Consider the following 242454-nt stretch of genomic DNA (forward strand, 5'->3'; position numbering starts at 1 on the left):
CAAATACATATCTATTACAGTAAAGTAACTCTTGGATGACGTAATAATAATTAATCAATTGTCCAGAAACTAATAATTATCCGATAAAATTAGCATCAAAATGTCAGAATTCTTGTAAAAATAGTAATCCTTTGACAAGAAAATTGTTCTCTTGCGTCAGCACAAATCGACTTGACTTTCTTTCTGGAGTATCGTTGTCTGCAAACAAAGGCAATTAGCGACATCATTGTCTTAAATCATGCGATACTATTATAATGTATTGTCTATTTCAAATTATAGTCACGTTTTCATGTAATGAATTCTCTTCATGTTTATCCTCCTCTCTTTTATTTTGTTCATATATTTTTAGATATAAAGTATCTGGTGTTTAAAAAGTCTAAAAAGAACCATTGTATATATTAAAATATAGACAATAAACAGGGGTTAATTTAGAAATCATTTTATTTAGTAACAATCAACAACTTAATCATTTTGAAAAACGTGCATATATACATAAATGCAACTGACTAATTATCTAATAGCAATCATAAAGCATTGGTCAAGTCATTCAATCGTATAATAATTTCCGTACACGTGCCTTATATAAGTCGAACTTCCTTTGAATCAAATTGCGCAAAAAACGAGATTGACGATAAAATCTTTGCTCTATCTGTATTCAGAAGGAAATTGTCCACTCTATCAACTTATTTTTAGCAAATTTTAACGTGTTAAACAAAGGTAATTAAAATTAACAGTTTATAATTGCCCATTAGACAAAGTATACATGTATATTATTGTGTAATTTATTTACACAATAATATAAAATTAATTGGTAGCAATAATCAGACCACTTGATGTCATTATTACGTCGTTTAAATCGATTATTATCTTTCATATTCATTCCGATAATCACGCCATAGTAATGAGGTCTGGAAAAAGTAATTCGTACTTGAGAACGATAACGTTATCGAAGCAGAGTGAAAATCGATGGCATTTATCGGTGCTTTGATCTCACAACTTTGAAAATCTGCGAATAAAGTCTATTATAGAAAACATATTGTAACATGACTAATTAGGTATTTGTTTTCATTTGAGGTATCAACCTTTGTTAATTTGTTCTGCTTCTTTAATTTTTTTAATTTTTTAATTAATTTACTCCGCTTCTTTTAACTTTATTTTTATGTGAATTTATGGATACCAGTTACCATCTTCTCTTCATTTACCAGTTCCTGTTCTGAAGTATCGGCTATTTACTTTTACTTTAATATTTATGAAGACTTGAATTGAACATGACCAAAACTGTTGCTCTGTTGATGTTCCTAAGCGTGGTCTGTATAATACAAAGTCGCCATAATAATGCATGGCGTACGTTGCACGAATTTGTGCATTTTCAAGTTTAAACTATATGTCAATTGATTGATTACATTACATTACATTAGTATGAATTTTGGTACACGTATCTTGCTTTGTAATTAATGTATTTTAACCACATAATGTGCAGTCGACCCTAACTTTCCTGTCCCTTTGTCGTATCCCAGTCTGACGTCAGGTTCATTCATTATCAGAATTCATTACGTTACAAATGGATGATTTAATGTTAAATGTTGCGACACTAAGTAGACGTAAATTTAACCAAGTAAACAGAAGAAGAATCGATCAAAATTAACAAAATGTTAAAAAATTGTATGTAAATCTGCATATAATATATATATATATATATATATATATATATTTGCAATAAAGAAATGCCGTACAAATTACCGGACAAATTGCTGTACACGAGATAGCAATAAATATTAAATAAATAATAAATATATATATATATATATATATATTTGCAATAAAGAAATGCCGTACAAATTACCGGACAAATTGCTGTACACGAGATAGCAATAAATATTAAATAAATAATAAATATATAATATATATATATATATATATATATATATATATTAATATATATATATTAAATATAAAAGTAATAAAAATAAATTATTCTTCTTTTGTGAACTCGTCAAAGCTCAAGTTAATGCGGTAGATAAAACATTTTTAAAATTATTCTTATTTTTCTCAAGTGCATAAAAGAAAGTCATTTTCTCTCGCGATACATCACTCAATATTGTATTCTGCGAAATATGAAGGCAATGAATAATGAGTAATTTGTTATTGTAAGCAGAATATGGCTAAAGAAACAATTATCATTATAATTATTCAAACTAATTAATTATATTTTTTAAAAAGTCACGGAATTGTTTACCGTACAATAATGTCTGTAAAAGAAGGATATCGCATTGAAAGTTATATGGTGGTGATATATTTATTCATTTGTATGCAAATTGACTTAAAAGAATACTATATATATATATATATATATATATATATATATATATATATAGATAATAGAGAAGGTATATAGAACGCATCTCGTACAATAGGGAATTATCTCGGCGATATCGCATTTCACGCCTCCAACATTTGCATGCGGGATTACGATGCCGGAGATTGCGAGAAAACGTCATTATTATTTCAATGATTTTTTTGATACAAAACGCTTTCTTTGCAATAAAGAAATGCCATACAAATTACCGGACAAATTGCTGTACACGAGATAGCAATAGATATTAAATAAATAATAAATAATAATAATGCAATAATAAATAACAAATAACATTCTCTCAAAATTATTAAGTAAAGTCATTCGATTTTATTACGCAACATCACTGGCAAGTATACATTACGATTAACCGATCAATTCGATCTGTGTCATTCCATGAATCGTAACTTTCTCAATTCGATATTACTTGTAAACGTTGCGATCGTAATTGGAGACGACAATAAACCGCAGACATGCGGCATCCAATTAATACATTCGTAATGATTGGATTTAACTGTAGAAACTCTATAATATTCAGCAGTCAGAATATCAGATCCAAATATATATTTGTTTTATCTTTTTTTTGATATTAGATAACGTACATCACTAGCAAAAAATGGATATTATTCTGTTTCTTCTTTTTTAAAAATATAAATACCTTAGGAAAGTTATGACCCGTTATCGATTACAGAATATCGTGTATGCTAAAGAAGATATGTGAAACATGCGCCGATATACGATATGAATATAATATGTCTCAAAAGCAAGCAATATCATCCGATATTTTCCCAAATTAATACGCAAAATTATGCCAGACAATATAACTCTATGCAACTGTTAACAGAATTACATAACATAACTACAATGCATATTATTGTATGTAAATTCATTATTCGCAATTCTTCGGGCATAACGAACATATTATCTTATTAGCTTCCTTTATTAAAGGCCGTTGATATCTTTATAAATTTATCATAATATAATAATAAGCTTAAATTGCTTTAAATAATAGAATTTAGGCTTTAAATTATAAGAATACACTCAAGGATAAACAATACACAGATATAGGCCGAGTACATGTTAACTAATAAACTACAATGAAACATAGCATTTCCTCGGCAAGCAAGACCTTGATTACTAAAGTTTTTAATATGAAATAAATTCATATTAATTATATATTATATTAATTATATATTATATAAAGATTTTAACACTCAAGAACAGTTCTTTTTTTGAAAAATTGAAATATTTTTATTTTTGAACTGTGAATGAAAAGGATGTCAAAAGAAAATAATGATATTTCTAAACTTGAAGATCTAATAAATAATCATTTTTAAAACAATTTTTAAATCTAAATTAAACTTTCGAAGATGCTTTAAGTTTTCATAATTTTATAAATGTATTTTTTTAAGATTTTTTAAAATCTCGAAAAAAAAATAAGATTTTGTTTATAGAATTTATTAATGTAACATAATTTCTTTATCGACCAATGACTTTTGTAACAGAATTTTTTACGAAGTTTAGAAATTAGTGTCACTAATAAAAATAATGTTCTATCCTAATCACATAAGAACCAAAATACCTTATAATAAGAAAAACTGAACAGTATTATTGATTATATTTATTGAAAGAAGAAGAACATGATTTGATTATGTACAAACTTGCGCACTAAATATGTGCGAATCTGTCAACAATAACATTTCATATTCACACATATTCATTTTTTTGCTAGAATTTAATCAAATAGCATATTACATGTTCGTTTTATGTTTATTTACATGTACGTCGAGTTTATAACAAAATCAATTTGTCTGTAAGTTAAGCGTAATAATTTCCTTGTCGACTAAGAAAACACGTGAGAAAAAACAAAAAGAGCACCAAGTAGTCATCAGTAATAATGCCGACGGATATTCTACTTCATAGCAGGAATTTCCACCTATAATCATAATATAATGAATCTAGTTAGATTTATACGCAGCATATGATTTTTTTCATATAACAATCGTTGTAGTAACGATATAATTTCATTTGGCATATTAAAAATACAAAACCGTGTATTGATATAGTTTGTATTGCGTTCTTTATACGTAATAACAAATAAATGTATTTGTGACATGCTACGTCAAAACTTACTTGAAAATGATTGGTGACACCGTAATAAGGATACGCGTCAGTAAAGAAATAGCGATAGTAACCATTATGTCTGATGCGATATTCGCCAGGTTTAACATCCTGCGGGATTTCCCATGTAATGGTCACCTGACTCGACTTCAGTGCCTTGGACGTTCGCTCCCATTGAAATCTAAAAACGCACATATATCCCATTGCGATTTATTATGTTATAAAAGGTACAGCTAAAAATGGTACAGCTAAAAGAAACAGAATTGCTTTTTATCTTCTAGATTGTGTCATATAATTTTGTGTTATATAATTTTATATATATATATATATATATATATATATATATACGCGGGAAAAAAAGTTTATCTCTAATTATTATATTAGATATAATATTATATAATTATTATATTATATATAATTATATATAATGAAATCTATTAATATTACAAATATATGCAATTATATCAAAATATTTATAATTCCATATCAAATTATATAAAATTATATTAAAATTTTTTTCGAAGAAAAAGTTTATATCTAATTAGAAATGATTATATCAAAATGCTTACAACTTCAAATTAAATTATACAAAACTATATTTCTTTTTCAAATAGAAAGATATACATTAAATTATATAAAAATTTACTATTATATACTACTATTTATAGTATATTATGATGCATCAAACTATAAATAATAACATCTAAACGAGAAACATTTTCGAGATATTATTCGAGATATATAGAGTATTTTATCTATTTATATATAATTAGACCAGGTCAAAATCCATACATAATTAGATCTACAAAATTATATATAATTATATATAATTAGATATAAATTTTTTTTCTGGGTATATATATATATATATATAATAATAATGTAATATATAATATATTGTGTATATATACAATAAAAAATAATTATATATTACATACGCGCGCGCGCGCGCGCGCGCGTGTGTGTGTGTGTGTGTGTGTGTGTGCACAGTAAAAAAAAATTATATATAGTATACTTAGTCTCCCAATCAGCATCAGTGGCTACTGGTATCCAAACTTTGTTATCTTCTAATTTCTCTATGGTTAAAAACGTACTATCAGTCATTAAATTATTACGAGGATGACCGGCAATCTGCAACAGAAATAAAGACGCCATCGTCGTAGTTTCGCAGTTCTTTCTTTCTTTTCGAGCCATTATTGCTGAACTTCAATTGTCGATCAAACGCAGAAAGTTACTATATTTACTCGAAGATAAACGAGAAACTCACTGTTTCCACCTCAAAATACGCGCTCTGTTTGGAATAAAATCGCGAAGCGACGTGTTTTACATACCGCAGAGCCGACAGCGGAAGCAGCATTCGCGCGAAAGGAGTTTTCTCTGGCGATCAATACGCGACAAGAATGAAGAAGTTTTGAACTATCCTCCGCGCGTAAGTTACGGACTGCGATTCATTTGTACCTGCTTTCACGATGCATCTCGCACCTCCGCCACCGGAAATTATAGCCAGAAGGTAATTTACGATTACTTAATCCGTTCGCATCGCGTCACCGAAGGCAACCTATTTTCCGAGCGTTACGCGAGCGCGCGGGAAAAACGTCGCGTTGCTTTTTATTGCGTGACTCAATCGCGATAAAAACGCGGATCTGCCACGATTAACGAATGGCGATTTCCGCTCATAAAAGATCGGCGCGGCAATTCGTTCTCGCGTTCATTCATCGAATCAAGGGAAATGCAGCCGTTCGTTAGAAAATCTTAAAAAGAAAAAAGTATTGCGTAATAGTAAAATAAGCAATTAAATAAAATAGAAAGAAAATAAATAAATATTCAAATAAAGTAGAGATTTTGTTGTCATTTTTTAGTAAAGCGGTCCAATAAAATATGTGCATACATATAGATACATGTGTACGTGCATATTCGCATGGATATATGTGCTGAAAATTAATTAATTCGATACAAATATGTTTAGTGATTGGGTATCATTCTGCACATTCAACATATAATCAATAACTTGGTTAATAGTTTATGTCTTTTATAATAATTATTCTCATTTTATATTATATTCATAATTATATATACATATATATAATCGAATAATTGCGTCTGGCATTACACGCAATTCTGTGTTAATTTATGGTAGATCAAAATCATTTAACACTTGTGTATTTATACGTTATTCACTCATGTTATATAAGCCGACATAACCTTGAGCTGAGGGATGAAGAAAAAAAGAACGAACAAGAAATAGCCTCACTAAAGCACTCTTTTGTTCGAATTTTTGCCGTGACGTTTCGCGACAAGTTCGTAATATCGTGGTCGGCAATGCTTCCGTTTCCGCTACAGGGAAAATTCCATTATAAGATTAATCATTAAGAAACTAGAATAAATGATTAATTCGACGTACTTATGTATTTTCTGTTCTCTTTCTTTAAAAAAAAAAAATAATTTAAAAACACACAATGTGATTACGTTTAATTAATTTTTTTTTTATTTCACGATGAGCATTGTCTTGAAATTCAGAAAAGTAAAAATTATTCGACACGAAGACCCAGTCTGCCGAAGGGAGCCATCTATTGTCTATTTGTTTGAACAACGTATGTCGGCTGTAATTATCATTATTGTTATTTTCTTTTTTTTTATTTGTAATAACGACGATGTCATAATTCGCGGAAATATACAATATGGAATCTACCAGTATTTCGCGACTACCGCATTTCCACGGTTTAGTTTATATTGTCGCGAATTCGCAAATTTTCCTGTTGTCGCAGCGGGCGGCCTTGGCTAACGGCATTAGTTTGTCCGATTCGTAATGTGTTGTGCCGCATTAAAGGTTCATTATTGCGGTGTTTACAGACAGTCAGTGTGCACGGCTCGCATAGTAATCGGTCCATTTCGTAGCGTATCCATCGTTCAATGGCTCGCGAAGCGACCGGCACTGTTATACGCAAAATGGAATTGCACGTGTTTTGCGCAAACTACCCTCGACCCCCTCCGCGACCTACCCGATTTCAATTACGTCGTATTTCGCGCAACGGCCCAACGTGTGACGTTGATATGGATTTGATGCAATTTGCACGGATTGCTCTATTATTTGAAAACGGACGGGTTTTGCGCGAGGAAAAATTCTTAAAGCGCTTTCTCAAAAACGACATTGATCAAAGAGATCGAGAGGGAGCAAAACCAAGGGAGATACTTACAAAGATCGCTGTAACCGTGTCACCAGGTGACGCGACGTTTGACGGCTGGAGGATAACATCTCCAAAGTTGTGTTCCCATGACGAGGTGTCGAACAACACGGGAGGTACAAGGGTGATTAAGTCACCTTGCAGCAACTCCGGTGGAGATGGTCCCGATGGAACATGTTTGTTCTATAATATAAAACAACGTGATGTAACGTAGAACATTCTCGATGTAAATATATATCTTATATATAATCGTAATTAGATATTGACGTAAAAGATAAGCGATTTATAATTTTTGCGAAAATAATAATTGATGAAAAATAATAATTAATAAACAAATAAACACACACACACACACACACACACACACACTCTCTCTCTCTCTCTCTCTCTCTCTCTCTCTTTCTCTATCAGATTAATCGCATTTTGCCAGCAGGAAAATATTTTCCCAGTTTTCATTCTATATTTTTACAATCGCGTATTTACATACACATTCATGTGAATGTAAATGTTTCATTTACTTACTTGAATGGCCGCTTGAACCAAATCCCGATATTGTTTCAAATAGATTGTAAGCGTATGCGGGCCGTATATCGTCGATGCACCTTCGTATCTCTGTACCTGCAAATTAATAATTCAACGAGTATTATGCATTATGCATTGGAATACGTTCGATTATAGACTCGAGAGGTGCAGAGAGGTTTATCAAATCGAGATTATTCCGATGAGTTTGCATGCTACTTATTGCCTCTATTTGCCAAAAGAGAGACCGAGATGTGCGAGACCGAGAAATTTTTTTGTCAGAAGCATATTATAAAAATCGACAATTCGCCGCGTTCCACGTGGAAGCCCACAAAGTGCGCCTCAAGCGAGTGCTTATGTTTAGTAATAACAATAAATACTTTACTTGATATTCCTCAGGCGTTGTTATGTAATCACTGTAAGTATTGCAGAGTCCTGCGACTATTACAAATGTTTCTTTGTCGGGCGCGTTCATGGCTGTCTTGATAGCCTCTCGCAATCTTCTTCCGGACATTGTCGTGAATTCGCCGGGCACACCGGCAATGACGACGTCTCCGATTACGGCGAGTTGCGTCGAAATGATTTTCGGCTGCCACTGATAGGGGAAGATCATCTAAAATTGAATAGAATCTAATTACTAGTAAACGCTCCGGAAACTATTTTCCTTAAAGCAACATTGAACATAATTACGATACATTAAAAGGATGCATATAAATTGATATTTAAATTAAAAGTATAAGGAAAACAAAATAAAATATTAATTAAGTAATATATACATTATTGGGTGTGTATGTGCATAAATTACAGTAGTATGAGTTTCGCATAACTATTACATATATATATATAATAAATTAAATTAAATTGAATTGAATAGCTCATTTAACTAAATTAATAATCGCCGAGTCGTATCGTAAATCGTAAAATTTATTCTCGAAATTGAGAGAGAAATTGAAAGAGAGAAATACCAAGCGAAATCGTGAGATATCTAACAAGCTTGATAACAATTTTGGATATAACAATTTCAAAGATTTCATTTACGTTGCGCTCCGTACTGACATTTTAATTTTCTTTTCATTCCTTATTTATCTAAACGTGAATCACATTGAATCGTATTGTTGGTATTTCTGCGTACGTATCTATGAGAAGAATCTAACGCTCCTCTATCAATTGAAATTCCATTAATTATATATCTTAATTGTACATTAATGGCAATATTAAGTGTGTAAGGTGGTAGATTCGCGATTGTAATGTGTCTAGCGAAGAAATAGACTTACCCGTCCGGTGGTTAATAAAATGGGTTTCGGGCTTTGGCAGCGAATATCGTCTTCTGTAGGAGCGGCCAAAAAGTTTCGTACGAGGTTCCAAAAAGGATTCGGTGTTGTTATTCCTTGTTCGAAAGCAAATGCACCAGGTCCGTCAATAGTGCCGGCTGCAAAACTATAACCCATGGCAGGTATGCATCCATGCACCTGTGAAAAGTTCGCATAAATCTCCTCTTGGTAGAGAGTCTGGATCACGAATTTGGATCAGGATCACGAATAACAACAATTATTTACCTCCTCAAACTTGTCTGTGGTCTCGTTATAAAATTTCACAGATTGTTCCGACATGTTGACATACTGATGAACAACTCGCAGCGGTCCAAGCACTTCTACCGCTTCGTCGCTTTTCCATAATCTCTGTGAAATGAAGATGAAATGTTATATAAAACATACCGCGTGGTAGTAGAATAACGAAAATAAATCGTACCTATATATTTAAAGAAACTTTGATTTTATCTACAAGCATTTGCATGATTCATCTGGGAGAGTAAAAGGCTCTCCTTCATCGTATACGCATTTCTACGATTTACGTGGAAAATGCGAAGGCAAAATTTGATTATGATCGATTGTGAAGGAGATAGATAAGCAAAGTGTTCGTGTTGCTATAAAAATGTTCGCAATGATCACAATCTTCTCAGGTGGAAAAGCTAATGACGCACAAGTATGCGATGGCTTTGTCTTTAAATCGATAGTGCATACGTAAACTGATAGACTTGAAAACAATAAGGAATATTGTTGGAATAGAGCAAACTTAATATTCGGATAAGATTGTAATTACCATGAGAGTTAATCTAGCATCGATCAATTATGGTTATTAGATTTCTTTCCCGTTTTATAGAAATATGAAAGCTAAAGCGTTGCACAATCCACGAAAGAAATTATGAATTATCATGTTCTGCGGAATTGTGTAACATAAATATTTTCCTCTGTTATTTATATAAAGTAAATATCCCACTATTTTAAAAACACGATAAGTAAAAGATATTTTTATTATCAAATTATTATAATTAAATTCTAATACTAAATAAATAATTTGCAGATATGACATATCGATAATTATTTAATGCATAGTGACCTAATAAAATCTTTAGCATATAAGCGCTTTAATCTTTTATTTATGTGGAAAATTAAAAATTAAAGCTCGATTTTGAACGAAATTACTCCAGATTATTAAATTCCATAAATAATGTGTGTGTGTGTGTGTGTGTGTGTGTGTGTGTGTGTGTGTGTGTGTGTGTGTGTGTGTGTGTGTGTAGCAAAATGATGGAAAATATAGCTCACATATATTTTTTAATTAAAACCACATATATGAAAGAATACTTTTCATTATTTAGTTTTACCGTGAAAAACGACAAATATTACAAAAACAAAACAAATAATTCGCATTTTAATTCTCTTTCATTACCTATTAAAACATAAAAACCTATTTTCATTAAAAGCGATGCAACGAAAAATATTTTTTTTAAATTTAAGACAAATACAGCGTCGAGTGCTTAACAAAATTTCAATAATATGACGACAATGAATAAACTCCTATATTTTTTTAGAATTGTAGGTTATCACACTTTAAAAATATAATGTTTCATGGAGGAAAAAAAAACGACAATCAAAAAAAAAAGAAAAAAATAAGAGAAAATTATTGCACTTTTTTTTGAACGAAGAATTCACGACAGAAACCGATAAACGACGCTCTGTATGAGAAGACAGCGGGAAACTAAAACTGAAAAAAAAAAAAAAAAAAAAACATACGTGCGTACGTATAGCGGAAATTGGAGGGTCTTTCGAAAAGGAGAAAAACACGACGCGCATTTCCACGATATATCTCGCGCGCGGAATGCACGCGAGCGAGCGAGCGAGCGTACGAGTGAGCGAACACGCACGCACGCACGCACGCACGCACGCACGCACGCACGCAAGCACGCGTGAAACACATCCGTCGTGTAGCGTCCGACGTATACCGCCTTCTACGGGGCTGTAGAAACTGTTTCTCGCTCTCCTTTGTGATGCTAATATCTCTTCACGAAACCTGACGGTGGCTTCGCCGGTTGTGCCCCCCCCTCCCTCCGCCCCCCCCCCCGTCACGCTTAAGGAGCATGCGAATATATGTTAATTATCGCGGCAGAGAGGCTTGCCGGCTCGTGTCTTTGGCTTCTGTATTACGAGGTGCGAGCGGCGAAAGCACGCCAGCGAGCGTCCGTTTCAGCTTCGGTCCGTGCCGTGCCGGAGCTGGACTCGCTGGATGTCGGCATGAATGTGCCTGAATACCGCTTTTACCTGCTCTGATATATAGCGGCCCGCTGATTGCCCGCTTCTCCCCGGTGGCCGCGATGTTAATAATTCGTTCGCTGTAACACCTCGTCGCACCGAAGCGTATGACGTAATCCGCATTCTCTCAGCTTCTGTGAGCGCGCTTTGATCGCGATCACTCCCATGCTCTTTCACTCTTTTTCGGTGTAACATCGTCGTTCCGTTGTTCGCGTTGGCGCTGAAAAACCGACGCACTCGCGGGGCTTAATTCGCTCTTTGATTCCGACGCGACGATTTCATCTCTTTGCGGTTTTTTAAAACGCAAATTTTTTCACGCTGATTTTTCACGTTCATCTCTCTTTTCAAAGTGTATCATCGCACACTAATTAGCCCCTTTCGCGGAAGAGTGATTATTCTTTTTTCGACGGCTTATCGAAAGAGTTTCCCTATCGCCGTGGTGCCGCAGCTCCGTGAAGATATTTGCGAAATTTATGCCAAAGTTACAAATGATCTCATCGAGAGAAAGTTTTTGTTTCTACCACTTTTCCCAAGCTTTTCCTACGGTTTGATATTCGGAAACGCGCAAATCGAGGACCATTTGTATTCGAACATCGGCAAGTCATCCCGGTGTATAATATTACGGACAGACGTCTTTATGTTACACCCTGCGTCGTCGTCGTCATCGTCGTCGTCGTCATCGTCGTCGTCGTCGTCGTCGTCGGAGGGAAAGTAAATGGCGGAAAATGTACGCGTTGCGTGTACGAAAAGATGCGACGCGAGATATCTCACTCGCGCGAGTGCGAGCGAGGAAACGATGACGAATGATGTCCGAGTGGATTATACGCACGAGCGCATGCACATCTATGACGAGAGCCGCGCATAACTTTTCCGCCTTCAGGTATCGTGTCTTCATTTTTATCTCGTCGTAATACGGTGTCACGAGCGGCAGATTAATGTGACACGACGATACGTCGCTCGGGACCTACGAGGTAAAACGGCTCTATCCGGCCGGGTGGAGGCGGATCGTCATATTGCATCATTAGCCAGTCATGACATCGCATGTAAATTCTTTTGGAAACGTTACGGCATTTAATTAATTTTGGTAATGCAAAAATGATTTTTTGCCGTCGGATGCGAAACGGCTTTGCCACGTGCGGCGACAATGACGACACGTGGCAAAACCGTTTCACCCCCCCCAGATGGCTGATTAATTATGGTAATGCCGAAGTTAGGTATTTTTATTCGACTTTGCGCGCAAATTGCCGGTCATTATCTTTTCGAATTCCCCGGCGAATCGGAATATCGATTACGGTTCGGGATTTGATATTAACGAGCCGAGTCCCACACGTAAACGGGCAACCTTGTGCCAAGACTTGCGACAACGAGAACGCGGCATGGGAACACTCCGACCCGGAAGATTTCCATTGAATATACTTAATCAAAGGTTTTTCCTATTAGCATAAGTCGATCGTATCCGGTTGGAGCAATCCCCCGGTCCAACCTTCCCTGGATCGATCGCGGCATTCACGATATTTGCAGCATTGTTATCTCAATAATATGGAATTTTCACCGGAAAAATAAATGACGGAAAAGTATATAAAAGTATATATTTTTAGAAAAATAAGAAAAACTGCACGATAATAATTATTGTGCGATCGATTAAATCTGTATCTAATATTATATAAAAATAGAATTTCAGGCAATATAAACTTCTTACATCTTATGGAATTTCATATGTACAGAGGCTATATATATAAACCTTATATACGTGAAAATATACGTATGTTATATACAAAGCTGAGATGTGAAGAGATGATACATATTATCAAGAGCCTGCGATTCAAAGAACTTGATAAGCCACCTTTTGTTGTATATCTTTTTATCTTTTTTAATATTAGTATCAGTCGATCGATCTTAAATTGCTTCTTTAGTTATATTATAAACAAAATCTCTTATATGCTATAAAAAATATAATATATACTATAGCGCTAAAATAAAAAATATCACTTTTGAAAGGTTATATTTCATATGATAACATTTTACAGATCACATTTTGTAATGTTGTCATATATAAAATTTGACTATAAATAATGATGTATGAAATATAGTTTTAATATAGTTTAAAATATTTTTTATTATTATATAAATCTCCTTTATTAATTTTATATTTTTATTTTATATTTTATGTCGCTTGATCTGCTTATAGAATAAAAAAACAAAAAGAGAATGGAACAAAAGAAAACATTTTTGTCGGAGCCTTGGCTCTCGGCGATATTTGTGGAAATATTGTATATTATTTAATATATTCATAAAAGTTTAAATTTATATGGCGATATTTTCCTATAATTTTGCCACAATTTTATTTTAATAGCTTTCAAATTTGTTCAACTCTCAGAGAAGTTTCTGAATCTTGAGAGATAAATGTAACGACATGTAATAAAATTAATGTTGGAAGGAAGATGATTACGTCAGATGTGCCGAATTAGACGTATCATTAGTTTACATATTATAAAAAATAAGCTACATCTGCTTCACATAAATTTAAAGCCTGCGCAATTTGTCGGAAAATAATTACGTTCAGAAATACGAGTTTTATGATATATTAGTCTAGTATATTTGGGTTCACACAAAGACGCTTAAATATAAATATTTAAATTGATTATAATAAAATCAGACAAAAAAGGAAATAGAGAAGGGAAAGAGAGAGAGAGAGAGAGAGAGAGAGAGAGAGAGCAGAAAAAGAAAGGGAAAGAAATTAATCCTAATGGAATAAAGATGTTGATGGAATCATAACAATTTAAAGCTTAAATATTTTTTAAACAAGAAAAAAAGTCACAGCATTGCAATTCAGTACAGTAAATACATAAAATAAATACTTAAAAAAAATAAAATTCAATCTCAATTTACGCCATATTTAATTTCATTATTGATGAAAATTAATTAAAGGATGTTGCAGCAAATAATAACAGGGTCAATGTATATATTCACATAAATGATAATATTGAAGCATTTAAAACGTAATATACTGTGACGGGCAATCTCAGAGCGCCACGTCACAATACTTATTTGAAAAATGTATAATTTCATAATTGCATTGTTACGTGCGACGGCCGCGTACGTTCCACAGGTAAATCTAAAGATCAGATCCTCATATAGAAATCATATAGATTATATATATATATATATATATTGAATAGTATACCTTTTTTCGAACAATACGTACCCGTAGGCGTTTTTGTGCAGATTTCATACGTACGGAGTTAAGAATACATATAGAGTTTCGCGTTAATCGAACGTTACGTCAAATAGCGCATTCAAATCCATGCAGCATCGTGTAATTAAGTTAACGAAGCTTTCAGATTCCTGATAGTTTACGGAAGAAAGTTATAGTTATGTTGCCAGTAAAACTCGATTATTATAGTAGATAATTGGGATCGTGTGTTATTGCCTGTTACGTATATGACTGGCGAGATCATGTCGCATTCAATACTTTTATTTATTGACGGGCACACGCTAATTTATACGCACGAACAGAACAGCATTGAAATTATTCATAGCGGATTTTATAAATCCGCTTTGAGATAGGGAGAGACTGAAAACCGCTTAAAATAACGCACATTGTCTTCATGAGTATCGCAACGTAGGGAATTTTGAATACAAGCTTTCCGCATAGCGCTACAATAGGTCGTTTATACTTATTTTAATTAAATATCTAGTTTGTTTGAATTAATTACGTTAAAGTTTAAACAGATCTTTCTGTTTTGCAAAAATCCTCGAGGGATTTTCATTATGTAACTCAGAAAACGTAAAGTGCTTCATGACACTTGAACGTTCTAAAAGCCTCGGACGAACAGACGAATAAAGTACATTTTTGCATACATTTTTCGAGTGACTGTACTATGATGACTATGCTATGATAAAACATGGCACTGCCTTTTAACGTATAATAAAAAAGTATAGTCGAGGTTTTTTTTTTTTTTTTTTTTTTCCCATTCAAACCGTAGTTATTTAGACCGTATTTTCTTTTGATATTGCTCAGATGATAAAAAAAAGCCACAAGATAATCTATTAAATTACCGGGCAATGTATAGGAAATTGGATATATTATATCCGATATTTAATATTCTTTTTGTTAAATTAGTATAACGACATTGACATAATTGGAATAATTGCAATGAAACAATTAGAAGGAATAGAATCGCAAAATTATAACGCAATTAGATCGCAACAAAAATTAAAATAATATCAATTATAATATTGGCATTTACAATTTAAATCTTTGCCGCTTTACAAGCCTCATCCTTTGAGATTGGTCATTGTATTTGTCTGAACAAATGCCGCAATCTGTTATCCGTTTCTACTGTTTCCCGACCTAGAACGCGCGCGGCTTCAAAGTTTTAATTTAGTTTCCCGCTCGATTAATGCAGACTCAGATCGCGGCTTAGCGTCCAATCGTATACGCAAAGTACTTTAAATATGATTCCATTCTCAAAAGGACGTGAGGAAAGATATTTTTCCGCGACGAGGTAACTTCGTAGAAGTGCCATTACATTTCGCCGTCAGAAACAGAATCGTATGTGCCCGGAGCAATCGAGCGAGTCACTTCGCTCGGAAAAAAAGTACAATAATGCGAAGAAATGCAAGAAATGCAATTTATGAAATTTATCATGAGTGTAACGGAAACGATATTGAACTCGATATGGCGGGCAACACACGTCGGAAATGCGGAAGAAATTTTTTACGTTTAGCAAGGACATTTAAGTTGTTGCGCGTATCGGAAAATGTTCTTTGGGTTCTCGCGTTACGCGAATAACATACTGATAATATACGAAGCTGACTTTAATTGAAGTTAATTGAAATACGATAGCTTCTGAATCCCTGATATATTGAATTTCCCTCATAATCCATGGTCTTATTGACACACACACAATGATGACCGCGCGTTCCTAATTACTTGTCCAGCCCAGCTCTCGCATATTCAAATGCCATTTATGATAAAAAGATTGATTGAAATAAGGGATACGTTGTACATTATTATGTTCAACAAAATTGCGAAATTTCCGTAACGTGTATAAATATTTGGCTAGCTGTCAATCTAACTCTTGGCAAATCGCGTTCCTGTCTATTACGTGATTGTGTTTCCGCGATGGACGCTCACGAAGAAGACAGCCGATAAGCCTCGGGGCGATCGAATGAAACGCCTTATTATTACACATGAATCCTATGCCTTAACGGACGTGCGTGCACAGGGCACGTGTGCCAGTTACAAAATTATAACGAATACTGGAAAATCAATAGGCACGAGATAGCTACGAATGTGTAACGTCCAGCGTTCCAGATTCGTCGATAAAATAGAGATGATGAAATGAGCGAAAGACATATAAAATAAGAATTTTTAATTAATTGCGTAATTTCCAATAATGAAATTCACCACCTCATTTTATGATAATTTACTGACGCCATATAACATAAAATTAATATACTGTTAAGTCAAGCTTACAAGAAATATTTTAAATATTATGCTAGTATTCTTTTAAATTAAAAGTATATTCAATATTTTAATTTTAACTTTCTAATAATAAACTTTTGATAATTCTGAGTCAGAAAAATAAGAAAGATAAAATTTTACCTTACAATTTCGTGTTATGAAAATATTTATACAATTATTGACCAATTTAATGTTATTTGATACATTTATACTATTTATGAACTAGCTCCCTTGTCGAAGAATATATCATTAAAAAATTTTATTCGCAATCAGTGAAGTAGGTTAGCAACAAGGAAATCGGCTGAATGTCAACGTCATACCTGACGCGCGATGAATGTCATTAAATTTTGTGCGAAGTCGCTGCCTTCAAAACGCAATGAGAAAATGTCTAACGAGATCTGATATACATATATTTATAAATGTTTGCAAAATTATTTCAAAATGTAAATACATCACCCCCACGGCGAAGCGGCATCTTAACCACCGTCAAGTCGTAACGTATCTTTTGATCTTCTTACGCGAAGTGAGATTGCGAGTTCTGCAAAATGTATCTACGATTGATCTCGTGCTGTGCCCCAGTATAGCCACGGTAATACGGTGCATTGACGATACCCGTCAAATTGCACGTCCAATCAGCACGTTGCTGCAACGCTGCTGCATCACGCAAACTGTATGTGATTCCCGCTCAATAATTAACACCGTACGTAAGCGTTAATAAACGGACGGCAATATTACTTTCTAAATTAATTAACATCAAACGCAGTGGTGCCCGATGATCTATAGCAAGTGTTTCTGGAGCCAATTAAAATCACCAATAATAATATGCAGTACGTATTGAGCTCTATTAAGTTTAATAATTAGATTATGTTACACACACATACACACACACACACACACACACACACACACACACACACACACACACACACACACACACACACAACATAAATATAAAATATAACAAAAAAAGAATGTGTGTGTGTGTGTGTGTGTGTGTGCGTGTGTGTGTGTGTGTGTAGGTGGATGGGTGGATGGGTGGGTGGGTGGGTGTGTGTGAGTGTGGGTGGGTGGTGTGTGTGTATGTGTGTGTGTGTGTGTGTGTGTGCGCGCGCGCGCGCGCGCGCGCGCGCGCGCGTGTGTGTGTGTGTGTGTGTGTGTGTGTATATACATACCATTTTTTTTATTAAACACGTAAAAAAAGAAATAATTTGTTCTGAATTTTATCAATTATAAATGGCATAGGATCTCGATAAAAATGTATAACATTAATTATAACACGCTAAAATTAAAAAAATAACGAATAATCATCAAAACATCGAGTGATAGCGAAATATGATCGCTTTTACATTAAACGTGCAATAACAGCCGGCGAGTTTGCTGAGGAAGCGGAATTATTTTTCTCCATGTGTCATTAAATTCCGATAAAAGTGCGTAGAGTATCGACGCAATATTCGCAATAGGACATTTTTCGTTACAGCGATATAATTTTGTAATGTTAATTGTACTGTACGCGTACAGCGTATACTTTTTCATGCAAATGTAGCAGTTATACAATATGAGCGTATTTTGGTACGTAAACATACTGTATAATTTACTAATGGCCTGAAATTCCGTTCTACATTACATATTAATTAATGCGTAATCCATATCATTATGTTCAACTGAACGCAATGTAATGCGATATATACTAATTAAGCAGATATATCGCGAACGATCTCGGCAAATAGTTCTCACTTTTACGCACGTATCTTCCACTATCGTAATTTACTGGAGCTAAACTTCACTCAAAATTGCGAAAAATTTCCTAAAATGTTGCGTCAATATCGGCGCGAGTCTTGGCCGCGATACATTAATTAGCAACATTGCGTGTATGCGTTCGTAATGAACTGGGAGAAGTTGCGCTCTCGTGTTCGCACGCGCAACGTTATTATCGTTTTATGGTTCATTTTTACCGGACGATTCGAAAGCGAGCGAGATATTGAAGCGCCTCGTCATTCCTTTCGCGAATTAATCGCCAGTGTCCAATCGTCGTCGTTGGACGGGGCGGCAGATGGGGAAGGGGAGGGGGGGGGAGAAGGAGAACGCGTAATTTCTGGAACCGCGTGTTTCACTCGTCGAGTGATTATTCAAGCTGTTAATCGCGCACGGGGGAGGCACCGAAGGCGCGAAGGAGTCGGAAGCGGGATCGTCCTTGCGCGCAAAACTCGCGCAAAACTCGCGGCAAAACCCGCATACCGCAATTCGCAATTGCGCGACGCGAGGCGTGGCGCGTTCTTGGAAGATCGCGCGAAACGAGGGCTCGCAAGGCTCTTCGGGCCGGGCTGAAGCAGCCTCGTTCGGCCGTACTTTCCCACCCGGAGACGGCTAACATCATCGCGCCGCGCGGCTTCGCCCTTGCCTTCTCCTGCACCGGCTCATGGCTGGATGCCGACGACGGCTATCATCCGGCCCACCTTGGAAACGGTTCTACCGTACTTCTTGGGACGGAGATCGCGTGACGTCGATCTAATCGCGCTCGGGCGCAATCAACGCGTGCCCCCACGCATCGCCGACTTATTGAGAGAGAGAGAGAGAGAGAGAGAGAGAGAGAGAGAGAGAGAGCTCATTGAGGATAAACCGATTGTAGATATCGGCCGGCTAAGTTAATTCGAGATCTCTTCCGAGGATTAGGTCCGATGATTTAATTAAAATTGTATGTATTATTATTACGATCTCTAATAATGGATTTATATGACTAGCCTCTTCGCGATATCCTTAATCATCTCTTCTACTCCCGAGTTAATAATTCCGCCGTGGTTGCTAGAGCAAAATTGACTGCGCCGCTCTCCGGTATCAAGAGTATGAAGTATGTGTGTGTGTGTGTGTGTGTGTATATATATATGTTTGTCGATTCTTGATTCTACGACGTATGTAGCCAGGACTTTCAGCCGCGGAAGCGAAGTCTGTCTCCGTCGATGTGAGATAAGCCGCATAATGAGGCTGAGATGCTGTGCGATTGCGGAGGCCCGTTTTAAGACGTGGGAACAGGAACGTGTAAACACGTGTGGATCGCCATAGTGACTCGTTCCATTTTTTATCCCCCTCTTTCTCTCTCTGCTCCCTGAATCTCCGTCTTACTCACTACGACGACGATGATTCTGCCCCTTCTAATCGACCCTTGCACAAGCGGTTAATATCAGGGCGTGCGGAGCTGTTTCTGGCGTGGGATAAAATTGGCCGCGCCGGTTTTAATCGATGGAATTACCGGCTAATGCGTTCCTGATACGTCTCGCGATTAATAAACGACGATACGAGCACGCGTGGCCGGGGAATTATAATGACGCCTCCTCTAAATTGGCGGTTACCGCTGTTCTTTCCCGCCGATCGTCTCGATTTCACAAAGTGGCGGCGGAACGCTGTTCGTTTGCATTATTACGTATCGGACGATCGTATTATCTAATTGGACGTATGCAATTGACGTTGGAGGATCCTCTCTAAAGGCGGATGCTTATCGATTCCCTGGCAGCCAATCGATTCGGCTGGCATACGCCTCTCCGATTTTGATCCGCGCGGAATAATAAAAGATACGCGTATTAGGAAGAAATGACTCTAGGCAGAAAAAAAATTCCAGACTTCCTGACACGTTACGACGCAGTTATCCAACTGGAGAGGTTTCACTCTCGTTTGCCATTGAGTGGCATGGTGTGCGCGAAATCCGAATGCAGGAACGTCGACTATTCTCTTATATCGTTCTACTGCTCCAGAATAACAAGCGCATCCGTCGACGGCGACGGTGCATTTTCTAACGATCATTCTGGAAAACATGTCGGAACACTTTTACCCTACAGAAGAAGCTCTCGTGCCGTAATACACGACACTTCGCCTTTCTTCGCGCGACGAACGCGCTGCGTAACGGCCATAAGTATTCCGCTGGCAGCATGCCATTGAATCGTGAATGACAGAAATGATTGTCGTAGCACCGCGTGCTGGTAGAAACCTGCTGCTGAATCACTTTGTTATTTAAATAAACTTTTTAGCCACTTTTATCAACGCGCTCCACATGACACCGTGTGGCTTGCATTCAATTGAACTACTGAGAATTATATAACGTTGATTATGATTAATCGGAAATTGTAGCTAATCGGATACCGGATAGGATATTTTGATCTTTATATACCCGCTTGGATACGCCACGCCGCGCTAATTTACTTACCGCGAATAAACACGGATTAACTCGTCTCTCAACTTGTGTGCCGCTCGCGATGCGTTCCATTCAAGCCGAGGCGTCATTCAAGCGCCATTGTCTGTAAATTCCGGAGCGCGGCTCAAGCCACTACGGATGCCGCGTACTGAGATAATTAGCCGATCGCCATCTTACATTAGACTTATCATTTTATACCATTAGCAGTTTCCATTGTATCGCCTCCGTGCTTAACAGCGCGGAAAATATACCGATGCTCCAATGTCATACGTTATCGGATATACGCAAATTATTGCGTTGCGCATCGCCACCGTTACGACGCGCCGCGCCGCGCGGCGCCGCTGTTTTGTATGCCGCAAAGTAAATTCATCGATTCAAGGAAAAAAAAAAAAAAAAAAGAACGTTCGCGAGCTCTCTGGTAGACGCAAGACGGAAAGTCACCGCGATCGAAGTGTCATGCCCATTATCGAAATTTCGTATCGTCGAGAAATTAAATTGACGCAAAAAGTTTCGTTAGCTTTTGTTGAATTTTCATTTATGTAAATAAAAAAAAATTGTTGATTTAAATTTTTTCGAAACAACGCACTCGGCTGTACAGTCGGCTATACAATTTCTCATCGAACAATTGAAAAAACGTTTCGCAAAGACAGACAGACAGTTTTATTGTAATCCGTTTAAACAAAGATCAGTCTCGATTGGAGTGACGTGTACTCCAAGGGTGAGGAGATTGTTATATGAAAACTCATTTAACTACAAGGATACTAATAAAATCGCAATGTCAAGTGGGTGATGGGTGGCCACGTAAGGCGGGGAGAGGAAACTATTTATCCTTGCTCGTCGAAACAAAAACGGCCGGTCGAATTAAGGCTGCGTCGTGGCCTGAAAGCGGCCTCAGGAAAGCCGCCGGGCTCTGAGCCAGTAGTACGAATGTAGTTCGGGGTGTGCCAAGGATACGCCGAGACATTTCTTCCCTACGTTTCGTGCGCGCGTACGTTTCCCACACGATTGTATTGAAATGCGGCTCGTAAACAATACGTTGCGTCACACGTCGCGGGGCCACGCCGCGGATTGACACAGGCGTGACAGGAGGAGAGCAGGAGAAAAAGGACGGAAGATAGGAATTGGCCTCTCTCTGTGTACCAACAAAGCCGCGAAGTCAAACGGCTCCTCGCGCGCAAATTGTGAGTAAAACTGGGAGATCAACACCTCGTTGTTTGAATAATAATAATTAAAATGAGATGTAGCCGTGATCCATTACTCGACGGCTCGAGCGAATAAGAGCGTATTGAGCCCCGCTCTGGCTTCACCGATAAGACCCAATTTGTACGGCTAATCCAAACGTGGCCGATTTAATTTTGATCTTGGATCCAATAACGGTATAGCAACCATTTCAATTTTATACTCTCGAAGTAGAACCGCTTCGGAGTTTCTATAAGTAAATATATAAGTTTTCTATAAACTCATATTTTTATTTACAATTTTTCTGTTAGCAGAAAAATTTTAAATAAAAATATAATTCTGTTACTCTTATTATTATTATTATTATTATTATTATTATTATTATTATTATTATCATTCTTTAATTCTATTACTCTTAAGTAGATGAAGTCATATCCATCATAATGCCTATCATTTTTCTCTCTTTCTCTTTTTTTTTCATTAAACTTTATAATGTGTATGGTTTATTTGTTCACGATGTACCGTCGAGCGTATTTATCGTTGTTTGGCATTACAGTCACGAATGAACCTCTCACGACTTTACGGTTATTAGAATCGTAACGGGGGTAGGTCTCTTCCAGGTTGCGGAGTGAAGCATTAGATGCGCCTCTTTTGATGACAAAATAGACTTGCTGAATAATAAGAGATTCTTTCTTTGAAAAGATGAAAAGTAGACCTTTAAAGAAAGACCTTTATTACGATGTTACATAAGGAAAATACATTCGTTCCCTTTTTCGATGGAATAATTAAATAAAGACGATATAAAACTGAAAAAGTTACATTTCAAAGAATTCTTACGATTTTAATTTTAGCACAAATGTTTAAAAATAGTAATCTATATATTGAAATAATATAAGTATTTGCAAAATCTTTATCAAAATGAAATATAAATATAAAACTTTATATTGATAAAATGTACGCTCGATTTATTAATTAAGTGATAAAAAAATTGTGACTTTTTAAAATAAAATAAATTTTAATGATAAAATAAATTTGAAAGCACCAAAAATGACCATCCCATTTCTCATGGAAAATATGGATCGTATTTTCTGCTCTAAAAATTCTTATTACTCTCGTGTACATCTTGGTATTTCTACAATCGTGTTTCACTATCCAATATTTTGCCATCATCACAAAAACAAAGATTGAGTTACACAGATATAAAAAAAATTGATTTTAAACTAATACATGCGTTCTATGTGTACAATTGACAATGAATTAAAATTCACGCAACCAAAAAGCGTGTTCAAATATAATAACGATATTTATTTATCACGATGAAATTCTTTAAATACATACATACTACGAAAATTTAAATATAAATTATTGGTACCGATTTTTTTTCAAACACTACATATTTTTTTAACACATGATAAAAACTCACGTAAAAAATTGCATTCATTTAATTTCTATCACAAATCTATCGACATATGGACCGTAAATTCATAAATTGGAAAAAACTGGTTATTGGCAATATTGGCAATATTGACAATAAATCTCGTCAAACGGTCAATATGGGCTTCATGGATAAGCAAATAATACCTTTAATTACACTGACTGTGAGAAAGAGTCATCGCGGTTTTTAAGCGCATTTATTATTTGTGTCATTACGACCCTTAACGACTGTCAATGATTACGCCTTATTTTGTTATCTGAATTGATGTCTACGAAGGACGTGCTTACATAATTCTTCACCTGCAATCAAAGCGCTGACACATACCATGTGACCGCGGGTAAATGGATTGATCTCGCCGACATCGTCATCATTTCTTCCAAGCTATTTTCCAATATTTCAAAGTGAACGCAAAACGGTAGGGACGAAGAAAAAATGTAAAGTAGCACGTAAAATTAAGACATATGTTTTTCGAAAAAAAATTAGAGATTATTAAAAAAAATATATATATATATATATATATATATATATTAAATTTTTTCTTTCAATAAAAAATATCTATTTCTATTTCATCATAAAATTTAATACGACTTCAAATGTTGAAGAAATTATTTCTCTTAGAAGAGTACTTCTCTCTATGAAACATCCTAAACGTGATTTCACTTATCTCAAGTAGGTTCGAAAAGTGGTACTAAGTAAATTGCTCGAAATAAATTATCTACTCTACGAAAAAGTCTTTTGCGACACACTCTTGTTATTGCCGTCTTCGTCGTCGCTACTGCTGCTGCCGTTGTCGTCTTTTTGAAAGACGCGCAAGTAGACGACCGAACTTAATTCAGCGTAGTACCAGATTTCTTTATGAAATCCTGTTGCCACAGTCGTCGTCAAGTAATAAACGACTGCGTAAGAAACGGGTTGGAGTCGAAAGAAAGCGGTGATATCTCAACGGTTAACGAAATCGTCCGCGGAAGCGGGCAACCTTCAATTACGTGTCCAGCGGACAATGTCATTGGTAAAAAAAAAAAAAAGAAAAGAAAAGAAAAGAAAAGAAAAGAAGAAATAACAGCAAGGAAATGACATGGGCCGTGCGTTTATTAGCGCACTGTACGAAAATCTGAATTTAGAGCGCGACTCCACGCCTCGCGCGAATTGCGAAATGTCGACGCGAGCGTGACGGCGATCATCGGGCGATTCAGTTTATCCGAATCGCACAATGTTGTGTAGATTTAGCCTGCGCGATAAACGGGAAACGGAGATCGAATAACAAGAGCCGTTTTACACGTTTTTGCAATCGCACTTTAATAATAACTGCGAATGAAATATGAGTCGACAGAAAATTGTATTTTTTGATTGTAAATGATTAAGTCGAATAAAGTTCGTTTGTAGCCTCATCGGCATTTAAACATCACCAACAAGTGTTAGTAAACAAATAAATTCATATATCTCGAGGAAAAAAATTCTAGTATATATATATATATATATATATATATATATATATATATATTGCTAAAATAGAAAACATCATCATCATCACGAAACTTTAAATGATCGATCATTGTCACAATCAGCGTGCCATGTATTTCACATACAGTTACCAAAGTAAGAAATTTCAACATATTATACACGAAAGATAATGGAATCACGCAATCTCAGAGGAACATTGAACAATAAGTCTGGTGCGATATTACGTAAATGCGCAACAAAAGAATTTGGGCTGAGATCGAAAGGTTTTGTCGCTTATGATCTTGATCCAGATAGCTCGCGTCGATAATCACTCGGGCGGGACTGACCTTTTTTTTTTTTAAAGGTGGTTATCGGCTCGCGTTCACGGAACGACGATGATGTGTACGTTACGTGCAAAGAAATAACATTGCCCATTGCGAAGACAAACGGACTTTGTCGAGAATTGCGTAAGCGAAGAGGTAGAACCGAAGCCACCACGCCTTTGTCGGCTAGAAGCCTAGAAATATATTCGAGAAATTAAGTTTCTTATACAAAAACATTACGACATGGACACAAAGATGATACTAATTATTCCATATTATAATTATGAAACAAAAAGAAAACATAAAACATGATCTCAAACTGAGATCTGTGCGAAGAACGCGAAGTTCCGTTTGTCGCTTCATTTTGAAAGTACAATTACATTTAGATTTAAGATTCGTATGATTGTTAATACGGTAAAAGTTGCATGTAAAATTCTGTTAAGATAAGCATACAGTAAGAAGTTTTTTTTTTTTAACGAATGTTTCCTTTCCCTCCAGGATGTTCTGTAACGCGGTCCGGTTTTATTTCGTGACCACGGCAATTCGGCGTAAATTTCGCGCATTAGTTATGCGTTCTCTCCGTGTTATGTGTTCTCTCGGCGAAGAAAAATGCGATTTCACAAAAAGAAAAGAACAGTATTAATTCGGCTACGGATACATGAAGAGAAAGAGAGAAAGGTAGAGATAAAGAGCTTCTATTACGCTAAAACATGGCGTAACGTTTATGTGAGCAGTAACAATGATGCATAAGCAATCGACTGTTCTTTCATGTAATCTTTATACCGTAATTCATAACTAAACCGAATAATAAGAGGATAATGTAAATCGACATTGTTAATCTCTTTTGGGGGATTTGGATTATATTAAAATCTTTTCGTAAAATTTCATACTAAATTCTTCTTTAGATAAGATGAAAATTTTACCAGAAAGCTGGATTTTAACATCATACCAGATATATTTTATTTAAAATCTCTCACGTTATATTAACAATAAAATAATATTCACCGTGTGGTATTTTTTTACATTAAAGAGAAGCATTAAATGCGTACTTTTAGTAGAAATAGAAAGAACCTCGGTGTAAAATACGGAATGAAATTCTATTTAAACGTAATAAAATTTTTATTTAAAAATTGTTAACAAAATGTAATGCGAGATTTATCATGGAGAATGCAATAATAGAATTTTTTTCGCCATATATGGATGACAAAATAGATTGAGTCATCATTTTTGTTATTTCCATTTCAATTTCACTTGGCTACCTTCCGCTGTTTGAGAATTCATTGCGATAAATTATGCCCAAACCTCACGGTACGTAGTTGCGAGGCGAACAACTCGAGAAATAAGGTTTATCCGCTGACGATTACCTTCCTATCCTTTCAACATAATCGGCTCTGACGGCCGAATCAATCCGCTGCATCTTTCAACGGCTAACTGCAGGATTCGCACGAGTGACGTCCGTGAGCAGTACAGGCAGCTCCTATCCTCCACGTCCCGTTCAATTGGCAGGCAGCCAAATTCTATCTGTAATTCTATCTGTAACCTTTACGATGACTGCTCAACTTTTCAATCGTTCCCTTCGATCGAGTCGCGAGCGTGACGGTCGGATCGAACATCGAACATCGCCGGCCGAAACCCTTTCGGGATTTTCGCACGAGTGAGTAACGCCGCCACGTCGAGCACGTGGATCGTGCCGTGTGTTTTCTCACACACACACACACACACACACACACACACACACACACACACACACACACACACACACACACACACATTGTACTCTTTTCTTTAGATTATTATGAGTTATTTTTTTAATTATTTATTATTTGAAAACGGCTTATCTTGAGATATAATATTGCATTCGTTGAATATTACTGACGCAACTCTGAAGCAATTATAAAAGAATTTTACTATCATTTAGGTTTTTCAGCTTCTGATTAAATCAGATTTCTCTTTCTTCCCAATCCTTCGGTTTACCTCAAAGTACCGCAATCGCCTGGGCTTTCTCAGGCTATGAATATTCGTGCCGGGGGAGGTGTAATAAGCCTTTTATTCGCGACGTATCATTTTCATCGCGACGGATAAGGAAGCGAGATTCTTAACCACTTCCGCGGCGTTTCATTGACTTACGATCTATTGGCCCGCGAATAACAAGGTCGGTGTGAAAGTGAAAAGGGAGTACTCGGTCTTCTCGTCGGCAGGACTTCCGATACGAGATTTAACAAAACAACAAAACTCGAGAAGCGCGTCTCATCGCAGAGACTTTCCCGATAAATCAGCTCCGATGACTTTCCAAACTTAACTTCGGCCGAGATCTCGCGACGACAGGTGACTAATGAAAAATCGCCCGCGTTGCATGGAACATATATATATATATATATATATATATATATATATATATATATATGTATGTATATCGATTATCCGCCGCTGCTCTTCGGACTTGCTTTTAAATCTTGCGCGAGGCGTGGCGCTGGGCGAGGGAATAAAAAAAAAAAGAAAAGACTACATTTAGAGAATACTCCAAAGAGAAAAAAAAAAAAAAAGAAAGAGAAAGACATAAGAAAACACTCCGCGCCGTAGAGGAACTTAAAAGAAGCTATCGAATCCTTGACACGACTTCGCATATTAACAATCTCGTTTTCCCACAGAAGAGATTTACGATCGCGAATTGTGGCTTTCAGACGGTCGCTCTCCTCTGCGCCGCGGTAGCGTGCAGCCACGCGGTGGTTCTCAGCGGTTATAACGGCGGCCATGGCCTGTCCTACAGCGATTACGGCGATCTCGACGGATACGTAGGGTCCAGCGCGTACAAAGTTCTGCCGACGGTGGCGGTTCCGGTGCACGCGGTGTCCGCAGCACCGTTGCACGTGGACGCGCCTCTGGACCACGAGTTGCACGGTTATAAACATCACAGCGACCAGGATCATGACTATTACGTGAGTGTCTGTTTCTTACATTATTTCTTATTTTTCGCAGGCTTGTGTTTACACCTCTCTCACACATAAAAAAAATATTCCACAATGTTGTGTTTCAACATATTTTTTTTGAAACCTTGTAAAAAATTCTTTGAAACTCTCTCCGCAGCTTTTTTTCCACAAAAGCGAAACAAATTTTAGAATATTCACAATAAATATCAGAATATCTGATTTCAAGGAGATATTTCTCCCACAACTTCCGATTTCCACAGTTTCGGTTATTAACTTCCTTATTAGCAGCATTTAATATAAATTCCCGCACGGTTGTCTTTTGAAAAGTATTGTCAAGATTCACCGCGACGTCGTGTTTTATGAGCGGAAAGAGATGTTTCCACGCGCCTGAGGCGTGTATATGTTAATTTAAATTCCTGTCTCTCTGAAAAGCGACGTCTGTGTGACGAAGGTATTTCCTCTGTCCTCGTCGTATCTTATTGCCTCGAGCCTCTTTCCGCAATGCTCATTGTCGTCGCTTTCTCGCGATGTTAATTGTCACTAAAAGTAGCGCTCTCGAGTAATATCGTATAACGAGAAAACACTACGTATGGATAATTACGATATATAACGTCACGTTTCAAAAGTGCGAAATTATGCATTTCTAGTAGCTTCATTACAATTTATTAAACGAGATGCAAAAGGACACACATTGTTCGATTAAATTAAATTGAAATATATATATATATATATATTAATTGATTTCTAAAGTTTTAAGTCTTTTTTTTTTTACTTTCGGAAGCAAATTTACACAAGATGCAAAAGACATTCGATAAATTAAATCAGAATACATAAATTAATTAATCTTTAAAGTTTCACGTATACTACTTTCTACTTTTTTAATCTTTTTAAGATTAAAATTAATTCTGTTAAAATTAATTCTATTTTATGCGGGATCGATACGACCGCATAAATCAGAATCTGTTCTGCATCTGTGAGCAGCAGCGACTCGCAAGCTGCTCGGAACACATATATCGAAATCTGTGTAAAATATGTCGCGAAATAACGAATGAGTTCGTGATGTACGTGATGCACGTGTTGAGTTTGCTGAAGCTTCTATGTCAGTCTCGACATCGCCAGCTAGCTCGTGGCAAATTCGAATTTTGTAATAATACCGCTTTTTGCTTGTTACAGTCGCATCCGAGATACACCTTCAATTACGGCGTCCACGATCCCCATACCGGCGACGTGAAGACCCAGCACGAGGTGCGAGACGGCGACGTCGTCCACGGTTCGTACAGCGTAAACGAGCCCGACGGAAGCGTACGCATCGTCGAGTACACGGCGGACGATCACAATGGATTCAATGCCGTCGTGAAGAAAGTCGGACCGGCGATACACCCGAAACCGGTGCCGATCGTTAAGTACGTCTCGCCGGCGCATTTCAACAGCTACGACTACGAGAAGCACTATTAGCTCCAGCCATCATGTGTAAATAGAAAATCGAATCGGGCGTTTCGCTAAGAGGCATTAGTTCGATAATCAGTCTGCTAGTCAATGCGACAGCGAACTACTTCTTTCAAGATATAAGAACCTCCAAGATTTGGATTTAATTGATCGCCGACCGTCAGCGACGGATCGCAAAAAGATTCGGCCAGTCTGTTTTTTCACGTACAAAGAATTTTTATTTTAAAATAATAATTAGGTCTTTAGAGGGGCTTTAGGATTATATTTTTTAGTAGTACTGCGGTAAATATGTAGTTTATAACTGAGATTATATATTCTGAGAGAGGAATATTGATATTTCATTCCTTGGCAATGCTTGGTATTATTTTCTACATATTGAAATAAAAGTATTTTCTTGTCCTTTATTTTATTGCCTCACTTGACATCTGATTGCATTTAACAACGGCAATGCGAGAATCGATTACTTTCACGGATAACAGTAGCTCTATCTATTTATTTCATCCTCCGATAATTCGCGAAATCGCACAGAGGTGTCTTGCGCATCCCCCCCTTAAAAAGGGAACTATTTGGCGGAATTGGAATTGCGACGTAACCGCGCATGTCTGAAGTATCGATTTGTATTTGCAGAGCGACTACGTAAAGTAAATTTCACTTATTCTCGAGACGCCTCCTGTGCGTTCAATTCTTAGTTTTATATAAACTCAAAATAAACATAGCACATTATGAATATTTTAGAAGGAGTATGCAAATGTTCCATCGCCTCGTAGAAAGTGTTACGCTCATTGAAATCCGTCCGGAAACATTCACGATCCATATGCAATAGTGTAATGATATAAATTTTATACTGGGGAATTAGATTTAAAGTTGCAAAGGGAACGGAAAGTTCAATATTAAATTAACATATGTACGAATGGAAAGAGCGAATTCATATTTGGGAATGACGCGAATAAAATTAGAATGAAGCAGATTTTATTAAGAATAAGAAGGATAGATGCTAAGTCTTTTGTATACACGTGCCTAATAAAATATAATAAAAGAATGAAATTATGAAGAATTGATATTGATGATATAAAATAGTTTTATAAAATTCGTTTATGTCAAAATAAAAGAATGATTGATAAGTGATTAGGTACTCGTATTTTATCTTACTTTATTTTGCCTGACGTAAAAATATGACAGAAGATACTCCATATATTGAAATAATTTCTCTCCTGGAATATTGACTTTCCAATCTATCTGTTGTCATTCAATTTTTATTCAATAAAGAGCAACTTGGCGTAATAACGAAGTAATGTATAATCTTCTGGAGAAGTTTTAATGAAGTGCAAACAGTTTTAATTTCTCCAATAATGTCACCAATACATCATTACCGTTTTAAAGAAAACAAATGGTTATATCATGGAATTAAAAAAAATTACAAGAAAAATGGTTCTGCTAACAATTAATCTCTTTAATATCGTTAAATTAAAGAAAATCACTGTTCAACTGATTATAATCAATCTTAAATTTTTTTATTATCCATAATTGAGATAATCAGGATTAAAAGATAAGAATAAGCAAAACATTATATACAAAGTAGTAATTAATATCTCATTAATGTTAATTAATATATAATAGTATTTAATAATCCTAGATTAATCTCATAATTAAGTTTAAGAGATAAAAATATTTATGTAGTTTTTATTATATAAAAAAGGGTTTACACGTTGCAATTTGATGTATTGTCTTTAATGAGTCAGGGTTGTCAAACTTTCAGGTCCAAACTACAACAGCCAATGTCTCGCGATACATAATTCTTAATTAGCGTATCGCTCTTAATGAATTATACCGCGCGCGCGGCATCACTTAATTCGTCTGATAACGATCACGCGTCGGTTTCGCTTACACCGCTAATAAGTTTCACATATAGCATCGCAATTAACAATACACGTACACACGCACACACGCACACACGCGCACGCGCGCGCGCGCGCGCGCACACACACACACACACACACACACACACACGAGGAAGCAACAGCTGCTGATTCAAGCAATAACATGCCATGTTCCTTGTGGCAATGCCGTTTTGTCAGAGCACTTGAACTTACTCACATTACCAAGACCGTGAAATCCCCATGCCCGCTTTCCAATTATTTTAGTTTCGCGCTACAGCGGCGTAATCTTTTATGTTTTTATGTTCAATTAAAACGTCCATTTTTGACATTTTACGAGCGCCGGAGAAATTACAAAAAGAAATTCTTGTTTTTTTTTTGCTGAACTTTTTATTTCCGGCGTGTAAGAGACGTCCGGCATGTTGCCGCAATTTGAAATTGCAAATGGCACATCTCTTATTGCACGTAATCTCGACTGATAAATGATGGAAGAGATGCCGGAAAATGTGCGTGAAAAGAATTATAAAAATGCAAGAAGTGACACACTTACCAGAGCCTCCTCATAAATTTTGTGAGCAATAATACTCGTACTCTCGAACATATCCTTTCCAGGACCGGATGCAAAGCACCTTTCTTTTTTACCAGGACACGTGTAATGGTCAGAGCAGTTTTTTCCAGAAAACTCACATTTTGGACCACGTGTGTTTGGCGATACGTCGCCAAGGTTAGTCGATGCAAAAGCCGCTACGAAGTCGCCCTAAAATGCAAAAAAAAATATACATTGCGGTTTTACATTAAAAATTTGTGTGCATAGAAAAAAAATTATTCTTTGTTTAATTTATCGCGTCGTTTAATGAACATCATTATTAGAATAAAGTTAATTTTGTATATACGTGAGGTTGCGTAAAGTCTTATCAGAACGAGGATTAGGCGTTATTTTACTTTCGCTTAAAACAAGCTGGACCTTATCATGGCACGAATTAAGCTCTAAACATATTTATTTATCCTTATAACGGTAAATGATTGTATACCGCTTTATATCTCACATATTTAACACACACATGCCTGAAAGTAATTTTAAACTTTCACGTAAATCGATATTTTCAGAAACGATAATTCATAATTTCAGAAAGGATAATTCCTCTAGTTTCTGAAAATATGGATTTACGTGAAAGTTTAAAATTACTTTCAGGCATGTGTGTGTTAAATATGTGAGATATAAATTATATGTGAGATATAAAGCGGTATACAATCATTTACCGTTATAAGGATAAATAAATATGTTTAGAGCTTAATTCGTGCCATGATAAGGTCCAGCTTGTTTTAAGCGAAAGTAAAATAACGCCTAATCCTCGTTCTGATAAGACTTTACGCAACCTCACGTATATACAAAATTAATACCAAAGTTAATAAAATAATATCAAACTATGCTTACGAGCCAAACTGCGTTAGCTTACACATATCATATTATTTTTTTTTTTGCGTTCATATTTTGTCACACACATGTTTTTTATTTGACTTCTGGCTAATATCACCTGATACGCAAATCGCAATTACCATACGATATTTAAAAAAATAATAATTTGATAAAAAATAGAAAAGAGAAAGACAAAATAGACGAAACAGGATAAACTGCACAATAGGAAGGCCAAATAGATTCGCTTTCAAAGAAACACGATACACGCAATTACTTCTGCATGCAGCACAAAATGACAGGAGCTTGTAAAATTGCTGTCTGCACGCGATGTGTAATATTTATTAAGTGCACGTGTTGAAATAATTTATTTAAACTCGAAAAATGTCCATGTGCTCCTTGGTAACTTCACAATTGTGAACGTCGTTTAGCGATTGCTTAGATGATTTATTCGCAAATTTTCTTCATTATATAAATTGGATATCACGGCGCAACCATTGTAAACGAAATACTGCAAATCTCACATATCCTATTTATGTCGCGTAATAAAATGAAAAACATTTATTATGTATTTAGCAATGCCACTTATTGGTGAGGACTTACCTTGCCGACCAGAGCATTATTACTCATCATTTTCTCGAAAAGGATCGAAGCATAGCCTACATTGTCGCTGGAGATCAAGCGGTTGGTGTTGTTCATGCTTGTTGGATGCACGGCGAACCAATTTATAACGCCCAAGGGCTTCTCGGCGCCGATAAATTGTAACTGTGTTAATATTTTGTCTACATCGTGTTCATACCTGAGAACAGAAGAGGAAATATTAATTTTGTATATTAACAAACGTTACTTCCTTCCGCGAAGAGATATTATCGATGGTAAATACGCCATTGTATATTTCACTATATCGTGAAGTTTATTTAAGCGACAAATGGATATTCCGAGAACTCATATGCTTATATAGGCTTGCAAATGCATCAACATGTGTTGTACATCGTGTAGCACGCAATAAACACGATTGCTCTATGTATTCCGTGAATTAATAAACCACGGCACCGAATATTCAGTGCCGAGTGCATTCTGCAATCCCCTTACTAAGCAATTGCGACGTGAATTGATCGACCGATGTTATTTGAGACCGTCGCGTTCGCAGTCCGATTCTCGGCAAGGCTAGTCTGATAATATTACAAATAACATTTTCCACTGACATTTTCATATTAAAAATATACAAGCATTCCGCTTCCTCTTTGGAAAATTTAATTAAAAAAAAAAATTATATAATACAATAGTGCTCTTATTTAATTAATTTAATTAATAATATCCTAATATTAAAAGAGAAAATATGTTAATTTTTCTTTTCTATTTTCTAAAGTAGACGTCATTTTGTTCTTATATGAAGCTTATCATATTCCGAGGATAATTTTTTTTTTTAATGATTTATAATGATTTCACTCACATTACTTCACTTACTTATCTCTTTCCGACTTCGGATTGTTAAGATACGCCTGCGGACTCCGATTAATGTTGGCGTCCAAAACCTTTCCTTGAACAATACGGATATTTCCTGGTCCAACACCATCGTGGGCACGCTGAATGCTCTATGATATCAAAACAAATACCCAGTTGTTATTGGCTGTCATCTTTAGCCAAGCGACTCGTTCACATAGTGCAATATCGTAATGACTGTTTGCCAGTTGACTCACCTCTGTTATGCCGTTGACGATAGCATTAAATGACTCCCTTACAAAGCCCAATGTGCTCAAATCGAAAAGTACGTCTAGCATGAAACCACCAGGGGCCGAGTGAGTATGCGTCCCACTAATCATCACGTTTCTCTCTGTGTACATATCGCCAAATCGGGTCTTCAATTTGCGCAGTACCTACAGTGATGAGGATTATGATTAACATCGCGTGATAATAATTGTATTTTGCAGTATGATCTCATAAAGAATTGTGCATTCTGCTACTGTGCGCACTGAATTGACGGAATATTTGATATTGTTTTTTACACGATGAAAGAATAAAAAAATATTAATAACACACGCGCATTTTTATGGATTTCCAATTTTAGAATTGTACAGCAGATAAACAAGTACTTTCTTTTTTATATTTAATTGCACTTGCGTGTCATGTTAAAATCTGTGTTTATATAAAATTTCGTTATTGAAAAATTTTTTTTAACATATAATTTTTATGACAAATCTTTATTTAAAAAATTTTTTTTTAAATTGTACTTTAATCTCTAAAAATGCATAAGTTAAAAAAAATATACAATAATATTCTTTAATTTATTATATTTAAAATAAAACTAGACAGAGCGAAATCTTTAGAAACATTTTTAAAAATGACATTTAATGCATTTAATGTAATTTATGCATAATTACTCTAAAATATAATATTAAGAAGATTATACATTAATATAAACTTTATCTTTGCATTCTATTTATACGTTATCATTATGTACATTTTATTCTATTACCGGACAATTCATAACATTCTTTTAATTTTGTTTTGTATAAAAATGATGTTCTTATTAAACGAAAATCTTTAAACATTACAGATTAGGCTTACAAAAATAAAAAAGCAGCAATAAAAAAAATACACATATTCTAATGATAAAATTATGGAGCTTAAAAAGAATTATATAAAAGAAGAAAGAAAAGAAAAATAATTTTTGTTGCATTATCTTAAATGTTATATGAAAAGCTTTAAAGTTTCTATTTTATTATTTTAACACTAATATACAAATAAGAAAAGACTCGAAAGAGATAAAATTATCCCTACGCATATTTTCTGTACATGAAACAAAAATTGCGAAATGAATATTCGGTTTTTGCTTATATATCTAAAATCAATATTAAAAATGTAACTTATATTATCATTTGTGTGTTTACATGTATGTAAGTGTGTGTTATATTTAAGGATGAATGTATGGAAGGAACAGTTTTTTGCTAAAGTTAAATCTAAAAATATCCAGATACAGATCTGAAAATAATTTTATTAGACGTTGTTAAAATAATTATGTAAGAAGTTCAAACTTATATAACACTGCACAAATTGATTCTAGCAACCAATTTAAATATAATTAAATACATAATCAAATAATTATTTTAATAATCCAATAAAATTACTTTCAGATATGTAGGCAGATATTTAGGCAAAATTTTGAACGCTTCAGAAAAGTTGTTCTTTTCATATACGTTACCTCCTGTCGGATATCATTGCCTATCATCGCACTATCCACGCTAACAAACGCGAACCTTTGTAGGCCATCGTCGATTATGAAAGCTCTGGAAAATGTTCGAAGATGAAGTCCATTTCCCTTTTGATCTAGTTTAGCATATCCCATCTGAAATTACGTACGCTACTTAACCGCTTGTTTAGAACCTTCATTGTCCGCTTTTATTATTTCACCGGTCTTTTTGCTAGCACTGAATATATTTTGAAATATATATTGAATATATATTGAATATATAACTTTTTTTTTCATACAAGCTAAAAGTAATATACGAGGAGAGATACTACGCTTTTCGTAGCGTACGTTTTTTACTCTCGCGTAATATAATATTTTTTCCATGAAAATAAATTTTTTTCCTCATCGTTATTCAAAATATTAAACGAGATTTCCTATGAAGCATACAGAATAGGACACTAACAAAGACAATATCTGCGGGCGGCCCCGTGCTGTCAGCTCTCCCGACGCCGATGCTGTAGGAAGCAAGAGCGGTAGATGACAGTAACAGTAGAAGCCATAATGTAGATAAACCATGAGTTCTTAGAAGTGACGGTGCCATTCAGTTTTGTGAGCTCCTTAGCTGTGCGTACTGAAAGCAAACAGAACAGAATGACAGGTGTGTCCCGTAACTACGAATTATATCTCACGACCAGTCGTCTCATCGTTCCGCCATTTTACGAGAGCTATATAGCTTTATTGTTTGCAATAAGCGAAGTAAACAGTCTGGTCTTTTCCTTCTTTTTCTTTCTTTTTACAATCACGATTTCTCATTTGTCAGAAAATATTTTGATTACATCCGATAACGAGATATGATTATGCGTTACTGATAAGAATCTACAGGCATACATTTTATCTAACGCTGCTCTTCGCGATGACGTAAGAGAGAGAGAGACGATGAGAAAGACCATTCTGAATTATCATGTCATAAAAATGTACATGTTATTTACACGAGCATATAAAAAAAAATTAAAGAAAAGAATATTTTATCACAATCTTATCTTATTATCTTGTGTAATACAATTATTTTAAATTTAAATATACACAGTAGAATATAAATATCATATCAATACTCGACACTTTTGTCGATGTGAATCACGTAATTAACAACGTTTCTTCTTTTGAGTTGATTCAAAAATTGGCCATTATTTTCGCTGGCCGCACGAATGATTCCATTCAATTGCTAATTAAAACGATAAACAAGGATTATCGATTTGAAGAGCACCTCAAGGACGATGACTAGCGATGCGAAACGACTTTCACTGATCTGCGGTTACCAACGCAACGTCCACCAAAAAGAGAATGCATAAATAAAACTTTCACGAGTACCTCGCGTTACGTGATTTCACCTTTAGCTGGTCATTAGCGTAGAACAGCTATTGTCGGAAGCATAGCAAAAATGTGATTTGCAAAGAAATCTCATAGAAGGATGCGGAGAGATGTGACACTATGAATGCTGGTCTCTATTTATTATTCGAACAAAAATTTTTTCATAGGATTGTTTTTATCATACGTAAAAAATATTAAAATATTGATAAAAACAATTTACATATTGCGATATCGCAAATGTTAAGAATTATATATTATATTATATATTTTACACACACACATATTTTATATATATATATATAGTATATATATATATAATACTATATAGTATACTATAGTATAGTATAGTATAGTATAGTATATATATATATATATATATATATATATGTGTGTGTGTGTACTATAAAAGTTTTATGATATTTTAAAATTTATATATATATAAAATTTATATATATATATATATAAAAATATATATAAAAATATATATATATATATATTATTATAGAAATTTTAAAATATCATAAAACTTTCATAATAAATAATTAAGTAAAAACGCGTTATATATCAAAGTAGATACAGGGAAATAAAGATAGCAAATCGAATGGAAAAACATGTGTCTATCTTTCTCATTAAGTCGATCTTTGTGCAAAAAATGCAAACAGCTGGTCATGTCTATCGTACTGTCAAAATGATTATGCTATATGAACAACGCTCAACACATCAACATACAGGGACAAGCTGCTAAAAGGCATATATGCAACGCGATTTTTGGATGGCACACATAAGAGTTTATATATGCATACGTCGTTCGACATATTCCATACGTTTTAACGATATTGCGTTCATGAATACGATAGAGATGAGTTAATGTGTATCAGCGTGTATCAGCGTGTAGCGAAGCTGTAGGCATACACGTTGTGTACGTATACACAATCGCACATAGTTTCAAATATTTGTTTGAACAGCCATCCGTACGCGTCAGAACCACGACGAATGTTATATTGTCTTTTCAAAGTGTCAACCATAAATTTTTCTTTAACTTCAGTATCGAAAGCCTCAGAGATATAAATTTTAATTTGCAATTATAAATCTTTCATTTAAAATATTCTCGCTTGCACATCTCTATCTTTCTTTTGCCAATTAGAGAATATTTTGAAGACTTTGACAAGAAGGTTGAACAAATAAATTATTCGTAATATAGCCATAATATATATCCCGTGTAATATATCCCGTATTTATTCTATATTTCAGTGATTGATGAATCAGCGCAACTCTCCATTTATGAAAACGTAAAACGAAGCCAGTGAAACAAGTGCAATGTAAGTATTTTACTAAATTAGTAAAATGTGAAAGCAGCATTGCTATGATAATACTAATGTTACAATGAGATTAAAGCAAGTATGGTGCTTACGTTAAAGCTAACTCAAGAAATCAAGGAATGTATGATACTCACGGAAATGAAAGTACACTAGTTTTGTAACGCTGAAAAGTAATTAATTTTTCTCAGGAGCGTTCTTCTTCTTTATATACAGTCAAATATTGTTAGATTGCGACATATGAAATTTAGAATTTAGACATATGAAATTAAAGTTAACTTTTCATCAAGGATATTTAGATAATTTAATGTAAAACGTTTTAGCTTCAATTTTTTTTAAATCTAGAATTTAATTCCTTTAAAATTGATAACTTAAATAAATTTTGAAATTTAATATAAAAAAGTTTTTTAATTTTAGAATTTAAATTTTTTTAAAAGCTGAAGAATTTTAGAATTATAAAATTTTTATAATTAAGCTTTTTATAAAATAAGCTTATTAGGATCCTGCCTTGGATATTATTAATATGTATTATATTCTACTATAAAATATTTAATCTGAAAAATGTATAAAATTTCTTATTTCTTTGAAATATGTATAAAAGAACTTATTAGATGGCCGATATAATCGAGTTTTATATTTAAGATTGCCTTAAATACATACATACTTAAAATAATTTTAAAATAAGAATGGAAGAATATGAATATTGGTCTAAAATTCTCTCTGCCGATTAACATCACTTTTTCCCGTTATTTAAACATATTTTCAACTACATTAAATTGTTTGAAAGTTTTAAATTATAAATTAAAAAAAAGTACATCAACTTAGAAAATGAATGGCAGATGCGCGACGTTTTCTAATTGCGTTAAAAGATAATTATAAAAACACGGGGGACGCATTTGATTATTCAAGCATTAGATAAAAAATTATTTGTTTCTTTTTCTCAACTCTTTTTGTACTAGATATGTAAAAATGTGAATAAATATAATTCATGTAAGGAATTGAAGTAACATTAGATAACATAAAACAAATACATAAGCAGCAATGATATTTTATAAAACAAATATTATGATATTTTTTGCTCTTCATGAGGTCAGTGGTATCTTCATACTAATACTAATAAGCCATGGATTTGTACGCAGATTATTCTAATAATTTGCGTTTCAAGTTCTTTACATAAATTTCAAATACAGCGAGTATTATTCGAAAATCATTGCCTAGTAAAATTTTTTTATAAGATTTATAGAGAACTTTGATTAACATCCAAGATAAAACCATGTAATTTTGACGGGATTGATGATGTGAATTTATATTTTCAATTCTTTTGTTATTCATGTCAGATTCTAAATATTCTAAACTCTACTGTTTAATCCCAAGAAATTTATTCTAGACACGTATACGTTATATGTGATATTACTCAAATTCGGTATTCTGCTTTCAATTTATGCTCTAGTACGATTTTAAGACCATATCCTCACACTCTGATTCGCAACATGCATTCGGAAAGTCTGATAAAATGCTTTCCAATTACCTATTATTCTTCCGTCATTTTTAGAACTTTCTCGTTAAACCCTTTCCGGAAACTTTTTCATCTTTTGTGTCTACTTTAATTGCGGCCGATTAAATTTAACGGTAATCGAAAGCGTCACAATTAAAAAGAGAGCTCTCGTATATCACGGATGTAATTACTCTTTGAAGAGGACGTTGATCTCTGGCGTTATGACCCACTGTACCACTTCACATCCGAATTATAAGATGCTCACGCCACCGATCAGATTGAAAATTATTATGTGAGTTTTTTTAAAAAAAGTCATAAAATTGTTTAGTCGATACACTACTTGTCTATCGCGTAACTAATATTCTCGATTATGAGAATCACTGGCTCTTAAACTGCTGAGCTACATCCGAGAGAAGATCGGACAAAATAAGAGCCGGATGCCGTTAAATTTCGACGAGACAAACGATTACGCCAGTTATGTCGATACTGAAGAGAGCTTTCACTTTTCTCATGAAACCTCTCAACCTTTATTATTTTTGACATTTCTGTATCTTTGACATTTCTGTATCTCGATAAAATAATTTTTTTAAATTTTTGATAAAAAATTTATTCATATTTTATAATCTTTAATATTTCAAAATAAAATATGTATGTTTACATAAAAAAATAATAATTGTTATTATATTGTTATTTTATCATTGGTAATATAACAATAACATTACATAGATAACGAATAAAGCATTCCAATTATGAAATGTTATAATATTCATTTCAATTACGAAATACGTGTAGCTTAAATTTGCAATACCACATCGATAAAACGGGATAATTTTATTGCGTTTAACCAACATATATATGTTTATGTATTATGTTTCTAAATGAATAACGTAATGAAAACGCAAAAGATTTCTGTGTATTTGATGAATTATTACTTCAAGAATTAAGATTAAGATAAAAATGTAATGCTAAAGATAAAAAATAAGAAGATATAAAAATTACGTTATTATCTTAAAGAAGTTATTTTACTAAAAGTGTGACGCAGATGAAAAGAAACGAGATAACAAGAAATTTTTTCTATTTTAAATCGTCGCTATAATATTATGTCTATAACGAACAAATGTAACAAAGAAATTTATTAAAACAAAGAATACATTTGAAGTCAATATTTAAGGTCACACCTGTACGTTATTTGTATTCCGGTTTGAACTATGCGCAACTGATCCTGAGATACCGTCTGCCTTTGTGTAACGAATAATTAAAATCGGCAAACCGATTATCATAAAATTAGCACACTTACAATTTCTTCTGGACCGAGCGTCACCACTTCCGGTCACTTCCTGCCAGCCAGGCGGTACCGGAGAACAAAGAGAAGTATATCTCTGCCGACGAATGACGAGTTTACGTGGAACTGCTCGAGTTATAATTTCCTAGTTCCTACAACTCGAGTCACCGATGTAGGAGAAGCGGGCAGAGATGTGAGTTAGATGGAATATCGTCTTCGACGTGAAAGATCTGCTGACAGAGATCCGCTCCGGTCCTCCGGAGGCGGGAAAAGGGAGCACGCGGCGTCAGCTGGGACTGCGATGGAAAACAGACCCGTCCGACACCGCGGAGAGTTCGTCTCTGTGTTCGGATACCAAACCAAACCCAATGTTGGGACTCACATGGTCGGTACATGAAGGCGAGGAAGGGGAAAACGGAAACAATTCTACAGCTATTCTCATCGCACACACATGAGTGTACCTTTGTGCGTACATACATGTTTGTGTTTCTCTCTCTCTCTCTCTCGCAGTTAGTTCCATGATTTATTTCTTTTTTCTTTTTTTTTTTTTCCTTTACTTCACCTTGACACGACGTACACATATATAGATTACTGTGGTTGAGGCTGAGATAGCGGAGCAATTGGCAGATAACCGTCACGTCGTGATCCGAATGTTGATAGAAAGAATGACGTCTTAAGAGTTTGTAAACTTAGCCGATCAGTGTAATCGAGTTTCAAAAGCAAAAAATGATCTTATATCACGTAGCAACAGATAATTCTCGCACATCGTTATAAATTATTACTATTATTATTATTATTATTATTATTATTATTTGGGTTATGTGATAAAGCAGCACGGAGTGATCAAAGTTAGATTCAAATTATACTACTTGATAAAACTTCTTGACTTCTTGACAAGATAATCGAGTTTCATTTGAGAGTTTTAGATTGAATCTCTCTAATATTATTGATTAATTATATACCACATTAATATCTAAGATTAATGTTGATTTTCTAAATACTTTTTAATATATCAAGCAAAAATCACTCAATAATTTATTTTTAAATCTATAAATAGATATTTAATAAAGTTAATAAAAATGATTAATAAAAGATTTTTATTTTAACATCAATCACTTTTAAATTGTGATTATTAATCTATGTTTTTTTTAATAACCCATATAAAAAAAATTAAAAAGCTTTTAAAACTCTGATTGTATCGATTATTTCTGACTAATGCATAAAGAAAAATATTGGTAAAAGATGGTTATTACAGTAATAAATAAATTGCTACGTATATTAAAAAAAAAAAATAAATAAACAAGATATACAAAGTCATTATATTACATCTTACATTAACGCACGTGTATATAAAATTATCATGTGGAATAGTCCATGACTGCCATGTAGAAATCACAGGAGAATAATTTACGTGAATCCCGGAAAAATTCTGAGATTTAAAACTACAATATTTCAAACGATCTTACGGTTCATGGCAGACAATATTTTTTCGTTCATGAAGATGCGCTCGAACGAAATGCTTGGCTTTACAGGCCCGCCAAGTGTATTTAAACATCTCTCTCTCTCTCTCTCTCTCTCTCTCTCTGCGACCAGTCAAATGTAATAGGATAAGGAAAAAATATTGCCGGTGAGAGAGCAGCTTTTAAATGGTATCCACGGTATAAATGCAGATGGTTGCACAGAGCGTGAAAAAAACGGAATGCACCAAACGCTCCGGTTTTCCTTGACTTCGATATAAACGGTGTATACCAGTTCGAGCATTATTTTTCCAGTTATCTCTCTCTCGTGATTTCTCAAAGGATACTCGCGCGTGCATGAAAGCAATCCCCGATTAAAAATTTCAGACTGCAGGCGCATATTAATTGGTCAAATAATCACGATGCACATAAACGTTACATTTTTCTACAAAAAATTTTAATATTGAATGCCATGTGACCAGAAACAGATGTTTAAAGGATAACCTTATCTTTAAAATATTCATTTACATAACTGCAAAGAAAAATATATTACGTGCTTTTTATTGTTAACTACGCTATAAATTTTTATAAATACTTACAAATATCATTAGAATCGTTTTCCTATGAAATCTTGATCTATGATGGATGGTAGTCATCTCAAAAAAATTTCTCTCCCGTCGTGTGTCGTTATAAGAGACTCTCTCTCTCTCTCTATTCTTCTTGAGAGTTTTGTTTGAGAAATGAATTTCTCGCGAAATTTATATCGTGATATATTATATCAGATTTGCTAGAGAATGCACAGAAATACAAAACATCTGGATGTCATCGTACAGATACACAATATATTTCAATACTTGTTGGGAGAAATTACAACAATTTGTTATGTGCACGCAATCAAAAACTTTTGTCACTTGAATATATATATATTACATTATTTATTAATTAACAAAACTTAAAATAAAAGATTATTAATTATTTAAAAGCATCGTACACATATATAACTTGATACGCTTAGCAATACAGAAACATTGCACCAACGTTTTCCCACTTAATTACACAGTTTTGATTAACGTAATCGCGTAATAAATCTTCCCGTAAATGTCCTTTCGATAATGCGATTGTAATTAACAAATCGTGCAGACATCGATGTAGTTTTCTAAATGGTTTCTTTCCAGACGATCGTCGTCGAAGATACAGATTTAATTTAACGATAAATGTTAATTAAGATTTACATCTTTTATTCAATTATTGTGTGCGTTTAAATAAACGTAAGTAAGCCGCGCGATTAAATACCACCGAATAAATAAAATCGATACGCCGTAACACAATCGTGTACTTGGTTTAACGTTGAAACGCGAACTGTCACTTTCATCGATCCGCAGCGACTCCGCTACTCACGAGAGAAAGTAAAACGAGGCGGATTGTGTAATTATCGTCTCTACAATAGCTCAAACAATTTCAGCGTAACAAAATGCGCTGGCCTGATGCATAACACTGCGATGAACGTGTGTGTGTATACTAATCGAATTATCGATCCATGTCTTGCTAATGATCGAACCAAATGATTGAATACAATACATATAATTTCAGGTTGTTTTATATTGGAAATATGTCATCTTAAATCTAAAACGTGCGGACTCTTCTCTCTTCATTTGCAATTTGCTGGCGTATTAATTTTAAATAATTTCCAAGAAAGAAAAATTCTTCGAAAAGATATCCATAATAGCTAGTAAATTTCTTAAAATAAAAAAACCATTTTATATTTCTCTTCAATTAAAGCTGTAGAAGCTCGGAGGTGGAAAAACTTCAAAAGACAGTTTACTTCAGACAATAGACAGTAGAAACAGCAGAATTAAAAACCTTTTTCTCGGAATGAAACGTTTCATATGCAATAATGCTACGTAAGTAGAGATTATGTGACTGAGCTATGTGAATAAAAGGTTGAAAGTAATATGAAAATAGGAGACGTAAAAAAATATTAAAAAAAATTAGTTTCAGTCTTTTCACTTAGGTAGATTTCAGAAAATACCGCATTTCTTTTTTTGCCGAAGCGGAAAAGCACTGACTTTCCAATGTTTCGAACATATGACAGCCTTGCACATTATAAACTGATACATGCGTGCAATAATTGTAATCCGATGATGCGAAATATCGCATTACATCAAAAACACTATTCTTATTTTTTATGTTGAATGAAACATTCTGATTCATAACCGACATTATTCCCACTTAGGTTTCCTTATATTACAAGCATCTCAATTTTCAGCCGCTCATTGCATTAATTTTCTTTCTCTTTCCCGCTCCCTCTCTTTTTCTTTCTTCCGTGTTTTAAAGATACTAATTTGTCATTTATGATAAAATATTAATCATTATTTTTGTAAAGTTATTCCTGACATTTACACAAAATTATACAACCCGAGCATTTACAAATGAAAGTTGTTAAATAAGAGGTGAAAACATATTACGGAATTGCGAAGACTTTTAAACCCGAGAGCTTTATGGTGTGTTATTGCCATTTTGCAGCGATCGATTCACAGTCAATTTGTGACGCAACATGGAAAATCATGGTCTATATAGATGAAAACTTATCTCATCAATAGTTCATCGGAACATGTGATTGCTTTGTAATAGCAGCATTGTTTCTATTGTTCTCATACTATTTCGATTTCTCCTTTATACTTTGAAGATAATTAAAATAGTTCTCATTGACGGAAATAAAATACATTGACGGAAAAAAAATTTTATTTGTTTCAAAGTTTGTCTCACAAAGACATTTTTTCTATTACGAAGCAATATAAATTCTTTGAAAATAAATACATATTTTATCACATTAATATTATACACTTTATTATTTTTTTAAATTTTCATTTATTTTTATACTGTCATAATTATTATTCTATTTTTATACATTTCTTACATACATAAATGTAAATTATATATATATATATATATAAAAATGCGCGCGCGCGCGCGCGTGTGTGTGTGTATTTTATATATATATATATACACACACATATGTAGACATATAATATGTGTACATATGTAATTCATCGCTGGAAGACAAAAGCATAGAAATAAAAAACATGTTAATTCCTTTTTTAATAGAAACTATTTTTCTTGCGGAAAATTCCTTTGTTCAAGCAAATTTTTTTTCACTCAAAAAAGAACGAATATCATCTCGTATTTTATTTCTTTTTTCTAGGTAGATAGAAATAACTTCACAAGCTGCGGAACTTTTCACAATGAAGAGTAATAGTTTCTCATTGGGGTACGGAGAATTTCCAAGGAGAAATTTTTCGCTTAAAAATGAGTGCCATTAATCGCAAACGTTGTTTCTCTTGAAACGTATGAAAGATGCACAAGACGCGGGGACTTAAAATCTCACAAGTCAGTACAATAAGGGGTCACTTAATTTGCGTATTAAGTTTGCTGATGAAATCAACATTTTGAATTCAGTTTTTGCTATGGAAGCCAAGAATTCCATTCACAGAGTTTTTGCAAACTTTGCGGCAGTGACACTTGTTGAAATGCGTGTAAGAGGGTTCATTCACACGGACGTAACAGGAGACGAAATAAGTAGTCAGCAATTTTTCGCTGACACGTTGTTATGAAGAATGACTCTGCTTATCAAATTCTTAGTCGTCGCCGACGTGATCCCGTGTGAACATCGGTAAAGCCAGGAATTTCCTACGGCATACATTGCAACGAACAACAGAGTTTAATCGAAAGTAAGTGCCTTGAAAATGTACGTCGCGTATTTGAAATTTAATGAACAGATACAATATCCATACATCATAGTATAAATCAAATTTGATTATTGGAACAATCTTGTATTTAATTAATTTTTTTAACAATTAGTGCGTCTTTGGGATAAATCGAATAAACTACATGTTCATAAAAGCCCACCCTCGGAGATGATCGACGTTCCAATCGATTCATCGTGCCGCGTTGTGTTGACGGACTCGAGAAATACAGGTAAATTGTAAATCACAGATTTGATTATTATTAAATAAATTTACTTTTTAATATAAATATATTAGTTAATAATAATAAAAAAATTATAAAAAGGATATATTTATTTAGTATTTATTGTAGTATTTATTTTGTACAATTTTTGTATTAAAATTCTTCAGTAAATGTCAATATAGTATATTGCAAATATTATTTTATTTGTTATAATATCATGATATTTGAAGATTAATATCGATTACATTTCTAGGAACATTTAGCAAATACAAAACGAAGTCGAGCGAACGTAGCCAATCAAACTTTTACACACGGCACAAATACTTTCTTTTGACTGGGTCGTTTTTTATCTTATTAATCTTACTTTTGTTGACGATCACCAATCTTACATTTTCTCTATTTGAATATGGTACTTATAACGATACAGGTTAGTAAATATGATGTAAGGATAAATAGCACAAATATCATTTTTTCTGAGAAATTTGCACTCGATAGCTTTTCTAATCGTCAATTTCCAGTCGATGTCCTTGAAAAATTATCTCTTCTAGCCATGATTCTTTCAGTTCAACCGGAAACACGCATGGAACGGATAATCAAGCTGCGCTTTCCTCGCGACAGAAGATCATTGTTGAAGCCACGAGCGGAAGGAGTGATCGATGGAGACTCATCTTTCAGCGATCAGACGGAGCTTATGAACGAGATAACACAAGTTGCAGAAAGCGATGCATTTCCAACGATGAATGAAGGAGACGCCGATATGCGGGATATATCTCGCAAGAAGAGGCACTGCGATCAGAACGCGAAACACTGCGAGAAGTTGTTGCAAATGATGCAGAAGTATCTTACGATGATCAGCAAGAAGATTTCACCTGCGAATAATGAAAAATTCTTGACTACAGATATTTTGCAGTGTCTCGAATGCAGGGAATTATCGAATGAACATAACGAAGATCATACGCCTCGCGCGAAAGACCAATACTTCCCACACGACTACGCTGAGCAAAATCGCTCGAGCGATTCCGGCATCGCCGTTATCAAATTACTGGATGACAGAGAGGATAAAAATGGCCCAAAGCAAGTGGAAGTTAATCGAACGGAAGCGACAAAAATCCAGGCGGTAAAGACGAGCACAGTTATGAGCAACCTATCGCAAGATGCCGCGAGTCAGTCGTTGAAGGACATTACTGCTGTATCAGAAACCACGTTAATTGAGCCTACAGATATCCGCGATGGAAAACCGCGGATATATGTAAACGAAACTGCGATTAATAACAGCTCAATGATCGACGACAAGCAGCCGGACGGTAGTCCAGTAAATTCAGACGCGATAAAAACCGAAAATAATAAAAGCGTCGCCGACGAGTCGAGCGTCGATCAACACCGTGTAACAGCCGAAAGCAAAGACGTCACGACGGTAAAGACGTGGTCGTTTACGACGGTGTCAAGCACGCGGTATAACATCGTTACTGGAAACGACGGGCAATCTACGGAAACCACAATCGCGATCAAGTCAGCAGGAACAACCGAAACACCGGTTACCGTCGATCTTAGGACGCAGACCGCGATTACTGAAAACGTGACGAGTGTGCCAGCAGGATACGACGTGACCGGAATCGACGGCGACACGGTGCATCCTTCGTCGCGTCCTTCGTCCGAGGGACGGGACCCGGAAAATCGATTGGCCGTAGAGACGGACGGTACGTGGTACGGGAAGAACACAGAGAGGAAGTAGAGGAAATAATTAAATCGTGATCGGGGAGCGCTACTTATACCAATATTTACCCTACGGATACGTTATTTTAAGCACTACGTGCCACCTCCTTGTCCTCCCCGCTGATTTTTCTCCACCTCCCCTATTCGGATACTCTCTTTTTTAAAGTTTGTAGAAAAATATTTGTAATACGGGAACACATAGGAATTCAATTTACTATGGCTTGTATAATTCCCAGGGTCATGTAAGCTAAGGAAGTCTTGAGGGTATTCATAATTCATAACATAAGATGCTCGACATGACTTTAAATGAAATAGAGGTAGAAGTTTATGTAACTTGTAATTCAGAGGCGAGGTATATTAAATTTTTCCAGACTGTCATAATTTTTCCAACATCTCTGTTCTCCGTAAAACATAAAATACTATCTAAATACTAAATACTTCTGAAATAATTATAAAGAAAATTCCTAAAAGAGATACACGTGATGGTTACAGTCGAATCGAGTTCAATGGAAAATCTTCGTTCTTATGAGCAAATCATGTCGGCCGACAACTTCCAGACGAAAGACGATGGCAAAGCCACTCCAGCAAAGAGCGGGACATCACATCAGCAACTACAAACTCCTACAACGTGGACCATGCCGCATCCGGTTTGTTTCTTCGGCAATCCTGATCAGTCCTTCAAGACGCCGGTATCAGGCGTGTTTTATCCGGCCCCGTTCGATCCTTCCTCCGCGCAAAGTCGCGGATTTCCGTTCCAGAATCACCAAGACTCCAGGTCACCGAACTACAAGCAAGAGCAGACGAATACAATGCAATTTTTGCCGAAAGTTAACTACGTCGGCAATTTGGCTCAGCCGAGGGGACAAGGCATCGGTCCTACAGGACCTGGCATGTCAAATGCACCGATTTCCTCGCTGAATCAGCAGCCGATTGCAAACATGCCGTATTTTTGCGGTTATATATCACTGCCGACCGTTCACTTTTCGTCGATCCCTGGCACGTCTGATCGCTCTGCCGACAAAGCGAAAGACCTTCCAGAAGGATCGCGAAAATTACCTCAGGAGAATGAGTTTATCACGCGGCAATCGTATTATCCACGTAAGCGAAGTCTCGCAGATTTCCTGCGAGGATTCTTTTAAATTATATCATCTATAATTTCCTTTTTTAAATTATTGAAAATTAAATTATATTTATTTGCTTGGAAAATGTTAATTGAGTCAAAATTAAATCAAAAATTTTCTGAAAAAGTGCAAAAACATTATCTTTCATAATAATTGTTTCAGAGCAACTGCTTAATAAATGTTCCGCACATTATCGTCAGTGCGATAATCAATTCTGCGTCCTGAAGGTGAAATGGTGCGACGGTCGAGTCGATTGCAGCGATGGCAGCGACGAGACAAAGTGCTCCTGCAGAGATCGAATATCACGAAATCGACTTTGCGATGGTTATTTTGATTGTCCACATGGAGAGGACGAGCTCGGCTGTTTTGGTATAAAATGCAGATATTCTATTGAATATCTTTTAAATGCGCATATTTTACATAAATAAAAAAGTTTTTTTATTATGCAAAAAAATTGTGTAAAAAATATATATATATATTTTTTTTTTTACACAATTTTATATATATATAATATAATTTTATATATATATATATGTATATATAAAGTTACTAGAGACAAAGAACAGAAAAAAATAGAAATAATAGAATAAACTAGAGAAGAACAGAAAAAAATTCAGCTTTAATGTCATATTAAATAATTTTTTATATGCATAATTTAAAGTATTTATTGAGTTAGTATGACTATCAATTTTTAAAACTGTCTTCAGCAAAATAAGACTAAAAAAATAATGTACATAGTAGGAATCTAAGTGATCAACCGAGCACTTCTTTCCTCCATTTTCAGTAAGAACTAATGGATGATTAATGAGATAATTATGTTTAGTCATAATTGCATTGCAAAAATAATATTTTAAATATAACATCTTTCGTGTATATATATATTACTGTTGTCATCCACTAGATGACGCTAAATACTGGTTTAATTTACGAAAGCTACCTTACCCACAAAACTTTTCTTCGTGGTAGCGGCTTGTATTAAGGCCCGGTTATACCGTTATTTTAGCTTTAAGCAATATTTAAATATATATCTGTCTTTGTCTTTCTTTCTAAATAAATAAAGACAGACATATATTTATATTTTTGGCCTAAAGCCAAAATGTTGGTGCAATCAGGCTTAAATATAATTATATCGCGCGATAAAGTATAAATTTAATACAACATATTGTTTTCTTAAAAAAAAGAACACAAATATAAATCTCACCTAAATATAAAAAAAATATAATTTTGAAAAATGCACCCTCTTAAATTAAAATATTTTATTTCTAGGCTGTCCAGTAGACTCTTTCAGTTGTGACGATTGGGACATGCGTTACAATCGCGAAAATTGCATACCACTTTTGCAACGCTGTGATGGGATTCAACAATGCCCTAATGGAAAGGACGAACTCGACTGCAATATACTTTCAGAATCTTACATGGATCCAAATGATGTATCTTATTTACATATTTACTGATTAGTTAAATTTATGAGATTTATGATGAAACTTTCTCGATTTATCTCTTTTGTCATGTATTTTTTGTTTGTAGACTTTTACGATTGGTTATACTCAGGGATATTTGCATAAGAATGTACGAGGACAATGGTATCCTGTTTGCTCAAAAACATCTTCTTGGGCGATGGATGCTTGCGCTTCGGAAATTGGTCGACCGCTAACGTACGTCATTCATACACATAATAATTTCTAATTTTATCCATGCGCAAGATATCTATATTAATCGCGCATTTAAAAATGGCATAAAATATTATAAGATTAATTAAATTTCTAAGGCCCGGTTGCATCAACGTTATTTTAACTTTAAGAGAGACTTAAACATGTATCTGGCTTTATCTTTCTTTCTAAATAAATAAAGACGGATATAAGCCTAAGTCTCGCTTAAAACCAAGATAACATTAATGCAACCGGGCCTGAGTTGAAAAATATACTCGCAAATTATTCTCGTCAAATTGATGCATCTTTGCAGAATGATGCCGTTTATAGAGACCGTTCAGGTGCCACAGGATGTCTTCCGAGATCCTTACGTGACAGAAACCAATAATAATGATGTACAAGTGACGTCGTGTCCGGGTACAGCGGTGTTCGTCAGGTGTCCACCGTTACCTTGTGGCACCAAAGTCGTCCCGCGTAAGGATTTCTCTCTTGGCTTCAATACGATGAGGAATAATTATGTGTCCAGGCGGCACGTGGAAGAACAATCCACTTCCGAGTTTAATAAGCTCTATCGGGAGACTCTGGGTCTGCTGGACCCAGCAAGTCAATCAGTGCTCAAGGAGAAGATGCAAAATCAGAATGATACTCTCGTTGGATCGCAATCGCGAGTCGTCGGCGGCCGAGCAAGTCAGCCTAGGGCCTGGCCCTTCCTGGTTACCATTTCTAAAGACGGTTACTTTCATTGCGGCGGTGTCATTCTCAGTGAAGTTTACATTCTCACCGCGGGTCACTGCATGGACGGGTAAGGCCATTTTCAAAGATGACGCGGCTTTATGAAACAGATAAGCAACAACAAATGATCACAATGGACGTATACATCTTTCATATTGATTTAAAATTTAAAATTTAAAATTTTTAATTTGTAATTTTAAATTTTAAACTTCTGATACGTTTTAAATTTTTGATAATTCTCTTCAGATATGAAGGGCATTATTACGAAATACAAGCCGGCATACTCAGGCGATTGTCATTTTCACCGATGGCGCAGTTAAGAAAAGCGAAAGTTATCGTTATTCATCCCGGCTATGAAAAAAACGAGATGCGAAACGACATTGCAGTGATCACCTTGGACAAACCTCTTTTTTTCAATCGATGGGTTCGCCAAGTTTGTTTACCGGGATTAAATACCGCAGGTCCCGAATGGAAAGAAGGGCCGTCGCCTGAATCCATGTGCATTGCTGTCGGATGGGGAGCCTTAAAAGAATATGGACCAGATCGTAAGATGAATTTTTTTCAATAATCAGAATAATAATTAATAACGTTTAAGCAGCGATAATTTTGCGTATATCACGAAAATATTTTAAGCATATGCAAATATATACAAAAATATGAGCTGTTGTTTTTTACGCTGGAGAAACAAAAATTTATTTTAACGGATCATTTGCTAAAAATGGAAATGCCTATTTTGCCATCGTGTAAATATTTGTCCGATTATTAAAAAAACAAAATTTGATTTTAGCGGATCATTTGCGAGAAGTGGAAGTACCGATTTTGCCATCGTGTAAATATTTACCCGATCAGAACAACGCCACTATCTGCGCGGGATATCCTGAGGGTGGTCGCGATGCCTGTCAAGGTGATAGTGGTGGTCCTTTAATGTGCAGGTAACAATGAATAGATGAAACATGATGAAAAAAATCATATTTATTATTGTTGCTATAAATTTATATAAATTTATTATATAATAATTTATTATTATATAATAAAGAATAATTATAACAATTATAATTATATAATAAATATATTACAATAGTATTAAATATATTATATGTATGATAAAATAATAATATAATTTATTATATAATAAATTATTATTGCTGCTATAAAAAATTTTCTTTAAAACTTCTTATAGAAATCCGAATTTGGAGTCGCAGTGGTACGCGGCGGGCCTAATCAGTCACGGTGATGGATGTGGCCGTCCAAATGAGCCCGGTGTTTACATGAAAGTGAGTTATTATGTGGATTGGATTCAGCAAACGTTTGAAGCTTTAGGTAAATCTTTTCAAAAATTTGAAAATATTAAGCCTTTTCTATTTAGACCTGTTTTCAATACTTAAAATATGCAGATAGTTCCACGGCAAACTTTTACGAAAATGAACCCTTGGATAGTTGTCCAGGATTTAGCTGTCAAACAGGCTTAAAAAATTGTTTGCCAGAAGAAAATCATTGCGATGGAAAAGCAAATTGTTTGGATGGAGAAGACGAAATGGACTGTGACTTTCTGCAAATGAATTATGAAGGGTCGAACGAATCAAAGGGTAATACATTTACGAAATCGCAAGTGGACAAAACATCCAGTGATACCATGGGAAGAAATCGTAAGTAATGTCAAACTTTTTCATAATTACAGCAGCCTCGAATTTTATAATTAATAATTTGAAGTAACATGGAATTTTACAGAAGTAAGCACGGAAACAATTCCTTCTTCTACTTCCCGTTTCTCCTATCAAACTGAAACTAACGAAAATATTTATGCAACGACACCTGAAATATACCTGTCAACGCCAAGTGTTAGATTAACATTTACATGCAAAAAGTGAGTTACGGACATATCAACTTGCTATATAAAAGCTCAAAAGTATTTGATAAGCTGAGTTAAGATTTTCAAATTATTTGTTTTATTCACAGTCTAATTCAAACTATAACAATTAACAAGAGATGTGACAGACATTTGGATTGCGAGGATGGCACTGATGAAAAAGATTGTACGTGCAGAGATTATTTATCAAATTTCCAACCGACAGTGATTTGTGATGGACTGCTGGATTGCGACGACAAAACGGATGAGAAAGATTGCGGTATTTGATCGAAATATAATTTTGCCGTTGGTTTCGTTGGTTTATTTTACTAAACGGTCGTTTCAGGTATATGCAAGGACGACGAATTTCATTGTAGCCGAAGCAAAGGTTGCATCCCAATGACGAAGAAATGTGACGCAATTTTCGATTGCCCTCTAAGAGAGGACGAGGTTGATTGCCGTACGTAAATGATTAATATATATTAAAATTAAAATTCTTAATTTATTAAAATTAAAATTCTTAATGATTTTGTATAAAAAAAAATGACGTTGATTATTTTCTGTTTTTAGTTGCATTGATCGATGGAGATTACGTAAACGTAGATAGCGATGATCGACCGATTTTGAACTCAGAAGGTCTGCTCGGTAGATATTACAACGAAACGTGGCATCTAGATTGTTTTCAGCAAGACATATTGAAGAACAACACTAAATCATTAATGCTTGGAGAGAATTTATGCAAATATCTCGGATTTGCGTACGTTTGATTATTAGATATTCGATGATTCATAAAAATCCGATATTTACATACATATAATATACATTTTCCAAACGCGAAGATTATTGCTCTTCGACAATATTTTAACATTACTCTTATTATTCGTAAGAAGATCTAAAAATGTTACAATACATTGAGCATACAATACATATAAGTCAAGTATATTAATAAACATTGAGAAATCCATAGCCAATTTCCTCGGCAAGCAGGGCTTTGGTTGTTAAATTTTCTATATGAAATAAGTTCAAAAAATTATATTACCAGCCACTATTTTTAGCAGACTTACAACGTGGCGGTCCTACAATAATTCAATAATCAAATATCTACTTGATATCGATTAAAATCCCTTATTTTTATTATTCCCCCATAGGAAATATATATCTATATATATATCTAAAAATATTAATCATATTGGCGTATTAATTGTGTACAGGAGTTTACAATCACTCGATGAGACTGTTATAACCAGCAAGGACCTGGAAATGAGATTCTTACAAAGTGACGATTACAAATCGTCAACCGAAGAGACGGATTACAAATCTTCAATGGAGTACGTCGCGAGCGAGGAAGGCGAGACGTGTTCGACATATATATTTCGCTGCGGACCGGTTTTGAGCAGCAGCGCCGACTCGCACCTGGTCGTCGATCCGAACACCCAAAGTAATACCTACCTGTGGCCATGGCTGGCCGCCATCTTCGTCGACGGTCGTTATCACTGCTCGGCCTTACTCCTGGAACCAGACTGGCTCCTGTCCAGTTCGAGCTGCACGGACGATATCAGGTAAGCGACTCCTGTCTTCTGTCTTCTTCTTCAAGATTCTTCTTGTATCTAAAATGCTTGTCGAATGTGTCGAATAGAGACTTTATAAAGGTTTAGGGATTATTTCGTTCCGTTTTGTCCTCCCGATTATTTTCGATTATTCCGATTTCTGATCCGATAAACATTGAGATAAAGAAATGCGTAATAAAAAATAAATTGCAGATTATCGGTGAATTATACGACAGCTCTGCTCGGTCGAAGCCGCTCGTTTCTCTACGTCGACGGACCCCATCAACAGATATCGGCCGTTGACGAAATCAGAGACGTGAAAAATTCAGATGTTTCGTTGCTCCACTTGAAAACTGCAGTGAATTTCACGCGTTACGTGCAGCCGCTGTTTCTGGAGAAAAAGTGTGTATTTTGATAATTTATCTTTTATCAAATATTATGTGTTCGTGGCTAATTGTCGAATTTTCGCAGAATATACCCACCGGAGAAAGACGATTTATGCGTCGCAGTTGGTACAGACGATGAATATAGGACGCAATCGATCTTTCTTGAACCAATCCTTCAAGATTGCGATAAGTGCTATCGTTGTTTCGTCAAAGCTTTAGGCATCCAATGTCCGGTAAATAGCTTCGTAATGATCGAACTGATTTTTTTTTTTTATTCATTATTTTTATACATCAAATATGCATCGCAGTCGAATTTCCACTTTGCATCTTTTGTATGCGCTTTAGGCAAATGAAACTTCTTCGAACTGGAGCGGATTGGTATTTTGTCGCGGTAAGAAAGCATGGTATCCTGCGGCTGTATTTTACGAAAGCGATGGCCCGTGCAGCTTCCAAAGCACGCAGAATTTGACGAGCATCGATTACATCCATGCCTATCTCACGCAAGCTTTGGGTAAGCTGTCACATAGACATATGAAAATATCCGCAATCTTTTTTTATTAATTTTACATGATTGTGATTTAATTTTCTCGCCATAATATTACAGAGATGGAGCCGCAGCCAACACCTGAAGCCGCATGCGATGGTATTCGTTGCAATATCGGGCAATGTGTCCCTTGGAATCAAGTGTGCGATGATATACCGGATTGCCGAGATGGTGCGGACGAGAAGAGTGAAATATGTTTACGTAAAGTGCAACAGATCAGAAGAAGAAACGGACTCGATTACAGTAATTTTATTTTGGATTAATTAGAAATTTAATATAATTATTGATCATATCAAATCTATTAATAATTATTTTCTAATTGTGTATGTATTAATTTTTAATGGCGTATGAAGTCCATTTTTGTGATATCCATTTTTTTATATATAGAATGCACGAAGTCGCAGTTACAATGCAAAAATGGCGAATGTATTTCGAAGGGAGAATTTTGCGACGGTAAAGTCGATTGCTCCGATGGAACGGACGAACCTGCGATATGCAGCTGTGCGGAATACTTAAGACTAACTGCCCCGGAACGATTGTGTGATGGGGTGCGACATTGTTTCGATAAAACCGATGAGTCGCCAGAAGAGTGTCAATGCCTCGAAACTAGTTTCATATGCAACACGTAAGATCGATAATCGACTCGATATATTACATATAGTAAAATGTCTCTCGTACTTCAAGTATTCTGATCACAAAAAGTATTGCCGAATAAATAATAAATTTTGAGAAAATTACTATAATCAATAATTATATATATAAACGTATGTTATGTGCAGAGACAGCAAAGAAAATGTTACTTGCATTCCGCAAGATTTCGTGTGCGATGGTGACAATGATTGTCCGAACGGCGAAGATGAAACGAAATGTATTATGGTGAAAAATCTTACAGATACCAAGTAAGAATTAATTGGATGTGCTATAAAATTGTTGTTATATTGATGAGACATAATATTATTGTTATTAATGAAATTAAATTAATATATAAATATATATATATATATATATGATTATATATCTAGAATTTTGATGAAATTGTTTTTCAGACCTGACGCAGGTGAAGTGATGCAGCGATCCTATGGCATATGGCACACTCGATGTTATCCATCAGTAATAACGTCACAAGAAGAAGCGGCAAGTGTATGCCAAAAGAGCGGCTATGCAAACGGAACAATTGATTATGAATATCAAACTTTTAATAAATCTGTCGTTCCGTCTCGTGATAATTTCTACATGATACGATTAAATATCGATACGTGGATAACGATGCGCGATGATAAACCGTTTATAACTTTAGTCCAACCAGAGGAACCCTGCTACCGTCTCTTCGTTAAGTGTAATTATTAAAATGCATCATTTATAATTTAAAGAAATTACACATTAAATAATTTCATCTTATTTACAATGTTTGTTCGTCAAAGATGAAAGATTCTGTCCATTTTGAAAGTTAAGTTGATGGAAACACAAAGTATCTGTGAGTTGTTTGTACATTGTTAAGAGATTAATTTATTTAAGTTAAGCAAAAAAATATCGAACAATGTACGAACACAGCGAATCAATTATGTCACATGTAATTCTTTTTTAATTAAATAAATAATTTCATTCTTTTTTATTTGTGTCGTTTTAAATAAAAATAAATAAATAAATAAAAATAATAAAATTAAATAGATCTACGTGAAGGAGAAAGATACTACAATACAATCTGTATACAATTTTATCGTCTTAATTATTATCTACCAATGAATCTCACCATTAATTAAAATTATCTATTTGCAAAACTTAACACTCCCTCCAAATATATTTCCTATCGGTGTATGAATGAATAAAGTACGTTACGTAAAATGTACATTTTTGAAGGATTTGCTATCTGACACTTGAAGAAATCAGATATCATGAAATTTCTATACTCGAGAAATATAAATGATCGAATTTTCTAATACATACGCGATACGTGATGATGGTCTTCAATCACGTACACATGCGTCATGTAGGAGACAGCGCGAATTAGTCACTCCGAGAATGTGAATGGATACCGTTTTCCGTCCGTTCCGTGGCATTCGAAGGCAACTTGCCAGGAGGAGCCAGGGGCGCAGTCGTTTGCCTTCAACGGCAGCGACCCCATTCGCTACATTCCATCTGCCCCTTCTTCGTTCCCCGTTTGAACCGATTTAACGTCCGTCCGTCCGTCTTCAATCGTTCCGGCAGTTTTGCATGCTGGCTTCATTCGATGAAGCCAGCACCTGGGGCGAACTACACGATAATTAAAAATGTTACCGATTTAGCTTCCTTTAATTAATATTAATTTAATAAATGACACTTGCGTCTATATATTTTTTTATGCAAAGGGAGAATAATATAATATTTTAATTTAGTAAATAAAAAAAAATTATAAAGAAAGAAGGAGAGAGTGTATATGTATACATAATATTTTGTTTAAACAATTAATGATGATGTAATTTTATATATAAGATATAAACAAGATGTAAAAGTATGTATCTTTTTGTTATTAACATTGATACATTATTCGTACTTATTACTGCTTATTTTCCTTATACAGCATTTTTCTCGATTACTGTACTTCACGTGCCGTTTTTTTTTTTTAAAGTTACCGCCCGATCGCGAGTACGTTGCTCGGCATCGGTAGATTCCCTAACAACAGCCACGCGGAAACTCCTTTCCTGATTCTTTCGAGCGAAAACGAGGGGAATATAAAAATAATGGCTATTTTTCCTCCGCATGTGTCCATCTAGTACATCCTATCGCATTGTATTAATTTGCACACTTTTCTTTCGTATGTATGCTACTTACGATCTATTATCGCGATTATTTCCTATTTGGTAAATATGGCATGAATTATTACTTCATTATTATTTCACTGTCTTGTGTTTCTCTCTCGCTCTGTCAGAATTAAATAATGCATTTTCGACATAATCATTAGAGAGTTATGCACGACAGATGTTTCGATCGTACTGATACGCGTACTTTCGATACACTTTCCATGTACTTTCCGACGCAGATTCACGCTCTAATTAACATGTCTAATCGTCTAATTAATTCACAAATAATCTAAGAAATGATTAATAAATAAGATAATTATATATTTTTCGCAAACACACCGTGTGTTCACGTTATTATTGCCTACTCCGTAAAATGAGTGCGATTTTTAAAACAAAAAAATAACATTGTACTTACACGTACGATCTGATATTTAATTTTTCCGTCTGACCGCGGAGAATAGTAAGAAATTTATGTATTTCGATGCCAACCAACAAGTAAAGTGAGTTTCTAGCGCACTCGCGTACATTATTTAACGCGGTTAAATACCTTTAAGTCATTCACATCGCTTATTAACTCACGCAACCGAGCACGCGAGGCACGTACTTTTTATACGCCGGATGCTGTGCCTTATCGATTGCTCCATACTAATCGGGAGCTCACAACGGAATGTCCGTGTGATCATGAATATATGTATAGCCGCTCAGTGATCATGATAAATTTACCGCGCTTATGATGTAGTCACGAGAGAAGGCAAAACGAAATAATCTCTCTCTCTTTTTTTTTTTTTCTTTTTTTTTGAAACCATCTCCGTGGAAATTGAATATCCCTCTGTAAATTGATTCAGAACCTTTGCGATTTCCTACATTTTCCTTCGTGATTTTTCTACCATCCTCTGTTTAATCTTTCTTATCCGCGTATTTTTTTTTTTCCTATCTGAACGTACGATCCCTTTTGTTTTTTTCCGATTATAAGCGTAAATGAGCAATCGGAGCTTTTTCCTCGGCAATCCGAGGCATCGATTATGTAATCAACACACAGGATACACTACGTATAATTTCATTCCGTGGAGTACCGTTGATTCTGTTGGCTGCCTCCATCGCCTAAGGTTCTTCATTCCCCGCGCTACTGTGTGCGCGTTTCTACGTATTCACGCGAAATTCATCGCCGCTATAAGCGTGCAGCGTAATGCAACGTAAAAGGCAAAGCCGGATTCGAAAGGCGAGATTGCGGCCGATTCGCAAATATTCGTAATAAATAGCGAATTTTCCGCGGAGAGTTATCAGAGCTGCTTTTCCGCGAGGTATCAGCGGAAGAGATTCAAGAGAGGAAGAGGAATTCAAGGACCCAAGCCCTACCCCTTCTCAGTAAAAGTATCTCAGCCACGCTGAATATCCGAATGAATTTATTAGACGTTTTGCACAATTTTTTTATTTTATAACAGTGTAAAAAAATTCGGGCGACTAACGACGGCGGCGGCGCGTCACCGCGTTTCGCCGGCATAACTTTTATGCAATTGTTAACATATTTATATCCCCGCAACGAGGGGCGTAAGCGGAGTGATGCCGGGGTACCCGAACTAATGATCGTTTCGGTGCGAATTACCCGCGGTCCGTCTCGCGCGCTGAACTGGACTTAACGCGAGCGAGACGGGAGGGAAGGTGGAGAAAGGATCGGAGCGAGACGCGAGCGTAGAGAGAAAAATCCTTCCCCGAAGCGAGAGCTCGAGAGAGACGAGCAGAGAAAACGGCCAACGTTTCAGGAATGTGTAAAGGTCCTCGTTACGTATTATCCGACATTACGTCACGGCTCCCGCGTATCCTTGACGAGCCCACTCCATCTCGCCCGCGTACCGAGTACGCATTGTATCTGCGTTACGGGCATGAATCATCGGCAGGATCGAGGAAGTTCCTGTCCTGTCGAGAGTACGCATTGATCCTCGAGAAATTTATAAAGCGATAAAGCGACGACAGCCTCGTGCGTGATGCAAGACGGAAGGATTATACTTCTCGTGTAATTACGCGCTATTAAAACATCATCTTCATCTTGTTGATTCATTCCTCGCGTTAGAAACATATGTGGCAGGATTTAAAAATAAGCTAACGCTCGCGACGCTATATTTAATTTAACACTCGGGATACCTCGGGATAAAAAGTAATTCTACGATATTCTCTGTTAATTGTCTGTTATATTTGACGTCACTAATGGGATTTAAACGCCAGCTAACAATTGAAAGATGCAAATACAGGCGTGTGAAAATAAAAATCTTCCAACCATGTTATCATCTTAAACGCTGTAACTGTAATTCTCATGAGGAGTCGATAAAGCGATTGTTAATGGTGAGATACTGGAAAATGGTAATCAGCTGTAGTAGTCTTATCACTGGATTGCTAATTATGCGATTGTCAGTCGACAATGGTTAACGGAACGACCGATTTGTAGATTCAGTTTGATAAGACGAACTATAAAATACTTTTCTACGTTACGAACGACTCTTCGGCAGCTACTTGCTAATATTATAATCGCACAATCTAATTATAATTAAATCACAGTAAATAATAAATAATTATTATTGCTGCTAAATCTATATAATACTATATTGAGGCTAATACGAAATAAAGTAATTCTAATTTCAATGGCACAAGCAATAAATTTCTTCCGTGACTAAGCTAAGAATAATTCGAAACTCTCGGCCTACGTGAGGCATTCGACCTCAAATCTTACGGCAATTGTTCGATGCCGTACGGCCGCACATGCGAATTTCGGCAGAGGCGAGTTAATATTGACTTCGGAGAAATCTTGACGATAATTAGCCGACCGTACCGACTCAAAAAAAAAAATGCGAGTGTAACGAGGTCATTGTAATTCCGTTTGATACTTAACACATTTCTTAACCCGTACAACGCCGGAAATCATTAATTCTAACATTATCGTTTTCGAGGATTTTTGTGGTTTACGGAGATCGGCTCGGTTTACCGTAAACCGAGGGCACGCGACTCGCTCCGTGTTTCTCGTCCTGTTTACCTCCGCGTTTCACCACCATCGAGATGATAGCCAAGTCACTCCGGGGAAGACTACAACAAGGTTCGGGCTTGTCCCTATATTTATCGACGACGCGACGACGATCACGACGACGATGATGTCGACGGCGCGAAACGTCCGCGCTTCGGTACCGTTACACCTGGCAGCTTCCTGCCAGTCGCGGACTGCGGCCTCCATCGGCCCTGGCTCCTCGGTCGGATCTCCTTCGCATACTTATGGCGTCGTCTTTTCGACATCGTCATTGTCACCTACTCCCATGGTGCGTGCGTGCGCGCTACTCCGTACCGTAAACTCCGCCGATCGAAAATTCATAATGCGTCCGCCGAATGAGCGACGGGAATGAGGAATGCGCTTTCGGGCCGCGGCTACGGTAAACACGAAAATTTATCGAGCGAAATGACGCGATTTTATTCTCCCGTCAGATATCGTCGGCTCTTCAAAATTTCACTTCGCACGATCTCCTCTTCAAATTTCGTCGATCTAATTTATTTTTAATTTCTTCTTTGAGAGTCGTCTGAAAAAAAAAATCATTTATACAAAACTGATCTGTTACAAACGTCATGTATATGATAATTCGATATGCGCGTGGTTTTAACATTTTATGTTTTACAGAACAAAATCTAGAGATATAAATAGACAAAATTATTTCTTGTGCGTTCTTTGTGCAAAAAGATCTCTTAAGTTAACCGTTAAATATAATTCCCTGTAATTATGCAAACGATCGTGATTTTTAAACTTTTCAGTAAACGTACTCGATAATTAATGCCACAGTTTTAATTTTATAGAATAGTAATTTAGCGCTGGAAGGAGAGAGAGAGAGAGAGAGAGAGAGAGAGAGAGAGAAATAAACCGTTTAAAGTTATACGATTGACTGCGCGGACTTGCGAATCGTGTTTGCCGAATGAATATTCATTGGGTGCGATATTGAGGAGCTAATTAACGCGCGGGTGCAAATGCGGCAGGATGCCAACGATCCTCCTGACAGCTGCAAAACCGTTCTACGCAATAAAAATATCCGGGTAATAAAATAGCAATTATCGACGACGGCGGTTCTATCTGTGCTCCGGGTGATACGATACGGTGTGCGGCCGTGCGGTCGTAAAATCATGTCAGCGAACGTCCCAGACGTCCGGAAGACGTGAAACGCAATTTCGTAGGAATGCTCGAATCGAACGAGGAAGCGCAAGCGAGTGCGATTGCTATTCCGCGATCGCTTCTGTAACGTTCAAGTTCAAGGCGGAGAGAATGCGTATAATACACGCGTACTACGAGCACGCCCGTTTACTGTAAACCGAATCGATTCAGCGCATTATTTCCATTTCCCTGCGTTTCGTCGAGTCTTTTATCTCCTCCAAAACTGAATCGCGAGCACAATTTTACGTCAATCGATAAACGTAAAGGGAGAAGGAATTCCCATTTCTAAAATCTTCTCTCGTTGCTCAAAAATACACTTCGGAATGCCATTTCCCGATTCCCGAAGAGAGATAAACACGTAAGCGGCGAATCTTCTGCGCGGAATGATAGATTAAAAAAATTTCAAAAAATTTCTGCCGATTCTGAACGGCTCGTGACGATTTTAAAAATGTCATTCCGAACTGCTCTACGCAATCGCTCGGACGCTCGGGGAAAGAGAGCGATACGCTACTTCTCAGCGATACACTATCTGTGTGGTGATCGCCTCGGCCGATCGGATCCGACCGCAACCGCGCGGTGGAATGCAGCTATGCATCTCATTCGCCGTTCGGCGTTCCTCGGCGGTGAAACCGGCGCGCGAGCGGCTGGTGCTGGCGGATAAAGAGGTCGTCGTAAATACTTGGACGTTAATTCGCAGCGAGTTTTGTAGGACACGCTGCGCGAGGTGAGGCGGGGCGAGCCCCGGGGAGGGAGGGGGGGGGGGGGGAAGAGGTCCGCTCGCGTACGCAAGCACGAAGCGTTACCGGCGTGGTGTGGTTTTACCACGACCACACCTGACCACAGTCAGCCTGGACACACGTCGAACGGTTTCCCATGCCAGGGTCGACGCCCTGCCCAAACTTCCTAATCATCGTCGCGTCGCGTCTCGCGTCCGAGAGCGTCTACGGGACGCTCGTTTCCTCGATACGTCCTGAAATTTGTAGTTTACTTCTGAGTGTTCTTAGAATCGGAAAAAGTTTCACCGGATAGAAAAGAAATTTCACCAAGCGATTATTTCATTTACTTCTAGCGCGAACACTCGCACTTTGCTCTTTTATTATTATGTCTCATTGACTGTGATTAGTGAAAATAAGAATTCATTTTGTAAAAATGGTGGTAATCGATAGGATATAACTGTTACAGTTTCTCTCATTGTACATATTTTGAGTCTTATAGTTCATACTATTTTACTCTTAAGTTTGCCTTTATGACTACTTATTTCCAGCAATTTAATATTACTGATTGATGAAATAATCGATTTCTTCCAATCAGATTTCATCTGAATGCGAGAGTAAACTTGTAATCGTTTCTCAATGATAATACATCGAGTCAGTTTAAGAGAGTAATCAGCTTGAAACTGCAGGCGAACTCTGTTGAAGTACGAACTATCTGGAAAATGTAAACTAAGTCTCTTCAGCTTGATCTAACTTTGCCTGTAACTCAGCGTTAAGTTATCTTCGGAATTAACTTTCCGACGAGCAACTTCAACTGAGTTAGTAAGGAGTTTGGCCAGATTTACTTAAGAGACGTTTATTTCATACGTAGCTGAAATGCAGCGATTATTGCAACGTGCATTTCAGAATTTTACGCTCTTCGCTGCCTCACAAAGGGGGAGTTACAATCCTCCTCCGGAAGAACTGGCTGTAAAGTTAATTTTGCCTACATAGAAATGTTGAATGTAATCGAACGGTTCTTCGCTCGGGGTCAACGTCTTGTCATAAGCGTCTCGACGGCGCTTTGCTCGATATGGCTAATGCCTCATACCTGATGATACACGCCGCGCTTTAAATGCACGTCTCGTTGCAGGCTTCCGCTGGTGCAACGTTACGAAACGAATGATCGGAATTATTGCTCACCGACACGTCGCTCACTGACACTGAACTTCGATGATAAATGCTATCTCTTTCACGCGGACGAGACTCGCTCCCACTTGTTGACTCGCGCGATCGGTGCATATCGCTCAAGTAGAAGAAAGTCGGGAAAGTGTATAATTGAACAGTGGCGCGTATCGAAAGTCGCTGATAACCGGACGAAAGCGGCGACACGTATCGGGCGCCAGTCTCGACACCGACAGAAAATTCTATCAGTTGCAAAGAGAGCGAGCTTTGTCGAAACAATAGTAGCCGTATCCGTTTCCCATTTCATTTGTGCCACTGTGAACTTACACCCGCATCCGTGTAACTCGACGAATACGGTGTATTTCCACGCGGAAAGTGAAATTGCGCGACGATGATCTCTCTCGCGAATTCAGCGTCACGCCGCGTTCACGAGACGATAAATAATTAATATCGACCTATTAAAATTTAAAATACATTATACGATAATCATATAAAAGATTTGTTATATTCCGTAAGCGTTCCGCGGCTTTTTGCGATTTATTATCTGTACTTCCGCGAGTCAACAGCGTACGCAAATAAACCTGTAAGATCGAAAAGGTTCGAGCAAATAATGATCGAGCATATCGCTTGAAACCGAACCAGCGGTCTGCCAGCACCCTCGGATTGCGTTTTCTGGCTTGGTAAGCAACTTAAGGATGATGGTTCCGTTTTATTTATAAACAGCCGCAAAGGCACTCGCGCTCGCGTGTGCTCGCAGCGAGTTGCCGGGTTGAACGCCTCGAAGTGCAGCAGACCCGATAAAACGCTAACGGAGTGCGCGTTCACGTGCCTTTTTTTTTTTTCCTTTGTCGCGAAATTGTTTATCCGACTTTTCGTCCGATCGTCACCGCGATCATTTCCAACGCGCTTCTCAGCACGTTCTCGTCGGGCACGGCGTTAATTAAGAGCTAAAAAATAATTGCGACGGATCGCGTCGGCGGCGGCGATGCGCTCGCTCCTCTTGCGTAACTCCGGCGCCGCAGTCACGCTTGGTAAAAAGTGTTACGTCCGTTGCAATTAGAACGAGTGGAAGAAGAAGGCGACACCTGAACCTTAACGAAGACAATTAGGCACGATCGTACCTCGGGAAAAACATATAGACATCGCGTTAACTTTTATTATCGTGCAAATTCTCTTTTCGCGAATGAAAAAAGATAATTTCCACGCTTGAAAGATTTCACTTTTGCCCAGAAATATTCATTTTTATCTTCACATCTTTTCGACTCAGCTAAAACCTTATTCGAGTAAGTAAGTAAATGAAACGGTGGTTTTTCTTAATAAAATTTAATTAATTCCCTCCCATCAAAATGTAAATGTAAATTGTCTCGATGTCGACGTCTTCTTCCTACAACGGTGGCACGATGCGAAATAAATGACGCGGATCACATCTCTCGATGGTTTCTAATCGCTGATATAAAGAGCGGATCTCTCCGAATTATTGACACGCGTAAACGCGATACGTCGACCAGTCCATGTCCAACTTCTCGCTCAATTACAACTTTCATTCAGGTGCGCAAGAAAAAGAAATCCGCGCTGGCCCGCGGTCGTCGTACTCGTGTGGCGTGACTCCACGCCGATCTGGCTCGACGACCTTTTCTGCGCGAGCATCGATGTCTCTTTTCGCGAGACACCTACTTGCTGCAATCGCATGCCTACTTAACCCGTTAGCGTCGAGCGTGGCTCGGCCGAGCCACGCTCGACGCTATCTCTGAACATTTTATTATCCATGTCACTTAAATAAACTAAAAAGAAATTACCGCTAAGAAAAAAGAAGAAGAGTTGACAAAATTATCTCCGAGTATCTCAAAATTGTAAAAAGCTGTGTACTCCAATTCAATTTTTTGTCTAGTTTTTTTTTACTCTCTAGTTCTCTATTATTATGAATATTATTAATTCTTTGTAGGTTTAATGATATTCATATCCAAAATAAATGTATTGTCAAATTGAGCAGTTGTGATTGGATAGTGAGAAGTTTGTAAATTTTAGAGAAAAATAAGATCGAATGAGAAAGGAATTTTTAGAAGGAAACAATTTTATATTATAAAGAAGTGTGTTATCGTAAGTTTGTTGTTCTTTTACGATATTTCTTCGACAGTTTGCGATAGTTCTGAAGACATACCTACTCTCGGTAATAATGCGAACCTCTGGCACAGCACGCCACGATCAAATCTACCGGCTATTTTGCCTTCGTGCTACGTTCACGGCCATTTTCACGAATAGAAAGGCTATTTCTTCGAATCCCTGCCTTCCTATAAATACGGGATTAGAATCGGTATGGAGAAAACATCCACTGGAATAAGATATTATCCCTCAATGAGCCTCTACGCATTTGTACAAACCGGTTTCAAACTAGGATGCTATTTCCGAACTGTACAGAAGTGTTTGACAATATTGGCAACATAACTTGTTAGCAAAACATCTCTATTAATTTTTTTCAAAAATTCAAATTTAATATAAATAATATAATAATATAATTTATTTATTTTTCTATTTATACTTGTTTTTTGCAAAATTCCATAACAAGTTAAGTTAAAATTATTTTATTCTTTTTGCAAAAAATATTTAAGTAAAAGATCGTCATAAAATAAAAATTTGAGCAACAAAAAAACTTTTAAATTCCAAAAAGATTTGTCCGGCGCCTTCGCGATGAAGCCTGCCATTACTGTTTCTCTAAATGGATTTTCGAAATGGAACGAAATATGAGGCAAATTCGCAATTTCTTTTTCTTCCATCGCGAGTTACACTCGCGTCCTGACGTCATTTTGCAACAATCCGGCCGCCACGTGACAGGTATTTAAATGTACCGTACAGAGAGCTACCCCCGCAACGCCTGCCGTGCAACAAACAACAAGAGCGATGCCTCCGCTCGGCCTTCTCCGGCGACTCGCGACTCGCACTCGAGTGTCTCCTCCACCTTTCCTGCGCCTACGTTCACGGCTGCCTCCTTTTCTCTCTCCCGTGTTTCGCCACGAGGGGACGAGAAGAAGGCACTCTTTCTCAGGTAACGCGCGCCGTTCACCTGGGCGTAGAGAGAGAGAGAGTCCGGTTCTTCAGTCTCGTAGCGGCGGGCCGGAGGGAAGGAGCTCCGTGACCCTGAGGACAATTCCCAGATCTTTTGCTCCGTTCTCTCTTCCTTGTCATTCTTCTCGTCGCGAATTCTCGCGTTTGACGCCAGACGCATCGCGCTTCCTTCCTCTCTTCGTCGTCTTCCGGCCTCGTGGACGCGCTATCGCAATTGGCACCTTGTGTCCGGGCGCGTGAGTTCAGTTCAGTTCCGCTCGATTCCGTTCCGCGTGTGTGTGAGTTATCTTTGGCGGATCGTGGACGGACTTTCAGTGGTGTACATGTACCCTGGGACTAGAATCTCACCGTAGAACGTAGGGAAAATCAACGTAAGTTTATGGGAAACGCCGCGTACCCCGTGGCGAACGTTGGAGCCACGTTACGACGCGTGAACGTGATTTTGCGTGAGCGCGCTTTTCTTCGAGCAAGCGCTGCAGGGTCACTCGCACTGGCGAAAGAATTTCGGGCCCGAATGGGTACGAGGTCAAATTCGACTGATTTTACGGTGTATGGCTGGTTCTCGAACAAGAAATTTCGAGAAACTATTCGCTATTCTTTCTTAATAATAAATCTTTTTTAAATCTTAATATCTTTTTATGTATAGAAACAAATTTCTAAAAATTATAAAAATTTAACGTGTAACATATTATTTAAAATGACATACAATATATCTACGACGAATACGCAATGCAAGACATTTGATTTCTACACGTGTAGAAATCTTTTAGGACTGCACAGGAGGTGTTGAAATTTACGGAGCGCGATCATACGTCCGCGATCTTAAAATGTCAGGCCGTTGCCGGTCGGTGATTCGCATTTAATTAGAAGGCATTGACGAAGAGGAACAAAGCTTAGTCACTCAAGGTTCCGAAATATATATTGTACAATTAAAAAATCAAGACAAATATTTATAGTTGAAATAAGAGTATGTAGTAATAAAAAATAAGAGTATGTAACGTAGCTATTACATTCCAATAAATAATTAAAACAATACGTAATTTATTTTTACTTTATTATTAATAACTTTATATTAATAATATAGATTTTGTGGTACATATTATAGGTATTGTAACACTTAAAGAACATGTAAATAGTCCAAAATAAACCCACACAAAATGAACACATACAATAAGTACAAATAAGCATAAACAATAAACATATTATACGTTAGTTTCCCAAGAAATTTATTCTGTAAAGAATAACCTTATTCTAGAAAACCTATTTGTGTGAATGAGAAAAATTTCTCACATTAAATTAACATTAATTTGTGTGGCAATACCCCACTTCAATACAATATCATATACGTATATATGTTTCTTTTATATAATTTGATTAAAATATTATATTTGCTTGTATTATTTATGACATAACGCAATGTACAAATTACTTCAAAATCTTTTTACACGGAGATATAACTGGAAAGTTTTCCCTTTTTCGATGCCTCGAATAACCGTCTCGATCGCAGTCAGTTCTTGCGTCGCGATTCGCGAATTTTCTTTGCCCGATAAATCGCTACTGGCTCGATCTTGCGCAGAGAGATTACGTATAGTACAAATTTGCGTCGTAAACCACCGTAGGAACGCGCGTAAATACAAAAAGAGAAAGTTTCTTGCGCATTGAATTTTACGTACCCTTCGCGTTCCTCGCTTTGCCTTCGTAAAATGCTAATAGGGTATTGAGACGAATGAAATTACGAGTTACGTTTGCATTTGCAAGCCAGGCTTGGCTGCGAATGATTTAAGAATGCACACTCGCTCGACACGATGCGATAATTTCATGGCATCGCGATCGCAAAACTTCATCCACCACAAACGCCGGCAAGAAAAGAAAAGCGATTGCCGGATTCCTTCGCACTCCCTTTCTCGTAATTTCTTCGCGAGTCGTTGGACTCGAATGAACGCAAGTTCCATCGATGCAGAAATAATTATTTAATTCGCTAAATATAAAGCAGATATTTTTAATGTCAGAATTGAAAAGAATTATGTTTATGATGCTTTGCGACAAAAATATTTCCGCTGCTACGAAATTACGATTTGCTGTTGGATTTAACCGAACTACCCCCCGCAGAATATCATGGATTAATCGTTAATGTTTTAATTAGAAATTGTAAATACTGAGTTTCTATTAACATTGATTTGCAATCGCCTAACGACTTTAGAAAGTTTCTATATAGTTCAGAAAGTTACAATTCCTCCAGATTTAACTTGCAACTTGTTATTTTTTTCATTTCGAAATTTTTTCATTTGTAGTATTAATATCTGCCCCATTATAGCCGCAAAACATAGGCCGGTCTTGGGGCTTTTAATGTAGATAGGTGGATAGATAGGTAGGTAGCTAGGTAAAAAGATAGGCATGACTTGTAGATGTGTAGGTAGCGTGTAGGTAGATAACTGCTCGCACATGGCGCAGCAGACATCCTGACCGTATCTTGCATATTAAGGGCAAGCATTATTCCGAATTGTTCGACCCTTATCTTACAAGCACAAATGCGCAGCTTGCAAGCTGAAATTGCAAGCTAAATTTCTATAGAATTTCAATGTTACGCTAATTCCACTTTGTGCTTGTGCACTTAAATTTTATTAACTTTATATACATTTTCTTTTATATTTAAAAGAAAATGTATATAACCATTCTTTACAGAAATGCGAAAGCGTCGATCAATATTTCTAAAGAAAAAAAAAAAAAAAAAAATTACGATCAAATCTTGAAACAAAGTCTACTAAAAAATTACATAGTACACGCTTAAAACAGCAATACAAAACAGCATACGACTTAAAGTTTACTTCCTATAAGTAATGCTTAATTTTTAAGTATATGAATGATCGCCGCAATCAAGTTCTCGCTACGCTTCGCTTGACTCCGTAACTTAAGGACAAATTCGCTGAAGCTATGACGCTACCTGGTTGGGATACCGTTAGTCGCCGACGGCTAGAGCATATCATCGCCGTGAGAAATTCCAATCACGTAACAGACCTCAATCACCAAACAAAAGTTTCCAAAAAGTATCAATTGAAATAAATCTGTTGTCCAAATCGCCGAATATGCCGTCTCTTCAATCTATTGTTAGAAAGTCCAATATCATTGCAAAGCCATTATTCGACATTCGTCGAGGACGTGTCCGTGCATTTTTCGTGCATCTGAAACCGTGAAACCGTTAAATTCTTTTGCATTCGCGGCGTCGGGTTTAACGAGCGCGTATAAGCGCGCGGCGCGCATTTTCCCGCCGCTTTTACGCGGCGGTGATCGCGAGGCCCGCGACTGCGGTTTCCTCGTTGCGACAATCTGCAATATCGTACGGCCGCGCCGCGCCGCGTCGGCATTTCGCGGGACCGCATTTCTCGCGCGCGGCTCGCTAATGCCGCAGCTGCGTCGCTCGCCACGCGGCACAACGCCACGGCACGGTGCAACTGCACGGTGCCACGCCCTGCGTGCTACCATCGCGCTTGCAACGCGGACGTGCAACGCGCGGCGTGCCTCGTGCCACGATATCCGCGACCGAATGGTGCACCTCGTGTTTTCACCGCTCCGCTCCGCGGTCACGTGATTAAACGCACGCAGCTGCATCTCGCGTTAAATCGCGCGCGTGCGATATTGGCGGCTGCCGCGCCGTTGCACCGCGCTCCACGTGGCCGCGCTTCTATCGGTCGACGAACTGCGAGAACTGCGTGAAATCGCATGGCTATTGCATATGGAAGCATGGGATTCAAAAAGTTTCTATGTTTTCGAAACGTAAAAAATTGTTGTAAATTTTTTTCTTTTAGTTAGTTTTTAGTAGTAATTTGTCTTTTGAACGAAAATCTTTCTTGCATTACATTTAAGTAAATGTTTTCGAATCTTGCGCAGAGTGATTGCCTGTTTGATTGATTAGAATAAAAGAGATGAATTATTACAACATTGTTAGCGTAAAATTGATTTTAATTATCTTGAAAAAAAAAAAAAAACAATAATTTGCTATTTAGATGAGAACAGCAAGTGAATAGGAGGAGTAGCAAGATAAATTTATACCACTTTTAGTTGCCATGTCGAATCAACGAAGCACTTAAACGGTAAATTAAACGATGCCAATTCCTATCTGAAAACGAATGTCATGCTTCCTCGACGTTCACTTATCGCGTGACATTGTCGTTTGTCGACCGCGCGTAGCTTTATCGGTCAGCGAACCGTGAGAATTGTGCGAGATAACTAATGTTAGGTCACTTCATAAGAAAACGCGGCAATGTAGCTTTACATTTCATACCTCGACCCTGAATTTCCATCGACCGCCACGTCCATCCCGCATTCAGGAAACAAACGGTAAACCCCGACCGGCTTTAATGAGGACGATATGACAAAACTCATACTTGCGAGAATGAGGATTATGGTCGGCGCTTAATGACACTCGTGTCCTTCGCTGAAGAAAAAAAAAATGGAACGCATGTCACGAGAAATCGAATTTACGGAGTTGTCATACAATGATTACATTACATTCATTTCTTGCAAGCGAAATGCGCATACTGAGAATTTTCGGCAAACTAAAATTAATTTAAAAATAAATTGAAGAAGAAATATTAACAAACGGATAATATAATATAATAACAATAATATAATAAACAGATCATACAACTGGTAACATGTCTCTTGATGAACTCTGTAATTTGGCATTCCTTATATTGTTTTCTGATTGGGAACAGGTAATAGGTAACAATAATAGTTCAAGTTTAGTCTTTACATCAAGTCTACTTTGGGCTTAATGATAGGATATATACTCTTAGAATAATTTAACGGTAGCCCTCGCTAATTGGCCCTCGTGTACGAAGCGAAAAGCGAATGAATGGTCCGTGAATATGTAAGGCGGAATTAAGGCGAAACTGGGTTAAAATTCGGTAGGTGTATCGCTCGTTTGGTCGAACCGTGTCCAAGGAGCAATTTCTTTGCAGGTCCTGAAAAGACCCGGAATAAGTCACACTCGCGTTCGCGCATCGACTTATATAGCACCCGGCTATGTAGACTACGCACGTAGAACTTGCCGCCGGCGACAGAAGGCACGTCGCATGCTGCATCACCATTGGGTGACAGACTCCTAACCGCAGGTGGCTCGAAGGAGGAGAACAGGACGCGGAATGCGCTTACACAATCGCCAATCGGGCCGCATGAAAGAAACGTCGGACTGACTAGGCGTTTTACGGACTGGTATTAGATACCACTTTCAACTATTGTACGGTCAAGCAAATCGCCGTAATACCGCAGAAACAGTTTTAGCGATCGTCGGGCGGTATCATGGGGATACTTGTAATCGCATAACTCTCGAGTAAACGGAAATCCCCCTGCGCGCGCAGTTTTTAAAGAATAAATTGAACGCGCGAGGGAAGAAAAGGCTCGTCTGCTCGAGCGAACTTGCTTGCTTGCTTGCTTGCTTGTCTTCAGCAAGATGAAGCGCCGTATGCTAACGATTGCGGCGGCAATGACGAAGAAGGAGGAGGTCCGCATCCCGACCCTTCGCACAAAGGCGAGGCCGCTAAAACTTCCTTCGAGTGCGTGATTCCCACGGGGGTACTGAAAAGTACACCCACGCTCAAAAATTCATCCCCTCGGTTGTCATAAATTCTCCGTCGTGGCCTCCGGAGCCGGCCTCACACTCCAATAAATTTATAAATGTCAGTTACGTCGTAATTCCTGGATAATTTGACATGAATAAAAAAAATTTTAACGACGCATTTACGTCATCGAATAAGAAATTTTGAAACATTTCGTGCATACCGTTACGCAAAAAAGAGACAGAAGAAAGAAACATTTACTCGGAGGTTGTCGATGTCAACCGGAAATTATATCACTCCGAGAATTACATCGAGAATTGAGTCTACGCTTACCAATTCATCCAAAGCCTCGTAGACACGATTACGGTAACACTGAAGTAATCAGGCCATGTAGTTCCATTCACTAAGAGGCATGGCGGCGTGTAAAATTCTCACGGAGCTACAGCCAGATGCGTTATTAGGCTTTACGTAAAGGGTAACGACAGAGATGTCTTTCCGCGATTCTTTCTTTAATTCAATTCTCTATCTCGCCTAACAATAAATTTCAAAACTGCCTCAGACTGCCTCAGTTCTCAATCTTTTCGTGGCAGCATGCACTCCGCCAAGAATTATATAGAATTATACGTTAGATGGCATATTATCAAGTACGCATAACATCTTTTAATATTATTTAAAAGGAAGCAGTTATGGGAGTTGCGAAAGATGTGCCTTGCGTCACGTATTATGTCTCTTCGCATTACATACATATAATATGCTACGGGATAATGATTACATCAAGGGCTTCTCGAGTATCGCGTGGGTCGAATTCAAGTTTGGCATTGTGATGTATCGATTACCAATTTCGTCGCCGACGAACGGATGTGTCACCGATGGGACGTCGAGGAAGCCGGAAGTGGTCGGCGGACAATGCGCAGCGGTACTTCACTTCGTGATATCTGTATTTGAATAAGCCTCCTCCTAGCTGCCTCTCTCGAGTCGACGAACTCAATCGAGAAGAGAAGAGAATGACCTTCGATTGTTGTAAAATAAATATCTACAAATTTTCAGTTATCGTTCGACCTTCGCAAAATACAGGCTACCTTTGAAAACGGAACAGGAAGTACATTCTCCCACAAAAATTTATCTCAAAGTTCAATTGAGTAACCAATTGCAAACAATGAACGTAATATTCACTCTCCACAAAGTTTTTCATCTTGGGAACTTTATATAAAATAATCCAATTTCATTAAATTTGCCACATCCTAAATTAATGATAAATTATTATAATGTTATTTCCATGTTAGCACACTTACACGCTCGATAAAGATTTTAATTCAATGCGTGAGAATAAACGAACGCGAGAGAGAAGTACGCCTCGCAGAATTTACTATTGATAACGGTAAATAACGGTAATTGAGCATAAATTGACGTATATTAACAAGCGTATATTATTAGAAATCGATAGAAAAGTTGTAGAACACATGTTTCCCTGGGAAGTTCGTCATCATTTTGTACTTTCAGATAGTTGGAACATTAATCACGTGGGAAAACCTTTTTACGAAATTGACGGAAGTGTTTCGCGGAAATGGAGCAAAAAAGGTACAATTAAACGCCGTGACGTTGATCCATACGTAAATTGTGCTCCGAATGCGCGGAATCGGAGAAATATCGCAGTCATTACTGTAATTAAAGAGAAGCGCCCGTACAATTCAACAGCAGGATCCTCCTTTATTATAGAAATAATTGATCGCGACGTAAGGATCAAGATAACCAGGCTCGAGGATCCAGTTAGAAAGTATGTTTGCAGTGCTATCGCAATTATGACGATACGAGCGTTTCCTGGTAACACGGGAAGACCGTTATTCGGCACACTGCGCGAGGGGATAAATAAATTTGTCCACGGCTGATATCCCGCGAGTTGATATCTCGCTATGGCCGAACGCGTGGAGAACTGCGAAACGCATAGAGACACACACACACACACACGCAGCTTTCCCACGCGATTATTAATATATTTATTATATTTATTATCTACGCAGGATATGACGACGGCAAAGTGATCTGTTACGGCATCTAAGTGATTTCTTTTTGCTTTTCAAACCAGAAAACATTAAAGCGTACCAAGAGCACCAATTTTTGAAGAGTTGCGTAAACCCTTATAATCAAGGCATATCCGATAAAAGTCCTGTCCGATTCGATGACGCAATTCGCGTTTTCCCGTTACCCAGGCGCCGAATTATCCTTCGCGTCCCTTCACGCTCGGCTTCATCGGCGTTCGTACGCGTCTAGGAGTCATTGCTCGCTTTTTATACGCACCGTTTCGTGCTGCTTAACAGGAAACCCGAATACTTTCTAGCGCTGACCTAGGATCCAGTCCAGTTCTAGTCAGCCTGGGATCCAGCCTCCACCGATCCCAGCCTTCCCGCCACTCAGCGGTCTGCGATTATGCGACTACCATATTCTAGTTTCTGCGCGAATTGCGATTTACAATAATAATAATAATAAGCCGACGGAATATTTCCATTTATATATACTAATGATAGTCAACGATTAACATTGTAAATGGAGAATTGTCTATCCTTTTATAAACCGCCGTAAACTTGCATAATTCCTGTTCGCCTATGTGATTATAAATAGATAATAGCGTTCTCCTTTTTTTTTTCTTTTTACTGAATTATTCACCTATAATATTGATATTTAAATGAATCTGAATGAAGGACATTTGATTTCAACGTCCCACGTTATTAGTCTTTAGCAACGAAGCATCTTGTATGCATATATCTGAAGTCTGTATAACGTTTCGCAGTCTTGTAATAGACGAGAAATCTTTCCCTCGGAGGAACCGCGTACATTCGCTCGGGAGAAATAAATATAAGTCACGGGAGGTGAACAGGTTTAACTTCTTTGATTACTATCGACCACGAATCTTTTCGAGAGCAACCCGAAGGACACCGGCTCGATTCCATTTTACCGGTTTCGCGTCACGACGCGTCGAAGACAAGAGCAAGACGAGTGCGTTCGCGCACCCACACGTACACAGGTGCATCGCCGATGCTCTCTCGAAGGAGAGACGCCTCGTATCTGCATTTATATTCACACACGCGCACGCCGTTGTGACGCGCGTGCGTCCGGATTCCCTGATAAACCGTTATAATCGTCAGGGATCGACTACGTCGAACGGGGCAGTGGCGGCACGCGGCGGGACGTTTAGCTCACCGCAGGAAGATTTCCCGCTGACGACGATGTAATCGCGATGTAATCGTAATCTCATGGTCGCGGTTAGTCCCGATAGGATACTTCCTGTCGATAGCAAATATAACGGATCTCGCGTTCGGCCGTACGAACGTCTCGTTCGAGGAGCCGACGACCGTGTTTTACGCAAGAACGTCGAGAACGAGAACTTATTTTACGCGAATTAGCTTCTTTTGCCTTGGAACAACGGTCGCAGAGGTATGACACGAATCGACGAATCGACGCTCAAGAAAGCGGCCCGTTACGTCCGCGAATAAAAATTTCACAACTCGTGCGCGATTAAAAAAACTAGTAAATAGTCTCCCTTTAAAAATCAGCGAAGTCGGCTCTCTGACTAAATTCGTCGCGCATCAAAGTTCCAAAGAGTAGCGACGATCGCGCGTACGATTAAGGAAGAGCTCACGCGCGAATTCTCACGACGCAATCGGCATCCCCGAATCCGACGAGGCGCTAATTATCCAGGCGCGCTAATTAAAGCGCGGATGCTCGCACGGCCGCTTGCTCCAGTTAAGCGCGAGGCGCGATTGTGACGATCCTCGCGGACGGACAATGGCGCATTGGTTGCATAAAAGCGACTGTATAACGGCACGAGACGCGAAATATAATAAACTTTCGCGATCCGTATGCCGCGCGCCGACGACCTCCCTCCCCGCGAGGTGCATCGCCAGGCGCACAGGATCGCTTTCCAGCGCTTCCCACGAGTTCGCTCATCCACGATGCGCCTCGCGCGATTGTTGCGTCACGCGGCTGCTCGCAATTGCGACTTGGAAAACGCAACTGCAATAATGCGCACAACGTGTTCCACATTAGCCGCCGTGTTACACATTTTTTTTTTTTCTCTTCCATTTCTTTCTTCTTCGTCGGGAACTACCTCATGGGCTTCTATTCCGGGCTGCTATTTTTTTTTAGAATCGTTATTTGTTTTAATAGATGGGGACGTATTTGCGGGACGTGACGAACGCGGAAGAGCGGCGAGATGACCCCACGCTGGGGTTGGCGCGTGACAGAAAATAAGGTAGTTCAGGTTCAGGTTAATAGACGCAGGTGCGCGGTGCAGCGTAACGTCATCAATAATAATCTTCGCGGCCAGCGACGGTTATCGTGGCACTCGGTTACGCGGGGCGAGATACGAAGCCGCTCTGTGCCACAATTCAGCCACAGAAACCGTAAGGAATTTTATGGGAACGGGTGTGTATTCGACGGGTGTGCAGAAGTCGACGATATCTTCCGCATTCTTTCGCAATTATGACGCACGTCCGACGAATCCGGAAAAAAGTCGTTGCTCATCGCGAGCGCGCCTGTCCCTCATCTGCGATTCTACGATCGCTAATCTACGTCGCCAATAAAACGGTTGCACGTTTCATTCGTTAGATATGCCGATGACGAAAGTCGCTAGTCGTCAATGAAAAAAAATTCTCGAGAGAAAAATCGAGGGGTTTCGAAAGAAAATATTATGCGCATCGCCTCCGTTATTCCACCCAATGATCTATCATCTGTAATCTGTTTAATTACACAGCTAAGCGAGATGTAAAATCGACGCCTACTCACGCAGAATCTTTTCTTTGTTGCAGGAACATGCTGATAAGAGAATTGGCGGCCGTTTGGGTCGCCGTCCTCTTGTGCCATCTTCAGCTAACGGAGTCTCAGGTGAGCGTATAAGTATACCCTTATCGAGCCGAAGTTTCAGCGTGCTTCAAAGCGCATACCGCGTACGTTAACTGTTAGGAGTCAACTACGTTACAGCTAATCGACGTTTGCGATCACTTCACATATGTATGCTCCATGGATCCGTATAAAATTATAAATTAACCTTGTCTATTTATCATTGTCTCTTCTATAATCCAAGCATACATTGCTCTTTTCTCTCTCTCTCTCTCTCTCTCTCTCTCTCTCTCTCTCTCTCTCTCTCTCACACACTCTCTCATTAAGAATCTGATAAAAATACTTTGACCAGTTTTTAAGTTGGTTTTTAAGTCATGTCGGTGAGTCGAAAAAAAGCTTAAGTACTTGACAAAGGTTATTTTGTCTGTGATGAAGATAAAGTTGCGCGGCCCTGCCACGAGGCAGAGGCGAGGCGGCCGAGCAGAAAACACGCGAGGGTGAGCTCGCGCGGTACAAGCCCCTACGTCGGGAGATTCTTGGGAGTTTCAACCGCGGGTTATGAAGTAATTGGTATGTCGGCAGTCGAGTCGACTCCGTAGGAGTTAGCGGTGCCGGAGCTCGTTTCCACGAGATGTGGCATATGTGAGGTGAAAGTGAATTTCAGTACACACAAGCGCGCCCGCACGCACGTACACGCCATGGCTACGCGCGCGCGCGCGCGCGCGTGCGCCAAGGTGCCACACGATCGCAACACAGATGCAACATTTTAACTACAGAACTGGTAGCTCGATACGCGGGAGAGGAGAGAACGCAAGCGAGAATGCAAGTCCGAGGCGAGGCGAGCGTTTTCTGCCTTGACGAACGTCTCCTCGAGAGAGAAACGCTCTCCGCTCTCCGCTAGCAATCTGTCCGGCAATTACGACTGCGAAAAATTGAAATCTCTCGCAGAGATACGGAGCGGAATGTGAGCAAAATTCAGAGATTTCTTTCGCGAGATGGATTCCATTTCTGTTCTTTATACCCATATATACCCTCTGTTGCGTAATACACTTTGGATACTTTTTAGAGCATTAAAATTAAATGAGTCACTTTCCTTACGCAAATTGCGTTTTGGTTACATAATTATCACGTAATCCTTCATGATATCGAGAGACTTTATGCGCAGCATATTACGAGTAAATGAGTTACGTGCGGCATAAGAATTCGTTTTTTCGAGCATACTTTCGCGCGGGAATGCGCACAAGGGTGCAGTCTTTCTACAGCTGGTGCAACTCGCACCTCTCGCAGGAATGTAGTCACCGTTATATTACTGATATACGCACGCATAGCAACATCGAAATACAGACAAGAACGCGTCCGAGTCGGTCTCGCGAAGTAGCGGACACTTTCCGTGCTCTTGAGAGACGGACGCGAGAAACGAGAAGATCGTTGGACAGATTGCATCTTCACTTTCTCCGGCCGGATAACAATGCGTCTAGCACGTCTAGGCCTAACCGAAGCCTTTCCACAGTTAAATCCGACAAGCGAAAACAGCGACTTCCAGGTGTGAAGTAATCGCAAAAAGTTTGAAATACGTACGACGTCCTTTTTTGGCTAAGTCTCATCGATCTATCATCTATAAGAAACAGGAAAACGTTTCTGTAGAAATATTATAAAAGTATATATCATTTTGATATTTTTTTTGATTGTTTAAATATTGGTGCTATAATAATTTGCCTCATTACAACTGACAATTTGGAGAAGCTTTTTTATCCAATTATTCTAATTCGAATTTGTTTTTAGCATCGTAACAAATTATCAAAGAATGAATAATCCTTGATATTCATGTGAAATGACATAATATTTATGTTACTTATTAAATAATGTGAATTACGTTTCGTATATTCTTCTTTCACTAATCAATAATTAAAAAGTTTTTTTAAATAAATAATAGATTGATATTTTTCATTTATTTTTTTTTTTTTTTGGAATTTCACTCTTAATTACATTTTCCGTAAATTTATATTTATTTTATTTCTTATCATGCCGATTATTACTTATTACTTATTACTTATTACTACTTATTATTACTTCAACAGTTTATCATTTAGCTATTTTATGTTAAATATGTATCGTTTGATATTTATTTATTAAAGAAAATTTCTTTTTTTAGTCTACATATATTTTCAGAATTCAATATACTTTGGATGTTATTGCTTAAGACTCAACTATCAATTGCCATCTAATTTATGATCAAGTGTTAACTTAACGCACTTCCTTTCTGTTGCAGGTTCCTACCACAAATGTCTTCACCTGTCCAAACGGTGAGTAAGAACTCTCGCTTGTATTGGTAGCGCGTGAGCAAGCAACACTTAAAATGAACTCTCCCTTACCTTCAAAAGGTCGTATCCGTTGTTTATATGCGTACCTGTTCAAAGGAATTCGAAACTAAATCTTAAAATGTCTTAATTTTTTATAAAAAGGCGCAAAAAATTATATTATATTTTATATTGCGTAAAAATTGCACAAATAAATAAATAAATATATGTATATATATATATCTGTTTAAATTTTCAATAATTATTTGTTCAAGCGTTTACATATTTTTTATACAAATATAATAAATTTTTGCACTTTTCTTATAAAAAAATTAAGTCGCTTATATATATATATATTTCAGAGATATATGATTAAAATCCTGCAAATACTATACTGCAAATACTCTACACTAGATAACAGCAATGCGATACTAGATAAGATGTGAAAGTTGCTCTGTAATTATTTTTTTGACGCAATCTTCTCGGGTTAATCCGGTGACATCGTAGAAATCGTCATCTTCAGCACGGATATTAGGCGACTCTTACTTTCGCGATCGGCCTTCGCTGAATATTCGAGTTCTGAGTATTTCTCGTCTCGCAGATTACGAGAAAACAACTTGGCAGTAAAATCGGCACAAAACGGTTTTCGAGATTATTGAGAAACTGTAAATGTTATTACGGCTAATACCGCGCCATTCGCTGTTTGGATAACTGCGGAGGAAAGATAAATCACACTTCGATAACTCGGAAGAAACCTCACGGCAGCAAGACATGATTCTATTAGGTGATAATTCGATCATAAAAAGGGGGGATTATTTGTTTGAACTGACTCGGCGTTTCTCACTCGCAAGTCGATCTTTTTATTGACGGACGGACAGTGCAGGCGACAAGTTTTGTGCGATTAGTCCCGTAATTTGTACGTGAGAAATTACGTTTTGCGACACGCGTATGTTGCAAATAACCACCAGGAGATTCCTCTCTTTACCAGGCCGCCGCGTTGCCGTATACATTTAAATAGCGCGGACGCGCTTTGAATCGCAAATCGTACGCATTGCATTTATATCCTCCCTGGTGGCACGAGAGTTTCGAAAATAAGACACGCACGCATGTCCGATAAATAAATCTTGTGAGAGACAATGAGGATAAGAGTTCGGCCATTCGTAACGCTGCTCCACTTTTCCTCGTTACTCGCCGATGCAATTAAGTAGGTTGCACGTACCATATGGGGGGGCCTGTTGGTCGTTAGCCATGAGTCGTCGCGTGCGCCTGAAAAATTGCAAGTGCTATTTTCTTCCGTCTGTTTTCTATTTTCTCGTTCTTCCTTAGTACCCCGATTAATCTACGCTTCGTCCGGTCACGCCTTCGGTCTGATGATAGCTACATATCGCGATAGAAACGATCTTGCCGAGAGACCGAGAAACCGTTCCTAATGAATCCGTCGTTTAATCCGTCATTAAATTACAGCCAGTATAGAGATCAGCGGAATGAAATGCTTACTCTGATATCGATAATTGTACTTACCAAAAGTAGAATCTGAATTTTTAAGAGCATATCTTGTATGCTATAATGACTAATATGTTAATACGTTACGTTAAGACGTTAAGAATCGGAATAAAATCTACTTTCTGAAGACATAACTTTCTATTTACATAAGTATTACTTTATTAACATTTTAAGTGTCAACATTGAAATATGTAATTTCTCTCTCTCTCTCTCTCTCTCTCTCTCTCTCTCTCTCTCTCTCTCTCTCTCTCTCTCTCTCTCTCTCCCCTCTTTCTCATACATATAACATTTCTACATTCCACAGATTATATGGACAAAGAAAATATCACATTTTATGATACAAAAGAATTTTAAGGCTAAACTAAAGATTCCAAAACTTCAACTATAACATTCAGTCAAAAGAATCTTAATGTACCATGTCATGATAGGCAGTGAGGGTTGTGTCTAATACGAGCTTCATTCAGACTGAAATTTTCGAAACGTGTAAACCTTGATGGCAACAGGAATCAGGTAGATATGGAGGCTGCGGGAAAGAAAGGACGGGACGGCATTCCTAAACCGTGAATCCTCCGTCGCGTCTCCTTTCATCGTCTCTCTTCTCCTCTTCATCTCTTTTTCGTCCAGCATCATCGAATCACCTTGTCCCCATCGTCGGATGCTCGTAGCAAACTCTAAAAATACGCATCGGCTTCTCTCGTGGCGTTTACGCCACGGTTATACACCTCTCGGAGGAGACTCGACCGAACGCACCGTCGAACGGGATTCCAAAAAGTAGAACATCCGGCAACGTGCTCGCTCATCTGTTCTTACGCGATCATCCGTCGTGCTCCGTATATACACGCGCGTACTTCACTTCTCCGCAGGAAAACTTTTGCCGGAAGACACGGAGAAAACGATAATAAGAGACTGCCCTTCCGCGTATTTGCATTCCAAATGACGAATCAAAGGACTACATCGTCCATCCTGTTTGATTATCGAACTCGATTGTTGTCAATTTCTGCTTCTTACAGCTTCACAGACCTGACCAGATCAAAATTTAAATAAATTTCTTTATTTATTTTAAAATGGATTGTTTTAGTTTCCATATTGATTTTTTTTTTATTTAAAATAAGAGTAATAAATTTTTATTTGAAATACATGTAAGCCCACTGTATTTTAATCTACACGGAGAAAATGATTGAATCATTTCGTCATAATTTTTATCTTGCAAGACTGGTAAAAATTTTCTATTTTTGCCGAAATTGATGACAAACATTTTAATTGCCTGAAGATAAAAATACTGGAAGTGTAAGGTAAAAAGTACATTAGTAAAGTAAATTTACATAATGGACGCCTGTCCCTATATGAATTTGCCAGTTTCCATCAAATTTACTAGAATTCTAGCGCGTATCACTTTACATTTTTCTCCGTGTACATTTTATATAATAACACATTTCGCTTTCCTCCATTTTTCGAAATCAATCACGATGTGGCGATGCGACGTCGATATTATTACGCGATCGTTGGTTGAAATATCATGCGTCTCGTCTCGCTAAGAGAAAATAATATTTCACACACGTTCTTCAAACGAGAAATGCTAATGGACGCTGGAAGAACCGCGTGCGTGCATGGCCGTTTGACCTTTTGAAAGAAAGGAAGGTCGTCATCGAGTCTCTCCCAGCGAATCCAGCGCCAACTGCATCAGCAACATGATTGAGTGATGCTGCGTCTCGTTTCTCTTCCACGCAACTTGCGTGTTCCAACGAAATGCAAAGCACTCTTAATTGCATTCCGCGTAGGATCTTCCTCTTCATCCAGCAGCGAGACGCCAAAAAAAAATAAATGTATTTATAACTCTCGTGGGAAATAGAAAAGGATAGATAACCTTAATTTTGTTTACTTAAAATTACTTGAAATGATGATAAAAATTGAGTATAACTTGATTGAAAAGTGTTATGAAAAAGAACACGTTTTACGACTTAGGTTTATGACAGGTTTATGTCATTAAGTAGTAGTCATTGTAAAATGATCGGAATGATCGATAGAAAATACTTTATTTTAATCGAATGCTGACACCATTTGATAACAAGTAGAAATCGCCAGTGAACGGTCGTGAGTTGAATGTAAGAAGACACGATCCTGTTTCGAATTATCTAAAGAATATTCTACATAAAGAATAATTAAGTAAATTAACATAAAGATTAATCATTCTTCATCGCAAACATTATAATAAATCTGATAAATAATAAATAAAACACGTTGTTGTGCGTTAATTTTCGTTATTTCTTTGAGAGATAACTGGAAAATATTATACCTCGGCTCAGATAAAAACTTTCATACCATCTAATTTACGTGTTCTGCCGATCAGAGATACCACGGAATGCAATATCGCTTGTTATACGACAAGACTCTGACTAAGACGAAGTGGTTTACTTTGATCGAACCACTGACACGAATCGAGTTCACGGAAACTTCAGAGAGCATCCTCAGACGATGTATATAATAAAAGCAAAATAAAAGCTCTCTCGCCGGAAGCGATCTGGGTGCAAGCTTCTTATGCACGATATCTACGTCGATCAATACGGAAAATCATTCGGATACGATACCTCAAAAACGAGCAGACGCATCAAATTACCCTGCGATTAATCAGATTTAAGAAAACAGACTTGGAAATTATGTAAACGTCCCTTACAAAAATTTAATTTAATACTGACCGATGTAATATCTGGAAATTACTTATTTTGAATATATTTAAAAACCGTTGTTTAGCTCTTTCAATACTCGGAATAAGTAATTAATCATCAGGATTAAATTTTTATAGGGGGTAAAAGGATAAATTGCGCGCAGCGGCGGAGGTGTGATCGTTAAGCCGCTTTACGGAATAGGCAATCGAACTTTTTTTTCGGCGGAAGTGACAACTAAATTGAGGCAATTGAGCAAATATAGACGTATCGATAAAGCAATTCATCGAGTTCATTGACCCGCCAGCAGAGCGTGAGTTTCACTATTTCGCGAGATCCCTCTCAACCGTCTGTCAACCCCCTGAGGCATCGCGGTGTGCACTAAAAACAATCGAGGCCGTTGTGTCCGTCGCTATCTCAACGCAGGTCACCGATTAACCTTTCCTGTCTTCTGCACGCTCGCCGGCAGAGGATGGTTAAGATATCCGGTTGCACGGAAGTGCCCGCCGACCTTAATATAAATAAGACTTCCTGCATCCGTACTGGCCGGAGGTTTCTGGCCTCCGCAATCTCATTGACTTGACGACGAATTAGAATTTATAAAAAGATTTACACGCGCAGTCCTCGCGCGCTGTATTTTCGAGAATTTATCAGTGAGTTGCAATCGGTAACATGGCGTCCCAATAAGCCCCTTAATAACATTGCGTGCTCACGACACGTTATTACAACTTTGCGCTCAGACAATCTCTACATCTAGGCAGACAGTTTAATACGATGTTTCCTTGCGCAGGATGGGAGCTGCGAGGCATACACTGTTATAAATTCTTCAACATCAGGCATTCCTGGGAAAAGGCGGCGGAATTATGCAGGAGGTAAGCCACGCACTATCGATCTTTCCCTTTCATTAGTTCTGCTACCTAGGATTTGACTTTAATAGAGAACGATCGGTACCTCTTTCGCTCGGGGGAAACATAAAGAATACGTAATCTTTATTGTTTTCCCAAGACGAGAGACAAAGGTTTCCGTTCTTCTCGACTGTGCCGCGTGTCGTTGTAAGATAAACCACTGATGGTTTTGACCATGGTCCGTTGCAGATACGGAAGCGAGCTGATGGTGGTGGAGTCGTACAGCGAGAACAACATGTCGGCGAATTTGATCGGCCGGCATTTGGATCATTATTGGCTGGGCCTCGCCTCGCTCGACGATTTACGTACCAACACACTCGAATCCGCCGCGGGAATGCTCGTCTCGCAATACGCCGGTTCGTAAACGCAATTCCGTTTCACTCGATTTACGGACGAGCCGCCGACGAGTGCGTTCTGCGCGAGCAGATCCCGTAACCGAACGCATCTCGTGCTCTCCTCTGTCCCTTCTTTCTTTTTTTCCTTATCTGTCCCTCGAGTGTGACTCTCCATTAACGATCGACTGCTTAAGAGACCTTGACCGATATTATACGTAACGTACGATGCGGTTAGCGAACGCTATTCTCGCGGAGAGAAAAATAAAAATTCTGAAGATTTATAAATGCTTAATTCTAAATATCATTATTGAGTTGAAAACGCGAGTAAATTTTTTTCTTCTCAAAATCTCAATTTTTTTTTTTTTTTAGAATTTTATTTTTAATTATTAATCAATCATAATCGTAAGTGTTGATCGCGATCGTAAAATTTTTATCGATAAAAGTGGAATAAAATAAAATTGCGATGTAAAAAACATGTCCATTTCTGCACATTTTCGTAAAATGTAAAAATTATTACAAATTAAAAGAAGCTATGAATTTATTTAAAGATGCAATTTGAAAAATAATAGAAACTTTGTTAGCTCTGTGAAAATTTTGGAACACGTTACGAACGTTATTATGAATTAAGTGGTTGATAATCGTGACGCGGCCGTTTCGCTCAAAGCTCCGACCTCGCATACACCGGGGCCAGTTTCTATCAGGGTCACGGAAACACGGAACTCGCGTATACGGCACGAAGACACACTTTTCCCACAACAATGCTCAGACGTCGTCCTTTCGTGTCCGTTTGTTGCAAGCTGCAATTTCCCCGTCTAGCGCATTTGCACACCGTCCGCACCACTAAACCGCACTATTAATTATGTCTCGAGTTCATAGTTAACTATGTATCGTTAGCAGCAAATGTAATTACTCATGCGAGGGTATGCATGAACTCGACGCAGTACCACGCTTACCACAAATATGCATTATCCGACATATTCATGTTATTAACACGCTATTATTACGCGATTATTTAATTATTTGCTACACATATATATATATATATATATATATATATATATATATATAAATATTACTAATTGTAAGCGGTTCGAAAGCGTTTTGAAACAAAAAAAATCCGGAATATTTCTAACGTCAATAATTATCTCGAAAGAAAAGGCACTGTCGCACGTCGACGTTACGGGAAAAGAATGCGTTCTTACGTTGCGTCATTATGACAAAAATGTAGGTTTCTGGGCGCCGAGGCAGCCGAATCCGCACTCGGGCGAGTGCGTGGACGTCGCCTTGACGGACGACCGGCAAACGTGGGAATTGACCACGTGCGAGTCGCTTCTTCCCTTCATGTGCCGTGCCAACGCCTGTCCTTCCGGTAAGTTCCGTACACGATGGATTGCCAGCGACGCGGTCGCGTAACGGCCGGCGGGCCGTTCTCCATATTTCACGCGAGAACGGGACGATAATCCGAACGTGACGGGATAACTCCGCAGGTTCGTTCCACTGCTCGAACGGCAAGTGCATCAACGCGGCATTCAAATGCGACAAGCAGGACGACTGCGGCGATTACTCCGACGAATTGGACTGCCCGGCTAACTGCCAGTATTACATGGCGAGCAGCGGCGACGTTGTGGAGAGCCCAAATTACCCGCATAAATATGCGCCTCTCAGCAATTGCAAGTGGACACTGGAGGGCCCTCAAGGACACAATATTCTTCTGCAGGTGAGTCGTTTACTCGACAAATGTTCCTCCGTTCAATACGCTAATGACACTTATCGCGGTATATACAGCGAGAACTTTCCGGAGCCACCGGAGCCACAAGTTGGCACTCGAAAAAGCGGAATTACAAAATGAGTTACGATTTGTGTTTCAGTTTCAAGAATTTGAGACCGAGAAGAGCTTCGACATAGTGCAGATTCTCGTTGGCGGCAGAACCGAGGAGAAGTCCGTAAATCTGGCGACCCTTTCCGGCAAACAGGAGCTCAGCAACAAGCTCTTCGTCTCGGCCTCGAACTTCATGATTATAAAGTTCAGTACCGACGCTTCGGTGGAGAGGAAAGGCTTCCGTGCTTCCTGGAAGACCGAACCACAGACTTGCGGCGGTATCCTTAGAGCAACGCCGCAAGGACAAGTGCTCACGTCCCCGGGATATCCGCAAAATTATCCCGGAGGATTGGAGTGTCTGTATATCTTACAGGCTCAGCCGGGACGTATAATGTCTCTGGAGGTACATTAAAATAACCTGATTCCACATTCATTTTATTTCAATACTGCGACACACGTTTTATACAACATCAAAACTCTTGTAACGAACGAATATAAAAATACTTACAAAATCTGAGCGTTGAACCCTTCCGTTTTCAGATCGAGGACTTGGATCTCGAGATGAATCGGGATTACATTCTTGTGAGGGACGGAGATTCGCCTATGAGCCGACCGATCGCACGCCTCACCGGGAAATCGGAGGACAATCCAATAGTGATCATGTCCACCGGAAGCAACTTGTACTTATATTTCAAAACAAGCCTCGGCGATTCCAGGCGTGGTTTCAGCATTCGCTTCACGCAGGGTTGTAAAGCCACGATAATCGCGAGGAACGGAACGGTTCAGTCACCGTCTTACGGTCTCAACGATTATCCCAATAATCAGGATTGTTTGTACAGAATCAAAAATCCGGACAGGGGACCGTTGTCTCTGAAATTCGTTAATTTCGACGTTCACAAAACCGATTACGTGCAGGTAAAACTCAATTATGGTATAAACGACAGAAATTACGTTACTTCCCGACGCATATCCGGATTAACTAACTTTCGCTCTTTCACCGCAGATATATGATGGTTCCAACACGAACGGGCTACGCTTGCATCCCGGAAGCGGTTTCACCTCTAACACTCGACCTAAGATCACGCTCACCGCGGAAAGCGGAGAAATGCTCGTTAGATTCTCTTCCGATGCTCTGCACAGCAGCACCGGCTGGCAGGCCGAGTTTTCTGCCGGTAAGCCATACCGGTTTAATTTTCAAAATACTCAATACTAAATGTATAAATATGATTATATCATTAATTGTAAGATATTTATACATTTTACCAATCGTGCATATTTATTTTCATCATGTCATTAAGATCCGATTGAACCAACGTTATTTTAGCTTTAAGCTTAAATCTGTATCTCCCTTTATTTATTTAGAAAGAAAGACAGATGCAAATTTAAGTCTCGCTTAAAAAGCCAATCTAATCTAAATACTTTACTCTTATAAGTTTATCTACGTCTAGTGGCAGAAATGATGATTAAATAGAAAATAATGGGGAACAATAGGCAATTAAGAATTAACACATTACGGTTAAAACTTTGTTTATTACAAAAACTCCAAACGTTTCGACTCAAGTTTGAGTCATCTTCAGTGGTATAATAAGGTACAGATATAACTCTGCGTCCATTCGACGAGCCCAAGCACAAGAATTAACGATCTTGTGTTAATTGCGCACCGTTTACAGCGCTGATCCTTAATTACCCTATCGTTCCCCACTGTTGTAACACTAAGAATCATCCTTGTTAACGAATAGAAAATACTTGATTTAGATTGTCCACCATTGCAACCTGGTGAGGGAGCTTTGGCGTCTAGTCGTGACACAGCTTTCGGTACAGTAGTTACGTTCTCCTGCCCGCTGGGTCAAGAGTTTGCTACGGGCAAGTCGCGAATCTCCACGGAATGCCTCCCTGGAGGAAACTGGTCCGTTACGTATATTCCTAAATGCCAGGAGGTATACTGCGGCCCCGTGCCCCAAATCGATAACGGATTCTCAATTGGCTCCTCGAACGTTACTTATCGAGGTCTGGCGACCTATCAGTGTTATGCAGGATTCGCGTTTCCATCTGGAAGGCCAACGGAGAAGATATCTTGTCTGGCGGACGGAAGATGGGAAAAGAAGCCGTCCTGTTTAGGTTCGTTACAAGCGACGCGATATTAAGTAAAATAAACATAAATTAGATATATATATATATATATATTTAAAAAATACGAATGTGTTTCTTTTTCAGCATCTCAGTGCGCTTCACTGCCGGAGGCGCCTCATTCTAATATAACTATCTTGAACGGAGGCGGTCGAAGTTACGGCACGATTGTTAGATTCGAGTGCGAGCCTGGCTACATTCGAAGCGGACATCCCGTCATTCTTTGCATGAGCAATGGCACCTGGTCCGACGAAGTGCCGACGTGTTCTCGTAAGTCGAGCAGTAAACTGCTCAATCAAAAATAATTATACGATTTATAATTTTTAATTGTTAGTTAAAGATTGAAAATTGAAAACAATTAATCAATTTAATATTGGTTCAAAGTTAAAGTGGCCATAACGGCGGCAATATTTGTTTTTTAATAGGCGCTAGATGTCCGCTGCTACCTACGATTAAAAATGGATTTGTCGTCGACACCGGCAAAGAATATTACTTCGGTGATGAAGCTAGGGTGCAATGCAACAGAGGCTACAAGTTGACTGGATTAAATATCATACAATGCGGACCTTATCAACGCTTTGATAATGTGCCGACTTGCGAAGGTAGATTTATAATGATAACTTATATAAAATTATTTATCATAACGAAAAATGTATGATTACTTCTCCTCTATTTGTTTCTGCAGATATAAACGAGTGCGCATCGAGTCAATGCGATCTGGCGTCTACGGAATGCATAAACGATCCTGGCGCGTTTACTTGCAGGTGCAAGCCTGGTTTTGCACCGACTATGGAGTGCCGGCCTATCGGTGACCTTGGTCTTATCAATGGCGGTATCCCCGATGAATCGATCACGGTCTCCAGTTCGGAAACCGGATATACGAAAACTGTAAGATATATCAACATTTTTTTATCGATAATCTTATAACCTTTTTTTTTTTTCTAAATAATTAATATTCTATATATAATATTAATTAATTATTCTATATACAGTACAATAATTAATAATTATTTGTATATTTTCTATGATCGAAGGGTATTCGTTTGAACAATGGCGACGGATGGTGCGGCAACAACATCGAGCCGGGTACGAATTGGGCGATGATCGATATGAAGGCACCGACGATCATTCGCGGCTTCCGGACGCAGGTTGTAGCCAGAATCGACGGAAACATTGCGTACGCGTCGGCCGTGCGGATTCAATACACAAACGAGTTAACAGACGTGTTCAAGGATTATACCAATCCAGACGGAACGCCGGTGGAGTTTAGAATTTTGGAGGCGACGCTTTCAGTTCTGAATTTACCCGTACCAATCGAAGCGCGCTACGTGAAATTCAGGATACAAGATTACATCGGTGCGCCGTGCATGAAGCTAGAGATAATGGGTTGTACCAGGCTTGAATGCACCGACATCAATGAGTGCGCTATTAGGAATGGTGGCTGCCAACAGAAATGCATCAACAGCCCTGGGAGCTATTCCTGCATGTGCAACACAGGTTTTGAACTGTACAAGAGCAATGGCACAGCCGGCTTCAATCTGGTGAAATCGGAAACTGGCGAAAGGGACGGTGATTTATATCAGAGAAATAAAACGTGCGTGCCAGTGATGTGTCCGCCGTTAACAGCACCGGAAAATGGAAAATTATTGTCAACCAAGGTAAGATAAAAATTACAAAATGCAACCTTTTTGTCAACTCAAGTAAATACTAATTGGACAATAATACGGCTAATGAGAATCAGCGCTGTAAATAGTACGCAATTATATGCTTAATTTTAATTATAAATTATTGCCTTGAATTGGAGGTGGAACAGATTCTCATTCTAATTGTATTATTATTACGTAACGTGATTCATATTGCTCTCTTGCGTGTTTCTTCTTATTATGTCCATCTGTAATTACCGATGATTTGATTTGTATCCATCTGTAATTAATAATTTTATTCCGACGTGAACGTTTTATTATTATTATTTTTTGTTGGCTGAGCTCACCGATTGGACTCAGGGATATATCCTTACTACATTTTATACTATTAAAATGATTCAAATTAGAATCAAAACATTTTTTATTAATAAATATAGTTTAAAATTAAACATATTATATAATTGCGCACTACTTTAGCGTTGATTCTCATTAGCCTTATTATTATTATCCGTTATTATCATATTGAGAATTTTTTTTTATTAACATTTAAATTATTAATTACAATTATTATACTGCTGTGAAACTTTTCTAGAATGTGAAAATTTTTTGTTTGTTTTAGGAGCAGCATCACTTTGGCGATCTTGTCAGATTTCAGTGTAATTTTGGTTACGTACTGTCTGGATCTTCAGCTGTAATTTGTACCTCTTCCGGCGTGTGGAACGGAACTATTCCCGAATGTCAATGTGAGCAATACATAAAACATCTTAAATTTTTATCGTTATCATTCTTACAATATAATTCAGCGAAAAAGATGTTTCCGTCTTTCTAATCTTGCAATAAAAAAATACATATTTTTTTATATCCATATTCCTGTTCTGCAAAATAAGTAAAAAGTGTTTCAACCTTTTCTAGACGCAAAATGTGTATCGCTGCCAGACGATAAAAACGAGGGTCTCACTGTAATTCGAAACGACGAGGCCAGCGTGCTGGTGCCTTTTAAACAGAACGTTACTTTAAAGTGCAGCAGCAACGGCCGCTATTTGCGCAACACCGCGACATCCAGTTTCCGACAGTGCGTGTACGATCCCAAACCTGGCTTGCCTGATTACTGGCTTTCCGGTTTTCAGCCAGCTTGTCCTCGCGTAGATTGTGGCAAACCGCTTCCCACGCCCGGTGCCGAGTACGGCCAGTATCTGGACACCAAGTATCAGTCCTCCTTCTTCTTCGGTTGTCAAGATACCTTCAAGTTGGCCGGTGAAACCAACCGCAATGACAACGTCGTACGTTGTCAGGCGAACGGCGTTTGGGACTTCGGCAACTTGCGATGTGAAGGTCCGGTCTGCGAGGATCCTGGCAGACCAAGTGACGGTTATCAGGTGGCGCGTAGCTACGAGCAAGGCTCGGAAGTGCAGTTTGGCTGCAACAGGCCTGGTTACATCCTTATCAGTCCGCGACCGATCGTCTGTATTCGCGAACCCGAGTGCAAGGTCGTCAGGCCGCTCGGCTTGGCCTCCGGACGCATCCCGGATTCAGCGATAAACGCCACTTCCGAGAGACCGAACTACGAGGCCAGGAACATCCGGTTGAACTCAGTGACCGGTTGGTGCGGCAAGCAGGAAGCCTTCACCTACGTCAGCGTCGATCTCGGCCGCGTTTATCGAGTGAAGGCGATTCTCGTAAAGGGCGTGATCACCAACGACATCGTCGGCAGACCTACGGAGATCCGTTTCTTCTACAAGCAGGCGGAGAGTGAGAATTACGTCGTATACTTCCCGAATTTCAATCTGACCATGCGCGATCCCGGAAATTACGGCGAACTGGCGATGATCACTCTGCCCAAATACGTGCAAGCCCGTTTCGTGATTCTCGGTATTGTCAGCTACATGGACAACGCCTGTTTGAAATTCGAGCTTATGGGATGCGAAGAACCGGTGACCGAGCCGTTGCTCGGTTATGATTACGGATTTTCGCCTTGCGTCGACAACGAGCCGCCGGTCTTCCAAAACTGCCCGCAACAACCGATAGTCGTGCAAAAGGGAGCAGACGGGGAATTGTTGCCTGTGAACTTCACGGTGCCGACCGCCATCGACAACAGCGGTAGCGTTGCCCGATTAGAAGTGAAGCCACCTAGCTTCAGAACCCCCATTCGAATCTTCGAAGACACAGTCGTAAAATACGTAGCTTACGATTACGACGGCAACGTAGCTATCTGCGAAATCAATATCACCGTTCCAGGTTAGTAATTTTATTACTATAACATTAATTTTATTTTATTAAATATAGATTTATGTTTTAATAACGTACGTTTTAAAACATGTGCCCATCAAAGTATTGATTATTCTGCATAATATTACCTTTAATTATAATTTTATCTTTAATTGACATCGCATTACATTCACTTAGATAAATTAACTAATATTAATTAATATTAGATAATAATTCGTCTATGTAAGTGAATTTAATTGATATAAATGTAATATTAATTAATATATTAAATTAATTGATATTAATTTAATAATAAATTAATTAATTAACATTCTAATGTCACACAGATATGACTCCACCGAAGCTGAGCTGTCCTCAGAGTTATGTTATCGAGCTAATCGATCGACAAGAGAGTTACACCATCAATTTCAATGAGACGCGAAAACGCATCAACGCCACAGACGCGTCTGGTTTTGTCAAGATTACCTTTGTGCCGGAACGCGCGGTGATTAGAATCGGCGATTTCGAAAATGTCACGGTATACGCAACGGACTCCAACGGCAACAGAGCGACCTGCCACTTCCAAGTTTCGGTCCAGGCAACGCCCTGCGTCGATTGGGAATTGAAGCCTCCGGCTAATGGAGGTATAAACTGCATTCCTGGGGAGAAAGGGCGGCAGTGCATGGCAACCTGTAAACCTGGATACAGATTCACCGATGGTTCGCCCGAAAAAATATTTAGTTGTGACGTTAACAAACGGTGGGTACCCTCGTCGGTGGTACCTGACTGCGTTTCCGAGAGTAAGTTTCTCATTTTTTAAGAAAAAGTTTATCCACTGTACTTTTAAGTAATACGACGACGATACTAATAATTAACTTACTGACATTGCAGACACGCAACAGGCCGATTATCACGTAATCGCCTCGGTAAATTATCGTGCAAATGGCGCTGTTTCTCGATCTTGTTTGCCAATGTACCAAGACCTCATGTCTCAGCATTACACGAACCTTAATAATATCTTGACTCAACGTTGCTCCGCTATTAACGTGAACATGAACGTGTCCTTTGTCAGATCGATACCTTTCCTAGTCGAAGAGAATGTTCTCAAGGTATAGACTGTTATTTTATTTTTACGTTGATTCCGTCAAATTAGATTTAATTAAATCAAGATTGTAATGACGAAAAAAAAAAAAATCAATATAAAATTTTCACAAATTTCAGATGGACTTTATTTTGGCGATCGTCCCAGCGCAACGCCAACCGCAATTGTACGATTTCTGCGGCTCCACGTTAAGCCTGATCTTCGATTTGTCAGTCCCGTATGCGAGCGCGGTGATCGAACCTTTGTTGAACGTTTCCGCGATTGGCAATCAATGTCCGCCACTTCGTGCCCTTAAATCATCCATCAGCAGGGGCTTTACGTGCAGCATCGGTGAAGTATTGAATATGGATACCAAAGACGTTCCTCGTTGCCGTAAGTGGACATATTTCGTAGTATATATATATATATATATATATATATATATATATATTTTAATATACCTACAATTTTTCTTACAAATTTGATTGCAAAAGCTCTTTAAATGTTTTTAGTGCACTGCCCTGCCGGAACCTTCGCCGGGGAGAAACAGAAGCAGTGCACAGCCTGTCCGAAAGGCTTCTATCAGAACAGCGACCGTCAAGGTTCCTGCCTGCGCTGTCCATTCGGCACGTACACAAAGGAGGAAGGCTCAAAGAGTATAGACGACTGTATACCGGTCTGCGGTTACGGCACGTACTCCCCTACCGGTCTCGTGCCTTGCCTCGAGTGTCCTAGAAACAGCTACACCGGCGCGCCGCCAACCGAAGGCTGCAAAGACTGCCAGACCTGCCCAGCTGGAACGTTCACCTATCAACCAGCCGCACCCGGTCGGGACCGTTGCCGTGCCAAGTGTTCGCCGGGCATGTATTCGGATACGGGACTCTCTCCTTGCGCTCAGTGTCCCAAAAACTTCTTCCAGCCTCAGCATGGCGCGACCACGTGCGTCGAGTGTCCCACGAACATGTACACGGACGGGCCTGGTTCCGTGGGCCGCGAAGAGTGCAAGCCCGTTCAGTGCACCGACAGCGTGTGTCAGCACGGCGGTCTCTGCGTACCAATGGGACACGGCATCCACTGCTACTGTCCGGCCGGCTTCTCCGGGAGACGCTGCGAAATCGATATTGACGAGTGCGCGTCTCAGCCGTGTTACAACGGTGCCACTTGCATAGATCTACCGCAAGGCTACAGGTGTCAGTGCGCCAATGGTTATTCTGGTATCAATTGCCAAGACGAAAAGTCGGACTGTACAAACGACACGTGTCCGGAGAGAGCTATGTGCAAAGACGAGCCTGGGTATAACAATTACACTTGTCTCTGCCGATCTGGATACACCGGAGTTGATTGCGACATTACTGTAAGTGCTTTATGACTTTTCTTTCAAAAAAATTAGAAGAAACTAGATTTAAAAAGAGTAAGGCACGGTAATCGCACCAACGTTATTTTGCCTTTAAGCGAGACTTAAGACACGTATCCGTCTTTATCTTTCTTTTCTAAGTATATAAAAACAGATATTTGAGTCTTTGGCTTAGGGCCAAAATAAACTGTATACAATCACAAATCAATTTTATATTTAAACATCAAACAAATTCTCCATTTCTCAAAGAATTAAATATTTTGAAATATCAAAATTTAAAAATAATTTTTATATAAATAAATTTTTTTTTTTTGTATTTAATTTAGCTTTTGTATTTTTTAATTTTATTTTTGTATTTTTTACAGATAAATCCTTGCACAGCCAGCGGAAATCCTTGCAATAACGGCGCAACTTGCGTAGCCCTTCAACAAGGCCGTTACAAATGCGACTGTCTGCCAGGATGGGAAGGGCAAAGCTGTGAGATCAACACCGACGATTGTGCCGAACGGCCTTGCCTGCTCGGCGCTAATTGCACCGATCTGGTAGCCGATTTCTCCTGCGACTGCCCGCCCGGATTCACCGGTAAACGCTGTCACGAGAAAATCGATCTCTGCTCGGGCAACCCTTGCTTAAACGGAATCTGCGTGGACAAGCTCTTCAGCCACGAGTGCATCTGCCATCCAGGATGGGCCGGTCCGGCATGCGAGACCAACATCAACGAGTGCGCGTCTAAACCGTGCCGAAACAACGGCCAGTGCATCGATCAGATTGACGACTACACTTGCACCTGCGAGCCCGGCTACACTGGTAAACAGTGCCAGCACACGATCGACGATTGCGCGTCGGATCCTTGTCAGAATGGAGCCACGTGCATCGACCAGCTGCAGGGCTTCGTCTGCAGGTGCAAACCCGGCTTCGTCGGGCTGCAGTGCGAGGCGGAGATTGACGAGTGTCTGAGCGATCCTTGCAGCCCAGCCGGCACCGATCGCTGCATCGACCTCGACAATACCTTCATCTGCCATTGTCGCGAGGGTTACACCGGACCATTCTGTGAGGTCAACATTGACGATTGCGCATCCGATCCTTGTCTAAACGGCGCGACGTGCAGAGATGAAGTCGGTGGTTTTAAATGCGTATGTCCGATGGGCTGGAACGGAAAGTATTGCCACATAGATATCGGCCTGTGTCAGAATGAACCTTGCCAGAACGATGCCGCCTGCGTAGACCTGTTTCTGGACTACTTCTGTGTGTAAGTACACGTCCCTACTAATATTTCACGCGACTAATAAATCCGTTTTGTTTACACGACGTTTTTAATCAACAGCTGTCCATCTGGAACTGACGGCAAGCAATGCGAAACCGCGCCGGAACGCTGCATCGGAAATCCGTGCATGCACCACGGCCGCTGTCAAGATTTTGGCTCTGGTCTGAATTGTACTTGTCCTAACGATTACACCGGCATCGGCTGTCAATACGAATACGACGCCTGCCAAGCTGGCGCTTGCAAAAATGGTGCCACTTGCATCGACGAAGGTCCCGGATTCACCTGCATATGTCCTCCAGGATATACAGGTATTATTTCGACAATCTCCATAATGTAACTCTGTTCTAGTCTAAATTATTTTTTTTAAATTACCTTAATTAATATGTTTCTATCTGCGTCAGGTCAAACTTGCGAGGAAGATATAATCGATTGCAAAGAGAATTCTTGTCCGCCATCAGCAACCTGTATCGATCTCACTGGCAAATTCTTCTGCCAATGTCCGTTCAACCTAACCGGTGACGACTGCAGAAAATGTATGTTTTTTTCTTTTTTTTTTAAATTCTTTTTTAATGAAGATATCGGAGAAATAATTGTTTTCTTTCTTTTAATTTTGATTTTAAATTCTTGCAGCTATCCAAGTGGACTATGACCTGTACTTCAGCGATCCAGGACGCAGCAGTGCTTCGCAAGTCATTCCATTCTTTACTGGCTCCACAAAGAGTCTAACTGTCGCGATGTGGGTGCAGTTCACGCAGAGAGACGAGGCCGGAATTTTCTTCACTCTTTATAGCGTCAGGTATAGGCCTATTTATGCCTTTTCTTATTTATGCTTATTCATCGTCATTTCCTTTTCAAATGTAATACAGCGTGTCTGCATATGTAACGTCTCTTGTCTCCAGCTCGCCACATGTTCCAACAAACCGCAGGCTTATGATGCAAGCGCACAGCAATGGCGTTCAGGTATCTCTTTTCCACGATCTGCAAGACGTCTACCTGCCGTTCAGAGAATATGCGACCATAAACGACGGACAATGGCATCACGTAGCTGTTGTATGGAACGGCGAGAATGGCGGCGAGCTCATTTTAATTACAGAAGGTCTCATCGCGAGCAAGACTGAGGGCTACGGTAGCGGTAGATCGCTCCCGGCATAGTGAGTACTCTTTCGAAAGAGACATAAAAAGATCATGAGACATTTTCCTTAATCCTTCTCCGAATGATTCCTTTCCAAGATGCCGCCGAGATAATAATTAAAAATTAATGTTCATCGGTAATTTAAAATTTTTCAGCGCATGGGCGGTATTGGGTAAACCACAGAGTGAGAACACGAAAGGTTACACGGAATCGGGCTTCCAAGGCCATCTGACCAAAGTACAAGTCTGGGGCCGTGCGTTGCACGTGACAAACGAGATTCAGAAGCAAGTTCGCGACTGCCGCACGGAGCCAGTTCTCTATCAGGGTCTGGTGTTGACATGGGCAGGATACGACGAAACTGTGGGCGGCGTCGAGAGAGTCGTGCCGTCGCATTGCGGTCAGAGAGTGTGTCCGCCCGGTTATGGTGGCAACAAGTGTCAGCAACTCGAGGCTGACAAAATCCCGCCCAAAGTGGAGCACTGTCCAGGCGATCTTTGGGTGATCGCGAAGAACGGATCGTCGATCGTTACCTGGGACGAGCCGCATTTCAGCGACAACGTCGGCGTCGTCAGGATCCAGGAAAAGAATGGACATCGATCCGGGCAGACTCTGCTGTGGGGAACTTACGATATCAGCTACGTGGCTTATGATCTGGCCGGAAACTCGGCTACTTGCAACTTCAAGGTTTACGTGTTATGTAAGTAAATGTAAAAATTTTTTCAAACAGTACTTATTCAATGAACCTTGATAATAGCTAAAGTTTATTTTAAAAAATTGATACTTCTTTTTTAAACCTTTCGCATTGTGAATTATCATGGTTTAAACGGCTTTCTTTTCGTTGCAGCGGAATTTTGCCCGTTACTGGAAGATCCTATCGGTGGCACGCAACAATGCAAGGACTGGGGTTCGGGAGGTCAATTCAAAGTCTGCGAGATCTCGTGCAACACCGGACTTCGATTCTCACAGGAGGTCCCCAAGTTCTATACATGCGGTGCGGAAGGTTTCTGGAGACCTACTAGTAATCCTAGTCTACCTCTGGTGTATCCAGCTTGTACAAGTAAACATTTGTTCACATTTCTTCACTTTTAATTTTTTACGATCTTATTTTCTAGATTAATTAACGTACGCTTTTATTCCAGACGCTATTCCAGCCCAAAGAGTCTTCAGGATTAAAATGAATTTCCCCACATCGGTGCTTTGCAATGAAGCCGGCCAAGGTGTACTCAAGCAGAAAGTTCGAAACGCTGTAAACTCGTTGAATCGAGATTGGAATTTCTGTTCCTATTCTTATGAAGGTAAGATCAGTTTACAACGAAATTATTGCACTTGCAATTATACTGTATTAATTTTCTAATTTTTTTTATATATTTTTTTTATTTTTAGGAACTCGAGAATGTAAGGATCTTAATATCGACGTACAATGCGATCACCGCATTCGTGCAACAAGAGAAATAAATGAAGATGATGGTGGGACGTACGTCGTTTCTGCCGCCGTGCCCGCAGAACCGTAAGTAAAAGCAAATTATCATCTTCCAATCAAATACCTTAGAGAATTTTGCCGTACGAACGTTTGCAGGTGCAAGATTCAATTCGCCAATTATTCTAAATGTACTTTCTTTATATATATATATATATATATATATATATATATATATATATACACACATATATTTAAAATAGTTTATAAAATAGTATATGTGTAAATCGGCTTGCTTTTACATCTCGATTATGTTAATTGCTTAATTGTTGAATACCGCATCGGTATATTGTTCGCGCCGCGCACTTCGCTTACTGTCGTGAGTCCTCGTACTGAGCATTTCTGTTACTTGTGTTGCATCATAGAACGAGAAAGGGTCGCCAAGGCAGTGACACCTACGAGGTGGAGATCTCGTTCCCGGCGATAAAGTAAGGACAGCTCGATTCACACCACGCGCGATTCAATTACATTATATTATACTCGCCATCCGATCCATCATCTCTAATACGTTACCATTCATACACTGTGCAGTTCATCATCATTTCCCATGTTAATCACATTTCAGCGTTTCCTACGATCATAGTGTTTAACTCTCAGATCTGTAGTAAGCATCGAAAATGTCATCGAACAGATCATACTAACTTAGACTAATCTTACAATCAGCAAAACGTTGGATTGTCCTCATAGATTAAAGCGAAAATAAAAACTGCACGTTTTTACTAACTGATCACGACCGATCACCATACATACAGGTGGGACGTCATCGTAGCAAGCTGCAACAGGTGTCCACCTATTTTTCAACGGTTATAACATTGTAACAAAGTCAAAATCTGTAACCAAACTGTCAGATTGCGTATCATTCTTTCGTTGAAGATGAATTTATCATTTAATATGATATTGATTCATAGAATCGAAGATTCAAAAATATGAAATTATAAATTTCATAGCTGAATTTAACGAGCTGGATTTTAAAAATTAAATATGCAATAATTCCGCAATTTCGTAATTTCTAATATACATGTCACTTAGCGTCCAACAGTTTTGGCTTACAGATAACAATTTCAATGTACATTTGACAATATACGTGATGAATGTGACGAATCGAATAAAATCAGAAATTTACGTGTATTCATTAAAATTGCTAAGGGGTATTTCATTAAAATTGCTAATGAGTGCGATTTAACCTGCGGTACACGAGTATCTACTGACGAGGATCCTGATCCAAAGACAAGGCTGCCTTAATTACACTTACCTCAAGATAACGGCTGTATATATTTGCGCAAACCCTTCCATGCCTGTTGCTACTTAGCAAGTTTCGATTTACAAAACAATAACTTTTATTTGTTTCGCAGTGATCCTATCCTGAACGCTAATTCGAACGAGCGCTCTACCGTACAAATGTTGCTCGAAAGACTGATCCTGGAAGAAGATCAATTCGACGTTCACGATATTCTGCCTAACACTGTGCCAGATCCCGCATCTCTCATTCTGGAATCCGACTATGCCTGTCCAATTGGCCAAGTTGTCATGGCACCGGATTGTGGTAAGTCAACGTATTCCATAAAGTATCATCGAGAGTTATTTTATATTTCCTATAAAAAAAATAAAAAGATCAATAAGACAAAAGTAAATTATATATATATATATATATATATATATATATATATATATATATATATATAAAATAAAAGTTTTTAAATTCAAAAAATATATTTTATAAATACAGAGTTGGATAAGTTAATATTATATTTTATTAAATCAAATTAAAGTTAATGGCTTATAAAATTATTATATTAATTATTATATTATAAAATATATTTATAAATACAGTGTTGGATAATTTAATATTATTTTTTAACTAAATTAAAGTTATTAACTAAATTAATTTGACTAAATTAAAGTTAATGACTTATAAAATTAATTAAATCATAAAATTTAGTTACATTAAAAGTTATGTGAATAAAAACTCAGTTAAAAGCGTTTAAAAATTAAATTAACTTAAATTAACTTAAATTAAATTTAAAACATTGATTTTATAAAACATTATATTAAATTAGAATATCGTAATTTTTTAAAATTAAAATATTCACTAAAATATGAGAGTGTAGTAGAACAGGCTAAAAGCCTATACGAAAGTAAAAGAAGAAGAAGAAGAAAATATTCTTGATAACAAAACAATTATAATAATGAATCATTAAATAAATTTAATAGTTTACTTTTAAATTAAATTTATGTAAAATAACAAAGAAATATTGTCTTTTTTATGTCGAAATGCATTTTTCTTTTGCAATTTTTTCTTCTACATAAGTAAAAATTAAAATTAGAAAAAAAGTTAATTAGATAAAGTTTATGTGTTTTAAAAATAATTAATTGAAGTTATAAATTAATTTCTTTAAAATTAACTAGATTAAGTTAAAAGTTATTAACTTTTTAATCTTATTAGTTACCTTTTAACTTTTTAACTAGTTACTATTCGCATAAATATCATAATATACTTTGCATCGATGCCAATAGAAACTTGGAAGAAAGTCGATCTTTTAGCGTTATCGTGTTATCACACTTTTTAATTTTGTTCTTGCAGTACCATGTGCGGTGGGCACTTTCTATGATGAAGAGACGAAACAGTGCGTGTCTTGTCCCGTGGGCACTTACCAGAGCGAGTCCGGGCAACTCAAGTGTAATTCCTGTCCGATAATCGCTGGTCGTCCCAGCGTGACCATAGGTCCTGGCGCGCGTAGCGCGGCGGACTGCAAGGAGCGTTGTCCCGCCGGCAAATATTACGATGACGTGGCCGGCCTCTGTCGCAACTGCGGCCACGGATTCTACCAACCGGACGAGGGTAGCTTCTCCTGCCTTCTGTGCGGCCTCGGGAAAACCACAAGAACTGCCGAGGCGGTGTCGCGGGAGGAATGCCGAGACGAGTGCGGATCTGGACAGCAGTTGGCTGTCGAAGGGAAATGCGAGCCTTGCCCGCGCGGCACGTATCGCACTCAGGGAGTGCAGGCGTCCTGCCAGGCCTGCCCGCTCGGCAGGACAACCCCGAACATGGGATCGGCGGCGATCGAGGAGTGCTCGCTTCCGGTTTGCGAGCCGGGAACCTTCCTCAACGGCAGCCTCAACGAGTGCGTAGAGTGTAAAAAGGGAACCTACCAGTCGGAACCGCAGCAGACCTTCTGCATCCCATGCCCGCCGAATACCAGCACCAAAGGATCTGCTGCTGTGAGTTCTCTCTCTCTCTCTCTCTCTCTCTCTCTCTCTCTCTCTTTCTCTCTAAAATTTTAATAAATATAATCCAAAATCCCAAAAATTTATAATCGAAAATTTCATAAATATAATTATAAATAATATAAATATAACATAAAAAAGATAGATAAATAAGATATGATATAAAAAAATTATTTTGGATTATATACGTGTTTCAATATACAAACGGATAACAAAAGTAAAAATGATAAGATCGAGAATTAACAGTTTAATAATGTCTACTTTTATTAACAGACTAGGAAGGCAGACTGCACGAATCCGTGCGAGACCAGCGGCGAAGAGATGCATTGTGATGCAAACGCGTACTGTTTACTTATACCGGAAACGAGCGATTTCAAATGCGAATGTAAGCCCGGATACAATGGCACCGGCACCGTATGCACAGACGTGTGTCTAGGCTACTGCGACAACGAGGGCGTCTGTTTGAAAGATTCACGCGGGCAACCCTCGTGCAGATGCAGCGGCAGCTTCACCGGCAAACATTGCACGGAGAAGTCCGAATTCTTCTACATCACTGGCGGCATAGCGGGAGGTGTCATCCTGATAATCATCGTGGTGTTGCTAGTCTGGATGATTTGCGTCAGGTTGGTTATAAATTGATTAATCCTACGATAACGATCGTATCTGCAATGTTTTTTTGATTCGGTTATCGGTAAACAATTTTTTCGCGATATTATGTTTAGATGTAAACCGTAAGTTAGTTTTTTTTTTTTTTTTTTTTATCAATAACGAGATATGAGCAATATCTTTCTTCTTCACAGGGCCTCTCGAAAGAAGGAACCGAAAAAGATGCTTACCCCGGCGACCGACCAAAACGGCTCCCAAGTAAACTTCTATTATGGTGCGCCAACACCATACGCCGAATCGATAGCGCCGTCACATCACAGCACGTATGCTCATTATTATGACGACGAAGAGGACGGTTGGGAAATGCCCAATTTCTACAATGAAACTTATATGAAAGGTAAACAATGTATATTATGATCTGTTTACATGAAATCAAGAATTTAATTGCCTCGACGACGTAATATCGATACGAATTTAATATAACATACAACAAATATTTATGAGGCGATTTACAATCATAATCGTAATGTGATTTATTAATCTTTACAGAGAGTCTGCACAACGGCGGCAAAATGAATAGTCTTGCTCGATCGAACGCCAGTATTTACGGCACGAAAGACGATCTTTACGACAGACTGAAGCGTCACGCGTATACTGGTAAAAAAGGTACAATCCCGCAACTATCCTCGTAATCAATACTAATCAACGCCGGCTCATCATGCGGCCGTTTCGAAAATTACTGCCAACAGAATTGGACGCTTTGCGCTTGCGCGACCGGCTAGTTATTTATTAATTAATTTAAGTCCACGTGCTTCCCTCGTCCGCTTTACGTTTATTATACCATCATTAGAACACGTAACAAATTTCCACTTGATTACAAATTGAACGGATTGAAAACAACTTGATTAATTGAACAGATTGAAAATCAACAAAGTGCGCTATCTCAAAAATGTCTTGGTTGCGTGCGGCGCAGCAAATAACATTACGAAATATCCATTTTGCAGATAAGAGCGACAGCGACAGCGAAGGCCAGTGACCGGGTAGAACAATGACTTTCATGCCAACGTAGAGTACGAAAAAGCGGGAGATATCGGTGTAATCAGACGAGACGACGACGGTATCTCATCCTTCGTGCGACGTCGTCGTCGTTGCTCCTCCGACCGATCGACGGATCTTGTTATTTATTGCATTACCATTTTGTACAACGTGACGCGAGATCCGTGATCGTGCTGATCGCGCGACTCGGACTCTATAGGAGAGAGAGAGAGAGAGAGAGAGAGAGAGAGAGAGAGAGAGAGAGAGAGTGAACGAAAGAAAGGAATCGCCCGATCTCGGAATCGCGAGATCTCGCGTCGACACGAGAGATGCGCTTCGATCGACGACCGGCGAGCGACGCAAGGGTCCTGGAACGACGATCGGCAGATCGTGCCACCGATCGTCGCTTCGGCACGCGTCCATCGAGCCGCAAATTCAAGGCGCGCCGGAGCCGCAAAAGAGAAAAAAAAAAAAAAAGAACGAAATGGGACCCGTCCTTTCAAAGTGAAATTCGATGCGTGTTCAATGATTAAAAAGACTTTTACGTGAGGTTGTACTTTTTTTTTTTTGTAATTTAATAGAACATTAAGGCCCAGCCCAACATCACCATCATCACCCCCTCTTCCCCTCTCCCATTCCCCATCCCCTTCTTTTTATTAATTCATACGATCGACGGTGCGTACGTGAGAGAAACTGTGTGCTTGTATATTAATATAACTATACGTACGTAAATTTATATTTTGTTACTCGGAAGGTATACGCATGTTGTAATATAAATAATAGTGTACGAGAGCGCTGTAAGCGCAACGGGGGAAATTTGACGAGATTTCGAGTTGGATTATAGTGAACGGAAGAAAAAAGTTAAAAAGAGAGAAAGTAAATCTCGTGGAAACCCCCGCGACGCTGAAAAGACCGGTTCATTCGCGATGACCAAACAACATTAAAAACACTCACAGTGTACTTCCACGCGACGGTAATCTCTGTAAGGAAAAAAAAAAAACGGAAAAATTTAGTCCGTCGGGTGTGACAAATGATGAACATTAGGCCTGCGCGTCGAATGTGCACCGAATGATGCTGTTTTCCATTTATGTTGTAAAAACTTTAACAAATAGTTGTTTTTTTTATTAATAAAATGTATTTCAGTAAAATATCCTGTTTCTTGCTCCTTATTCACATTTCTATTTTATATTTATATTTTATACTGTTTATGTTTTTATACGCGTGTTTCACGTGCTTATTTTGTAATTAAATTTCTAATATATAAAACAGTATATAAGACTGATTTCTTAACAGCTCGTGAAACCCTTTGCGGCTATTTGCTTAACTTGTTTATTCACCTTTATTGGTATTACTCTGTGCATTTTCTGCTTGGGATCGAAACGACTCTTGCCTTTGTCGTTATTCAATCGAGATGTATCACGTGACACGATATCATTTGCCACCATTGGATCGATACGAATATCTGCATCGCCGTCTATAAAATCAGTATCGTCGCCATTGGTCACGTCACTTCCCTCATGTTCACAGACAGATTCAATTAAACTCGACCTTTCGTATTCTTCTGGAGCTGTTAACACAAAGTGGAACGGTAGAGAATATATTTGAATGAAATGGAATACAAAATGAGAAAAATACCAAGGCAACTTTTGCGCTTCAGAATACTAAGAGCGCGACTAATATTCACGTCGTTCTGGTTTTGCTTCAATACTGTTAATAATAAAAATTATATTTTAGTGATTTGCTTTTTCTATTTACACTTTTAATTGAATAATTTTTTCTTATATACAAAAAAGTACAATAATATTGATCCTTACATCGATCTCCAATGTCGCAAGCCTTTACGTAGTCTTTTGTCATTAGAGCGATTGTGAACTAAATATACATAGTTGTGGTTATCTGATAATATTTGGCAAAAATGATTTTTAAATGTTATAATAAATATTAACTTACTTTAATGCGATCCTCATAATTCACGTTAGACTCATGATTCATCGTGCTTTTGAGTTTCTTACTTTCACACTTCACCAATAACCGTTTTTAGTCAGAGATAAGAATTTCACAGAATCGTGCTTATCAAAGAGATTACAAAGAAATTACAAATTGAAGTTATAATATTGATCCTCAATAATTTAAATTGTTGAGATGCAACTTACTCGTTTGTACAAAACTCTACTCTATTAATGAAAAATTTATTTTGAAACAATTTTATTTCATATTAAATACAATTTAAAATGCGAGAATGTATCTGAATAATCAAAAAACAATTGAAACGTGTACGCTACGTATATATATATATATATATATATATATATATATATATATATATATTAGTTAATAACTTCAAGTTAATTTGGACAAAATTGAAATTTTATTGATTTCAATCTTTTGATTATCATTTTTAATTTTTGATGTTGAATGATTGTTATGAAAACAAGATCCAATAATTCGCTGGACTGTTATAAAACTACCTGATGTCATGCAGGAAATCCCGTTTCGGAGATGGGAGACTGTGGTAGTCTGCAAAATGCTATGATAATTATATACGTGGGCGAAAGGAGAGATTGTTGGTATGCGAAATGCGTCACTATCAAGACCCTTCAATTTATTCAGTTTCCTTGTACGAATTCGTGGAAAAAACCGTCTTTAAAGAACGTGTAATCATAAATTATCTCAGAAGTTTTTTCGTGGTAAAAAGAAGCAAATCTTTATTCTATTTTTAAATAAATTTGTTTGTTCATATATAAATGTTACGAATAAAAATGGCTTCATCTTTTTTTTTTTTTTTTTTTTTTAGAAAAATCAGAAAGATTTATACGGGATGATCGTAAAAAATTTCTAATCATTTGCGAGAGAGAAAGAGAGAGAGAGAGAGAGAGAGAGAGAGAGAGATAAACCAATGTCAATTGAAATATAATTGAAATATTGAATCAACTTAAGCTTGAATTATTTATAAAGTGAAGATTATTGCGTCATATAATAATAACTTTAATTATGTAGTACATTTGTAATATTAATTTCTGTTAATAATGTTATTGCAATTAATTACTATTATTAACAATAATTATTAATACTAAATAAAATATAATTTATGCTTATGCTTAATCAAATTAAGCTGATTATTAAGCTAACTTGATAAAATTCATAATAATCTAAAAAATGGAATTGTGTGCCAGAGACCATTCTGATCACAAATATAATGTATCTCAGCTTCAGGTTGCACTTGCAACTCCATCTAGCCACCGTCGATTGCGCTTATCGTGCTTGGTTGCACCGAGGAATGATAACACCGAACATTAAATAGCAATTTTGCAACTGCGTCATGTATGTTTTTCGAAAACGATATGTAATCTAACTTATCTCCTTAATACTCTTTTTTATTAATATCTCTTCTATAATTTAAAATAAATTTAAATTTTATATAATTATAAAGGAAGGAAATGGAAAGTAGACGAAATTTAATCAAAATTAAAATTAAAATTTTATAATTTATTTATAATTTTATAATTTTAAATTTAATTGAAATTTTATTCACTCATCTGCTAGCGTCGACTTATACCACTAACTTTCCCCTTCGTCAAACATTTACTTTTACCTCCGATCACTATACTTTCTCTTGCTAAAAGAGCTAAAATCGAAATTTGCGAGTTTATGCTCCAATTTAACATGTATATGCATATATTCGCCTATTTCATATATCATATTACACGTCGATCTACGATTATTTTCTCTACATTCAAGTCACTCCATTACGTAAATAGATAAAAAAAAAAAGAGTTCAAACGTGTTATAAATAACGATGATGCAAGATAAAATCTTTATGACGGTCCCTCTACACGATTCGGGACAGGCTTAAAGAAACGCGAGAAATGCGAGAAGTGCCCGCTCTCCGGCTACGGTAAATGACCGGCAATGCTGAAAGAGAAGAAGAAGAAGAAGAAAAAAGAAAACAGAAAGAAGGAGGAAAACGCGGCGGTCCGGAGTAAGCGGTCGCGCGCGTTGGGACCAGGCGAGGGGAACAATAAATTATCGACTCCCGACGAGATTATCGTCTCGAATTCCGCACATGACGTGTTCCGGCCGGCGCGTCGCGGCGGCGCCGCAGACAGCTTCGATTCGCGCGCGGTGAGCTCACCGCCGCTCCGATTCGTCGGGCATGACGCTCACCACGAGGGTATATGCGAATCGTGCCCCCAGTCCACCGTCTCGTGACGTGGTTTAACCCCGGCACTGCCGTCTCTCCGGCCGCATTTCACGGACGACGATCGAAGCGACTACACGCGACGGAGTACTCCGCTGTAGCACGCACGTCCACCTGATACTGACACATCGGCCGCGCGGGACGAGCAAGTGGGAAATTGTTTCACAGTGCCGACACACAGATCGATCATTTTCCTGATCATTTTCAATTAGCTTCCTACCCAGCCCAAGTGGAAGGTACATCAACGCCGATTGTCTCAGGGAGGGTGAGTCAAATAGTTCACGTTTGACGTCGCGTGATTTTTCGCGATACAACAATTCGCGCTCGTTACGTAACGATCTAAACAAGGAAAACAGATATATATATATATATATATATATATATATATATATATATGCCATCCCAGCGATTCGAATCGTCAATGGAATCCGTCAGTTGAAAGGTGCTGCGTAGTCGCGGGGGATCGATTGGGGGGCGCGCGACGCGTGTTGACGTCGTCGTCGCCATCGCCGTCGTCGTAGTCATCGTCGTCGTCGTCGTCGGCGCGACTATACGGGTCATGCCGATATAGCTTCCTCGGGAGCGTCCCCGCGGCCGACGGTTTTGCGTCGTTTCCGACGCGCGCGAGCGCAGGGTCGCGATCAGGTGCGTGAGTTACGATACCGCATCGCGGCGCGACGCGACGTCCGCAGCCGCGATGGTATGATGCAACCCGCGCCGATCCGCTGAGAATCGTAGTCACATGGGCTCGGACGCCACGGCGTTATGTAACCAGTCGGCCTAGACTGGTGACTATAGCTTTTCCTGCGGTACGCCTCAGTCCCGCCCGCCGCGATTTATCGCGAAAAGGAAAAAGGAAGAAAAAAGAGAGAGAGAGAGACAACGTGCGTAAATCCGAGTTTCGCAAAGAGCGAGGCGAATCGCGAGGGAGGAAACGCTCCGAGATAAGAACTGTGTCTTACAACTAGCTTCGACGTCTTATAAGAGCGGTAAATTGAAAGGAAGTTTCAAGGACTTCTTTTAGCAATGACGATAACGTGTCGGAAACAACAAGCTGTTTGCTTTCCCGAGCACGGTCGAGCTAACGTGTAATTGCTAAAGAAAGTACGGGGAGATAAGATAAGTTGTATATAGGAAGTCGCGTGACGTAAGGTTTGGAAGCGGCTCGACTAGATGATTAAGCAAAGTCGCGCGCGAGATACATCGTAAGTCAACATTCGGCATCGTCCTCTGCCGAGAGACAATTACCGGCTACGAATTCTCTAAAAGAATAGCAAAAGGAGAAAATGTAAATATTTCTCATGTGTTCTGCGCATGTGACAGATAATCTCATAATCCACGAGATACGATCAGCCCCTCGGAGTGTATAATATGATATTATCATGATAAATTATTATTTCGTTCATTGCTCGGCAAATGTGAAGATGGGAATGGATATTGTCGACTGATACTGTTTATCAGATTACGCGTATATGACTATAAACATTATGATTTTTCATATTCTCGGAATTGTTGATCTTTATCTAGCGTGATTCTAAAAAAACAACAATTTATTAAATATACTAAGTTATAGTCTACGCTATATAATGTTATCGGTACGGTAAAAACTCGCGTATATATCTATGTTTAATAAATTTTAACGCAACGTCAAACACAATTATTAATTTATAATCAGACTGTAATGTCAAGTTGTATCTGTACTTATTTCAGGTTTCCAAAATCCCTCCCATCTACGAACGTCCAATAACCAGCAACATTTCAGTTGAGGAAGGAGGTGTTTTTAACGTAAGTACTGTCCGATGGATTCTAAGAGAGGATCCAAGACAGTGTACCAGCTCGTCCTGAACTTGGACCGGATACTGATGGGGATGCAAACATTTCAGGTATCAAAATCATGCACCCGTCAGCAGCTTCCGTTATCTGTTACTCGTGGCGTGAGATCGCGGCCACTGGGAGATGCCACCTCGACGAAGGTGGAGACGGTTCCTCTGCTAAGCCCAACGATGGAGTCCGAGCTTCTGAAAGAACCCTGGATATTCCCGCACACAAAAGCGAGTCCTATGAAAGAAGAGGACATCGCGGCACCCTCCGCCTGGGAGGAGGACTTTCAGGATCTGAGCAGTTGGTGCATGGACACGTTCCAGGGTCAATGCGATTTTCATATAGGTGAATCGACTACATTTAAATTATCAGGTATTTACATTTATATATGTAAATAAATGAAATGTTCCACAAAATTCCTTGAATTCCCCGATCGTAATATTTGACGCGAAACATTGCTATGGACTCGTATTGTTCCAGGTACGAAATACGAGGGTAACGGCATTTCGACTTTAGAGGAGGAAGGGTTGTTAAAGGATTTGAAAGGAACGACTGATGACGAGAAGTTGGACTTGAAAATGGATACCGTTAAGACGATTAAAGAGTCAAATGACAATAGTCATTTGCTGCTATCTCCATCGGAACTCGTTAACGAATATGGATTAGGGTATAATAATGAAGAAAATAATGCATCCAGCTCATGTTTAATGTCACCCGAATCTACGGCTTCTAAAAGCACCTCATCGAGCAAACAGCATAGCCTAGATATCAGTGAGCCATTACAATCCGAAAGTCGCGATTTGGATTACGCTTGCCCGCTTACGTCACTTGACGCCGCCGCGAATCAGCGTGAAACATGGGATGAGCTACGCACGATCGAGACAACCGGATCGGACACTTTCGATTTACTGTCGTACCTTTGGGAGGTACGTTGATAAATTTATAGAAAAACATTTAGCCGCGCGATCATTAAGTGTTCTTATTTATTTCTTCATTAATGATCCTTCATTTATTTTTATTATAGGATGAAATGCGTTCATTGGAAGGCGTATCTACCGATTCCACAGCGATGATGAAACATAGACCTCTGGCGGCATCATCGCCGGTATCGTTTACTTCTACGAAGGCAAATACGAAGGAGCTCAATAAATCGACGCCACCTTCGACACGTCGAAGAATGGAGACTCGTGCAACGTCGACGGTGACCTCGTCCACGGTAAAGACTCCTGTAACATCATCTCGAAGATCGGAAAGAACAAAAGCGGCCAAAAGCAAAGAAAGGGAGAAAGTCGCTGTCACTAGTACAAAAGAGAAGGACAAAAATGCAAGGAAAAGATATTACGAGAGCGATTCCGAGGATGATGTTATGCTCGTCCAATACAGAGAATGCCGTGAGAAGAACAACGAAGCTTCGCGAAGATCGCGGATGAATAAGAAAGCCAAGGAGTCAGAAATGGCCAGAAAGGCGATCGAGCTGGAGAAGGACAACAAGATACTGAAGATGAAGGTCGAGGAGCTAGAGAAGCTGGTGACATCGATGCGCAATGCGTTATTACAATCTGCTTTAAAGAAGGAATTTTAAGTATGCGTTATCTAATACCTAGGCATTCTCACGAGCAGTATAGTCTAATAAGCCAGATTTATTATGTTTTCCCGTTATATCATGCATGCGCCATATTACGGGATATCTTACAAGAGTTTTGTGAATTTTACCTTGTTGAACTTATTTGCCTTAATTGTCTTAATAATCGAAATGAAGAAGCTCTTAAAGCCTTATTATTATCGTTATTTTAATATTTTTTTTTATCGAGAGACGTTTTTTGTTGATTTTTTATCTCGTCTCCCGTCTCGAGTATATCCATAAATATTATTATGGAATTTAATTGTTGCGACTAAACTAATCGCGAATTAGCGATAGATTAATTGTACACTGCTGCAATATGCGTTAAAAATATTTTAAAAAATGCGACGTTTGGCTTGCTGTATATCGGTACGCTGAGATATTATGTATTAAATAAAGTTTATTTTGTTATAACGTGAAAGAGAGAGAGAGAGAAAGAGAGAGAAACACCGAAATTAGATTTATTTTACAAGGTGTACACACACACACACACACACACACACACGCACACACACACACACACGTATATGTATCTTATAAGTTACTTTGTTATATAAGGGGTACTACACGAGCGAAGAGCAGACATATGACTTGATAAATGATAATACCATTATCGAGGAGATTTTAATCCGAACAAAATCACACGATCACATTTTGTTCAGCCTTGTATTGTACCTGATACAAAAAAAAAAGATAAAAAAAACAGAGCATATAGAAACCTATCGCAGAAAAGCGTGTAATCGGTGATGCACAGTTTTCTACTACTGGTGTGGATTCAATGATACTGAAAGATATACGTTGTAAAAAAATCAATTATAATAAAAATCTTTATTTTGAAAAATCAACCAGAGATTCGAGCGTCGTTTTTCTGCATGCGTACAAATAGCACTTGCAGCCGTACTGCAAATAGCGACGGTTTAAAAATAACAAAATACCCTTTATGACTCATTCCTCTTTTTGTGCACGCTACGTCTATCGACGAGCGGGACGAGCAGTCCCATGTCGATTCGCGTTAAAAGTCACGCGAGACATTTCTTATAGATCGTTCGCCGATCATAATTAGAGTAATAAATGATCATCGGGAACACGCACATGTGTCGATACGTAGATGAAACGCCACGGCGGAGTGTTCTCGCGGGAAAATTGCAAAATCAATAGAGTCCGTGATGTAGGCAACAAACGGACTGCCGACTGAACATTGTACACTGTCGTGCACGCAACAATGCGCGTCATAATTTTATTCAGAGCCTAGACGGATCCGGATAATTCCTGTCACGGCGTGCGACCCGCGCTTTCTCAACGGGGATGAAGCGGCGGGTGAAGGAGGTAAGACCTCTTTTTGCTAATTGAATATCCGGCGCCGCTAGACACACGCGCGGGGCCCGCGTGTCCTCCGCGCAAATTGCGTGTCGCGATACGCGTCGCGAATTGGTATAATTAAGCCGGCAGGCTGGGGAATACAGAAACTCGATGATGGTTCGCACCTGTGAACCAGCTGACTCTCTTGCCGCTCATTTTCCCATCTTTCGTTCCCATAGCACATTTGTTGCCGCGCTAGATACGACGGTGACTGTGCGGTTTTGATACTTTGTTTACAATAAATAAGCGTGTTACGTCAGATAAGCTTAAACTTGTGCATCATGTTTTGGCAAGACCGGTGCCAAAGAGATATATAAAAGTCTATATAAAGATGCATATAAAAGTCCCCAACAAAGCTGCATAAAATATTTTATGCAGTGCGCTGTGTAACTGTGTATTATATATATATATGTGTATATTAAACTTGGCCTTTCGCCTCTACAAAGATATATCGAAGCATTTGAATTTTAAATTTTTTAGTGAATAAAAACGAAACTTTGCAAATTGTCTTTTTTCTGCCAACGTGACGGGACACTATCCTTTTCTGTTTACGAAATTTTCCTTCGATTTTTAGTTTAACGACGGTTTAATATTAAAGTTAATATTTAATATTAAAACTTAATAGTTGTGAGAAAAACGTCCTCTTTCAATAAGGAAAAGTCGGCTCGAAAGAAAAACGACATAATTGCGACATCCTGCATATCGGACGGACGGAAAGAAGCGACAAAGTTCAGGAAGCGTAACCGAACGAGCGGGCTCATTGTAGGAAATATTGGCGTTTTCATCGGTCGTTAAATAATCGCGGTTAAATACCTCGGGATCAAATGCATACTTCAGTGCGTTCAGCCGCGAGTGCGTGCATCGATTGCCCGCATTGCTTTCTGCACCCGCATACCGTTAGGTCTGTTAGTCTCTACCATGCTATTATTACCAGATTATTGCCACCGCACGCCGCCGCATTCGATTCCACTTTACAAAATCGGAGCACAAACGAGTCGTTTTCTCTTTGAACGCTTCGAAAGAGCACTCGAAAGAGGCTTCCTCAAGAGAGCTACGAAAATAAAAAGGATAATATCGGGAGCTTATCAATCGGAAGTAATCGCGAATCGAATTCTCCTTCTGACTTTTGCGATTTTTCTCTTATCACCTTATCATTCCGTCGCTGAAGTTCCAACAATTATGACGACCCAGTTTTCTTTTTTCCCCCTTCGCAGACGCGGAACGTCTTTCAGCGGTAGCGAAACCAGGGCGGTTCCACGCACTTTTAAAAGTCCGCTCGGCGACGCGCGTCACGACTGATAAGGCTGCGCGCGCATCGCGGCCGTTCACTGTTCAACCGATAGCTCAGTACGCTGGTAACAGGTGGTTCGTCGCTATTGGTGGAACGGCGGCGATTGAAGTGCCTTACGGCGCCAGCACGTGCGGCATGCGGCCGCCGGTGCGCGATCTCGCATTCATTCTCGCGGAGAACGTCGTGCCGCGCGCATCTCGTCGGACGGTGGTATCCCTACGGCCTGGCACACCCTGCCGTTTTTTCAAACGGCAAACAGGATCGTCATTTCCGGCGCTACCAGCCGGAAATCGACGTGCCGGTGCTCGGTGCTTGCGTGTATATGCGTGCGCGTTTGCAAAACAGCCGGTTCCACGCGCGATTGGCAACTCCGAGACAACTCGTGAGTGCGGGTGTTGGCTATCGATCCCACCGGTCCCGCTTTCTTCCAGCGTTCATTGGCGCAGCCGTCGTCGCCGGGGCTGCTGCCGCTGCTGCCGCCGCTGCCGCTCACGATCAGTATACAAGTGTTGTGCCTTAACGTAACATACTTAGAGAATTAGCCTCTGTGATTCCCCCGTCAACGGAGGTCAACGAGAGAGAGTTCCTTCGTCCGCGTCTTTTATCCGGTGAGTAATGACCACGCGCGCAGCGATTCCTCTCTCTTCCTCGCGTCTCCTTTTTTTCTTTTTTTTTTTTTTTCCTTCCTCTTTCTCCTTTTTCCCTCTTTTTCGATCGTCGATCTCTTCTCGTCGTTCTCGCATCGCACGCCGGTACCGCTACTCGGCGCGCACAGACAGCCGGATGCGATCCGGTGCACGTGCACGCGCCGCGCCGCGCCGCCGTGCCGGCGGTCCGTTCCATCTGGTGCGCTCCGATTACAACGACCGGATTTATTATCGCGCCCAGGGACCACCACGCGCACCGCTGGGCGTGCGGCTATCCGAGAACGTCGGACACGATGAGTTCCCGGGAGATTCTCGGCCGCGAGATCGAGGCGAGTAATGCGGCGAGCGCGCGGAACATGCAACTCCTGGCCGCCGATCGATGGGCCTCGCGGGATGAATCTCCCGCGGCATCTCGAGGGCCGAGTCATCTTTTATGAAAGCAGAATATCGCGTGCTCGTATCGAGCGCTTATATTTATTATTGTTACCGTTTAAATGGGTTTATATTTCTACCGTGATTTTTCGTTGACGTCACGAGCGTGCGAGTCACGCGTATCAAAGTTGAAGTTTAGTTCGCGGAACTTTCCTCGCGTCTGTAGCGTGACGTTCTCTGAAAATAGTATTTATAAATTTGACGTTTCGTTACCGTGCTTCACGTGCTCGTCGCAGTTGTGCGACGGAGAGAAACTTGCTTGCGGGTCCCGTACTCTCGTCCATCGATACCTTTCTTTTTCTCTCCGGAAATACCAGTTTTGATTAACATCGATTGCTAATGTGGAATCGTACGCGCGTCGAAAGGTCGGTCGAATCGAGCCAGACGATTGCATTGGAAGTGACATTTGCGCGAACGAGACGTTATTTTTCTCTCCGAGAAAAAAGACTGTAGGAAACTAAAAATAAATATATAAATAGTGGGATAGAATGTGCGCGAAAATTTTTGAAGAGATTGAAAAGATAAACTTTTGAAGAAAACACGCGCATAACCGATGATGTTTGATATCGTTTATCAGTGACCTTCCGCCGACGATTTATTCGTGGAAGTAGCGAAATAGATATCTTCGGAAATAATTTTCAAGTGACTTCAATATAGCGATATCGTGATACGGCGCGTGACATACGTGACGCAAACATTAAGTAACGAATTGTTACGTTATCGTTATGAACAGAAATGTTTGATGCGACGCCTTCTACGAAAGAGCGAAATCTGTTATTTCGCGTTGACGTGAAATGTGAAATTTAATCTCATTAGCAGACGCTTGGAATAATTCTCGAAGGCATGCTTGAAGGGAGAGAGAGTAGAATAACTGTATTTACATCGTTCATTATAATTAACATTTTGTTATATAACTGTTTCGCATCTATGTGAAATGATGCATCTACGTAATAATATATGTATGTAGGATTATTAAGAGAATCAAATGCGCGATATTCTTTTGATGATTATCCTCGCGATTACATTCCGCGGCACGATCGACGAACGAATACGTCGAAGCGTTTAATCCTCGTAACATCAGCCATGACGTTGCCATGCCGTGTAACATCAACTTTCAACAGGAACCTCCACATAGAGACTGCTTAATTCCTTATGCATGGATAGTTCTTTTTTTTTTAACGGGAATCATTATCTAGTGTGTAAAAAAAAAGCATCTAAGCCTACGGTCGTAAAAGAGAGAGAGAGAGATCAGATTTTAGAGGAGAGATTTATGCCGCGTATGGCGTAATAAGAAGTTAATTTCTTTTCCCGACGTTGAGCGAAACTGTTTGGAATTCTCCGCGTAGTCTAATAAGTTTCCTCCGCTGTGATTTTCTGGACGATTACGTCTGTTACATATGTGGGAAGTGATTCAATTGAACTTCATACTCCAAGATACCCCGTCGTACTCCAAGATAACTCTTGATATTTCTTTATCTGAAGATTTATTTTTTACCTATCATAAAACTATAAAAGATTCAGAAAACATAATTCATTCGAATATATAGCCGGTTTTTTTACTATCGCGTTTGTTTGAAAAAAGAGCTGCGGATACGGGATGATGACAGATGGATAGGCGCACGTGTAAAAACAGAGACGAGATTACAAATTAGTGTACATAATTATAATCCAGCCCAATATTTCGTTGTTGTCACTTACATTATCGTATAACAATCGAAGCAATTCCTCTCTCTCTCTCTCCCCTCCCCCCTCCCCTCTCTCGCTCTCTTCATCTATCTGTCTGTCTATCTCGCGACTGGTATACTTAGCCCATGAAGACAGGTCCATTGAACTCGTTAGAAGATCGCGGCCTGTAATACATGCTATGCTATCATAATATAGGACAAAAGGCATTAAACGCAAAATCGGCCGCGACAGATAATACGACACGCGCGATATCGCATACGGCGCTGAGGTCACGGATGCACACGTGCCTGTGTGTGCGCGTGTGCGTGTAAGTCGCGTCCGTTTATCGATATTCTTCTTACCGGATCCTGTCAGCATCGGACATCCGGTTGGATCTCCTAATGACACTTACACCTTAAACCTTCCCTGCCTGTCTGTTAATCGAGCGAGACTTGCCTATACTTCACTCTATCGCACAGCCACGCGCTCTGCCTCTCACTTCATTCTTCTTCATCTTTATTTACATGCCGCAAAAGTTCGCGACATTATTCTTATCTGTCGCTCTTCTTCGATCTAATTTTAACTGAATTGCTGAATGTACTTTTGAATTTATTTTTTTCCACTTTCCGTGAACAGCAAGATTCTATTTTAAAATCTTAAAAGAAGAATTTTGATATTAACACGTACACACATGGAATATCTATCACAGATCTCAAGATCTTATTAATGTAATTAAATAATGCGCCGTACATTCGCGAGTTTCTCTTCAATTTAATAAACAAGAGGAATAATTAACAATATCCACAATAATTTCGGATCACGAGATTACGAGATAATCTTTGGTTTCAGATATCAAGGGGCTTGTGAGTTTATCAAAGAACGGTGGATCCTTCTCGTGGCGACAGCATGTCGGCGGTTTAATTTCCTTCGTCCTTCATGGGCGAGTACCATGTTCCTCTGACCTGACAACTTCTTGCACTATCCGGAAAGCTAAAGGAAACGAAATATCATGGCGTTCTACGACGTGGGAGCGGGCGACCTCAAGGAATTGTGGGAGTCTTATATCTCCGAAGCGGTGAGTGCGCAACTTATATATATTTATAAATATATTTATTTATATAATTATATATATGTATATAAAATTATATAAATAAATATATTTAAAGTTTTTATATATATATATAAAAATTTATTCTTAGGAACAGACTTTATGGAAAAGCCGAGAATTTTTAAGAAAAAAACAAACATATTAGTTTTTCAAAATTTTCTTTAAAAATCGCTTCAAATATTCAAATATGATTCATCGCTTCAACATTATATGCCATTCACCGAATTTGTTGCGCCTATGACGCACATTGTACCTTCTCGCGAAAGTGTTCGTCTCTACAATCTCGAACGAAAGGAAGCTCCGTTGGAAACGTAGGGACGCCTACGTTCTTTTGAGGGCCGTACGTTCGCAATCCTCTGCGTATTTATTCGAATATTTATGTCAGATCAAAAGAGATGATAAGCGACGGCCTATCACACTGTATTAACTGACGCAGTGAAGTATATATTTTTAAATAGCAAATAACTTTGTTCGCGTTATCTATCGTGTTGTAGATAGAAATATACGTGGAAATATATGGTAGTTTATAAAAAAATATTTATTTTACAGCACTATTCCCAGAAGTTTATAAATTTCGTTTTATTTATATATTTTATTTACATATAATTTATTTACATCACGTTTAATAAATTTATCGACTAAATGTCATTGAAAAATACATTCATTTCTACCTTTTTGCATATGTCTTCGCGATAACTACAACGTTTGACAGTTAGAGACGTCACATTTGCAATTTTTTTAATTTTCAAACGATACCTATTTTAATTAAAATACAATATTGAAATATATCGCATTGAAAACAAGGTTTTATTACAACGAATTCTGATTTGAAGGCGAATTACTTTTTTTTAACGATGTATTTCTTTCCGATCACTCGCAATATTTTTTTTAACTTAATATCCCCAGTGCAAAGAAAGTACATGACAGCTTATGAATTATGAATAATAATGGCCGCATATATTCACATATGCGTCTCGCATATTGTCATATATCATTGCGCTTATGGTGACACGGTTGCGACTTGCGCCAATTAAGCTTAAGGGAACGAGGAAACCGACAAATTTACATGATAGCGCCACATCGGACGTCACAGCTTCGATAATTCTTCCACCAGTCGCACAATCGTCACGTCTATTCTTCGCCGCTCTCACGTATCTATCTACCGTCCCGACGAACACGACGGAAACTATTTTTCATCGTTCGTTGCATTCGCGACAGCAACAATGGCTTCGCACATGCTCCTTTCATTCTCGCAGCGTGCGTTCTTGTCTCTTCGATCGGCGCGTAAAATGGGACACGGTCGCAATTCCTCGGTCCCTTTCACGTCAGAATTTTCTTTCCGCGGCACGCGAGGGCCGACCTCGTCGCATCGCCGACAAATTAATCCTAATCATTAACGCGTCGCGTCTCCGTCGTCATTACGCCTCGGCGTCGGCGTCTTTTCTCGCCGGCGAATAAATGCCAATTCGCATGCGGCCGCTGCCATTTTACGCTTCGCCCCGCGTTGGATGTGTACTTATTATTAGTTATTGTTCCTCTTATCGGCCGCCCGCTAGCTTCACGTGTTCGCCAAGTAATTTCGCAGGTCCCCGAAGCGACGACGCAGCTACGCCGGTATTTTTATCGTTTCCTAGAAGGTCAGCGATACACATGACCAATCCCAAGTTGGAAATAAATTCAATCGTCAGTCAATGCGGCAGATACCATCGTCTCGCGGACGACTCGAATTAATTTCATCTCACCGGTTTGATCATCGTCTTCTTCTGTTGCACAACAACGATAACGACTATTATCTTCTCACATCTTTTCACAAATGCATTCGAATACGTTCATTCGAATACATTCGAATGTATCGTCACAGTTGAGTTGCGCCTCGCAAACACCTTGATGGAAAGATTAGCGCCACTCGAGCGCGTACTCGCGGCATTATGTAGCCTATGTATTTGGGCAGTAAAGTATTATAATAAGTTTGCGCACCTGTGCAAATAATTCTCGCATCGTTTCTAACTAAATACTCATAGGCGCACATCTCTCGCGAAGATTATCCATCTCGATTATCGTTGCCGCCCGTATGTACAGCCATTAATACACCACCAAACGCGAAACGTAGGAATACACTTTTCGAAACATCGAGCAACGTTTCTCCTTCTGTATATCCTAATGTATATTTAACGACGCTTCTCGTGAGGATTTCCCAGAGAATTATCGAAGCTATTAATACCTTCGGGAAGTTCGTCTGCGCGACGTTATTCCCGGTACTCTAATGTATTTTTAAGATAACAGATTCTTTTTAGCTCAATAGACGCGGGAAAGCACGAGCTTGCGACTTGCAGGAAAACACTGATAAGATTCAATAGAAATGTTTACTGACTTTCTCATGCGCATGCTAGTTTGTAGTGTACAATGTGCCTGTACTCGAAAGAGCCTTGCGGCTCTACGTTTAGCCTCTTGTCGCGCAAGAGGCTAAGAGGTGGCCAATCGTACTTCTGTATATATTAATTACAGTTTTATCGATCGCGGCCTGTCACATATTCATTTTCGCAGACCCGCTTTCCAGACGACCTAAAAACTGGCCCCAGCAAACGTGACGTTTATCGCTGATACGTATGTTTACCTCATTGAATAACGATGACGCTTCGTTACACTCTCATTATTTACGAGGAATGACTTGTGTAACTTGTTTGGATTGTTTGAAAATAAAAGGATCAGAGTTAACATAATTTTAAAAGAGTAACGTAAGCGCATCTGTACATATTATTACTTCTCAATTCAGTCGAAAACTCTCGCTTGCTTAATATTATGACTAGAGCTGTGCGCAAATATTTTCTCTTTCTCTCTTTCTCTTTTGTCTCACTTATCCGAATTTGCTGAACAGCATAAAAAAATCTGAACGCTGATGTCGACGACGAGTATATTATTTACGTGGCGATTGTTCGAGTTTGATTCCTCTCGAATTTTCAAGATATGCTCGATTATTTCTGCATAATAACGAGTTATTAATATGCATCGATTCGACACGGCGTGGCGACTGCCGAGAGCGTCGTAATAGAAATTGAAAGGCGAATCGGCGCATGCATGTCAATGCTGTCTCATCATATTTGGGAGGGTCAGTCCCCTTTGGCAGGGATTACGTCAGGCAACGGACAGCTCGTCGCGCGTGCAAATACCAGCCAATAAAACCGTTTAAGCTGATACGGGCGGATACCTCGAAGGAAAATCAAGCGGAATTTCGCGCGTGCTAAATGCGATTGGGCGCGGATTAGAAACCGCGATCGGGCGCCCGCGAAACGCCCGCCGTTTTCCAACATTAGAGGCGCATTAAGCTGACTTTAATCGCCGCTCGTAATGAATCATCCTAATTACCGATTATCGCTAGCGCCAGATATTAAAAATATCGATCTCTCGCTCAGCCGACTTTCCTCTCGTTAGTAATAAAAAAAAAAAAAAAAAAAAAAACGACGGCGATTTGCCGCCGGCGCGAACGAGATTGATCAAGCGTCATTACGCGGAAGCGAGCGACAAAACAACCCGGCCGACGCGACGCGGCGTAGAAATGCAAACGCAAGCGAGTGTTTGCAATGCACCGGCAGCGAGCGATCGATGCAGATTCTGAAATTCCGCGCGGCAAATCAGAAATCGATCGTTACCGCAGACTTTTTCGCGAAGAGTCGGTATAAACCGATACTGTTGCAATACATTTTTTTTTTTCTTTTTGTTTATTATGAGGTAACACAGCTGCAATTAATTCGTTATCTGTCTTGTTACGTTAAAGAACACTTGTCCCGATAAACATTATTACCTTGACAATGTATGTCGTTGTGTTATCTCAAAGGGGGGCTTATTTTTAGTATTTCTACTGGACAATGATATTTCATTTATGAATTTATTATTTTATTAGTTTCGTTCGAGTTTGTTTTTCGTATATTTATTTTTATTGTAAATTCGTATTTACGGTGCCAATGTCAATCGTTTACATAAAAGGATCCAAGTGATCAAAGTAAATGTTTCTACGTTATTGGAAATGTAGGGCGTGCAAAGTAATTTCGCTGCAACATTTGTAATCGTGTCTAAGCTCGTATATTTTGCGGTTTTTTTATCGTGAGCGGTATAAAGCAATTTTCCTCACTCGTTTGTCGTGCTTGCGCAGGTGCCACTGACGCAAGCAAGTGTTGATAGCAGCAGTCTTTGCGTTACACATCGGAGCCTTGTATCGAATTGAATACCTTGCAGTTGCTCGTGGGGACGTGCTGCTTCATTAAAGAAAAAAAATTGACACAATTTTTTTAATTGATACACAGATTCGCGATGGCGATAAAATTAAATTACCGTTTACGAAAGTGTAATATCATAAATCAAACAAATACTGTGAAAGTATTTTGGAAAACTTAGACGTAGTCACGCTCTGATAGGAAAATTATGCTCCGAAGTAACTGACGTTCTAAACAAAAGTGAAATCACAGATTTTTATCACACATTCATAAATTATTACGGTATTAGGCATTTTATTTGAACATTTCTCAGCGTGACATTAATGTAAAAATTGAATATCGAAAGCCCTCCCGATGGGAAAGCTTTCGTTTCAATCAGTCTCCTGAAAGAAAGCACAATGGAAAATACTTCAAAAATAATTTTCTTACAGTGTAACACAAAAATATCGATTGTATCAACACGCGCGGGAAAGAAAAATGTCGCTGATACGTTGTTATCATAAACAAAGGGTATTATATTTCCTAACAGAAACAGGAAGCGTATCGATATCGTAATTTCTTGTTTCCATCATCATTTTATCGATCACACAATATTATTTTACCATATCGATGTTTTTTTTAAGTATGAGTTAAATAAATCAGTGTAGTAAAATAATAAAACTAAAAGTGATTAGATTATTTAAATAAAAAAAATCAACGCTAATAATTAATTTTAATAAAAAAAAAAAATAAATTACTATTTGGACGGTAAACGATTATGTGACCGTTGCCTTGAGAAATTTTAATTATTTATTTATCATGGAAAGTGACGTACGGAACAGCAAGATTACATATCTAATCTAATTAGGGTAAAGAGATAAATATAGTTATGGTGTCGCAGTAGAACACCCACAATAATCGCCGTAGTAATGCCTGTACGAGAAAAGTCGTGGTTGGTTGCCTTCTAGCCCAAAACCGGAAGCAGGAATATGTCGAGTTCGCAACACCGGAAACATAGAAGAGTGGGAACACAATAGTGAAACGATATGTTGCGACATTCATCTCTTCATATAGCAAATATTATATAAAAATGGGTAACTTCCGAGAAACGAGGTGAGTGTCGAAGTATCACAACACTTGAGTAGCGTTCATTTTTCATTCAACCCGAATCAATTTTTTTTTTTTAAAGATAAGCGTAGAAAACAAGTAAATATATTTTTCTTTTTTCACCGCGTACCATTAATCTTCTAAACAAATTCCCGACAACGGCAATTTCTTTCTCGTTAAAAAAAAAAACTGTTCCTCTCAAGAATTTTATCTGCTGACTATGGAAAGTAGGAAATAACTCAAGGTGATATGGATGAATCACGCGCAATTTTATGACCTGACAACTCGCCGTACGCGATATGTATCACGCATCTTTCTTCTCAAAAGCAGCGACACGTCGTTAAACTAAGCGAGTCTCGAACGTCGTCGGTTTCTACGAGTCGACTTTCTATCCCAGACAAACATGCCGAAATAGAATTCCCTCTCGATCAGCTTTCCGCCCAGGTGAGCGGAACTCCTCCTCGGCTCCTCGATTTCTTCGCGACATCGTCGCCGAGCGTTCTTGAAAAGAAAAGAAAAAAAAAGAAGAAGAAGAAGAAGAAGAAAAACGCCAATTGCCGATTGGCGATCGCTCATTTTCTAGCGGCACACTTCCTTATCGCCGAGCACGGCACGATTCCGAACGACCGTGGCACGAAAATAATTATTGTTTTTCCCGGCTTCCCGTTTATTTGCACGCTTCGCTTCCCCGTTCGCTTCTTCATTACGCCGCGGCTTAGCTCACGGCGGCGAGCGGACGAAGGAAAGGATCGGAAGAATTCGCGACGAAATCACCGTAGCGTGACCTTTCGACATCTATATCAAATTCTCAGCGGTGGTATTCGACTTGTTAACCGAGACGAGAAAGTCTCGAGCGACTCTCTGGAGAGACTTCCTCGTGCGCCTTTTTTTTTCTTTTTCTTTTTCTTTTTTTTTTTTTTCTTTTTTTTATCGCGTCGATCTCTGAAACAGTTAATCGGGGCTACCGGATTGGTGATCTTCGACATTCCAGATCCGCATCGCCGCGCTTATGAGTGACGAGGATATCCTCGTAACTTCTTGATCGTAACATTTTTATGCCGTAACACGGAAAGGACTTGGATCGTTTCTACTAAAAAATGTAATTTACGAAATAACTTATAAATGATCGTATTATAATATAAGTTTGAATTCTTTGGAGATACGTTGTACGAGTGAACAATAAAAGTTGACCGATTCGCACGGGATGCGATTGTTGCACGTTCTTACCGTTTCTGGCGTTCTTATCGTCCGTTCGCATAACACCGTTAGGTGCGGGATTCTACCTTTGTATATGCGTAACCGTAAACTTTTCTTCCGCGCACGCCTGCGCGCGAAGCTATTCTCTCTCTTTCTGTAAGCACGTAATGGCACGATACATGGCCGAGCTATAGAGGATTTTCCGTTTTCAAAGGAAAACGTGTCTTCTTAAAACGTGTCCTTACTTTCAAAAGGAAACAAATATTTTTCTTTGGACACAAAGTGAAAAAGTTTATATATTATACCCGATAATATAACCCGAGACACTACCGTGTCTAACGTGTCTCCTGATATACGAAACAAATAGAATAAAAATAAATTTTAGAAAGAGTAAGAATAAAAATAAATTTTAGAAAAAAGAAAAAGTTTTCTATAAAATTACAAATTCGTTAATGCAAGGACAAACTCCAGTTGCATAACTCCTCGCATTATACAAGATGGTAGATAATTTCTGATTCGTTTCTATCGTCGTTGGGATGTCGAAGGTCGTTTCTTCAGTCACTCGTATGTTTGTAGAGAGGAGAGTTCGTAAAGGGAGTTTGTAAAAATACGAAAGATAATTTGATATCGTGTATGAGATTGCAACAATATTGAACTCTGCAAACGATTGCGTCATCCGGATGAGAAAATGCAGATTGGCAAATTTGTAACACTTAATCAAATTAAATGTCCTTCGAGAACAGGAACAGGAATACAAATACGTTGTATTGAAGGGTAGGGCTGTCTCACGTAATGCGCACAATGCTGTTGAGAAAATTAGATGATCCGCGAGAAAATATTCTAACGTGATTTTACATCGTTCGAATAAATAATCTCTCGCAGTTATCGCGCTCAACGTTCACTCACTGTATTATAGCTGTTACAAGCTGCCACCATTCAGTCAGTTGAACACAAACGACTCTCAATCTTTTGATTACCAACCGGCACGGAACTATTATTGTTATTGCCGCGGCGCCTGCGGTTCGTGAATGAACGCAAAAATTCGCACGTGCAATCCGTCACACAGATCTATAACCGATCGAGAGAGGATCTTTCGTGTAAAAAAAAGAAAAAAGATACGCTCCGTTTGAGTTCACGCGAGGTAAAACAACGAGAAACAACGGTTGTGCGATTTATAAAATAACGGAGAAGAAATTCTCTCGAATAATCCGTCGCGATTACAATCGCATATTCATCAGCAACGCGCCGCGTTGCTTTCGTCTCGAATGACAGACGCTCGCTTATCCGTTCATTATCATCCATTAGTCGCCATCCATCGACTAGATATTAAGAACTGATTATCTTTGAACCAAGATAATGATGAAGAATGAAAAGTTGATTAGAACTTGTATGTGTGCATAGAAAGGATTTGTTGAAAGATCTAAAAGTCTGATTTGGTATAGATGTCAAAAATAATTTTGTTCGGCCATCACAATTATTATAATGTAATCATAACGTTTAAGCAAAATGATAATACTGCAAAATTTTTTTACATTTTTACAATTTTTTATATTTAACAATTAATTTAAATATCCTAGATAATTATTTCGATGGCCCAACAAAATTATTTTTCAAAACTGTGTTTCGCCATATTTTGTAAAGCCTTAAAGCCTTAAAACTGTTTTTTTCCCGTAAAATTAACTCTTTAACAAATAAAATCTATTACTTCAAACAAAAGAAAATTTTTCTGTAATCATTAGTATTTATGTAATTAAATATTTCATCCTCTCTTAAACGGAAAGTCGAATGCCGACACGAAAAATAATATCGATCCAATAGAGCGTGATATCTCGTTCAGCGTTCCCGTAACGATTTGCCGAGATTCTACGTTGCACAACGAATTGTTCTCTTTCTCTCCCGGTAAGAACTTGAAAATTTAAAACCGAGAGACTTTAGAATTCCATTTAGCTTTTCCGCTGTTATCGACGCTGCAACTTCTCATCAGAAGAATGAAGATAAAACCGTCACGATTACAAACCCTCTGACGATTGGTGATTTGTTCCAAACACATATATTTCTTCTTGGAATCTGTAGATTTATATTTCTAAATTGTTGCAGTTTTACTTTAAAAATAACATATGTAGAAATAATATTGTGTCAGTATCCCTAAGAAGGGATACTAACACAATAAAACCAATCAGGGAAAATTCTACTCATTCTTCAGATCTTTCACTTTAAGATATTTTTATCTCGGCGCTAATACACCGTTAAGCTAATCTATTGTTGATTGCTCGCCGATAGGTCAGTCAAAAATTTTTTCCGGAATGTTGGTATTCTTCATAAGGGCGTACAAATCTTTCCTCCTCGAACTCGTTTCTGGTGCACGATAATTTCATCTATGTAGGTCTCGTCGATGCCATCGTCGTACGTTATTTAAGGCGGTGACTCCACTCTGTTTCTCGTTGCTTTAAGCAGTCTCGTTGCTGTATATTGAATTCGACTCGTATTATAGCGATGTGCGTTATCATAGTAGCCTCAAGAGCCTCCTATAAAAGATTTTCGATAAAAGTTATAAGAGATACGAGGATTTATTGGTGCGGTAGAAAAAAAAATCTCTCGAGGTATTTAAAAATTTTCTAAGATATTATAGTTTCAAAAAAACATTAGAAAAATGAATATCTCTATTTCCTCCTCTGATCTTTCAGACACTTTCACATCATCAATAACAAGCTGCTTTACTTCATTTTAATTTCTAATCTAACTTTCTATTAACTTGATAAAATTATAAAATTATAGGCTCGTTGTAGGCTTGAGAAAGAATAGTGGATCCTAGTTCATTTTACCTAAATCCAAGCTCATCTCGACAAGCCTCTCGCGTAACCGGTGATGCAAGTGGTCGGTCGCCAGGCGCGACTTTTTTTTTTTTTTTTCCCCTTTCCGATGCGGCGCGCATTTATCGGGCGTGTTAAACAGACGCGAGCGATTCGTCCGCAGGTATAACGGCGATAAAGCGAACGGTGGCCCGGGCGGGATCAGCAGTGCTGAATAGTTACGCGTACGATGATAAGCTCTTATCAGCTACGTCCGCCATCGCGCACCACGTCTTCGTTGACTTCCTTCGTTGCGTCGCCCTTTTCGAAACCTCTTACTTAGGAACTTACTCCTTACTTTCGTCTGACCTAGTTGATAATCGGCGTCGATTTATATGTCACCTATTCACTCAACTGTTATCCACGTATGCACCCACGTGTACACCAAGAGCTCACTTCGCTGAAGTTTATTTTGCTCTGTTGTATTTAGCAAAATAAGTATGCATGCCGCGAATACTACGCAAATAATGATTATCAAGTTTTTTTTTTTATTGTGTTTTCAAGGAAAGTAGGATTTCCCGGAATTTCATGTTTTATTTATTAAACATATATAATACATAGAATAAGTCAAATTGATAAGATACTGTAACATTGATTATTAAATTCAGTTAGACAAAATGTATTTCTGTCCGAGTCATTAATTTCAATGTTGTAGATTACTATCGCTGAGGAATTTGCTTAGAAGAATTTAAGAAGACTTTTAAATTATATATGCTATATTTCTTATCTTTCTATAATTATTTGAATTATATTTACCGAATAATAATATAGGAAATATTACATTAAATAAAAAATAGTAACAAAGTTAAGGATATATTATACCTATTTTTATAATATAATTTTATAATTTTTATAATTTTATAATTTTTATATTTACAGTGAAAAAATTATGAAAAACTTACAAATTATTCTAAATTATATTTAAAAATAATAAAAAGTTTAGCGGCAATTTAGGATCTGAACTAAAAATTACTTAAATAAATGAACAAAAGTATGATGCAATGTAATTAAGAAATAATGACAAAATTTCAACGAATTGACGAACGAATCTCTGTATTACAATGAAACTTTACATAAATCATCTTAAATGTTTTAATATAAAAAAATGAAATTTTATTATTATTTCTTAATTACATTTTTGTCATTATTTCTTAATTACATTTTTATTAAAATACATTTCTATTTTATATTTAAATAATTTTTAATCTAAGTTTTTAAGTCATTGTAAAATTTTTTGTATTAAAATGCTATCTAAAGACTAATTTTTTTATAATTTTTTCATAATTTTGTAAATAAAAAAATAGGTGTAATGAGTTCATAAGAAAGTATCTGGTATCTTACAATTAGATAACTTAGTGATTACGGAGAAAAAGATTTGTTGATATGTTTGACAAAGATAAAAAGGGGACAAATAAAGAAAAATCAAATAGTGTGTGATATACTACTAGTGATTAAAACTATGTTATTATATAACTGATAGAAACCAATTAATTTGCGTCCTTGACATATAATATTATTATAATGAACTATTGATCTGAATATTGCATGTAATCACCAATTATTGATAAAGTTAGTTACATAAAAGCAACCTGCAGGCACTTTGACCCATACTTTATAATTACACGAACGATTCCAAATTATACGCAAGTTCCCAAGAGTTCTTGTATACAATACAATCGTATCTGTGAAGCATTTCACAAGTCACCGTGCATGCTCAGAATTAGAAATGTCTTCAAAATTGAATTGAAAACGATATTTATATTCAATGGTTCCCACGACTATCAAAGGTAATTGAAAAAACAAAAATAATTGCAGTTATCTCAAATTCAAATCCATGGAATGACGTAAATTTTCCATGTTTCAACAATTTCAAAGTTTTTAATCAATTTACGTTTTCTTGAGTGTTCGTCTCATGTATTTTTGTAACAGCCAGCAACAACAGTAGTTGAAATTGACTTTGCGATATTAAATCTTTTGACTCTATCGCAGGCTTATTGTGTTGCCCAATAAGCCATTCGCTACCTTTATTGGCCTCTCGGATTCAAATACTAATCGATGTAGTGATATATCTCGAGGCCACAGGCATACGGAGAGAATGGTCCTCTACATTCGATTCGAATTATCGTCGTTGATTGTTCCATTCTTGGACACAGTAACAGAAAGTAATAAACTCGTCAAGCGATAGTACATATCAAATATTACATATATATTTAACGCAGTTACAAAGTCTCGGCGTTACTATACGCCATTTGCTATTTTTGTTTTTATCCTGAATATCTATCTCTATTCTGTTTTATCTTGAAAATTTACGTAATATCATCGAACTATAGAAACACGTCGCGTCATTTCGTGAGTGAGCAAAGTTTGCAAACCATGCCATTGGTATGCAATGAGCAACCAGCCAAATATTTTTTTTTTTTTTCTTTATCGCCTATAAGAATATATTCCATCTCTGATGTACGCACAGCACTTTTTAGTCCCTATCCTATGTAATCTCCTATGTAATCTGCCGAGCAGAACTACCTGTTGATCTTGGACGGAACGTTCCAGCAGGTAAATTATTGTCCTATCTGCCTTGAAGACGAGTAAAGATCGACGTAAATAATTCTAAGTCGTACGTGAGAACTCGTTCGAAATCTTGGGAACAGCCGTAAATATGCCTTACTAAGCGGCAATCGCGCTTACGAAGTCACTCGATTCATTCACCGATCAATGTACTCAATCTTATTTACTTCAACAAACTACCAGTCATAAAAATAATTCGGAACATGATCGAATAAGTTTTAATCGCGCAATTATATTCGCGCGTGCGATGTAAGGGAGTCTTTATCGTGACTTTTATTAATTTTATTTTATTACAATTTATTAAAATGTTAAAATCAGTTCGAAATTAACACCCACAGGCCGTGGGCATATTTTTTTGAATTCGCGTGGCTGTCAATCGTCATATATTTTGCATATATATTTAATATATATTTAATTATATATTTAATTTTTGCTTTTCGCGAAGGAAAGATCGCACGGCTACTTCGCCGTCGTTGGAATTTGTTGAACTAATACGAATTATTTTTGCATACGCGCGAAACTTTTCAAAACAAATAGCTCGGATTGGCGTCACTCGATCCCGTCGTCGTTTCTCGACCGGGCTCGGGTGGCCGAAGCTTTCTAGAGTTTCTCGACTTTCCTGAGAAGGTTCACGGCTACGGTAGTACCTGTTAGGAAGGGATCTGGTTTTGAAACGAGTTGTAATGGCAATTCGCCACGAGAGAGAGAGACCTGTCGCCGTCGCCGGCGTCGTCGCTCGTCGTCGGCCATGGTGGGGAGTAAACGAAGTGACGGGATGGTTCGGATGGAACTCGAGGACGTTCACCTTTTTTCGTGACTTCGTCGAGGCAGCCAGACACCGTTGAGATACACCCTCCCCTGCCGACTAGAATCCTGGACCTGGATTGACCTATTCGTCTATAATGGTGAATTTCGTCTTGGTGCTTGAAAATAGTGATCACCATGACTGGTCGAAACACATCTTCGAGGACACGAGCTCTATTATTTATGTTGCCATTATATCTTCAAATACGAAATTATATAATCTAATGTATATATTGGTAACGCATAGCTAACAATAGAATCTATTATGTAAACATACTACAGCTGAATACACATTACGATAATAATTAGCTTCAAACAGCCGCTTTCATAACAATATCACGAATGGAAACTCGATCATCTTTATCAAGTGATATTCGGAATGTCCTGTCAGTCAGTCCCGGCATTTAAGATATTTTCTTTCACGTTGACATAAGACAATATCGACATATGTAAGAAATGATTTCGTCCGTTGAATAAATTTAATCAAACGTTTTTCCTGACATACATGTGGCGAACACTGGCAGCCGCAAATTTTTACAAACAATCGAAAATTGTCGAGAAATTCGCTTTGTTGAAGAGAAAAAGAACGGGACAATTCAGTCACACGCGACAGATGATTTCCTTTACTTACAATGTAGTAACGCCGGGAAAATATTTGTTTGTTTGCCGTCACATCAGTCACACTGATGTCCCGTACGTTTGGGCTTTGCATTAGCGTAATTAGATATTCGGCCGGTGCGTGCCGTTGACCCTCCCGCAGTGTCTTCGCAATGCGAATTTCTGCGCGAGGATTTCCGACGTAAGCGATTTCGCAATCGCAAAACGGATTGAATTGTTTTACCGGGCGGGATGCAATGGGTGTCGCGGACATTACGCGGAGCATAACAAATATTCGGGTCGTGCCTTTTACGACGTATTTCCATTGGAGATTTAATTTATCGTGGACTGTTATCGCCTTGTTTTATTGGCAATTTATGTCTTCTATCCGCTGACGATAACACGGTCGTGCGCAGATGTCGAACGCGATCGTGCTGGACGATGTTTGTTTGTTTGTTTGTTTGTTTGTTTTTTTTTTTTTTTCTTAATAACGTTCTACAATTCTCGCGATAATTAATATTCTCGTGAAAATTATGATTTCAGACATCTCGCGTAAAATTCTCGTGTCAGGCATTTCAAAAAAAAAAAAAAGAAAAAAAAGAAAGAAAAAAAATAATTAAACGTAGCGCTCACGTCTCGCGATTCTCGGTTCCACGCGCGCAAACAGCGATTACAAGTGACGTGTGCTTTAAGCAGCATAGAAACGGCACGAAATTTTTATTTCGCGTTACACACACAATGCGCTTTTACGATCCCCGTTCTCATTCATATGTATCGCAGCTTTTGAAACACCGCTCGAACATGCCACTGCAATTCTCTCCGGTGCATTACCCACGGAGTCTCCGTCTCCGTCTCTGTGTATGCGCCTTCAATGCACCGGCGCACAATTGCTTTTCGACCCGTGCATCGAAGTTTAGCGTCGAATCGACAAGTGGAAAGGTCAGTTCTGTTAATAAATTGGCATAACTTCGCGCGACCGCCTTTATCGCGGATTACCACCGCGCTCGTCCGGGCCGCGAAGGATCGCCGCGGATGCGCCTCGTGGAATTAATTTATCCCAGATTGCGAGAGCAGAATTATATTTTCCCGCGAGTGTGAAGCGTGTTAATGTTGCATATGCGTATTTAATATCAAATCACAGAAAGCGCAAAAAAAGCACGGCTGAAACGCACGAACGCACGTCCCGTCGGGTATCTCCTCAATTAGTTGTAGTTGCGATATTAACAGCGCTCGTAACACGCTCGCCCACAATAACGGGGAGAGGCAAACGGTAATAATAATAATAATAATAATAATAATAATAATAATAATAATAATAATAATCGTACTTGAGAAAATGAGCAATCGAAGCGATTGTGCGAGGCCCCGCGCTTTCTCGAGGACAGCGAGGAAATAATATAATGCCGCCGTAGCGAAATAACTCGTCGCGAAAATTGCTAAGCCCGAACCCCGTGCTCGATCCACTTCCCGTATTGCGCCGCACAGTTAGTTAATATCAATCGCTACGTTGCAATTTTGCGGCGGAGAAATTCAATCGGAATTCCTATCCCGGAGGCACGCACAGAAGCGCCGTCCCTCCGGACTTGATCTCCAACGGAAATAACATACTGTGTTGTCAGGATACGCCGAATAACGGTACACCAATGAAAAATCAATAATTAATTGTTTGGTTATCTTTAATTTATTAGTGACGGCACGCTCTTCCGATTCGTGTATTGCGCGTTAGCATATAAGCCCTTGCCAGGACTAATTAGCTGCAAATTCTTTGACATTGACTTTGTGTGTTCACAATTAATAATAAATTATCTCTATAATATATTTTATTATAAATGTTTTACTTTATATTATTATTTTATATATATATATATATATTAATAATTATAATATAATTATTAATATAATTCTCATAGGTTAAATAATATGTTAATATAATATATTATTTAATCTATGAGAATAAATTCAAGCAACATATCTTATATCTACTCTAAGAATTGATTATCTGGTGAGCTGAGAACCAAGCAATTTCCTCGAGAGGATTAACAGACTTACGATTATTGTGCGAATTCAACGGCACAGAAATTGTCGATAAATTTACTCACAGTAGAATTGCGCAATAAAAATAGTACGAATGTTGAAAAGGTCGCAGTTTTTTTTCTATTGCTTAGAGAAGCTCGTGGCATTACGTCCGTTACGAGGAAAATTACATCTGTTAATTTATCACTTTACGAAGAAATTTATTACGATGATTCACGCGAGCGATTACAAGTGTCTTTAACGTTTGTAAAGACAGAGGCGGAAAACCCAAACGCAAGTGATAATAAATGATAAGACACATTTTTTTAAAAAACCATAGATACACGAGAAGCATCGATCATTACAAAAAGGGATGTATATATACTCTCTGCTGTATATCTCCAAAAAAAACAACGAGAAGGATTGTGTCCGTTACGGACGTGCTTCCGCCGGAAGTGAGACGGATGGAAGGATGGAAGATAAGCATTGGCCGCGCGACCGGAGCATAACGGAGTGCGATGACGAAGGGCAAAAGGACGAAAAAAAAGAAAAAAAGGATCGTGAAGAAGATGAAGAAAAGGAAAGAACAGGAAAGGGAAGAGTAGCGCCGTGACCTTGCGAATCGACTTCCGCATTGCTGCAGCCGGCAGGCTTTTATGGATGCGAGATATCTCAAAGATCGAGAATAAGGCCAGATGCGTTTTTAATTATTTCGCGGCGGAACGCAAGTAAAGTGTTTTGATTTTACTCCAGTGAGACGATTTCTTTTCTCGTAGACCGAATACTTTATTATCTTTCAATCTTTGAAGGATTATAATACCGAGGATAGTCGGTAATAATAAACCTTCGCGAGAAAGGTTTGTGTAATAGAAACAAAAGAATAGTAAGGGAAAGCAAAGACGTCTCGTGAGATTTAAGTTCCGGGTTGTTGGTTACTAATGGTTCCACTGTAACTAATTATCCACTTGCGGAAAATTGCTACATTCCCATTTGAATCAGAGGAACCACGGTGTAGAACGAAGAAGAAGAATAGGAGACAAAAAAGGCAAATGGAAGGATGAATGGAGAGAAGAAAAGTAAAACACAATTTTCTACTAAAATGTCCAATCGATAAAAATATTACTTTTAAATTAATTCAAAAGAAATGTTTAGTAACAGGCATATATGAAGTAATCGGCATCGGAAATGTGCTCGGAAGCGTCATCTCACGCTTCTTAAATTAGTAAATTATCTTCATTGAGCTGTATTATAAACGCATCGGACAGTCGTCGCTCGAATCATCGTGCAAACATACCTTTCTGTAGCCGGATTTGCTTATACGGAGCAAGCCGTGCATAACGGGGAAGTTCGCGGCTAAAGGAAAACCACGCGTGTGTGTGTGTATATATATATATATATATATATACATATATATTTATATATACCAACTGCGAGGCGGCAGCGAAGCGAGAAGCTGAATAGAGCTGGTAGCAACAGCGTCGTTAGCGAAAGACGAAAAGATCCGTCTTGACCTTGGGACCGGGTTCCGCATTGCTGGGTCGGCTGGTAGGGTCCCCGAAGAAGTCGCAGAAGGAGGCAGCAGTATAGTTGCTGCCAGCGGCAAACCTCATGGACTTACGGGTAACGGCCGACCTTCAACTTGACCGCTCGACTTGAGCGCCCTTCTCCTTCGCTTACGTGTGACCGCTCGCGGAACGCTCGCGTATAATTTTAGAAGCACGCGGGGTCCTTGACACCTCGTCGCGAGACGACGGGCGGCAACCATTGACAACCGCGGACACTGCCGCGGACACCCCTCCCCGTGTCCATTGACTCGCGTCGTACGTTCGTGGTGAAATTTCATGCAGGGTCGATTTCTAATCTCAGTTCGTTCTTTTTCCTTCAACTCAAATCGCGCCGGTCGCGACCGTCTGATTTTAAGAACATCGAGCGAATCTATTTCATTTTTAAAACAAATAGAAATTATATTCTCAAAATTTGACGGTCTATCCTTTCAGGAATACCTAATGTAGACCATTGCAATAATTTATTTTCTCTCTCTCTCTCTCTCTCTTTTCATATAAAAATTATATTTATTCCCCAAAAAAGTCTAATAAGATGATAAATAAGAAGTTAATTCGTTTTTATGTAAGTTACAAATTGTTAAACAATCTTTTATTTTTCTACGTGAAAAAAAACGGCTTTGCTGAAATATATAAAAATTTGGCCAGATACAGGAAAATAATTTTATTAGATTATCAAAATAATTATGTAAAACATTTAAACATGATGATAATACTGCAAAAATTTTGAATCTAGTATATAATTTTAATAATTAATTTGAATGTCCTATACAATTATTCTAAATTTAGCAAAATTATTTTCAAATCTGTATTTGATCAAATTTTTAGATACTTTAACAAAACTGTTTTTTCTATATATCTTTACTCTGAGAGATGTTTCATCTTCTCTATAGAATTTTTCTTCAAATTCTTTATCTTTATCTTAAGATTATTTTATCTTTATCTTAAGATTATTTTATTTTTATCTTAAGATTTTAAGAAAATATTTTTACGATCAACAAATTTTTGTTTCTATTGTAGATCACTCCGGATGTCCTAATGAACACCAAAGAAGAGGATTGGGGCAATGTTGTGTGCCAAAGGGACAGTGTGATCCTAAGAGATCGCCTAATGACAGATGCAGCTCTCGGAGGACCACGACCAATAAAATCCGAGCATAGTTACAGTCTTTTGGTTCCCAGTCCCCCGCCGAGTCCGACAACGCCTGAAGATAATCCTCATATTCCCAATTCGTGTTCTGGTGCAGTTGGTTCTACCGCAGTGACTACTAGTTCCTCCATCGATTTCGCCAATCTGGATCATAAATCTCTCGATATGCGCAGCAGAATTGACGGTAAGAAAAAAATACAGAATGTGATCTTTATCCTTTTGAGAAAAATAAATATTTTTATCGTATTCCTGGCCTATAGCATTTCTCAAATTATCGAGGAAATTTGCTTCAGATATGGAAGAGGAATGTTTTCCGGCTATTTCGATAAGCAGCACCTCGAACCGTATCGAATCGTCGTCGTCGTCGCCGTTGACGGCGTCCTCTACCTCGTGCGTAATTCTCAAGAGGGACAACTTAGTACCTGAAGATAACGAGTGTCCTGAAATCAAGGGCGAACCTATCAGCGCGCCGGCAAGTCCCTGCGCGCCTTGTCAGCCGAGTTGCGATATGGTGGACGATAAGAGCACGATAACAATGGTGTCGACACAGAGTCTTCATTTTGCCAAAACCCAACTCTCGCATACGAGTGACAGTGAGGAGGACGACGAGGAGTACTATCAGGTATCTAAACTGGAATCAATATTGTGCCGTTCACAAATCGTTCTCGAACGATAAAATACCCCAATATTAAGTTGTCTTACTCATTTCACGTTATCTATATCCATCCTAACAATTGAAAAATACTCGTGGAAAAAGATATATATAGACAATAGTTAAATATAGACTCACTTTAAGTGAGAATTAGAAGTAAGTAAAAAAACTAAATGACATTTATTATATAACAGAAGAATAGAGAATTTATTATATAACAAAGAATAGAGAAGGCAACTGCTCGGCGTACTTAATCTTAGGAGGCTGATGATTTATACATATAAATTCGAAATTAATTGCACTTATATCGCAAACTACGTGCTATTTTAGTTTTAATAAAATATTATATTCTAACTACCATATCATTATCGAAATTAATTGATTCTATTAGTTTATCATCATCGTTATTATCATCGTTACTATCGCTTGTTTTCAGAGTATGGAGATTGAGGAGTACGGCGTAGCCTGCGAAGGGAAGGAAGCGACCTTGCGTGCGTCGAGACAGGGTTTGCCGCCCACGCCGCCCAGCAGCGCAAGCTCCGACAGCGAGGGTACCGCTTCCGCTTCCTGTTCGCCGGAACGCCGAGATTCCCAAACGTGTACGCAGAATCTCAGAGGTTTGCTGGGGCCGAGGCTTTACGTCACCAACGGCACTCACACCACCAGGCAACCCATTCATACGCATCTGATTTCCTCTCAGCCGGTAAGACACACTCTGAAGAATTGAACGCCAACGACTTTTAGTGAATTATGATTAAACGAGTTGAATGATAAGTAAATGGCACAGAATTAAAATGAGAAATATTGGAAAAGAAAATCTTGGGAAAAATTTATCTTCAATCTTCACGGTTGCGTGAAAAAAATCCCATTATACTTTTGCTATCAATATGGAAATGTTTTACGTAGAACCTATAAATACTTTGCGCTTAAAAAAGTCAGTGATCTATAAATAACGCAATTCTTATCCTTGATATCCTTAGCTTTATTTATTAAACGTCTTAATAAATAAAGTCGCCTTAACTTTATTTGTTAAACAATTTTATTAAATAATTTTACGAATATTTTTTTAATATTCTAAATTATGATGTATATCCCCTGCTTTTGTTTATTCTCGCGATCTATATCTTTTATCAATCTACGCAATCGCATTACGGTCAGCAGTGACTAACAAACTTAAAATTTCTTTTATGGATGAGTTCCATATTATATTTATTCGCTCTTCTCTCCTATTTTTATTCTTGCCTCTGCAAAAGAAGGATCCATTATTGCTGTCATATCTATTGATTTAGTATATTAGCGTGATGCACTTATATGCGATTGACATTACAGAAAGGATCTACCGGAGTGTTGACATTGACGGAGGAAGAGAAGAGAACTTTGATAGCCGAAGGATATCCTGTGCCCACAAAGCTTCCTCTGACGAAACAAGAGGAGAAATCTCTGAAGAAAATACGAAGGAAAATCAAGAATAAGGTAAAATAGCATTAATATACTTTTAAATATTTAAATATTAACAAAAAAAGATTCTTGATATTAATAATGTACAATAATAAGGCTAATGAGAATCAGCGCTGTAAATGGTACGCAAATTATATGTTTAATTTTAACTACATTTATTAATAGAAAGTTCCAAACGTTTCGACTCGAGTTTGAGTTAGTGGTACAAAAATAGTTAGTTATACTTAGTAATACTTAGTAATTAATAATTTCTTTTAGTCAACTGACGTGAGTGACATGCTATCATTATTTTTTATGATTGAGCTCACCGATTGGCCTAAGAAATATCCTCATTATATTTTTGTACTACTGAAGATGACTCAAACACGAGTGGAAATGTTTGGAACTTTCTGTTAATAACTATAGTTAAAATTAAATATACAGTTTGTACATTGTTTACAGCGCTGATTCTCATTAGCTTTATTATTATATATTATTTTCAATATTTGTTAACTAAATGTTAACTAAGCAACTGCAAAATTATAAATGTGACATAAAAAAATATTAATTTTTATATGTGATATACTTTTTACAGATATCGGCGCAAGAATCGCGAAGAAAGAAGAAGGAATATATGGACAATTTAGAAAGAAAAGTCACTATATTGACAAATGAAAATTCTTCATACAGGGATAAAGTAATATCTCTAGAAGACGCAAATCGCGAACTAATAAAAGAATTGCATCGTCTTCAGACTTTGCTGCAGCTACAACATTCTTCTTAGATTTATTGGCTAATGTCTAATGTAGCTCAAATTTATTTGAATCTATTCATGAAATTTTATCTTTGAAAGATTTAACAAAGCTGTCCAAAAATAAATTTTCGATCTGATGTATCTTTGCGATAATGTCAATGAGCGTCTATTTAATCAGCTCACACTGTTGCGATGATTGAAAATTATAAAATCGTGAAAAAGATTTTAAATTTTCATATCTTTTACAGATGATATAAAAATTTATCTATATTTGTCAAATTGCTCTTCCATATATAAATATTAATCTTTATAATGTTGATGAGATGAATATAAAAATGATGTTTTTATCGCTAAGTCACAGATCAAAGTTAAAAAGAGAAAATATTTTTTTAGGGATTAGTGCAATTTTTTTCCTTACATTCCAAAAATGTCTTCCTCGGATACAAAACGCGACGAAGTGTGCAGCGTTTGAAGTATCACAATTGAAGATTTATAAATGATATTTTAAACGCTGCAAACTATTTCAATAATTTTCAATAATTTAAGATATACCAATATAGATAGTATATTCTTCGCTAAATCGACATATTTTCGCCAGGAGTGCCTTCATGGGTTTATTTCCATATTTCTTCCAGCCTTGTCGGAGGATGTATAGCTAATTTATAATATTTCTCGCGATTATATGATTAAGCTTTTTTAATTTCAATAAAACAGAAAAAGAATATCAGATTCCATTTGCGATATTTGCATGTTGCGAAAAATGATTGTTGGCTGCCAAAATCAATGCAACGAGGAGTTTTGAAAAAAAACGCCGAAAATGTAAACAGCCTTTGGATTATTCCTTATATTTATGCCCCAAAGATGGTGACGATGTTTTGGAACCGTTTGGGACCGAAGAAATATACCTTTGATAATACCATAATAACATATATATCTATACTATAATCCACTTTGACGCAATTTTGTCAATGGATTCGTCTATATAAAAAAAAATATAATATATGACATATTTTATAGATAAGATAAGAGAATGAAAGTATGATTATTATTATTGTGTAGAAAAGTGTGATGTAAAAATAGATCCGATGCAATCGACCAAGTTATTCCATTTATATTTTATCAAGAAAATATTCAGTTATATAATATGATAAATAAGATTATTGTACAGATTGACTTGAAGAAAATGATTATGTTGAATTAAAGGTATGCTATTTTTTTTAAGACGCAATCACTAACACTAAAACAGGTGTTGGAATAAGTGGTTCTAAGATTATTGATCACCTGCAACGATGATTATTTATTTTGTGTTTAATTCGAAGCGACAGAAGCATTTGTAAAATATAAGTTTAGTAAAATGTAAGATATATTTTGCTCGTTAAGAAACATCTACAATTACGTTTGAAAGCCTATAGAAATCGATTATTTGAATGGTGACCGAGTTAGCTTTATCACATAAATATGAAGATGTTCAAGAAAATTACGTAGGACGATTTCTTGATATTTTCAAATGTGAAGCTGAATTACTTGTGATGTAAAAAGTACTTTGACCGAGTTAATTAAACCGTCACCACATCCCAATCAACGTTGCAATTTTTAAAAATAATTTTTTTGTAATTTTCTTTCATAATTAGTGTAAGATCGCGCGGAAAGTATTGTCACACGATAATGGCAGATCTCGCGGCTACTTACCGCATGAAAGTCGTGGAAAGGGACCAATGCGTGCAAGATGAGAAGACTTTTTCTTCTTCTTCTCCTCTCTCTCCCTTTCCTTTTGCTTCACGTAATTGCCAAATAAATAGAATTTAGTGTCGTCCAAGAGACAATATTTGTATTAAATGGTCACACATACCTCGCATGTCTAAAAAACGAATCGCGCGGCTACTCTTGCATTAATATTTTATCACTTACATGCAATATATATATTTGACCGACATGATCTTATGATCGTATGAAATGTATGATAATGCGTAAAATGCGTATGTATATAAGATGGCTATGTATAAGGAATCTTTATCTACTTATCATTTTTGAGAAATTTACATACATATCACGTTTAATTGGTGAAAGTAAATTATTAAATACTTTCAGCCACAGAATCGTTTTGATAAATTAAACTCGACTTCAAATTCATTAAAGAATGAATTCTCCATTGCTAATTTTCGCATTTCCTAAATCATATACCTAAATCACTATATACATACGCATAGTAATGAGTAGCTCTTACAAAACGAAAAGATAGAATGTCAGAATTATTTTAAATTATTTTTTAAAGGTCTTAGATAATTTGATAAAGAGATCTGCTGAAGATATGTTGTCGAGAAGAAGTCAATGAATAAGTCAATAATCGTAACAAATGATAGTAATCGATTAACGTAAATCTGGATGTAAAGGCACTTCCAATGTATTCCGCAGACTTCACGAGCGCTGATCGCCCAAGAACTTTTATCTTTTTGTCTGCGTATATACATAAAAATATATGCATATGTTTTTAATTACCACATGCACATTCGCGCATGATAATTATATATTTGTACAAAGCAGCAGAGCAACGATTTTTACCGAAAACAGAGAGTTTAATATATTCTATGAGAATTCTATATATATATTTTACAATAAATTACATAAACGTTCGACAATGAAGGAAGTCGCACAGTTATCTATTAGGATATATAAATTTATCGCTATTACCATTCTCATTATCATGATGTATCATTTATTTCTCATGTACGCGATACCAGCGTTATGCATCTCTGTACTTGGCGTCTATATTTATCCAGAGAGAAAAAGAGAGAGAGTCCCTATATAAATATTAATAAAGATAACATAAATATAAATATATATTCTATTCGACATGCGTCGAATTTACGTGTGCGTGTAATGTGTCAATGTAAAACGCAGCATCATGTCGTCAATGTAACATGCGGTGCTGCAAACACTTCGAATGGATGTTATTCGACAATAAGAAATAAATACTTGTGAACTAACATCAAACATCTTAAATTATATATTCGCACATTTTATACATTATGCAACTGAAATCATTTCTTTCTTACAAAAAGTAAGTAGATCTTTATTTTCGCCATTGAAGATTTTATTAAACAGAAAAGGTTTGTCGTTTTACAAAATATCATCATTTACGAAAGCATTTTCTGAGATAACTGAGATCATAAAATTCAATATAATATATAAACATAAATTAAAATTTTTTTTTTAATAATCATGACGTACGTTTTTATTTGTCTTATTCTTATTCCTCGGTATCCAGCTCCTCATTTTCCAGTTGATCTTCTATCTTACTCTTTAGAGTGGTGAGGCTGAGGGGCGCGTCTATGTCAAGAATCTTATGTTCTTCCGCTTTGTCCCTCTTGGACCTGTATAAGGGATTTTCGAATCTGCCACCCGCGACTTGCCTCATCCCGTCGGCGTCATCGCCGGCCTCCCCACCGCTCATTCCGGGAACGTCCGCAATCTGAACGTTGCCCTCGGGAACGTTCTCGAAACGAGCGAAACCGTGTTTCTGCTTGTCCGCCCGAATTCCATCTCGGATGGATGAAACGGCTTCCATACATCCCGAGAGAATGCTGCAAGAATTACATTCCGTCTCAGAAAGACCGATGAACATCCGATGCACCGCACAAATACTCTCCCGGAAATTTAAGCTAGAATTAATACAAACGTGTTTTCAATATGGAACAAGAAGATATTTTAGAACGCACACAGAAAGGAAGCCGTAAAAGTAAAGTAAAAGCGGTTGGTAAACGGTCGGACTGAGTTAATAATTGCAATGCCATGTATCTTATTTCGAAGAGAGACGTCGTAAATATAAAAAAAACCGTGTCATAGCGTGTCGCATAAAACAAGTGAGAGTTTGAGGCTGAAAGGCTTCGGTCCTCAAAGAGGACGTATCTGACGAGCCGAGAAAATTATACGGCGGCCAATTCCATTCGATTTGACGCCTGCTGAGAACAATAATAAACCAACTCGGTTAGCCTGCCGAGGGAGGCGAGTTAATTAAATGTTAGGGGGGGGTAAGGGTGGAACAACTCCTCGAGTCACGGATACAGCGTGGGTGAAGAAATTAGCCGAGAAACGTAAAACCATAAAACGGGAGTTAGTTCGCCGCTTGCTAAACTGCCGTTATTCTGTCGCTACTTCGCAAATTAAAATACTGTATTGCGCCCACTCGCTCTCCGTTCCAATTGCATCCCTTCCCTTCCTGTGTTAAGCTCGTACCAATTTGCTACCCCCCCCTCTCTCTCTCTCTCTCTCTCTCTCTCTCTCTCTCTCTCTCTCTCTTCCCCCTTCGTCACATGAATGAACACCTGGGAAATGAGAATCTCGGAGAGTTCGATGTTTTCCATTTCCCGCGGATTTAATCGCCGTGACAGAATTTTGTCAGCTACAAATTTATGACCAGCCTAATGAAGTTGCAAGCAATCTTCCTGTCTTCATCAACTATCGTCTTTTTGTCTCCTTAAAATGTCGCTCTTCGTATTTCACTGTTGTGCGAGCTGAATTTTAAAAATTATTAAATCTAAACGGTTACTTTAAAAAATTTACGTGAGAAATGGACCCGATCAACAAATCTATTATTATTTACGCATTTATTCTTCAATTGATTAGTATATAATAGGCAATAATAGGCAATGTAAAATCACGCCATTTCCGTCTGACAAATAAATCAACTGGAGAATTTTTTAAACACAAAAATAGCACAAACTTTTTTTTTAAGCACATACTGAAATCTGAAATCTTTCCGAAAAAAAAAAAAGAAATCAATATCATGCTCTCTAAGCATTCTCTGAACCGGAAATCGAGCGATGACATGATGCTCATCTGTTCATGTGCGTATGACCGGTAATCCGTGTAATTGCTTTTCCCATTTTTTTTTTTACCGATGTGCCACCAAAAACCGTCGATGGGACACATCCGCCGGATGCGAGAGGGGCGGCTGCGAATCTTCGATCGAACTAAATCAGAAATTTTCCTATCAGGAATTTTCCGCGTGACCGCCGCGCCGTGATCGTTTACGCGCGCCCACCCTGGCGCTCTTGGTACCACCCGAAAGGGGAAAATGTTATTTTCCTTATTCATTTTCTTGTCACGCTTCCGTCGGCGCGCTTATTATTACACTCCCGTGACCATGCGACAAGTAGTGTTTGCACGGATGTCGAAGGTGCGCCGCGCACGAAACGTAACAGTTTCGCTTTGAAAGACTCAGAAAAGTTTCCTTTTCCAATTTCGCTGATCTTAATAATAACATTGATGCAGCCGGTAATACAAATGAACTGGCTCGCGACCTCGCCTCTGACATTTCCGCCCGACGAGCGCGAAAGTATCTCATCTTTTTTTTTTTTTTTTTTTTAACTTTCGTCTTCTCTGTGTGTAGAAACGCATTCTTAATCCCGTTGGACATAGGTCGACACAGTTCGCTCGCATATTACGAGCGAATTGAGAATGCCGAGCACGAGGCAGTATTTCGTTCGAGCAGTGCCGGGTATGCAAATCTCGAACACAAATGCTGGCGGCGAATGCCGGAGCGGCCTTTTGGACTACTATTTCTAGTAGCTGAGTGTGCCGCCGTATGGCGTCACGCGATAACCGACGTGTTAAACATATTGATATTAAATTTAGTGTAATGCGAGCGCAACAGCTTGTAATTTTGTCGGATCGATTCATTTCAGTAAGGGCTCGTAGCGGAGGGGCGCGAGAATAAATATGGCACGATGTGATACTTACTATCCCAAAGAATAACCGAAGTACAGAAAAGCCAACAGAAGAAGGGCGATCACAACAAGGGGCGCCCCGAAAAGTGGTCCAAGTGTCACGGCCAATCGAGAATCTTTCATTGCAGCACCCGCCGTCTCCGCATTTGATATGATAATTCCCGCGTCTAATAAAATATATAAGAAAGCAGTTTGTCCAAGAGAGAGTATTTGTTTATTATTTTTTAGGCTTCATTTAAAGCAATACGGACCGGATAATATCAAGTAAAACCTACTTTTTAAATAAGAAGAATAAAATTTATTTATATAATGCATATTTTTACGATGCTTTCTAAATTATGTTTCAAATTTTAAAAAAGCAATATGTTTAAATTTATATAGAGATAATATAAAGTATATAACTAAATTTTTTTATGGCAAATAAATAAATTATATGTCGATAAATGAATGAAAGAGAAATATTGCTGGACAATGTCTAACGCGGTCCAATTATAGAATTGAATTTAAAAAACGAACGTCAATATTTGTGGGCGTCAACGTCAATCAATATCGAGATCGATAAAACAATAAAAAGAGAGCAAATTAAAGAATTTTATCGTTATTTATATGTAGCTTCACACATCTTCAGCTTACGTGTATGCCGCCTAACTGCAAGGAATTATTTACGCGATAAGATTGCTTTATAAATTGTCGGAAAATTATTGTCGTCCGATTCTCCCTTGAAACATAAGCAAATAAATTCATTGATATAAAAAGCGGAAATTGAAAATAAAAAATTATAATTAAGTATACTAACTAAATTATAATTATAAGTGTACTAACTTTCCAACATTTTCCGCAAGTTCTCCACTGCTTCCTGTGTCGTGATCCCGGAATAATCTCCTTTTTCTTTTACGAGAACTTCGAAGCCTCTTTTCCAAGTGCGCCTAATATGCCAGGCGACCTTTTCCGCGTATCCTTCTAAAGCTTCATCTGCCACGGTTTGTACTGTCGCTAAGGATGCAATTTGCTGCTGTGTGGAAACGCGTCCGCCACAGTACGGACAACAGTGACCTTCCACCTAAAGCTCAAAATAAATCAATGGCATTTTATGATATAACGAAAATATATAATATATATAATATATAATAATATGTAATTATAATAATATATAAATATATAATAATATATAATTCGTTATAGGAATAATTAAATAATAATTCGCAATATAATATTTTCATAATTCAGAATATTTTTAATAATAATCATAATAAGTTTATTAATAAATTAATCTGGAATATCATAGTGTCTAACCGTGAGAGGATACTCGCAGTCCGTGAATCCACATCTTGGTCTCTGAATGGCGCAGATCTCTTCGAGATAATCACTATCCGTGATAGAATCTCCTTGACAGAAAGGTACCAAAGTATCGACCATAGACACGTACATATTGTTGTATCTAAAGAGACCATTTTTCGTAAAATATTTTTCGACGCGAAGGGATTAACGGAAATGTTAGAAAACATCGTCGCTTCGACTTACTTTACGGTGAATCTGTCCCTGAGAAATTCTCTACGGTCTTGAAAGTTCTGCCATTCCCACCTGGTAAATGGCTCTTTTTCGTTCGACAGCCGAATCGACCACACTTGTACCTCGGTCACAGGTAGAAGGATACTCAAAGTGCGATTTTCGCTCGGCAGGACAACCTTGTCCTTCTTGCAGGGAACACGCTCGAGATGCGGTGCCGCTATCGAACTACCGTTCCAATTTGCGGGATCGGCCCAGAAAATGCTACCCTCCTTCGACCATTTACTAACTTTCGCGTCCGCCCGCGAATTACTTAGCTTACATACGTAATACAAAATTATTAAAAATTAAGAATTTATATAATAATTTTATTATTAAAATAAATGTAGGGAAAGGGAATATGAAAATACCTCATTAAATTTTAAATTGGGTTTAATATCATTTGAGTTACACGTGAATTTTAGCACTTTATGATGTTTATTGCTGATAAATATTCTGACAAGTTAGATTTTCCAATCAATCGGAGAGCAAACGACGCGTCAACATTAAAACATTAATGTTCTAATTATCGCGAGTGTACCACCGAAGCGGCCACTGTTACGTAAATGATATCCATCTGCGAATATATCAAATTCAAAAGAGAAAAAAAAAAGTACAAAAATACATCGTGTTCTCCACCTCTAGTTTGCGTTTATTTTTTAACAACTACATTTGCGTTCCTCATAAATTTATAGGTCACCCTTACCTGCAGTTTACCGTTTCTCGGCAGAACCAGCAATCCCTGTCTGGGCAAATCAATTTCGGACAGCCGAAGGTCGCCAACCCCGGCGATGCCCACCGCATGTCGAGTCTGTTGAGGAAAGATCACACGACTGTCGGTTTCTGGGACACGATTGTCCGCCCAATTGCTCGCAGTTCGCCACTCCAAATCCGGAAGCCAGTGTTTCTCGAAAATGGCCGAACACCTCGATATTAGGATAACGCACAGTACGACTTTGCAATACGGCACGAAAGAGGCGAACATGTTTTCAGTCAGTCAATCAAAAAGAGATATCGATATGAGGCGGATATAACGGATCGCTCTTTGATTAATGCTTGATGGGCAAGAACGAGGGATCATGGGAACGACACAGCAAATTTAGACATCTTTTTATCAATAAAAATTTTTTAAATCACGAAAATAAGAAACAGAAAAGGGAAACTAAACGCGATTGAGAATTTCAACGACTGAAAGCTTCTGTATGACTGAATGAAGCTGAACGGGGGCGTGTCTGATTTATGACAGTCTGGCTTTCAGCGTTATTTATCGCGATTACAGTTATAAGCTGTGCTTTATCGGAATCAAAGTCTCTATCGCATAATTATTAATTCATGTTAAAAACAATTTAAATCAGATCAATATATAATTAATATCATCGTCGATTGAAAAGTTATTTATCAATATATATCATAAATATATTTATTTAAGCTCATATAAGCAAACATATCTAAATTGCAAAAATAAAAAATAAACTTATATCTTGAATATCTCCGGTTTTTATTAACAATTATTTATTCTAAGCACGGAAAACATGGAAAGCTGAATTTTTGTAATCTATATTAAACATATCAATGTATTTGCATTTATTTATTATTGTATAATGGTATACCTGATAGAATAAATTTACATCACTGTGTCACGCGTGAAAATGTCAAATTTTTATTGTTAACAAAATTCTCATTTAGCTGTTGTACCTAAATGAAATGGTGTGAAAGATATGCTCACATACGCCATATAAATGACGAAAAGAAGATTACAAGATTTATTATGACATTTAGAACATAGGTACAGTTATGTAATAGCTTCATTTCTTCCTATAACGATTAGAAATATAATCGTCGAACAATAAAGACAAACACTGCCGCAGTTACAAGTGGATATAACTTTTTAGCACATCAAGATATTGTTCCTATCTATCATACAATAAATTGCGATTAATAGTTTGCTAAATTACAAATGTAATTCATTGTAATACAAAAATGCAATTAACTTAATGATTTTTTTTCTAACTTTTATCGATAGTATTATTATAATCTATAATAGTGAGATGTTGAGAAATCATTAAAAAAAAGTATAATTAAATTTTCTTTGATATAAGCGCTAAATAATATCAAGATTTTGTAATGACACATAGATAGATTCATTTGCTGAGAGAAATAGTTTGTTCTCTTTCTTTATTTACGAATAAATGGAAAAACAAGTCCGACAGTTTTGTTTAAAAAAAATTAATAGAACGTTAACTTTCTACGTTAAATATATTTTTTTGTTAAAATACCTGTATCGCATTTTAAACATTTACAAGTGGAGAAGGATCTGTCGATGGCGCACGAATTTTATAGCTCGTTTTAAAAAAAAAAAAGAGAGAAATTTTTTGTCGCTCTTAACTTCCATGGACAATCCATTTCATTCTCAACGTTTAAATAAAAAATCCGAAAGTATACAACGTAATGTGAAAATAGATATATTAAAAAAAAACTGAGTTTTATGTGTGTGTTTTATTTTTAATGAATTTAATTTAACAATCGCGAATTTATTATTTATCAACAAAATAGAACGATCTATTATTTTATTATTTATTCGTTAATCTTATTAGTAAATGTGTTAAGGAATTATTTATTTTTACAATATACCAATACCGTTTATAATAGATCTATATTATTATTAGAATCCGATATACATATACATCCAAAATATAAAGAAATTAATAAGTTACACAGCTGTTTTCAATTATCTTCCATTATTGTTACGTTCCACTACAATATTTTTGAAAATAAATAAAACATTTTTTTCTCCCGCGATCGTCCAGGGGTTAAAGCGAATGGGGAAGATAATCATTCGTGCTCCTCAACGAGAAGGCTTTACTGAATTAAATCCTCATCCTCATCCAATTCTTTGCTCAAACTGAGCAAATATCTTGGGCCAATGGCATCGTTCAGTCTCCTTCCGGGTATGGCCGTTTCTTCAGCCGCCAATCTCCAGGCTCGTTTCCCGATGCCGAAGCCGAAACGCTGACCACCGCGCTTGTCCTCCATAAAGTCGTTCGAGTTATCCTCGTGAGAATGATAGCCCTCCATGTTGTCGGCCGGAAAGTAGTCCAAGCTCAAGGGACGGTATCCATTATTGCGCTTTCCTATACCGAAACTGTAGTCCCGGAGCCGCTTGCCGATACCAAAGGAAAACTGTCGAGACTTCTGCGAATAAAATTTTAAACACATAAAAACATAATTATATAAGAAGTAAATTCTGAGTTTACCTAAAGTACCTAAAAGTCGAACTTTCCTTTATGCATTATTTTCGTTGTTATAATATACGTATAAAGAAATAAAGTAATGTAGTAAAAATTTATATAAATTTATAAAAGAAACTTTTTATTGTTGTTTTATTTATTATCTGCATTACATTATTCTATAAAGAAATAAATATTTTACGCGGAAACTCACTTTGTTCTCATTATTATCGATCCATCGCTTTCCGATGCCAAAATTATAAAAGGGTAGTCTCTTATATTCAGCGATGTAAGCCTTTTTCTCAGGTTCCTCGTATTCCAGATTATTCAGTAAGGGATGCAATCGTGGAATATGTAATGACGAGGAAGACGCCTCTTCTATCGCCGCTGTTGATCGTCCAACGACGCTCAACAGGTAGAACATGATGATTCGCATACTAATTAAACTCGTTCTTGACCCCATGATGCTTGTTGTAATCTGAAAGTCACAAAGGTCACACGGAATTGTAATCGACTGCCAGGTCGATTAAAGGAACAGAATTTTTTTTTATCCTATTAACGATGTCATACAAAAAGTTTTGTGATAATCCGAGATTGAGTTTTCAAATTCACGCGCGTAAAATTCGCGTCTTTGTCGAAAATTGCAAGAGAAAACTAATTTAAAACTTTTTATTTAATTATATTTTGATTGCGTCTATCCTGCAATTTCTCAATCTATAAAAGGATAACATAATTTTAAAAAATGTTGAAAATGTGGACGTTTTAAATATCCATTTTTAAATAACATAATGGCAAAGTGTATAATTAAACTGAGAAATGTTGCAAATTTAAAACTTAATGTTAAAATAGTAGTCTTTTTGCACGACATCAACGAATGTTTTATTTGCATTATAATGTTTGTTTTATTTGTATAAATAAATATTTTTATGTTGAGGAATTGTTGTATTTCAAGGAGTTTCAACAGAACATAAAAGCGCGTTAATGCAACACTCCGCACAAGATTTTATGGGTCCTTTAGGACGCAGATGCACGCAAATGGAATTCTACCATGTAAAAATAAAATAAAGAGTTATTTACGACTGGCGGGGAATAAATGCCACTGCAGTAGGAGGAGTAGCGTCTACTCGTAGAGGTGTCTGTCGCGCCAATTTTACGACACGGATTCCGACAGTCGCGCGTAGCGTGTATCTTATTTCTTTGCAAAGTATTCTCGATATTGGACCGAATCTCAGCATTAAATCTAGAAAAACTATAGGTACTTTTATTTTCACGTCCTTTTTCCCATGAGTAACATTTTATTCGAGATGCACGAGATAAAATAATGATTAGTTGAAAAAAAACTTGTTAAAATAATGAAAAAAAAAAAAGTATGCCAATTTTATGTCGGTCACAATTATCATGTTTATGTTATCAATATGTGTTTCCATTAATTTAAAAGTAAACTCAGTTTTGCATTATTATGAGTATGCAACGTCAATGTACACGTGACACCGACACAGCTCGGACAAATATTTAACGGCCGCAATGGAATCAAAAAGGAACGAGGAATCTAGCGTGATTGGATGTCGCGACATCGTTACAGATCGCTAAAACCGAAATCCTCTACGGGCAGACCGTTCAATATTTGATGGTGAAATCCGATGGATTACGGATTCCTCCTTCATCTCACTTGGTCACGCTGTGCTTTTTGGGGGAGGCTTAAACGGATCTAGAGGGCAGGCACGAGACCGTGCAAATGTAGATAAAAATTGCGAAGGTTTATAGAAAGCCCTTAGCTGTCAAGGAAATAATATAATTTATTTCCATTACGATTTTAGACGCAATATTAAACTTTGCAAGAATAAAATGTGAAATGTTTCGTTATTTCGTGCTGCTCGTGTAATATTCACTGTATATTGTAAGCGCGACTAAATGGCAATTCATTAAACAAATAAAAGTTTGCGGAATCCACACAGCAGTCTGCGATGTTTAATTCCCGTTGAGTTTCGAGTTAAAGTCTCGTAAGATTAAAATAGCGATTCCATTAAGGGAAAAGCAGTGTCCGAGAGAAGTAATGAACGTTGCCGCAACTCGATCCAACTTATCTACGGTGCTGTTACATTGTAATTGCCAATGTACGAAAATGTTGATGAAGATTTCATATCCCGAATTTTATAATTCCATATATACATTAAAGAAAATATTTAGTAATATATTTTAAAATTTCTTTTTATTGTACAGTATATTAATAACATCACGAATTACAATAATTGTAGTCATACTAAAAATATATTTCTTCTAATTAGTTATATAATCTTTGATAATAAAAATAAATATATTTATTTATATCGGTTTCTCACCCTGTGCACAAAAAGTACTTTCACGAGGGTGAAAAAAAAATCGAAAAGTTTCCTGATGACGTACTTGAAGCTGAGAAACCATTTAATATTGCAACAGGTGCTTTTCTCGTTTCTTCTTTTTTTTAATGTAGTTACAATTCTTTTTTTCGAATCTCTATTTTCGCTAACTTTACACTTGTGACAAATTTTACACATACATTCTTATTTTCATCGATCGTTTTCACAAGTTAGTTAAATTATGAATAATATAAAATTATGTCTCAATTAACTTATAATAAATAAACAAATAAATTCTAAATTTCTTTACAATTTACAAATTAAATTAAATTACTTCAAAGAACTCCAAGTCAATTTTATTTTTAAACAATGTCCTTCATAATTGATTGTTCTTTGGAAAATGAATAGTTGCGAATTTCGCGAGTACTTTTTCTTCGAAACAATAAAATTTTTCTGGTTTTTTTTGTAGAATTTCTCGATACATTTTTTTTTTTGCATATTTCGAGAACGACATTTAATCTGTTTACAATATTTACATACTAGCTCGAGAGTGCTTTTTTTATTATACATCTCTATGCTATTCTCATTCGCAACTGATCCTGCAATTTTCATGCAAGAAAGGTTGATGGTCTATTTTTTCATTATCATGTAGCGTGAATTATGGCCTGATAGCTATCAAGTATCCGATAATTATCGCATTATTTCTGTCGACAATAAAACACTGCTTCATTCGTTTGCTTTAGCTCTCGTTTCCCTTACGGCTTACGTTGTCTTATCCGTCACTCAAGGCGGTGAGTGCCTCAGGGGATATTAGACATTCCTCTCCAAAAAAAGAAAGTTTCTTATTGATTTCGCCAGCAGAATTTTTGACCCGAAAATATGAAAAATGATTGCCAGTAATGGCAAAAAAGGATACATGAATAAAAATACGTGTATGTTATATCTTCTATTGTCGTATATAATACAGAGAAATAAAGAAAGGAAATCGTAAAATGCATAAAAGAGGTAAGAAAGAAACGAGAGTGTTACGATCTCCTTCATCAGGTTTAACAAAAATTACACATTATTGCATTTTATGCGCTTTCTCTGCTTGCCGTCATGCTGAAATGAGCAAGCGAAATCTTTTGCGACTTCCCAAAAAGTGACGGGACGAGATAGAACCGTACGAGGAAATAGTAGTTGCGCTTGAATTTTATTTTAAATTAAAACGGTTAAATTAAAATGTCTTATATGACGTATCAAATAAAATCAAATATAACAATATTAAAATTTTAGATGTACTCCATGACAATGTGAATGAATGACGCAACGAACGAATATCGGTAGCTTCACAAAAATACGTGTCAGTGATTTCATACGGAAATGCTGGGTACCTTAACTTCCCAGTTTCAAATTTACTTTGACTACAAAATTCCTTTCAATACCCGTAATGTAAATTTAATACACAGGAATATGCATTTGCAACATGTATAATAGATAACTAACTTATTACTAAATTCCTGATAGAAAGAACATAACGGTGCATTACCGGTAGCGTAACAACATCAGTAAAATACGGGCTTGTAATATGTAATTGAATTGGACATTGATAAATCCATGTTTTCAAAGCAAATGTTTGAAAGCATCTTATTGCGACCATGTCGAATATGAAGCGGCTTTATTTCCTGCAGAAATAATTGCACGTGCATTCTGTAAGTCCACCGTTTGAATAATCGAATGCACGAATGAACGAGGGGAAATATAGAAATAAAATTAAACGAAAATAAAACGCATAATCGCATATTGGTATATATGGTTTTTTTTTTTGTATTATATAAAATTCTTTATTACGCTGACGCGAATATTTATTATATTATGTCAAAACTCGAATGTTTATTAAGATGATATAAGAGATCCTCGTGATGGATTAGGGAAAAATCAGATGAGATTTCGATTTTCTATACACTCTCGCTCTTATCGTCTCTCTTTGGCTCGTCATGATTTTTCCCATCAGTTTATAGAACGAATTCACACCGTGACACGTGACATCCCTTTGGAAAGTCTGATGAGGTGACACGCGCACAATGGACCGGCTTTAAATTCACGTTAAATGAAGCAGAAGGCCCGGCCGATTTGCGACGAGCTTGCCGGATGCTCGTCGATTCGGTCTCTCGCGCGATCTCTCGTCGCCGGGGATCTTTCATGGTCCGGTGAACACGCTTGTCTCCGAGCTTCGGGCATCAATCATCGGTGGTCAGCTCAAAAAGTTACCTCGCAAATGTTTCGATTAGACTATGCATTTTAAATGAGCATTTTAAAAATCGTGCGGCATTCACCTCGGGAAAGTATCCCCCGTCGTTACGCCAGTCTTAAATTTTTCTCTTAATCCTTTTGTCCTTCAAGCGCGATAATCTTGACAAATACTTGATCAATACTTATGGAATGCTTCTCATAAAGTTGTTCACGTGATATTATACACTTGGCTTTCAATAAGGACTGAGATTACAACGCATATTCTATATCAGGCTTTATTTACATTGTAATACACATTCACGGCTTCTCATCGAATTTCTTTTGTTATCGACACGTGCCGAAGACTTTTATATCTCTTTTATCGCAACGTTTGCGATAGAATACCGGTAACAAAAGCTGAAGTAATAATAATACGAATAATGTGCTGCGGCAAAATCTTTTTTCCTAATTTACCTTTTTCCACAACGCAGAGTATACATTCTTTCTCTGCCCTCGCTTCACGTTATTTTCATATTTCCAGAGTATATTTTCTTGAATTTTTTTTTTTTTTCATATGTTTGAATGTTATAAAAACAAAAAATTAATAATAATAATAATAATAATAATAACTTTGGTTGAATGGTTAAGACACTTGTACGGAAAATGAATGATTCAGACTGATTCCTGGTTGAGGTGATATTTTCCGCAATAAGAATTTTGGAATAAGGGATTAATCGATTTTACAATTTATTACAATTTATTTTACAATTTATTAAAAAAGAGAAATCTAAGGAGGAATCTAGCTTTGAACTATGTTGCACATTTAATAATTATAACAATACACGGTTCGCAATATAAGCATTTGCCTTGAATTTATATATTAATTCAAGAAATGAAGAAAAATTATTCGACACTAAGACTCTGCCTATTAATGCCATCTATGAGCTTATTACTTGAAAAATAATTTTATTATTTTTATACAAGATTTGATTCCAACAAATTGTAAAATAGTCATCGAGAACGGAATGAAAAAAACAGAAAATATTACACAGATAAACCAATTTATTTGACCATTTTTAAAATAACACGCGTTCAAGTATCATCTTTTTATTTTTTTTAAATGTCTAGTTGTAAAATAGTCGTCGAGAACGGAATGAAGAAAACAGAAAATATTACACAGATAAACCAATTTATTTGATCATTTTTAAAATAACACGTGTTCAAGTGCCATCTTTTTATTTTTTTTAAATGTCTGATTCAATTATCTACACGTGCGACATGTGCGTTTCATATTTTTTCGTACGTCGATAGATGACCCTTGTTAAAAACCCGTAGCGTACTAAATCGTGTTAAAAGAACCACATAAAAAACAAACATTAAAATTCGAAATAAAATATTTTTGCTAATGTCTGTGCAGATCGTTTTAGAAGTTTTATTTCTTCACGGGATGTCGAAAGCAAAACGTGTCTCATGTTTATTTCAATTGGCTGCAAGCGAAGAAATTCACGTGAAACATTCCACAATTTTCTTCGCTTTTTCTCCTTTGCCCTTTCTCTCGCAAATTATCATATAAAAGCAAAAAGGGAAATCATATTTGAAGATAATTCATCCTCTTTAAACAATACCGTTAGCTTATCATCCATTTTACTTTTTCAATTTCTGTCTTAATCATAAGTCAAATATTTGCGAATAGGTTTTTATTAAGTGCATATCGCGTTGTGAAATTACATATTTACATCTTTCAAAATATTGCATAATTTATGTAATTATTTTATAATTATGCAGTTTAAAGAATTTATACTGATGATATTTGCACAAATTTTTTCATCAAGAACTGCTTGAAATCAAATGATCACTTTATTACAATCTCATTTGTTGTTTTCAAATTAACATCATAATAAAGAAATATCGTTTTTTTTTTATCACATTAATTTACATTAGTTTCTGTTTTTCTTGGCACCGTTGCGCTACCTCATTTTTTTCTATTGTCGTCACAATTACATGTGTTCGTTAAAATGTAAATTTTGTAATATTTAATATTACATCTATTTGTTATTTCTCAAACTATAAAAAAGATCAATTAAATTTAACGTAACAAGTTTGAAACAAAGTCCTTTTTAGCGCCATTTATTCTTATTTTTCGTTTTATTTCGAATAGAGATCAGTTTGTTTGAATTATCTTCTACTTAAATTACAAGAATGGTGTCTGTCCGAGCTGAATTGTTGAAATTCCGCCGTGTATTACGTACGCATGCCAAAAGCATTGTGTACAAGTAAATACCGAGGACGGAAGTCTAGAGGGATAGTCTAATCTGATTACACGGAAGGTCCACGCTCTTTTCTCATTCCCGCAGGATATCAGACTCGTCGAGCAGGGGACACCCACATTCTCTCTCTTTCTCTCTCTCTCTCTCTCTTTATCTCTGTCTAGTATAGCAATATCTATTCTTGTTCTCTCCAAAACTACCATATCCGGTAACGAAATTAAAGCAACTCTTCCTGTGTCGAGGATTTCACAAATTGAACATTCTAAAAACGGACGGATGCGCATTTGTCCGTTACATATATGCTGACAGTTTGCCATTTTCTTTCGTTAACGAAACGTTCCAGAGTAAAAAAATAAATTTATTGAACTGTCGATGTTAAAGGATTAATCGTCTGTACACCTTGCGGAAGTACTGGTTTTTAAAATTTTTGAAATTATAAATTGCATGCCTTATATATCCTTCATACACGTACGCATATTAATTTTAAAGCTATATTAATTTTGATTGAAAATATGAAATATGAAAAGATCTTCCGGTAATCTGCTATTTCGATTATTTATTGTTATTCGTTTCTTCCTTTATATCGTATCTTTTACAATATTTGTACCTTTGTTCGTACCTTTTACAATATTCGAGCATTCGACCATTAATTATGCTTTTACGACAAAGTTTATTTTAGAAGTGATTAATTTTAAAAGGCGATTTTAAAAGGCGAAGCCGAAGCTACGCGGAATTTTTTTTTATCAACTTTCAATATCATTAAATCCAGCGCGGCGCACATGCATGGCTAGAGAATGCTGCTCTTTACAAAGTAGGATCTTTCATATATGCGTTAGTACCTTTGAACACCGGAGATTGCAAATACATACAGAAATGAATTGCGCTAAATTTCATACTCGCAAATAGCTTATAAATAGAATAAAACATTTCTTTGACCAACAAAGTGCTTCGGCACTCACTTTTCTATATATGTATTTATGTATATATGTGAGACAATTATTTTTCTAATTAAGAGACATCGACGTATTATTAACTATTATTCTCAATTTTAAACAAATGTAAATTAAACAGTTCCTTTTAAGTTCTTAAAACTTGAAAACTTAAAAACTTTTTCCACAACACACTTTATCGGTAATTTTTTTTTGAAACTCAATTATCGAGGTAATGCTACAAATTAAGACACACACACACACACACACACACACACACACACACACACACGTGTGTACGGCCATATTGTTTTGGCGTCGACGAGACTATTTCTTTCACGGTGAATGCCGTTACTTAAGCGTTCATTCAGTCGCTCTATCTCGCGATCATAAATAACGACATCACCGGTATTGATAACCGATCTTTCCGCATCTCTATGCGAAGAGGCGCGCGATCTCGCGCCTTCCGTTTTGATAAACGATTCGTCGTCTTCCCGATAACGCGCCCATCTGTGTTCACTTTACGCACGTCTCTATACATGTTATGCATGTCACACACAACAATGGCAAATGTACAAGAGGCGTATCGATGCGATAGTCTACACGTGTCTGCAGGCCTACCACGCTCGGGCGCCTCCTCTGAAGTGATAACTACGTTCGAGACGATAATATTATCGTCAATCTTATCGTGCAACCGCGGGAACAAGTTTCCACTTTGGGCGTGGAAATTGGATTAACGTAATACGCTTAGACGTTTTCCTTTTACTGGCGATAGCCAAGAGACGATACGAAATTAAATCTCTGCCCCTCCGCCGCGCGAGAGATAATTATCGAACGAATTGAAAGGACTGATTAATCTCGCTGTGATTTCCTTTTTTTTTTTTTTTCCATCAGAACCACGCACATCGCAATTTGTCGTGGGAGAGGGCAGAAATTTTTTTCGCGAAACTTTTATCATAAATCGGCGCTTCTCGTAATGTCGTTTTGAGAAGTGTGACGAGTGTTTCCGGTTTTATCGATTTACATTTACACGTGCGCCGAACGTCCCCGATCCCTCGGGATGTGACCGTTGATTTTGATCGATGTCGCTTTGTCGTATCTACCTAGGCTGGTGAGAGAGCGTATTTTGTCCGCGGAATAATACATAAGTAATTCTGCCGCGATGATTATCAGCCGCAGACATACGCGAAGCGATAAATGGCAACGCGTTCTGCGGACGCCTGCTTTTATAGAAGGCTAATTATCTCCTCTTTTATGGAAAATGCACGTATAAATAAAGAAATAAGCGGAGATAAAAACGGAGGTATAATTTTTAATTACTCATTACATCCTTTGTTCGTGCCAATACATCTGTCTCCTGCTCCTCCTCTTCCCTTCCCCGGTAACGTGACGTGAATCTACGTCACATTTGTCACTTTCGTTGCGTACGCTGTTTAAATCATGAAAGTCACAAACATGATGGAAATCTGATCGAATGCACGTGACTTTTCGCTTCGGTAAAGGCTTGCGAATTATCTTCCCCCTGAACCACTAATTAACGTGGTGCAAAGAAACATGAAAGTAAACGCGTTACGGTATAACAAGGCAACACGAGGCATTTAATGCCTCATCGAGAAACCGTCAAAGGCTCATGAGTTACGGGCATAATTAAAGACGCTAACGACAGTGAATAAACGAAATTAATGACGAAGCCGTTTGCGGCGTGCGGCCACGCGGAAGAAGACCGTAGCGTAAAATCTTGCGGTAAGGAAAATAGGTGCGAGGCGAGATAACGTACTTACGTTACTTTGCTCTTTCTCGCGCGATATTGTGTCCTATATATATCCAGGACTGTCCTAAGGGCACCCTCCCCCCTTATTTATCATGCAGCATTATTGTCTACAAAGAAGCCTGCGAGTAATATTGCGCGGGAAAGAAACAACACGCGTAACATCGCAGGGAAATAACTGAAAAATTTCCGAAGATATAGTCTACGTAACAATTTCCTAAATTTTCCTGGTTTAAAATATATAATAATATACGAATGTATGTGTGTGTGTGTGTGTGTGTGTGTGTGTGTGTGTGTGAATAATATACATATAAACGTAGAAAAGATGAATAAGATAAGAAGCTTGAAACATCCGTCTTTTCGTCTCTTCGTCTCTCGCTGCATTTCTCGCGTGACATTCCGTGAATTTAAACAACGAATAACAGTTGTTTAAGAATGTTTAATTCTTAATCGATTAATTTTATTCGGCGGACGCTTTTACGTACGCTCTCTTCGCAAGCAGATATCGTAAACTAGAACCTTCATTCCGGATAGGGAACTTTACGGGGACGCGCGCACTTCATCGCAGCAGCTGTCGCTGCCGTTGCCGCTACTGTTGCCGCTGCTGTTACTGCAAATCGCGTTTCTTTCTCGTACGACGACCTGGTTAGCGTGGTTTCGGATTTCACTCGTACAAAATAATGCGTCAGCCTGAGGCGAGCTAATAAGCGACGCCGGAACAGCCGAGACAAGTAGCGACTTACGAGCGGCAAACAAGTCCGGCAATAACGGCGATCCAATAACCGACATCTAACGGCGCGGTTTCCCCTTTCTTTTCCCTCCCTTTCCTGCATTTTACTCTACCCTCCCCGCCAAACGCCCCCATTAAACGCACGCACCATTCTCAGAGATTGCTCTCCATCGTCTACCGTACCGCTTTACCAGTGTCAATTTCATAACTGGCCAGTTTATAGTCTATTCCTTTCTACTATTCTGGAGGAAAGAGAGAATTCTCCTCTTCCCCCCTCCCCCCTCCCCTTTCTCTCTTTTCATCGCTGAAATTACAATCCGCATAACATACGCCGTGCATTGCAAGGTCGAAAGAAATAACCGCGCGATCCTGTTTTATATAAACTTTCTGTCTTTTTGAAATTGAAGTTTGAATTTTATTCGGGGTAAAATAGAAAAAGATATTCGCGGAAAGATGGCACTTTGTGGACGACAATTCATATTCCTAAGGGTCTTATTAGACGTTAATGTTCTCATCGCGATAGCAAAACAATTATGTGCATAATAAGGACCGTCGAGGTCTTATCGCTGCAACACTGTTGTGCCACAATTTCATTGTGTTTCACTTCGCAACACGTGTACAAGAAGAAAAGATAGAAAATATGAAGTTCATAAAAGAATGTCCGCCGATTATCTCTTTTCTTCTTAGATAATATGGATAAAAGATAAAAAAATCCTCTATAAAAAAATAAAATTCTAAGTAGAACACTTAAAGGTCTCGCATCTTCGCGAGAAAAACCGTATATATAACGTATACGATGTAAATTTCTCATTTTCACATCCAACTTGAACTTTCCAAGTTACATACGTTTCTCTACGTCGGGGAAAATTGACAAATACCTTGTATGCAATATTCAACTAAGTAATCACGAAAGTTATGCCCTGCCTTCATCTTCTGAGTGTGTTCTCGAGGTAAAGTCAAGTTACACGACAAGCGCGTGTTGTTCAGGTGACACTTTCAGAAACACGACGATCATTCATGCTGTCGCGCGTCAATAGTATAATAGCGGTATAACTTAATCTTCGATTCTTCGCCGCCAGGTAAGTTCTCCATTACGCTGCTGTCGGCATTCAGTCAGGAAATTCATTTTCTCGATGAAAAGCGTTGCATTAAAATGTCGCGCGAGGCATGGAAAAGCGTTTCCAGTTTCATTAGCCAAAAAAGAGGAAGTGTTCGATTTCTCTCATCCTCGCGTTAAAAGTTGTAACAAATGCGATAATAATGTGTGGTCGCCAAATCGATTCCGACAGAAATTTATTCGTACACGCTTTCTATACCCTGTAATCCCGTAATTTCAATCCCCATGAGAAACGACGGCTGAATTCCAAGGGATTTCGATCGGTGGAGTTAACGAAAATTTTTTATTTTCCGTTTTTCGAAGCTTGCGTGACCTTTTAGTCAAAATCCCATTATTTATGATGGAAAAGTTCGTGCAATTTTGTTAAAAAATTATATAAAAAAATTTGACTTTTTATTTTTTTACTGATAACGAATAAATGATACTTTGTCAATGATACTTTGACAGGATTCTCGCGACATATAACATTTAGAGAAATGTAATAAAAACGGAGAGAAGTAAAAGTCGTTTTGTCAAAAATATATGTGAAGGTCAGACTAAGATGGAAGTTTCTTTTATGTTTTTGATGGTCATGCCATCCACAAGTAACCTACGCGATTTTTTGCGGACGTAAATTTAAAACTTAAAAAAGTATACTATTAGTCATAATAGCGCGCATACAGACACATATGTATATATTTGATGCGACATTCAAAAATTTCTATAAATTGAAAAGAACGTGATAACGGTTTTCATCAAATTTGGCCAATAGCTTTTACTCGATGCTTCGCTTTAAAATTAATTTTAATAATTCATATTGTAATTTTATAATTTAGTACATTTCATAATAAAGTAAAACATTTTTGCTTCAATCTGCCAACGATGGTATCCCGCGAAAATAAAAAATTGCAAGAGAATATTAAACCCAGCAAGACTTATAAAAAATAAAATAAAACGTAAGATAAACATTGCAATGTAATAGTTGTGTTGCATCGTCATTTTTAATTTTTATTCCTATCATTTTTTTCTCTTCAGCGTCAAAAACTTTATATTTTATATTTTAAGTTATCATTACGTTACGTTTCGTATTTCTCTGTTTTACGTGTCTATATTTTCTTTAACAAATATTCTCGATATTCTGATTAACTATAAAAATTTAATATTTATGTTTATTATCTAAAAAAATCTCTTTAAAAATACATAAAAATACATAAATAACGTAGCGTATTTCATGCACGTGAAAGATATTAGCTTAATTAATAAAGATAAAAGATATAGAAACTTCGGGGAAGTAACAGCTTTATTCTCAAAGTCTCACCTGTTGCTACCACTTTCGAAGAAGCACTCGCAACTAATGAGTTAAAAAGAAAGGAAGAATGCTTATCAAGATTTAAGAAACATTTAATACGGATTTAATGTAATCTTTAAGAGACTTAATAACTTTATTTGAATTATTAGAGATATTTATGCAAAGATATATATCTATTATCAAATACAGGATCCATTTAATTTAATTCATTATCTCTCTTTAAGAGATTAAAAAAATAATATGCTCTTATTAATTTAGTAGCTTTTCATTTTGGTTTAAAAAATTACAAACGGATTGAAATGTGTAATCGGCTTGTGAAGAATTAAAAAAAAAGGTGTTACTAAAAAACAGCGGTGAACCACAATGGAAATTTCTCGCATGTTCGCGCATGTAACATTGAATATCGAAGAGAAAAAAAAGCGGATCAAAGCAAAAAACGTCAACTAGACATATTTGAAATCGATTGTTACGGAATTGAGAGTTTTGTTACAAATAAATACGATAACGTATTTATTCGTAATAATCTTGTGACATTGAATGAATTCTCTTCGCGTTCACGCCACTCGCTATCAATATATACTCGTTCGATCGAATCTATAATGTATCACTACTCGAAGTAAGTAAAGTTTCCTGTTTATTACGCGACCATCAAGTGGCGATACGGTGGGCAAGTAACAAGATACGTGATAAGATAAAACTCAAAATCGATCGTTTTACAGGATATCAAATATGCAAAGAAGACTTTTATCCGCGCGCGCGCGAAAAGGAAGATACGATTACAAAGTAAGAAATTTTCAAAAACATTCTGTTTCAAAAACAGAATGGAAGATAAGGAATGCAAAAGGAAAGAAAGCACATATAGAAAGGGTGCATCTCAAGAGACGAATTGCTCACCTGTTGCTGTCAGACTCTGCCGGCGCGATCCTGCGAGCTTGCAGATAAGAGACAAAAATGACACACGGCACCTCCTTGGATTGTTGAAAGACGGGAAACTTCCCGTTGTTTCTCTTTCTGCCGGAAGATGAAACTCTTCCTGGACGAGTGATCTTCCGCTTATTCTCACGTGACTGCGAAGATATGCTAACGTCTTCCTTGAGTCACCAACGACGACGACGACGACGACGACGACGACGACGACGACGACGACGTCCGACGTTGGGTGCCGCGACTTCGGTGTCTGCGCGCGGGAATGACGACGAGAGCGTCGCGACGCCGGCCTTTATATGTGTATGTATGTGTGTGTGTGTGTGTGTGTGTGTGCGTCGGCGCCTGTGCGTGTATGACGGAGGTCCCCGTCTTTCTCACCCTCCGTGTGCCACCCCCTTCTCGCGCTCGCGGGGCGAGGCGTCGCGACGCCTCTCGCGCGTATATGCGTGAAGACGCGGATTCACGCCGGGACGACGGGACGACGCATGACGCCACGCGCTGTTCCCACATCGCCCAATTGCAACGGCGGACCGAATTGTCCGGCGGGGAGAGAGGAAGCGGGGTAATCGCGAATAGTGCCACTTCGCGAACCCTCTGGAAAATGAGCTTCCGGTGCGCGCCGCGAAAGTTACGGCCGTCACTTTGCGTCACTCCGCCAACGAGCGGGCCGCTTCGTTTAACTTTCATTTCGCGCGACTATTATCCGATCAAGATATAAGAGATTTTATCTTGACGTTGGATTATAAATATGTAGTAATAATAGAATATTAATTTTTTATTAAGCACTGATATTGAGCGGTGTGACTTTTACGTGAAGTCCAAACAAAATAATATTATCGCGGAAGTTATTACGAGATATACGCTATCTCACTCCCGGAAGACATATGGTTTCTACTCGAACGATAAAAAAATAATTATTATAGAATACAGTCGCGCGAGCAAATTGATACGCCTCCGCGTATTATAAAGCTCCCCTTCAAATGAAAGATAAATTGCATTCTTATCGGATTATGCCGCTTGCTTCGAATGTTGTGCCAGTTTCATTTCGCGGAAACTCACTTTCCTCCGCTTCCGTTTCGCAACCTCCCTCTGATGAACAATCTCATCCCTATAATTACGACGTCGCTTGGCATATCTGTCGTAAGTGACCCTTATACGTGTGCGGAAACACGGGATTCCCCCTCGCCGGACGAAAGTTTTCCCATAAACTGCGCCCCGTTTCCGCGAGGCAAGGGGAACACTCTAAATCCGCGGCGATGCGGTTAAATGTTTATGGATATCTACCGTTGGATACGGCACATTACGCATCAACCACATGCGACGGGGGATTTTCGTGGGATTCTCTGCTAAACCACTCGTAAACGAGCTCTGACTCCCTTGCGTCCCGCTCGTTCGCCAGACTCCTCGTCGCGGTGCATCGTCGTAAAACTTCTCGCTCGCGAAAAAAACTGGAAAACGCCCCGTGGGAGATGAGGAGATTTCCGCGCGGGAGGGGCGGGGTATTTGCATATTTACCCCCTGCGACGCGCAATACGACGAGAAATCACGTTTTATTTGATCATACCGCGGGAACTTCGGCGAAAGCGAAGGAAAATCAAAGAGGAGAAGAAAACAGTTTAAAAAAAATCCAAACATAATAATATAATAATATCAAGATCTAATAATATCTCATCGTAAACATCTGTTGTACATATTTCGATTCTACTCACGGTACACTTTTGATTTTTATCCGGAGGGTGATGAAAAATCACGGATATTCTAAAGTGCGTACTGCACCTTGCTCAGACACTAATAGAAGTTACTATCGACCAAGTTTAATCAATTCGTCCGTATCTACTTCAAACATTGATCATGATTCGCAATATACTGTTACACTGAAGCGTTTGCTCGAGTTCGAATTAATTCTCGTCGTTAGTCATTAGCAATAGACGAACATGAGTAATTTGGAACGTCTTTGATATTACAGCGAAATATCGTACTTTAAATGTTACTAACAATTAAAATAATGATTTTGTTCCAATAAAATTGGAAGACACTTATAAATGACTGTGTCAAGAAAAACGTCACGTACATTTGTTCATCTCCGCAAGAAAAAAGTTAAAAAAAAAATTTAACCGTCAGTACGTTATGTTGAAACAAATGCGTTTACACAAAAAGTTAATTTATGGAAAGGGGCACTTAAGATAATTTTTTATACTAAATACATACCGATGCGCGATAGTTTTATTTAAGAGCATCCGTAATTAATAACAAAAATGAAACGAAAATAAAAAGAAAACTTTTTATTTTTTTTTTCTTTTTATCACCTTTTTTTTCTCTTAGGAATTTATAATATCATCGATCTAAAATTACTACGTCAAAGAGGAGGAGACTGCTGAGATACGAATAATTCTTGCAGCGAGAAATGCCAAAGAAATGCCGGGAAACTCGACGCGATTTCAGGAACGCGCTTTTTCACACTGTCATATTTTTCCCTGCAAAATTTAATAAACTGCTATTATATTACATCTAATTTAGCCTTCATCCGGATTTATCGGATGCATTCTGTCGCACATGCGCGAGTGCTCGTGCGATAAGAATAAAGGGGAAGTAGAAAAGAGAGAAAAGAGAGAGGGGGAAAAAAAAAAAGGAAAAGCCGCACTTCTCGTAGTACCGACATTATCCTCGTAAAAGCATGAATATCTGATAACGTGTGATAACGTGACGATAACGCGGAAACGGATGAAGCCGCTGGCGATTCTCACTGGTGTGAATTAAGCACCGGAGCACACAATCGTCGACAAACGCCGACGCTAAATGTCCCTCGACCGACATCTCGATCATTAACAAAGTTCCGATATTGGTCCGATTTTACTTGAGATATTTTATCGCCGGCTGCCAAAGAGACCGATAGCCTCTCTAATAAAGTACGGGTCGTAAATCGTCTGTCATTTGCATCCGCGACTCTCCTTCTCTCTCCCTCTCTCGCTGAGGTCCCTCCTGATTCCCAACTGAATGCCGCACGACCGATCGATACTCGTAGGCAACGGAGATAACGAAGACGAAAGAGTGTATTATCAGCGCAACTGGACGAGGGATGAGGAAAGGAGATAAAGAGATCAAGAACGATGCATCTCTCACGGAATTAATCCTTACGGTCGTTCTCGTTAAGCTACTTTGGAGAATTCTTACAGGCGCCCGGGGAGGGAAACTTTTTTAACGTCTCCTCTCTGAACGAAGACATTAAAGAGACGTAAGTGGCTCTGTTGTACCGCCCATACTCGCTATATTATAATCCCATGTGGATATTAATCCTCCTAAAGGAGATATAAAATGGGAATTATTTTCACGTTTACAAGCAAAAATATAAGCAAGAAGACCAAGAGTTAACAGAAGTAACACAATTGGGAATTGCAATTCCAGTAAACTTCATCATTGACATTGTTCAATTGTGCGCAATAGCGAAGTGTCGTTTTCTGTTAATTAATTCTATTATTTTCTAGTTGGGGATGATCGATGTCACACTTGATAAAATTTTTATTTCATTATCGGGATATCATTTCATTAGTGCAATCATGAAATAGCTATAAAGTAAATTTGATTGATTAGAAATGTAATTTTTAAAAATGATTGGTAATTTCATGGTAATGAAAATTGCAATTTTTTTTTTAAATTTAAACATATTTTATTAATATGAAAATGTTTATATAAGCAAAAATACGAATAAAATAAAACAACTAAAACAAATAAAATAAAACTAACAAATAATAAAATTACCATCTTATCCATAAATAGTAATTCCTTAATAGCGAGTATTTTTTCTTTCTAAATGTCAAGCGATAAATATACGAATAAATTTTCTTTGGAAAAATAAAAATTTATGATATGTTTATGATATATATGAGTTTTACATATTTAGGAAGTTTATTTTGCAAATATCAATCAATTACCTCCGCTTCTATTAATGCTCACTGCAACGTTTCGATCGTTTTTTTTTCACTCTTGCTTAATCAGATAAGTATAACTGCGTAAGCTAAAGCGCATAATATGTCATATGTCTCAATCAATCCTCCTCCTATCTAAAAAAGGCCGTGTTAAATCGAATCGAATTTATTGTTGCGATGCCGATTGGGTCTCTTGATCTCGATATCTCGATGTCGATGTGTGCAACGAAAACGAACGTTACTGTGCATTGACAGTTAGACTTATCGATATTTATTGAGAGAAGTTATTATTTAGTGAATGATTTATAAAAGAAAAGAAATTGTAATAAGGATTTATTACAACAGGATTGTACCATACATCCTTTCTAAAAACTATAAAATTAAATAAATGGCGCGCGCGTAGCGCGCGTCTGTATAGATAAAAACGAAAGAACGAGCGATCTGCTGTCTAAAATAATATGTAACATTTCGATTAGTAATACGCAATCGATATCAACATTAATCGGCATAATATTGATCTACTCCGAAGATAGCGCAATATCAAACATCATATGAAACATGGTAACGCTCGCGATAATTGCAAAATCACTGTTCTCCTTGCGAACGACTTTCACTTCAGCGATTATGCTTGTGACCGCCACCCCCGTGATCTCCGCCACCGTCGCCTTTCTTAAAACTCCATTTCTTCCCGTGCTCATGCCCTTCTTTCTTGCCATGCTTCTGATGATGATCGTAATGATGGTCATGGCCTTCGTCGTGTTTATGACCCTTGTGCTCGTGATGATGGCCACCTTTCTCGTGCTTCTCTTCTTTACCATATTTCTCCTCGTGATCCGAACCGTCATGGTGGCCCTTCTTCTCGTGACCGCCCTTCTTCCCTTCGTGCTCATGGTGGTGCTCGCCGTGCTTCTCCACACCGCCGTCTTCGTGGAACTCATCGAAGAATTCCGTCTTCTTCTCGTATTCGTCCTGTGAAATTAATTAGCCAAATATTGCTACCGCAACAATTTTCTATTTTATTAAGAATTTGATTTTTTTTCTTTCCGTGTCACACATATTAGATTACCTTCTTATGCACCGAATGTTCGCCATGTGTACTGTGACCCTTCTTGTGTTCACCCTTCTCGCCGAATTCCGCTATCTTCTTGCCTCCCTCGCCATGATGATGTTCCTCGTGATACCCACCCTCCTCGTCGTGTTTTTTCTCCTCGCCGCCTTTCTCGTCATAATGTTTGCTGGCATGCTCCTTGTCGTGATGCCCCTTCTTAGCCTTCTCGTGCTCATGCCAGACTTTATATCCCTGTAAACAATAAAAAAAATCATTTGCAATAATATTAAAAACTTAAATAAAGCTCAATGATATAACAAATATCGTATTGATCTCTTTATATGAGAAATTTACCTTCTCGCCTTTTTCTCCCTCATGTCCGTGGTGTTCTTCGTCATGCTCTGCACCTCCGCCTTCTTCAAACTTGTGATTTTTTCCACCTCCTCCATCTTTCTTTTCATGATGTTCCTCGTGTTTGTGCGCGTGTTCCTGAGTCTCGCCCTGCACATGATCCCGCGGTTCCTCTTTATCATGATTATCATCCTTGACACGCTGATGATTATATTCTTTGCGTACATGCTTAGGATTACTTTCGCTGTATTTTTCACGCGCGTATTCTTGACGAAGAGAATCTCTTCGCGGAGAAGCTTGATACTTGCTCTTATCATCTTCATCATGATTTTGTTCCTTTTTGTATCTTTCGTCCTGTCTATAAGTACGATGATCTTTAGAGGGTTGAGCGAATGATTTATCTTCGTCAGCACTCTCATCCTCGGGTTCTTTATATCTACGATCTTGTCGATTTTTTTTGTAATGATTATCACTCGCTAATTTCTTTTTATCAGCATGATTACGATGTTCTTTATCCCGCTCACGAGTTTCATCATTATTATATAATGATTCAAAATATTTATTTCTTCCTTCAAATCGATGCTCAGTGTCACTTCCATAATCATATTTATCACGACGGTCTTTTGGTTTATTATATTTCTTACGATCATAATATGAGTCGTCTCGTTCTTCTTCAGAATTATCTGAATTATATTCATACTTATTGTTTTGATGACGATGATCATTATTATCTTCATCTTTGCTCTTTTCGACACTGACACGTTCTTCCTCTTTCGTTTCATCGACTTCTTCTTCTTCTTCATCATCGTCATCTTCATATCGAACATTTTTATATTTTTCGTTACTCTTACTGCTTCTATCATCTTTATCTTGTTCACGAGATTTATCTTGATATTCATAATTATGACTCTGTTGTGGATAACGATCTTCGTTTTCTTCTTCTTCTTCTTCTTCGCGTTGTTCTTCTCTCTCGCGTTGTTTATTCGACGCTTTATATACGTTATAAACTTCTGGATTTATTTGAGTTCTATAATTTTTTAAATCATCATTATTGTCATTATGTTCTTTCTCAGTCTCATCCGCATCTTTGCGAGATTGCTCCTTTGCTTCAACAATTTTTTTATCATTCTTGTCAAGTTTTTCATCTACATTTTGTGGAATGAATAATTTGCTATCGTAATAAGGTACGGTGGAGGGAGCAATTGGTCGAACTTTCGACAATATGGGAGTAAGAGGTTTCAAAGTTGCGTAAGGAAGTTGCAAGTTGGAAACTTGCTGTTGCGAAGGCTGCACCGGTTGCTTAAAATCTTGCGTAATCGCTTTCGGCGCATTAAATACATTAGGAATGTTAGCCGAATATAAGCTTGAAAATTGATTATAAAGCGCGATCCCTGGGCTTTCACTTGATTTCTCATTGTTGGGATTATTGTAAGTGACGATTCTAGGCAAGAACTCATTCTTATGAGCGTTTTGCAAATCCTTCTGTCTTTGTACGATGTGCGAAGGGGATGTTTGATTGGGTATATAAGTTGTCGCGAAGTTCGCCCTCGTAACAGTCTGCTCCGCGGGGCTTTCCGTAATGGCGTAATAATCCGACGAGCCATAGCTTCGCTGGCTATTGACGGTGACCAAAGGTCTTGTGGTGCCAATTACGCCTGTATAAAGCGCGCCGTTATCTGCAAGAGTGGTTTTTTCTCCCACGGGACTTGTCGGCGGGCTCGCCTCAGTGCTAACGAGCGTTGCTGAATTTCCTTCAGGATTGAGATGATTCACGCGCTTTATCGGGGAGTAATGGCGTACCGGAAGAGGAGTGAAGAGATCTGTCGGGAGAACCAGCGGAAGAACGTTCGCAGAGGAAACGATCTGTCGTTGGTGGGCGAAGCCCGCTGGCAAGGAACTCGGTTTTCTGTACGACACGTTTGCGATGTTCGCGGTAACGGGGGAATTGGTCGATTGCGATATGGAAAATGGCCTTGGCACTACATACCTCGGCGGGAATTGAGCGTTTACATTATTCAAGTTTTTCAAATTATTAACGTCAGTAATGCTGTTATCATTACGGTTGTCCAATTGTGAGGTAAACGGGGGTACTCGAATCGTGAAGTTCTGAACGTTCCATTCGCGACGGCTTTTGGGCTTCTCTGTCGAGTCGGAATAAACATTTGACGCTGATACAGGCGGCTGCGATCCGTTCTTCAACTTTCCGTTGGTTTCTTTGAAATATCCTCCAGGAGGCGTGCTCGATTCGTCGCTGCTGGCAGTTTTCTCGTCAGATTTGGATTCTTCGGCGGAGAGTTGGGGAGTTGTGGCGGTGCGATCTAATAGCAAATACTTTTTAGGTAATTTTTTCGGCTTCTTGCTTTTTAGGGTGGACGATAAAAGAGAGGAATCAACGTTCGAACGTGATTTCTGTGTTCCAACGTCGATCGTAGGATGAATTGTCGCTTCCGGAATGTAAACTTGTTTCAGTTGTTTTATTGCCTGGGATAAATATGGATTCAGCGTCACGTCGGGATTGTTCACCGTTAATTCGGGCGCTTTTTGCGATATATTTCTCAGCACTTCGGCATAGGTATTCTCGAGATCCGCTAGCGGCCCCGTCACCTTATCGTGGGCATCTGACGAACAGAAATATAAAGATTAACTTTCCCGATGTGACAAAGATTGCGATTGTTAGAAAATTCTTCCGCAATAACGAAAGAAAAGTAACATTGTTCTATTTACCATGAGTACCATTCGAGCCAATCCTCCTCTTGGTCTTCTTCGATGCGATTCTTTGTGGCTCGTATTTCGCGATCACTCGATTCAACATTTCCAGCTCGGCCTCTTCGTTATTTAAATCGATGCGCGATTGCGCCGCATCCTGATCGTCCCGATCCGAATTCAACGATGTCTGTATCGAATGTCCACTTCCCCGTTTCTCGCGTTCAGACAGAAGCGAGAGTATCTCGCCGTCGAGACTCGATACATCTTCCGCCACTGCATTCGCGATTACTCGAGTGTCATTTCCACTTCCGCTGATAATTACCTCCTCCAGAATAATTTTCGAATCGTTCTTGGCGTTCGAAACGTTCGTGTGGTTGCGGCCTGCGTCACCGATTTGTAACGTTAGCTGCAAATAGGTATATCGATATTAATTATGTAAATTTCATTACAATCGCAAATGTGTAAAGCAAATACATCCTGCAAGCGTCGTTTCACAAACCACAAACCACGTCAATGAAATTTTAATTTATTTGAAAAAAACAATAATTCGCTGGCTTCCTTCCGTTTATCTCCCAGTACTTACGCTCGCAGTAAATAATTATTCACGAGCGCGATAAAATTTATTAGTATAAAATACGTCACGTATATTAATTAGACTAATGTCAATTCGGACAAGATCCCGTGTAATATTTCACAAATATTCGGAAACTGTGCCACTTTATTGCCCCTCCCCCCCCGTCTGCCCCACTCCACCATTTTAATTAAAAGTTGACGTAAACACGCGCCAACCTTTGCCGCTGACAGCCCCCACGTATGCACATTTACTGCGAATTATTTATTTCACCATTCGTGGCAAAGTGTATACGCATATTATTATAAAACGTCACGATACGCCACGCGATTGGCATTAATTAAATCCATGTTGTCCTTATATTCTCCTATTGCTCATAATCGTCGCTCTTATCGTCGTCAAAGGCTTTTCTCAAGACTCATTATCGAGAGACATTACCAAATGGATTAGCAATAGTAGCACCATGGCTACCGGCTTCCGGCAGATTTTCATCGTTCCGTCGAATCCGCGACAAAGACTGAGCCGTGTGCCCGACGCGGCCGGGCAATTATATCGAGCCGTTTTCTCTAACAGAAAACCGTTCGCAAGTGATATGACAGTTTCACAGCGATTAGACACCTCGGAGTGTCGAAGGAACCGCCGGCAATCGGTCCTGCATCGGTCGCTCCTTCGGTTCGGCTTCCTCCTTTCTCTGTCGGTTGCACAAGATCGTCGCTCGGGCGGAGCCGATCTGAAAGAACATCCCGATCTCTCATTATTTAGTCTATTATTAATCGCGCCTTGCGCAACGCGCCACGCTTTTTATCCGCCGGGTATCGTAACACGAAATGGGAAATGGTATGCCACATCGCGATTCATGGATTTTACTTGTACGATTTCTTTCCGCGCCATTTTTATCGGCGCGATTGCCGCACATTAGCATCTACACATGCAATATTTTGCAGCTTGCATTTGTCTCGATTTATCAAAAAAAAAAAAAAAAAAGAACAAACAAGTAACGTTTGCGTGGAACGCAGCTGTCGCAAACTCAATTTGCAATATTATTCAATGGAAATCAAACAATCACCGCTGACAAGCCCATTGATCTGCGACTCGAGTAAATTTTGCATTTCCGCGCGCACACACACACACACACACACACACACACACACACACACACACACACACACACACACCGCGCGCGCGGTCGCAGTGTCGGATTTTCATAATCCGCTATCGGATTAATATCGTACCTTTGCATGCCGGACGTTGTGACGATGTTGCGCATCGCGCAAAGTCACACATGATCTCCTGCGGTTTTCAACGTCACGTAGATTATTACTTCAAAGAAGAGATATATTGTGCGAACGAGACAAATTGCAGTTCCGCTAGTTCGCGATAGGATTTGCCACGACATAAACCACAAGCCATGATTTTTCAAATTAACATAACAGCGGAATGGAAATTATCTCCTTCTTATTTTCCGCAATGCTGTGATAAGTCGAAAAAACGTTTCCTGAATCATGATATGCCTCGCATTGTGTCCCGTATACTTTCTTCTTTCTTACCTGCATTTTATTCATTATCTTTTTCTGTCTTGAACGTGAATATATTATATTTTTCTAAGACAATCTTAACGTTAAATTTTCTAGAATAGTCTCAAGGCAAAAAAGTACTATGAATACATTTTATTTGATTAGGCAAAATTGAAATTGATTATGTCAGCTGAAGTGAAAAGAAGTTTCGCGGCGCGACTTTTCACGCGACGTTACGTTAAATTTCTGCGTGCATTCAAGCTTAAATGGGGCAATTATAGCTGCTTGTACACCGCGTCAATGTTCGGCAATCCCAGTTAATTAAAAGGCATAATTGAAGAGAATGTATTGTGCAAGTAATTGCTACATTTCGGAACATTTCGAAACTTTCAATAAATTCGATTCACCTGCAATAGCATTTCGAAATATTAAGAGAGTTTAAACGGTTAAGCAGTTATTAAACGATTATTATCGCGATAAATATGATATTTCAGTATTTCATATCATCTATATAAAGTGGTACGTGACATTTTTCAAATAAACATAGATTATTTATTCGTTTATAAACTTTTTACCAATTTAATTTCTTAATTAAAGATAACGTTATCGAGAATAATAAGCAAAAATCCATATTTTTTTTAAATTATTTAAAAAATGATAAATTTTTACTCCTCCGATTTAAAATAAATTTTACGAAATAATATAAAACTTCCTACTTTAATTTCCAATGGATTTTAATCAGTTTCAAAGAAACTGACTGATAAAAAATTTTTAATATCTAAAATTGGAAACTTACGAAAAGTAATTATCATCTTCGATCATCAAAAAAATATCAGGTTCAAATTGAGAGGAGGAATCTATAGGTGAAAAATAATCTGCCGGATCTAAGATGTAGAATCACATGAATCGATGATACGGCGGGAAATCACAGTTATTTTCTCTGTCAACTCGCCGCAGGGAACAGAATTCATGGACCTACGTCAGACGCATGAAGCGATCCTGACAGTTTTCTGACGATGGTTCGTATGCCGGCAAATAGTCATCTTTAACAATCCCGCGATGCAATCTCCATGGACCCATCGTCCCGGTGGTATTCGCCACGACGGATGCTTACTGACCTCGTTATACACGCAACGGTCCTTCTTATTCCCGTGTGAAATTCAACACGAGACATCGTAAAAATCGAACGCGGAGGACTTGGGAAGATACTTGGGAAGAAATGCCGCATGGAACTCTTGCCTTATCTTCTTCGGTCCCGCGCAAATTGAAGACTCCCCGAAAATTCCCTGGCGATGCAATAATAGAAATATCAAACATAATAGGTTTATTCCTTCTAGGCTATAGTCTTTTTGGCTGTCGTTTCTGCTTCTCTTCTACGAAACTCGAGCGCATACCCATTTCATTTTAATTTCTATTGCGAGTGTACATGTATCTAGAAACTTTGCGGTAAACAAGTAAAAATATGAAGAAAATAAGAAGTAAGACTTTCCAAGAAGCAATGTGAAGGTGTGATATATATATATATATATATATATATATATTATGATAATGTCATAAAAAGTAGTAAAAAGATCTTGTTTAATGTTATAAGTTATTACCTAGCTTGACTTATTATTTTTCTTGCAAATAATATTTTTCTCTTGATCATATGATCGTGGAGTCGATCAACTTGAGGAGCAATTCCCCTGTTGCAGCAAGATAAATTTGCGTAAGCATTAAGGATAAGCGTCAAACCAGTCCGCTGCACGTGATAGCGACGGATTGACTACACACATATCGATTGCTAGAGTAAGTTTGATAGTCGGGTAAATTCATCAGAAAATAGGATCACTGAACACACAATTACATTTTGCTCAATCCCCTCGGTAATATGCCTACGTTGTAGCAGGATTATATCCTACACGTTTCAAATGATTGTGTCAATCATTGTATCGCTCATAAATTAATTATGGAAATGCTAGATAATAGAGACGAAGATAATAACGAAGCGATAACATATACCCAAGTGAAGATTGATAACGATTTCAAGAGAAAACGATTTCGACATATTTTTACAATAAAATGTGTTTTTTAATATCGAATTATGTATTTAATTATACATTTAATAATTATACTACACTTAATTATTATTTTATAGAGGTGCTAAAACTAAATATATATTCTATTATAAAAATTTTTATATACAAAATTACTATCATTATTATTCATAAACCGCCAAAATTGTTACGACAATATCGGTAGTCAATCTCTCTTGTTAACCCCTTCACTTATGATTACATAATTTGTGGTTAAATACTCTTGTTTGAATACACATCTACTTCAATCAAGAGCTCTTGAAATGCTAAATTGGATTTAGCAGGAGATTGTTAATCCATTAAATTATAATTGAAGAATTTCCTTTGAAAATGCAGCAGTTTATTTGTGGCTCAAAATTAATGAGCACTTTTACAAACCTAGAGGAAAACATAGATATAACGGAGATAATTAAAGAGAAAATTACGTAGTTATAATTATAAAGATTGCTCAAATAAAATGGGAATTTTAACTTGGAAATCATTAGACGAAGACTTGTAAGGTCGCCTCGATACCATACATATGCATCAGAATGTATTCGCTCGCACAATGCAACATCGAAGCAATTTTACGCTAAAATTTTCACTTTTCCCAACGATCAACATCGATGAAAAAAGTGAACACAGTAATGTTGTAAAAAATTGTCCCTCTCTTTCTAAATAATACAATTATATTCATTATACAACTTTACAACTACAGTACATTTAAATATAATTATATTAAACACATATATATATTGAACATATTATTATACATTTATTAATTATTATACATATATTATTATATACATATATTAAAAGGTTATGTATAGACTAATAACTTTTAATATTTAGAGGTAAATATTCGTATGTCGCTTTCTTGACGACAGGAATAAATTATCATTGTCATCATAAGTCTTTAATAAGCTGAGTGCACATGATAGATGCCACTGAATATAACAAACGTACAGTCTCAAGTCTGTCCACAAAATTCATGACAAAATGAATATAAGTAAACCGCATTTGATGTAATAAGTTCTGTGGTATCTCGTTAGTGATGGTTTGCTTTCGACCATTTATGCCCTGATGCGTGTCCCTTTTTATGGCCATACTTCTCGTCATGTTCGTGATGGCTGTCGTGTCCCTCTGCAGATTTGTGACCTTTCTTCCCGTGATGGTGGTGACCTCCCTCGTGTTTCTTCTCCGCGCCGTGATGACCCTGGAATAAAGGATGAAATCCGCGATTTTAAAAGGCAAATCAACGTGTGACAGTGTTGCAAGCGTTTCAATGATGAAAGAAAATAATAGCGATAATTTTAATAAATAATGACCTCGTGGTGTCCGGCGTGTAGATAGCCTTTCTTTTCATGGCCACCCTTCTTGCCTTCGTGTTCTTCATGCCAGCCACCGTGCTTCTCGCTTCCTCCATCTTCGTGGTACTCATCATAAAAATCGTGCTTTTTCTCGTATTCATCCTGAAAACAATTTACATGTTAATTTAGAAATATAAGAAATATTAGGATTTCACTTACATTAAAATGTTTATCGTAATTATAATAAATTTCTTATTTTAATTATAAATCAATACATCTAATAAAATTTATTTATAATAAAATATTTTCATACAGAAAATTTTAATTATAGTGACATTATAATATCAATGGAAAAACTTGCTAAGTATCGATGAGTCTAGAAATGGCTTATTAACTTAGTAGTAACTTAGAGTCTAACTTAAGATATTGAATCATTGGCGTAGTCTGAATTTTTTTCGGATGGGGAAAGTTTATCGATTTTGTTAACACATAAATAGCAATTCTTTTGCATTAACTTACTTGTTTGAATAGTGGAGCTTAGACTATCTCTTCGTTCTTTGAATGAAAAAAATATTATTTTGTAAATTATAATTTTAATTTTGATTTTTTTTTTTATTTCGAAAAGGGGAGAAGGTTGAATCTCCTCCGTCCCCTGGATACGTCCATATATTAAATTATTAAACGCAGAACGAGAGAAATCATCACATGGAAGTTAGTTGCAAATAACAGAAACCTTAGAAGCTTAATCTTATAATCTTGGAAAGTTTTAATATTCGCACGAATATATACCGTATTTTTATTAGTACAAAGAAACCGCAATTAATGCATTTTTTCAATAGATTCTAACGAAACAAATTGATACGAAATAATTGATCAAACAGTAAGATGCGCATTATAAAGATTAATACCTTTTTGAAAACGCTATGTTCTCCTTTCGTACTGTATCCTTTTTGATGCTTGCCTTCTTCGCCAAATTTTGCATTCTTCTCACCCTCTTCACCATGGTGCTCTTCACCATAATGGCCAACTTCTTCGAGCTTCTTCTTCTCCTCACCATTTTCTTCATTGTATTCCTGCTTGTGCTTTTCCTCGTCGTGGTGGCCCTTGTCGCTTTTCTCGAATTCGTGAAAAACCTTATAACCCTTTCTCAATAAAAATATATATTATTGATAGCATTAAAAAAAAATATTATTTATATAAATAAAAATTGCATATTACGAATAATTAAAGAGTTGATTAAAAATTAAAGAATATAACGGGACAATGAAGAATGGAAACGTATTTAATGGAAAACACACATTACATAATATCAGGTCTACCGGCTTGGTGATTGAAACCCCGATCATTAAAAAATATCGACGTTGGAAAACTCACTATATTACTAGATATTACTAGAATGCCAACTCCAACACAAAGGAATAAAATCGTTCGTTTATCCGCGAGTACAGCAGTGACAGGGATTCACAGAAATATAAAACGGTATCGTGCGACATACCGATACTGACATAAACGGGTAAAATACTCTATAGTTGTGCGCCGAGTACCTCTTCGAGTCGAGACCTGTCTCATTCCACGACGTTTATATAAAAGAAAAAAAAAAAAAAAAAAAAAAGAGAGAGAAAGAAACCACCATGTAATATATATTCGCGGGATAGCGAACGAGGGAAACGAGACCATCGTGGGCGCTTATATTACAAGCGATAAAAAAAGGAAGAAGTCGTTGTCGACGATCTGGATGACAACGATCTGGACGTCGATAGAACATTCCGGAGAACGAAGCGTACCTTGTCGTCCTTGTGGCCGTGCGTGTTATGATGGTCCTCATCGTGCTTCAAGCCGGCACCCTCCTCGCGATGTCTGTCACCGTCTGTTCGAATAAAATGTAAATAAAGCCACCGAGGCTCTCTCTCTCTCTCTCTCTCTCTCTCTCTCGTCGATGAGAGACCATTTTCTCTTTCTTTCTCGTTTACGCGTCGAGAAAGAGATACTTTTCTTTAAGAAGTGAGGTCTCCATTGAGCCTTTTATTTCTTGATACGGTAGTCAAAGTAATATGCTTATACTTGCAAATATTACAGTTTATAACGTTAAAATAAACATAAGAGAGATATCAAAAGTAAAATTAGCTTGTTAATATGTTAATTAACTTAATTAATTTAATATGTTAATTAACTTAATAAGTTTTACTAGGCATACGCCTATTTACAGAAAAAGTGTTCATTATCATAAACATGTAATGATAAAATATTATTCAATATGATTGAAATAAAAGACTGTATATATATATAATATATTAAACAACGCCCTCTTTATTTTATATTGATATGTAACTATTGGTATGTCGTCCTATTTTATATTTATTTTTTATTACAAATATTTTATTACAGATAAATATTATAAATATTATAAAAATTTTAATATAATTAATATATTAATTAATGAAAAAATAATGATGATGAAAAATAATGGGATGCGGAAATTTTGCTATTAATAACTTAAATGTTTTCAATTTTTTAATGAATTTTTCGAATGAATTATAAATTAATTCACGTTCATAATGTATATTCCAGAGATCATACAAGGATTAATGGATAAATAACAGAATTTGAATATATGGAAGAAAAATAAATAGAATAAAAATAGACAGAAATCAATTGTTAGAGATTAAATAGCAAATATGGCACATGTAACGTTTAAATGTTTAAAAGTACGGAATTCGAATGCATTTCTAATTCTCTGACATATACAAATTAGCACGATCAGCGGTAAATCCAAATAATCCATTGAAAGCTTCGCTCTCGCGATTGAATTTCCGTTCGTCAAAAAAACGATTTCGTATCGTGTGAAAGAAAATTTGGCACGTATGCAAGAATATCAATAATCTTAGTAAAAATAGAGTTTTTACAGATAGAATTTAGCAGTGTTTACTTTGATGATTTCTTTTATTATTATCTTATTTATTAAATAATTTTTTCTAATAAGTATAATTTTTTGGTCATCTTCACCTTTACGAGCAAAACGATAATTATAATACCTCCGTGTCCCGTGGCCTCTGCATTTAGATCTTTGGTGTACCGAAAATTGGCTGGAGCCTTGCTAACCTTTCTGACCGCTGGCGATGCATCGAGAAGGATTGTAAATGTCAGCAACAACCATAATATCCTCAATTCGCCGACGCACAACGTCATTTCGATTTACCACGTTCCACGTGGGACAAGAAGTACGTTCGTGAGGAACAAGATGATGATGCACTGAGATGCATCTGCAATCCGCGCTCCGATTTATTACGTGAATACTTCCTCTCGTTGCCTCTTTTTCCTCGTCGCCGCCAGCCAGGCGATCGCGTTTTTTCCCGCCAACCGTTGAAAGAACTTTTCTCTTCCGGACGGACAAAGGATGACCGCGTAAATAAATGAAAAAAGACGCGTTTTCTTATTTTGTCGTCGCTACTTTCACCCGTCGCGTTCATTCTTCGCGGTACGAATAAAAACAAACTTACAAAGTGTACAGGGCCCTTCAAAAGTATGAAAACGACTCAAATAACTCATCGGGGATGAGTTTAGAAAAAAATAACGTTAAAGGGAAAGTTGTAGGGTTTCAAAAGGTCTATTTATTGATCTTATCAGTTTGATCTTGGATGGCGTTGCCAAGGTCATATAGAGGTCAACTTTGTTTTTTAAATGGAAACCCACATTTTTAATTACATATTCTTGTAGCTTATCTCGCTTTCCAAAACAATATAATATTTTTTTAGTAAATATTTTCTGAATTTTGAGACTTGAATTTGATATGTAATTTGACATAAAGTATAAAATATTTCATTAAACTATTCATTTTAATTATATCTTAATACTTTTATGCACAATAATAAGATGAATCAATGGGGACTCAAGTCACGTTTCATGCAATCTCTACTGCGCTCCAGGAGGATTTTTGATATATTTGTCAATGGCGGAGGGTGTCACCGTTGCAGTCCATCGAGACCTGCATCCATCGAGAGAATAAGACCATCATATCTCTAAAGTACCAGTCATGAGGATTCGAGAATATATATATGTAATATATATTATAATGTATGTATATGTATATATATGATACTGTTATGATGTGTATTTATGATATTGTTTGTGTTGTTCTAAACATGTTATAATACGATAAATATCACTACATATCTCGAAAGAATAATATCTGCCCGATAAGCAGCGGATTCAGATTCGATTCCTGGCTGAGGTGATACTTTTCGCAAAAACAATAATTTTGAATTTTCACGATGGTTCGTGCCTCCGCCGTTCCCACTCTTCTTGCATTAATGCACAGAATAATGAGATAAATCAATTGGTATAAAGAAAATATATAATTGCTGTTTCAAAAAAAAAAAGATTTGCAATATGCAATGACGCATCTTTTTTGAAAAACAAAACTATGTATTTTTTTTTGCATCAATTGGTTTATTCTCATTATTCTCATTATTCTGTGCATAAAAGTATTAAGATATAGTTGCCAAATAATTTACGAACAGTTTACGAGATATTTTATACTTTATGTTAAATTGTATATCAATTTACTCATAACTCAGAAAGTACTTAAAGCTAAAAAAATACTTTATTAGATACAGTTTTGGAAAGCTCTCGAGGTAAGCTACAAGAATATATAATAAAAAATGGAAATTTCTATTTAAAAAAACAAAATTGACCTCTATATGATCTTGGCACATTCATCCGAGATCAAATTTATAAGATCAGTAAAAAGACTTTTTGAAACCCTACAACTTCTCTTGTAACATTTTTCTTCTAAAATGCATTCTTGATGAGTTATTTGATCATTTTCATACTTTTGAAAGACCCTGTATGCCTTGCTCTCTTCTTCGGTCATTAACATTAATTCAGATCTTAATTTTGATTTACATTCTTAACTTATAAATTATAAGTACAATTTTAATTTATTTAATTTGATTTATTAATGCACCTTTTTGAGATTGCAATTTATTGATATAATTCTGTCTTGCATTTAACGCACTTTTAACTTACATAATATAATACTTATTAATATATTTTAGAATTTAGCTTTTTTTGCTTATAATTTACGGAAATACATCCAAAAATAATATCATATCTCAGATTCATAATCTCAAATTCATAATTTATTCATCATAATAACATGTAATTTATAAGATATCCAATAAATTTTATTTAAATTATTTTCCAATAGATTTTATTTAAAATTATTAATTTGCAAAAACACTTTATATAATTCTCAAGTGTTAATTAAAATTCTTTCTGTTTGAAACAATAAAGTTGCTAATTTAATTTGCTCTTTCTCAGAACGAAGTCTTGAAATAATAGAAAACGCTACGACAAGAGGATAGATGGATAAAAAAAAGGGGAAAAAAATTAGCTGAAGGCTCATGATCGCTCGATTCTTCGAATTGAGTTATCAAGGAATATCAAATGCAACTAATCAACAAGATAAAACCGCCACGTAAACAATTACCGTCTCTCTCCTCTACTCATTCTCTTTGAATTGACGCAACCCTCGGCTTTCTCTCGTCTCATTTTCATCGTCGCCATGGAAAAGCCGATAAGCCGGCTATGGAGAATATTTTAATACCGCTCCCATAATGAATCCCTCTGCCGCATAATTAGGATTATTAATCCACGCTGTATATTGTGTATCGAGGATCGTTAAGCGTACCGCATTAATGGGTTGCAACTGTTTCTCAGCATCGCAATTTGCTTCGCGACTCAAATGTTTCCCTGGCATGATCAGTGAGTACGTCACGCCAATAGTGTGTTAAATGTTTGTGTAACATTTCTGCTGCGTTTCTCACAGTTTCCCGCAGTGTTGATCGTGCAATTTTATTATTGATATAAATCAGATTTTAACAGCAGATTTTAACAGCTGCATCTGATTTTTACTTTAACGTCACGTTGAGTAGTTTATGAATTAATTTAAATAAAACAAAAGTCAAATGTCACTCTCATTTTTGGGATCAATTTTTCCTAAAAAAAAAAAAAAAAAAAAAAAAATTTAAGAGCTTACAGTGTTTAAATAATTCTAAATATAAGGATCGAAAATAAAAGAAAGGAAAATAGGTAATAAAATAAAATAACAAATTTCGGAAATTTCGATGGACAATTTAAGGGAACTTTAATTTAAATTTAAGCATCAAAGACTTCGCAATGTTAAAAATAAGAATGCAATAAATAATAATGCAGATTTTCTTAACGAACTGTCAATCAAATTGTTTGAAGAGACTACGAAGTGAAACGGATATCAAATGTCTCTAAGATAATCTATAAAATTATATTTATCGCATTGCGTTATCACATGTTGTATTGTTGTCAACATACTAAGGCTATTAGAATATTATGTAATGCGTGGAGCAATAGAGAATTATCCGGCTTAGTCCCCGCGACCATCGCGCTAGTGGTTGTTTACTCGCTTCGCGTCAACGTTCCCTCGTTTCCGACGAATGACAGAACGCGCTCTTATTCCAAGTACAATCCGTTAGAGACGGCTAATGAGATATCGGTAAGCAAATTAGTCAATAGGCAGAGGTGCCCTGTCACAGGTAACGGCGGCGGCGCTACTGTCCCCTCCCCCCCCCCCCGTTGTCATTCGCGCCATCCGCAGCAACAGGGTCTGGATTAATACGCGTAATTTGATTTTCATCATCCCCTATATATAACAGGGTACCACGCACCACAAAGGGTGCTCTCGCACCGACAACGAGGCAGCAGTTTGACCGCGAACGTCGCGTCGTTTTTTTTTTTTTTTTTTTCTTCGCGAGACACCGTCGTTTGGAAACTACGTAGAATTTACATCGTGGCCGCGTCGTCATCGGTGTATCGGTGAAAAAAAAAAAAAAATAATAATAATTCTGATAGTTCTTGGTGTGCAAGAAGCTTGGATTGGAGGTAATTGTTGTTGAATAGAAAAATGAATTAAACGCTTCAAGATGAGCGACATAAGGAACGAGAAGAACATGGAGGCTACAGCCCAGGACGATTATGTCCTTCATCTTCCACGTCCTCTCAGTATTGAGGAAAAGAAGTACCTGTTGGCCGTGGAGAGAGGTGACTTGCCCAATGTGAAGAGACTTCTGCAACTTGCAAATAAGGTCAAAGTCAAAATATAAAAATTTATTCTCTTTCTCTTAATTGAAAGCAAATTTTTAACAAATTTTTAATATGAAAAATTACCTGTCTTCGATAAGTCGATAAAATTTATTGAAAATGGACATTAAAATTTTATTTTATTAAGACTTAGAATTAATATAATTAATTATATTACACTGAAAGAGAAAAAAATGCTGTTGAATCAACAACATTAGTCTAATTGAAAATAATTCTGTTAATTCAATGACATTATTAATGAAGCAAAGATCTTGATCATTAAAACAAGAGCATGACATATTTGTTTCATTAATAAATGTCATTGAATTAGCAAAATTATTTTTGTCTCATTGTAATATTATATTAATTCTAAAGCCTTAATTAAATATAATAAATTATATTAATAATTAATATAATTAATTATAATTTAATTACATATGTGTATGCGCGATAAGATTCTGAAAATAATTTGCCAATAGAAAGTAATAGTAGTAATTTTGTAGGATTGAGATATGAGATTTCTCGCGATATATAAATATGCTGAAACTTTTCAGAGAAAAGAGCTAGATGTAAATTGCGTAGACAGTCTGGGTCGCGGTGCTCTTACACTGGCAATAGAAGCGGAAAATTTAGAAATGGTTGAGTTGCTCGTCCTGATGGGAGTCGAAACTAAGGACGCCCTGCTTCATGCTATTGATCAGGAATTCGTGGAAGCGGTTGAGTTACTGTTAGAACACGAGGAACTTCTTATGGCAACTCAAGTGACCGAGAATTGTGAGTCGAAATCTGTATCCTCCGAAAAATTACGCGTAATAATTTTAACTATTGCGATCGCAAAAATGTAATTATATAAATAATTTTATTTTAGAAAGATATGAAAAAATTCAGGACACGTTTGGACGATAATACTGATAAATCGTATTTTTGACGGTACCGTTGCGTTCTTTGTTCATGTTCTTTTGCATTTTGATTTCAGCCGAGAAGCCGATCATACACAGTTGGCAGAAAGTTGATCCAGCATCGGCTCGATATCCGATGGATATGACACCCCTAGTGCTCGCGGCGCAACGCAATAATTATGAAATTTTGAAGCTTTTACTGGACAGAGGAGCCACCTTGCCAATGCCTCACGACGTGAGGTGTGGCTGTGACGATTGTCTTCAGGCAACCATCGGTAAGATCCCGATGAACTTTGTTTTTTTTTTTTTTTTACAAATTTAAAAAATATACAAATCATCAAAAAAAGATGGACAATAATGGCGGTCCATCGGAGCCTCGCAATTGAACGGGACCCCATGCCAAAAGTGTACACATTGCGTCTTCGGCGTTCAGGTTTAAGTCTTACGCCTGAGCAATGCCGCCTTGACATGCTTTTGTATGTACACATTTCTAAGTGTTAAATAAACAATTGTGCTTGAATAAACAAAAACCGTTCCTCTAACATAATAACAAGTAGATTTTAGATTTATAAGATGAAGAAACACCGACAGCACTCGTACATACAAGTTATCGCGTGGATGCCATATATATCCGGCGCTCGTAATGAAAGGGTTAAAATTGTCATTTAGATGACCCGTTAAGACTGTCATCTACCAGGATTTCCGAATATAAAGCTTTGGCAAGTCCATGTTTAATAGCTCTGAGTTCCAACGACCCTTTAATGACAGCCTTTCAATTAAGCTGGGAACTTAGAGAATTGGCTGTATCGGAACCAGAGAGTAGAACCGAATACTTAAAACTACGGCGGCAAGTAGAAAAGTAAGTTTTTAATTCCGTTAAATTCTGATATATATATATATATATATATATATATATATATATATATATATATATGGTAGCTCGATAAATAACTATAATCAATAATTGTAAATAGATTCGCTGTTGATTTGTTGCAACACGTCCGAACTACCACGGAACTAGACACCATTCTAAATTATGATCCCGAGGAAGAGAATGCCGAACTCAGCAAACAACTAGCTCGACTGGAGCAGGCTATTCAATATAAGCAAAAGAGATTTGTCTCGCATTCTCACGTCCAGCAACTTTTGGCAGCAATATGGTAAATGAAAGAGTCTATCTAAAGGTGATTTGTTGGCTCGAGAAACAGCGATCTCAAAAAAGAACTCCGAGATATTTTTATACCATTTAAAGGTACGAAGGAGTTCCCGGATTCCGAAGAATGTCAACTTTGCAGAGAGTCGGCATTCTTGCAAAGACGGCACTTCTATTCCCATTCTATTGTATCGTATACTATCTGTTGCCAGAGTCAAAGATTGGGCGACTTATGCGAAGACCTTTCATGAAATTCTTAGTTCATGCGTCATCTTACTTATTCTTCTTGTGTAAGTTCTCTTCTAGCCTCGAAATGCTGATTATAAAAAAAAAAAAAAAGAAAAAAAAAGAAAAATTGAGTCAAAAAATTGAGTCTTGAGATAACAAATGAAAGTGATAAATCTTGAAGGAATAAATCAGCGCCATTATCTAATTAACGACTAACGCTATGGCAAACTTGTTTATATAGTTGTACTCATGCTGGTGTCTCAGCGTGCGGAAGTGGAAATCGTTCGACTCCTGGGCACTCAGGAAATGAAAAGAAACCTAGAGGCTTACTTGGCTCGGCAAAGAGGCGCGGCCCCGACTCCTTTGGAAGGTATTGTCGTGCTATATGTTTTTGGATTCGTATGGGAGGAAACGAGAGAGGTATGCGAACGACACAAGCCAATGTAATTTTTTTTCTTAAATACATTTCTTTATATCCTTTTATATTTTCTAAGCTGTGATTTTGCAAAAAATCTCGGGCAGGTTTACGTGGATGGCTTGAAGGGATATTTACGGGATATGTGGAACTTTATCGACTTTACCAGAAACACACTCTATTTGGCGACCGGCGTTCTCAGACTGGCGGCTTATCTTCAGCAGCGCGCCGAAATACGAACGGATCCATCCGCCGCGCTGATACCGAGAGAGAATTGGGGTGACTTCGATTCACAGCTGATCGCGGAGGGTCTCTTCGCAGCTGCGAATGTCTTCAGCGCCTTGAAACTCGTTCATCTTTTCAGCATCAATCCGCATCTGGGGCCGCTTCAGGTATCACGTCAAAAATTTCGCTACATTTTATCGCTTTTGATTGTGCGTCAAGAATTTTTCTTTAAAAATTCCTTTGCATTTAACTGAACTTGATTTTTGAAATTTAATTTTTTTTAGTTTAATATGTAAATATGGAATTCTTATAATATTAATATATATTTTTTTTCCTATGGTATATTTTACTTCAAAGATTGCGAATTCTAGATATCATTGGGCAGGATGGTAATCGACATCGTGAAGTTCTTTTTCATCTATACCTTAGTGTTATTTGCCTTCGCCTGCGGCTTGAACCAGTTACTGTGGTATTTTGCGGAGCTGGAGAGGCAGAAATGTTACAGCGGAATGTCGGATCCCTCGTGGGACGCCGGCAGTGATGCCTGCTTAAGATGGAGAAGGTGAATGGAATAATCGAATTGCGCGACCTGGATGAGAGACGTGTCTGTATCCTTCCTTTCAAGCCATACTTCTCAAGTGTGTGTACGCCTAATAATCATGAAATAAATAACAGACTTCGTATTCCTTTCTAATAATTCTGTAATGTTGAATAAAAATTAAATTATTTATGAAAACCTCAACTTTCAGACGTATAATAGATACATTCTGTACGGGACACGTATATTTTTTTTACAGAAAATTGAAAGAATAAAAGATTGAGTGTAATTTTTTAATATACCATTTAATGTCATTTTTAATTAGATTTCTTTAACAGCGGCGTAAAATAGTCTGCAAATATTTCTAATACATTTCTCGTAAAATTCTTTCCAGATTCAGCAATCTGTTTGAATCGTGTCAGAGTCTCTTCTGGGCCAGTTTCGGTATGGTCGGCATTGAAAGCTTCGAACTCACCGGTATGTTCACATGTATAATTTACATGTGAAAATTATTCCTCCTTTTTTCCTCTTTAACAAAACTGACGCCTTGTCATCGATAGAATCCCAACGTTATTATTTTCTAGATGCCAACGTTATTATTTTCAGGAATCAAGTCGTACACTCGATTCTGGGGCCTGTTGATGTTCGGATCGTATTCCGTGATCAACGTGATTGTCCTGCTAAATTTATTGATAGCTATGATGAGCAACAGCTATGCCGTTATTGAGGTAAGGCAGGCCAAGGTAAGGTAAATATCCAACGATATTCGTCGATCTGAATGATCTCGTCAACAGAGGCATTGATGCGACAGGAACATTCCGACACGGAGTGGAAATTCGCAAGAACGAAGTTATGGATGAGTTACTTCGAGGACAGCGGAACCCTTCCACCGCCCTTCAATATCTTCCCGCCGCCAAAATTGCTTTTCCGATTGTTCGGCCTGCGGAAGAAAACTATCGGTAGACGCTGCAGTCAACGTCGACGTGCACGCGAATACAAGTGAGATATCTTTACAAAGTGTTTGATCCGATAACGAGATAATAAGTAAAATATTTAATTAAGCTCTCTTTTCAAAACAATCTCGCACTATATCCACAGCGTTGAACTCTTAGCCGTTTAATTTTATTTATTTTTCTTCAATTTTTACAAGAGTCATTGTGATTATATTTTATTAAAATATTTAACACACAGTTTATTTATAATATTTAAATGGTCAATACTAGGTGTTGATATATTAATGTTGACATACAGACAAATAAGATAGTAATGATGTGATAATTAAATATACATATCTTCCTGTTATCTGAATTATGTAGATACGGAGCAGTCATGAGAGCTTTGATATGGCGCTACGTTGTCAATGCGCATAGCAAGCACGAAATGGAACCTGTCACCGAAGACGACGTCCACGAGCTCAAGACCGACTTGTCGTCCTGGAGATGCGAACTTCTAGACATCCTGCATAGAAACGGCATGGACATCGGTGACGTCGACAAAAAGGAAAAAAGTAAGCATTTTCATGAAAACACTGGCACTTCTTTCACTTAAAATTTCAAACGAGAGATAAATCTAAAGCAAAGCTTAAGCTTATCGAGGATTTAAAATTATCAAAGATTCAAAACTCTCACTGTTGTCTCGAAATTGTCTAGCTGTACTGGGTAAGAAGATGAAGATCTGGGAAAGAAGACTCATGAAAGACTTCCAAGTAGCAGGTCCGGTAAATCCAGGTGAAGTTGATCTGCAAGAAGAGACAGCTCTTCACGAAGCACGCGAAGACGAGAGCAATATCGAGAGATGGAAAAGAATCGCCAGATTAGCCGTATTAACATCGGCCGAACATCGTTGGCGTCAAGTACGAGAGATCTCTCTATTTTGTTATTCCATGAAAAATAAGATGGTAATTAAATGGATTTCTCTCGTTGCAATTTTATATAGGTCGTGAAAAACGCAGTTAAAAGCTCTCAAATCGGCAAAAGCTGCAGCAAGGCGTCACTGCAGAGTCAGCAGAGTTTAAAGAGAGCTATGGAGGAGGCGAAACGCCTGGCACAGAGGAGCCCGTTGCCAGCAGTTGTACCGGTCGAATTGCCGGAAACTACCGCGGCGACGATACTTCATGTTCTGCACGAAATTGTTGAGACCGACAAAGACGATACAAAGACATCTGGACATCTCTTTAAAAAAGACAGACCTTCGGAGCCAATTAGAAATGGTGTTGGAGCTCAACCGTCAATTGAGTCAATTTTACAGGTGCTATAAATTAATAATTAACGGCACGTATAAGAACACTCTGACAAATATAAAATAATTTAATTTCCCTAAATAATTTCTCTTAAAAGCAAAATTGATTCTGAGTAATCCTCCAAATCTATAAGTATAATGTTAGATTATTATTATTAAAATTATTTATTATTATTTTTATTATTATTATTATTATTATTATTATTATTTTAATTGACATCAAGATGTTTGATTGTCGAATTATTATAGAAGCATTACGTTGAAAGTCTGCTAAACTAAGTGGCACGTAGTTGGTAATATAATTATTTGAATTTATTTTATATATAAAAGATTTAGCAACCAAGATCCTGCTTGCCGAAGAATTGGCCATGTTTCTTGTTGTTGATTATTATTATTATTATTTATTAAGATTTAAAACCGCCTAGTGACATAGTTGTCTTACTATACAGACTAGATCCTCGGTAGATTTCGTTGATGAAGTGACGAAAGCCACTGCACCCTTATTACCGCTTCGTTCATCGCCACCACGAGTAATCAAGAAGAAAGCACCTCTTCAACCTGGTACTTAATCACAACTATTTAACTTTCTCACAATATTTCAATAAAAAATTTATAGATATTCTATATTTATCCTATTTATTTTAAAAAGAAAAAAGTACTCAGTTAAAAACATTCTATTTAAAAATTATGTTGTTATATTTAACTACAGAGTGTTTAATATTTAATTAAATAGAATTATGATTTGTTTTTCTTTGTTTAATATTTGTTGCTAATAATATCTTATTATTTCTCTAGTGCAATCGTCAACATCTGCTCAATCTACTACTCAATCTACTCAATCCTCGATTATCGATAACACTACTTTGCCAATCAGTACAATGTCCGTTACTACGAATACTACAACACCCGTGATTACTACTGCTGCAACTACTTCTGCCACTATGAAGACTGTTATTATCTCTACTACTTCTTCTACTGATATCAAACCCAGCGCTACTATTACTACTGCAACTATTATCACTACTACTACTACTATTACTACTACTACTATTGCTACTTCTACTACTATGACTAATACTGCCAAACCTATTGCTACTTCTACTACTGCGAAATCTACTGCTACTACTTCTGTTATTACGAAAACTTCTAGCTCTTCCATGGAGAATCAAAGCAGACCTGCCGTCGCATCCATGGATATACCTTCGACTATTAAAGACGGAAGCAGTTCGATCAGGGCGCGGCCAAAAGTTTCATACAGTCCTAAACTTCCAAGTATTATCCCATCGTTAACGGTTGCGAGCTCGGATAGTGATGACCGAGAAAAACTCGTAGGCATTACACCGCGTAGTAAACCATCGAGAGGAGGATGGCTTTAAAACAGGATGACAAGAGAGTTTAATCAATTTGAAAGAATATCTATAATATTTTTATAATTATAGTTAATATAAAAATTTATATTTTTTTAATTTTCATAATTTTTCTTTTTTATATTTCATATGTCGATAAAAGTTTAAAGATGTAATTTCAAATCTTCCTCAAAGTTTTAAAATAACAACATAAAAACTTGATTTTAGAAAGTTTACAGAAATTGTAAAAGCATCTTTACCGAGTTACTTTATTTAAAAAGATACAGAGTTATTATAAACATTCTACATAATTATATTTAAAGAGAAATAAAAGAAAGAGATACTGCATATATTTATTTTTTGTCTATAAATACATCCTATCCTCGTGCACAATGTTAATTGCATGTTTATGAGTTGGCAGGAAATATATTTAAATATGCAAATTAATACGGCAATATATCGATATGCGTATCTTATTACTGTGATCCATATAAATACGTCCACAGATATGTTTATGAATACATCCAATGCATTTCGATTGACAAATAATACATAAAGCTAAAAAAATATTTATAAACGGACATTTTTGTCTGAATAACGCAGTATAAATGCCATAAATATATAAAAATCATTTAATAATAATCTTCGAGGTTTTATAATCCCATAAAAATATTCATTTCATTCCAAGAGACTCGATTGTACGGAGTAGATTTTGACCGAAATAACGCAATTCAAGCAGCTTGCACGACTTTAGTCTGCGGACCTTTTTGCGCCGAATTAATTTTATCGCCCAAGGATAGAGCCATTCCTTGGCTCTTGGCTCTGATACGAATATGACCAACCACTGGCGCATCAGGTTTGTTCAATGGTTTCTCGATGGATAAATTTGCCAATGCATCCTCGCCAAATATTGATTTAGCATACATATTTGCTGCCATAAATCCACATTGTCCCGACAGAGCCTGTGGGAAGAACAATATTTATAACATTATCTTAAGATGGGAAATTTGTCTTAATAAAAGAACTGAATATACTTTTTCCGGTGTAAGACAACGCATATTTGTGGACTTTAACAAATGTGCAAGATATTCTCTTAAATCAGACAAAGTTGTATTGACTGAGACTTTATTCTCCCATTCAAATTCGGCCCACATTTGACGGAATTCTGCATCGGTACATGTTGCTGGTACTATATAATCCATAATATCAATGTGTATATCATTAAGAACAACTACACTTCTATCAGAACCTGCTCCTGATACGTCATAAACTGTAGATAAGCAAAAACATATTATTTTTATCTTCCGAAATTCTAACAATTCTAACAATATGTTACAATATCTCAAAAGTATCTAAATCACTTACCAATATTTCCAAAGATAATTCCATTCTCTGTAGATGCAACTTTCACATTTGCTTTGATAGTGGCGAAATCTCTGGGCGCGAGTACGATAGGTTGTGGTCTTTCCACTAGCTTCAAATCTCCCATAGTGGCCAGTTCCAAAGTACAATTCTGCAGAGTGTCTTCCGTTTGATTGACTATCAGCACGTCGAGTACGATGTCGTACTGATTAACATGTACCAAAGCCTCCGCGTAAACTGGATCTGAGAATCCAGTAAGTTGAATGACTTTACTCAAGGCACTCGGAGCATCTCCGCTAGCGCCGGGTCGCCCTGCTACAGCTGCACTAAGACTTTGCTCGAACATGTCACCGGCACCACCAGCTAGATCAGATCCCCGACTTAATTGTAAGAATTGAATTGCGTCATCGACTTGAACGATACTGCCTGGCTTCTCCTTGGCTTTTTGATTTTGCGAATCCTCCTCCGCTTTCGCCGTCAACATTCTGCCGAGTGCATCGCGGCATCCCTCAGTGAAAACTTTCTGTACAAGAGGCGTTGGACAAGCAAGGGATCTGAGGCACAGAGAGATTCTCTCCGCGTCATCATGTGTCATTGCTTTTATGGGAAGACCTGAACGGCCTAGCTGCAGCACACTAGACATTACAAACATTGCTTCCGCTTGCAATCTGTTGCTCTTTTGAATATTAGTTTCAAGCATTTTGTAACGGAGGGCTAATTTTGCCAATGTGGTAGCCAAGGACGCGCCAATGAAGAAATCGCCCTCCATCATATATTGCACTAATGCCGGTCGTTTCTCTTCTTTTTTCCCTATTGATTAATTAAACGTTTATAACAACACGCGCATAAATTTAAAATATATATATATTTATGTAAAATAATAATATTATATATATTTATGTAAAAACAATTACTCACGTGCAGACGCAGCACTGAAAGCACTTTGAGTCGCGTAAGTACCATCAGACGTGACAAGTGCAGGTGCAGCTTGTGAGTTTGCATCCTCGGACTTTTCGCCAGCTTGACGTTTGTTTTCTGTTTCAAGCAATGGCAACTCGCCTAATGCCGCTCGAATACGGCTCATTACAGCTTCTATATCCTCTTTCGATGTTGCGTATTCTCCGAGAATCCAGAGTGCAGCTCTGTGTACTTTTACAGATCGTATGTGAGGAAATACCTAATTCATCAAAATAAAAATTAGTTTCCGTTAATCTTGCTAATCTCATTTTTAATAATGCACTATTGCGTACGCACCTCTAACAGTTTCTCCACAATTAACGGTCTGAGATTCTCAAATCTTTGAATGGCTTCACGAACAAATACGAGAACATCTGTAGCGGCTGCTTCATTATTTTCCGATAGAAAATCTGTCAACACTGGAATGACGGTAACAGCAACGTCCGCGAATTTCATGGAACAAGCATGAAGAGTTCGTACCAAGAGTTGGCGATATCTGCCGGCATCTTCGTGTTCTCCACCAGCTGTCCTAAGGACTTCCTTCTTCAAAAGCTGAACCATTTCCTCAATCGTACGAGTTGTTACCAAATCCATAGCCAAAGCTAAAGTTTTTGTCCTGACTTCCAAGGCTGGTGATCCTGTGCAAAATAAATAATAGTAATATGTATCAACAAATTTCTCTCACTGTTGTAATCAATACAATACCTAAAACACGAAGTATATCCATTACAAGATCTTGAAGAACTCTTTCATATACAGGACTATCCTTCATTGCAATTAGCCGATCCAGTACAATAAGTTTGACATTGTTGTCACTCTCTTTGACAACCAAGTCAATATAGCAAGTAGCCGCAGCTCTGATCGCGGTTGGTGCACTAGAAAGAGTCACTAAAGTGCCAGCCGCTTCATAACGTACTGCGGCGCTAGGTGAATTTAACAAACTGTAAATACATCTGATAAAACGCGCCCTTTCTGATGGATTTGCAAGACAAACCTATAAAAAAGAAAATTAAAATAGCAATAATACAAACTAATGCATTAATATGCCTTAGAAATCACCCATACAAAATGCAATAAAAAATGCGATTTATTGTGTCAAAAGCAACTTTTTCTTTGAGTAAAATTGTTCAAGCAATAGTTTTAAATCATTTTTAAAATTCTCATTTATAATTTCTAATTATTCGTTTAAAAAATACAACTCAGAGAAAAGAATTATTTCTTCTAGCAAAGAATTATATTATATAAGTGTAAATTCTGAGATGAACTGTGCAGCATATTTATTCATACCTTATATATCAATTCAACGATGACCAACTGTAATATGTCACCAAAACTTGGTACTTGATCAAGACATGCGGCTAAATAAGCAAGAGCTTTACTCTGATCGGCATGTAGCAACATCAAGAAAGCATTTCTTCTACAGGACATATCTTGTTCCCCTTCCAGATACTTCGCTATCAAATCTGGAGCATCTGGTATGAGAAATTCAAAATTTCTATAGATGGTAAAAATAGCAAGAACTGCATTGCGTCTGACATAGGAATGTCTGTGCTCCAAACAACCAGTTATCGCTGGCATTAATGGTTCCAAAAGTTCCGGTTCTTTTAATTTACACAAGAATCTACAAATGTATTAATTATTACATATAATATCATTCATATAACTTGCATATTCACTATATACAATTGTACTACATCCATACCTGAGAGTAGATCCTCTGACAAATTCATTAGGATGTTGTAAATCTTTCCTGTACGCATCACACACTAAAATCATCTCCTGCAAGAGCTTGCCATCAGCAGAGGTTTTTGGCACAATCTCCCAAAATATCAGCAGCAGCTTCTTGATGGTATGATTCTGCAGTGGTAGGACAAACCTAATGATTGTCATTAAGAGTCCTGGCAATCGTTCACCGCTCAATATCATGTGAATTGTCTTTTTGAGTGCGTCGATCTTTGTCTGGACATTTCCCTTCTCGAGATCATGCTTCAGTTGAAGTTCGTTTAGCGGTTCGGTATCGGTTGGAATGTTTATTAGTGTGTAACACGGTTGCTCTGTTATCGTGCTCATTTTCTCAGCTTTTTATGGTACCGTATCAATTAGGAAGCTTTCTTACAATCTAAGAAAAAGAGCATGAGCATTAAATGAAGTTATAAATAACATAATCCGTGATGCACGAAGTGAAAGGAAACGATTTGTGAGGTTATGTATCTACAAGATGTCCTAATATATTGTGTATTAGCAATGCTGCAAATCACTACCTAATACGAGCTATTTATGAGATATAAATTGCCCACGTACCTAAAATTATGGCTGAGATAAACACACGCTAATAATTGATCCGTCAAGATTTACTGACATTTACATCGAGAAAAACGGTATACGTGTCATATGTGTAAAATTCGTAGAAATGCGATTAGAAGGTAATGATGGCTAACGAGAGATGTCGCTAGTTTTCCGATATCCGTGCGAAAATTCCGCGAAGAAATTCTGAATCTTCTTTGATATCAAATCTCTCTATATTATTACAGCCACAAGATTTTTTATTGTAATTTCAAGATTGTAATTGATTGTAATTTCAAGAAAATGTTTTCCTGAAATTTTTTTTTAAATTATGAAGAAATGTATAAACTGAAACACTTTTTAGAAAAACATCAGAAAAATATTATATCTTATAAAAATAAAAAAACTACGATTAACTAAGACTTATTTATTTATTTTCTCATTTATTTCTGTAATGTTTTTCTTATCTCTAAAAAATATTAAAAATTTCTCAGAAAGTTATAATTATAAAGTTATAATTAGAAATTATAACTAGACAAATACAGATAATTTAAATATTTTTAATTATATTATCTTTCTTTCTTAGAATTACTGTTCAATAGATATGAATTTCTCTGACTTTCACTAATAACCGTACATTCTTTAATGATTTCTACAAAATTATGCAAAAAAATATTTCTAAAAAAAATATTCATATATTATGATTTTCAGTGAAAATCATATTTTGTAGAAAAAATTATTTCAAAAAAATATGCATTATTCTACAATTTCTTGAAAAAAACGTTGAAAATATAATTTTAACATGAGAGGTACCTATTATATTAAAAATATGATCAAAAAAGGTATATAATATTAATAAAACAATTCTAATTTTATCCTAAAATTATAATTTTTTCCTAAAAAAAAAGTTTATATATTATTTCGGAAAAAATGATTTACGAAAAAATAATGTAATGTACATATATGAAATAAATAAAAAAAGTCTTTTATATTCAAATGGAATTTTAAGAATCTTTTTTTGTAATTTATTAATCATGTTAAATATTATCAAACTTTCATTAGAGATAAAAAAGAAAATTTGATAATTTAAAAAAAAATTTATCTATTTTTGTGACAGATTCAGGATATTTTATTCTGTAAAAATCTAGTTTTTAAAAAAAGTCATAAATTTTCAGAAACAAATTTTTAGCTTTTTATTTTTTACATTATTTATATTATATTATATTATTTATATATTATTATGATCAATATATTATCTATATACTTAATGTACATATTAATACTCTTTATTTCACTAAATCCTTTTGATTAATTTTTCAAATCAATTTTTTTTAAAGATGTCAGATATATTTTTTTATATAATGTAATAATTTCAAATCTTAACATATATATTCTAATTTGATATTAAAATGCAAGAGACTTAAGTTTCAAAATGTAAACTTCCATATTGCCACAATCAAGATGGTTATGATCTTTATTAAATACTATATTTATATATATTACATATATTTAGAGAAACAATATAGTAAAAAAATCAAAATTTCAAATCTTGATTTATTTTCTAATTATTTTGTATAATCTCTCTCTCTCTCTCTCTCTCTCTCTCTCTCTCTCTCTCTCTCTCTCTCTCTCTCTCTCTCTCTCTCTCTCGTCTCTTTATCATATGTTTCCTCATTAAACGATTAAAATATGATCAAGAAAGAATTTAATTTAATTACGAATAATATAACTTTATATATATTGAGAAATTCATCACATACACATTAATTATACAAAACAATATATTAAATGCATTACATAATGATAACGTTCGAAGTTGGAAATCCGATTTAAAAAATTATAATCATATTATTCTTTTCTCACACGTATCGCTGTGAGTTTTAATCGCAAGTATCTTTAACATTAACATTATATTATCAAGAGCATGATATATAATATCGCTTATGTATACAATACACTTTACAATACACACACTTTAAGAATTTTCTTATATAAATGCAGTCTTGAAAAGAAATAATTTCTCATAAGTATAGATGCTTTAAAGTACAAGTTACAATGAATGAATTATAGCAAAATTATAAAAAAGTAACAAAATTTTACGAGCAAAATTATGCAAACATTCCTATCACCTTTCATCATCAATTATTTACAACACTTAAAAGAGTTGCGTTCTTTTTCAAGCACGTATTGTCAAAACCAGCCTCGCAGATAATTTTCAACGTATAAGAATATGCAATTTCAACGTCGTGCAAAGCATTTCATAGTACTCGCTCGTATCAATTGATGCCCACGCAACAATGAGGTAAGGCCGTTTATTACACGCACGAGATTATTACATGACTATACTAAAGATAGCAGAGCTGCAGAAAGACTCGTGTTAAATCTGTCACAATTAACAAATCATCTATTATGGTCTTCTTCGCATATTTCCCTTAATCGTTAAAGATACTTTTTAAATATTTTTTTTCGCATCTTTTTCCCTTAAAAAAAAATATAATGTAATATTACTAAATAAAAAAAAATATATATATATATTTTTTTTATTTAGTAATATTACATTATATTTATATATACTCGTTTTTTTTTCACTTCTTCAATCAAATTATCATCGAGAATCTCACGAAAGTGATTTTCATCGTCATCTGTTACACCACTCGATAATAATTAATGCGCTCATGTGCGATATTGCACGTGCTGTAAATGAATAAATGCACGAAATACGATTGCACGAATGTGTCTTCGACACGTACGATCGGATAAGAACGTTATTAAAAGCGCGACGAGCCGTAGTTCGGATTTTGTACAGTCTGAAACGATCGATCGAAGCCACGAAAAGAAGATGCACCTGTATCGGTCTGCAGCACAAAAGATCGCGTTGATTCTGGCAATATTGGCGATTACGTGCGAGATTTCATGGGCCAGCAAACAATGCAAGACGGTCGTGATGGACGTACACATGAAGAGGTGTAGACTGGGTGCTGAAGATAGAGCCAAGAGAAGCCTGGAGAGATTCGACCTGCAGAAGTACGATGAGAAACACGAAGCGAAAAGAGGGGAAGGGCCAGGTGAAAGAATCAAATTTAAGATATATTATTTATCCGAATAAATATGACAAATCTTCTACGTTAATTGAAGTAAACATTATTGGAATAAATATTAAAAAATTAGACGTTTCTGTTTGTAAAAATTTTAAAATAACAATAAGTCAATTTATCATTTCGCGAAAATGTCTAGGCTAGGTATGTTCAATTATTAAAATGATCAACAAATGCATGAGTAAGCCAAAGGGAACAAAGTCCAAAATCGTAATATAAAACTGTCTCAAATTTCTTTAAGACGTGTCTCGTGTCTCGATTTTGAACTTTGTGCTGCCTGGAAAGTTATTCAATAAAATGTTGCCGAGGAGATTACGGTGTCAAATCACAGCGCACTGCGACTCGACCTGACTGATTCGTGACCTCGCTCGCGATGAAAATTTCATCAGATTTCATCAAATTTCATCAGATTTCATCGAATTTCATTTTCCTCCGCGAAGAAATCCCGGACGGATCGCGTCGCGGTGTCCTCGCGAAACGAAAGCGCGACTGATAATCCCGCTTTTCTCCAGACTATTCGAAGGTGAATGACTCCCACGGCGTTCCGCAGAAAAGGCAATTGTCACACGTTGTACAAGTCGGCGATATCGCCCTGCCGATTGTGACGGAGGCTATAAACGGCGCCGCCAAAGCCCGAGCGTACACCACGTCTGGGACAGGATATTACGACCCTAAGCCCAGTCCAGTAGGATCTATTTTAGGCTGGCCAGGATATTATCTCACGGCGCCTTATCCACTCGGCAGGGGTTTTGTTCCCTTCCTCACTCCGGTAAGCCGATCGCCTCTAGGATCTATTCTGTTACTCGGAAGACAAAATCTAGTCAATCCATCAAGATCGATAATGCAATCCATCAAGCCGCTGTACGACTATGGACTGAAACGCTTCGCAATTACGTGATTCATCCCGCTGTAATATCCTTTGTAAAAAAAAAAAAGAAAAAAAAGACATGTTATGATAGGCACCGATAATATAATGACGATAAATATTAAACAGCGTAACAATAAGGATCTTCTAACGCATCATCCCGCACTACTTGTGTGATTAATACGTGTGTGTGTGTGTGTGTGTGTGTATACATGTGCAATTGCAATTGCGCTGTAGGCGAATTCCTCTGACGATAATGACGTACGGTGCTTCAACCTTTCTCGTCTGACTCACAACAAAACAAGATAAACCGACTGAATCAAAACATTCTAATCAACTGAATAATATTAATAATATTGTATAATGTGACTAACACTAATGCAAAAGTGCGTTGATAAACTCGAATTGATTTCTTCGAAAAAGAAAAATAAATTTAATCAAATGAAATCTAATAATAAATCTGAAGATAATAAAAAATACATCAAGAGAAAATCAGACTAGCATAATGTTTGACAGGACTTTAACGATGCTATCGATCTCTATCTGAACGACGAAGAACTGGACGAATTGTACAATGACATCTACAAAAGGCTGTCGAGAGCTTCGAAAGATGAAACTTGGAAGGTTTTCTTAGAAACAGCATCAAAATGCTGCCAAAATGCTGACAAGTGTCTTAAAGAAACGACATATGTACCTTGCCTAGGACATCAGGTGTCTTAAAAAAACTAAAAAGTGCGATTATTCTTATATTGGCGCTTATTGAAAAAAAGCACAAATGAAACTTATAAAAACAATATCAAATTTATTATTTTATATCTTAATAATCTTAATAATCTTTCATATCTTAATAATCTTAATGATCAAATTTATTATTTTATAACTTAATAATCTTTCTGTTTTCATATCGGATGTGCTGTGAAATAAATGATGCATCGTTGTTTAATTTGTATAAATATTTATTAGTCATTATTATTTAATGCAGATGTCAACTGAAAATTTTCAATGACAGAATGATAACAAGAATGTATTCGATATGTGTTGTATGATAAAACTTTTCTATTATTGGATTTATGTTTTTTTTTTTTATTATTATTAAAATCTATGATTCCGCATTTAGATCTTGTCCGCACATTAGTGAACTAGTAAAGTACGCGTTCGTCGATGTGTTCTGAAGGTAAACTCTAAGTTAAATCTTAAACTTATAACGGGATTTTTTAATACTAATGAGATCAGTCGTCACCACCATAAAATAAGATCACTGATAAATATCCGAATCGGGCTATCTGCTCTCTCGAGCCTGAAAACACTTATATTGGAATTGCTTATTTAAATCTATTTATTTTTTTTTTTTCGAGGTCGCGACCCGATATTCTAAATTGCATTCTAATTCGAGTTCATCACTTATTATATTCGATATAGTCCGCGACTCCTCCACAAGCCGCCATCGAAATTTGCTTTTTTCTTTAACGCCATTGTTTTTTAACACTGAAGAGAAACATTATTGGAACAGCCGCATATTCGTTTCCGTCGATATCGTCGAGCAATCGTCGATCCTCCAAGATCCCTCGATTGTGAGTTCCTCCGAAATTGATGGATGACATCGTCGCTGATCTATTAGCACCGATGAAGCTAAATTTTCTTCTGTAAATAATCTCTCTTGCACGAGAATCATTCCTTTTCGGATCGATATATCTGCTCGAATATATCTGCTTCGAATTTTCCTTTCTCTGCGAGTGCTCATCCGGGGTGTAAACTTCGTCAATTATTTCGCCGATGTCATCAATAAGAGAATGACGGATTGAAGATGGGCGGATGAAGAAGAAGAAGAAGATCTCGATCTGAGGATACCAGATGCTCAGAAAGGTCTCCTTATTCCGATTTTTCGTAGAGACGATAGACGATCGATCGTATTGAATTTTTAGCACCGCATTACGATACGGAGGGAAACGTCGTCGGCTGATCTGTCGTCAATATTGATACGAATTTGTTGTCTAACTGGCTATTTAGTGGCTACTTAGTAATGCCATGAAAAACCTGCAACGATAAACACACACACGCATTTGCGTTACGATCATTCGAAAAACTTTTGTTAATATTGTAACTTATCTCTGTTTATACAAGACAGCAGAAGCAAAGGCAATCGATAACGATGCTTGCCCGAGGCTGCGATGCAAATTTATCGCGTGACGAGTAGCCAAACGTCATGCAAAATGAAAAAAAGATACGTAAATGCGATAGCACTTAAATTATTTTTAGATATACAATATATAAATTACTTTTGTGACGTGTAAGCAGAAGTAAAAACAGAACGCACGACGTGGTAAACAAGAACAATCATATCAAGTGTGTTTACGATTTCGAAAAAAAACTTCAGATACAATAATTTTAAATAACGACCGTTAAAAGTAGTATAAAAATAACGCAAAGTCTAAAGTAAAGGTCTGGCGAATTTTCCTTCAAAATTTTTCTTCAAAAAAAAAAAAAAAGATAATATTAAAATATGTCTCGTGATAAAACGTAAATTTTTAAATAAACATTCCAAAATATTTTTAGCTCGTTGTAAATTCGAATTTGGCAAATGTTGAATTACTCGAAAGAAACCCGCTGTGTCGCAAGCAAGTTAGAAGCATACTTATTATAAATTAACGCGAGGGCGTTACAATTGGAGATCATTCTTGAACCTGCGAAAGCATTTACAGGCAAAAGCGTTAAGTGTTAATAGGCAAAAGTTAATGACAATGAAAGCACCTTATCAGCATGGCACTCTAGATGCCGACCTCGGCATCTGCAGTGCCTGCCGCGATGTCGCTTTTTCGCATCAGCCTTCCCCTCGCATTTAAGTCATCGCTTTTACGTTTTGTCACGGCGCCGGCCACGGCGTCCATCTTCGATGCAGAGGTTTGCAGAGGTTGCTCCCACAGAGTTGTCGCGAATAGATTTTGAGAAGCTAGCTTTGTTTGTAAATCATTTCTGAAAATAAGAGGAGAAAATAGTATACGTGACAAATCATCGGGCAAAGTCAGTCTTAGCAGAAATCCAACGCGAGATATTATCGCGAGAAGCGAAACGTCCGGGATTTATCTTTCAACTCCCTACCCAACTACTTTCAACTACTACCGGTTTTTCTCTATATTCTATTAAGTTCTATGAAATCCGCTTCAAGATCGACGACCTTCCTTCCCCCGGTTTAAGCTTATGAGGGCGTTAGCGAGACAAACACATTTCGACATTGAAAAATGCAATAAGCGTATCGTTTGATATGGACAGAGGCGCAGGTTCACATGAACAAGAAAAAGCTCTTCAAACACTTGTGTAAGAAAGCTACGATTACGATTTTGGGTGGACAGACGGAGAAAACAAGTCGCACAACTCGATAAACCCACGGGGCACCGCTGCGAAATAATAATAAGGGGAGACAAAGAGGAGGAGAAAATGTTACGCATGATAGCAAATCCTCCTAGTACTTCGGACTAACCTTCCTGAGACCATTTCGTATACAACCGTGAACTTTAGGCAGAGATTATCGTGAGAATGATAACGCGGCCTCACTCTCTTTCTTTTTCTCCCTTTGATTTCTCTCGTATGTTATATCTTCTCGCGAGTACGCACGTTCTCTCGAGAATGCATATTGATCTCCCTCCCCTTTAAACGCTCATTACAGAGCACCTATTAATCAGCTGACAACGCGAAATAAATGAACCTCAACAATCAACATAAATAATTACATAAGCCGTTATGCGTTACAATGTGATTTATGCGGCTATTTATGCGCACGATTTATCCGGCTCCCGATTATAAACGGAAATAAATCGATTTATTAAGAATGAATCGCGTACGAAACAGTATCATCTTGCTATTAATAATCGGTCGATGAGTAATGGAATTCTTCGTTAGAACTTTAAATCAACGTCAATCGACGTTTCCGTATTTATTTTGTTACGCATTCTAAACAGATCCGAACCGTGTACTCTGTGCATGTACTCTTTGTCAAATATTTAAAAATCAAAAATCCGTTTCAAGACTCCAAATACTCACCCTAATTTATTATTATCGCGTTTATATAAAATATATTAAACATACGCCATATACATACACATTTGAATTACATTTTCTGAGATACTAATTATCCGATACACGCGTGAAATATTAAAAAAAAAAAGAAAATGAAAGGAAAAAAAAAAGAAGGTGAAAGCACAAGAAAACAGAACAGAACAAAATATGCAAAATTTATACATGCAGAATAAAAAAAGTGGAGTAACATGTAAGGAAAGAGTGAGATTTAGCGAGGGAAAAAAGTTAAGTTCTTCTCGTCTATTTCCTTTAAAAGGAAAGAAAGAAAGGTGCAGGGAGAAGGAAAAGGGCGAATAGAACAAGAACGAATAACAAGGACATAAAATGAAAACACACTAACATCCACTCACTCGTCTTCTGTGATGCTCTGTTCCTCCTCGGGAAGGGGCTTGCAATATCGTTCGAGCTGTTCGTAGGTGCACGCGTGATAACAGCACTCCTCGACAACTCCGCGATAGACTCCCGTGTTATCCTCGTTGCTATTCGAGTACGGCTCATTGTAGCCGCGTTCCTGGCACACGATGTGCAAGGCGTCGCTCAGCTTCCTGGAGCACAATTTCTGCAGCCGTGCCTTTTTGTACGAGACTTGACCGTCGATGGTGTACAGAACATTCAGGAAGACCAACGCGATCAAGAGGACCGCTCCGTTTGTTACGCGACCTTCACGTACCATTGTTTCTCTTGACTAGGTTTATCGTAAAAATTCTTTGAGGCTCTCAGGAGTCTTCTGAAGTCTTTGTATTCGCCGATCGGATTGTATTTTCCGAGCTTATTTTCTCGTTCGTCTCGCGTCGATTTCACACTCGTGGAAAACCCTCCTCAGGCTTGCTTCCAGTCTCGGCGTGTGAACGATACAAGTTGAAAAGTTTCCTCTTGCCAATTTATTTTTTTTTTTTTTGTTTTTCTTTTTTTTGTTTTTTCTTTTTTGACGATTGCTCCTGTATTAGCAGGAAATCGGAGAGCGAGTCCACGAGACCAGAAGCTTTGGGACGACTTCCGTTGGTACCGAGTTCGTCGATCCAACTGGTACCGGGCTGCCTCGCCACGCGGTTCTTGTTCTAGATTTCAGGGAGAGGTACAAGGAGGGAGAAGCAGTGGAAGGAGAAGGAATAGAAACTCAGTGGTCGGTGGACCCCCGCCAGTCGTGGGGCCGGCGACACGGCGCAGGAGGAAAAGGGGGATGAAGAGGCGCGCGTCTGATACAAACGAATTCGCTTTTTCGTGCCACGACGGGGGACGAGGGAGGGGGAGGGGAACTCTCTCATCTCTCGCCGAAAGCAGGAGAGACCGGCCGACAGGCGAGGACGATTCCCTCATCGCACACTTCGGGAATCGACGGCGCGCACTTCATGCGGTCGCGCGCCACACGAGAAGTACATTCCCGAAGTGCAGCCATAACGTATTCTTTTGTTAAATGGACTTCACGCGCCCCTTTTGTGCCCCAGTCAGGCCCAACTTCCCCCTGTCTGGCTCGCGAAACAGACTCGTTTTCTATTTCCGCCGCTATTCATTTGTCGCGCGCGCGCGCGCGCACGGCACTCCACATCCCCCGTCTCTCCACTCCTGAACAATGCGTTTTTTTTTTTTTTTTTTTTATCGAGGATACGTTGTCTCTTCGGACGCTCCCCGCTAGTGAAGTGTCTCGGCCTCATCGCGTCAAATAGACGGCTATTGGGTACGATATTACGCTACCGTACGTCTCTCTCGCGCTCCATAATCCCGTTCGATATATCCGAATTCAAGGAACCAGAACGAATAAAAAATACGAGTTTTATATTAAACTATTTAAATTTAGAAGAATGAACGTTCACGTTGTTTTTTTCAGTTTCTTGATGCGCTTGCGTTACTCGAAATAGATAATTGTGCATTTGCGTAATAAGAAGTACAAAAGTATAAATGAATATTTTGTTTGGCGTATATATACATATTTATATATAGCTTTATTTACTATTAGTAATCTACTTCTTATTATGCAACACGGAAATGCAACGACTGCGCTTCTGCTCGCGGCGCAAGAAGAGTAAATAAAATCGCTATTGATCTGCGCCGAGTTGCATTTCAGGATCGAGTGACACGAAAATAGATCGCGTTTCGCGAACAATTGCAAGAACGTACTATTAAATGTCATTTAGCCGCTATCGATCACGTGCGCGGCGCAAGACGCCGTTTTGAGCACAAGTGAAGTGAAGCTATCGGTTACGGTCGATGAAGACAACCGTTCTATTATCTCTGAATGACTTATCGAATACCGACGGGGGAGCCGCCGATGATCGATGATCGGCCACTTATCGAATCCGTTTCGCAAAAGCGAACTCGAGAGATCACGTCAAGTGATCTGCGATTCGGATCGACGAAGACAAAGTGTGGTCCATTATCGGCGACTTTAATTGATCGCCGCGCCTGTTTTGTCTCAGCCCGATATATCGGTCACATTTTTCCGCAGATAAAGAGGTCGGGCCTGCTATCCTCGTTTCTTTCCATCGATCTAATAATTTCGATATCTTTCGACGAATATAGATACGTATCCATCGCCCGAGATATATCTCCCTTCTATTCGCAGATCCCAGCTGTAAACAACACCTTAACGCCTTAACGGATCTTGTTTTAAAACGCAACTTTTTTGCGGAATCCGCGTAAAAAGATCGGCAGCGTGTATATATACACATATACACATATCGCGTTGCGAACGACAGCAACATATACACAAATATATACAGTTTATTCCGCTAAATATTAAATATAGAAATTAGGTAAGACGCTACGTCAGCGCGAGATATTCTATCGATCGGGACCATCTCTTATTCAACAAATTCTTCGGACGACATTATTTTTCCCCCCCGAGAGAAACTCGCGGGAGAGAACGATCAAAGCCATTATCGACGACGACAGACGGACTATTTTTAGTGGACTTAACTTCGACTCGCGACTATCGAGTCAATGACTCCTCCTCGTTGCATTGATACTCGATGATAGAGTGTCGATATCGCTGGAATATGACGACTTTCGGATAGAGGAGATCGGTAAGCGAGTCCGAGGTATTCTATTTATAAAACACAATTGCAAGCGAGCAGCCGATCGCGATAGTTTTACCTTTGTGTCATGTATATATGTACGATAATCGATGAAACGCTTCTCATCTCTCTCTTCCCTCGGACGCGACGTGTCGCGCCGAGTGTCGCGATCGCGAGGAAGAATTCTCACGTTCCCGCGGGTTCTCGCGTGACACGCGGATGCAGGAGGATGTCGACGCATGCGGGCAGCCAAGGACACCCGCCACGTGCTGCTGCTGCAAATTACTACGTGGCGATGCACTCGCTTATAACCGCGGGTACACGCGCGCACGTGATTTCTAATGCGCGCCGTTGTAATAGCGGGCACTTACTTAGGTCTATTGAGCCTAAGTGAACCGCCTGCACATGGAGGCTCGCACAAGGAGAGGTGCGAGCCGCGCGAGTCCACTTTAGAAAAGACCGGACTGGAAAAAAAACTGGCCTCTCTCAAGTGGAGAGTTACACGTGGATCGTTAGCCTGTCGTCAGCCTGTTTCCCGGCCAACGCGCGCGAGGACCGAACCGGGGGAGAGGCCTTAACGAGACGAGCCGATTTCGCGCGCGGTTAACGACGCGGAAAAGTAGAATTGTGCGTTTCCGAGAAATGTAAATTTATAACGACGACGATTATTATTAAGTTAGGGCTCGGGCTAGATTTTTTTTTTCTCTTTCACGCACAATTAATGATTATCGATCAATTAATTCTTCGTAAAATTCTTCAAAAAAAAAAAATAGGAATGTATAAGAATAAGAGAGATTAAACGATAGCAGATGACGGATAATAATTGAAATATTATACATTACCGAGAGATCTCTCGAATGTCTAGTTTTACGATAAATTTATTTTACCTCCAAACTCCACGAGTATCTCAATGTTATTTTTCGAACTGATGAAACATTAACATTTTTACACCTTTCGCGAAAAACAAGCCGAGAATGCGATAAGCAGTTTCACGAAATTACACGAAAAGTATAATATTTATGACATTCGGCATTCGCTCGAGTGATGATCCTAAAAATAACTTTACGATTACAGAATCCTGACCGGTAAACGTCAATTATCGCATTACTCACACTCACAAACTTCGTGACCGTTTTTTATCGCAACCTTTGCCGCATCGCAACGAATATCGCATTGCGCGATTTATCTACCTCTTCGGGATTCCGTTAGCTAAAGATGCCATTATTACCGTCTAATATTAGTTAACTGCGCAAAAATAGATATTATTTCAATCATATCGTTTTTTTTTTTTTTTCCTTTATTTTAAACTGTCCCGCAGAGCAATGGCGCCGGCTGAGGCCGAGAAACCCGGATTGCACTTCGCACCCGGAGTATTTTTAAAGGCAAATTATCGATATGTGTAAATCGGGAGTCAGAAGGGGTAGTGATACAGACGATGAGGAAAAGAAAAATGAATTATAAAATCGTGTTTAATTCATTGAAAATGACGAAGAAATTTCAGTGACATATCTTATAGAATTTTTAAGTGTAAATTCATTTTATATTTTTATTCATTGATTCATATTATTATAATTTTGTGAAATTTTGTAAAAAGAAATCGGGATATATGCGATAATGTGTGATTAGCAACACCAAATAAACAAAATTTACCTAAATTTATTCGATGAGTCAAGACGAATCATCAAATTTCAACACGGACTGTTTTTGCTGAAACTCCCACAATTTGCAATGTAAGCTTATATGTTTGTTTACAAGCCGTGAAACGAATGTGAGGAAAGGCAGAGAGTGTTTACGTTACCGGAAAACGAAATATATCCAGACGCGACACGTAAGCGCCAATTAATTAAACGTTTCAGAGAAAAAACTTTAATTAATTGGAGGAGCATGACACACAGTTAATTGGCGCGCCTCGCCCTCCAATTATTATATCGAGAGAGGGATGAAAATTGCAAGTTTCCTGGCCGGCGCCAAAAGAGAAACAATTTGATAAGTAATCGCAGTGGAAAATAAGCGTGTTATGAGGCGGGCGGCATCGGTCGTCTATTATTAACAACGAGATATCGTTATGAGCAACAATATGACAATAATATAGAAACGGAGCTTCTCCGTTTGCGCTTTTATCGGGCACGATGTGGCGCCTCATTAATCCTGATGATGTTTTCTGCGAAAGTGAGAAAACGGGAGGAGAAACACCGCGAATAGACCGCGTTGTAACGACTCTTTTATTGTTCCATAGCACCTCGCAATATGAAATATTTTTACAACTAATGCAATGCGGGAACGGATTCTGAGAAGCCACCGACTACTCAGATATGAGAAACCCATCTGGAAAGGATCGGTTTTCGTCTAAGCGACGACGATATCGTATTTCCTTGAAGGCGACACGCCCGGAAGGGGGAGGAACTCGTCGCGCGCGAAAGCGAGAGAATTGAAGATGGCGAGGGGTTGGATACCTCCCTCGCACGTAACGCACGTTCTTCTGTAGCTAATTGCAGATCAAAAGACATGTACAAAGGCGGCCGTTAAAGTTTAACGCCACCGGTTTTACGACGAAGCCGCTGCGCCGAGGGGGCGGGGGAGCGACGACAGACACGCGATGAACAACACGAGAGGCGACGAGCCGACGTCGGCTCGAAAAATCGCCGACGTTACTTGTGTTAGACTTAGACTTAGACTTTCGCGCTGATAATAGCGGCCAGAGGCAGCCGGGGGGAGAGGGAGGGGGAGGGGGAGGGAGGGGCAGCGCTATAAACGGGGTTAAGTTCGACCGCGAGCCACTACGTATCGACCGCACGTCGATCATCCTCTCTATCAGCTGTTTTCGCGCCGATTTTTTTGTCCGCGCGTGGTGAGAAACGAGAAACTCGGCCGTGCAGCTGTATACCAAATCTAGGTCCGATTTGCGAGGCTATCACGTGCACGAACGTTGATTGCACTTTGACATAGCTCCCGCTTTGGGTGGCGGCGATCCGTTCGCGGGGGAGCGTATCGCAGCATTATCGATGACAGCAGCGGAGATTAATTATCTAAAGGGCAAACGTACAATTTTATTAAAAAATTAAATTCATTGGCTTGACGCCAAGGATATCGAGCTTACCTTTTATTTCTTATTTTTTTCGTTTACCGTTTACCGCCTCGGATAAACGTCTATCGAGATTTCTGTTTTTTTTTTTTTTTCTTTTTTTTTTCCTCTAAAGGAAAAATTGACAAAAAGTTGTAAACACGCGACTCCCCTTCCAATTCGAATAACATCATCCGAAAACATTGTGGAAAATATCGTTTCTTATACCTCGAAAATATTATTTTTATTTTGTCACAACGGTTTCGTCTTGTACAAATTTTCGAGATAATTGAACGATTAGATCGGCAAAGCCGAATGTACTATATTCGAGCGCAGTCGAGATGCTGCTACAACGAGTAAATCAACGAACGGTAAGAAACGAGCGGTTGAAGCAATGACACTTATCGCGCAGATGATTCAATCGGTTACGTCTATCTTCCACTTACTGCACCGCTGATCTTTATCTACGAGGACAGAGAACATCTTCTTCCGCGCCAACTTGATCGATACGAAATTAAGATGCAGATTACGCCCTCCTGTCCCTAATTTCATCAATAAATTGTCACTTAGAGTTGCAAAGGTCATACGTTTCTAAAACAAAAAAGAGTTCCTGAAAAGTTTTTAACAAGCTCTTTTTGAGCAAAGTTTTCGATAATAACTTTTCACAGCTCAACGATAATGTTCTATTGTTACATATCGTTTTTACAACGTAAAAAATTTTTATGACGAATCTGTATAATATGCGTTAAAAAATTATATTAATTATTTTATTCAATCCAATTCAGCTTGAAAAGGCAACGAGTCGAGAAATATATTTAACTCCAGAATCAATATATATTTCTTATAAGATAAATAATTTCTAAGCTGTCTCAGAGAGAGAAAGATAACGTGCGATTTTTTTTACTTACGATTATACTGTACTTACGACCTCGGGGGTTAAAGGTTAATAAAAAAAAAGCATGGCAATCTTGTTCTCTTGTCAAGTTTCGCGCGTGCGAAACAACCCGAGATCCCGTTTATCATTGTAACGATCGTTAATGGATTTTACTCTTCACTGGATGTGATTCTTAGTACTTATCTCGTGTCGCAAATCGCCACCACAAAAGTCACAAGTTCTCACGCTGATTTTATGGCGTCGTCATTTTTACGTGTTGCGCAAATCGAGAGCATCATTCGCGTAATGATATAATTACTTGTTGATATATACATAAAGTCAACACGATAAGTGATATTATGATTGCAAAATTTATAGTGAAGATTTAGAACGACCATAATAATTTTTTATTTTTTTTTTTTTTAAATAATTTTAATTTCAAACTCCAGAAGATATCTTTTAATGCAAATAATGAGTTGAGGAATTTTGAAAAAAAAGAAATTATACGTAATAAAATAATTTTTTCACAATATAAAAATGTGATTCTCTTGAAAATTGTAGCATAATAACCCGCGAAATTAATATTTTGTCAGATTATATTTCTTTTCTTTAAGAAAATTGGATAATCCAGTGAGCGAAAATGTTTATGAAAATTACATCGGCATATCTTATATTTTTAAAATTTTCCAGCGTAGCGCTAATATTTACTACGTCTGGCAGACCCGTTATTAATGTTATCTGTTCTAATGGCAACGACACGTATTTGGTACATGTGCACCAAATTTTTCTTGTCGATCGAGAATACCACAGGACAAGTGATAGCGTTCTCGGAAAATTCCTTATTGATTAATTAAGAATGGCGCCGCCTCGTGTGGGAGCAGACTGTTGTTTCGTTCGCTTACGTCGTAGGGTCCAAGTCATCGACCTGGCTCTCATGTAATCGTGAGGAAGCAACAGAGCAACAACTTTTTTCTTTATTTTTTTTTCTTATCGTTGGAGCCAGTAATAGCTCAAGTATACTCGTTAATACTCGCTCGTCGCGAAACGAGAAATAAATGAAAGGTATCGGCGGCACGCGGCGAACGCCATATATTAAAAATATTCATTGAGAGCTCTTCTAGCTTCTCACTCGCGGGATATTAAACACGCGAATGCAAAAAAATCGATATAAGCTACGTAACATCTTTACTCATAGTTAAACATCTTATTTCTCAATTAAGTAATAATTGCATTCCCTTTCTTATCTTTAATTTATAATTGAGGTCGGAATCACGACGTTATTATAACGATTATTCTTGACCGAACATTAGGCTTTTTTCTCGGCTAACCGGTCGTGTATTAATGGAAATTGAGGCCTGTTTGCACTTCAATAGATTTTCTCATAATCGCAATCGCCAATAATCTTTTTATAAAAATTGTGTCAGGTCACAGACGGGTGTGTATTCCGGGAAATGGTATAGGAATAAATTTCGCAATTTTAGACACTTGCGGCTTGATCAGCGATTCGTGTGGAAATTCAACGAACTCCGCAAATCAATATCTTAACTCAAACCTGATTACAAAAATAGTGATTAGAAAAGGCAACAGAGTTTCGCATTTCCGCTATATCAGTGATCGTTGACAAACAGGAAGAGAGTCAAAATATCCAGATAAAAATAAAAAAAACGGATGTCAGAAAAGTTAAATATCACTCTAATGATCCAACAGCGTTCTATCCAACACATGTTGATAAAGACATGGAGAATCAGCTCTCTTATAAAAAGATTTATAAATAATTACATTAAGAAAATATTGTGATTAGATTTTAAGTATTATCATCTCGAGTCAAATCATATTAGTCATATATTACGGATTTATTTAATTATTAATTATTTCGCATCACTATTCATAGGATTAGAGAAAGTTTATTAGATTATATCTTTCTTCTATTCTAATCTTATTAGACTATATAGCTCTCTTTTTATCTTCTCTTCGCTTGAAAAGCGCAACTTTTAATTGCGAGGAGGGTGACATCAACTCGGATTCGCCGAATTGGAACCAAGACGGGCTCGTCGTAACGGGCATGTGGTCGAGAAATAAAGCATTTTTCATTACCGAGCGACCTATAAACAAAGCTATAAACTAATTTTATATCTCATCGCACGGTCGTCAAAACAGACTCATGGAGCAAATATGCTTTCCACAAGCGGAGACATCCTGTTACAGATATTCTGTCTTCGGCAGAATATCAAAAAAGCAAATTCGCGCCGAGGGCAAAGGTTAACATTTGTATAACGACCGTGTTTTGTCTCATTAACTCGTAAATAGTGCATCAGTATCAGTTACTTTCCAAATTTAGCACTTTTTTATCAGCTTCAGTCTTCTTCAGCTTTTGTCCTTTTCCGCTTCAGTCCTCTTTCAGCTTGTGTCTTCTCAAGGCGTCTTTTACAGATCTCGCCAGTGGAGTGCATTTCTCGCATTTATAATCAGAGCACTTTAATTAGAACCAACCACACTTTTCCATCCGATGGAATATTTCTCCAACTTTTTTCAACTATCCAATCAGCATTTTTGCAAAAAGCAATTCTTGGTAGTTGTGACTTTTTTGTCACCGTAAATGCGATACGCAGATCTTAGATAAATCTTTAAAGAGATAAATTATAAATTAAAGCAGATCTTAAATAAATCTCTAGAGAGATAAATCTTTTTGTGAATGCACGCACAGATACATGCTCTCATAGGAAAACACCCTCTTCGTGTGCTTCACGAGAATTTGTGCGTCGAGATCTGATATCATTCGTCGTATGGACTTGTGCACAGACCCGTGGACGATATCTATTATGAAAACGATCTGCAGAAAAAGAAAAGCGAAAATTAACGATCTTTTCACTCTCCAGTCTCTTTTTTCTAAGATGGAAGATCCAACATTATCTTATCCATGAATACGATTCCCTCCGAGACACCTCCTTTCTTCTTATTATATTTTTTGCGTGACGCGCCGCGACTCGTTAGGCTTTTTGGGGTGAACGGATTTGGGATAGTTTTTATAGATAACCCCGATAAAGACTCACCCAGTCGATAACCCCCGTGAACAGGAGGTCAACAACAAACAGCGACATGCTTTTCTCATTATCCGCGACAACGACGGCGATCCAATCGAGAGTTGCGTTTTATTTTTAGATTATCAATCGAACCGGATACCAGGAAACGTGTATAAATTACGAGGAATTGTCGAAGGAATTCCGAATAAGCGAAGATAATTGGCTTTTTAAGTAGAACACCTCTCATTCACGATTAAATCAAGACGGTCTTCTAATACAAAATCACTATTGAAATTTTATTAATCTCCATAGGTAAATAAAAATCTACGAAATAAAAATAAAAATCTACATGTGAGGAAAATTAAATGATAAAATCTAATGATTCAGCATCCTCCTATCCAAGAAGTGATAAAGTGATAAGTAAACCTATTATAGAAGACCTTTAAATAATTATGTTAAACTATAAGCGCTTTCTCAGATTTATTTTGAGATATTTCAACTACGTCCTACACGGTTATTCAATTATTCTGCACGGGTTCTTTCCATAAATCCATAATCCAAAGAATTGTGATCGTGTTCGAGAAGGAATTATATGATATGATAAGATAATTTAAATTAAGAAAATTCATTTTGATTCCTAAATCGATTATATCACATTTGATTATCTTCATGGCGGTACTTCAAATAGCTTTTTGTCGATTTATCTACCAATAGGAGTGAAGTTCTATTTCTGTTCCGAACTGTCAGCGAGATATTAGGGGAAATGTACTTATCACAGTGAGAGAGAGCTATTTTTATTTCAGAGCGGAACACAATTTCCTGATTAAATTCTAAATTATCCTATTTGGAGTTTATTGACGTTATGTATATATGGGGGCACACGCATACGCACATGTACATATACACATCCGTACGGTCTTTTAAAATGTACGAATAAAGTATTTTTATTGCATATTATTAACGTAAAGTGTATGGAACGGAATATTATGCGTGTACATAACAGATTATATACTTTATCTTAATACGAGAAATTTACTTTTACATTGATATTCTTAAAATCTACCCTGACCTTATTCTCTCACCTCTATATGGTAATCGATGAAACTTAACGCGGCTTGAAATTGCAAGGGTTAAGAGAAATAACGCGCACATTCCATTAATTATAGCACGTTATCCTTCAGTGCGAAACTACATCATAGAAAAATACATTGCATATGATCGTGAGATTAAAAACACTCAATATTGCTGAAAGGAACCGAGTGAAAAATTTGCGATTGTAAAAATTAACATTAGAACATTCTGTGTATTTCTGTGTAAAAGTGCACGTAAAAGATATATGTTTCCTACAGGCCTTATCATATCGGCGAGAATTTAAATGACTAAGCAATTTATTAATGAGCAATTTATTAACGATATCTTTAGTAGCTTATTCGTTTTCTTCAACACAGGAGCATCAACTGAACCAGGAGCACAAACTAAATATAGTTTTCTTAACAGATCGCTTCTGTCTTAAGGCTAAGGAAAATACATCAACGTGCGACTGTACATCAACCTAAGCGACATTAATGCGTCGAGATATGCACGCGACACCATCAACGATACCTGAGTAAAATAGTGTTTTGTGCCACCGACGTATTTCCAATCGTTCGCGGACGGAAGGAGTGAACGGCGAGTGCGGAGGGAGTGAATGAGAGAGAGAAAGAGAATATTGCATTTAATATTGCAACGCGGTGTTGAATGCAGCCGTAAACAATTATTCGCTACATATGCACGGACGAGTGCATACGAGCAAGTGCATCGAACCGCGAGGTGACGAGTCGGCGACCAGCCGACCGGCCGGCCGGCCGGCGCCGTTTGCGCGGAAGAAGAAATGCGGCGTAAAAATCGAGACACATAATGCGCGTGATAAAATTCATCGGGTAGTCCCTCGAGCCCCTTCGGGTCTTACGTAAAGTTAACGACCAAACAATAAACAACCGTATCGCCGACGGCACGTGCGCGTTAAATACGACGCGATCAGCTGGCTGCGCGGCCCGAAAATCGGAACTCCTCTGAAACCGGAAGCGCTTAGGACAGTATTTTATGACGTCGGTCACACACGTTACGTCGCGTTTTTTTTTCACAACTTACAGGATCCCATGCTATTCTAATAATAATATCGATGACGCAGTTAGAGTGACGTATCGCCCTCTCATTGTTTATTATCGCGCTCACCCTTCGAGGAGATTGCGCGACAGGCCGCTATGAATAATGCATCCATTAAATACCAGCGGACCACGCGAGAGGGTTCATAATCGATGGGACACCCTCCGCAGAAATCAGTGGCGATTAAGACATGGATGGTGATAGTCCGCCATTGGCGTCGACCAAGAAGAGAAACAGTCCTCCGATCAGCTGGGGCCTCGGCCTCGCCAACAGGGACTGCTTCAAGACGGTCAAAGTGATTTTACTGGGCCAACCGGGCGTCGGCAAATCGGGTGAATAATTAAACACAAACAATTTCTTCTAACGTTTAAAATTAAAATTGTTAAATCGCTTCACTCTTTCGATTAAACAAATGGAAGACTCTTCTATTATAGATAATATTCTTTTTTTTGTTTTTTTTTAAGAAAAGAAGATTTATGAGAGGATTGATTCTATTAGATAAAAGCAAATATATTTCTAATGTTATTTTTGTTTTTAAATCTTGTAATCAGCTTTAGCCGTGCGGTTCGCTACGAAACGCTTCATAGGCGAGTACGACTGCTCGACGGACAGGATCTACCGAGTCGACAATCACCTGGGATCCTCGTGGGAAATAGCGGATCCTCCCGGATATCCGCCAGCCTCCACCGAGCCGAAATTGCGATGGGCCGACGCGATAGTTCTCGTTTATTCGGTAACAGACCGGGTCAGTTTCGACGAGACTTCTCGTCTGAGGTTCGTTACCCTCTGTCTATACACACCTTGGTATAATTTTATTAAAAAAAAAAAAACAAAGAAAGAAAGAAAGAAAATGCAAAATAATTGCACTTTATCATATTATATTGTTCGTTGGGTACTTTCAGATTTTTGGTATCGCACGCGAGAAGAGGCAGAAAGGTGCCACCGGTCGTGTTACTTGTGGGAAACAAGGCCGATCTCTCCTGTTCTCCGGGTGAACGCATGGTGTCCGCTCTAGAAGGCCAGAAAAGGGCAAAAGAAATCGAGGCTCACGCTTTCCATGAGATTTCCGTAAGGGAATCGGTGGATCAGGTAACGATCCGCGTGTAAACAACATTTTCAACGGATTCGGTATCAAGCAAAAAGTAAAGTAAAAAAGAGAAAGATGCCCTCGCGCCTCCGGGTGGAGTATATCGGTAATAATCGGGTTCAGATTACGATATCATATTATTCTTGTCTTCATTATTTTAAAAATAGCGCAAATCTGAAAATTTCGATGTCTCGAAAAAAATCGATCGGCTATAAATGGACATAAGGTAAGGATAAATGATACGATGTGGTTAACATATCGGCTAATCGCGACGAAGATTATTATTCTAAACGATTGTTTACCACCAGTCATGGCGTTTGCGCGTGATCACAGTCCATAAACAAATCTATATCGCTCGTTCTCAAGGCACACGATACAAACAACAGCATTTTAGTGTTTTTATCTACTCATTGTAATGACGATTATACGAGAGGACATATTTCAGCGCTTCTCGATAATAACCGAGTGTCAAAGCGATAGAAGTGATAAATTCATGTAAACAAAACTTCATGATAAGAATCAAAAAACAAGATTAGATTTGTTTTAAATATTAGATTTTAAATATTAAATATAAAACAAGTTCTAAATTTATAAACTTAATACAAGATACGAAATCGTCAGGAAATTTTTTCTGATTCTTTTTTATAAATATGATATCACATATGTATCATCTAAGAAACGCCTTTCGTAATTTTTAATAAAATATTTCACTTAATTTTCATTAACGATCAATAATAATTTTGTCTTTATAATTATGATATTATTTAAGATATAAAAATATTTATGTTAAAAAATAACATGTGTAAGACGGAACAGTAAAGATTTATGTTTTATAATTCTTTTTGCGTGTAAGAAAGATATGTATTTCAAAAACAGCAAATAAAAGATACAAAATAATTAATTTTATGCGTATTGAATACACGATAGAGTAAAAAAGAATAAAAACATAAAAATGATAATGCTTATGGCGTCGAAAGAATATGTCTCTCTTAGATAATAATGTCTTTATGTAACGGTGACCATGACAACGACGATTATTTTCATTCGACAGGTCACGGCCGTATTCATGAACATACTAAGATTGTTGACCGAATTGCACAGCAGTCCAGGACAGCAGACATCTTTCAGACTGAGAGCTTGTACAGATGGGACCTTAAATAGTCTTCGCCGACCGTCACCTCCTCCATCAAGAAGATTTAGTATTTCCGCTCGTGGGAATTTATTGTAATTCCTAGATTTGTCTTGAGACTAAAATAATTTTATTCCACTAGACATCGAGAGAGAACACTATATAAAAACACTATATAAAAAAAATTATATTATACGTTTTAATAAATTATATGTTTTAATAAATTTATCTTTATATAAGAAAGGCTATTTGTGTACATGAATTTACAGTAACGTTTATTTTTGTCAATAACATCGTCACAGATAACATCGTCAATCTTGGAATACTTTTAGGGACATCATAGTGTAATTGCAAAATTAACTGTAAAGGAATTAGCTTCTGAATGACAATGGATATATCTAGCCGTGTCTTATTGCGAGCGCAAGAGCTTTCGGATTTTCGTCCTGTATTGCCGCTCTACAACGAGCTACTGCATTGGAGGCAGCTTTCCCGACTGCAAAAATAAATATAATTGACGAAATAAAATGAAAAGAAAAATAGCAGCGGCTTTAAAGATGTTACCTCTGAGTCTCGCTGCGCGTTGTACCCCGATGTTCAGTTCTTTTAGGCTAGTTGCAAGCTCTCGATGACTATTCAGTCGAATCTCGTGCTCTCGAATCAAATCGCCATTGATATTCTTAAGTTGCATCAATCTCTTTCGCATATCATCAATATTCTCGAGAATTCTAGCATCTTCTAAGCGAATCACGATACTCTTTAGAAGAGTGGCAGCGCCCGCAGCTTCCGCTTGAAGTCGCGCATCGACCTCCTTCAAACCTGAAGAATATTTAAAATGTCCTTTACAATAGTAACTTTTATTCGAAAGAGAATTACTCTTTGCTAGAAATTAATTCGAGAAAAACTAATTCTATTTCGCATCCTACCCTCTCCTTCCCTAACAACGCAACGTACCCTTGATGCGTTCCAATGCATCTAACATTCTACTCTCTTCCGCGGGAAATGTGACTTCCGAGTTCAATTCTCTAACGCCTAAATACATAGCGAGAGATTGGATCATATCACCGGCAAATGTTGCATCATCCGTTTGGATCGTTATTTTTCCACCAGCGTTTGATTTAAAGCAGTGCACTTTGTTATCCCGCATCCCACGAAGCCATACCTCGATGCATCCAGCATTCGGGCCGTTTTCTGCAACCTCCAACTCCTCGCCGAGGATGAGACTCTGGTTTAGCCAAATGGCAATACGTTGCGATCTTTCTGCAACCTATGAATTACATACTCGTATTTCAATATCAATTTTCGAAAATTATACAAATTCATGATTTAAATGTTACTCACGTCTGCCACAACGCCATTGTTCGATAATTCTTCCGGGACATTTTGCGGCTTCGGAATGAGCTCGTACATACAGAATCTTGGCAACTGCCGTGTTATTTCAAAGACCTTATCAAACATTACGCATTATGATCTTTAACCGATCATGTGGCTTAATTACAATAATTATAGAATACCTGCAACAAGTCAGTGCCAGGAGGTCCAACGTATACTTTAACGTGAATGTCAACGGGATCATTTTTGGCAGGATAAAGCGCTATTTCTAATTCCCCTTGTGGCCGATTAGGATGCGTTACTAGTGTCTCGCCTTCAAAAACACCCTCGGCGAAGACTATGGCGCAGTACACCTAATAATATTATTTTACACTTACAAAATTCCGTTTTAGCCAAGAGAAATTTCCTATTTTTATTGAAAAAAAAATCGATTCAAATTAAAAAAAAATCAAATTCAGTCTACAGTGATAGAGAGTTGCACATTACCAAAAGCCCAGGTCCAGCGGCAAGTGCGACACGAGCTGCACCCCTGTTTGTTAGCAGACTAATGGCTAATCTGGATCCGTAATACATACTAGAACCCGTCGCAGCTCTCTGTCGCAGTTCCATCTGGAGCGCTTGTTTCTTAGCCAATAGCTCGCGAATCATCTCACCGGGTTCTGGAGCTTGCATTGCAGAGCCAGCGCTGTATCCACGCACTACAAAAGGCGTATGAGCAAATAAAAAACAGTCAAAAATTATAATTATTTAGCAATGAAAATAAATTAACACCTTCGCCATTAGTAGAAACTACTACTAGATCAGGTTTACCCATTCTTCGGTAATCAGCTTCTACTAAACCCGCTACGCTGGATGGCAGCTGGATCTTGAACATAACTTCGCCGGTATTATATGTCCTTGCATCCACTTTTCCATTACTCCAACCGGTGATTAGCTCCAGGACACCATCGCCATTTATATCAAAAGTTCCTACGGATATCACTTTGTGCTTTGACTGAAACAAATTTTATAAATTCACAGATTAGACTGTTTCGAATGATGAATAATTAAAACTGTGAAATCTTTCTTTTGCGTCTAAAAATCTTACCTTAACTCGCCACATCCGCTGTCCCGCTTCGTAGACGCCAATTGTTCCATTTTCAAGAGCGTAAGCAAACTGCCTGTTTGGAAGATCAGTAAGAACAACAATCGCCGCTGTTTCTTTAGTTTCCCATAACATAGTGTCTTCCTTTTGTACTCTAATTTCATAATCTGTTGTACCCGTCAATAACTAAAAAAATAAAATAATTTGAAAAAAAATCAAACTTAAATAATTAGAACATATAAGATAAAATAGAAAAAAGAAAAAATATAAATATCGATACTTGAACAGCGTAAATCTAGAATTTGAAATAAGAAAAAATATGTAAACAATTAACATTAAAAGAGATATATTATTATATTATAAAAATCTTTCTAATTAATATTGCTAAAATACTTCACTTCATTTTCCCCATCTCCGTCGAAATCAAAAACTGCCAGTGAAGTGACAATACCGCCCATTACTGTCCAAAAAATTTCAGTACCCTGCGCATCTAAGATTGTCACTGAACAGTTACCACCTACTATTACAACATGATTTGGTAGCCATCCAACTTTCGCGACAATCATGCAATTTGCACCGTCCGACATCTGAAGTAATTAGTATCGTAGAATAGATTCACCAGTTCAACTCTAAATTTTAATCAATACCTCTTTATAGAAGACGTCAGCATTGTCTTCAACATGATAAGCAAGCACGTGAGAAATGGTACCGACTAAAAGAATATCCCTTTCGTCTTCTCCAATGCGACCAGTACATAATGATTTCACCTAGATAATAAGGATTTATACTTTATATTTTATAAGATACAAGAAAGGTACGAAATAAAGAGACACAAAATAGTGCGAAACTTTATTTAATATGTGCAAAACGAGATTGGTGACATTTCAATTCCAACGCATTCGGACCTCGGTACCAATTTGAAGCTCCGCAAGTTCTCCACTCCATGACAGTCTTTTATTGGATTGCTTGTGATCGGAGTAATCGACCTGCGGCGGCCGGTGTGGACTGTGCACCAAGATGGTTCCGCCAGGTGTAGCAGCCGCGAGACATGCGTGCGATCCATCAAATTTTCCACTCACGACAAGACTTGCTTTTATGTGTTTTTGAACGTTCAAGGAGAATTCTGCCATTCTGAGCTAGCGTTACATCGTCGCGACACGCTTTGCCAATGTTATGCCTTTACCATTGGCACGGTGATGAAATATTGATTTTACAGCTGACTCTACCATTTGTAGATGTCACAGCTGTACTGAACTAATATATTGTATTATCATTATTCCATTATATTTAGAATAACAATTAACATATTCACAACTTAGTAGTTGTATTATTATTATTATAATATTTACTTAATAATTATATTTATTTTAGCAGAAATGTACGCAATATTTAAAAATATTATTAACATTATTCCTATTGTACATTATGAAATTATATTATAAATTTGGACAATTTCCACAAGATCACTCTTCAGGATATAATGCATACGCAGATACGGGTTATTTTCGTTAGAAAATCATTGTCTTTGTGCACTTCCACCTGCTTCCGGATTCGTTGCGGATGACAGCAACAGGAAAATCAAGAAGGGAACGATATACATCCACTACAACAAATATACAAACATTGAATAAATTCCCTATCTATGTACCTATTTATCTCTATGTATATAATTCTTCAAAAATAATATTCTTACATATTTTGCAAGAAATGAACGATTATCTTTGGTTTCTCCTCTTTCTCTTGCTTCTCGTTCTCGTTCGAGCTTCTGTATATACATAGCAGTATCTGGTATTGGGCCACCATCCGGATATTTAACCAGAACATTAGTGGTCCACATATTTGTGAAGGGATTATCTAATGTACAGGGTCCCGAAGATGAAATGCTCACAGCTATCGGTTCTGCTGTACTATCCAACCATATTGTTATAACATCTTCTAAATCCGAACCAAGCAGGTAGCACTATAAATTAAAAACAACATAATTAGCATGCTTAAATATAATAAAATATAATAAGTGCATTCAAGTCAAAGCAAAATAACTTGTGTGTTTGTTAAACAAATATGATAACAGCTAATAAATACTCATACATTGAATGCTTATACTTTCAAGATAATATAATTTTGTTGCAAAAAAGTTATATATTAAAAGAAATTATTGTTATTACTAAAAAGTAATAACATGTTTTTCCAGTGATAACTTTCATCTTTTAATAATACTATATCTCATGCTTTTAAAAATTCGATTATATAAATGAAAATTTATAAAATATAAACAAAATTCATAATATAAATAAACCAACTGAGATTTATTTAAAAACTTGTTTAATGTTTATTGAAAAATAAGCAAATAAACTCTATAGAGCATAGATAAAATGTTATCCATCTAGATTAAAATCAATATAAAGTAATTTTTATGTTCAATTCATGTTTTAGTAGATATAGCCAACTGCTTTTCAGCAAGTACTAGCTGCTTTTCCTGCTCCAGTATATTATCAAATAGGAATCTAAACTAATAGGAATCGTTCCATTGCATCGATGTGTTCTTCAATCAAAACTTTCCAATTTATTTCAATCAAGCATCCTTGAACAAGTTTAGCCTTTCTTGAAGAATCAGCCAATAGAACAAGTCCCAGAAGTCTCTTTGGCAAGATGTTTACCGCTGGTACAGAAGTGAGGAACATGATTTCACTGCCGGAGGAGGTGCGAGCCAGTGCCTTCAGTCTGTACTTGCTATCATGTTCGGCAAGGGTTTTTAGGGCGCTTATTTGGGCCGGCAGTAGACCGTTCTGTCCGACGACGGACGCCCCGCTACGCACGCTGGACACCGTGACGTTTCCCCGTTCCGTGAACACTGGCACCGGTTCATCGTTGAAGGCATGCCATAACCTCAACTGCAGCCAGCCATCGTACTCAAGTTCGCTCTGGAATTTCGATACTCTCGAGATTAGAGCGCGCATTACGGCGCCGTTGACGCTTCCGAGAGGCGTTTCAAGGCGATGATCTACTTACCCCGCGAACGAACGAGAGTACGCAAAGCAGCACACTGACGATGACGTGCGATGACAGATGCATCCTCGCGATGCAAATCTCGGTGCAGACTTGAACGACGGTAACGAACGAAAGTATCGGAGGTTAATTACCGAGTTACTGACGCGAGGCTACGTATCATTGTGCAATATTTTTGATCATGTTTAATCGTAGACCGTGAAATCTCGATAGTGGATATGCGTCACGCGAAGGTTATAACGTGGCCGCGGTAGCCATGCCGATAAGACAGTTTTGACAAGTTCAGCTGCACCTTCGCGAACTTTTTTTTCTAACGTAAAGCGTTACATATTTTCTTTATTAAAAAATAAAATAGTAAATATTCATATCTTGGAAAGTAAAAAGAAGAAAGATTGTAGTGAAAGATTGTAGAAAGTTAGTTAAACAAGTTAGTTAAAAGAAACATAGTAAATCTGTATGAAATATGCACCATGTATAAAGCATTTCAAAAAAGGATACATATATGTAATATACTTACAACGATTATTATTTAGATAATACGATATTGTAACTAGTTTTTATTATTGAAAATTTTAATTAACTCGATTTTTAAAAATTAAAAAAAAATTTCTAAAAAAAAACGATGAAAAAATGGCAGTTGCAAGAATATGATTTAGTTAACGAAATGTGAAACTTCCTGTATAACGATTATTATGTGCGTGATAAACATTTTATCGTCAGGAACGAGCGAAAGGAGCATTCGTCACCGTAAAAGAATTTTCAATGATTGTTATTATTATTATTTGATTTGAAAACGATATAACATTGTGTGCGATTACAATTTGTAAAGCCTAGAAATATGATATATCTAAAAAAGTTAAGATAATTGCACGATAAAGTCAATTGATTATTTTTTGCGGCGCGAATGGCCGCAGGATAAAATCACAATTAGCTATGTGCCCTGTTCTGCAATCAGAGTGCAGATACGAACAACAATATATATCTAAAAATTTGCTTCCTTGCCTATCTATTCGTACAACATCTCTTTTCCAACCCGAATTTTTAATACTTCGAATTAACTTTGCGTTTTCATAGTATTTTACTTAAAGACCCCTATTTAAATATTTGATACATAGCTGTATATATATATATTCATTTTTTGGCGAATTTTTCAAATATAACATTGTTCGAAAATTCATTATTTTAATCTTTCAGCTCCTTGTCATAAATAAAGACACCAAGTCCTTCTCCGACTCTCTCCAGATTCGTCACATGATCGGCAATCTCCTTTATGGCGTCTACTTGTTCCTGTAGAAACTCGGTTTCCAGGAAATCCATGAAATTCGCGTCGTTGTGCGTCGAGGCGATTCCATGCAGCTCGAGTAACTTCTGCAAAAATGAAACAATAATTTATAAATAACAATAATTTATGATGTACAAAATAACATCAACATAAATAACAATAATAAAGCTAGCAGTAATGTAAATTGTATAAATACGGAGAATCGTGCAAAATGGGAATATTTCGTGATAATAAGCCCCAAGAAATTTTTATTATTATAATTATTATAATTAAATTTTTATAATTAAAATAATTATAGATTATATCAATAACATTATAAATTTTAATTATACTTTTAATCGCCTTTAAGCTTCTATAATGAAAGATTTTCTCCTTACCTTTGTACCAGGGTTCTGAAAACCCTTTGTACGGCCCTATAGATATGTACTCAATAGAAATAATATATATTTGAAATGTAAAACGTCAATAAAATGTTAAAATGTTAACTCTAATTGCAAAATATATTTACGATTTAAATTAATATTAAATAAACTGCATACGCCTTCATATCACAATAAAACGAGAAAAAAAAAAGATGGTTGGAGGAGCTGGGATTTGAACCCAGGACTTTCCGCATGCGAAGCGGACACTCTACCACTGAGTTACACCCCCGATTACTACATTGTAACTTAAAATCGCACTACTTCCTCAAGCATATGTATTCAACGAAAGAGTTATACCAACAGTAATAATTAAATTAACGACCAGAAACCATGAAATTCGATTAGCAGAATGCATCGAATTAAACTTCTTTACTGTTAGCTGTTTGAGACTCTCAGTAAAATATTCTGATTTCAATATTAAAATTTATGGCGATACTTATCAATAATTTAACAGACTTTAATAATAATATCAAATATTTACAATCACAAATTTTGTTGGATATAAATACATCGAGATGGAAAATCATAAAATTAAAAAAAAAAAAACAATCTATTCGAAAATGCTTCATTTAAAAATTAATATCGTTAAATAAATCCAAATATGTTTTTTTTTTTTTACTTTATCACTCGGGGCAGAATCAATTACGCGCGCGTGCGCGCTCGTACACATACACAAGCGCACATACACGCACCTGATTCACTCTCTTCTCTAACTGCAGAGCCTCCGTCATAGCATCCTTCGCGCTATTCCAGTCCCTTCTGGACGGCGCCTGGATGTCCGTCAGCACGACGTCACCGCCACGCTTGTTCTGATAAGTCAGAAATTTCATGGCATGCTCGCGTTCCTCGTCCGATGCTTTTTTGAAGTACTTGCACAGGCCCGGTAACGCGACGTCACTCCTGTCAAAGTAGTACGCCTGCAAGGAAACGCAAGGTGCGTCGTGGGACGCGGAATCCTTTAAAAAGAAGCCGAAAAGAAGAAGCGCGCCTACTGTCAATAGGCTTAAAATCGCTTCAAAATCGCGAGAAATCCGCACGCAAGTTTGCTCGCGATTGACAGTGAAGGTGTTTATCATAACGACCCTTCATCGCGCGCAGCTTGCTCGCGGCGAGGAATGCATCGTCGAGGTTGCACCGAGAGTTCATTTACATTTAATTATTCAGTCGAGCAGTAAGTGTCAAGCTAGAAAGAGAGATATAAACTTAGGGAAAGGCATGAGATAAAATCTTTAATACGCGATAGCTAATGCGTTTAATCGATTTGTAGAACTGTAGATGTTTTCTGCGAAACAGTGAATGAAAGTATTTTTCCTTATAACGTTTTTAATGCTATGTACTTTCACGTAACGTCCAGATGAAAGGCGAATAAAAGATTTAAGCTAAGAGGCCGCACACGTACGAGACGACACACGGAGAGAAACGACGACGGGTCACATCAGATCGGCATTACCGATGAGGGAACGCGCTCGGGTGTACTCCCCCGCGGGGGTGTTTCGATCGCGTGGTCGAAAGGGAAACGACGGAGAGGGGTTTGAAAAGCTAGGTGTATCTGATCGATACACGACCGAACTGACCATGGACAGATAGACATAACTGGCGTATAGCTCCAGATTGATTTGCTTGTTGAGCGCATCCTCGCACTCCTCGTGGAAGTTCTGCCGCACCAGGCTCATGGCTGCGTAATGAGGGGTGGTTCCCAGGCCGGCTACGAGAAGGGTTGCACTGCGCGTTCGCGATCGTGGCCGATTGTCCGATCCGCCGCGTTCCGTTCGCGCTACGAGGATGACGGACGGACACGGTGCTGCGTAGTCTCGAGGACTTTCATAACATTCCGCAATTGGCGGAATAGTCGCCGAGAATACGGTCCGCACGCAGGCGCGGGGCCACCTCGGCGGAGAAAAGAGATTCCCTGCCAAGGCCTCGATCGCCAGGAGAACGCGCGATTGAATTTCGCGGGAATGGATGGCCGTTCGGTGCGGTGAAATTGCGAATTTTACCGGAAAACGAAAATGATACCGGAAACGCATAGATTTCTCGCGGGTTGACACGATATAACGCAACGTTCAGCATATCATTTGGTAGATAAGACTGAATTTATCATATTCTACGACAATTGTAATGCATGTGTTTCTCGCGAGTTTTGCGCGATAAACGAATCGAGACATGACGATTAGAAGCGTATATATCGTGATGTCTTTTCTTTTTTTTTTTTTTTTGCATTATTATGCAAGGAAGTATTTTTGAAGAAAATTAAATTTGATATGAGAATATTTTCGCATCGCGTAGAATCTAAGATAAATTTTGCCAAATGATATTTTTTTTTACTTGATATTCATTTAGCTTAGATTCACGGCTGCTTTAATTTAATTCATCTTTTATTTAAATATGAGGCGAGTTTTTTAATTTATCGATTAATAAATCGCATTATGCGCAACTTTGCTCTATAAAAGCAGCATTATGCGCTTAATCAATCGATGAAAAAAACTCGAATTAAAAAACTCGTCTATGATAATGATCTGATTAAAACTGCAGCAAGTTGCACCTTGTAGAAATGAGAAAGAAACGAAAACTACGAAAAAAATACACCATTGCAAATAAAAAATCTACCATATAGTTCGAATTTTTATTCATTTTACAGTGCACTTTATTTTTAGAAATTTATGCTACTATTTTCTTTCTATTCTATCTAACCTATCTTTCATCTCAAGTGCAGAAAGTGCAGAAAGATATTTCCAATCCATCACAAATCACATTTCCTAGAATGAAAGAAATTTGAATATAACACAATTGCAAACTAAAAAAATGATTTAAAATATAAAAGTTGGTAGAATCTTTTAATTAAAATAAAGATTTATCATATGTTCAAATTCTTGCGCATTTTACAGTGCAAATTTTATTTTTAAAAATTTATTATTTTTCTTTAATTCCAATCTAACCCATCTCTCATCTAAAGTGCAGAAAGTGCAGAAAGATGCATTCAGGAGCGTCGCAAGTTGCCGTGCAAATTGTCTGTGTAAAAGGAAATCGGTAGGAAATTCAATCTCAAATTAAAAAGAATTAAATATATATAAAAAAAAAACATGAATTTTTTGTTAAATTTAAAAACTTTATCATACATATATTTACTTTATCATACATTGATAATACATATTTTACATTCAAATTCTCATGCAACTTTCATGCTACATAATATATATATACACATAATATTCTCAGGCGTGTTCTGATCAACATTTTTTTCGTGTTGATGATTTATACTCTTTTTTTTGATTCTTCGAAACTCGCGAAACACCGACTTCGATCACGTTGCGCATTTAACAAGTATCAGAAAACTGCGAAATCCAACGATAACGATTTTATTGCGACGGTCGTATCGCCAGTGGTTGGCAACTCTACTTCCACCTGATAGCCAATCTCGCCGTTGACAGTCGCCGATACCGCGTCGTGATCGCGTTTCGAATCGTCCTGTATTATTCCGGGAGGAAATACGCGACGTAATTGGTTTTCCCACGCGTTTTACGTAGATCTCACCTGCGCAGCACGTTTTCCTGTGCGGAAACGCGCGCGTTCTTGCAGCCATAGTTCATAGCTGTCGTATTTCGCTCGCAGAATCGATGAGGCCCCCGTGGTACGTCGTATGGGGTTATATCGCAAAAGGAAAAAAATGATCCGGAGCAGCGTGTCCTGTAGGATTATCACGGTGCTCGCGGCGATACTCGAAATCTCGGCTACCAAGCATTGGTATGTCACGGAAAATGGGAGAATTCAGCCACAGGTAAGTATACACATATTTAGATATATATTCAATGAAAATTCGAACATCAAGTTCCGATTTTTTCCGAGGAAAATGTTACGTGTGATTGATAAATACCGCGTAAAAACTGCGTTATCCTTCTATAACTCGGCAATTTCAGATATGGCTGCTTAACGTTGAATTATGTTTCTTTTCATGTTTTCAGCACGACAGTGTCTTTGATATGCGTCGGCCATACGATCTCTTGGGATTTCTGGAGCAGGAGAAACGCAGAGAAACAGCCAATGCCATATATAAAAAAATCTCGAGGAAGGAAGTGTCTATTGACAATCAGTTCGTTGGTCTGAGCATAGCTGATGCAGAAAATTCAAACTCAGATTGTTTTCTATGGGACAAGTCGTTGGATATTGATGTACATGCTAGTTTAATAATCGATTATAGACTCAAGGATGGGATAGAGTGAGTGATTATAAGTATTGTATCTAAATAGATTTGGAGAAATATTCATCAAATGTTTAATATTAAAATACAATTTTTTGTTGCAGCCAAACTGATTACATGCTGTATAATGTAGTGGCTAATAGTAAACAGACAGTCCCAGATTGTCAGAGAACATTTCCATTAGATTTTAGTATATATACATTTGAGCATCTTAAAGTAGGTACACGTCATTCTTTATGTAAAAATTACAATGTATCTGTAATGTCTTGTTTGTTGTATCAGGCGATGCAGAATCGAAAGAATCTTACGCAGTATGAAGAACTCGACTTAATGAAGTATTTACCATTGAATACTGATCTTAATCAATTTGGTCATCAGCTCGCTTATAGCTTATCTCGCAATAATACATCCTGGATATACTTGAATCTAGCATCGATTTATTGGCGGATCAAGGGAAATGCTTATAATGCTTTAGAATGCAGTCGTAGAGCAATTGTATGTGCTCCAAGGTAATATAATAAGAACTTCGTTTAGAAGATAATAGAGAAAAGTGTCGCCAGAAGACCGCCGTGTAATTTTACTAATCTCGTAACGAAAGCATTGTACGTGATTAAGGCAATATCGCGATATTCCTCTTCTGACTACTGCCGGCATTTTACACGCTGCGAGATATTCTGGCGAAGCTGCGATTATTTTACATGCGGCGATAGATCATAATCCAACAGAGAGTTATCATCACCTGGCGTTGGGCCACGTGTATACATCCCTCGGCGACTTTGATCGATCTGCAGCGTGCTACGATAATTGTTTGAAATTGGCACCCGACACATTAGAAGCCAAGCAAATGAAATATGCTATATTATGCCATCGATCTTTGGAAACATCCCTGCTGTTATTTGATCAGTAAGCTCATTGTTGCTATCTAATTTGAGAACTGAGCTGAGAATATTTATGATAATGTTTATTACAGACGCTTGCGGAATGTATTAACTGAAATACATGCGTATCATGATTGGAAGGAGGAATGGTTCAAACTTTACGAACATATGCTGTGGGAACAAAATATTAAATCTACCACCAGAGAAATCAAGCTTGCTTTTGCACGAGAGCAAAATCTACATTTACTTGCGATAAATCCAGTTGAAAGGTCAATTCATCGTATCGATAACAATATTGTATTATCTTACACGGATTTGGGAGACAGGAAAAAAATAGCTGAGAAGATGTTGCAAAATGTTCATGTTAGTTTGCATCTGTTGAAAAATCTACAGAAACAAGTGAAGGAACGCAATAATCACATTGCAAAAGGTACTTTAGTGATTTTGGCAACAAATGTAAATTGTGTTGAATATTTTACAATGTAAGTAGTAATATTTATATGATATTGTTTTAGATATGATACCAGAATTAAATGTGGAGTACAATCATTTATTTGCATCTCCAACAAAAAGTCCAAAGTATCATAATATAGAAATTAAAAAAGGAAATGAAGATTTTGAAGCTGACCACTGGCCAAAAATATCCGACTGTGATGGCTCTATGTTACTGTTTGGAGATGGAAGACAATATTTACCTATTTATTTATCACCTGAAAATAAAGGTTATGCGTAAGTATTCTTCTCTGTAACTTCTTCTCTGTATTATAACCAATTTTAATAATAATTCTAATATTTCTATCTGTCTTTAGAACACATTTATTTGTAAATGAATTGATCGATATTGAACCATGGAAAAAGCATCCTTTACCATGGCATCCACCGATATGCCAATCACCTAAGTCATTTAATAAGAAGTATATTACACATACGTTACTGGATGCGAGTGTGCAACAACATTCACCAGACACTTCTCTGAAACCATTTCTACATAATTTAGTACAATCTGCGGACTTGGCAGAAATTGGTCAAAGAATTTTGACGGCAACCGAGGCGGTAAATAATTTAGTATTATTTTATTACTATTCTTGTAATCGTAATGTTCTAATAAAAAATTTATTATGTCAAAACAGAAAGTAGCAGCTCCATGGGTATTATCCATGCTCGCATCTTTACATTGGAGAATAGTAGGGAAATCACGTTTAGCTTTGGATTGTCTTCAATTAGCATTGGATAATGTTCCTAAAGAATTTATGGATGTACCTTTAGTTAGTATAGCTTCGATGCATCATAAAATGGGTTTAATTGATGATGCTTTTAGAATTACTGACGAAGCTTTACAAATTAATGCTGTGGAGGTATGGAAAATATAATTAAATTTCGTTTTGAAAAGAATTTTGTTTTTATGAATAATATTTCCATAATTCAAACAAACGAGTTTTTATTTACATATTGACTGTATAAAAGAAAATAATATGTTATAATATTTTCTATTTTAGCCAATGACTAATTTTTTACTCGGTATATTATTAAATATAAAAGGAAATTACACAGGAGCTATACATTATTTGAAACAAGCATTAAGAGTGGATTCACATTTATATGATGGTAGAACATTAATGCTATTAAAAACATTAGCCTGTCGTGAAAAATTTAATGTTATCACAGGTAATCGTCCAGGTATGTATTAATATGTAATTATCTCGTAAAGATTTTCTATCCTATATCTTTTAAATGTTAATGATATAATCTTTTATATTTTATTATTACATTATTTTTTGTTTTGTTTGCGTTTACATGTATTTAATGAAGAGTTTATAATTTATAATTTATTTTTATATTATAAATAATGGAAACACTGCAATTTTTTTTTAAATAAAGAAAGAGTAAAAGAGTGGGGAGAAAAATATATAAACAATATATATATAAACATATTTTATTTCTTTTTTTCTTTTTCATTCCTTTGTTTAATTTTGCATTTTTCTTTCATTTTTAACATCTTTGATCTTCTTTTCCAATTATTATATTTTATTATTTATAATTTTTTTGCACCAAATTTATTGTGTTTTTTCAGTTGATTAATTTTGTTCTCTGTTGATCGTACTGTGTCCTAAAAAACGCAGGTTATTGTGATGAGTAATGACAAATATTGTCATTATCACAGGCTGTGAAGAACAAGGAATTAATTTACACAAACATTCTATGAATTTGCCTTCTGTATTACTTACTAAATATAATTTGCAAGCAAGTGATACATTTTTACGTAAGCGACAAGTCAAGAATTGTAAGCATATTAAATATTTTTCAACAAAGACAGAAGAAATAGGTGTGTATTTTCACATGTACATCTTAAAAGTAGACTCCTTTTTAGATTGTTTTATGTACTTTTTATTTGACGCAAATATTAAATTTACGTTCGTTTTATTTTTGCTTGAAACAAAATGGAATAATTTTGTCTTACAATTATGTATTTTATGTTGTCATGATTTTGTCTTATTATTTGCTGTTTTTTTTCTTTGTATAATAGTATATAATAAAGATTATTGTTACTTATTTGTGTTCTTTTTATTATTTTACCTTTGATCATGCATTTTAACTTTAATTTATATATTATATTTTACATAACATGTATACGTGTGTGTGTGTGTGTGTGTGTGTGTGTGTGTGTGTGTGTGTTTTGTGTGTGTGTGTGTATTAGATGTAATGCTTAAATCTTTTTTAGAAAGTTTTCTTTTCAAATTGAAATGTAAATTTTCTATTACTACTTATATCCTAAGTTAATAGTTGAAATTGTTATTATAGGGATAAATTGCTGGAGCAATCAAAAGATTGGATTACTGGATATGTCATACTATAGTAAGAAAGAACATGTGCGCCAAGGTCTTATACATTCGTTATTGCTTCCTAATAGCGCGACTAAACTATATGAACCACATGCACATATGACTAAAATTCCAGATAATGTAAGCATGTGATTTTCATGACATTCTATAATAATTAACAAATTGTGAAGATATAATTTATATTATTTTGCAAATTTAATTTAAATCCCCGAGATGGTGTACACATAAATGATTTTTATGTCAAAGGATGTGCTACATGCATACACCGATTCGTCGTTTGATAAGATGCTTGACAATCAAAAAGAATCGTATTATCCAAATAAAGATGAATGCGATAATCTCAAGTATGAAGACTGGGCTGCATCTTTATTTGTATTTCATAAATTTATACGACGAAATATGACGTATGTAATCAATAAATTATGAAAAATTTATAAATATTATCACACACAGGTTATTTGTAAATTAATATTTCGCTTTCAGTATCGAAGATGAGATCGAATCATTGGGCGATGATATCCCGAATTTACAACCAATATGTGACAAAGATAATTCTGAAATGAGTCGCGTAACTGAAGTGGTGCAATTCTCGCAGTTATTGCAACACAAAGCTGAGCTTGATATGGCCGAGTGGTTGATGATGATAACTGGAACGCAAAGTGATTCTTTACAAGGACTCGGGACTAAAATCGCATTTGCTTTGCAAAAGGTGATTCATTAGAATTTATAATTATGTACCTGGTCATTTATGTGTATAACTGACATATACTTTCTATCCTAAATTAGCACTATGCTTCTTGGACCTTGGCGATAGCTGCATCATTTTATTGGCGCGTAGCAGGTGACAGTCGTAAAGCACTGGATTGTATGTGGCAAAGTTTGGAGAATACTCCGAAGGATATGCAAGACATACTTCTCGTAAACTTGGCGTCTTTACTCAGTTCGCAAAATTATTTTCATGAAGCCCTTGAAATTGCTCAGATAGCTCTTTCTATTGGACCCGATTTCATAATCAATCATTACGTTGTTGCTAATCTTCATGCTGCTTTGGTAAATTAAATATTATTTTATTAGATACAATAGATAAGTTCGATTACGTAATGAGGCAAAAACTTAAAACTTTTTTTTTTACAGGGTGACTTCGAGACTGCAGCAAGTTTTTACAGATCTTCGCTTGAACTAGATCCAAATTTCGAGCCGGCTATTACGAGGCTACGAGTGATACTGTGTTTCTTGTTATTTGATGATAAAAAATTCGCAATGAGCGAAATACTGCGAAATATTTTGTGAAGCTGTCTTTTGTAGATCGTTAATGCTAACAAATTTGACAAATTGTTACAAATTGTTGAAGTGCCTTTTTATATTGTCAATGCGAAATATTGGAAAGTAATTGTCATAAAAAACATTGAAAAAGCAATTGTCATAAATTACGTTATTATTATATGTGCAATTATAATTTTAAATTAAAAAAAAAAACATTAAGTGATAACACTGATATTTGTTAAATTATTACAGAATTTTATGATTAAATAAGACATGTTTCACACATTAAACTTTTACTAAATTTAGCATCAACATTATATATAGAAAAAAATAGCACATTTTTAAATGTATTATTTGTCTCCGTACAAATATTCTTTATACTCACGTGAATGTGATAACTTCTTGTTGTATATTAGTAATTGTGAAGCAATACATTATTAAAATGTAAAAGCATTGAATAAAAATGGATTTTACAATGATCTTAATAGTTACGTTGTTATATATCAGAATTACCAATGAATGTAAACTAACAGTAATATTATGTTATTATAATTTCAAGCTCAACAATATAAACATAATATATATGTTGTATATAATAGTTACATACTAAGTACAGTGCAATATTACTGTATTATTTTGTCGTTTTGCACCGAGTTGTGCATAATTCAAATTGTGCGGTAGCGAATTAGTTGAATTTCTTGCATTTATCTTTCATCTTTATTTCTCCATCTTTTCTTTTTTTAGAGGAAAAGAAAAGATGAAGTTAAATAGAACAGACCTATTTCAAGTTGAATAGCATTGCAACTTGTTTGTCTGATAAATATAATCATGATTAACATCGTATTTAATTTAAAATAATTGTATAGTGCAGATTCAGCGTTCATACATCGGTGATTTTATCTTGTTAATAGACGCGAAACTTTTAATTTAAAAGTTTACTCGTGCGAGCAGTCGAGAGCAGATAATTTACAATTACAATTCTCGGACACTGCATTTCGTGAATATGATTACTATTTTTACTCACATAAATATTTGATTATGTCGTGATACTAGCTGTATTATATCGTGATACGAAATAACAGTTGCCGTAAAACGTGATTGCATACATATTGCTGAAAATGCAGAAAGTGCACGAAAGTATAAGTAGGAGCAACAGGTGCACTGTTCTCTACGTCTGTGTCTGACCTGTCGCGTAAAGTTGTCCGCGTTATTTATGAATTTCGCTGTCATCACAAACGAATCTTTCCGTTATATTAATTCGCGCGATATAGAGAAAATCGTAATCTTGTGAGCATATTTTTGCACGTTGTCCTTCGTTGTGAAAGTGTAATGAAATTACGCATCTCGCCAGGAGTAACATACAAATTCATACAACACAGACCTTTAAGGGATTTAGAAATGTCTAGAGAACGTCGGATAAAAAAAACGTTCTAAGAACGTTCCTGAGACGTCCCTCGAATATAATGCGTTGTATAGAAAATGTCGCACGATTGTTGCATTTCAGTAATTCTGTTTTGTGCGTAAGTGAATTGTGCGATCCACGAAGAACGAGCGACAATGAGGAAGGATAAAGAAGAAGAAGGAAACCTGAAAATCATCGAGCATTGGCGGAATAGTTATAATAAATTATTTATTATTTGTTTCTTTGAAGGGTGGTTTTTCCATTCAAAAAATTTCAGGCGGAAAAGTTGATTCAATTTTGCAACATATCAAAGATTTATATTTATACGATTGTCTATTGCCTGATAGAAAATCTATATACTTGGATATATGTATACAGTACATATAATAAAGTATTTATAGTTTAAGTATTTATATTTTAATATACTACAATACTACTAATATACTAAATGTATGATAATACTATTAATATTATTGAATGTAATATATTAAATCGATAAAATGTGATAATTTTATCAAATGAACCTCGTGCGATCGTAGCATTGTCGGACACAATACCTCACGTCGGTAACGCAACCGCGCGCGACAATTCTTCAAATAAACTACATGAACTCGTAATACAACCACAGACGAATATTCTATGTATTAATTACATAAAAAATCCAATTAATTTAAATATAATACCACTTAACAATAATCACCATTATTTTCCATGTTAGGTTTTAATTAAACATCTCTATTTCAGAGAATAATAAATGAAATACGCACAATGATTATTTTGCTAAATATTAATTGTTTTGGACATAGTTTGAATATATCTATATGTTATAGATTAATAATAATATTATTATTCCACTGTTGCGCATCGTTTGCAGATAAGTATTAATATTTGTTTTTTATCTTATACTGGACACTGCAGATATGCGCTATGCGCTATTTATTTTTTGATATTATATGTTTTTCAATTAAATATAAAATTCAGCTTCAATTTGTGTCATTGTATACATATTTACTTTGTGCTAGTGCTACTTGTGATCAGTGTCGTGGAACATGAAAAAACATACATAATCATACGTCTTAACATTTAATTAGTTAATATTTCGAAGAAAGTACCAAATAAAATATTTTCATATAACTCGTGAAACGACAATTGTCAAAATATAAGAATTTTGTGCAAACAGTTGTTTGCTCATAGCAGAAAATGATTAAAATGAGGAAATCAATCAGCAGTGCGGAAAAACAACAATAATTAAAAAAATTCTTATATAATCTTTTTAAGAATGGATGAAGTGGTGGATATGAAATGTATGAATTTATGAAATGTATTAGACATGTATAAAAATGTGTAAAGCCACGTTTAGACAAATTATAATAAAAAATAAGAATAGAATTTATAATTTTATACGTTATATAATAAGAAAAACATTTCCATAATCAGAGAATTTGCACACATATATAAAATAAAAAAAAATATATATATATGTATAGTATTACACACACATATATATATATATATATATATATATATATATATAATATATATATATATGCAATAATATAGAATCTTTTAAACCGTTTAGAAAAGTCAAAATATCTCGAAAATTACTAACTTAAAAAAAAAATATGAAACAAGCCAAATTATAGAATTTAGAAAAGTCTACTCCACAGCTTAATAAAAGTTTAATTTTTGGATAGAGTTACATAAAGTTCCTGATTTTTTAAGTTATTTTTAAGTTATTTTCAAGTATATTAATTAATGTAGAGTTTTTTTTTATAAAAAAACTATTATAATAAGTTTATAAATTGTTTTGTATTACATTCTAATACATTCTGACATTAATAGAACATATTTAGTCAAATTCATTTGCAATGATTGTATTTTAATACTTTTATACATAAAATAATCACGAAAAGATATACAATATTTTATTTCATACTTTTTTTATATTTTATATTTTAGTCAGAATATTATGACTTCCAATAAATTAACAATTTTTAAGCATATCTTTAAAGCATAATAAGTATAAAAAAGAAAATTATATTTATATTTGTAAGGATATCTATATAATTGTGTACAAAAGAAAAAAAATTACATTAAGTAAATTCTACTTAAAAATTTATGAATTAAATCTTACATGATCATAGAGATTCCACTTAAAATTAAACTGACATTATATAGATTTTTTTTTAAGATCCATAATTCTGTCTTTTATATATCTTTTATTATAATTTATTGTACTTGACATATTTTAGCGTTTCTAGAAGAGACTTTCAAACGATTCTATATACTAAAATATACATTTATGTTAAAATATACGACATAGAATTAGATAAAAGAATAATTGCAAATTAAATACTTTTATCTCTAACAGTGACAAGTTAAAAAGGTAAGATTAAAAATTTTTAATTTATAATAATTATGAATGTAATAATATAATAAACTATTATTTATCTATAAATTATTTAACATTTTATATTATAATACTTAACAAGTTAGAAATTGGAATCAAGAATTATAAATTAGTGATAAATGCAATATCTCTTATAGATCTATTGTTTTGAGATGGATCTATGAATCCAAATCTAAATAATTTTTAATTATTTATTTCAAGCCTTATTTCTCTCTCTTTCTCGAATTTCGTAATATCTGCAAAAAAATCAATGTGCAATAGATATTGCATTCAATAATAATCATATTTCATAAATAGCAAGACTATATTTCTTGAAAATAGCTTATAATATACAATGTACCTTCATGCGCTGTTTTATTTATTAGAAACATTATCTGAAGAACAATCACGATAACAAACGATAGATTTTAACAATAACAAACAACCGTAACGTTATTGATTGCGATATATTATTATAATGTAATAATCTCGGACTTAATAATTATAATATTTTACTTTTACATATCACTTTATTTGGGGCTTCCACTTCTCATGATGGTTTCCAGCGTCGAAGTGTGATGTACCATGAAAGCCCCATGATAGTCGCTGTCACACGCACAAGAGTGTTATTTCTAATCTTGTGCAGTGGCCAGCAGCTGCATTGGGGTCCAATACATTGCCCCATATTGCATCTTATGGTATTCTAGTCAGTTCCGGTCAATTGGACCTAGTTCGTTTCACGTGTCTAGACTCACACGAGATTTTGCGCAATTTTCGCATTATCCTTGATATCCTTTATAAAGAAACAGAAGCATGAAACGTTTTATAGGTAGTGGCTATTAATTGTATCACTTTATCAAAATTAATGGATTAAATAGGGAGAAAATTATGTTTTAAGAAAACTATACACTTGTCAAATAAATGTTGAAACAAACAAAATTTTGAACAAAATTTCGAACAAAATTTCGAACAAAATTTCTATTATTTGTTATAACTTATTCATATAGCAGAAATGTTTAAAATATACAGGGATATTCTAAATATCGTGATATCTTCAGGATATTCTTGATATATTTTGAATATTTCTGCTATAAGAGTTAAAGTTTAATTTATTACAAATATTTTATTGTATAATCTTTAAAACATGGTAAAATATACTTTAACTTTTTTTTAAACAATTCGGACGTTTCAAAATTTGATTAATATTATTAAATTTTTATTTCTATTTTGTATATATATATATATATGTATATTTAGTTTTATATAATTTTATTTTTTAACTTCAAGAAATATACTATATAACATATAAATATACATATATAAATAAATATATGTAGTTATATCTAATATATAAGTTCAGAAAATTATGTATGTAAAACATTACATACAGTGCAGTCAATTTTTTGTTTAAACAAATGTGAATTTGTTCAATATTTGATTGATATATATATATATATATATATATATATATATCTTATTGATGACATAATACATATAATGTTAATCATTAATTAAACATTTCTGATTTGATATTTAATACACTTAAGACCTTTGACATTATTTAATATCAATTTAATACATCTTTGTCATCGTGTATAATCCTTAGAAAAATTGAATAGTAGTAGTCAAGGATACATAAGCGTTAGAAATGAATAAATGAAACATATGAAAGTTCAATTGCAGCAGTTGTCAGAACTATTTTTCTCTCATCATTATATTTCTCAACAAGTTTGATAATCAACAAAATAGTTTTCTGAAAGCTATGTCTAATCGCTCATATTAAAAGAATATTTTTAAAATATCTTACATAAAACTTATGCAAAAGGTACTAAGAAATGTAAATATACTCTATTCCATTTTTCGATTGTTTTTTTTGATTTTCTCCAGTGTATCTTTTAATTTTCAAATATCAAAAATAAGTATAAAAGGAAGTACTTTCGATCAGATTTAAAGGCAGGCAACAGAGAATATCAATGAAAAACGTGTCTCCGCGATAAAGTAAGCTGTGGGGACCGGACATCTGGCGACTCTATAGGCCGATAGGACAATTCAGCTCAAATATAAAATTCATCATATTCGATCTTTCTAACCGTATACGTATGTACGACAGACCTACTAGGCCGTTTGCAAAGCGTCACGCTAAAAATCATTCTCCGTCTATTTAATGCCACCCCCTTAGGCAAGTCGATCTACTCGCAGTTCAACGATGTCGGCGAAAATAATCAACACTACGGCATTAAAAATAATTTTTACCTCCTGATATGAATTCGTGTATGGCCTTAAAGAACGAGGAGATAATTTATTTGAATGTCAAATTGACAACGTGGAACAAATTGTTGTGAAGCTACATATTTGTCGCGCTTAAATGAGGACTACTCACTTATCATGAAGATGACTTATATCGGATTATATTTCCTAGACCGAAATAATTTTAAACTAAGTGTTTAAGTGTTTCCAATAGAATCCATCGTTGTGTTCAAAGATCGAAATAGAATCTTCATAGAATTTGAAGTAGATTCTCGAATCGATGACCGGATTCGTAGAATTGCATAGATCTATGGGCACCAGCTGATGTGTAACGCATTGCTCTACTCATCATCGTTCTTTTATTCTCTTCGTGATATATCCTCTTCGGAAAGTGTTATAAAACGTATTTCTCTCAAAACTATTCTTGGCGACA

The 242454-nt window shown here is 37.2% G+C and overlaps 20 protein-coding genes, 2 long non-coding RNA genes and 1 other non-coding gene across 31 annotated transcripts; 10 read left to right on the forward strand and 13 right to left on the reverse strand.

Moving 5' to 3' along the window:
- Positions 1–3959: 3959 nt before the first annotated feature.
- On the reverse strand, positions 3960–42459 carry CDase (neutral ceramidase). The gene is made up of 15 exons (XM_089080947.1): positions 42117–42459; positions 37104–37271; positions 36653–36796; positions 35151–35327; positions 34918–35045; positions 34054–34249; positions 32587–32793; positions 9732–9854; positions 9450–9644; positions 8561–8788; positions 8179–8274; positions 7669–7839; positions 5490–5605; positions 4487–4655; positions 3960–4289 (listed from the first exon to the last, which is right to left on the reverse strand). Exons 2-15 carry the CDS (start codon positions 37239–37241, stop codon positions 4266–4268), a joined length of 2112 nt encoding a protein of 703 aa, XP_088937073.1. The 5' UTR covers positions 37242–37271; positions 42117–42459; the 3' UTR covers positions 3960–4265.
- CPR6 (cuticular protein 6) lies at positions 27082–31285 on the forward strand. Its single transcript, XM_089081135.1, has 3 exons — positions 27082–27097; positions 28286–28725; positions 29890–31285. The coding sequence occupies exons 1-3, from the start codon at positions 27082–27084 to the stop codon at positions 30169–30171; spliced, it is 738 nt and encodes a 245-aa protein (XP_088937261.1). The 3' UTR covers positions 30172–31285.
- A 4714-nt stretch (positions 42460–47173) lies between the features above and the next one.
- On the forward strand, positions 47174–58674 carry ndl (serine protease nudel). 2 transcript variants are annotated; one of them, XM_089080797.1, is made up of 25 exons: positions 47174–47286; positions 47417–47533; positions 47778–47951; positions 48073–49221; positions 49730–50335; positions 50521–50727; positions 51625–51788; positions 51886–52013; positions 52321–52809; positions 52986–53284; positions 53527–53671; positions 53920–54059; positions 54134–54385; positions 54468–54603; positions 54696–54865; positions 54932–55045; positions 55156–55342; positions 55797–56144; positions 56346–56534; positions 56604–56751; positions 56864–57029; positions 57123–57305; positions 57450–57687; positions 57842–57961; positions 58109–58674. In XM_089080797.1, coding segments are annotated over exons 1-25 (6171 nt in total). In that variant the 5' UTR covers positions 47174–47285; the 3' UTR covers positions 58410–58674. The 2 variants fall into 2 exon arrangements, with proteins under 2 accessions (XP_088936923.1, XP_011638888.2); XM_011640586.2 differs by having other exon boundaries at positions 48088–49221.
- A 10179-nt stretch (positions 58675–68853) lies between these two features.
- uif (sushi, von Willebrand factor type A, EGF and pentraxin domain-containing protein uif) lies at positions 68854–107154 on the forward strand. Its single transcript, XM_089081321.1, has 37 exons — positions 68854–69321; positions 79308–79383; positions 81608–81641; positions 86589–86670; positions 86893–87059; positions 88267–88407; positions 88526–88755; positions 88907–89260; positions 89398–89772; positions 89861–90029; positions 90613–90975; positions 91072–91254; positions 91410–91586; positions 91670–91872; positions 92019–92642; positions 93247–93370; positions 93540–94862; positions 95180–95632; positions 95724–95941; positions 96054–96306; positions 96426–97267; positions 97633–98516; positions 98592–98839; positions 98933–99064; positions 99162–99327; positions 99431–99682; positions 99819–100360; positions 100508–100720; positions 100803–100958; positions 101047–101170; positions 101506–101568; positions 102493–102683; positions 103722–104359; positions 104639–104988; positions 105166–105368; positions 105521–105637; positions 105976–107154. Exons 2-37 carry the CDS (start codon positions 79312–79314, stop codon positions 106005–106007), a joined length of 10698 nt encoding a protein of 3565 aa, XP_088937447.1. The 5' UTR covers positions 68854–69321; positions 79308–79311; the 3' UTR covers positions 106008–107154.
- On the reverse strand, positions 101362–105308 carry LOC148935772 (uncharacterized). Its single transcript, XR_016140267.1, has 4 exons — positions 105202–105308; positions 103793–104396; positions 101783–102732; positions 101362–101711 (listed from the first exon to the last, which is right to left on the reverse strand). It is a non-coding gene; the product is annotated as an uncharacterized LOC148935772 (long non-coding RNA).
- On the reverse strand, positions 107119–110339 carry LOC105428277 (uncharacterized). Of its 3 annotated transcripts, XM_089081325.1 has the most exons (5): positions 108475–110339; positions 107957–108075; positions 107821–107878; positions 107642–107713; positions 107119–107573 (listed from the first exon to the last, which is right to left on the reverse strand). In XM_089081325.1, exons 2-5 carry the CDS (start codon positions 107996–107998, stop codon positions 107293–107295), a joined length of 453 nt encoding a protein of 150 aa, XP_088937451.1. In that variant the 5' UTR covers positions 107999–108075; positions 108475–110339; the 3' UTR covers positions 107119–107292. The 3 variants fall into 3 exon arrangements, with proteins under 3 accessions (XP_088937451.1, XP_011638791.2, XP_088937452.1); XM_011640489.3 differs by lacking the exon at positions 107642–107713; XM_089081326.1 differs by lacking the exon at positions 108475–110339 and having other exon boundaries at positions 107957–108215.
- On the forward strand, positions 110336–114491 carry LOC105428330 (uncharacterized). Of its 3 annotated transcripts, none has more exons than XM_011640588.3 (5): positions 110336–110469; positions 111915–111989; positions 112088–112397; positions 112506–112951; positions 113050–114491. In XM_011640588.3, exons 3-5 carry the CDS (start codon positions 112208–112210, stop codon positions 113605–113607), a joined length of 1194 nt encoding a protein of 397 aa, XP_011638890.3. In that variant the 5' UTR covers positions 110336–110469; positions 111915–111989; positions 112088–112207; the 3' UTR covers positions 113608–114491. The 3 variants fall into 3 exon arrangements, with proteins under 3 accessions (XP_011638890.3, XP_088937450.1, XP_088937449.1); XM_089081324.1 differs by lacking the exon at positions 110336–110469 and adding an exon at positions 110770–110849; XM_089081323.1 differs by lacking the exon at positions 110336–110469 and adding an exon at positions 110887–111193.
- A 1889-nt stretch (positions 114492–116380) lies between these two features.
- CrebA (Cyclic-AMP response element binding protein A) lies at positions 116381–144012 on the forward strand. The gene is made up of 7 exons (XM_011640491.3): positions 116381–116904; positions 119890–120115; positions 138050–138362; positions 138472–138800; positions 139267–139533; positions 140160–140303; positions 140863–144012. The coding sequence occupies exons 2-7, from the start codon at positions 120050–120052 to the stop codon at positions 141049–141051; spliced, it is 1308 nt and encodes a 435-aa protein (XP_011638793.2). The 5' UTR covers positions 116381–116904; positions 119890–120049; the 3' UTR covers positions 141052–144012.
- On the forward strand, positions 132006–136001 carry LOC105428279 (uncharacterized). Its single transcript, XR_967983.3, has 2 exons — positions 132006–132958; positions 135808–136001. It is a non-coding gene; the product is annotated as an uncharacterized LOC105428279 (long non-coding RNA).
- On the reverse strand, positions 144005–149892 carry LOC105428278 (uncharacterized). The gene is made up of 6 exons (XM_011640490.3): positions 148999–149892; positions 148269–148570; positions 148041–148185; positions 147570–147807; positions 146761–146914; positions 144005–144602 (listed from the first exon to the last, which is right to left on the reverse strand). The coding sequence occupies exons 1-6, from the start codon at positions 149275–149277 to the stop codon at positions 144269–144271; spliced, it is 1452 nt and encodes a 483-aa protein (XP_011638792.2). The 5' UTR covers positions 149278–149892; the 3' UTR covers positions 144005–144268.
- Positions 149893–150028: 136 nt separating this feature from the next.
- On the reverse strand, positions 150029–165412 carry Apime-ASTA (allatostatin A). Its single transcript, XM_011640492.2, has 3 exons — positions 165060–165412; positions 151734–151997; positions 150029–151484 (listed from the first exon to the last, which is right to left on the reverse strand). The coding sequence occupies exons 2-3, from the start codon at positions 151980–151982 to the stop codon at positions 151152–151154; spliced, it is 582 nt and encodes a 193-aa protein (XP_011638794.2). The 5' UTR covers positions 151983–151997; positions 165060–165412; the 3' UTR covers positions 150029–151151.
- Positions 165413–169331: 3919 nt separating this feature from the next.
- LOC105428282 (uncharacterized) lies at positions 169332–174320 on the reverse strand. Its single transcript, XM_011640493.3, has 5 exons — positions 174130–174320; positions 173139–173526; positions 170418–173032; positions 170082–170315; positions 169332–169984 (listed from the first exon to the last, which is right to left on the reverse strand). Exons 1-5 carry the CDS (start codon positions 174181–174183, stop codon positions 169631–169633), a joined length of 3645 nt encoding a protein of 1214 aa, XP_011638795.2. The 5' UTR covers positions 174184–174320; the 3' UTR covers positions 169332–169630.
- A 3843-nt stretch (positions 174321–178163) lies between these two features.
- On the reverse strand, positions 178164–182091 carry LOC105428331 (uncharacterized). 2 transcript variants are annotated; one of them, XM_089081066.1, is made up of 5 exons: positions 181602–182091; positions 180354–180436; positions 179478–179711; positions 178588–178731; positions 178164–178475 (listed from the first exon to the last, which is right to left on the reverse strand). In XM_089081066.1, exons 1-5 carry the CDS (start codon positions 181753–181755, stop codon positions 178308–178310), a joined length of 783 nt encoding a protein of 260 aa, XP_088937192.1. In that variant the 5' UTR covers positions 181756–182091; the 3' UTR covers positions 178164–178307. The 2 variants fall into 2 exon arrangements, with proteins under 2 accessions (XP_088937192.1, XP_088937194.1); XM_089081068.1 differs by having other exon boundaries at positions 181669–182090.
- Positions 182092–184940: 2849 nt separating this feature from the next.
- On the forward strand, positions 184941–193074 carry trpl (transient receptor potential-like). Of its 2 annotated transcripts, XM_089080728.1 has the most exons (17): positions 184941–185687; positions 186237–186456; positions 186659–186856; positions 187251–187440; positions 187556–187741; positions 187834–188024; positions 188204–188382; positions 188485–188769; positions 188974–189164; positions 189535–189617; positions 189747–189868; positions 189952–190139; positions 190457–190647; positions 190790–190992; positions 191076–191387; positions 191828–191939; positions 192174–193074. In XM_089080728.1, exons 1-17 carry the CDS (start codon positions 185526–185528, stop codon positions 192752–192754), a joined length of 3594 nt encoding a protein of 1197 aa, XP_088936854.1. In that variant the 5' UTR covers positions 184941–185525; the 3' UTR covers positions 192755–193074. The 2 variants fall into 2 exon arrangements, with proteins under 2 accessions (XP_088936854.1, XP_088936855.1); XM_089080729.1 differs by lacking the exons at positions 184941–185687; positions 186237–186456; positions 186659–186856 and adding an exon at positions 186913–187057 and having other exon boundaries at positions 187139–187440.
- On the reverse strand, positions 192980–197485 carry betaCOP (coatomer subunit beta). The gene is made up of 9 exons (XM_011640494.3): positions 197345–197485; positions 196746–197162; positions 196331–196664; positions 195749–196037; positions 195341–195681; positions 195005–195263; positions 194090–194896; positions 193759–193994; positions 192980–193686 (listed from the first exon to the last, which is right to left on the reverse strand). The coding sequence occupies exons 2-9, from the start codon at positions 197111–197113 to the stop codon at positions 193456–193458; spliced, it is 2865 nt and encodes a 954-aa protein (XP_011638796.1). The 5' UTR covers positions 197114–197162; positions 197345–197485; the 3' UTR covers positions 192980–193455.
- Positions 197486–200106: 2621 nt separating this feature from the next.
- On the forward strand, positions 200107–202353 carry LOC105428285 (uncharacterized). The gene is made up of 3 exons (XM_011640495.3): positions 200107–200391; positions 200934–201190; positions 201803–202353. The coding sequence occupies exons 1-3, from the start codon at positions 200166–200168 to the stop codon at positions 202004–202006; spliced, it is 687 nt and encodes a 228-aa protein (XP_011638797.2). The 5' UTR covers positions 200107–200165; the 3' UTR covers positions 202007–202353.
- LOC105428286 (insulin-like growth factor 2.S) lies at positions 202354–206400 on the reverse strand. The gene is made up of 3 exons (XM_011640496.3): positions 205708–206400; positions 204035–204256; positions 202354–203320 (listed from the first exon to the last, which is right to left on the reverse strand). Exons 1-2 carry the CDS (start codon positions 206028–206030, stop codon positions 204052–204054), a joined length of 528 nt encoding a protein of 175 aa, XP_011638798.2. The 5' UTR covers positions 206031–206400; the 3' UTR covers positions 202354–203320; positions 204035–204051.
- An 11182-nt stretch (positions 206401–217582) lies between these two features.
- LOC105428289 (ras-related and estrogen-regulated growth inhibitor) lies at positions 217583–219927 on the forward strand. The gene is made up of 4 exons (XM_011640500.3): positions 217583–217800; positions 218020–218242; positions 218371–218557; positions 219607–219927. The coding sequence occupies exons 1-4, from the start codon at positions 217659–217661 to the stop codon at positions 219781–219783; spliced, it is 729 nt and encodes a 242-aa protein (XP_011638802.1). The 5' UTR covers positions 217583–217658; the 3' UTR covers positions 219784–219927.
- A 15-nt stretch (positions 219928–219942) lies between these two features.
- LOC105428288 (BBSome complex member BBS2) lies at positions 219943–223234 on the reverse strand. The gene is made up of 11 exons (XM_089080620.1): positions 223003–223234; positions 222745–222864; positions 222496–222684; positions 222101–222283; positions 221785–222007; positions 221500–221711; positions 221196–221366; positions 221023–221127; positions 220636–220948; positions 220246–220500; positions 219943–220177 (listed from the first exon to the last, which is right to left on the reverse strand). Exons 1-11 carry the CDS (start codon positions 223225–223227, stop codon positions 220083–220085), a joined length of 2091 nt encoding a protein of 696 aa, XP_088936746.1. The 5' UTR covers positions 223228–223234; the 3' UTR covers positions 219943–220082.
- Positions 223235–223404: 170 nt separating this feature from the next.
- Positions 223405–225379, reverse strand: EMC10 (ER membrane protein complex subunit 10). The gene is made up of 4 exons (XM_011640498.3): positions 225107–225379; positions 224755–225018; positions 223791–224057; positions 223405–223700 (listed from the first exon to the last, which is right to left on the reverse strand). Exons 1-4 carry the CDS (start codon positions 225167–225169, stop codon positions 223614–223616), a joined length of 681 nt encoding a protein of 226 aa, XP_011638800.2. The 5' UTR covers positions 225170–225379; the 3' UTR covers positions 223405–223613.
- A 480-nt stretch (positions 225380–225859) lies between these two features.
- Positions 225860–228657, reverse strand: Fer3HCH (Ferritin 3 heavy chain homolog). Its single transcript, XM_011640501.3, has 3 exons — positions 228382–228657; positions 227500–227724; positions 225860–226471 (listed from the first exon to the last, which is right to left on the reverse strand). The coding sequence occupies exons 1-3, from the start codon at positions 228478–228480 to the stop codon at positions 226286–226288; spliced, it is 510 nt and encodes a 169-aa protein (XP_011638803.2). The 5' UTR covers positions 228481–228657; the 3' UTR covers positions 225860–226285.
- TRNAA-CGC (transfer RNA alanine (anticodon CGC)) lies at positions 226965–227036 on the reverse strand. The gene has a single exon. It is a non-coding gene; the product is annotated as a tRNA-Ala (tRNA).
- Positions 228658–229962: 1305 nt separating the features above from the next.
- On the forward strand, positions 229963–236470 carry LOC105428291 (tetratricopeptide repeat protein 17). Of its 2 annotated transcripts, XM_089080618.1 has the most exons (16): positions 229964–230582; positions 230767–231020; positions 231107–231218; positions 231285–231511; positions 231618–231905; positions 231973–232310; positions 232396–232609; positions 232690–232933; positions 233011–233235; positions 233377–233557; positions 234042–234203; positions 234680–234840; positions 234967–235124; positions 235204–235429; positions 235507–235770; positions 235855–236470. In XM_089080618.1, the coding sequence occupies exons 1-16, from the start codon at positions 230445–230447 to the stop codon at positions 236008–236010; spliced, it is 3348 nt and encodes a 1115-aa protein (XP_088936744.1). In that variant the 5' UTR covers positions 229964–230444; the 3' UTR covers positions 236011–236470. The 2 variants fall into 2 exon arrangements, with proteins under 2 accessions (XP_088936745.1, XP_088936744.1); XM_089080619.1 differs by lacking the exon at positions 234042–234203 and having other exon boundaries at positions 229963–230582.
- Positions 236471–242454: the final 5984 nt, after the last annotated feature.

Source organism: Pogonomyrmex barbatus, unplaced genomic scaffold, assembly GCF_055798465.1.
Source record: "Pogonomyrmex barbatus isolate J1 unplaced genomic scaffold, ASM5579846v1 scaffold4, whole genome shotgun sequence".
In the NCBI taxonomy this organism is placed as follows: domain Eukaryota; kingdom Metazoa; phylum Arthropoda; class Insecta; order Hymenoptera; family Formicidae; genus Pogonomyrmex; species Pogonomyrmex barbatus.

What these genes read in the sequence shown, in the direction of transcription:
- LOC105428282 (XM_011640493.3), bottom strand. Translation starts at nt 174,183, where the DNA reads ATGAAAATCTGCCGGAAGCCGGTAGCCATGGTGCTACTATTGCTAATC. An exon ending in AGGGAGAAAAAGGCGAGAAG is followed by an intron (nt 170,316 to 170,417) that starts GTAAATTTCTCA and finishes TATTGTTTACAG; the next exon opens with GGATATAAAGTCTGGCATGA. An exon ending in AACATTCGGTGCATAAGAAG is followed by an intron (nt 169,985 to 170,081) that starts GTAATCTAATAT and finishes TTAATTTCACAG; the next exon opens with GACGAATACGAGAAGAAGAC.
- LOC105428289 (XM_011640500.3), top strand. Translation starts at nt 217,659, where the DNA reads ATGGATGGTGATAGTCCGCCATTGGCGTCGACCAAGAAGAGAAACAGT. An exon ending in ACCGGGCGTCGGCAAATCGG is followed by an intron (nt 217,801 to 218,019) that starts GTGAATAATTAA and finishes TCTTGTAATCAG; the next exon opens with CTTTAGCCGTGCGGTTCGCT. An exon ending in TAAGGGAATCGGTGGATCAG is followed by an intron (nt 218,558 to 219,606) that starts GTAACGATCCGC and finishes TTCATTCGACAG; the next exon opens with GTCACGGCCGTATTCATGAA.
- CDase (XM_089080947.1), bottom strand. Translation starts at nt 37,241, where the DNA reads ATGGCACCGTCACTTCTAAGAACTCATGGTTTATCTACATTATGGCTT. An exon ending in GCAATGATATCCGACAGGAG is followed by an intron (nt 35,328 to 36,652) that starts GTAACGTATATG and finishes TCATCACTGTAG; the next exon opens with GTACTGCGCAAATTGAAGAC. An exon ending in GATGCTGATTGGGAGACTAA is followed by an intron (nt 4,656 to 5,489) that starts GTATACTATATA and finishes GTGCGTTTTTAG; the next exon opens with ATTTCAATGGGAGCGAACGT.
- LOC105428288 (XM_089080620.1), bottom strand. Translation starts at nt 223,227, where the DNA reads ATGGCAGAATTCTCCTTGAACGTTCAAAAACACATAAAAGCAAGTCTT. An exon ending in AGCTTCAAATTGGTACCGAG is followed by an intron (nt 222,865 to 223,002) that starts GTCCGAATGCGT and finishes CTTATTATCTAG; the next exon opens with GTGAAATCATTATGTACTGG. An exon ending in CCGCTGGACCTGGGCTTTTG is followed by an intron (nt 221,367 to 221,499) that starts GTAATGTGCAAC and finishes TAATATTATTAG; the next exon opens with GTGTACTGCGCCATAGTCTT.
- EMC10 (XM_011640498.3), bottom strand. Translation starts at nt 225,169, where the DNA reads ATGCATCTGTCATCGCACGTCATCGTCAGTGTGCTGCTTTGCGTACTC. An exon ending in TACTCTCGTTCGTTCGCGGG is followed by an intron (nt 225,019 to 225,106) that starts GTAAGTAGATCA and finishes TCGAAATTCCAG; the next exon opens with AGCGAACTTGAGTACGATGG. An exon ending in GTTCATTTCTTGCAAAATAT is followed by an intron (nt 223,701 to 223,790) that starts GTAAGAATATTA and finishes TATTTGTTGTAG; the next exon opens with TGGATGTATATCGTTCCCTT.
- ndl (XM_089080797.1), top strand. An exon ending in AACGGATGAGAAAGATTGCG is followed by an intron (nt 54,866 to 54,931) that starts GTATTTGATCGA and finishes CGGTCGTTTCAG; the next exon opens with GTATATGCAAGGACGACGAA. An exon ending in CTATCTCACGCAAGCTTTGG is followed by an intron (nt 57,030 to 57,122) that starts GTAAGCTGTCAC and finishes ATAATATTACAG; the next exon opens with AGATGGAGCCGCAGCCAACA.
- LOC105428277 (XM_089081325.1), bottom strand. Translation starts at nt 107,998, where the DNA reads ATGAATCATGAGTCTAACGTGAATTATGAGGATCGCATTAAA. An exon ending in ATTATGAGGATCGCATTAAA is followed by an intron (nt 107,879 to 107,956) that starts GTAAGTTAATAT and finishes ATGTATATTTAG; the next exon opens with TTCACAATCGCTCTAATGAC. An exon ending in TTGCGACATTGGAGATCGAT is followed by an intron (nt 107,714 to 107,820) that starts GTAAGGATCAAT and finishes TATTATTAACAG; the next exon opens with TATTGAAGCAAAACCAGAAC.
- LOC105428331 (XM_089081066.1), bottom strand. Translation starts at nt 181,755, where the DNA reads ATGACGTTGTGCGTCGGCGAATTGAGGATATTATGGTTGTTGCTGACA. An exon ending in ACGGCCACAAGGACGACAAG is followed by an intron (nt 179,712 to 180,353) that starts GTACGCTTCGTT and finishes TTATTGAGAAAG; the next exon opens with GGTTATAAGGTTTTTCACGA. An exon ending in TACACGCCGGACACCACGAG is followed by an intron (nt 178,476 to 178,587) that starts GTCATTATTTAT and finishes CCTTTATTCCAG; the next exon opens with GGTCATCACGGCGCGGAGAA.
- trpl (XM_089080728.1), top strand. Translation starts at nt 185,526, where the DNA reads ATGAGCGACATAAGGAACGAGAAGAACATGGAGGCTACAGCCCAGGAC. An exon ending in CTACGGCGGCAAGTAGAAAA is followed by an intron (nt 187,441 to 187,555) that starts GTAAGTTTTTAA and finishes AATTGTAAATAG; the next exon opens with ATTCGCTGTTGATTTGTTGC. An exon ending in CGTCGACAAAAAGGAAAAAA is followed by an intron (nt 190,648 to 190,789) that starts GTAAGCATTTTC and finishes GAAATTGTCTAG; the next exon opens with CTGTACTGGGTAAGAAGATG.
- LOC105428291 (XM_089080618.1), top strand. Translation starts at nt 230,445, where the DNA reads ATGGGGTTATATCGCAAAAGGAAAAAAATGATCCGGAGCAGCGTGTCC. An exon ending in ATGGGAGAATTCAGCCACAG is followed by an intron (nt 230,583 to 230,766) that starts GTAAGTATACAC and finishes TCATGTTTTCAG; the next exon opens with CACGACAGTGTCTTTGATAT. An exon ending in AGACTCAAGGATGGGATAGA is followed by an intron (nt 231,021 to 231,106) that starts GTGAGTGATTAT and finishes TTTTTGTTGCAG; the next exon opens with CCAAACTGATTACATGCTGT.
- Apime-ASTA (XM_011640492.2), bottom strand. Translation starts at nt 151,982, where the DNA reads ATGGGGTCAAGAACGAGTTTAATTAGTATGCGAATCATCATGTTCTAC. An exon ending in TCGATAATAATGAGAACAAA is followed by an intron (nt 151,485 to 151,733) that starts GTGAGTTTCCGC and finishes TTTTATTCGCAG; the next exon opens with AAGTCTCGACAGTTTTCCTT.
- Fer3HCH (XM_011640501.3), bottom strand. Translation starts at nt 228,480, where the DNA reads ATGAGCCTGGTGCGGCAGAACTTCCACGAGGAGTGCGAGGATGCGCTC. An exon ending in GTTATGTCTATCTGTCCATG is followed by an intron (nt 227,725 to 228,381) that starts GTCAGTTCGGTC and finishes GTTTCCTTGCAG; the next exon opens with GCGTACTACTTTGACAGGAG. An exon ending in TAGAGAAGAGAGTGAATCAG is followed by an intron (nt 226,472 to 227,499) that starts GTGCGTGTATGT and finishes TCATTTTTGCAG; the next exon opens with AAGTTACTCGAGCTGCATGG.
- LOC105428278 (XM_011640490.3), bottom strand. Translation starts at nt 149,277, where the DNA reads ATGTTCGCCTCTTTCGTGCCGTATTGCAAAGTCGTACTGTGCGTTATC. An exon ending in CTTGCGGAAAATGTTGGAAA is followed by an intron (nt 146,915 to 147,569) that starts GTTAGTACACTT and finishes ATATTTTATTAG; the next exon opens with ACGCGGGAATTATCATATCA. An exon ending in TTCGGTTATTCTTTGGGATA is followed by an intron (nt 144,603 to 146,760) that starts GTAAGTATCACA and finishes TAATTCTTGCAG; the next exon opens with CATTCTCTCGGGATGTATGG.
- CrebA (XM_011640491.3), top strand. Translation starts at nt 120,050, where the DNA reads ATGGCGTTCTACGACGTGGGAGCGGGCGACCTCAAGGAATTGTGGGAG. An exon ending in AGTCTTATATCTCCGAAGCG is followed by an intron (nt 120,116 to 138,049) that starts GTGAGTGCGCAA and finishes TTTCTATTGTAG; the next exon opens with ATCACTCCGGATGTCCTAAT. An exon ending in ATCTGATTTCCTCTCAGCCG is followed by an intron (nt 139,534 to 140,159) that starts GTAAGACACACT and finishes TTGACATTACAG; the next exon opens with AAAGGATCTACCGGAGTGTT.
- LOC105428286 (XM_011640496.3), bottom strand. Translation starts at nt 206,030, where the DNA reads ATGGTACGTGAAGGTCGCGTAACAAACGGAGCGGTCCTCTTGATCGCG. An exon ending in CAGAGCATCACAGAAGACGA is followed by an intron (nt 204,257 to 205,707) that starts GTGAGTGGATGT and finishes TCTTATTTTCAG; the next exon opens with AAATGATTTACAAACAAAGC.
- betaCOP (XM_011640494.3), bottom strand. Translation starts at nt 197,113, where the DNA reads ATGAGCACGATAACAGAGCAACCGTGTTACACACTAATAAACATTCCA. An exon ending in GGATATACTTCGTGTTTTAG is followed by an intron (nt 195,682 to 195,748) that starts GTATTGTATTGA and finishes TATTTTGCACAG; the next exon opens with GATCACCAGCCTTGGAAGTC. An exon ending in AATTATCTTTGGAAATATTG is followed by an intron (nt 193,995 to 194,089) that starts GTAAGTGATTTA and finishes GCTTATCTACAG; the next exon opens with TTTATGACGTATCAGGAGCA.
- LOC105428330 (XM_011640588.3), top strand. Translation starts at nt 112,208, where the DNA reads ATGGAGTCCGAGCTTCTGAAAGAACCCTGGATATTCCCGCACACAAAA. An exon ending in GACTACATTTAAATTATCAG is followed by an intron (nt 112,398 to 112,505) that starts GTATTTACATTT and finishes GTATTGTTCCAG; the next exon opens with GTACGAAATACGAGGGTAAC. An exon ending in TACTGTCGTACCTTTGGGAG is followed by an intron (nt 112,952 to 113,049) that starts GTACGTTGATAA and finishes TTTTTATTATAG; the next exon opens with GATGAAATGCGTTCATTGGA.
- uif (XM_089081321.1), top strand. Translation starts at nt 79,312, where the DNA reads ATGCTGATAAGAGAATTGGCGGCCGTTTGGGTCGCCGTCCTCTTGTGC. An exon ending in TTTCTGGACTACTTCTGTGT is followed by an intron (nt 98,517 to 98,591) that starts GTAAGTACACGT and finishes TTTAATCAACAG; the next exon opens with CTGTCCATCTGGAACTGACG. An exon ending in GGTGTATCCAGCTTGTACAA is followed by an intron (nt 100,721 to 100,802) that starts GTAAACATTTGT and finishes CTTTTATTCCAG; the next exon opens with ACGCTATTCCAGCCCAAAGA.
- CPR6 (XM_089081135.1), top strand. An exon ending in ACCAGGATCATGACTATTAC is followed by an intron (nt 28,726 to 29,889) that starts GTGAGTGTCTGT and finishes TGCTTGTTACAG; the next exon opens with TCGCATCCGAGATACACCTT.
- LOC105428285 (XM_011640495.3), top strand. Translation starts at nt 200,166, where the DNA reads ATGCACCTGTATCGGTCTGCAGCACAAAAGATCGCGTTGATTCTGGCA. An exon ending in GAAAAGAGGGGAAGGGCCAG is followed by an intron (nt 200,392 to 200,933) that starts GTGAAAGAATCA and finishes GCTTTTCTCCAG; the next exon opens with ACTATTCGAAGGTGAATGAC. An exon ending in TTGTTCCCTTCCTCACTCCG is followed by an intron (nt 201,191 to 201,802) that starts GTAAGCCGATCG and finishes AATGTTTGACAG; the next exon opens with GACTTTAACGATGCTATCGA.